The following is a 288,358-nucleotide window of genomic DNA, read 5'->3' as shown; positions in this document are numbered from 1 at the left end:
GATGCCCCCTATCAGAAAACTGTTAATATTAGTCCTGCTATTTAACCCCAGAATGTGGACACAAAAATTGCAACAAAAACTCCAATATGTTTTATTAAGAGAGAGATGTGAATGTATGAGAAATGTAACAAAGTTCTGAAAATCCCCAAATATTTGTTTTCCAGATTCATTCTCAATTGTGAAGTAGAAAAATATGAATAGTTGTTGTTGTTTTTATGTATATAGTTATTAAATGTATTTGTGTCAACAGTGGAGGAATGTAACTAAGCACATTTACGCAAGTACTGTTCAAAAGTGCAAATTTGAAGCACTTGTACTTGAATATTAAAATTTGCTCTACTCCAAACTCAGATGTTAATGGATATGTAATAACTTCTGCTAATTTGCAGATTGAGAATAATAACTAAATATAATCAAGTTATACATTATTCATTATTATGAATTTAAACTAGTAGCATATAAAGTAGTGAGAATGAGCTCCCCCTTTACCAGCTGCAACATTAAAGTGATGACCACGTTATTACATCAATAATGCAAAGTGCTTTACAATCCGTACAGCCTACGAAATGGACACACGTTAGCAACATTAATGAATGGGATATGAATGCATCAATTGTCGTACGCCGGGTATAGTTTTATGTTCATACTTTTGTACTTTTGCGTAAGTAATATTTTGAATGCAATGAGATGTTTTTTTCAAACTATGTATAATAACCAAATCACAGCCCAGTGACGTCAGCAAGTATAATTTACAGGTTCACGTGGATGCAAATGTGGATTGCACAACTTTCGTTTGTAACACTGGTCTTTTTAATTACATTACTTTATTTCAGTGAAGGGTTCAAATCAAAAAAAGCATTCGATCTGTGTAGGAGAGTCTGCACCCATGCAGCAGGCTCTCTGAATGAGAGGAAATGTGCTACCTGCAAATGACTGACAAGGGACACACACACACACACACACCACACACACACACATTATGAGCGAATAAGGAATTTGGGGAGTTGGTTGATGGTGAGTCTTAAAATAATACCTGTATGTGTTCACTGACAGAGCGCTGCAGTGTTAAGAACCTGTTTTTTATCCAGCTTCTTACTCTGACAGGGAAATGCACGACTGAACATGTTGGTTCCTCCCACGTACTACGTGGAGCGCTGCTGTTCAAACCAGCAGCCTTGTCTGCAGAGTCCTATCTGGAAACGCACTCACAGCATGGCTGAACTTGGGACAGTAAACTTCAAATCTGGGTAAAGCAAAAATAAATCAAAAAACGTGTTATTAAGCAGCCAGGCAAATTTGGGAAAATATAAGCACGGGGGCGTGTCCACAGAAGGCTCTGAAAGTACCACGCCCAACGGTTTAGCCCTATGCTAACATGAATGGGGGGGGGAAATAATTAAATCATCTCATCCTCTTCTTGACAGAATTGGTCATAATTGTATAATAGTTGTAAAACAACAAAGTCTTACACTTCAAAAAAAAAATTTCGTTTAAATACATATGATTTGCAACACTTATAAAACACTATAGTTTTTGAAGTGCCAAGCCTGGAACAGAGGAAGGTACGCTTCAGAATGTCATTACACTGTAAAAGATATACAGGGCGGTGTTGTTTTCATGGTACGGGGGCAGTAAACAAAGGAGCTTTCTCTTCACACGTCATCCTGAGTTTCCTTATCTACGGTTTCGCTGTAACATAACTGTGACTTCCTTATTACTTTTTACTTTCTCAGATTCTTTTTCAGATGAGCTTTTGCCAGAACACAGCACATCACTATCTCTCATTGTTTCAAACTAAATTAACAGTAAATGATGAGCTGGACATCCAACGGGGTCAAATAACTTTGACCATGGACATGACATCTTACAATTTACATCATTATTAAGTATTAAATCATCCCCGTCTTTGTTATACTCCGGTAAATAATTACTATCCACATGGTTCACTTTATATTTGCTCTAGAAATTATTTGAACAGCAAGTGAGTGACAGCTGCCTTTGCTGTGGATTACCTCATGTACAACTTCTAGCACCATACCTCAGTCTGTCTGTCCTCTGGCTCTGTCTTATCTCTTGTCTGTATCTGGGAGATGAAGAAACAGAAAAAGTCAGACAAAAGCCATATTGTCCAACTCGGGCAACTGAAAGTGATCCCAAAATGCAGCAGAAGAATGAGGTGTTTTCCAAAAGTATCTCTTTGACAAGTAGGCATTGTTTGAAAATTGGCAGCTGGAAGCTGTTCAGGATTCTGCCGTGCAGAACATTCCTTCTTATGTCACCAACACCCAACACCTGACTTCCAGCTCCAGTCCTTATTAAACCAATACATTGTTGCTGGCATGACACGTGCTCTGCAATAGAGAAACAGAAAAACCTGTCCTTGATGTGTAAATGATCATCAAAGCCTGCATCGGAACCAAAGCTGCCGTTTAAAACACCACGAAAGTCCTGACTTTCAATTACACGATTCTTCCCTTGAGGTAAAATCAGTTTGTACGAAAATAACATGAGTTGCAACAATAATTAGCTTCAGCTAGAATCATTACCTTTACACACACACAAGCCAGCATAAAATAAAATACGTTGCAGGCCTTGTGAGACACTTGGGAGCATGGAATGTCCAAACTGGTTGTCTGCTTTAATCAAAAGAGCAATGACATTAAAGTGTGGTAGCTACCAAACCAGCTCACACACACACAGATAACTGTTGGACCGCCTTGGAGTGGAAATACCTCGTTACTTTTAGTTGGTACGTAGAACGAGTATTCAGGTGAAGACACCAACTACATATTTATCAGCACAAAACTTCTCGAAAACTTGACAAATTTATGTCGCAACTTCCTCAGTTCAGCGACAGGAAAAAGTCAACGCTCTGCCTGTCACTTGCTGACATACCTGTGATCCGACCCCCCTCAACCAATGGATGGCTCTACCACGTTAAACTTCTTTATTACACTCTACATTGTTCATCTATTCATGAACCATCCTTGAATCTTAATATTCCATGTGTCTTTTTAAACAAGTCACATAAATCAAGTATCTTAACATTTGTATTGCAATGTAAGGTGGTTTGTAACCTATTTACATTAATTATACTATTTCAGATTCATGAGATGTTTATGAGAAAATTATTAAGTATGCATATTCTCTTGAATCAAGTGTATGTTTAGTCCTAATTGTGACCACATGTTTTATTTCTGGAAGCTCTAAACATGTTATTGCTGTTGGCTTTGAGAAATAAAGTTTACTTATAACAGGTTGCCTTGATTCAAATGTATCAATGTCATGTGAAGCAGAACAGGAGCAGCTGCCAAAAATGAGGAGCTGCACCTCCAAATCCACCGAATAGTTTGTTTATGGGTCTGATGTGGGCTGGCTCTGAAGAAGTGAAGGAGCTTGTGTCTGATAAGGTTCCTGTTGGACATTCCGACATTATGATGCTCCATTTAACAGCGGCTCTTGTTATATGGTATTTGGCAAGTCCCTGTTTTCGTAAGTAACAAATTATTTCTCTCACTGTCTCCAAAGTCTCCTTTACATATTTTTCAGATTAGGCACAGATGGCAAACACTCAAGCTAAATACAGATTCTGGCTGATCCAAGGCCACTCAAATGCACCTCTCCATATTAGTTCCCAAAACTGGTAACTATGCTCCGTCATCATGCTCCAGAAATCTTATCAGCAGTGTTCACTGAGCACATCTGTACAGTTTCCCCTTGTTTCTCTACTACTTAGACAGAGGTTTGGCTGAAACATGGTTTCTCACAAGAAATAACACGATACTCCGTCCAATGAGGCAAAAGTACAAAATAAGTCCAAAATGACTGTGTTCAGTGTGGGTTTGGAGACCGATGATCAGTTGAAAACAGTTCTAAGGCTTCATGTAACGCGTCCTAGTTTGCACAGGCCATGCAAATACAAAGTCATTTTACAGCCCAGCCAAACTGGACAAACATTTTATCCACAAACCCCACGCGACACCATTTATGACACTTCAGTTCACACAGTTGAGAGAAACATGGTGAAAAACACGGCGTCAAATATTTTTCAATGAATCACAGGAACACACGAGAAAATTCTCTGCGGTCATCTCAGGAAGCCTCTGTGGGAGTTTCGAGGCTTTCTCCAGTTTCTCCAGTTTTCATCACAGATGTAATCAGCTCTTCATCTTAAACTACACAGCAAACCACAATGTCAGCAAATCCTAATCCTCCAGCAGCAGCTGGGTAAGGAATATAGTCTCTGCTGTCAGTCAGAGACGAACCGCCCCATTAATCACTGTACACAGCCAGCTAGTGGACCCCCAATCTGCCTTCTGATATTACACATCTAGTGTGTGAAGGCTTTCAAATAAGAATCATTACTTGGAAGCTAAAGGTATTACACTGTTTATTTATTGATATAACTCCTAATAGTTTGGCTGCTATAGATACATAAAGGCTGCAAGCAGCGATGATTGTGCCATGGATTATTTTGTAGAAGTTTCCCAAAAAGTCAGCCTGACATATCATATTTTGCGAATTTAAAAACGTAACAATTCAAATTCCGAGTTAAATGGCAATTACAGCATCTTCAGGCTGTAGTTCTAGGCTCACAGAAACCATAGTAGTAGAGGCAGACACCACCAGAGGATGAAAAAGAAATGCAGCACAACATTTCGAGGATTAAAGTCCATACAGCACGATTTCCTCACTTCACAATTTACATCCAATCCAATCGGTGCCAATGCAGGACATGGTGAGCCATTCATGTAGTGACGCTGAAAGTAAGGATGTGGTGGATGGACATGTAGCAAGTTAGACTTTTGTGCAGGAGACATCACGTCCTGTCTCAGACCTGTGATTTATGTTTGTCTTTATACTTTACGTACACATTTCCTTTAACCATGCTGCATCATGTGCAGATATTGTAGAGAGTGAGAATTTGAATAAAGGCAGAATTGCTTTCTGCAAATTTTGAACAGAACTACACATGTACTTGTCTTGCTATGTGGACGTCTGTTGATATGGCAGCTTGTAACTTAAGTCCTTTATTGACGTTCCATTGGAATACCATTAAAGACCCTTTCCCGGGTTTTTGACTTTTCAGTTTCATGAGAACCAAAATTACAGGTTTGTTCATTTCCAGCCTGAAAACATTAGGCCTCATTTACTAATATGCGTAGAAAATAACAAGAAACCCAAAGTTGAAGGTGAGAGGGATCCTGGCAGCATTTCATTTGCTCTTGCCACATTACTTGTGCTAACCTCAGCATATAACAGCTGGTAAGAGTGTGGGCAGAACTCACACTTGTAGCGGAGCAGAGAGCCACTTCTGAAACACGCTGTGGTGGATTCAACTCATTGGTTCTGCACGAATCACGGAGGTGACTTACTTTGGATTCAAAATTGCAAAGTTCACGTGATGTGTTAAAATGACATGTTGGTATCACGGAAACAATGCCATTGGAATGTGGAATGTCAAATAGAGCGATTTTTCATGTTGGACAAACAAATTCAAAGCATCCACATGAATATGCAACGCTCCGACCTCCTGAAGTAGTACAAACGGGTGGGTGGGTCAAACAAACAGGAATGTTAACCATGAGACTGCAGTATAAGACCGGTGTTTGTTTCTAAACTTGTTGTTCAGTTATTGTGAAGTTATGTTCGTTCAGATTTGCAAATGTGAAAAGGTCCGTGCCATGACTTGAAGAAATAACCTTATTTCAAGGTCCACTCATAGCCCTCTCCAAGACAACAAATGAATGACCCGTTACTTAAAGTATAGCCATTGTTACAAGTTTTTGATTCAACTTAAAGTTTTTCAATTTTGACATTATACTTCTACTTTGAGTATTTCCATTTCATGCAACTTTATACTTTTCCTCCACTACATCTCATACTTAGTATACTTTTTACATAACACGTGACATGCTTATGTGTAGCCGTGTGTCTCTGTGTGATGCAGTCGTAGTACTATATTTTACCCTGTAGTATAACAAGTATCTCAAATTTGCCTAACATTGATGAACCTCAACATTAAAATGCTCTAATGGAAATTTGTTAGTTATAAAAACTAAATAATAGAATTATTCCATCAGATTAACAAAGACAGGAGCCATTATGTGTACAAAGTACTTTTACTTTTGACACTTTCAGTACATTTTGCTGAAAAGACTTTTACTTCTTATGGAGTAACATGACTGTGGAATTTGTACTTTTACATATTAATAAGCAAACCGCTTAAAGTATTTAATTTCTAACTGAATCAGCATACAGAAAGTTATTATCTGCTTCAGGGAACAGTGTGTAACAGTTAGGGGGATTCATTGTTGGAAATGGAATAAAATATCCATAACTATGTTTTCATTAGTGTATAAATGACCTGAAACTAAGAATCATTATGTTTTTGTTATCTTAAAAAGCCATTTATATCCACAGAGGGAGGTTGTCCTCCTCCATTGAGTCCACAATGTTTCTACAGCAGCCCAGAACAGACAAACCAGACACTGCTCTCATGAGAGCATTTCACGTTTTTACATTACCTCAAGGTATGGATGGGTACTGATGCGCAGTATTAAATGGGCACCAGTTCTAAAGTAGGAGGTAATCAGCTGTACTTGTGAGTACGTTTAAGATTTTAGAAAAATATTTTAGAGGCCATCAGTTATGCATTTGTTTGTTTTGGGTGAGAAAATTAATCAGAATGAGAACGAACTTGTATGGCCATGTGAACCATTCAGTTATTCTACCAAATATTATACAGAAATGTGACTAATTGAATTGACCAACCAAAGTAACTATTTATTATCAAATACACAAAGTTGTGTATTAACAGTGTAAGGCAAGGCAAGGCAAGTTTATTTGTATAGCACATTTCAACAACAAGGTAATTCAAAGTGCTTCACATAAAACCATTAAAAGCATCAAAACATAAGAAAAGGAGATTTAAAAACAATTAAAGAAACAGTTTAAGAAATAAAATTCAGTAGTAAAAAGTAAAGGAGATTTAAAACATACATTGAAACAATAATCGATGTCTCCCTGAGACATTACGCTGCACGCAATCAACCATACACTGCCGCAATTCTGCAATTACTCGCACACAAACCACGTCTGGAAAAGATCTCTGCCGATCTGCGTTTTATAGTGTACGTGTAATGCTACATTACTTAATGGGGTTCTGTGTGGTGGTAGTTTTTAGAATATTTGCCCATACAGGTTAGTGTATCCTCTCACAACCCAGCTCTAGACTGGACAAAAGGGGAGAGTTGTAACTAAAAATCTTTATTTTCCATAACTAAAATGAAAGCAAGAAAAACTAAATAAATACGACAAACCCAAACAAGGTGAAGGCCACAGGAGGGAGAGAGACTGGCTGATTGCTATTAGCATATATACTCTTACAGCTGAACTGAATCTCACTAACGACCCGACTCCACCCACCAGACTCCTGCTCAAAGAGGGCTGTCACAATCCTGACTCTGATCTCTGGACAGGAGAAGAGGTGCTCTGTTTCTCAGCATACAAACTATCCTCACTGTTGGATAGATGGCTATGGCTATGGAGGGAAGTCACCTGTGTTATACGTTATCATTCTTTAAGTTTATGGTTTGTTAGCAGCGACACACTGCTTTTTTTTACAAAGTTTTAGATGGAACAATAAACTCTACAGATATTTTAGTTTGCACAACAAATACAAAGTGACAGGCTCATGCACACTGTGGACTGTGACACATTTAGTCATGGCAGTGGTTGTAAAGGGACACTTTGGTGGGTAAAAATCTTTAATCCACTCCAAACTAGTAGGCCTTTCCCAAACAGATGTGTGTTTTTTCACAGTCCAGTGAGATGACAAAATACAATCTAGGAAGTCCCATCAGAGTAATAGATCCATGAGTTTGAAGGCTAATCAGATGCCCAAACTCAAGCCAGCAGTTTATAATACTATGAAACAGGATCTACCAGGAGTTTCCATTTGCATGAATTCAATTGGACATGCAGTGTGTTTCCAGATGATTTGGCATTGCATTCTGGAAAAAGTTCAACTAGCCATCACTCTCTGTATTAAGGCTCCTGCTGCTACGATGAGTTCCATGATATTGACAGTATTTGTGTTTTCTCTTTGGATTTGATGCTCTTTGAGCTTCTCCTTGCTTAAATCCCCTTACCAAGTTAAGGCATTCCTCAGGTCACTAATTGCTGTCTTCTGACATACAGCTGACGGAGTGGTTTAGAGGATGCTCTATATTCTGCTCGTGTTGATTTAACCATGACTCCTCTATGTCTTTGCATATCAGGTGGTTCTTTGTAGACAACACTGTATTTCTTCTCCAGGTCTGCCACAGGTTTAAGCCTAATCTTGTAACTTGGATAGAAATGATAGAAAGAAAGTGATCTCACGGGAATATGTGAATTGACCACAACCTCTTTACAGCGCATTACGGGCTGGTGCCGTGTAATTTGTCATGACATGTCAGCACCACAGAAACAATTTCATTTATCAGTCGGTTATGCAGTTACTTTGACACAATATTGACATGTAGATGTTCTCAAGCCACTCATCAAACATGTCAAGTTTGGGACGGGTTTGATAATGTACACTCGAATTTAACGTATGTTAAGGAAAAAGGTCACAAACATAACTTGACAGTAACTCAACACGTTGAGGCAACGCGATGTCGAAGACCAGTCTCGTGGTTACAAGCAGTTTGTTTGTTCTGCCCACCTCCCCTCCCACTCATTGCCAATAGTCCTTCTCACTGTTTATACTTTGTCATTTGCATATTCACATGGATGCGTTTGATTTGTGTGTCCCTCACAGAAAAGTATCCAGGTTGACTTTCCATCGGCATGGTTTCTGTGGTGCTGACACGTCATTTTACCACATTACATGTTACCACCACGTAATGCGCTGTTATGAGATCGTGGACCCTTCACGTATTTCTGTTAGATCAGCTCGGAATCAAATACTTCTGAGGACTGTTTGCCACTGTCCATACTTCCATATCCAGCAGAGGTGGATATATACTGACTTTTAGTCAATTGTACAGGTCAAGCTCCAAAAACACTGGATCCTACATTTCCCACAATGCATTCTCTTTTTACAATATCCTTCCTGAATGGTTAACACCCAAGTATTTCAAATCCAACTCCAGTTTGTAGTGCAGACTTGCTGTTATACATTTGCATCATCCACGCCCAAGCAGCTGAGCCCAAACCATGATGACATCACTATGACATCATCTGGGTTATTTTCTCAGATTTGCCACAGACTTTTATCAAGCTCTCCACATGACTATTAAATGGATCCTCATGTGTTGTTAGATGAATTTGGAGCTAATGCAAAGAATACTGTTCTTCCGTTTGTGCAGGAATACAATATGCACACGTCCAAGTAAGTCATTGCAAAACTATGAAACAATAAACATTGCTCATGCAACATGTAGTGGCCATTTGTCGGCTAAATCAAACTTAAACAAATGATAATCAAACGCCACTGATGCACCGTGGTCGGTATCCGTACGCAGCCAGAAGAGAGTAAAATGTCCAAGCAGGATTCCATTTTTGTGTATTTATTAAAAAAATTCAAATAAAACAAGCAAACAAACTCCTGTCGTGCTGTCTCTCCTGTCCTGTGCAGTGCACTGCTGCTGTGTAGCTGGTAAAAACTATACGCCCACCCCGGTGCATGCTGGTCCTATCTTTCTCCTCGTTTAAATAGCAACAGGTGCCCACAGTAATTACCCAAAAAATAATATAACTAAACAAATTACTATTAAAGAGAAAAATAATCTTAATCTATGAAACATCTACAATAATTAAACAATACTACTTATAAATGACAACAAACTACAATATAAATAAATAGCTCCAACACAACACATTACAAGATGCAATTTAGATCGGAACTTCCTCCGGTGGTTGTCTGACATTAGGGGGTTGTGGAGGCGTTGATTGAAGCAGATTCCTGATCATTTGCGAGAATATTCCTGAAGAAAGACCCGATCACAGACGGTGCTGATGTTTGTGTTGCTCTCAGTGGACCGGTGGGGGTTAGGAGGGAATATGTTGGTCGATGAATGATCATTTGTTACAGATGAATTGTCTGTCACCACTGCACACTCGTGGAGCTTTGTTATGAAAAGGCACCCAGCTCTCAGTGAGCCATCCCGTTTAAAATGTCTGTGAACATGACTAATTCTAACACTGTTGGGGAATATTTTAAAACACTGAGTAGTCCTACTACAGCAATAGCATTGTGTAAAGACCAGTGGCTAAAGCTAATATTGAGGCTGCGTCCGACCAACATTTGAACTTGTTTTTGAAACCGACAATAACTCCCACAATGACAGGCCAGGTGTGTGGAGTTGTTAAAGTAGGCAGTACTGTAACGTATCTCTCACACAATAACTTCTGCCACTTTTTGTGTGTATAACTAAGTGGACCGTCTTAGAGGAGACACTGTCGGAGCGTTCTTCACATTCACACAATTCAAAGACACTCAAAAGTCAGAGTTCTTGAAAAGAATTCAGGACGGCCGTGTGCTGACGGCAGGCTTACAGTGTGTGAGCCTTGTACACATTTGTTTGATCACAAATGCTGAACCATCAACACATGAGTGTGTTCGACTGTCTGTGTGGTACATAGCAGGGTGGTGGAGTGTTTTGCTGTCGTCGTCATGTGTATGAATTGAGGTTTACGCTGATGCAATCTGCCGTCCCTCCATGACTGAGGCGAGCAAGAAGGATTACAGCCGACCCCTCTCACCCTGGACACAAAGTGTTGGAGTCCCTTCCCTCTGGCAGGAGGCTGCGGTCCATCAGGACCAAGACCTCACGCCACAAACAGTTTCTTCCCATCTGCAGTTGGGTTCATCAACAAAGCCCGGAAACCCTACTGACTCAGACACTTACCGGTACATCCCCAGGACAATTTCATACTTTTGCACATCTTTTCTCTTCTAACATACACGTGACAACATACTCTTATTTGTTTGTTTACCATATTTTATTTTAAATGATGTCATACTATTGCACTGTGTTTTACAGCTGAATCAATCACCAAGCCAAAGTCTTTGTATGTGTAATGTACTTGGCAATAGACAGTTTCTGATTCTTAATGTATCAGTATCACTAATAATAAGACAACATGAAAGCATACTATTGTAATGCTGGCAGGGGTGCACAATGAGTACTTTTATTTACTTCTAAGGGTTTTCAAGAAAGAGTTTCCTTCAGAGTCTACGGGATTTCTGTTCTGGCTTCAGTGTCATTTTTGCATGTACCGTATAGTGTTAAGTATAGTGTCCTTTAGTCCTACACTTTGATGTATGTTAACAAAGCTTTAACATCAGAACATAATAAAAGGATCTTGACCCGTGGCATCCTAGTAAGTTTGGAATGACAGTTGAGTACAGAATATTGGTGTTGAGGTTATCGTTTTTTTGCAATTTGTCATTCATTTTTTTCATTTTCAAATAGAAACTACAAGTTGTTGTTTTTTAACTCAAAACAGTAACTGAGTGAAGAAAAGGTACAAAGATGCAGTGCCAATGAAATTGAGATGCTAAACTTGTTCTGTGGGGGATCTACTTTAATGTATATTATTTGTATTTGTCGATCCACGGTGCTCTTTTGAACGACAAATTAAGCCCATAAACCACTTTTGAGTGACCACCAAAGCAGGCCACAGATCAAGCCTGGGACTTTCCTGAACAACTTAACGCTGCCATCGGGGGATGCGGACATACCCTGAATTAAACGTTCACGTTTCGACCACATTTCCCCGAGATTTGAAAGACATCCCGTATTGCAGTAAAATATGATCTGCCCCGCTCCTGAACCAAGGCAAGATACTTTCCATCTTCCTTGACTTTGACCGTCAGTCTTCCACAAGGTCAATAATTCAGCTGCTGTTGAGGAAGGAAAACGTTTCTGAATATATATGTTGCTGTATATAAGTGTCTTGCCGAAGGACACATCGACTGAAGGACGACCCGCTCTGAGCCACAGTCGCCCTAAATGTAACACTTGTTTTAACATACTCTTATCCGTTTGTTTGTTTACCATATTTGATTGTACATTGTCATATTTTCTATTTTATTGCACTGTGTTTACTGTTTGTTTGTTATATCTGCTGAAATTGATCTTTTTATAGCTACGACTGAGACAACTGGTGTCTCACCATCTCTTCTCTGGGAGATCTTTAAAGCCTAAATTAGATAAGAGAAGATAAAATGAGATAATCCTTTTAGTCCCGCAGCGAGGAAATTTACAGGATTACAGCAGCATACAGTATAAACAAGAGACATTGTAAAAAAACAAGATCAAAACCAGTATTATCAACAAGTAAGAAAGTAAAAAAATCCACTCACTAAAATATCATATATACATAGTTGTGGTATTGTACAGTGTATTTATGTTGCACAGATTAGGGGACAAATTATTTCATATATTAGTTTTGATAGGTGAGTTGATGACTCAGATATTACAGTTGTACAGGTGTACAAAGATCTTCTCGCTTTACAGGTGGAGCTTGTCAACCGATATTTCCCTTAACCAGAAGGGATGCATTAAAAACATACATGCTTTTTTAATGTTTTATGTTATGTACAAGCCCTCGAACTCAAAATACCAACAGAGTAGTCGATGATCTTTTCCGTCCTTTTGAGAAATTCAGCTTTAGCGAGTAATTCATTGCTCGGGTCAAGTTACTGTACATTTCTCCACTTGCATCTGTCAGGACGAAGAAATACCACTCTGACTACTTACCCCTCTTTAGTGGCACAAGACAGGGATGCCGGATGACCACGCTGCTCTTTGACCTCCAACCCTCACATCACAGAATTGAGCAGAGTATCACTTTATTCGGATGAATGTTTCCAGGCCTAAAATATCGATGCTATCTGTTCTTAATCTTCAGCTACAAGCTGAATTTCAATTAGAGTGAACTCTTCCCTCGAAATGCTGCAGCTCGAAAATACCCATGTCACACAATACCATTTAGAATAGTTCTAGACACGTTCATGTACTTGAGGTTCAGGTCACCGACACATTTAAGAATCTTTTTCAGTATAATTTCACCCCTCGCCTCACTCTAGTACAGCAGGACTTCGAGAGCCTTATCCAACATCAATAACATGAGAAACTACTGTTTACAATGGAAAAAAACTTGTTAAGTTATCACAGAAGAATTTGGAAGAGATACTCAACTACGCTTACTGTCCAATCAAAGATTAGGTATATTTTCTTGGTCTCAAATGTCCAAAATGATTCCATTGAGGAATGAACACTTAATTAATCAAAACAAAAGGCTGAAACTGAAGCTGACACTTCAGGACATATAGCTATGGTCCGTTTCCAACATAAATGTTAGTTGGATGAATGTTGTACTTCAAGAGTATGAAAAACAATCAGTTAATAATAGTCTCAAGTTAGCATGTAGGAACCACATGACCCATGTGAAACAAACAGTGTAGCAGTTTGACTTAAAGATGGGGTGCAAGGCTGAGGCTGACGACAGTCATTATTGTTGTTTCAGTACGTTTTGTACCAATCAAACCCCACAAAGGAAACATGTGGTTTTCAGTAACTTATGAAAACAAAATAACCCAACAACTAGTAAGCAAATCAGACGACACGCACAGAAAAAAAACTTATATGAACCCACTATTAATCTTAATGCAGTGTAACTTCTTTGAAATGTAAACAATCCACTGAGAAACATGGAGCAGTATGTGGGCTGTCAGCTAGTCTGCCTTGTTGAGCGGGTCCTCCCACTTTAAAACTTCTTTGCTCCATTTGATGACCAAATGATGGCAGGTAATGCGCTCCTGTGCCTTCTCGAACATAACCCCCGAGAAGGAAGCACACTCTTTTCCACCCCAAACATTCAAGGAGGTCATCACCTCCAGGTCCCGAGTGCCATCAGGTATCAACAATCAATGAAACTCCAACATGATATCAAACTGCTGTAACTGTGGAAAGTCTGGGTAAACATTGTGTAATATCTGGGTCTATTCCAACGACGAGAAAAGGGAGTGGCGGTTTTAGTTGTAATCAGTGGCTTCGGGGGCTGTGTCCTGCCACCAGTTTGAGCGTTATTGATCACTTTGATGTATTCATAGTGTGAAAGTGTAAATTAGATTGTGAGGGATGGTCTGGGTCAATGTTGACATGTAGTGTTCAGGACCAGAGGAGCATTATGTAAGTGCTTGGCCATTTACCATCTATTTCCCATAACTAGTTGATTCGATGATTGTAACTATATGGCTTCAGCAAAAAATCCCTCCTGATGTCTCTAACTGGCAACCATAAATTGTCTTGCCTTCCTTGTTATCGCAGGGTCCAGATTCTTACATAAAGGTATTAGAGCCTTTGCAGAAAGAGCTAGACCGTGGAATGACCTACCTGAGGAAATTAGGGCTGCAAACTCTGTTTCATCTTTTAAATCTTTTTACAACACTTAAGTTTGCTTTTTTAAATGTGTTCTGTTTCATTGTAAAGCACTTTGTTGAAAGGTGCTATATAAATAAAGTTTATTAATATCACAATTAACTAATACAACAGCAGAATTAAATGATACGCTTTTCAGGTCTCAAGGACACACGCTCCACTGCAAATTATTAAATCGTCTCTTCACTCTACGCTCTCCTCGTTTCGCTCAGGGTGTGCATGCGCCAGATGTCTAACACATGCTTTTCTAAATCTCCGGCACGCACCCTCGGTAATCATTGCCAATCAACAGCCTTTTGTATGGACACGTACACAACAGATGTCTGTTAAACTGTTGGCAGGACACCTCAAACATCAAATAGGATCAGTTATTATTCTCTGTATTCAATATTTAATCCTTATGTGGACCGTACAATGCCCAAGCAAAACAGCCGTAGTCGTTAGGTGGGCAGCTTTCAGTGGAGTGAAACGGTGGCCACTTGGAGTCTGGCATCCACTTGATCACTCACCTCATCCGACCACGCTTCTGTTACAGCGACACTTTCCCCGTCTGAGGCCTTTCAATCCTTCCATACAGGAAAGGAGAGTGTGCACACTCCCTCTGTCCCTTGAATGTACAGACTGCTTTCCATTTATATTTCTCTCTTTGTCTCCATCTGTCTTTTTTCTTTCTCTTCTCTTTTTGGGGAGTTGGCTAAGCAACCATCATATGACATCAAGTTATTTTCCATCCCTAAATAGAAGCCCAGGCACTAAAGCCTTCGGATAAAGGGTCACAAACGGTTGGCCACTCAGACAGACCACTGACAGGGATTTGAACTGTCTCTTTTGCAGTACGTGCAGAATTTGATATTTAAAATAGATTTTCTAGTCTGACAAGAACTGACATTTTCCAAAATGTCTGTACTGTACTTTGAAACCAACAACAAAACATACATATTAGCCTCTCTTATGTCAACAAAATGGACTGTCTCCAACCCAACTAAGCTAACATTACCATTGCATTGCCATGTTGCCTTTTATAACATCACTATGACAATTGTTTTGTCTATAGAGCCCCACCAAGTGCTGATTTCATAGACACTCTGGGTGGAAGGAGTAAGGAACATACAAGAGCGTGAGGGGGGTTGTTTGGCTAAGGGTACCCAAGTTTCTCTTGGAGAGGGATCAAACCTTGAGGAGGCCCTTTATCGCAATCCTTCATCCATGCTGCTTTTGTTTTGCTTCTGCTTTTAGATAAACTCCTACTCTGGATGCCCCAGAGCACAGCACCGGGCTGGAGCTTTTCTTTTTAACTGTCCCATTTGAAGAAACAAAAACTCTCATGGAGTTATAGGAGCTGCTGTGGGAAAGCTTATCATCATGATTTCCTCTGCCATTTGTATGAAACTAACATGTCTGTCCTTGGGACTACTCCTTTTGCTCCTGCATTAATCACATTTTTGAACCAAACACCTACAGACATGCAGTTCCGGTGCCAAGCTGCCATCTCCTTCCCCACCATCCCAACTACCTCTCACTTTAAACACTTCCCCAGCACAGGGTCGCACCAGTTTGTATCCATCACTAGGTGTGTGTGTTCTTTGTAACTACTGATAACTTCCAAATGTATTAGAGTGGGCAACCATCACTTTAAACTTAACTGTTTTTTGAAAACAATACATAGTATGTTTTACTTATAAATGGAGAAATATCTATATTTGGTCTAGTTTAGAATGAGAGGGATATACCTGATTATTTTAAGGTAAATTGTGCTATTGTTGTGAAATGACAGTTTGTGTGAAACTACGCTGGTTAGTAGTGGCGAAGAACTGAGGAAGGACTTGGGTTTACAAACAGTTGGTTCAATCCAATCCTAGCAGTTATTGATTGACATATTTAGTGAACTGATCTCTTCAGAGAACTTTTGTGTGGTGCGTTAATCTCCACACATACTGATGTTGTAACTTGGCAACTGGCTCCTGAAGAAAATAATCATATTCCATAAAGATAGCTCGAGTCATGTTACACACCTAGAAGAAGAAACCATTTTTATTGTCATATACATTTTTACACATACACAAAATTTGACCCATCCCTGTATATAGGGAGCAGTGGGCTACCATTGATCAGCACCAGGGGTTCAGTGTATTGCTCAGGTACACTTCGACACATCCCAGTCAGGGATCGAACCGTTGACCTTCCGGTTCCCAGACTACCCTCTTAGCCCAGTGAGCCACGGTCGCCTACAAAAGCATTAGGCTGAAAACACAAGGTGCAAATGTTTTGAGGGATTTGAGAAAGGCTTAAAGTGAACTTCAGGTACAAATCCTGTCATCCAGCTCAGATCTGGGTGCTCAGTCACTCTGATCCATTTTTCTCCTCAGTTTCCTTTCATGCTCTGAGGCGGAGCTGCCCTGTGTTTACAGTAGGACATGAAAAGAGCTCAGCATATTTTGCTGACTGCTCTTCATTGGAAGCCGTGGACTGAGTGAATAGTTAGGTTTGGCCCGGTGGGAGGTGGTACTGAGGGTGGGGGCTGATATACTGGAGATCAAAGTCCCAAGATGGAGATATATTCACATGCCACACAAAATGGGCTGTTTGATCAGTGCACAAGTCAAACATGTACAATGCAGTGCAGGAACACAGTAGTAAATGAATAAAACTGATGGAAAATTCCACTGTCAAGTTACTCATGCACTGTATAATGTTCAAGAGTTATTTTGTCACGTGTGGTCATTTATCTTTTTGGTGTATGTACATTTCACCAACCTGCCAAGACCAATTTTACTTCAGTTATGGATTTCTTTCCTTTCCCAGAAACACCGTAAACCTCCAGAAAACGCCCATGGTCTCGCTGCATCCAGCTGGGTTTAAAATATATAATGTATATAATATAACGGAGAGAAGGTGAGAATATCCAAGACAAAGAAGGAGCCTCTCGCTGTGTGGTCTAGAAAGGCTCCTGTTGGTTCACACACTGGTATCTCTGCCATTTCTACAATGGATGACCCTCAGTGTGGTGGTTGAATGTATTGAAAAAGCGTGTATCTAGAAAAAAAAAACACGAGGCGGCAAAAGAAAAAGCATAATCGTAGACTTTAAGGGCCTGGGATTACAATTTTTTTCATCACGTGCAAGATGGTTCAGACCAAGTGTGAACACATCTTCGTATGCAGATACCCAGTGTAGGGTAAGCAGAACAGCGTCCGCATCAGCTGTCCTTGTTTTTAAATATACAAGGGCCTGGAATCTAGTCTTCTCTTAAACCACTACGGTGCATCTGAACCTTCAAGTTTTAACCCTTAAGATTTTAGCCAATGTTGATTTTGGCAACACCTGTGGTTTCTGATGGTAACGGCGAGTGTGTTTTAATAACTTTAACACAGGGTTAGAAATGACACATGTATCAACTAGAACTGCCAACTCCCAGATTTGAGAAGTGAACTCGGCCCGAGACCCTGCGCAAAATTACAGACTGTTAGCTCAACAGGCTAAATTCTGTTTATGTACATTGTGTATTTACTTGCAAAAATTGCTTAAAAAGGTACATTGTGTAGCATTTAGGGGGATCTATTGGCTGAAATTGAATATAGTATTATTAAGTGTTTTCTGTGTGTAAATACCTGAAATAAGAGTTTCTGTTACTTTAGAATGTGCCGTTTACATCTAGGGATCAGGTCCTCCCCAAGGCGCTGGTCGCCATGTTTCTACAGCGGTCCAGAACGGGCTCTAATCGGGGCCATTATGCCAACCGCAGTACTTCTCCTACACCAGGGGTCTCAAACTCCCGGCCCGCCACGTCATTTTATGTGTCCCGCGAATCCGCCAGCACAAAAAAAAAAAAAAGTAAAAAATCTTTTTTTTTCTTTTTTCTTTTTTTTTTAAAGTTAGACTTGATAATAAAAATATCCCCATAGTCTAAATTATGAGATAGAAAGTTATAACTATGATAGAAAGTCATAATTCCGAGGTAGAAAGTCAAGACTATGATAGAAAGACATAATGATGAGATACTTAAACACAGAAGCAGCTCTTTGGCTGGTTACTGTACATTTGAAATGGGAATGTATTGCGAATACATTGAAGACTACTTTAAACATGTCTTTAAAACACATGAAATACTTCATGTCGGATTGTGCAAACGCACCCTTGAAAGGATTTTAAGCTTTGAACAAAGTTATTGTAATAACTTGTTTGATATTTGTCTTTGGTATTTTCTTTAATGGTTTGATCTTTGATAGAGTAATGTGGGTTTCTTAACCCTAAATTAAAAGGATTTAAGTTATAATAACAGAAATGTGCTTAAATATATGTTTACATCTATATAACTACATGTACAATATTTTTACACTGGAATAAACAATAATCAAATGCAGAGACAGTTACTTACCAATATGTTAGGAGTAGTTACATTTACAACCGGCCCTTTGAGGCCGACCGTGATGCTGATGTGGCCCGGAGTGAAGATGAGTTTGAGACCCCTGACCTACACGCTTGGCACACGGGAGCAATCTAGATGCCATCAGATTCTACACACTAGACCTTTGATGAATTGCACTTTCCCCAACCCTTGAGATTTACACAACAAAGACAGATCCTGACTAAGATACTGGGTTTTGGATTGGGTAGCAGGACTCTAGTATTTACCGGCTAGTAAACATTGAGACGGTACACTGTTATCCAGCTAGCTTATGCTACGCAATGATTGGCCAGTCTGCGTTTGAGAGGCGGAACGTAGGAAATTAAACGTCATCATTTTCTGTATTCTGTGGTCCAGGCCATAGATTGTGGATTTTATCCAATCACAGCCACCATTTTGAACTTTCCAAATTCAACCAGAAAGTCAGGACTTAATGATGTCATCGATCTGTCAAATTTTTGTTTTCCTTCAGTTACTCTGTGTAATTGTAAAACACACTTAAAAAAACAAAATGTATCAAAAGTAACACCGTTTGTTCCATGATTGGATACCTGTAATTATGGAAGGGGTCTGTAACAACATGACCTTTGACCCCTTTGATCATTAAGGAGCGGGTTTGATATTGAACACACCCTCATCTGAACTGTTTTTGTTACACGTGGGGTTTTTCACAGCATCCAAATATCAACATGATAATGAGGCGTTCAGCTGCAGGAGAAGGGAATGTGCAGTAACTTCCCAACACCAAGAGCTTCAGATGAAAAGAAGAAAATGATCCGTCAGACCTTGGTGCACTCACTAAAGAAGCTATTTGACATGGGCCTCTTGGGCCTGACTGCTGTTGTGTTTGGCTGTGGAGGGTTTGGAGCTGCAGGGCAGCAGAAGCCACCTGTGGATGCTATGCAAGAGCTGCTTGGATGGCAGGATGACGTGGCCACCCCCGGACATAAGCACATATGCTGTATCAGAACAGAGGAACGCGTAGGAAAGGATGGGAAGAAAGAGAGATGAAAGGCAATCGCACATTGAAGAGCTGTTTTAACACGGGACTGTTTTTAGATCTTGCACATAAGACTGGTAGTGATTTGATGAAGATAGTTCTGTCCAATGGAAATTTACTGCATCAATTATTTCAGTTTCCAAGGTCGGGTTACCATAGGTTCTATAAATCCTCCTTTGTTCAACACAAATGTGTTATTGTGTATGAGCTGACTTGTTTGGATTAGTCTGGGAAATGTTTTCATCGTGCAGCGAATTGTTTTTTTACCGAGGACTCTTCTTGAAGTACCTTTTTTATAAAGTTTTACCAAATGACCTCGGCTTCATTAGAGGTCTGGTGTAAGTTATATTAAATGTGCAATTCACGCACTCAGCCATGACCTGCTGGAGAAAATGCATACAGAAAGACTTCCTCTACACAATAATTAAGCAGAGTTCCAGAAGAACTTCATTTTAAATCGTTACCTTGATTGTTATGTTTGTGGCTACCATTTAAATAAAATACTCTCTAAACATTCCAAATGCACCCAAAAGATTTATTAGCCCTGTCCTAAACCATTACAGGGATGCCTAAAAACATGCAAGGCCTTCTTTTTTCCACAACAACCATTATGATTAATTGTGTCACTGCGCCTTGCCAAATCAGTGATTTAATACGGTGTATACATTAAGTGTCAGTAGAAAGGAAAAGCAGTTACACGGTGCACCTGGCAGAGAGGGAAATGAACATGGAAATTGATTAACAGACACATGTAACACACTGGCTGAGGATGTAGCTCATTAGAAATGTCACACTGCGAGTGAAGAGACATGATAGATTGTACGCCTAACAACAAATCCACTTCAAATAGCTGACCGAATGTAAAAGAACATACAACCAGGTTAACAAACTGTCAATAAGTCTGATATTCCCGTGGATGTTTGTCATCTCAGTGTGTGATCATGCGTCCCATCGACTGACTGTACAGTAAGTTTCCTTAATATTCCACATTAGCATTCAGCCATTACTGATTATCCGAGCCAGCCTCAGGCAACGGCAATCAGGAGCCTTGTGGATGTTACGAAAGATAAAACATACTTTTCCTTTACATAAAGGATCAAATATCAACAAATGACAAATAACATACCAACGTTACTTACTGTTTCTGCCTGTAACCCCACAGTTATACCCTATGGCTCTTCCAACAGGCTCTCTCCTTCATCTTCACTACATAAATGAAGTTGAAATGAGGAAACGCCGCCCTATGGAGCGGCATGACAATGGTGAAACTGAGCGGAGTTTGGATGTTGGTAAAAGACTTTGAGCTATGCTTTTAAGCATGGGGGGGAGCCTGGTGCAAAGTACTCAGGCATAGCAGTTTGATTTCCCAAATGTTCATAATTAAACGTGTTCTATTTGAATAGTCAGCATGGAACTCCTCGGCTTGTGTTTTTGTAGTGGCTATTGTGTTTGTGGAGCCAAATATTGGAAACTTTGATACCGAATCCCTTGGTGTATGTTAACTTTGGCAGCGGCCAAAGGATTCTGGGGATGCTTTTCCTGCGTATTACTTCGCCTCCACTGTTCACCACCCACCATCTCCTCAGGTCGTGGAGTTCCCTGTGTAGCCACTGCTCGCTGGGCTGAGGCGGGGGAAGCACAGGGAAGACATTGTGATGTATCTTGGGGTGAAAACTTATCTCAAATGTCTCAGAGGTTTTCAGAGAAAACACTTTTTTTTTCCGGAGAGGCCTATCTCCTCTTGCTGAACTCTGCTTCATCCTCTGTCATACCTCACAGCGCTGCGTCTCCGGCTGCAGGAAGCCTCCAGCCCCGTCCAGAGTGTGTCCTCCCTTACAGCATGTATGGTGCCCTGCCATCTCTGCCTCCTGCCCGGGGACCAGTGAATGTTCAGACTACTGTAGAAAAGAGGACCATGGGCAAGGCTCCTTTGGCCGATCTCTGTGCAGCACAGGATGAGTCCCGGCTCGATGGGAATGTGAGCTCAGAGCTGCACAGGAGGAAAGGCAGAGTCAACAAACAAGCGGGAGAGCAAATAAGCCACACATACAGTTTGTTATTCAGTTCTCTTTTCACGTGTGTATGTGCTTACACAGTACCACTGACACCAAGATCGTCCAGTACTGTAATGGCTTCTTTGAAGAGATCTCTGCTGTTTGTCATCTTTTTTGAATAAATGCATGGCAGAACTGTGGCCCTCCACTGGACCCCGACCTGAAAGATTAGATTCATAGACGAGCTAAAGACTGTCTTCCAGCTATCTCCTCACTCATCACAGACATCAACGCTTCCTTCAGCTCTGGGTCTGTCCCACAAACACTCAAACTGGCTGCTGTCCCCTCCATCTTCAAAAGAACCTCGACTCAACCCTGATATCATTCGTCATTTCCGGTCCATCTCAAATCTCCCCATCTATCAGAAATACTGGAATGTGTTGTCGCCTCCCAACTCAAAGCCCACCTCATCTCCAACGGCCTGTTTCAATCCAGTCTCCGTGCTATAGCACCGCACAGTAGCAGCCTTTGGCAAAGTCACCAACGGCCTCCTCCTCTCCTCAGACTCTGGACAACTCGGTGTTCCTCTCTCCCGCCTTGACTCCCCCCTCAACATCACTGGTACTGCCCTCTCCTGGCTGAGGTCATATCTCACAAACAGCCAACAGTTCGACAACATCTGCACCTCCTCCCCCCCACTCCGCTGTCTGTGTGTGAGTGCGTGGGTCTGGTGGTCAGCGGGCACTGCCCCGGCAACACAGTCTCACGGCAGTTCATGAAATACAGTAGTCAGCAAATTGTCCTTTTTTTGTGTCACTTGTTAGAAACACGGACTATAGACAAGATTATGTTGCATTGTTAGACACTAAAAACATACAGATCAGAAACATAAAAGCAAATATACTGTATAAGAGTGTGACACTGCTAAACAACAATAAAAGACATGCATGCAGGTAGATGAGGGTCGACTGGCAACTTCAAGGCAGACAGATTGAGGACAGTAAGGTGCAGTTACATTCTAGTGCTGACAGAGCTGGGTACTAACTACCGTAACCATTTCTTTAATTTAGCTTTAAATGACCTGTATGTCTGTAGTTCTCTAATGGTCACTGGGATGGAGTTCCATTCTAGTGCAGCTTGTACAGAAAATGCACTTTTCCTGAGCGGGATAATGCAATCCCCTCTTGCTGCACCTCTTGTGAGCGATATGAGGTTGTTCTTGTGATAACAAACTGTTTGAGCGGAGGAGAGCTCAAGCCATGTGTAATCTTGTACATGAGACAGACATTCACATATTTAATCATGTTTTCCAAACGAAACAAGTTCTATATTTTTAGTATAGGGCAAGGATGAAAAAAGAGTTTTTATCAAGGATTTTGAGTGTTTGTTTATACGATGACTGTCGTGGTTTTAGAGTCGTCGTCCTAGTATGTAAGCAGGTTGTTAAACAGTAAGTGAAATTGGAAAAAAGCATGTCTATCTTAGCTGCCTCTGTTGACATGTAAACTTGTTTGAACCTGAAATTTGAAAGATAAAATTTGACCCGTTACAGACCTTTTACACCTGAGCCATGATGGAAGGTTTGGCATCAAACAGTACTCTGAGATACTTGTATTCAGGTACAACCTGTAGCCTCTCCCCAGATACAGAAACATCTGGCTGTAACTAGCAGTGTTTGTTTTGGACAGAAAATGCACACGCACTTCCTGCATTTTACTACTGTATTTTATTTCTTACACTGCTTTTTAGCAGAGTGTTTCAATGAATGTTTTTAAATCTCCTTTTCTTTTGCCTTGTGTTTTATTTGAATTGTCGTTGTTGAAATGTGCTATACTTGCCTTGCCTAAGCTGGGCCAACACAGTTCCTAACACAGGCCCTCGGCGGTGCTCGGCCCGGCTGGTCTGACTGGGTGGTCGGCAGATGCCGTGTCCACTGCACTTAATCCAATCCTTGCGCTTCCTTCTCCAATAGTGACGAATGTATCTCTGTCAAAAAGCCACTGTGTTTGGTTTAACACAGCCGAAACGACAATTGATCAAATAAAAAAGTTCATTGGAGCTGCTGGCCATCGTCGCCTTGCAGAAAAGGACGACTCCTGCGTAAATAAATTGACCAATTGTAACATGTTTATTTACATTTTGTGAACATTGTCCTACAGTCTAAAGGTAGATTCACAAGTTGCACTGAAAAGACACAAACGGAGATAGTGGACATAAGCACGTAATATTATATACTTATTGATAAAAGTGTTAGTGCAGCACTTAAAGTGACAAATGGACAAATGTTTTGAGTCACTTCGGTGACCTAAATATGTCAGATGCGAATTACTGATTATAATTTGAAAACATCTTTCCCACAGGATTTTGTGAGACTGTGGTGGGTGAACCTCAGAGTTTCTAGAGGGGTCAAAGGGCATTCACCCCCAGATAAAAAATGTCTACATTATAAAGTTAAATGTCTCAATCTGATGCACTGAGACTAGAATCATGACACAAGATCTATGAAGAACACTGTGCTCTTGTTCTAGTAGCAGTAATACTCAATCCAGTGTTTAGGCCTAATTTGGAGGTTTTGTACTTTACCTGAATATTTCCATTTCCAGTCACTGCTAGAGTTTGTCACTGAGATTTCGCAACTTAATGTGTATTCAGAGGTAAATGTTGTTTTGTCTGTCTCCAGGGTTTTTCTGGTCAGTTTTCTACCAACAGTTCAACATTTTGGTAGCCTAAGTGGACAGTGAGTTATATTCAGTAAAAACAGTGCAAAGTGCAGAGCAGCATTATGGACTGCTTTTTACATGATTAATGTTTATTTAAACCTTTTGCACAGGACACACAGCTGTGTTTGTTTTTCCTACTATAACAGCACAGCGTACCAATGATTTGCAACTATAGTTCAATACAGGTATTGACTAACCATGAATAGTGTAATAATATAATAACATTATTAATAATGTTTTTTTTCATTTTGGCAAGTCTGACTGGCAATGCCAAAACAAATTAGACCCCCAGACCTCCAATTAACATATGTGAACATCATCATCCTTATGGCAATTGGTAGGCCTGCCAATGTTTTCCTGAGTCATCGGTAGGCAATTTCAATAAACAATCATTTTCGTGGCTTAGCTGAGCCAGCATAAGCAATTATAACCAACCACGGGAAGAAAGCCAAAGAACAAATCAGAGTATTTGGGACGCCTAAAACCAAGGACTGTAACAAAAATGACACTTTTTTTTTGCGTGTTTCAGTAACTCGAGATGAACCAATAGAAAAGAGGATTCTGCCAACATGTGATGTTTACAGATGGGCTTTCACTGGTGAGTAATCTGGCGTGTTACTCCTGGGAGCCTCAGGGCAGACATTAGCTACTGGGCACCTGTCTCCCCCCCCACTCTCTCTCTCTGTAGTTCATATAGTAGTAGTCCAGTCCTTATTTTACTTGAAATAAGAGAAGAACATTGATTGTTAGATTATGTATTATTTATAATCCATCCAGTTCAATTTGAAATCTTACAATAAATATTGTTGAGATATTATTCAATGAAACTTTATTTATTTGATTTGACAGTCAGTTGTTGACTACATACAGACGTTAATACAACTGTTAGGCTACTTCAGTATATATGGGACTCAATCATAGCGCAAGTTAAACATTATTGTGATGTTCTGGACCTTTGCATGAGGACATTCCCTCTAAATGGACCTCAGTGAATTTTAAAGCCTCTCTTGCATGTGTTGCTTCCCTTTGGACTTACTGAAGCTGTGTACATACTGAGCAAAATGTCATGACTCATACACTTCGGCCAAAACAACGAAAATATGAACCAGGTGTTGTTTTTTCCTCCTTAAAACTGTTTACATTTTTTATTTGGCATATCACATTTTGTATGGTTTGATAACACAGTATTTTAATTTCATGTTCTTTTTTCTGAACCATGATTGTGAAAATAGCATCCATGGTAAAAGTAATCAACTTATCTATGGCTGTTAGTAGTCTTTGAGGACTCAACAATAGAAGGCCAGGACTCTTGCAGCCCCATCTATCAGCTTTCCCACATCAGGATCTGATGTAGGCAGCCACTTCCCCCTCTGCTGGGCAGGCTGCCATCTGGACCAGTGAGCTGCTGGTCCAGTCTTGGATGGTGTAGTCAGCCCGGGGGGCATTACAAAATGCACAAGAATGATGTGATGGGAGTGTCACGCTATTGCACTTATTAGAATCAGGTTTCCCATGAGCTAAGTTGGGAGCTGTCCTCTTTCTGCTGCTATACAGTTCTAACATCTGGATTGCAGTGATTGGAGAGCGATGTTTGCGGAAAAACAAATGAAGCAGCAGTCTTTGTTGTGACATCTATCTTTCAGCACCTATATAAAAGTTATGAACACACACTCAGAGGTAAATAGATTTATTCGGAGTGGAGTAAAATTAGTTACTTTAAAAAACATTTAAAAAGTCAAAGTTCAACTGAAATGATTGGTTGATTAATTGATTGACAGAATAATTTTTTGTGAAGTCAATTTTCATGCAAAAACAAGTCATGACTCCAGCTTCACAAATGTGAGGATTTGCTGCTCTTCCTTATTGGAAACAATCAGCAGTGAGTCTGTGTCTGGTTCCCTATACTTGCAGGCGACATCCACACTGCTACCTTTTTGTTTTAAATCTATCTTTTGCTACATTTACAGCCTAGCATCCACACTACTCCGGCGTTTCTGTTTGCAGTGTGAACGGGCAGGAACAGGGAACTCTGAAAACGTGACGCAGACACCCTTGTTTGCATCTTAGCAGTCACGACGTGTCCTTTCCTGATTCGTCACGCTTGATTACCAATTGACTACCAGTGGTTATTCCACATGGATAACGGATTACAAGCGTTGCTGACTTTGTTGTCTATACTAGCAGCTGGTGTCCAGTTAAATTCGACATTTTATAATTCTGCTACTGCCGGCATATTGGAGCGATTAGCGAGCGGCGTGTCCAGCGGCGTTATCAGACCTACGGAGCGGGCATTTAAAGTCACGCTTTGAGGAGGGCGATGAACAAAAAACGGAGGACTTTCCTTATCTTATTGATGCTTATTTTGTTCTGCACAACTATTGTGAAGTCCACACAGAAACTGTAAAGGACCAAAAGCATACATGCTCTCCAGCATGGCAGAGACTTCAGCCACCAGCAGAGTTACGAGTCAGAGAACAGACAGAACGTATTAGTGTGGAAGTAGCCTCAGCGTCCGCTGCCTGGCCACCCGCATGCTCTGTGTCCTGTGTCTGGTTCGCTATATTGTCTGTATCCCCTGCCTGGGTCCCTGCATGATCCGTTTCCTGTTTTGGGTTCCCTATATTTTCTGCGTTCTGTGCCTGGTTCCATGTATTATCTGTGTACTCTGCCTAGGTCACTGCATGCCTTATGTCCTGCGCCTGGTACCTCATATTATCTGTGTCCTCTGTATGCACTGTCTTGTGTCTGGATCCCTTTATTCCCTCGTCCATATTATTGGGGGACACATGATGACAGGGAAGCCAGGAAGACATTACAAACCTGTCCTTCCTTCTGTCTCTTCCTCCTCAGCTGGTGGGGAATAAAGGGCCTCTCCTCCGGTAGCAGCACTGCTGTGTTAAGGATTGCTAACAGCTGATCCTGGTGTAAACAATGGGGCCATGGCTGTGTGATGGATCCCCAGACATGATGGGAGACCAGAGTAAACACCTCAAGTCTAGTGTCAACAGGAAACGTAAAAGTAAAAAAATAAAAAACGAGGGATGGACCGAGAGTTTCAAAATAAAATCCCCAGAAGGTAACTGTTTTTAAACAGGGAACCCAGGACGATTACTACTTTTTGTCTAAGGTCCTCCCCACCGATATAATACTTTGTTTAACTATAGTTTTAAAAGTTCATTCCGCCCAAATACTACATTTCCAGCCGTCGACATTGTTGTTCCATCCAAATACTGCTCTCCAAAGTCTCCATCCCACACGCATCACTGCCACCCCTGATTAGACTCCTTGACAATTATATAGCTTCACCTTTCATGACTCTCCTCTTTTCCCCCCAAACAATTCCACTGATGTTAGTTTGTTGTGGAATTTTCACCATAATTGTTCCGATGATATGGCATGTATTGGTGAAAGTCAGCAGATTGTTTGGTCTTTTATTGTGCTAGATTCCTGAGTTAAAATGGGGATAAATAATCAATAGAGTGATGTAATGCTTTTTCCTTAGCAAGAACTTCACTGCAATGAGGAAAAGGATGGCGGTTTCTCCTCATAGACGTTTATTAAACGACTATAGCCACAGACGTTCAAAAGTGAACGTTTTTGAAGACGTTGATTGAATGTTCACGTTTGGACCATATTTCATCTTCTACATTGTGCTGATAAAAGTATATCATCGTTTTAAAGGCTGGCTAAAAAAACTGATCCCCATTTCTCCGTTGAAAGCCAATATTGCAAATCCAGGTGAAATCTGGTCGAAACGTGAACGTTTATTCAACGTCTCCAAATGGTCGGGGAAGGAACTTTCACTTTTAAACGTCTTTCAACTATCACCGTGTTCTCTGCTTCTTTATACTTCCATTCCAAAACACCTCAGAGGGAAATACTGAACTTCTTACTGCGCTACATTTATCTGACAGATTTAGTTACTTTTTACATTTAAAAAATACACATGATTACTTAACATTAAAATGATCTTACATGTTTTCATTAGTGGTTAAAAAAATTCAAATATAATGTTTTATAATGATATGACACTGTGACAGGGGCCGTACTGCACAATTACCATTTTACTGTCATTTGGCCACTTTCATTTAATTTGGCCTGTAAAGCCTACTTCTGGACTTTTTACTTATGTAACATTTTGAAACCACAACTATATCGTCCACCACTGGGTACAGGTGTGTCCCTGCCTGCTCTTTGGTTATCAAGCGCATGCCCATGATACCAGCACACAGAAAAGTGTACGTGAGCGGAAGGCGTCCTTGAGAAGCAGCGTTCTGTCAGTCGAGCACGAGTCTGTGAAGAGAGCGAGTTCGACCCTCCCTACGAGCCAGCGACTGCTCAACAGAATCTCGCCCGTCAAGTTGACTGAGGAGACTTTGGAGGCGGGGATGGGATAATCATGCATTTGAGCAAGTGAAATTTTAACTTGCACACTGGAAAATGTGTCATATATGCAACCATTTTAGTGGCAGTCTGGAGGCCAGCATTGTTGCTTCTTAATAATGCCCCCAGCTGTTGACTTTGACACACGTGTTTTGGCTATGTTTCTGATTTATTCCTGTTTCATCTTCATGTCAAGATGAAGCAACAGGCTTCAAATGTCACACCCTTTTGTTCAGGTTTCATCATGAAATAGTTATGAAACAAAACTCAGCCAAGAAGTAAAGTCCACATTTAACTACTGAAGTTGTTTGTTTTATTTCATTTGACAGATGCCTTATTTCATTTGACAGATGCCTCTTCAAGATCAATCCAGACAAGGGATCAAAAGCGGAGAAGAATGCTTCCTGAAAGCAGGTGGCGGTGAGTCCAAAGGTTCGTTTCCCTGATACGGTTGAATTTTGTGTGTTCTTGCCCCGCTGTTAGTTAGGCTGTTTTTATTTTATGACGACAGTTAGACCTTACACATTGCACCTTTTTAAAATGTATTCAGCTTTATGGTCAGCTTTTTTAAGTTTTACATGCAAGAGTCTTTGGTCAACATAATTAAATAAATGTTGGACATTAAGTAAGTGTGTCCTGGTTGTAGCAGAGGATGGACCCAAGTGCAGAGAAACATGGGGGAAGAGAGGGATGAAGAAAATGTTCAAAAAACAAACTTTGCAGAGCAGGGGAGTTAAAAAATGTGTAACAAAAAAATCCAATAAAAAAACAGAATCAGGTAAATTAGGAAAAAAGCACGAGAGATACAACAGGGAACACACTGGCAAACATTGTAGAACAGATGAACCAACAGTGAGACAGGGACACACAGGACTGGGAGGTGCAGGTGATTAGACACAGGAGGATTCAATCAGGGGCGGGGCAGACTATCACACAGACGGGAAAACATACAAAGGCAGGAAGTGAAGTTAACATGGGACACAAAAGGCAGAGAAATTCAACATAAAACAGGGAACCAACTAAACAGAACCCATGACCGTGACACTTGAAGTGGTCTTGCATTAACAATATATTTTACTAATTATAAACTTAATTATCTGTGTTACAAAAGTCTTTGAAGATAAATCCAATTTGTTACAAGTAAAAATATATTACATTGAATATCTGTTAAATAAACAACACTTTGTGTAAAGTTGCATGTAAAAGCTGATATTACAATTGATATAATCTGAAATGACTAGTATTTTGGAGTAATTATGAATATATTATAATATATTTGTATATTTTTTTGGCCCACACAAGGCTAAAGATATAATGAATAAACAAGATTTTTGTGTAAACCTACATGCAGAAACTCATATTCCACTTGATAGAATCTTAAACGAACAGTATATTGTTGTAATTATAACCCTGATAACCAATTTTACAACAGTTGACATTTGTTTAAAGGTAAATACATTTTTTTTAGGTGACATAAATTAAACATACACGATTTTTTAGGTAAAATTACAAATTAAAACCTTATCATCTGCAAATGTAAGCCTGATTATTTGTATTATAGCAGTGCTTGACCATATTTATAGGTGATTTAATCGTTTTCACAGGTGTAAGTACTTTCTGGGATTATCTGAAGTCTACGTGAATCGCGTAACGATCCAGAATTTTTAACCTCCGTTGACGGCTCTGACCAAGTATTATAGTTGTAAAGGTTTATTCCAGCCAACTACAAGATTCTGTCCAACGACCTATAGTTTTGAGGGTATATTCCACCCAAATACTATTTTCTGTCTGACAACTTAATTAATTTCAACATTCACCATTGACAGTACAGTACTACCTTCCAGCTTTTCCCGCAATGTATTTCAGCTCTTAGCTTCTTTATTTAATGCAGTTCACCTTTATCTCACAGTTTTATGAATCAGTTTTTCAGGAGTATCGTGCAAATCATTTCAACTGTCATCATTCACTTTCACTTTCTGCAGGAAATGCATTTTCTAGTTTCACCTCATGTTTTATCGACGTATTGCATCTCGATCCTCTTCAAGATACACTCAACGGTTTATTACAACCTACAGAAAAGGTTTTTTGAAATCGCAGGTGGATTTAGATTAAATCGTGATAGAGGCAGTTATGATGAATTCATTTCGTGAAAATATTTCCAGTATTTTAGAAGTTTAAGCTGTTATGTGTTGAAAAGGCAGGTATGAGCAGGGCTGGTTAATGCTGAAAGGGCCCACAGCCCGGATAACGAATCAAAGCATATTTCACATTCTCAGTGCCACTTTGCAGACACACAGCTCCAAACACTTGATATTTCATGAAATCTATGCTGTCATAGAGAGGGGATAGACGGGCGAGATGAGGAGCGACAAACGTATGTTACTAGCCTGCTACAGCTAATGTACAGTCGGTACCAGTGGTGTAGCACACCATAGGGGCATATGCATTGGTTGTAATGGTATTCAGAAGTTCTCCTCCACACCAGCCCTCTCTTGCCTCTCAGTCAATGAGCTTGTAGATGGCTTCAATTTTAAAGTTAAAAATATTATTGATGCCATTGCACCCACTAAAGTGAAGGTTGTCTCGGGTAAGCAAAGATCTCCTTGGAGAAATGCTACGCTGGTCAAAATGGAGAAACGAGAGTGTCAGAAAGCTGAGCACAGGTGGCGAAAAACAAATCTCCAGGTTCACTGTGACATCTATAAAGAGAGACTTCGCAATTATAATTTGGAACTTAGAAATGCAAGGCAGTCATTCTTCTCTGACATCATAACCAAAAACAAGAACAATACACGCGTCTTATTTGCTACCGTCGACAGGCTAACAAACCCTCCAGTGTCGGTAGCTGCTGAACTCCAATCCACCTGGGCATGCAATCAATTTGCCTCCTTTTTTACTGACAAAATTCAGAAAATTAGACAAGCAGTCAGTGCCTCCACATCAACCACAGGATATGTGTTGTCCCGATCTCTGAATAACATCCATTCAAATATCATGACACAATTTCATTCAATCGACCGTAGAAGACATTATACAACATCTGAAGTCATCCTCCTGCTGCTTGGATATTCTACCAACACACTTTTTCAAAAATATTTCAAACTGCATGACCACTGATCTTTTACAAATTTTAAACACATCCCTTCTCTCAGGTGTCTTCCCACAAGCCCTAAAAACTGCAGTTATTAAACCGCTCCTAAAGAAGGTTAGTTTAGACTCCGCAACAATGAAAAATTATAGGCCAATATCAAACCTCCCATTTTTAAGGAAAAAAATTGAAAAAGCGGTTTTCCAACAGCTGACCAACTTCTTGACCGTAAATAACTGCTTTGATGTTTTCCAGTCAGGCTTTCGACAGCACCACAGCACTGAAACTGCTCTTGTTAAGGTTTTCAACGACATCCACTTAAACATAGACAATGGCAGAAGTTCAGTCTTAGTGTTACTAGATCTCAGTGCTGCATTCGACACGGTCGACCATGCCATACTCCTAGAAAGACTAAAAATCTGGGTGGGACTCTCTGGCACAGCACTTAACTGGTTTGAATCCTACTTGAAGGGCCGAGAATACTTTGTGTCTGTAGCTGATTACACATCAGAGCTGACTAAAATGACATGTGGTGTTCCCTAAGGTTCAATACTGGGGCCTCTTCTGTTCAACATCTACATGCTTCCACTAGCTCAGATTATGGAAAACAACAAAGTGTGTTATCATAATTATGCAGACGACACACAAATCTACATAACTATGTCACCAGGGGACTATAATCCCATACAAGGGCTGGGTAACTGCATTGAACAAATCAACAACTGGATGTGCCAGAATTTTCTTCAATTAAACAAAGATAAAACAGAAGTAATTGTTTTTGGTACCAAGGACGAACAATTGAAAATCATCGCTCAACTTCAATCATTGATGTTAAAACCCACAAACCAAACCAGAAATCTAGGTGTAGTTATGGATTCAGACCTCAACCTGAACAGCCATATCAAGACAATTACAAAATCAGCCTACTATCACCTGAAGAATATATCAAGGATTAGAGGACTTATGTCAAACAGGATTTGGAAAAACTTGTCCATGCATTTATCTTCAGCAGACTGGACTACTGTAACGGTGTGTTTACAGGTCTCTGTAAAAAGTCCGTCAGAAAGCTGCAGCTCGAGTCCTCACTAAGACCAGGAGGGTGGATCACATCACTCCAGTTCTGAGGTCTTTGCACTGGCACCTTATGAACCATCCCGACCCCTCAGGTCGTCTAGTTCTGACTCTGGGAACAGAAAGTAGACCGGTCCCAAACAAGGAGAAGCAGCGTTCAGTTTTTCTGCTCCACATATCTGGAACAAAGTCCCAGAAAGCTGCAGGTCTGCTGAGACCCTCAGCTCATTTAAATCAAGATTGAAGACCTTTCTGTTTGCTGCTGCCTTTAATTGAACCACATTCAATTAATATATGAACCAATTTCCTGCATTTCTGCATTTTACAACTGAATTTTATTTCTTACACCGTTTCTTTAATTGTTTTTAAATCTCCTTTTCTTTTGCCTTGTGTTTTGATGCTTTTAATGGTTTTATGTGACGCACTTTGAATTACCTTGTTGTTGAAATGTGCTGTACAAATAAACTTGCCTTGCCTAATCACAAACTAAGTGTTTATCATGTCTTTAATAAATCTTAACATATTTCAGCCTCTTTTCGCAACATACTGTAGTTACTGTGTAGAGAGGCTCTAATGTAGTTCCACAAACAAGAAATAGTCCCTCAAACTATTTATTCACCCAGCTGACTTTCGTTATAATGCTAAAGCAATTTCAAAATGTTCCGGGGTCCCATTATTCCCCTCACTACTACCCTCCGGTGGTAAACTGTAAAAATAAAAAAACGACACTGGTGCAAAGTTTCCAGGCGGATACCGTCAAATTACACCAAATAATGTTCCACGTGTAATAAACATGCATGTTGCAGGTTTAACATAGTAGTAAAACATTTGTTAAATTACGGTATATTATTGTTATAAATCTTCATTAAACCATCGGAAAACAGACAAACTGTTTTAAAAACAAGTACGTTACAGGTCAATCTTTGCAAATTCAGGCAATTTATTTGTTAAATAACTCAGTCTAACTACAGTTATTTCCCCTCAAAATATATTTTTTTCATGAACTAAATCTAAAAACAAGACAAATGTCTGCACATTTGAAGTATTATTCCGCCAATTTAAAGAATTACTAAATTTTGACACGGTGTATAAACATAGAATGTACTCTTAACTAATACTGTGAATGTGCAGTTTTGGTTATTTTATTTTTTGTGGTAAAAAAAAAATGAGCTCTGACTTTTGATCCAGGAAGCACAGGCATATATTATCCCTCTTAGTGCATGGTTTTAAACAAACAAAATAATTTTACAAAATCCATTTCAGCAGAAAGAAAATGTAATTACACATAATGATACAAATCTTTGCAAGTTGGTGCTCGAATGCTAGTGCTTTAAGGCTCACTGCTGCATATTTAAGACCTTTTATATCTTACAGAGGCTTTACTCAGCAGTTCTCGATCAGAACAAATCTAAATGTTTGCTTTCTCAGGTAACAGACAAGCTCTATCCTGGCTGCTAGTGTCCCCAGCTGAAGAAAATCTACCTTCTGAGGGTATGGAGGATGCTTGCACACAGAGATACCTGTATGACATGTTCCACTGCAGGTCACTGTACTGAGGTTAGCTGTATATCATCCTGAACCTTCTCTGTAGCTGACAATGTTCTCTTACTTCAATTTCCATTTCATCTTCAAATAAATAATCAAAATTGCTCCTCAAGGGCAGAGAGCTTTGGTTGCTTCTGAAGGTAGATGCAAACAAGTTTGTTTTCTTCTGAAAATGAAAGGGGAACAACAGGATGTGTATATATATATGTATATATTTTACCAGTGTTGTTACTGCAGCTGTACAGTATTCATCCGATGTGTAGTCATCCCGGTCACCAAGAGTCTCGTCAAGGTCCTGTTCCATCTGCTGGGCATCGGCCATTTCACCTTTATTCTATAGTCAACAGATATAGATTATATACTCATCAGCTCCTCCTCTCGTCTGGTCCACATTTATTCTGCCACTGCTAGGTGTGCCGTCTTGACAGCACCTCTAGGTCTACCTGGTCCAGAGGCTTAAAAAGACGACCCGTTAGACCGACCAGCACCCTCTGAAGATTCCACTAAGGAACCAAGCGACGTCTGGGAGGCCTCAGCCTGCGGGTCCCTCGTAGGAAGTGTTTCACCGAGGGGTGACTTCTGGCAGTGAGGCGACCTAGACTATCATGGCCCGCCGTAAAGCAAACACCCCGACCACTGTCAAATAAACCCTGCAGGAAAGCCCAGATATTCTCCAGGCAGCAGGAACACGGTGCGAGGCCCCTGACTGTCCGCCAGTCCACAAATGACCGCCAATGAGTCGAGTAAGCCCAAGGGGTGAAGGGGACACGTGCGTTCTAAATCTTGGAGACAACAGCAGCTCGGTTTCACCATCTCAACCTCCAAATCGTGATGCTTAATGCAAACACCCCCAGATCTGGTATCGGCCACGGGTCTGCCACCAGAGTCAGAGCTGTGTCAGGTCCAAGAACTATCTTGTGCCCAGACTATCCGGTGCTACATCCAAATCCTGTGAAGCAGTTGCATCATCAGGCGCATGGGGAGGAATGCAGGCTGCAGACCTATTTTGTATGCTGGATAACCAGCGCTGTGAGGGGCTCCTGTCTGGATGCGGCGAGGATCAGCCAGTTGTCATGTAGGTCAGGATTCTCATTACTCTGTCCCTGAGTGGTGCCAGTGACGCCTCTTCTCACTTCGTGAACATGCGCTACTTGTAGCGCTGACCTGCCCACAACAAAGCGCAGATACTTCTTGTGGCATGGTGGGATGGGAACACGTCAAGATCTATAGAGATCTTCCAGTCGCCCGCTGGATGCACTGCAATAGCCGCTTGACTTTCAAAATGCGCAACGGTCGCTGCGTGATGTAGCTATTCAGGACGTGCAGGCCCAGGATGGGTCTCTCTCCCCGGATGTCTTGGCCACGAGGAAATAGTGAAAAAAAACGATCTGCACCTCCGAGGGATATCGGTGATAGTCTTGCTTGACTTTATTTGATGTAATAGACCATGATATTATGATTACTAAACTTAAGATATATGGATTCAGCCGTACGGCAGTCATCTTTCTGAGAGATTGCAGAGTGTCTTTTATAATGGTAGTGTGACAGCCTCTGGCATTAAGCAGGGCCTGCTGTGGGCATTGCCTTGTTTGTTCTCTGCGCTGTCTTGCAGGTCCCTTGTAGGCGGAGCCTCTCGGTACAATTGGGAGCACCTGGCCAGTCTCCCAGGGGTATTTGGGACCTGCCTGCCGCAGTCGGGAGCTCTCTCTGTTCCTGCAGCATCATGTCTTTGTTTTGTTAAGAATAAATGAAACCTTTTCCGTCTAACCACCCGTGTGTTTTCCGTTTTGTCATGGCTCAAGAGCCTTGTCGTGACAGTAGCTTGTCAGACTGCAGATACATTAGTTGTGGGGTTCCACAAGGAAGTTGCTTAGGCCCCTTACTCTTCTCTATTTTCACAAATGATCTGCCTTTGGCAACTGAGAATGCCAAATGGTAATGTATGCAGATGACACGACACTGTTATGGTCAACATCTTTCGTTGGAGCCCCAGGGTTAGTTGGGATATCTAGTTCTCCCACATCATCCCGTGGCCAGTCTCACTGGGTTTGGCTTGCCATTACGTAACCCTTCAGATTATACAGAGTTCAAAAAGCCAACCTACACAAATAGTGCACAGTAATAGGTTATTCAGTTCTTTCTGTTTCTAACATGAGACAATTACTAAAGATATACTTAATTAACAATGAGCCTACATCACAACAATTGTCATTTTAGCAGTATTAAACAAATTATTTATCTTTTCCTTTCTTTTACCACTTTTTTAACCTGTAACATATTCCTTTCTTTACCATAAACATAAGCATGGTTTGCAGCACGTTTACAAGAAGGGACCTCCAGACGAAACAACACTGTAGCATGCAGCGTTCTCTACCACTTGAGACGTACAGAGAGCATGATGTACTCCCTTAGGAACAACATGCTTCCCCTCTAAATGACATATGGAGTTGTAGTATCCCTATATTTTATACTGGTTACATCCTCCATCCAGAGTTGATAATATGTACATCTAATATGTTTTAATAATGGATGGATGTATTGTATTACCCTTTGGTGTATGGATTTCATCCCAACTGTTGTATCTTGTTAAATACATTTAAGTCAACATATTATATATATTATATCTATATATTATTTGTATTTTTCGTATTTTTTGTACTTAGTGGGCTGTTCAACTATTTTTTATGAATTCATTTCTCAAACTGAGCTCTTTTTTTCAAGGAATTTCCTCTCAAAATCAACAACTGCTTGTAACTAAACTCCAACTAAATATATAATAATAGATGTACATAACATATGTTAGCATTGATGGATTTGACCTGTATGTGATCAGTAACTTCTATGTGAAAGTGCACAAAAACTAGCAGCAGGGAGTCCCTACTGCAGTTCTTGACTGTTCTTGACCCTCTGGCACCGACTCACATTTTTGGAGCCTTATATACTGACATGATCTAGAAATTATTTTAGAACTCGTTGCAGTCAATTGTATCATAAACTTCTTTCACAGCAATAAATGCATATTTTATGGACAAAATAATTGTGTCAGACGTGACACACATTTGTAGTGGAGCTGTGCACGATGGACAGAGCTGCAAGAGGATGAGAACCTGATGCAGAGCGTTAAATTGGGGAACATTTATGAGCTTTATAAATATTGCTTGAAAAATCAGAACACTGGGCACTTAACCATTTCCTGCAGTGAGGTTTTTCTTGATCTTTATTGAAACACACTTTAGAATGTGGCCCGCTGCAGACAACACTAATGGTTCCATGGGGATAGCTACATGGCAACAGTTAGAAGGTAACAAAACAAGCATATCATGATATACTTATTTATACTCATTCCATCTGGTTTTTCCTCTCTTCAGCCTGCTCACAACATTCCCATGTCCCGAGTCTGCTTAAATAGGCCATTACATTCAATTCCAGTGTTTAACCTAACTCCCTTTACATTAAATTTGATTTATTCTCATAATTATATTGCAGAGATGATGTCTGGGTCTTTACCAGTCTGGAATCAACTTAATTACAAAGCAATTTTGAGAGTTTATTAACTCTGAACTTTACATTAAGGGGCAAAACTGTTTAGCTGGTATTTATTTTTCCTTGATCAATAGGTCCTACAAATGAAATTCCTTAAAAATGACACAACTTTGTGCTCTGAGGTGGCAGCATAGAAGAAGAGGGGTGGCGGCAGCAGGACAGGAAGCGTTGGCATCATGTACGCGGTCGCTGGTTGTGTTGGTTTGTGCTGGACCGAAGATGATGGTGTCCATGAGCTTCCTGGCATTCTGGATCTTGTAGAGTGTGGATATTATTCCTTCCAGCTCTGATTTTATCGGCCAAGCGGGCGCAGGTGACACAGCAGGTGGAGCCATAGCAAATGTGGGGGACGCAGGGGCTCCAACCCGGAGTCCACAGCGTTGTTCAGGTTACTGATTGTAGATACCCGGTATCTGTGGTCCCCGTAGCGTTAGTTAGCTCCAAAGCTAAAAACAAGCCGGTAGTAGCCCCGGCAGGCTGTCCGATCTGGGGAACGTTAAACTTAAAAGGTCTACACTTGGGCTGTTTTCATGAGGTCACAATAGTTGTGTACCACTTACCACGGAATCTAAGGTCAGCTGGTCAGTCCATCCAACACTTTACTCGACAGAAAGATATTCTGATAACAACCTGCATGATGTTCATTACAATTTGCTGTGGCTACTCCTTTTCACCAGAGGCTGACTTTTAGAGTTGGACAGGTAGCAATGAAATTTAATGAGTACATTCATGATCCCCAGAGAATTACCTTATTTTTGTCACCATATGTTTTCAGAAGTATCCTCTTGTGAACATGAATATATGTAGAAAATGTATGTGTTAGTTTTGTAGATAACTTATCATGAGTCACATTCTTGGTAAAGAAGCTATGGTTCAGTGTAGAGAGGATCTTCCTGTAATCACAAGGTTGATGGCTCCTCATGCTTAAATGTAGAGGTGAAATTTAATGTATATACATTATAATTGTACAATTAAAATGAAGTTGTTTTACTTAAGAGAGTTTGACATGAAGGAGCTAAAAGGTCAGAGGAGCTACAAGATATTAGGAAGCGTTGTGTGAAGACCAAAATATCCAAACAAAATCCCATTGTGTGTGTTGACGGACTGCCAAAGGGACAACTGACATGACCATCCCCACTGACCCCTGGGCAACAGTTATATGCCAAGACCTTAGCAAACAATGTGCCCTACGTAATGTTGGTGCAGGCTGTATCATTGTCAGTACCACCTATTCAATCAATGTTGATAGACCCCAGCAGTGGCAGCTGTTATCATCATCCCTGTGACCCTGCTGTAGGGTGAAGAGGCCATCAACCACGTGGAAGTGATTTTCATCAAGTCTTGCTTTCACCTTCCTGGCCAGCTCTGATCCTGCTCTATAATTGTTGGAAAGGAGGAGTGTGGGCTTTTTCTCCCTCTATGGAGGAAGTCTGGGGGAGGTTCAGTTCACTGTACGTCCATCCTGCCACCCTCTGACTCACCCTGCCAGTCGGAAACCATAAACGTGTCAGTGGTCCAGAGCGAGGTCTACTGAGGGAAGCATCACCGTACCCCTTTCATGCCCTCTGCCAGCCCTTCCTAAATCATTCAGTTAGGACAGTAGCAGTGAATGACATTTCCCCTAGGTCCAGAGGACATAGAGGTAACATCAAGGCCGTACTAGCACTAAGTACTTACTATCATGTACAGTCTTACCTACTGTAGTTTCAGCCACACAGGATTTGATCGTGCAGTAAGACTGTATATGATAGTGTGTGCAGAGAATCTGTGGAATATATTGTGTAATTTCTGATGACTAAGTACAAAGCAAGGAACATGTCTTCCGCAATCTCGGAACCCATCGGCTATTGATCTGATGATGGATAAGCCTCTTGGGAAAAGGCTATATTTCTGGGGTTCTGGTGTCGCCAGCAGATATCAACGTCAAGACTCCCTTTTCTGTGCCCTGTTCATTGTTTACAGTCCGATAAGCAACTTGAGATAAAAGACTGGTTTTGGAGTCGAAAGACGTGTATGATCGGATTGTTCCACAAGTAGCCAGTTTACAAGCTCATTTTAAACCCATCCAAAGCTTTCAGCCAATGCCTTCCACCCCTTTTGATCCTCACAAGGACTGTTTACCTGCGTTCAACCAAAGCCTGCTCGTGTTATTGGTCAATACTACTTGGACTACAGACAGAAAGCAGAACGCTTCTGATGCCAAAATCTTTGACAAATATTTGGATTCTAGATGTGAATGCAGAATCTGTCCATGGAGATTATGTCGTCCGCAGTGGGCCTTTACAGGCTGCGGTTCATTGACTGCAGTCCACTTTTGCTGCTGGATGCTATACTAACGTTACAACCAAAATCTTCTTCACTTCCCTGGATGCAACAAGTGATCAGCGGTTCTCGAGACCTCTGAAAGCAGCATTTCCAGGGGCCAACCAATCGCCCCATTCCAAACGAATAGTTTGCATGTAGGGTCCAGAAATGCTATCTCTTTCTTCGGCAATTTTAATGTACATGATGGGAGACAAAGTCCTTTAGACAGACTTTATAAAATGTGAACCTATCCTTTCTTGTTATAATCCATGGTAACATTGTTTACATTGCTCAAAGCATGATGCTAAATGGGCAGTGACATAATAATGAAAATGAGCTGTTTGTTTTAAATTTGACAGTAATCAAAATGTCCCATCAACATGGCTTTTGGAACATATCACAGAGAGTTCTGGTGTGCAACATTCACACACCAAATGCTCAAGATGAGTAGCCTAATTAATTCATTAAAATAATATGATAAGAATGCCATAAGCCTGTAAATACAAATATTGTAAACTGAGACAGAACAGACAGTGTGTTTTTACCCTGAACCACAAACAAGCCCTTCCATGATCACACGTCAGGTCACGACCACTGTTGCCCATCAGCAACCTTGGAGCCTGCAGGCCACAGAGCAACATGTTTGTCCTACCAGTGTCCGGTAGCAGTGCTATTTGATCCCTAATGTCTCTGTACTGTTGTTAAGTTCTGCAATGTTTCCAGCAGAGTGAGGACAGGAGGCGAGGTAGAGTCCTTTCTGCTAAAATCACAACAAGCCTTATGTCACGTACACCATCCACTGCCATCTTCAGCTGGCCAGCTGAGTGTGTGTGTGTGTGTGTCCCTGGCTTCTCAGGGAGTTGATGACAGACTGATGAGTTCCTGGCCATTATAAAAAATGGTGAGCAACAGGCCAACCATCCGCTCAGCTCTCCTCCTTCCCCTGGACCAGCAGCCTTCTTCCTGCATGCATGCACACACACACACATGTTTATATTTGTACTCTCATTTCAGAATATCAGTGCACTATCAAAAGTGAAACAAGATCAACCATAGCTGGTAACTTCAACAACCTATTCTTAAAGTCTGTAAGTCCACTTAACCAAGCTTCAATTGTGTTGTTATTAAAGAAAGATAAGTTATTGCTGTCAGTCAGTGGAACTACAGCTTCCACCCAAATGATTGGCTATGTGTTTGGAACCTGTCCATCCCACTATCATCTCAGCAGATCGGACGGGGTTCATCCAAAACAAGCATGCCTTTTTCAATGTAAGACGTTTCCTCAATGTGTTATACAGTGTATCCTCCTCAAATGCAGCAGAAGCTGTGACTTTGAATGATGCAGAAAAGGTCTTTGAGTTCAGGTTTAGCAAGAAATTGGTTGCCTGGGTAAAACTGCTCCATGCATCCCCCACAGCCCATATCTTTAACTCTCTCCCAAAATGTTCTCTATTACCAATTCCAGGGTTTACCCAGAACCCCTCCTCTTTTTTTCATAAAACGGTAAGTGTTTAAAACAAGAAAGCCCTTACATTTGGCAAAGGCCACAGACCCTTGGAGGATTGTCTTTGCCTAAATCTAAATTTAAATTGGTCTTATGTGGATGACTGTAAAGGCTTCTTCGGCTAGACCTGCCTCTATAATAGCTCTTGTTTACATCCCTATACATTTTTCAGTTTTTCCCTTCAAAAATGTTACTTAAATCAACACTCAACATCTAGAATCAGTTCAGATGCCATTTTGGTTTGCAAACTGGCTCCTTCCTGACCCCGATACCTTCTTCTCGTGGTCTTGCCTCTGTATTAGTACCGTAAAAGGATCTACATAAACAACACACTTGCATCTTTTCAACAGCTCTCTGAGAAATACCTTCTTCCCAATCAACATTTCATCAGGTACCTAAAATCTGTGGCTTTGTCTGTAATAACTTTCCTACATTTCCCAACCTTCCAGGGGCTGCACCCATTGAATGACATTACAATCCAGATGAGATGTGGAGCAAAATCGTAAACCTTGCCCATGCGTCATCTCTCTGTGCGAGGCACAAGCTGATCCAGTGTAAAGTCCTTCCACAGTCAGGAAGGCTAGAATCTATGGTAATGTCGAGTCTACTTGCGACATGTCATTCGGCCCCTGCCACATACAGTCATCTGTTTTGGTCTACTTCTAGGAGTTATCTTTAATCATGGTGCTTGGAAATGCATTTGGCCTCATTGATGTCTATTAAAGTATTCTCTTGTTCTCTTTCTTATACGTGGGGGAAATAAATATGTACTTATATATTATCATTGTGGATGACCAGATGGATGTGTGTTCTGTTGTACTTGGTTAATAAAACATTACTCAGGGCATACAGTACATTTATACCTTCCTTTTAGAACAAGTATATTGTTTTTACACTGTAAATTGCATAATAAAAACTGCTGCTTACATTGGAGAACCCAGAATAAACGAGTATATATAATGAGTGTAGATGCTTCCACACAGATTGAGGACTCACTGAATGGTTTGGTGAGTAAGGATGTGAATCATATACTATGGCCTTCAGTCACCAGATCTCAGCCCAACAGAACACCTGTGGGAGATTTTGGTGACACGTTTTAGACAACGCTCTCCACCACCATCATTAAAATACCGAATGAGGGAATATCTTTTGGAAGAATGCCGTTTGTCCCTCCAGTAGAGTTCCGCACATCTGCAACAAGGAACACCAAAAAAAAAGCTGTACTTTGCCCTATGAAACCAAGATTTTCAAAAACAACTGCAACCATAGGAATAAACTCCTCTGCAAATAGGTCAATGACTGTGTCTCAACCTTAAAACACTTCCTCATTCACTGCTTCATAAAAGGCACTCAGCATACCTAGCAGTACATTGATAAAAGTATCGTGTCACAAACCTTCATTTTAACATCTGTCAAATATAAACACTGACATAAAATGGTCGAAAGTAAGTGTGTGCATGGTACCAAAAATGGCTGTAATTTCAGACCCATCTATTATAAGCATCAGTTCAATACTTTGGTTTATGACCAAATGCCTCTAAAACTATAAGAGCATTTCCATCAGCCTCGCTGTAATTGGTGCTAATTAGCAACAATTTGCAACCAACACAGTGAACATGGTAAACGTTACACCTGCTAAACATCAATATGCTAGCATCATAAGCATGTTAGCATGCCAATGTGAGCATTTAGCTCAAATACAGCCTCACAGGGCCTGAAGCATGATAAATGAATGTACTGAAATATAAAAAACAAGCTACAATAAGCACCTCTTCATAATATTAGTTCATATGTGGTTTCTGTGTTTGTTCCTCGTGTTCCTTTAAATTATTTCAATTTAATCTAAAGTTAAAAAGTGTCGAAAAATATTTATCAAAACACCTTTTGAAAAAGGAGCAAGTAAGTGGAGTCGTGGAGTAAGCCGCTGGACTGCTACTTTGTCACTATCTAAAATGTCTGCATTGTTTTTTTATCGAAAATGCTGAACAAACATTCTGCTGCTCATTCACCCATTCACGCACACACCAGTGGCAGCGAGCTACCACGGAGGGGGCTGGCCTGAGCTTCAGGAGCAATTTGGGGTTCATTGTCTTGCCCAAGGAAACTTCAACACTTGGGCAGGAGGAGGTGGGCATCAAACCGCCAACCTTGTGATCCTCATCATCATGATCACGGTGAAAACCAACACAGTCTCACTGCAGTTCATGAAATATTCTCGAAATGCAATCTATTGGTTTTGTTTACAGGGACATGAATTGTTAATTATTTTAGTCGCTTGGCACGAAATTTAGGGTCAGGCAACTAAACCACCGCGGTGTCTCTTTCATTCCTGTGTCCGCCATGAAAAAGGATCCAAATGGACTTTCCATTGCCATTGTTTTCATGAAACAATGGACGAAATGCAAAACCGATAAATGACTTCCTGTGACTATTTCATGAACAGTCATGTGAGTGGACTGTGAAAACAGTGGGCAGTGCACTGATTTACATGTAATCTAATGACTAAATTACGCGCTCAAATAGCAACATTTCACTCAGACAAACTGAGACAAACAGCCAACCACTTACAGTAAAATATTTTATTTAGAAATGATTATTTGTTTTGAAAATAAGTTTAAGAAATCCAGTGATATATGTAAATAATCAATAATCAGGTCAAAGTGCAAAAATACATTTTTGATATAATGCATCTGTACAAAAATAACATTGGGGTACGATATTGAAAAGGAGGAAAATGTATTAACATGGCTTTGATCATTCTATGTTGCTGTAAAAAAAATAATAATTGCATAACAGTTGTGTCCCTTTTTAAGAAGTTTTTTGGATTATAAGCTTCTGAGCAAAGTAGTTCACTGAGCAGCCACAAGTGTTTTTTTCATTTCACATTCCACACATCCATTGCCAAGTCAAGCTTTGATAACTAAGCATCCGCTTCTCCACTCAGGCTTACAGTATCTCTGCATTATTCCTTTAAGAGCTGGCTGGTGAAATAGTTCATCGTTGAAGAGTATTCCCACAGAAGCAGAGCGCTCTGCCTCCAACAGCTGAGATGAATAAGTCTTTGGTTGTTCTTTGATTGTTGTGGTCTTTGGTCATGTTTTTCCAGTGTCCCCGTCCCTTCCCTGCTGGCAGAGTGAATCACTTGGTCTTGGCTGGCTTCAGTTCCTTGACCTGCATGTGTAATGTTTTGTGGACAGCCAGAGTCCTGGACTGACAGAAGCCCTTCCCACACTCCTGACATTTGAAGGGCTTTTCTTTGGAATGAATGTACCTGCAGGGTGGACACACAGAGCAGCCAGTTAGTATTTCAGAACATCATCATTACCACTGACACAGGCTACACGTCCCCTTCAATATGTAGTATTAGGGCCACTGTTAGAACAAAGGCCCTCTAGGATGCTTCCCACTGAAAAGCTCGGGGATGCCGATGTGAACCGCACTTTGTTGGAGGTGGTGAAGTTACATTTGTGTGGACGGTAAGCCACACAACGGTGAGATTCATGCACTGATCTGAAGGCTTATTTGTACGTTTTGGTTTCAGCCACTACTCTAAACTTTGCTTCATCCAGAGAGAGTCCTAAACAGGGTCATGTGTCAGTCAGACGGTCTGAATGGGACAACACCATTTCAGCAGTACTGTAATACACATGACATGACTTTATTCCTGAAATCTCAGAGGACACGGGTATATGGGATGTGCAGAAAGTAACATAGCCTTTATTGTTTATCTTGTTATTTGTTCAGGCTGCTGGCGGTCTTTTTGGTTACAATCCCCTCCGGTAACATGCAGGTGTGTGGTTTCACTCTGTTTACCTGTTCACTTAAACGGCTGGATTCAGACGAAGAGGGGCAGCACAGCTCTGATTTTTTTTTTCTGTTCATACTTTATTGATTCCACTACAGTTATTGCTTGTAACTCTTTGTTCAATCAACAGCATAAAAGGTCTGGACTTTCGGTGTGGATTTGTTTTGAACACATCACAGCCTACTCATTAACAGCTTGTAAAATTGATAGTAGTCGCTACATTAAGTCAACAGAGAAACTGCTTTGGAATGTGATGTTTGTCTGTCCCAAAAATTCTACAACATAAACCAAACCAAGATACACCCCACACAAGCTGGAAACCCCCACTTGGAGATCATCAACCACTTAAAACAAGGTTCATTTCCTGGAAGTGCTCACCACCTTGGCACAAAGGACAGACAAACATGTCCTGTGTTTTTTGATTCTGTATGCTTCTCCTGGACAACAGCAGATGGAGAGTCTCTCCCGATGAACCCCCCCTTTGGACCCTTTTGAAGTGAAGCGTGGAAGGAGCGTGGTGGTGTTATTTTCACATGTTTAGCTGTAAGAGCTATTGTGGCATCATCGCTTTACACAGACATCGATGCCAGACGAGTTAGAGGGAAAGAACTACGGTGTGACAATGTATTCAAATTTGGTCATTTTTCAAATCGGAGAAAACACACGACCTGAAGTCAGTATAAACAAGCTGCGATGCCATATATGGTTACATCATGCCAATTTTACGCTGATGTCAGCACCAAGTCAATGAATTGCACTGAATCAGACATTAAGTCACTGATTTGTGGTCTGCTGGTTTTCTATGTGTATGTGACATTACTTATGCACCACACCATTAGTTCAGCAGCAGTAAGCCACCGCAGAACATCTGACTGTGCAGTTGTTCGAACACATTCACGACTCAAATCACTGCACAGCATGTCTGGGAAATAATCTCCTCAAATCATCGAATGTAAATCGATGACATTTAGATTTTGCAAAGCTTGGCAAAATGACAAGACACAATGTACAAGATGTTTGAACCTGCTCTGCCTCATGGAATTCACCCTGATCCAAACTCATTACCCTGCTGCTATATGTCAGCTTACTGCTAACACAATGTCGATTGATGACGCACATAATGAATCGAAGTCTTTGACAATCTAAGTATGCTGATAATCAAAAGGCAAAATGTTGACGTCTGTTTGGTAGAACCATTGTATTGTCCTGAACGCATCGTGTGTGGACACAGAGCACTGAAGCTGCTGCTCACACTACGCCCCCTGTGTCGACACGGCGTTACATGTTTGAAAAGATCAATAAGTCAACCTCATGAATAAAGCTCAGCGCTTGACTGGAGAATTAACACACTAATTTGCTGATTGTCTGGAAATTTGGTGTAAATGTGCCCTAAATTTGGATGGAAATTGACTATAGAAGGGGTGACTTGTACTCAATTATAGATATGGGGATAACGGCCCAGAAGTAGTTGTATGAAAACTAGAGCTTGAGAGAAAAGTTCATACCTTGCCTATTACCACAACTAGACAACTGAAGTGGGCACGCTTATCAACAGAAAGTAACCCTTTATTCACTTCGTGAATATTGTTCTTTATGCTATTTAACTTGATCAAATGTGGTTCTCACCTGTGGTCCCGGAGATGGTCCTGTCTTCTAAAGGCCTTGTGGCAGATATCACAGGTGTATGGCCTCTCGTCCGTGTGCGTCCTCTCGTGGATCAAAAGGTTGTAGGATTTGGTGAAATGGCGGCCACAGAACTTGCAGACAAACTCTTTCTTGGTCTTGGAGGGCAGTCGGCCTCTGCTGGACTTGCGCTCTGGTGAGGAGAGTTTGGTAACATCCAGCAGGCATCCTAGGCTGGCTGAAGTCTGGTGGTGAGATGAAGCCTGTGCTGCGGCGGCGGAGGCACCCGTCACGCTCAGGTCTTCGGCCTTCAAATGATCCTCCTGGGTGGCTGCAGCTGCCAGGTTAGCAAAGTCAAAGCGGGGCTTGTTCTTGGAGCTCTGCAGCAGTCCCGCTGAGTCATGCTTATACTGCAGGAGGTGAGGGAACATGGGGAGGGAGGCCATGGAGGAGAACTGGGCAGGCAGCTTGGAGATGGTGCAGCGGGGCAGGGCCAAAGGTGGGTAGCCGAGGGTCCACTGGTGGAGGTGGATGGCGTGTAGGGCACTGAAGCTGTAGATACTGTGAAAATGATCCGCTGGCAGCTGGAGGCCTGTGGAGCTCTGGAGGAGGGCGTGGTTAGCCAGCTGGAGGGACGGGTGGAGAGGGACTGGTGCTGGCAGAGTCTTGCTGCCCATGGCTGCTACGCGGAATCCAACAGGTCTTCTGGTCGAGACAGAAAACATTGAAAGATGAAATTATGCAAACTTTGAGCCAAGTCTCATTGAATTATTCTAATTAACTTCTCTTTAGTCAATTCAATGAAGAGAGCAATTAAGATGACCAGGGGGTCCAATCACAAGTTACGACTGCAAACCCCCCCCCCCCCTATACATAGTGTAACTGCTACTACATTTACACAAGAAACCAGTGAAGCGTGAGAGGAATTAGGCAAGAATCTAGCAACCCAGTCGGCAGAATAATAAATGTTGTCATTGTATTTTTCTGCAAACTGCAGCGCTGTACATTCCTTTTCCACTGAATCACTGACGGCCTTCATATATTTAGATTCTTAAATGAGTGGCGAGCAGCCACCACAGACTGGTGGCTACAGTAGGTAGCTCATGTTTGTTGAACAGGATCTCTGTTGGAAGGTTGAGAGGTGGCATTTGGTTGGAATGCTTCATGCCGTTATTTAATTCATACAAAGGTCACATACTTTAAAGTTTGTACCCACTTCCCACCAAGAGCCCTATTGCTTCCCCAAACCCCTTTCAACAACACACACACTTCTGTCAGGAGCCAATAAACATCAAGTCCAGCTCGCAGATAAGGCCTCATTATCAGCTTAATGAGGCTGTGCACGTGAAAGGCCCATGCTGTTGGATCCACACCATACAAAACTCTTAAAAGCTAAGCCATCTGCAAGCTCCTCCACTATTACTACATTGAATAAAAATCTAAAGAAAATAATGATCCTGTACGGTCCTTTAAAGTCGGTTCTAACAGCACTAATTGGCTCCAGCACTTTGTGTGAACGGTTTGAAGTTGCAGACGCATTCCAGATAACTAGCGGGCTAAATATCTGGATCTGTCTGGAAGCCACAGCTAAAGAGAGCGGAAAACATGTAGCCTGCCTGTCCGAGCTATGTGTTGCTTTTGCAATACGGGCTTAAGTTGTTGTTGTTGGACGTTGCATGAATAAACATAGCACATGACACAGAGACTGATCTACGTAGGGTAAACAGGCTGTTGCCTGAACGCGTGTGTGCTGACGACATCATCAGGAAGCATGACTACGCCCGTGTGACTTCTCGCATGTTTTCCTCGTCTGGGATCTCAGATGAAGGCCCTGGCAGTGTGGGACTCTCTGTCACTGGTCGGTCGTGTGAAGACCACGAACAGACTGATCCCAGGACAGCAAGTTGTTTCGCTGAACGTGAACTTGGCTTTAGGTATCAAACATGCCCGGGGCTGTTCGTGCTGAGCCACAGAATGACAGCGTTCAGACAGAGAAATAGCCGTGAGCTGATAAGCAGGAATAACAATCGACAATAAAGTGTCTTTGTTTGAGGCAGACACACACCTCCACAGGTTACTCCTCCCACCTCCTCATGCAGCACACCTGTTCAGCCACACCAGCTACTTTTACTCAGATGCTGCATTTCAGTGCAAATTTGAGGCTTGAGTTTAATTTCAGAGAAAAATACGTGATACTTGTACTTTTTACAGTTTTGGATTACTTGTTATTTTTGTGTTAAACTACTCTATAGATTCTAGACGGCACTTTTTACTCCTTTAAATGTATATGACAGCTACCAGAACATACACTACACCACTATGACTTGTCACATATTCAACGATATAATAAACTACACAACAGAGTATGAGGTAATTACGTTCGTCACCACCTTTCACTTCTAATTATAGTGATAATATGATATCTGATAACATACCACTTCAGGTAGTCTTCTGCTGCACACTTTAACTTTAAGTACTTTTTTTAGTCTGGTATTTGAAATACGTTTGCTTCTTCCACCACTGGTCACTACTATGGTTATTTTTCAGATGAAGACTGATAGAAGATAAAAACAACACAACTCTCTTTAAAGACATTCTTCTGAAGTGATTTCTTCCAATTGGTTCTTCTTCTGCTTTAACTCCTCTTGTTGTTCCTGTGTTTTACTAATTCACCTCTTGCTTCTCATTATAATATATAACAACTATTTATATGTATCACTATCTTTTAATTTGTCTTGCTTTTTATGTCTTTGTAAAGCACTTTGTGACCTGTTTTTGAAGAAGTCTATAGAAATAAATAATCATAAATAAATAAATCATTATTATGCTGTATGATAGAGTCAAAAAAGATGTGGTACTGTGGTAGTTGTAGGAAAACCCAGGGTATATGTGATCCAGAAATACTTCTTAATCATACTGTGACAGGGCCATTTCTAAAAATGAGTACTTTCACTTTGAAGTGACTTGACTGAAGTATATTTTCAAGTGTAAATGTATGTACTTTAGTCTATTTACGAACATCTGTAATCAGAACCTGAATAAACACCTTCTTCAAATCACTCGTCACAAGGTCCATAATTGATGGAATCGGCTTTAAGTGTCAGGTTTAGGATTTAATCTCCAGAAAAATGTAATAATAAAACTCCTCATCTCTGGTGGACACAACAGTGGATTCATCACAACAAAGCCATAATTATTTCAGATCTCAGAGTTCTGAAAGCTGATGACATGTTGACATGTTGACATGTTGAGGTTAAGACACAAGTGATATTATGGAATGCTTTTTATTATTAATTTGAACTATTCAGGGAACAACTCTTTTCATATTGATGAAGATGAGTAATTTTAAATGATATTGAGAATAATAATAACAGTAATGTAAATCGTAATAAAAATGTTGGCGATGATCAACATTTCATTTTACAAACAGAGACAACAATCAGAGCAGAAATAATGTAACCTGGTATCTGTCAACATCATCAGGATTTAAGGAGGTTTCTTTTCGTTTCAGAAGAATGCATGGAATTGTAAAAACTCATAAGACAATAACTTTCTGATTTCATCACCAGCGGTGTCGCAGAGGAGCGCGCTGCTTCAACAAACATTCATAACCAAATCAGCCAGGTGAGTGGTTTATTGCTTTGCGGGGCTATAACAGACCGAGAGAGGAGAGTTTACACTGTGCAGCTCTCTACACAGATTTTAATAAATGCAGTAAATTAATTAGAGAAGCCTTGAACTCAGACCTGAGGCCGGGCCGCTCATCCAGTAAACTGCAGTGAAGTAATGAGGAGCAGTGGAGCTCAAGCAGCCCCCTGTGGTCTGTTCCGTTCTGATCATGACGCAGAAGTAATTGACTTATACTTAGGAGGTCATTAGAGGAGATAAGTGCTGTGCTGCTGAGCGGCTCCTCACCTTTAACCCTTTGATGTCTGCATACCAGGGGCTTCCAGATCCTAACAGCCATGTGGCCCTCTGCTCGGGTCCAGACTGTGAGATACAGCACCTCAGAGGGCCCCGTTGTGGAGACTGAGACGCTGCTTCACACCTCCATGTAAACGCGATCAGGCTGGGTGTAGTACACACATCTCCTTCCGCAAATGATCAATGGATGTGAGCTTTTCTTCCCTTACAGAATTGACTACGTCCTAACCATAGGAAGCACGTGTCCTCCGAGTTTTGAATTATTATTATTTTGTGACGTGGTGAAGTTAATGTGCTCATTGAAAACATACAGAGTGGGTGTTTTAAGAGCTGATTCCAGTCATTTGGTGGCCAATACATCACTTCACTTTATGCAGTAAGTTCACTAAAGGATCTCTATTTGTACCATGACGTTGATAAGAACACAGTCACAGGCTCTCTTGAAGTATGACAGCTGGGACTTAGAGGCTGCCTGCCACAGCACAAATATAAATCATAAGTTTTATTTTATTCTAGAAACAGAAGCAGATCTCTGGAAAAGTTTTGAAAAAATTGTTTTCTACAGCAACAGGTTGAAACATTCACTTTTTGAAATAATAAGAAGTTTCGCTGTCATGTTCAAAAAACAAATGTATATGAAGCTAATTTACTGAAGAATGAACTTGCACTTTTCTATTTCCATTTTACAGTAGAATATTGTCCTTTTTACTGCACTGTGTCAAAGAGCTCACGAGCCTCGGATACGTTTTGTATTTGTATGCTCAGTGTTCAAATCACAGCATTTCACTCCAGCTGCATCCCAATGCGGCTCACACACTGAACACATTAAAACGCTGTTTAAACTCTGCAAGGGGCTTTCACACTTAACGACGAATACTTGTGTAAAATTAGCATTGCGTGGCATAATAACACGACATGAATAGTCCAGTCTGAGCCATGCGTGGCCCTCAGGATCACATCTGCGGAGTAAAGGCCCGTCACACCTGGGTCCGCGTATCAGATCCCGATCCCCACTCAGCGGAGCGGAGGATGACGAGCCAGCGCCTCTACAGCGTCTCTTCTTCACGGGTGTTTATTCACTCTGCGCTAATTGTGCAGCTTTTCTCTGTATAGATCTGTGAGACCCATCAGAGCGGCTCAACCGAATCACAGTCTGGATCACAATTCAGACTTCAGTTTGTCAGTAATATGAAGCTCGTGACCTGCTGATGATGATCAAACTATTTGTAATTGTGCTTGTGTAAAAAGAGGAAGTAATAAATGTTTCATCTTAATTCATTAATTCATACACATCAGTATCTCTACTGAGGAAAAACTATTCCGTTTTCATAAAGTTATTTTTTAACCGCACATATCACTTTACTAATAATTAATTGAATTTAAAAAACACTTTTGTTATCATTTGATGTGTCAGGAAAACCAGTGCTGATATTGACGATAATATCAACTGCACTAAAAGAAGTGGATGACAGGCCTACACCTGTTGCACAACCCTCTCTGTAAATCTCCAACTCCTGATATGAATATGAATAAAACCTAAACAATCTGATCTGCGATCACGTTCGTTTCATTTTCCTTTTGAATGTATAAACAAAGTGAAGACTTACCAATAAAAGTTATTTTTTTTAATTCTCTCTCTACGGCTCGCAGGTCCTGCCGGGGGTGGGGGGGGGAGGGTTCAGGTCGTGGAAGCCCGCGGAGCTTTTAGCGGTTAATGAGCCGGACGGAGCGACCGCATGTTCCTCCGGTGAGAGCTCCGAGAGGAGGCTGAGCTGAGCAGGCACGGCGGGGTTAGTGGTGGTGCAGCTGTGGTTGTTGGGACGCCTCTCTCCGCTCCGCTGTTCTGCGCTCTCCGCAGCCGCTGCCTCTTTATTTCAGCGCAGAGTCCGGCTCCCAACTGGCGCGTCACTCAGCCAGCCCACATAGAACACAACACAGCAGGACGCAGAGCATCGTCAGGCTGGAAAAGTGTCAAGTGGTATAGTGTGACATGTCACACACTCAACAGGACTGGGTGGATGGAGCGGTGCGCACGCGCTCCTTTTAATGACCCAAATAGAGTTTGATACAACAATAGAAATATGAGTTTTGCCGTTTGTAAGGTTTTAAAACATTCCATTAAAAGCGCACGAGGGCCAGTGTGCGGGTCTGCTCTCTGACAGCGCTTAACTTGCTGCACGTTTCATATTCAGTAATCGTTGAAGAGATAATATGATCGTCCATCAATCAGTGCTCCGTGTGCACACGGCCTTTCACTTTACACACATGCTCTCTTTACGCCGGACTCTGGATGGATTCATGAGGTGCTGGTCTTGATACTGAACCATCACAAGGACGTGTTCTGTGTGGTAGTGTGTGGTGTCCGTGCATTACGGGGACTGACTCAGTGCTACAGTAACGAACCTTGTAGGCAGCACACATCACTGACTGTCTGCCCACACACTCTTTATCTACTGAAGACTGGAGCAAACGTATTTGTATTTTGTCAGAATACGGATTGATACTGAATATTGACTTCATACCTTAAAGCCACATTAACTTTTCATTTTGAGATAGTGGTCAAACAATCAAAAGTAATCTTCACTAAATCAATTGGTGGTTGAACACATTTCCCATGTGATTAAATATCATACTACATGCATTTTTAATAATAACATTGTAATATTAAGGTTACATTTAGATTTTTTGTGTTTTGTTGCAAAAAAAGGAACTTGAATAGCTTCACTGGTCATCATTAGGAGTCTGAATTTATTTAGCTTTGTGGATGTGAATTATGAGAAATAAAAAATCGGACAGAACATAATTTTGCAAAACAGAAAACATATACTGTATTCTTATCCCTTTAATAATCCCCTGCATTCAAATATAATGGACAGCGTGTGGTCTGTATCAGTGATAGTCCTGATACAAGCTATGCAGGACAATATTAAGGCGTATGGTGTTCTGCAGAGGAGGAAGGCCATGTTTTAGTGAACAAAACCTGCCATCTGCTGGAGAACTTTCTTGAAAAAAACATCATCTTCATCCTTCCTGACGTTTGACTAATCTTCTGAGGTTCTGCAGTGACCGTCAAAGCTTTTTCTTTAACTGTGGTCTTGATTGTAATCCAAAGCAAAAATGTGAGTGCGAAAGTGAACAAACTCATTCTGCATCACATGGCAGAAAATGGCATGAGGTGGATTATGTTGGCTTTGTGTGCCCTGCTCATACTTTGACGGGACTTGCTCCCTTTGCATAGCAGTTTGTATGTGCAAGCATATCGATCTATAGGGATGGAAACCTCCATCTATGAGCAATAAGTACGGATAAAACACATCGACCAGACATCACTTATATTGAGTCAATGTAAAGACACTGTGAGGTGGGATACTTTTCTGTAAACACCACACACACACACACACACACACACGAAGGCTCAGTAAATCACTTACTGATGACATCATTTCAGATGTGGTAAAAAAACACTCAGCAGCCAAAAGAAACTGGCTGCCAGCACATCCAAATAACACCAAGCCCTCACTGTAATGGTACAAGTTTGTTTTTACATTTATATTTCAAAGAATGCAATTTGGGCTCAGGCCTAGTATTGTTTCATGCATATGGAATACATACCACGGTCTTTAAAAACAAAAACAAATATGCATACTTTTTGTGAGTGTCAAAGTTCAGCTCAAGGTCCTCTTACTAGTTTTTGCAGACGCTTTGAACCACATCTCAATGAAGAAGTCCTATGCGTGGGTCACATGATAACAACTGAAGCATCTCCATGACGTGACATGATGAACACAGAGTTTTATTTTCTGTTTACCTGGAGCATAATATTTGTTCATCCATTGTCTTCTGTCTTTGTGCCAGAAAGCAATGACAACTATGACAATTTCAAATCAGGATTAATCAGTTTCGCTTGTTTTGTATACAGCGATCAGTAGATTTAGATTTACGGCTCAGTTATTCCCTCTAGTGGCCAGCGAGAAGTATTGACATTTGATTGAAATAGCTCAACAGCTGCTGATTGCCATAACATTTTCTTCAGATATGTATGGTCCTCAAAGATTCGAGGATTTCAAATCTTAGGAAACCTATGTTGGGAAGAAAGACGTCCTGTCCCCGAAGTACCATCTCAAATAGCATCCTTTACTGGTGATGACTGCAAAACTGGATCACCGGTCAACACGCTTCAATTAGCCTCCCCAGCACATTCAAATTATGTTTCTTTACATATTTACAGAAAATTGCTGTTAGTAAGGAAATGATGAGGGTATGATGACATATTATCGTTTGTATTTTTAAATATCAATTTATATGATTCTTACCAATCAGGGACTCAATCACTGTAGAATAGTAGAAGCAACATGCGATGTTGTGCAATCCAAATCCAAAGTACACACCTCAAAATCAGACATCGCCAAAGATGTGAACCAACACCTCTCTGACAGCCTCGACAAAACATAATAAATAACCTCCGAAGCGTTACAAAGGATTTATTTATAGCAGGCCAGATGAATTTTATATCATTAGACTGAACGCTGATTCTGTATTAAAGAGGCAATTCACCCAAAAATAAAAAACAGTTTCCCCTTACCTTTAGTGCTATTTATAAACAGTAAATGGACTGTACTTGTATATCTCTTTTGTAGTTTTCCGACCACTCAAAGCTCTTTAACACTACATGTCATCATTCACTCATTCATACACTGATGACGGGGACTAAAAGTCAAAAATCTTTTTGCTAAACTGATGGAATCATGCTAACAACATATAGGTCTATTTGGGAACCAACTTTGTGACAGAAATAAATGAAAGCCATCAGGACAGATATGTTTTGCCTGTATTATAAACTGAACCATCACTTGACAACTTTGACTCTGAAAAAAAATGGTAAAATGTGATTATTTTCAGGCAATTTCTGCAGTATATTTTCCATGATTTCCAAGTGGAGTTATACAATGAAGATCGGCGATAACTGATCCGCAGGAAGCGTAAGTCACACTGAATGCTATCAATTTGTGTTTTATGACTGTGTGCTAAGAATTGACTGAATTATGACTTTGAGAAGGAATATGAATTTTTACTGGTGCATGAGGTCTTCCCCACCACACCTCCTCTTCAACTGTTGTGTGTCCCCTGGGGAGGCCTTTGGCTTTCTCTTTTGGCTTTGTCCTGTGGAATGTCCATTTCTATTACAGACCCTATCGTGAAATTTCCCGATGGTTAAAAAGCCGTCCAGAACAATGAGTTAAATTACCAAGGAATACACAGTGAATATTTCAATCCCCACTTCCCCATGAAATGTGAATCCCGTTCAAATGGGGCTGTATTTATATGAAACGGGTTTTTTTTCCATTGTCATAAAACCCTTTGCTGAGTCAGTGACTCAGTGTAGCCATGAGCATTCATTAACTTTTATATAATCTTATTTGTTGTTTGGGGTCCTAGTTAGTTTGAGCTGAGCTCAAACAGCAGGTCATGATTAGAGCTGAACAGTGACGCCAGACCTCGATCTCTCTCTCTGCCTCTCTTAGTACTGATCATTTTGTTTGTTTTCCTCCCTACATGTATGTAAAGCTCTTCATCTTGTGACATTATACTTGATGCATTTTAGCACTTGCCTTTGGGTCAGAGCCAGTGGGCGATAAAGGAATGTGTAATTTTATGATCATATAAAACCACAGAGGGAGGTTGTTCGTAGAAACCAACACACTGTTGACTCACTGTGGAACTATTTGTGGTTAGAGCTGCTTTTGATTTGGACAAATTTAGGGCTATGTGCAGGTGTGCTAGTACACACACACATCTAACATTGGCTCCAGGTTTAGGCCTCTTAACTGCTGCTGGTGGAGAAGAGATTTAAGTGTTTTAAAACTATTTTACAGTGTTCTCTAGGACAGTGTGCAGTTTTGATTCAAGATTCTGTATCAAACACTGGTTCAGAGCAACATACTTGACAGCTATTGGTAAGATCACTGTAAAATTGCTGTGGATGTTTTGGTGACGATTCCTAATAACTTTGGCATGCTTTAGTGACCTTTAAAAGAACAGTCTGTAGGATTTAGTGGTATCTCAAGTTCTCAAGGGTTATTTATTGTCATTATGCAACACAGGGATGCACAACCAAATTCAGTTTTAGCCCATTTGTAAGAAAACAAACACATGAGAAACAAAAGAACATTCCTGGAGTTAATTTTTGACATCAACATGTTTTATGTTTTGGCAAATAAGGGAAAGGATCCAAATGCAAAAACAATCCAGGCAGGAACAGTGAAGGTACGTGAGCTCATTGGCTAACTGAGAATCCACTGGTGAACAGGAACAAGTTGCGGACCAGCAGGAAGGTTCCAGGTTCCACATTCTCTTCGGGGAGTCCAAGCTCACCCACTTCCTGCAGTTCTTCTTCTGTGGTGCCGACCGGGTCTCCATCATGGCGGTCAGAATCAACCAGAACTCGTCCTGCTTTGAAGAGACTCAATGTCTTTAAGTTCCCCGCCCTTGCCCAGAATAAGAATTAGAATCAGAATCAGCTTTATTGGCCATGTATGCGCATACATACAAGGAATTTGACTTCGGTTTTTCCGTTGCTCTCAACGTACACAGAAATAGACAAACAAAAAACAAGGACAACAAAGTAGAACAGAGGTAAGCATTAACTACTATGTACACATAAAAAAAAATATATATATATACACAAAAGTATATTTTACAAAAGGGGGGCAGTGTTGGGGGGCTCATCCTGAAGTCCACTGTCATCTCCACAGTTTTGAGCTTGTTCAGCTCCAGGTTGTTCTGGCCACACCAGAGGACCAGCTGTTCAACCTCCCTGTCACGGCTCCGCTGTGACCTCAGCTTGTCTCCCCTCTGTTGTCTGTCTGTCTGTGCGTGGTTTGAGCGCGGCTGCAATCATCCGGCACCTGGGCTCATCTCCTCACCTGACAACAATTAGACCTTCATCACCTACAGTTCAAATACCCCGGCTTCCTGCAGTCTCATCGGCAGATTGTTCCTTCAGCTCAGTGGTAGCTACAACCTCGGCCACTCTTGAGTTTAAATCTCTTCTGAGAGCAAGTTAGCCTTTTTTGACGTTGCAACTAACTTGTGTTTTCCCTCTGCCTCAGCGATTCCCGTGCCACGTCGCCGTCCAGCCGCCTCGCTGCGCCACCAGCTCCACGCACACCTCACCTACTCTGCTGTCCCGGTGTCTGCGTTTGGGTCCAGAATAAACCGACTGTAACACTCCCGTCTGTACACAGACTTTTCCCAGCCTCACCTGCTGCGTCCTGTCTGTCACGAAGTTTGTGATCCACTGACAGGTAGAGGCTGGCACAATAAGCTTGGGATGAGGTGTTTCCGGGACGATACTGTTGAACGCTGAGCTGAGGTCCACAAACTGAACCCTTGCATATGTCCATAGGGATTTTTCAGCATAAACTGAAAGTACCAGAGCGCGCAGTACCGAGGCTGCCATCCACAGCCAGATCTTGTAACCTTCTTGACGCAAAACGTGGTGGTGTTGAACTCAAGCCCGGTGGTACCAGACTACGCCCCCCACAATTCGGCCATGATGCTGTCCATCATTGACGAGGCTGACTGCCTCGTGGCGCAGATCGTGGATAACCAAACATTCACCCACCATGGCGGAAATCGTCCAAGAGTACCCACCCTTCTTGTACATACCAACACTGGTAGGTGTACTTTTATACCCTTTGCTTAAACTATGCATACATGCATCTACAGGATATGTGTGGCAGCAGTCAAACTAATGTGTACACGTAGATTAAAGCAATTATAAATAACTTATTTTGTGCCATAGTAAAATACTGGTACTTTTTCAACATGTTGTATTGTGTCTGTCTTTCCATGGTCTCTGTCCTCCGAACCAGCCAGCTTGATACAGAATTTGGTAAAATGCATGAAGGGAAGGGAGACCTGTTTAGGCCTCAGGCCAAAGCTGAAAGCTGTTGCCGCCAGAGAGATGGGTGATATTGCATCTGTAGACCAAAGGATGGAAGACCAGACTGATGGTATGCACCGAATGTTATGTTGAATTTCTTCAATTTATCTACACAACTCTTTAATATGCTCATTATCTCTCTTCGCCCCAAACCTGCCCCACCCACGCTTCTGATTTGCAGATGAGAAGTGCTACACGATGCTGGTCGTCCTTACTCATCTCCTTCCACCAGTTGCAGCAAGCCGCTGTAGCGTGAAGTCTGCGATTACGCGACTCCTTGACTTTGCACCGGTATGTTTGATGGGGTTTGAGTTCATTAATAAATGATTGCATTGATCATTCACCTCGCTGAATTTTAGTCAGTAGATGAATACACAAACATTCATTATCAACAATCACAAGGACCTAGTTTGAGACACACTGCTGCTGAACTTTACTTATTTCTAGATTCAGATTTGTGTGCATGAGCAGAATTCCACTCTACGATGACTGATTTCATGACGGAAGCAGAAATGGAAGCACCTGCTACTCTCGAAACAATCTACGGTGGTGACGAAGACCAACACCCGTGGATCGCTAGCGAGTTAGTGAGCTGAGGAAGTGTCGACAGTTGTGAGATTGTTGATTTGAGTCATCTTGGCTAACGTTAGCTAGCCGCCACACAATAGGATTGACAGGAGCCGCGAGAGCGCAGCATTGGGATTAGCGTTAGGGAAATCCTTCCCAGCTGTGCGCAAGATGTCTGACGCTGAACACACCTACCTGCCTCAGCGGCCTGTGAAAGGCCATTTAGCATCGCAGGACTAGTCTTCAGCCCAAGAAGAGCGAGACTGAATTCTCGCAATTTTGAAAACTAACTTTTTAAAGATTAACAGGACATTTTTCAGTTTCAAGTAATGACTGGGTTGTTCCTTTCGGTGCTGCTTTAGCATTGATCATGTTTTGATATTTAAGTCATGTTGTGGATGATCAGATGGAGTTATGATGGGAGCAGTTGCCCAATTGCAGATTCAGCTTGAGCAAAAGCTTTGCCTATTGTGTTCAAATCAGGCCCATAGGAGTTTACAAGGCAGGTGTCCTTTCTCAAAACACTGACCTGATGCATCAAGTGGATATTTTTTGCTGAACACATTATGCATTTGTCCTCTACATCCTCTAGTCGGAATGAGCATACTTATAAACGTACTGTTACAACTCCTTCATAGTGTCATATTGCTTTTCGGAGAATTATGATGATAAGTTCATAGTAGATGCAAAAGTATACTTATGTACAATATATTATGTTGAACATTGTTGCTCCTGGATGGATCACAGCCAACCCAATTATGTTCAACACAGCTCCATGTCCTTGGTCATGGTGCCACAGCACTTAAAAGAATAAACTTCAAAATTCTGACCCTTTGCTTTTTTATTAACAGCATTTACTTGTACTTTTACTTTCAATACTCAGTACATTTAATATCAGAAAATTACTTTTGATACTTCAGTCCAATAAATATCAGATACGTTAAGACTTTTATTCTAATTGGTGAATTTTACTGGAGTCATTTTCCAGTAAGGTATCTTTACTTTTACTCAAGTATGGCTTGGGTACTTCCTACACCACTGGTATCACTGGATGCAGTGGAACTGGAACCAACATCCAATGATAACTCGGCACCACCGCTATCAAAGGTCTCTTGGAGTCCTTTAGCAGGCAAGCAATCCTCAGCTGTTGATGTGTTCACTGGTTCAGCAAGAACCACCTTGATGGTGTCTGTCCTTTTATGTCGCTAGTTTCAAGGAGAGTAAAAAAACTGACGATCAAATTCTTGTTCCAGGAACTGTACACTAAATTCAATTGCAAATGTTTCGTGTAAGATATGCTTCAATTCCTCCATGGTCTGAGGAACTCCTGAGGGCAAGGACGCTTCTGCATTTCTTCTTGCAGAATGACCCAAAGTCTGGCAGTCATGGTAATGATTCTGTAGTTGGAAAAGAAGAAATTGTTGAATTTAGACATGCAAATAATCAAATTACAAAGAGATAAAGTAAAAATAAAAAAGGTATTGTGTTAAACATTCAAATATCGCCATTATCAACGTTTTTTTTATCAATAAATTGTACGTAATGATCATTTTGCTGCGATTTTGTGGACAATTCGTCCAAGCCTCTCTTTCCCCATCACCACACATTGTAGTGCTGTACAGTTTAAGATCTCCCTGGCTTCCATCTTATTGTATCATGCTCTTCCATGAAGGGAAATAACTTTTTTTTAAAGTCTGGTAAATGTTATAATATATTGACTGTGGACTAACACATGATTCATATTTTCCTCGCTGTTCTGCTGCTGGGAAAAGAGAAGCATGGAAATACTTTTCACTGCTCAGTCATGTCCAGCAATTTTTTGAGGAATGTCTGTTACACCCTCTACTACTGTTTTCTGGACAGAGGGTGGATCTTGAGCAACAGGTTATTTATTCATTGTTCAGCATATGTCAGAACACATGGATCCTATTCAGCTGCTGCTCTAAGGTCACAAAGCACAAGTGGTCTCTTCGGATTCTTCTGTGTTTTGGCTGCAGTGCAGCATGTTTGGGAAATGGAGGATAGTGATCATGTACAGGAGCTGGTATCAGCAGCAGCTGAGTGAAGTCACCTACTCAGCTTTTATGTTACTAAAATAACTGCTATCTATATAAATGGAAGCATTAGATAGTGTTACAAACTCACTTAAGTACGGCGTTATGAAGAGCTTTTCCTGTCTGGGCTTCAAATTTTAGAGTACGTGCATATGGCTTAATTTCCTCGAGGCAGTTCTTAACAGTGCAGGCCCGGTTTTAATCAAACTTCCAACAGTGTCAGTAGGAAAGAATTGTTTGGTCATTTTTAACCAGCACTACATGGCAGGGACTTATTACATCTGCCTGCTGAAACAATGTCAGCTAGGATTACCCACTTCACTTTTTTTATTATCACCTGTACTGTTGACGAGGAACGATTGTCTGAATATTTGGTCTGACTCTGGATTATCCCGAGTAACAGAACACTGTTTCTGGAAAGGCACTCTGCTGTCATTGTTTTATTTAGAGGATAAACCAATCACATTTTCTAGGGCGTCCTCACAAAAATGTGGAAAACAGACATTTCAACACAATAAATACATATGGTAATGATAATATCTTACGCAACCCAGTGATATAAAATAATCAGCATAGTACATCAATGTGTCAAATGAAAAAAAGAGATTAAGAAGAAATGTACTAAATTCATAATGCCATAAAAAAAATATGTAAAAGTACTGAGTCTACCTTTCAGTAAGTAAAAAAATAAATGATTGAAAATAAAGAATCAATCCGAGGGAGTTCGGCAAATTATTCCAGTCTGTGTTTAAAATTGAAAAGCATGTCTCCCAAATGATTTAAAGATTGTCGGTGATGTGAGTGTCTAAGCTTGTTTAAAATTAGAATGATTTATACGGGCAGTAGAATAATTAGACTGTAAACTAGACTGAAATGGAGATGAAATATTGAAGTCACTAATTATATACAGGTAAATAAGGACAAATTAAATACCAAGTGGGAAATAAGCTAATTTTGAAAATGTAATCTCTAAACCATCCGGTCCAGGAGCACAGCCAACATTTAGGGCAGAACTAACTAGCATCATTTCAGTAGGTAAAGCATGTCTAAAAGAACATGAGCCACTGCTAGTTGATATACTGATGCAATGATTTAAATAAGTTGAAACAAGAGTAAGAACTACGAACAAAGCAAAGAATTATTATTGAGAACTTTAGAGATGAACAAACAAGAAAAAGCGTAAAATGCAAAGAAAATAATGTGAGTGGCTGGTCACGTGACTCGTTAGTCACGTTAACATCACCTAAGCTCTTATTGTAAACCTAAAGTTGTGTTGCCTAAACCTACCTTCCTGTGAAGAAGTTTATTTTGAAAAGATACTATGCATGGAACAAGCTTATACTGTATATAATATTTGACACATGATAATGTGCTGCCTGTAGAGAACAAAAATCAACGAAGGATAAATTCAGTCACATAAATCCCACACTGATACCCATGGGGTCAACGGGAAAGAGAGGGTTAATGACAGGAATAAGCAGTAATATTTTTAAATTTCAGACGAGATCTGTTTTTGACAGTTCCCAATCAGTACATACCAGTGGATGACTTCATTAACGTTACTGTTTGCTGTCTAAGTTGACGTTGTGTTTCATTACTCTTATTTTGACTTCCTCCCCTCTTCAACAGTGGCATTGTTAGGACCATACATCCTAGACTTCAGCCCCAAATATTTCTGGTCTTGAGAAGTTTCCATTTTAATAAAGCATAGCGGAACTTTACTTGCAGCATCAAGCTGTGCTACACATTTGGTTGGTCATGTTCTGCTTCCATCTTTTATTAAACAGTTTTCAGTGACTAAACAAACACTTTCTTTGCATACGCACGTATCAACTCAAAGGGAGACTATTCGAACGTACATTAATAATCAACACATGATGTATTGCCTTTGTCCTACAGACATACCAACAGTTACCGCAACAGTTCAGGCAGACTAAATAAACTGAATGACAACCTCCTCAACATGGTGAGTTGTGGTTGTCCCACAGCAGTATCTGATTTCCCTGTGTAGAAGTGATTGACTTAGCACTGCACGCTGGTACTGTCACATCTCATTTCACAGATGAGTGCGGTCTCCTCCTCTGGGCTCCAGCTCCTGTGCTCTACACTGTGCGAGCCAGGTGTCTTAGCTAACATCTGATTCCAAAGGGCAATTTCTTACATTAGTGTAATCAATGAGCTAATAATTGACATGGGCATAGAGATTCGTTCCTCCTCTGAATAACTGTAATCACTGACAGCAGCTCAATTTAGCACAATTAGAGAAATTGTGCTAAGTTGAGGCAGATGGGGATAGGCTCAGATGACAGAGGCTGCTACGTCTCTGAAAGGTTGGAAGACTTTTTTTGTGGGCTGTCAGTCCACTCTCAATAATATACAAGTCAATAGATGGATGCATGTTTGTGACACCACACAATTAAATTTAATTCAATAAACGATGATATTGGTCGTCAAAGATGTATTAAAAATGAATTTAAGAGAGACAAAAGGCATTGTAAAGACGGCTGGATTTGTCTTCCTGTTTTGAGCAATTCATGCAACCAACCATGATATGACAGCAGCTATGAATATTCCAGTCCCTATATCATATGGGAAACAACATAGTGCACTTAGAACAGAACATATGATACTATAACAGAACATATGATACTATAGAGTTAGATATGTTTGTTTTATCAAGTGTCATACAGCTTGAGATGCCCAGCCCACATTACCATCAGAGGCAAGAGAAAATAAAAAGAAAGCCAATGCATCGTACTGTATTCATGTGTCAAACACATATCAGATAGAAAGAAATACAATACTCGTACATCAACGGTGAAATTATGTCAAACATCTTGTATGCAAACATGAAGTGAAACGTATATTCATCAGTCAGTAGAAGCTGACTGATTTTTATCAAAAAGAAAACAGGAACATGAAATGCATTACATTCTCAACATCTTCCAAATCACACCGGGACACTTTCTGTGTTCGGTTTTCACATCTCAAAGCAGGATTCCAGATCTTAACTGAACACAAACACACCCTGCTGAATATGTCGGAAGGGTGACATATTGCTCCGTATGGTAAGTGCTCAAAATTCAGTGACAGCAGATTGAAAGTTCCTTCTTATCATTGGAAACTGTATTTGTTTTGTCAAACTACTGTGTGCCGATCTTAAAAAGTGCTTAGACAGTGTGGTTGAAAGCTGCGGAAAACAAACCATAAAGTTGACCTGACTAATCTTGAGTACCTTTTAAAGCGCTATACAAATACAATGTATTATTTGTATGTAGCACCCCAACACTATAGAGAGTAGACCTAAGTTACCTTTTAAACTGGAATGATGGGGTGTTTGGGTTCGGTATCCTAAGGCAGCTACCACAAAGGTTTACCCGATTTGGGTGAAATTTATATTACCCTCCGATTAAACAAAGAAACTGTAAAACTTGGCAATAGATCTAATCACTTCTTAGAACACACTATTTTTAATAACTGACCAAAGACAACTTTTTGAGATGAAAAGTAAATAAAAGTTGACTGACTACGTTTAAGAATGTTCAAATAATATTTACCCTTTCGGGGGACAAGAAAATCAAAACAAGAACACAAATTAGACCCTTTAACATAAGGGGGTAGTACTTTCAAAAAATAATATGAAACGAAAAATGAATAAGTAAACATTTTGACAAACAAATTCCTTGGACGAATATATAAAACTGAATTAGCTTATATCAACACAACTTAAAAGTCTTCATCTTTCTTTGCAAAAATCCCTTTTCCACAACAGCAGAACTCTGTGTATAACAGAATACTTAACTTTAAACACATGTGGGCCCACACACTCTCACTCAAACAAAAATAGGAAAAGTTGCAGGCCTGTGTAGCTCGGGTGCGGTGCTGCCTCCCAAATCGCGGAGCAAGTCACATCCGGGCATTTAGACCTTGCTTGGCTCGATGCGTTAGCCTATATTAGCTTAGTTTAAGCTTAGTTTAATTTAAAATGAGTAGCCATACTGTGACAATTAGGCTTTTTTTTTGAAAACCAATTCCAACTACAAACAATCATACCCTGAAGGATCTTAATGCATTGTCACATATTGTCAAATAATGAAATATAAGGGAGGTTGTGGCAGCTGAGCTTGCAACAGGAAGTGCCTGTGCTAGCTGCCACTGCCACAATTTGAGCCAGCGCCTACTGCAGCAAGTTGTTTCTTTTTTTAACTCTCACTTAGTTTAGCCCATTGTTAACCCATTGTTTACCATCAATATTGTTTAGCGCTGTTTAGAACTTTTTACATCCTACTTTATTTAGGACTAAATTATCTTAAATCGCTCAGTAAACAGTCATTGAACTAGATTAATTTCAGGTTAATTTACTTACTGAGTTATTTCATCCAACTTTATTAGGAACTAAATTGTTTTAATACCTAACTTTTACACCAGGGCTACATGTATTTTTAATTTTGTTGTAAAAATACGATATTGACATTTGGCACAAATTCGCATCAATCTGCAAAACGTGAGTTGAAATTTTTCAACGTTGGCGAAAAAATGCCGTGGCGCGATAGCCTATCAGCGTTGAGATGTTTCTCCCGTCAACATTGACATCCTGCCATTGTTGAATCAGGAAATAAATACTGTAGCCGTCTGTCACCCAGAGCTCTACGATACCTCATATTAGTAGAGACCGGACCAAACTGTGTATAAACCATATGGTACAAACAATGAAAAAGACACTGTCGTATTTACATCTAGATGACGTTGTGTTGACTATTGATGGAGCTGCTACAATGTTAGCATAGCCTAGCACCGATCCATCCACTCCATTGAGAAAACAAGTATTTTAAAAGTCATTTGCTTGTCGTCTTGCGGAGGGAACCAACTAAACATGAATTCAGACTTTTTACAAATCGGCATCATTACGTAGTTATTTCAGCATCCCTTTTTGTCGGTTTATTGCAGTTAAATCATAGCCAAATCTGTTTATTTTGGGTTCATACAGCTGTAGTAAACAGCGACGTGTGGCTTGCTAGACACAGTGACTACAGCTCGATAAAATACACGGAGCTCCTCCGGACTATGTTATGAACCCAGACATGACGGCGTTTAGTTTCCTGAGATATCTGGGACTTACACAACACGTACTAAGCAGAAATACAGATTATTTTTTCCATGGTTGATGGCGGACAGTTGAATGGCTTCCAGGGCGATAAGCCACGCCCCCTCTCCGGCACGAATGGCGCGATTAACGCATTCGCGCCACGTTTGGTGTGGACACGGCATAAGGCTGTGCTGCCTGTTCACTCTTTGCTCATCAACGAAGTGTTCCACAAGCTGCGAGTATTAGCCATGTTCGTTGTTAAGTTCATCATGATTATTAGTGTAGGGGAGTAGCTTTGGAAGGAGGCCTGAAGGGATGGTCTGTCAGTGTCGGCGACATTCTAGCTAGAGTCAGCAACTTATGGCGCTAGTACTGCTAGTTACTTTCACTGGAAAAGGAAATACAGGGTTTTTAGACTGGATCATTTTTTAAATCTTAAAAAAAAGTGTTATTTGTGCCAGCAGCTGAAGGGAAACGTTAAGTTTGTCTGGAGTCTGACTTCATTAACTGAAATTTGACATATTAAACTTTGGTTAAACTGCGATGGAGTTCATGACATCAGAAGCTGAGATAGCTGGTGAAGGGGTAACTCACACAGATCACTATTGCTACGTAGCTCCACCTTTTCAGTCTTAATGTGTCTTTGTACACTTTGCTGCTGGAACACAGCGCTAACACTGCCATGACATAAGACTCAGAACAATCTGGAGAGCAGAATACCAGAGGTCTTTCAGTGGACATCTATTAACCATAATACTTCCTCTATTGTCATTCTCTGGTTTTAGACGTCATCATGTGAAGTGTCTGAGACACTTGAAACTACTTTAGTAATGTACAGCTATGGAAGCATGCTGAACACATTCATCAAAGTGCAGAGCTTTGGAGCCAAAGGAAACACTGTTCAAACACAAGCCCTCCTCCTTTTCTATTACGATGAATTACCACGTCCTCTTTTACAGATGCTGCGCGACAGTGTGTGTGCACGTTTAAATTGAAATGCTCAGATGTTAAAAATAGAATAGGCACTTCAAAGAAAAAACAAGAATGAAAACATTGTATGAAATAAAGAACTGCAAAATAAATGTATTCTCTTTATTTGTTTCACTCTTTTCCCATTCCATCAGTCAATTAGCCTTTCTAGCTGTTTGTAGATTAACATCTCATGTCAATGCCAACAGTTCGGCTTTTCATTCCACCTCAGAAACAGCAGTTGACAAACAAAATCTTGCCTCAAGGTGCTTTACTGGAAATGTTTGCTTCATGTTGTTCTCCCTCTCACTTCTCCCCACCAGCATCACTTACATGGAAAGGAAAACAGTCAGCCCAAGCAGACCAATCACAGTTTTTGCCGTCTCCAGCTGGTATCTCTGTAGCTGCTATTGCCGTAATGATGTGCAGTTATATGCATATTAACCTGGTACATTGTATGCCAGTTGTTCATCATGTGTAGAGATAAATGATCACAACTCATCTTGGAAACTTTTGTGCAATTTGTCAATTTACCAGTGGACTTTGCACTTAACTAAATGCTGAAATATTCAACTTGGTGAAATGTTTGTATTTCATTTTTAAATTGCATGGATGTTTAATCAAATGTCAATCGTTCCCCTCCAATGACTTAGGACTCTGGACCACCAACTGCATGGATTAAATTCAAACCAAAGTTATGCTCGATGGGGAAACTCTTCTCGTTTGTGAGATGGTGCATCGAGAGAAAAACATCAGTTTACTGCTGCTGTATCTGCGTTTCTTGTGTGGTTTACTCCACTTGATCAGAGTGGGAGAACTGTGTGGAGACTGACAGGCTCAGCGGGCCTGGGGGCTGAAACCAGATCCCCCTTTACAGCCATTTGCAAAACAACTTCTCTTTACATGATAATGCAGTGTTGAGCTGAGCCCCACTGAGCCAGCAAGCTGCAGAGACATTTTTAATTGTTGCAGGTGGTCTGGCTCGGGGAACATAGCTGTGATGCTCAGGGATCTGCAAATAAAACTCCAAAGCATGCATGTGCGAACGGGTACGCAAACAAGAGCGCTGGGTCCAAGACAGCTGTGCCTGAGATTGCTGTGCCAAAAGTTAAAAGCCTGAGGTAACAGCATGGCCTCCTTTTGCCTTATGTCACTGATTCAGAGTTTAGATTCGTACTGCATCGGGTCCTCTTCATTATCGTGACAATCAAAAATCAAGTACATTAAGAAGATGATGGAATGACTGTCTCGAAGTAAAATCATTTCAGTCTTCATCAACATTGTAAGTAAATTGATTTATTATACTTGTGCATTGGATGTTTTTGAAACTATGTAGTTTCATGAAACTAAACCGTAAACCTTAGTGATCCCTAGAGGCCACATTACATACATGTTTCAAACACTGACGCTATTTATTATTAAGCCTGTATTACAATATTACATAATGGCCTGATCGCAATTATTTGGTTCCTTTGTTATAAGGCACCATATTTATTGTCACTGAAGCAAGTTGATGACAGACCGTATTAACTTAACAAGTGTTCTACATAAATAAATGACTTGAACCACTGAAATGGTTCATTAGGTAGGTCTACACAAAAACAGTTTCAGAACAAGCTATTTAAAATAAGTGTGCAGCAGAGCGAGGTTTATTTGAAGCAGTCTTGTATCAGAGACGGGCCTTTATTTCTGATTCCCTCTGTTTGATAAGTATTTAGTCATATTTTTTTCTGATTTGCTCTTGTTTGCAATGTTACATTTTTGGTGTAAGTTCTCGAACATTTCATTGGACTGAATCCTTTTATTGTAATACTCTAGCAGCATGACTTGTGCGGTTCTCATACAGTACTTCAAATGTAACAACTGCCATCTTGTAGTGGTACGACAAACAGTTTGACTGGTTCATTAACACACATTCACCCAGTGACTGAAATGGGACAACAACATTTAAGATATGTAATCCAGAGCAAAAAAATTATAATATTGTCGAATTAAATTAAAGCAAGGGAAATGAAGGCTACATTATGCTAAGTTGGGATGCACATTATATGACCAGGAGTCCTTATTTTTGTCCATCGGCCATTATTTGAGAAAATAAGGTATTGCACCGGGTTGACAAGAAGGGAGAGAAGCGGTGAACAAACAAAACAACCATATATAATATGGAGGGTGGAGGATGAAGACCATGAAGTGGTACAAGACTTTTTTTACCACTTTGTTGACATCGCTGCTGTGAACAGCTACCTCTTACACAAGGAGCTGTTCAAGTTGAGGCAGGACCCCACCCAGACAAAGCCCCTCACCCACAAGGCCTTCAGGGAGCAGTTGGCCAAGGAGATGCTGGTGTTTGCCAAAGGCTCAGCAGCCCCCCCACCCCCCGCCCAGGTTTTTCAAAACAGGGCAGAGGAAACATTGCAAGAGGTGCATTGAACATGGAATACCGAGGGTGAAGACATCTGCTTATTGCATGAGGTGTGATGCCCCCCTCTGCCTCAACGCCAAAAACAACTGCTTCTACCTGTGGCACATTAGGCAATAACCCCCCCCCCCCCAGACCTTCAGGGATACTAGAGTGCATTGACGGCTCAGTATCGTGTAAATGGTTTTGTTTTTTTGTGGTTTTTACACGTGGTTTTTTGGTTTTTACAGTTTGTTTCAAATGTTTACTGTAAAAATAAATTCATTTGGATTCAGTTGAGTTGTGTGTTATTTTGAATGGGAAAATATATATATTATTTTCCAAAAAAAGCCAGAAATTGCTGCATTTGGATGTATTTAACACCATTAGTAATTTATAAGTGAAATATGTAGTTTAGTACATGAGGAAATTCAAATGGCACACATGGTGCCCAAATGCACATTTTGGAAATCTCGCCTAAATTTTCTGTACTAAAACGTCTAATGTTGTTCTGCTTGACTTTATCAAAGTAAAACGTTGCAGAGAGACTGTTCAAATATATGTGCTATGATTTGGGAGATGTTTTAGGCTGGGGGCTGCATCATTTCAATGAAATAATAACAATAAAGGGGCTTTTTTTTCCAGGCAAACCTGAAACTTTTCAATTTGCGCTGTGTGCCATGTTCATTTACTCTTAACCAGTAACTTATACACTGATATTTACACATCTGAACAAACCTCACAAGTGTTATTATTATTACAACACACCAATTATTCAAATAGACCTTGTGCTTGCAAAGATGCACTCTTTTGAGTATGGGTATGCAATTTTCGAGCAGAGGCCTAAAAATAGGGCTAGGGCTTAAAAGTTATCCCTTCAGCTCTTCTCACCGATATCACTGATGCTCTGTAGATGGCAACTGTGGCTCAGTGCAGCTCCGCTAGTCCATGTCGATGTGTCCTTGGGCAAGAGACTTAACCCCAAAATGCTTCAGATGGGCAGGTGGCATCCCCGCTGTAGAGCCCTCCTGTCCTGTGCCATACACATCCCATGCCAGGTTGTTTGTGATGCCGACTTCCAGGAACTTTATGCTGTTTCTTTGCTCCACCTCAGCTCCATTGATGTAGACAGAGGTGTGTGTCTTCGCCAGGCGGCAACCTCTGGTTATGCCAAGTGAAGCCGATGCAGAAGTTTCTTAAAACTAGCATTCTCTCTAATGTCCAGCAGGGGGCGACCCCTCTGGTTGTATAGAAGTCTGAGCAAATTACTCTTCTCTCTTGATTTATTATCTCAGTAAACATAGTCTTCAAGTAACTTACCTCCGTCGTCTGAGGATGTGAACACCCAGTGGATTTATTTTTTGGTGTTTTAGGATTTATTTACTGAAACGGTTCAAGTGTAACATACATATTGAAATAGTGTTTCACAAGTATTTTCAAAGTGTGTCAAACATAATTTGCAGCTTTGAAACATTTTACATTATAAATATCGCAATAACTGTCTGACCGGTACAACCTTCTCTTTTATACATGGATGTATAAAGATAAAGTATCTCCTCTCTTCACCACTGGGCTCTGTCGATCATTTCTCATGAATATACCGGTAAAGACAAAGGTAAATCAGTAAAGAGGGACGAGTAAGTTTACGGTTCACTGAGTTTATGCATAACGTAAATACTGAAGCAAAAGCATCAGGGAAAGCTGTCTTCTTGGTTGAAGACGTAGTTTCTCTCTGATCTGTGTTTGGTTCTTGATCAGTGCACTTTTAATGAGGTTCATGGTTTCATGGTAAAAGTGCTCATTCATGGTAAAAGTGCTCCTAAAACTCTTGCGTTCAGACGCAGTGTTGAGGCCAGTGGCTCGTGTAGAACTGGTGATAGAAAGAGGTATCGAATTACTACAGGCAGACAGAGAGAGTGATGAGCCAATCAGAGCAGACTGGGCATTTTCGAGATGGGGGCTTCAGAGGGTAAATACAGGCATATGGAGACAGTATGAGAAGAATGAAGTGTTTGAGCATTACAGCATGCAGACATGTTCTAATCGAAAATAAAATACAATTGTGAACCTGACAATTAATATAATAGATCCTCTTATTTTCATACTTATTCCAAATTCGTACTTACTTACAGACACGGACACACACAGTCCTCAGTCTTCTCCAACTGTGAGGAAGGCAGTATGGGGTCTACAGAATTTACACAGGAGCAGTTAGTAAGTTTCTTTGTTTGTTCGGACAGCTGATGTTGGATAAAATTATTTCATAACATTTTTGGAAACACCTCATGGTATACATGTATTATCATTAATTAATGCTATGCCAGATATGCCCACCCAATCAAGTAGCCTCTTCATCAGGAAAATGCTTAAGTGCCCTCACATCTAAATTATCTTTTTCACAGCAATTACCAGTTCTGCAGCCTGTTAATTGTGGTATTTTGATTTGTTTCCCCCACCCACATTCCACGAAGACCAGCCCTACTCTGCCTCTGATTGGCTTGCACTCATTCAGCCCTTCACATAATATGTTGTTCGTACTGATGAAGAGGATGGTAGGGTTAATGATTTCAACTCAGATGTTGATCTTTTCAGAAGGATGGCAGCCTTCTTCTATGGTGCTCTCATGTATGATTATGGGGGAAATGTTTTTATGTTGCTATGGACATTGCCTATTTATGGAGTGATGAAATAAAATGTCAGATCCATTGGACATTTAAATCTTGATGTGGTGGCATAATTCAACTTTTAACATTAATGTTGATATGGCACCCTGATTGACAAAAACACTTCAAAATTCTACATCATATCAAAAAGGATGCCAACCTCTGCCCTAGTGCTATTTTCGGTTGCCACTTTGTTGCCTAGTATGAGTCAGACACATTTTACTCGAGGAATCCACTTCGTTGTTATCAGCACAGGAGGTTTTTGGGGTTGCGTGTGATTGGATGGGCCACTCTAGCAAAGCAACATTTTGGGCTGCACAGCATCGGGACAGTGATGGAGATTGATAAAAATCCTGTTACAGTAATTCAGAGGACTGGTTGGAAATACTGTATAATACGTAACAAAGATAATAGATATGTAAAATAAAGATTTAAAAAAAGGATAAGTGTATTATCTAGCGCTTTTCACAAACAAATTGTCACAAATTGCTTAAAAAGGAGCAATTTTACATCCAAGAAAGAAAACATACAACACAAGGGCCATTCATTTTAGGGAGCAGTGTTTAAAACACAAAACATATTGAAAAGGCACAACAGATGGTAAAGTACACAATAAATACATACTTTAGTGCAGACCTGGTACATAGAGCATACCCAAAGGCCTGTCTCAACAGCAATATATTAAGCCGAGAGGAGCTACATGTAGATGAACAAATAGCCATTACCTTATCAATTAAAAAGCATGGTAATGATAGATTAAAATCACCAATAACACTTTATCTAGATTGGTAATAAAGGTCAGAAAGTCTGAACTCTGATAGGAACTGACCTGCTGGACCCGGAGGTCTGTAAATTAAAAAACACAGTAAAACGGCTTTAGCTGACCCACTTTAGTCAGCTGTAGTTCAAAAGTAGTATCATGTTCTGTGCTCCCCAGTTGGCAGGAAAACAGATTCTTCCAGACCACGGTGAGACCTCCAGCGCCGCCTGTCCCAATAAACGAATAGTCCACAGGGCATAGTTCATTTAAATCAGGGGTGTCAAACATACGGCCCGCGGGCCGGATCCGGCCCGCCACGTCATTTTATGTGGCCCGCGAATCCGCCAGCAAAAAAAAATAAATTTAAATAATTTTTTTTTTTTACAAAAATTAAAAGTTAGATGTGAAAATAAAAATATCCCCATGGTCGAAATTATGAGATAGAAAGTCGAAGTGATGAGATAGCATGTTGTCTGTGTGCTGACATTAAAACTATCACAACAGGTGGACAGGAGAGGCAACAACCCATAAAGAGGATTTCCAACAAGTAATCGTGCCTTTCTCAACATGCGTACTTCTCTGTACTTGTGAACTCGTGGACTCGTGGAACGTCATCAGTCTCAGCCCAAGTACTGTTCCAATTCAAAGTTCACATCGACCCAAGCACGGTCTTAATGCCCGGATGTGGCTCCGCCCATTTTAGCGGGGATGCATCGGAGGTGACTTGTCTGTACTTGGGACAGCCAAATATCCCAGAATGCATTTTGCACCAGCAACAGGAAACAATGGCGGAGGAGAAATCACACAACTGGAAGTTGAAACTGTTGTTTTGAGGCGAGAAGTTAGTTGTTTAAGCACCAAATCTGTGGTCGGTTTGTCAAGATTCAGCCGATTTTAAAATCTGCTCTGACGATTTCAGAGATGTGAGGTGTTGCTCGCGGGATCTGATCCACATACATATATTTATCTATATATGTATATATATATATATATATATAAAATTGTATGTATGTATATATATGTAAATAATAATGTCATTTTTGATTTTAAATGAAAATGAAAACAGCAGGGTTGTCATATTTAGTTTGATTGTAAAAATACTTTACAGAAAAAAACGAATTAAACTCATGAGACCAGCTGAGGTGGTGACGTCATCAAGTAAGCTGCTGTTCCAATTGTCTGTAGGGCTGCAACAACGAATCGATAAAATCGATTATTAAAAGAGTTGGCAATGAATTTCATTGTCGATTCGTTGTGTCGGGCGATTATTACGCCATTCAATAAGTCGCGGAGATGTTTGAGTATAAAAAAAATAAAGTTGAGTTGAGCCATTCGCGCCGCCGGTCTCGCCGGGGCTATTTGTGTTCATTCGCACTGGACACGCCGGAGAGGGGGCGGGGCTTATCGCCCTGAAAGCCATTCAACTATCCGCCATTAACCATGGAAAAAATAACCTGTATTTCTGCTTAGTACGTGTTGTGGAAGTCACAGATATCCCGGGAAACTAAACTAAATATGTTAGGAGTAGTTACATTTACAACCGGCCCTTTGAGGGCGACCGTGATGCTGATGTGGCCCCAGAGTGAAAATGAGTTTGACACCCCTGACTGAAACAAATAATTTAATACATGAGCCTTGTTCGCTACAGAGTGCATTATTCAGACAAATTTTAATGAGGGGAAGCCACTGTGTCATCATCCACAGAGGAAGCTTTGGGGTTTTTTGGAGACACTGGATTCCAAGAGATTGTTCTAAATCACTATTTTGTATTCACAATCAGAGGGCCAGTGATATTGGAAAAAAGTAATCTCTAAAAAAATGTATATATTAAAACAAGCTGACAGTTGGTATTTTCAGTCTGGATAATGCCTCTAACACAGACCTGGGCATTGTGTGGCCCGCGGGCCACATGTGGCACTTTGGTTGATTCTGACTGGCCCGTGTGAGGTTGATTGGAAATTACAAAATAAACATATTTTCTAATTTTACCTCATGCATGGACTAAAGCTGCAGTGCTTTTATTTTGAAGTGTTTTATTCACGTAATGACGCAAAACGTAAATCAAATACGTGCGCATGATTGAATCAAGTGTACGAGCAGTCACAACACACGAGACGACTTTAGCCCTCAAAAATGTCCACTCATGCTAAAAAAAGAAAGGTATGCGCCTGCAGAGTTTTCAACAAAAAATGGACTGCTAATTATTTATTTACTGAAGTCGCAGGTAAAGCCGTGTGTTTAGTTTGCGGAGAGCAGATCGCCGTGTTTAAAGATTACAATTTGAGTCGGCATTACGAGACGAAGCACGCGGAGAAATACAAAAACTTGACTGACGCTGAAAAGATGGCGGCATCGGAAGCTTTGCTAGCTAAGCTACAAAAGCAGCAAGGCTTTTTTACCAAGCTTCACACAGCCAGGGATGCGGCAACCAAGACCAGCTTTGTGATATCCCACAAAATCGCTAAAAACAGTAAGCCATTCTCGGAGGGGGAGTTTGTCAAAGAGTGCTTGGTGGACTCTGTAGCACTAATATGCCCTGAAAAAAAAGAAGCATTTGAGCAAGTCCCGCTATCCAGGCGAACCGTGACAAGAAGGATCGAGGACATTGCGGCGAATCTGGAGCTTCAGCTGCAACGTGAAGTGGTACGTTTTGACTTTTTCTCCTTGGCTTTGGACGAGAGCTGCGATGTCCGTGACACAGCCCAGTTACTCGTATTCGTCCGTGGGATAAAGGACTTCAAGATTACGGAGGAGCTGGCAGCACTGCGGTCAATGAAAGGGACAACGACAGGGAGCGATCTTTTCACGGAGGTAGTTGCATGCATGGACACGCTGGGTCTGAAATGGGACAGACTGGTAGGTGTCACAACGGACGGCTGTCCAAGTCTGACCGGGAAAAATGTCGGACTTTTGAAACGTATGCAAGATAAAGTGACTGAAATCGACCCAGATCAGAAATTGGTATTTTTGCATTGTATTATACATCAGCATGTGTTGTGCAAGTCAGTGCTAAAAATGAACCATGTTATTGATGTTGTAACTAAAATAGTTAACTTCATCAGGGCACGAGCATTGAATCACAGACAGTTTGTTTCACTTTTGGAGGAGCATGAGACTGAACATAGTGACATTGGCTACCACACAGCTGTCAGATGGCTCAGCCTGGGCAAAATGCTAAAAAGATTATGGGAGCTGAAAGCAGAGATTCGAGAGTTCTGCAAGAAGAAAGGCAAGGACATCCCAGAGCTCTCAGATGAGGACTGGATGGCCGATTTTGCATTTGCTGTTGATGTGGTTGCTGATGATTAGGTCAAAGATAGGGGCTCCCAGTCGGCAGCAGTGGAAGGGGACGCTGGCGTGTTTTTCGCCGCTCTTCATGCCGACACTTATTTCTCGTTTCCTACCACTCTCTGCCGTTAATCTATTCAATCCTGAACACAGTCTGAAGATTGTCCTGCCCTGGTTTTTGTGTTTCTACCATTTCCACTGCTCAGCTGATTACCTTTGGCTGGTGTTCGGCTCCTAGCCTCTGCCGACCTACCACTAGCATACAAGCTATCCGACGCCGCTCTTAGCGCTTAGCAAAACAAGCTATCCGACGTGCTCTGCCATCCGTGGAATCCCCGCTCCGGAACACTCCGACTGGGCTCCTCTCTGCCACACTGCCAGGAACTTCCACGTACCCTCCCTCAGTCCTGCCAACGCGACTTCGCTGCTTTCCATCGCCGCTGCTGAAGGTCGAGGTCCGGTGTCTACCAGGCTAATGGTGCCGGCTGCTAGCTGGCTCTCTGTTCTCTTCATGGTGCTCCTACAATACTCTCCGCTGGAACTCCTAAACTTTTCCAGCCACACCATCCCCGACTGCCTCGCAGTTATCAAGTCTCTCGGACTACTGCGTCGTGCCCGCTACATACACCGGGCATCCCGACGTAAGTTTTTCTACTCCAAAACTCCTATTCCCGCAGTTGTATCCGACAGTCGGTCCGTCGCACTGCGATGTCGTCATCACAACAATCGACGTCATCCGACCAATCCTCACGTTCGCTCTATCTACCTGAGGTCCCTGGTCTGTGCTGACAGTGTGCTGGTTTCTCCCTCCTCGTCCTCCCCAGCATCTACGAACAACACTGCAACGTTTATGCTGCTGAATACTCGCTCCCTCAACAACAAAGCATTACTCATTCACGACATCATCACTGACAGAAGCATTGACATTCTATGCCTAACAGAGACATGGCAAAATCAGCAGGACTTCGTGACACTCAACCAAGCCACACCCCCAGGCTATGTATACATCCAGAAGCCTCGCTTCCTGGGTCGTGGCGGTGGACTGGCTGTTATCCACCGAGCCGGCATCCTGGTCAAAGAGCTCCCAGTACCTACAACCTCCTCATTCGAGTGTGTTGTCTTCAAACTGGCTGGGTCTGCTACGCTCCAGGTCGCCCTCATTTACCGCCCACCTAAAGCCTCCACTACCTTCCTGTCTGAGCTTTCTGAGTTGCTCACCTCTCTCTTCTCCATGTCGCCATCAATTTTCCTGCTTGGTGACTTCAACATTCATGTGGACTCCAGCAACTGCAAGTTTGCTACTGAATTCCTGTCACTTCTGGACTGTTTCAGCATCAAGCAACATGTCAAGGGTCCCACCCACAACAAAGGCCACACACTGGACCTGGTGTGCTCTACCGGCCCACCACCCCCCGACCTACAGCGTCTGGACCTGGCTGTATCTGACCATCACGCCATCCTCTTCACTGTTCCTGTCTCCCTGCCCAGGCAGCATCCTAAACGTACCATCATGTTTAGGAACATCAAGACTGCAAGTGCACCAGCCCTATCCAACCTGATAGCTACCCACATGGCCTCGGCTCCCTCCGACTCCACCGCCTGGTAGCCCACTACAATGCTGCCTTATCCCTCAGTCTCAACTCTCTCGCCCCCATCAAAACCCGGACTGTTTCCTTCACCCGCCCTGCCCCCTGGTTCACTTCCGAACTCCGCAGCATGAAGGCCTCTTGTCGCCAGCTGGAGAGGCTTTCTAAAAAAACTGGCCTCACGGTCCACCTACTGGCCTTTCGTGACCATGTGGAAACCTACAAGGAAGCTCTCTCTCAGGCCAAGACAGTATACTACTCTCGTTTGATCGGTGCCCAGCAAAGCAACCCTCGATCACTGTTCTCCACCATCAACCGCCTACTCCGCCCCATTGACGCCCCCCATCCCTCTGGTGCTCCCGATCTCTGCTCCAAATTCCTCGACTTCTTCCAGGTGACAGTCGACTCCATCCACCAGCAGCTCCTGACACCAGCCCCTCCCCCTCCACCCGCACTTCAGCCACCTGGCAACGCCCCCTCAGCGCCGCACCTCTCCCTTTGTGACCTCTCCTCCTTCTCCCCTGTGGATGCTCCCCAAGTGGCCAAGTTGGTCAGCTCGGCCAAGACGTCCACCTGCTCCCTGGACCCCATGCCTACAGCCCTGGTCAAGGACTGCCTACCCACCCTCTGCCCCTACATGGTGGACATCATCAACGCTTCTTTGGCATCTGGTATTGTCCCTACCAGCTTCAAAACTGCCTCAGTCACCCCCATCCTCAAAAAGCCTGGCCTGGACATTGATGACCTCCACAACCACCGGCCGATCTCCAACCTTCCCTTCCTCAGTAAGACTCTGGAAAGAGTAGTCGCCGGCCAACTCCATCTCCACATGTCCAACCATGAGCTCTATGAGCCCCTCCAATCCGGCTTCAGACTCCAACACAGCATTGAGACCGCCCTCATTAAGATCATCAACAATCTCCTCATTGCTGCTGACTCTGGCCGCCTCAGCATCCTCATCCTCCTGGACCTCTCTGCAGCATTTGACACTGTCTCCCATACCATCCTCCTCAACTGCCTATCTGACCTTCTAGGGGTCACTGGCACCGCCCTCTCCTGGTTTACATCCTACCTCCATAACAGGAAACAGTTTGTTTCCATCAACGGCTCTATTTCCCCCCTAGCCCCAGTCAATCATGGCGTGCCCCAAGGCTCTGTGCTTGGCCCCCTCCTCTTCACCATCTACATGCTCCCCCTCGGCAAGATCATCCACCATCACGGACTGAACTTCCACTGCTATGCTGATGATACTCAAATCTATCTCAGTACTACTCCATCCTCCCAGCTCCCCCCTCAGTCCCTTGTCAACTGCCTGTATGAAATAAAAACCTGGATGTCATCAAATCTCCTCAAACTCAACACCAAGAAGACAGAGCTCATGGTTGTGGCACCCAAGGCGCTGCTCCGGAAGGTTGGTGACTTCATCCTCAAGGTTGACAGCTGCTCCATCTCCCCATCTCCTGAAGTCCGCAACCTGGGTGTCATCCTGGACTCCACCCTTTCCTTCGAGTCCCACATCAAGTCCGTCTGCCTTTTTCCATCTCAGGAACATTGCCAGACTCCGACCGTCACTCTCGGAGTCTGTTGCTGAAACCCTGGTCCATGCGTTTGTCACCTCCCGCTTGGACTACTGCAATGGTGTCCTGTTCGGGGTACCCAACAAAACCCTGGACAGGCTCCAGTATGTACAAAACTCTGCTGCCAGGGTTCTCACGCACACAAAGCCCTGGCAGCACATCACCCCCACCCTCATCGACCTCCACTGGCTCCCGGTCAAGTCCTGCATCTCATACAAGATCCTCCTCCTCACCTACAAGTCCCTCCATGCCCATACTCCCCAGTACCTATCGGACCTCCTCCGCCCACATGCCCCTCCCCGGAACCTGCGGTCTTCAGACTCTGGCCTGCTTACCACCGCCCGCACCAAACTGCGAACCTTCGGGGACAGAGCTTTCAGTGTGGCAGCCCCCACCCTCTGGAACTCTCTCCCTGCGGTGAGCCGCAACATCTCCACTCTGGACGCCTTCAAAAGGGCCCTCAAGTCCCATCTGTTCGCCAAGGCTTTCGGCCCCTAGTTTACTTGTTTTGTTTTTCTGACTGTTTGTCTAAACTGTTTTTGTTACTCTTGTAAAGCGGCCTTGGGTCCCCTGAAAGGCGCTATATAAATTAAAGTTATTATTATTATTATTATTATGCGACTGCACTGATGAACGAACTGAACACCAAACTGCAAGGCAAGGGCCTTTTTGTTCATGAAATGCACAGCCTGGTGAAGGCTTTCATGAGAAAGTTGCAGTTTCTTTCAAGCCAACTGGACAGCAACAATCTCACTCACATGCAAACCCTGAAAGAAGTCACACCATCAGCTGATCATCTCCGCAGGTACTCATCCAAGCTAGGAGCACTGCATGGTGAGTTTTCAAGGCGATTTGAAGATCTCAGAATGATCGAGGATGAAATGCACATGATTTCCTCTCCCTTTACCTGCAATGTGGGTAATGTGGGTAATGCACCCAGTGATGTTCAGCTGGAACTCATTGACCTGCAGTCTGATGCGGTACTGGCAGAGCACTTTAAGTCAGGATCACTGCTAGATTTTTTACTCTTCTCTCAAGGAGGAGAACTTTCCAAACATAAGGAGACATGCTCAGAAGATGTTGGTTCTCTTTGGCTCTACCTACATATGTGAACAAACATTCTCAGTGATGAAGTTTACAAAATCCAGGTATATCTCTCACTGATGATCATCTGGCAGCTGTGCTTCGCATCTCCACCTCAGACATTCAACCTGACTTTGATGCACTTGTGAAAGCCCAACAGAGACTAGATTTCTCTCACTGAACAAGAAAAAATAACTGAAAAAAATCAAATGAGGTGGTTAGACTAGAAATGCTGGCATGTAAAGGCACCAATTAGCAGTGAACTGGGACACTTTCTTTGGAGGCCTTTTTCTCAAAATCACAGTTCAGTGACAATCGTTATAATATGATGTATCTTACTATTTGGAGTACAAAGACAATATTGTGGTGTCTTTAGAAAGCTAAGAACCTCTTTCCAACAGTATATGGAACTCAAAATGTGTTTTGGGGTGAATGTGCCTGAAAATGATCACTAATATGAGTCACAAATGGTAAAAACGTTTACATTTTGTTTGTTTTGGTGTTTTATTGAATAAATTACATTTTTTGTAAGGCAACCTCGTTTTTTCATTGCTTAATCATAACATGCAGTACTCTTACCAGTCTTACCAGCTTGTCAAAACAATGCTATATACTGCTTTTATTTATTTTAAAGAAATATAATTAGTATTATGCAGAATTGAGTTCAGCCTTTTGGCCTGGCCCTCCAAAATATTTTCTGTTTCTCATGTGGCCCCATGGAAAAGATAATTGCCCACCCCTGCTCTAACCCTACTACATGCACACAACTTTCTTTGCATCAGCCTCCACGAAATCAGCTCAATAAATCTGTAAGGGCCAAGATGGCTGAAAGGGGTTCGTCTCTTTATTACGTAGTCAGTGCTGTATATAGTGCAAGCTTCATTTTACTCCAGCCAACTGTTCAGTTTTATTTCTTTTTGTTCTTATTACTTAATAATTTTGTCCAAATGAATCATCAACATACAGTATTATGAGAAGAGGTGGTTGCATGAATGGCAAAAAAAAAAAAAGAACACAGACATCTGTAACAAATGTATTGTCTCTCGAAATGTATTGTTTCGATTTAAAACTGGCGTTGCTTCCACCTCTGTTGGAGCACCAGGAACCTCTGCAGGAGAGAAAAGGCATGTTACACAGCCAGCTACATTATGTAAAAGATTGAAATATATATACACACACACAGCACAAAACCCCATCTTAACGCTGGTGAAATTTCAACCACTGTTAAGGTGGGGTTTTGTGCTGCTTTGATTATTTAGAGGGAGAACAGAGGTTTAAAATGTAAAAATCCACATGACAGACCTCACGCTACAAACAGCTCTGCAGGAGACAAGGCACACCATTTGAAAGCCAAAAAGGAAAGAATGGGTTAATATGTTTTCTGAGGTAAAAAAAATTCTCAAGAATGGCAAGAGATGCATGAATTCATGTTCTCATACAGTGTTATTTTCCCTTTGTCCCAGTTCTTCTTCTTGTCCTATACTACTGTTACAAACCTACTATATGCTGAGACAATGCTGGTGTACCTTTAGTTCAGACTGAATTGGTTTACATTTGTACTGTATGCCATCAGAAAGGACTCAAGGATTCATTCACGATTTTCCTCACACAGTCGTAGAAAAGTACAACTTTGATGCATGTTGTGTTCATTTGATGTTGTGGACTTGAGCATTTTGAGCTCTAATAATGATTTAGGTACACTGGTGACATTTTTAGGGGTCTCTAAATGTAGCACACTTCCCTGTCTGCATGCGAGATGATTTTTGTCTCGACAATACACTGAATGGAAATGATTTGAGAGAGCTTAACCAAATGCATTAGTTACACTATGCGTGCCGCATACTGATGCGCCTAACTCACATGTGCATAAGAGCTCAACATGTCAACAGATTCTTCTCGGTGAAAGGGGAGAGAAATCATTTTTTCCAGTCGATATAGATTCCATGTCTATCCAAACAGCGAAACTAATTCATCATTTTCAGGATGTGCATTCACTTCTCCCATCCATAAATACACACTCTGGCTGCAGGACAGGATTCTGTTGAGGTTTAAAGCAGCAGTCAGATCAAAACCTCCCAACATGTTAATGATAATCAATAATAAACCAACATGTGCTTCTTCTGCCTGTTATTCCTCATGTTTGGTTGTAGTCAGTCTTCACTTTTTCTTTCTAACCCTGAACTGATCCATTTCACTGCTGGCTTGACCTTCTCTCCAAACCATCCATCTCCAAGCATTCCCAAAAGTGCACAGCTAATTCTATTGGACTTGCAAATGGAATGTGGAAATGTAGCATGCTAGCTTAGCAAAGCTAAACAAATAAGGAATTTGACTCATTTAAAAAGAAAAAAAAGCCATTTGTAAGTTCCATGAAATGATTCCACAGGCAGTGTTTATTAGATGTTATTTGTTACACTATTTAGCCACCTGTTATTCTGAAGTTAAAGGGTCTGGCCTGCTCTAGGAGCACAGCGACTATTGCTGGTGAAATTCACACTGTGTGATGAACTACTTCCCGTTCTGCAGCTGCAGCCGGGCCCGCAGCTCCTCAGGCTGTAAATCAGAGCCTTTGTACTCCAGAAGGATCCTATCAGCCACAGGTGCGGGCTCTGCATGGGGATTAGACAGCCCAGTGTTGGAAACACTGAAAAGTGGAGAGCTCAGGTTATCCTCAGCCAAACACAGGAGGAGAAGAGAGGAGGATGATGGTGAAACAACTGAGGCAGCAGTGCAAAAGCCAAGATGGGGAGAAAGTGCCAAAGGTGTCAGACAGAGTGATGTTTTAGTTACAAACAGTTCTCAAAAGGCAGAAAAAAAAACCTGTTCACGGAGACAAACCTCAGTGTGGAACCAAAAAAAACGGATTTTCTGTCTAAAGGGAGTGGTCAAACAAGTTCTTACGTAAACAATAAAGTCGTTGGTTGTCAGTACAAGACTGGTGCAAAGACCGATCTGCTATGGTTTCGCTAAGTTTAGGGAACTAGACTACTAAGGTAAAGATGGTTAAGATTACTGTCATTGTCAAACAGTTTTTACAGATGAGTTTCATGTTCGATTTGAATGAATGCAAGCATAGTTAATGAGCCTTGGTTTCAATACATACCCCAGCTGTCTTTTACCATTGTTCAAGTAACTTCTGTTGCACTTTATTCCAGCCTGGTACCAATATTTAGTCATGGTTGTATTGTATATGTCTTTTGTATCCGAGTAAATCAAAATCTGAAGTCATTCACACTCTCAGCCGATATTTGTCCAGAACTATTATTGCTGTCTCAATACACAAATGCATGGTGAGTACGTTTGTCACAGAAAGCAAGTGCATCACATCGTGACCATGTTATTTCGTTGATTATTGTGCAAATTATGGTGAGAGCCAGGGAGATCATCTTCACATCAACTAAGTATGGAACGTCAGTCACATGATAACATGTGAAATGTGACAGCTGTGGGGAACACCATCAGTGAAACAGCAAGGACCCTGGACAAGAGTCCAGAACCACTCACTGCATCCACTGGAAGAGGTCAAGGGTCATAGTACAGCAGTCAGTGGACCACTGGAGGAAGACCAAGGAGGACATTCACATCTGACACTGGAGACCATCTTGGATGGTCTCCAGTGTGAAATTCTGTGAAGGCTCCTCGCTTCCTTTCTAAAACAATCCTATTGTCAGTTGATCATTTTGGAAGGTTGTTGCATAACCTGATACCACAGAAGCAACACAAACTGCAGAACGTTATGCCTTAAAGATTGGATATGGTAATAAAATAGAAAGCACTCATATTATTTTATTATACTTTTAGCTGATGTTGTAAACTAACCTGCTCTTCAGAAAACAGCCCTACCTACTGAGATTCTGCTTCTAAAGAAGCACTGCCTCCAACACATGTTTGTGGAGGTAAGACTCCAATGTGCACACCAAGTAGTGAGGGTTAGTTTGGGGGTCTGAGGGAGAGGGGGTTAAAGAGACTTTGTGCAGCCAAACCCCCTTTTTGGACACCATGAGGGGAAAATTCACTGATGAAATGTGGCACAGGCCCAGGGAATGCAATTTCAAGCTTCCACATCTGCAAGAAAGATGAAACCAGGTTCCTAATTTTACAATGATGATGTCAGTGACAATACATGACAGCACTGGACCGGGGTGCCAAGTCCCCCTGCTCATGTTTCCTCCTCCTCTGCTTTTTTTCCTTAAATACATTTATTGAAAAAAAATGGCCATTAAATCGGAATAGTTTGCAATATACAAATCTTGAAAATTGCTATGTTTAGATAAAATGGGATTTTTCTGCTTAGCGAGCAACACAGCGCGGGAAGGAATATTTACTTTGTCATTACTGTAATGTGATTTGCAATAGCTTTGTGGGCCGACACTGAAAGTTGTTTTTTAGTTCCAGTGGCTACGGAGTTTACCAGTTGTTGGGCTAATATCGTTAGCTGCTGCTTAATTCCTTTAATGTTTTCAGAACTCACAGGACTCCCTGTTGGTGTGAACTTGCTTTACTATGCTTTGTAAGCTTGCTCGGCTTTTCTTCTTACGCTTCTTTCCCTGCCTCTTCAAAATGTGGAATGAACACAGCAGGAGCTGCCAATGACTAAACTAAACACAATGAGTATTACCAAATGTTAAATGATGTCAACGGCACACAGCTTCATTACTAATGGTTGTGTGGGGTCTTGTTAAATGGGGAAAAGCATCTTGATTGTAGGCTTCACACATCAGATTCTGCAATACCCAGGATTATTTGGTGAATATATTTAACATCCAATGTCAATGTTTTAAAAATTTCAGAGTATGACAACTACAATATTATTTGGAAAGAGTAGGGTGCAAATAAACTATGGTAAAGGATGAAGTACCAAAACACTTAGGAAGGTTAGGAAAAGATAGTGTTTAGGGTTAATAAAAAGTAGTAATGTCCTGATCTTATCACATTCTTTAACTTATCAGTTATATTGAACACGGCACTGTCACGGGGCATGATGGAGGACTCAAACGCAGGCCAGGCAGAGTAGCGTGAAGTCGGTATTTATTAAACACAAATAGGAATTGTTACCAACACACAACAGGGAGCGCAAGACAAGAGACGAGGGAGAAAATACAGCAGGACCGGGGCGGGGCAGGGAAACCGGGACCAGGACGAGCACCAACGGGCAGGACAGGAACAATGATCTGGCAGGGAATGACAGAGACAGAGGTTTATAAAGTGGCTTGAACAGGTGAGGGGAGTTGTGCTGATGAGGAGGGAGTGCTTGATTATAGGCAGGTGAAGGGAGTTAGGCTGATGCTGAGGGAGTGACTGACAGGTAGATTGAGGAGGGTGAAGCTGCATAAAGACACACAGAACACAAGGCAAAGCCTGATCGTGACAGGCGCACCGTAAATGACAGACAAACAGTGTAATGCTGTGATGCCATCCATTCCATGACCCTCTTTACCCTCCTCTTTCCTTTACCCTACACCCTTTCATACCCTACATCCCTCCATGGGATACTTTCTGCCATTTGGGTCAGGACAAAAGGGATAATACTTTGACATTTGGGGGGACATTCGGGACAATAACTCGAAATCTGCCATTTGGCATATGTTTGTATGGGGCCTTCATCCCACAACTTTTCATCCCTTCTCCCCTCGACCACCTTTCGCTCTCGAAATCCATCGCTCTGACTTCAACATTAATACATTTGAAACCCTTATCGCTGTTGGCGTGGTCTTAGTTAGTGAACCAGAAAATAGGGTTTTCTATATATTGGCAATGAGTTCACGCCCCACCATCAGCACTGTTTGAATAAAGCAAGACCTGCAACCTAAGTTTGAAAATATAACTTTTTTCCACGAAAATTGTCTGGTTGAGTTTCTAGAGGAAGATTATTCAAGAAGATCTTAAGTATCAAGCACAACTGTTAATTATTAAAGAGTACACCAATACTATTTTCTATAACTAGGCAACCAATCTTCTTCCTGTTTACACCGGCACCCGCATGCCCAGTGTACATGAATATTCATGTGATATTCGTTTTTAGACGCACTAGTATGGACAAAACTATTTCTAAAACAGTGCTGAAATGCCTAATTATCAATTATTAGCGTGGATGTAGCCTTATTAAAGTGGTGCCGCGTTTAGGCTGACAGCAGCTGTTCTCTCATTCATTTGAATGGAGCCAATATGGCAACTCAGTAGGGGTGCCAATGCAGAGGTCTCTGGCAAAACAAAGGCTCGTCCAGAAAAAAAGTTGACGCATAATCAACATTTGGTGCAACAAAACGTGACGTAATTTGGAATGTTACGATGGAAGATCAAATAAAGGAAACGGCACATTCTAGGTAGATTACTTTGTAATATGTGAAGATAATATTTCAAATGCTACTTACTTTGCAAAATAGCTGCTGTTGTGATAGCTTTCCCGAGTTGTAAAATTCTTTAAGTGTAGTCCCCTGAAATGTTTTACTGTAATACAGAGCTGTTTCCATCCAAATCCCTGCTTAGACAGTTTTAGATAACCTTGACAGTGGCTGGGTTTGTCTCATTATTTCCAGCACTGGTGTCTCATTAAACAGAAAACAGACGTAGCATGTCTCCTCCTGTAGAATAGATAGACCAGCTAGTCGGCAGAGTTTTCACATAATAAGTATCAAAATGTATTTACCTACCCTGAGGAGATTTTATGGAATGTCAATCTGCATTTTTGTGCGCTAATGGTTTCCATATTGCTTGTGGGAGATATAAGAAGGTGGGGACATGGAACACCTGTAACATAAATTGTGTACTGTATCCGTTTATGAAACTATTTGAACAAGCAGACTTTTTTTTATCCCTTTACGGATTATTACATTTATTTAACAATAATTTAATTTGTTTAGTCAGTCAAATTTCTTGACGTCTGTTCAGTGTTTAGTTAGGTCAGTATTCTGTTTAGTATGGTCAGTTTTGTATTTAGTTGGGTCAGTTTTGTGTCACGTTAATCTTGGGTCATTCCTACTATTCGGTGCCACTTCACCCAGGTTTACTTCTATCAACATTTTTATATTTAATCTGAAAGAGGGCTTGTTAAACTTCAAGAAAAATATATTGGTCAAGCTCAAGATATGATTGTCTAATAATTTTGACCAAATTATTACCGTTAAAACCTAACCTGGCATTTACCAAGAGCACGGATCCAGAAGAGGGAAGCTGCCATAACCGACGCGACTGGTAGGAGCGCCGGGGGTCAGGGTGGCCCCTCGACCGAGTGCACTCAGACCGGAGGAAGCAGGGTAGACGTCGGGAGTAACGGCAGTTAGCAGAGCCAGGCGAGTTCCCTCGCAAGAACACCAGCTCGACAATCTTTTAATAGAGAGCTGAGTCAGTAAGTAGCCCCGTATCGGGCCAGAAGTACCTCAGGATCTAACAATATCAATGGATAAATCAAAAAAAGAAAAGTCAGAGGAAAATAGAGTTTGACTCTGCATGGACGTACGTATTCATTTGCTTTCATTGCCCACAATGCTGGCTTACCTCTATACTTCCAGAACAAGCACACAGTGTCATGCTGGAGATGAGCGAAAAAGAGCGATTCCTCAACTGCTGCAGCAAACTGAGCTCTTCATAAGAGTTTGATATTATTATAACAGGTAAGTGCAGTAAAATGTGAAGAATTGTCTTTATTCTTGTATTATATATATATGAAAATATAGAACAACTATATATAAAACTTTATAAGCTGTGATATCAAATAGCTTTTGCGGCTCCAGACAAATTTTATTTGGTGGAAAATAGAGCAAAATGGCTCTTTGGATAGAAAAGGTTGCTGACCCCTGTACATCAATGGACTCCGAAGCTCATTTAGTGAGAGCCTCAGTGCTCTACTGAACGAATAAGAAGGTCTTTCATTCCAGCCAGATTTTTTTAATAAACACCTTTTTAGAGGTTTTTAATCTTTCTGATGTCGATCATGTTTTATATGGCATTGTCTGGTGTTATTTATCCTTTGTAATGTGTACTGTCGTCTGTATGAGTTTTTGGGTGGCAAATGAGTTTCCCCACTGGGGATTAATTCAGTTATCTAATCTAGAGGAAAGAAGCTCCGACAAAATAAACTTCGAACAGACATTTGAACCTTCAGTAACCGAAGAGGGAGAGGGAGACAGACGGAATGTAAGTCACATAATTAGACTGTGCAACAAAAAAAATGTATGTGTATATATAATATACATGCAGAAGCAGCCAGCAGCTATGAAGAGATGCGAAACGATGGAGAGATTAACGGCGATCGAGCAGGCAATCACCAAGGAATGTAAGAAACGTCAGGACAAATTCATGGATCTAGAAAACAGAAGCAGGAGACAAAACCTTCAGCTGGTGGGCATTAAAGAGGGAGCCGAAGAAGGCAACATGATCAAATTTCTAACAGATTTGTTCCCCGCTGTGCTGGGAGCCGCCAGCTTTGATTCCCCGGTAATGATAGACAGAGCGCATCGCACACTAGCCACGATGCCGACCAGAGAGGAGAGGCCCTGTGCCAGAATCGTTTGCCTGCACTACTTAGCGGACAAACAGATACTTGACCTTGGCAAAATGATCATTTAGAACTGGTGACGAAAGTGAGGTGCATTTTGTCACCTGGAACTGTGGAGGCTTGAATGGGTGAAAAGAGGAAATATACTCTCATCTGAAGGAGTTAGGGGCAGATGTCGCTTTCTTGCAGGAAACACATCAAGCTAACAAACAACTACATAAACTGGTTACATTCAAATTTAATTCCAAACCACGTGAAACTGATGTTATAAATCTATAATACCCTAGTAATCTTGGCTAATATCTATGCACCCAACCATGATGATAAGAAATTTAAAAGTACAGTGCTAGCTTCTTTGCCCAACTTTCACACCCAAAGCCTAATTCTATCTGGGGACTTTAACTTTGTGATGGATCCAGTACTGGACAGATCATCAAATAAACACCAATCTGTACCTAAATCAGCCAGTCTGATCCAGAACTTTTTAAATATAGCTGATATAAAAGACCTTTGGAGATACATACACCAAACTCAACGAAAATACTCAGCCACACAACTCCTTCTCCAGGATTGATTACTTCTGTATAGACTCTAAATTACTGTGCGCAGTAAAATATATTGATTACGAGGCCATTGTTTTGTCTGACCATGCTCCACTTAAAATACAATTACTCTAACCAACAGACAATAGTTTACTATCCGACAACACATATCAACTTTATAAGATCCCAGATGCCTTTCTATATGCAAACCAACAATACCCCAGATGTTTCTAAGTCTATATTATGGGAAGCAGTGAAGGCCTATATTCGTGGCCAAATCATCTCCCACTGTGCAAACGACCAGAACACAAAAATGTCAGCTTGATCACCAATATGCAGAATGTCCTTCTCATGAACTGTGTGCAAAGAGGAAAATCTCTGCAAACTGAGTTAAATCTTCTCTCCACATCAGAGACTACTATTAAATACGTTGTTCCAAACATATAAATATTATGAATATGCAGAAGAAAATAGGAAAATATTTACGAGTTTGGGTCAGGTTTTTCTTTTTCTCCTATAGGCTTCATATAGTTTCTGTTGAACAGACTTGTTAAAACGAAAGTTACGAACGTAACTACGGTTCTATGAATCCTGGATGACCGCCAGAGGCAGTGCTTAACACTGGATGTATTCCATCTCGCGCATGCGCAGGTCGAATATTTATATCAACAAAGTCACTCGTGACCTCAGGTGACTCCCGTCGTCTATAAGTTCCGGTGTCATCCTGAGTTCAGTCCTATGGAATCTTCTCGCGAGTTCACGGGATTCCGAGTGACCAAGAACTCTGGCGGTCATCCAGGATTCATAGAACCGTAGTTACGTTCGTAACTTTCGTTCTATTTCATCCTTACTGACCGCCAGAGGCAGTGCTTAACACTGGATGACTTATACCAAAAGAGTCACGAGGAATCACAAGTACCCACCTTGTATAGTTCAGGCAGAGGAAGCTGGCCAAAGATGGCAAAGGTGGCAACGTTCACTCTGTAGTGTCTGGTGAATGTGCTCGGTGAGGCCCATGAGGCCGCAGCACATATATCCTCCACTGGCACACCTCTCAGGGCTGCCCATGACGTGGAGACACTCCTGGTAGAGTGGCCCCTCACTCCGGATGGTAGCGGACGGTCGCTCGCCTTGTATGCCTGGGCAATGGCTTCCACTATCCAGTGGGACAGGCGCTGTTTCGAAAGAGCACAGCCCTTCTTAGGCCCACCATAACTGACAAAGAGCTGCTCCGACCGCCGTATGCAAGCGGTGGCCTCCACATAAGCTCGGAGGGCCCGCACTGGGCATAGCAGCCTTGACCTCTCCTCACCCGATGGGGGGTCAAACTCCGCAAGCTGGATAGGCTGGTTGATATGAGAGCGTGTCAGCACCTTTGGGAGAAACGCTGCATTAGGCCACAAAGTAACCCCCGATCCATCTGAGTTCCACCTCAGACACGATTCACTCACCGACAGGGCATGCAGCTCGCCTACACGTTTAGCCGAAGTGATGGCGAGGAGAAACACCGTTTTGGTTGCCAGCCATCTCGGCTCTGCCCGTGCCAGGGGTTCAAAAGGAGGCAAGCACAGGGTGTCCAATACCAAATGTAGGTCCCATGCCGGGGCCTTCGGGGCGTTTGGGGGACGCAACCGCCGAGCTCCCTTTAGGAAGAGGGACACCAGTCTGTGGCTCCCTACTGTGCCATTGTCGACCCTAGCATGGTGCCATGAAAGAGCGGCCACGTACACCCTCAGGGTAGCGGGAGACCGCCCCTTATCTAACAGGGACTGCAGAAACTCAAGTACAACAGGTACGGGGCACTGCACCGGGTCCTCGTTCCGAACCACACACCAGTCAGAAAACAGCCCCCACCTGTTTTCGTACTGCAGCCGGGTAGACGGTGCCCTGGCATTCAGGATAGTTCTTCTGACTGGCTCTATGCAGCCAGTCAGCAGCTGGTCGGGCCCTCCAGCGGCCAGACCCATAGTTGGAGGCGGCTGGGATTGGGATGCCAAATCTGACCCCCTAGCTGCGACAGGAGATCCCTCCTGTCGGGGAGGTGCCAGGGTGTCCTGCAGCAGAGTCTGTGCAGTAGGGAGAACCAGATCCTGGCTGGCCATAAGGGGGCCACTAACAAGAGTCTGTGGCCCTCTTGAAGGACTCTGAGAAGTGTTGGCAAGATCAGAGGGACCGGTGGAAAGGCATAAAGAAGCCCCTGTGGCCACGTGTGAGCCAGGGCATCCTGACCCAGAGGACTGGTCCTCTCCGTCAGGGAGAACCAATGGGGACAGTGGGTCGACCTCTCCGAGGCAAAGAGATCCACCTCTGCTCTGCCGAAGAGACCCCAAATGCTCTGCACCACCTCTGGATGGAGCCGCCACTCCCCCGGTGGAGGCTTGTGACGGGACAGAAAATCTGCGACCTGGTTCCGTTCCCCTGGTAGGTACATTGCCCGAAGGCTGGTAAGACGAGGGGCAGCCCAGGTGAGAAGGGCACGGGCTACCCGTAGCAATTCTGCAGATCTGGTGCCCCCTTGATGGTTGATGTGAAACACCGCCGAGGTGTTGTCCGACCGGACAAGCACATGCTTGCCCCTCAAGTATGGCAGAAAATGCTTGAGCGCTAGGTGCACAGCCCGTAGCTCTAGAACATTGACATGCTCTATGTGGTCTTGAGCAGACCACTGCCCCTGAGCAGTCCTGTTCTGCCACACTGCACCCCATCCTGAGAGGCAGGCATCTGTTGTGACCACCTCTCTGCGGAATGGGACCGAACCCATGGGGACACCCTTCGTCAGGTATGCCCGCTCCCTCCATGGGGATAGGGCGAGTAGGCACTGCTCCGATACTACTATTGCCCTGTATCTGTGCCACTCGGCATTCAAGTGAAAGCTGTTCAGCCATCTCTGCAGGGGTCGCAGTGACAGCAACCCTAATGGAACGACCGCCGAGGCAGCTGTCAGTCTGCCCAATAGGCGGAGAAAAAGAATGTAGGGCACCCGCCTGCCCCCTTGGAAGGGAGAGAGGCTGTGGAGGATGTCGTCCACCCTTCGGGGTGACGGACAGGCACTCATAGTGACTGTATCCAGAGCCACACCAATGAAGGTGATGCTCTGAGAAGGGCTCAGGGAGCTCTTCTCCATGTTTACCCTGAGGCCCAACCGGGCCGCGTGAGAAAGAAGGCGAGCAGTGTCCTGCGCCGCCTGAAGCTGGGATGGCGCACAGATCAGCCAATCGTCCAAGTACGGCAGTATTCTCATGCCCTGTGATTGCAGGGGGGAAAGGGCAGCAGCGACACACCTTGTGAACACCCGTGGGGAGAGGGAGAGCCCGAATGGGAGCACCCTGAACTGGAAGTGACCGCCTTGAAAGGCGAAGCGGAGAAACCGCCTGTGGTGAGGTACGATGGGAACATGGAAATAGGCATCCGCCAGGTCGACAGACGTGAACCAGTCTCCCCTGGAAACCGCCCGAAGGACGTCTGCTGTGGTCAGCATGTGAAATGGCAAGACCCTCAGGAACTTGTTTAGTCCCCTCAGGTCCAGGATTGGGCGCAGTCCACCGCCTCTCTTTTTCACCAGAAAGTAAGGTGAGTAGAACCCCCCGGGCTGTGACAGGGGGTCCACCCTCTCGATTGCACCCTTGACCAGGAGCGTGGCTAACTCCTGGTTCAGGGCTAGGGATTTTACCGGATCGGAGATACTGGTCATTGTGACCCGGCTGGAGGTTGGTGGCCGGCGTCGGAACTGAAGCTTGTACCCCCGGGTTAGGGTGGACACCACCCAGGGGTCTAAAGCATGAGCTGCCCAGTAGCTGATGTGCTGCTGGGAGAAATAACCGCCAGCCGGCCGGGAGACATCATCTCCTGTACCCCCTGCCTCTCGAGGCTCGGGGGGGGGGGCCTGGTAGTCCCCAAGGCCGGAGGTTGTCTAGGGGGAACGTAGGTAGGGTTTTGTGGGTAGCGGTCCGGCCTCCCAGCGGTACGCTGAGGCCTGTGGCGACTACTGGGGTGAGCCGGGGGCTGAAAATGGCCCCGGGTGGCTAGAGTAGGACCCCTACGTCTGCGGGGTGCGGGCATGTCCCTGCGAAGACCAGAAAACTGCCGCCTGGTCTGGCTAGCTTCAACAGTCCGCTGAAGCGCCTGTATAGCAGCTGACCCAAACAGCTCACCCGGTTCCACTGGGAGAGTACGGAGGGTCCTCCTACATGCCTCAGACAGGGGTGACTGCGCCAGCCAAACCTGGCGGCGAGTCTGGACCAGGGTGGACATCAGCCGTCCAAGTTCCCTCGACATGAGCGCAAACGCCTGCAGTGAGGCATCACTGAGGCTGGTTGCGGAGGCATCGGAAGTAGACTGCTGCAGAGAAGCTGAGAGGCCAAGCATGAGGTGGGAGAGGGAGTTGCCAATACGACCCATGCGTGCTGCTGTGTCATAAGCCCTGGATAACATGTCATCCGTGACCCGACATTGGGGTCGAGGGCACCTGGCATCGGGCCTCAGGGTCTCCTCAGGGGAAACTATGAGGGACGCAATAGTCGGCTCAACAGCTGGCATACGGGTGAGGCCAAACTTTGCCGCGTCCTGCATGGCCGCCAGGGTTCGGCCCTCTGATGTAAGATGGGACAGAGCCCTGGTGTCCCTCCAGCATGCATGTAGCTCCCTCAGATATTCCTCGGAGGGCGGAACAGCAAAGGTGGTAGGGGCGAGAACACGCCTGAAGAAGGCACTCGCAGGCTGGGGTTCCGGCTGCTGCGTATCTAAGTGCAGGCGTGCCAGTGCCATGCGAATGACAGACCCCATGGAGCTATCGACTGCACCTTCCGAAGAGCCCTGAGCTGAGGAACGGGAGGCAGGTCCAGAAGCCTGGGAGGGCTGCTCTTCACTGTACTCAGTAAAGAGCGTGGCTGACGCTGCCAGTGACATCACGTCCTCCTCTGAGCAAAGCTCAGCCGCGGGTGGATCTGGCGCTTCAGCCCCCCCTACACTGGGTTGGAGGGCCAGTAGAAGCGACTTCATCTGAGCTAGCTCGGAGGTCAGCAGATCCACTCTAGAAGACAGCCCGCTGGGTTTAGCCCTCTTGGAGGGAGCCCCTGCAGTTTCTGCGGCCCTGCGCTTGGAACGGGTAGGTCGGGCTGGATTCAGCTGACCCGACAGGGGGAGGTCGACCATACCAGTCAGGCGTTCCGCCTCGGCGAGCCTAGCAGTCCTTACTGCTTGAGGCATGATGCCACAGTTCATGCATGGGTTCTCAGAGAGGCCCTCCCTCAGATGCTCGATGCCAAGGCAAGCGGGGCAGAGGTCATGGCCATCATCAGGCTGCAGAGGAGCCATACAGGTCCTACAGCCGGGAAAGTCAAACATGGCCGACTCTCTAGGCCAGTCTGAGCGGATGCTCTGCTGAATGTTTGAGAGCGGCCGGGGACAGTCAGTGAGAGGGGAGTGAGGACACTCTCTTAACTCAGATAGTTGCGGCCGATATTGGCGTCCCACCAGTTAGCCTGAGCGAGAGCACTCTGCCACTGCGAAAACAGGTCAGGAGAACAGTCCTTCTAGCGAGAGGGGAGCGAGGACACTCTTCACTTGGATAACTGCTGTAGCTATTGGTGTCCCACCAGTTAGCATGAGCGAGAGCACTCTGCCACTGTGAACAGGTCAGGAGAACAGTCCTTCTAGCAAGAGGGGAGCGAGGACACTCCTCACTTGGATAACTGCTGTAGCTATTGGTGTCCCACCAGTTAGCCTGAGCGAGAGCACTCTGCCACTGTGAACAGGTCAGGAGAACAGTCCTTCTAGCAAGAGGGGAGCGAGGACACTCCTCACTTGGATAACTGCTGTAGCTATTGGTGTCCCACCAGTTAGCCTGAGCGAGAGCACTCTGCCACTGTGAACAGGTCAGGAGAACAGTCCTTCTAGCAAGAGGGGAGCGAGGACACTCCTCACTTGGATAACTGCTGTAGATATTGGTGTCCCACCAGTTAGCCCGAGCGAGAGCACTCTGCCACTGTGAACAGGTCAGGAGAACAGTCCTTCTAGCAAGAGGGGAGCGAGGACACTCCTCACTTGGATAACTGCTGTAGATATTGGTGTCCCACCAGTTAGCCTGAGCGAGAGCACCCTGCCACTGTGAAAATAGGTAAATAACACCGTCCTTCTAGTGAGAGGGGAGCGAGGACACTCTCTCCACTAGGATAGTTGCTGCAGATAATAGTAGATACGATAGATAGCTGCTGGAACTCCTGGTGTGCTACCAGTTAGCTAACTGTGATATCCGCTAACTGATATGGCCGTAATGTTCTCACAACAATTAATGGACACAATCAGAGTATTTAGCTTAGACACCCCCGAGTATCAGCTCAGTCGAATAAGCCGGCGAACGCTCCTGATCCGGCCGCTTATGTTTACTGTGACGGGCGGCCCGACAGCGTACCCCGCTCACGTTAGCCCGCCCCTCGATTAGCTAGAGCGGAACGCTCTGCAAACCGAGGAACAACAACGAACAATGGTTAACAATGTCAGTCGATCTCACCGATTGCTCGATGGTCCGTACGGCGCCGACGCCGTTCCCTCCCAAGAGGGACAGCTTGTCGCAGCCTTTGGAGGGCGAAGATCCGCAACCCCGACCGGTGGTCACAAGGCTACCGCGACAAACTTTAACATATCTTGCTCTTAGACAAAATATATATTTTTTCGACTACCATGGTAGTCAACCTGCGTAGCGAGAAGAAAAAAAGGACTGAACTCAGGATGACACCGGAACTTATAGACGACGGGAGTCACCTGAGGTCACGAGTGACTTTGTTGATATAAATATTCGACCTGCGCATGCGTGAGACGGAATACATCCAGTGTTAAGCACTGCCTCTGGCGGTCAGTAAGGATGAAATAGAACCACTAATATATTAGAGTGTTTGCTACCCCATAAGACATTCCTCCCACTCACTGACATCACCACCACAGGCCTTGAAATCAGATGCAGTCATAAAGGCATTAATTAGGGCCGGCTTACTTCTTGCTTTAATGTGAAGTTTGCACCTGCTAGCCTAACATGACCCCCCTCTGCTTTGTGGGAGAGGGCTCCTGGTGTGTTAACACCTCTTGGGAGTCCCAGGTGCATGTTCCAGCACTTGCCCCTCTTTTCATTTGACGACAGCAGAGAACAGCAAGAAAGTGGTGCATGGAAAAGGGGAAGAGAACATGTATACACAAGTCCTCTTTCTAGTCTAAATGCCTTTCAGCTGTCATAGTTGTATTTTTTGTTCCTCTACTGCCAGTTGATCAGTACCATATGGTTGAGTTTTCATTAAAACTTTCAGTACCCTTCTAAAGCTCAGGTTTCTGCATTTGTATCATTCGCAACACTCAAGCTGTTTGAAGAGGCTGCAATGTTCACAATATACTAAAACAAGTTTAAACTATAACCATCAATAAAAAAAATGATAGACAATTTTGCCTTTCTAAGAGCCTGACGTTAATCGGGTGTTCCAGTTCGTCCTCTGGGGAGCATGAATAGTCCTTAAAACATTCCATAGAAAACTGTCCTTAAGATTTTGAGCTTTCATTGGAACCAAGTGTAAATTAATGTGTGCCAGTGGTGTTAAGGGAAAGGCCAGAGAGTCACTGTTCATCTTGTGTGTGTGTGTGTGTGCGCGCGTGCGTGCACCATGAATATGTACAGCAATTTTTTTTGTAATCTACACTATTATACGTGAGATACTTCCTCGAGGACTGTAAAGTGGTGTTCAAGAAAACGTTTCCAAAAACATGGCAGACCATTTACCGAAAAGAGCAAGTGTTGGAACAGCATACGTGTTAAAATGTAAGTGAATGGTGGTCTGATATGTAGCATATGTAATACTATACGGAGGGCAATCAACATTTCTAGCTAACTAGCTACTTGAATTCTCACCTACTTAAAATGATCGTGTAATCTCTATTTAAGCTCTGGTCATGCACTGAAGCTAATGTCAGCTTGCTATCGAGCTAAATATATCATATTTGTGAATGGAGCGTGCTCTCTTTACGTGACGTTAGGCTACATGTGCGTAGACTGCTCAAATGCTTTGGAAATGTGACGTTACACAGCACGAATTGCACTATTTGAGGGTTGATTTTTGTATGTTTTTGCAAATGTAAAAACTGTTCCGTCTTGGAGGTTACTAAGAGGGTCTTAAAGATAATCTAACCTCATACCCTCTCACCTTCTACAGTTCACTCTCTCTCTCACGGTCCCCACTGCTGCTGCGGTTACACAAACATCACTGGAGACTTAGTGTCTCTTTAGAAGACTTCTTGAGTTCATCCAGTTTTATCTATCAGAACCAGCTTCACTGGTAAAAATAGAAAGTGTGCTTTAGCTCTGTACCCAGACATGTCTGGATGTTATGAACATAAAGTCCAACTTGTGTTCAGTTTGCATTAGTTATACCAGCCCCTAATAGCAAGGTTACATTCTGAAATCATTTTTTTGAATGGCCATTTCATTCTCATAAGGGGACTGCATGCTGACAGTGAGGGCTACCATGAAAAACTGCTGTAAATGGAGACTGAGAGGGAAGCCAAACAAATCCTTCTTGTTCAATGTTGTTGGTGATGTCTAATTACACAATGAAAAGCACAATTAAAACCTCATTTGGATCCCTCAATCCTGCTGCGTAAACCGCTAATGGTAAATTAACTGTACTTTTATTGCGCTTTTCTAGTCTTCTGACCACTCAAAGCGCTTTAACACTAAATGTCATCATTCACTCATTCATACACTGACAGGGGCTACCATGCAAGATGCCACCAGGATCTGTCGAATCATTGACACCCAGTCACACACCGTAGGCACAGCTTTCGGTAGCAATTTGGGGTTAAGTGTCTTGCTCAAGGACACATCGACATGGACTAGCAGGGGTGCCCAATACGCCGTAAAGTTTCGTGACTGCATCTTGCCGGTTACGACGCTTTCACAGTGATATTTGTCCACAGACATAAGAACTCCTACCCCAGGACTCAAAACCTCTTCTGTGGAAGTTCCCGCTACAGTATGTCTCCAGGACCACATTTTGCAATGATAATGCACAGACTCACAAGGTGAAAACACCAGCGGCGCTGTCGCGACTGGTAATAAATGTGGGACCCTCCCCAACTAAAGTCTACCCTCCTTTCAGCAACAAGCATCAAACCAACATGTACAGTTGATATTATGGATAAGTATTTATAAGTCAAAGGGCACATGTGAAAAGGGCTTGACTACATTTACTGTGAGGAACACCACATACATCAACACAGAAATATAATATATTGATAGTTTAAATCCCACTGTTGATGACATGATATGTACAGGACTCATCTTTATCCGATTGCCAATGTGATGGGGGGTCCTTTTCGCCAAAATATTCTCTGTCTATACTCTAGTCCAGCGGTTCCCAAACTTTTTAGGCCGCGCACCCCCTTCTACATCCCGACTGGGTTCGCGCACCCCCCCCCCCCTTAATAAAATTTTAAAAAAAAGCAACAGAGCCTTTTAAGCCTTCATAGCCGCATAAGAATCGGACCAATGAGTGAACAGTTTGCTCGCGCGTGGCATTTGTTTACAAGATTTAGTCCGCTGTTAAATGTTGCAGTGTGAACACAAACCGAACAAAGGAGCAACTGCAACATTGTATCATATTAATCCCTGAATCGGAACAAAGCAAACGAACTGAAGGTGTGAAAACGCCCTGAAACACTGCAACAAAGTTTCAATAACTTTCAGTGACACAAGGCGTCACTTTTAAAGAGCAATACGGATGCGAGGACACACGCACAGGCTCAGAGGCAGATTATCACATTTAATTTACAATTAATGACCGACTAATGTAGCCAGGATGTCTTCGGACAAAGCATCGATGCGGCGCGACACAGTGTTGTTGGACACCGGGATCATGTCCAACTCTTTTGCTTCTTTCTCCCCAATCATACATTCCACCATCTCTCTGGCAGCTGGCAAGCTCACGTCTTCTGCGATTGTGTGCGGTAGCCCCTTTCTCGCTATTCTGTAACCAGATATGAAGCCCGTAGTGCGTCATTTATAAACCCAACACACGAATGAGACTGCAGTTGTTTTTGGCTGTTTTGTAACTCCTCCAATTTCGATATAAACAATGTAAGGGGCTTTTGACTTGCACTGGCATGCTTGGTGTTCAGGTGGCGACGTAAATAAGAGCTTCAGACTGTTAGCCAGAACCTCACTGCACACCACGCACTGTGGCTTTGGGGAATCTGCGTTGCCAATCCAAGTGAAGCCCAGACACACATACTTTTCATCATATGTCCTCTTTTTTTTCCCAGTCTGATGCTCACTCTCGTTTCCTCTTTTTCACCTTGACTCCGCGATGGGCCGATGTGCTCCCGATTTGTCTGTGCTGCACCTCTCCGTTCCCCTCGCCTCCGATTCCTCTCTCTCTCTCTCTCTCTGTCCCTCTCCTCTTTTACGACTGATAGCTTCAGATGTCCCACCTGACAGTTTTTTAATTAAAATTACATTTTTTTTTAATATTTAATATTATTACACCATCAGACCGCCATTACACTTTTCCTCTCGCGCACCCCCAGGGGTGCGCGCACCCCACTTTGGGAATCCCTGCTCTAGTCTATGGTGATATGATGTCACCTAGTGAATAGGATGAAGTAATGCAGCCACCACTGACACAGCCTCACTGGTAACTCTCACATGCGGGCTTCAGGCAGCGTCTCCGAGATGAACTTCACATTATTACAAGTTTTCTGAAATTTAAATGTGCAGTATAAATTGCTCCCGTAGCTGTGCCTACGGTGTAGATAGAATCTGAATTGTAAGTCGCTTTGGATAAAAGCATCTGCTAAATGACTTATGTGCCAATTTGCATTTGATAAAGCTAGTTTCAGAATTCTTGTTGCATTTTGTTGACATAGTGTCAAATGTTTTCATTGAGAACTTTTTTTGATATCTCTTGGTATCACTCCATAAATCATAACACCGTTAATGGCCATGAAATATACATTTTTGCAATGTTTTTATGGATAAAATGTTATATTAATCAGGCTATGAGTGATATATAAACAAACAAACTTAAAAGAATATAGAGAGCAATGAATCTGGGAAGTTTGGAGAATGTAAGTGCTACTGAAGTGGAGATTCCTGGCTCAGTCTGAGAAAAAGGCCTTTAAACATTTATTGTAAAGGTATATGCATTTTGTAAGACAGGTCAATAGGGTAAAGAAATGTTAACTAATATATATCAGCAGTTGATTACTTAACCTAGCTTTTGCTGAATTTAGGATAAATCAACAGATGCAAATTGACAAAGTAGTGGAGGCTTTCACCTTCGCCATCTTGGAAGCAGAAAATCCAAATGTGAGAAACGTGACAGAAGCCTGGTTGTAAGTCAATGCAATCAGCATTCACCGTGGCTGAGTATGATAGGCTGAGACACCGGCCAATCAAGCAAAGAAAACCAGAAGTTTTAAGCCTCAATATCTCCTAAATGGTTAAATAATTCTCAAAAGAACTACGTGGACGTTTCTCCAACGATCAATAAATGTCTGTTATAAGAATTTCAACGTCTATTAAAACTTCGCTTTAACGTATAAAATGTCAGTGTTCTGTTATTAAAAAAAATAAATCACAACAATATTAGCCTTGGCAAATGATTTTGCTAGCTAGTCTACAACTGTTATCTTGTGTTTGAATTATGAAAATGTATAATGATATTGTCCATTTGTCTTGATCATTGTAGTTAACTTATGATACCTTTATTCCTAGCATGGCCATCTTTAGAGTATATAACAAAAGAGAAGCAGACTATAAACTATCAAATACGCTAACCTATCTAAAGTCTAGCAAGGCTAGACTTGCCTGGATATTGAACCTTTTTAATATATGCCCTTGCTTCTGTTTTGTTTTGTGCAGGGTATCTGTAAAATATTTGACCAGTTAATTTCGTTACCCACATCCCCATTTGCACAAACCGACAACTCGACCCATTGTTCATTGTCCTTTAGCCCTACAGTGCCACGTTCTACCGCCTTGGATCGTAGATGTCTCTGAACACTTGCCTCAATAAAACACTCATCACTGGAATTCTCAAATTGTTAACATAGTGTTCCTATACACTGAAGTATTGAAATTTACGCAGGAGTCAAAAATTAAGTTTCTACTTCATTCTTTTGTTTTGTTCATTTAAAAAAAAATCTAAACAGATAGTGGACTTCACTATGAACACATTCGCAAAGATTGTGTGTCCGTCTTTTCTCTTCCAAAATGTTTATGCTGCATTCCATATCCTATTTTATACAGGATAAGAGATTGTGTGCATCGTTGGGGTGACTGTGGTTCAGTGGTAGAGCAGGGTCGTCCTTCAAGCAGAGCATCTGCGGTTTGATCCCCGGCTCCGCTAGTCCATGTCGATGTCTCCGTGGGCAAGACACTTAACCCCAAATTGCTCCCACAGGCTGTTTCTGTGGTGCAGGGGTCAACGTTTTTCAGGCCAAGGACCCCCAAACTGATAGAGAGAGATATAGCAGGGACCCCCGACTATATATATTGTATAAAATTGTGTTTTATGTTAAATGGGCCTAGTACCGTGAATACCTCTTTATTGTGCATTCAATACTAAGCTATTCAAATAATATACAGGTTCATGTTCTCATTTTAAACAGGTACAGTGAGTAGGGTGGCCGTGCAACTGCCATTTATAACCACACCTTGTCAGCTGATACCAATATCAACATTGTCTGTTAATTGCATGATAATCATTCATACAAGCTATTCAAATTGATGTTTTCATTTTAAACATAAATGTGGAAACGAAAAATGAGTGATGGCCCATTAGTGCCACTGCCATGCATAAACATACCAGTTATATTTCATACAATACTGAACTATTAAAATAATGGATAGTCATGTTTAGAGAAAAAAAACATTTTTTAATTGTCTAATCAACCAAAAAGTTCGCGACCCCCTGTTGAAGACCATGGTGTATGAATGCGTTATGAATGTTAGATAGTACTGATGAGCATGTGGCACCTTGCATGGTAGCCCCTGTCATCAATGGCTGAATGACGACATGTAATTCTTAAAACTATTCCATTACACTCCATTATTTTTGTTATTTGTATTTTTTCATGTTAAGGACACAAGTAATGTTTTAAAAATATTTTTATTGGAATGCCGGCATTTAAATGCACGCTTATTTAGTTATGGAGTTGGACCTGATGATGAAATGTTCCCCTGTGTGCATTTTAAAGAAGGACCAGTGCTGTTTAAAAATACGCATTTCCCATAGGTAACAGTGGTAAATATATATACGGAGGTATATTAGTGATTTGAACAAATGGCAAAAGCCCCTTTTAGATGATTTTGAAATAAAGTATATTTTATTTCTAAATCCTTGTTATCATTGACTGTCTCGAAAGTCAAAGTTTGATGGTGGACATCAATTATTAATATCTTGGTTCATTAAAGTGTGTAACAAACTGGCTTCAAATGGATTTTACAACTGAACCCGATTCCACCTTAAAATCACTGTTGATTACTAGACTGATTTCTTTCAGAAATCCTTCACATTACCGACAACCAAAGAGCAGCAGACGAGTTAAGCTAATTAGAGGACTCGGAAATGTCTGCAACAGGCGAGCAACCTGTCCAATTCAGTTGATGCCGGTAATGTACGTATTATTTCACTGAACAATGAAAAAGAAGCAATTGGTGAGTAAGACTTTGTGCTCTTTTCGCCGATCAAAAGAAGTAGTGCTGTGACCCCACCTCGGCAGCTGTCCTCAAGCATCTCACCTGTTGATAGCCCTTCATGGTCAAGCAGCCCCATGTCCTCTCAACCATCTCCACGCCCACAAATAAAGAAACTGACCTGAAGCCTTTGCTGTCTACAGTTGTGAGTAGGAAGAGGCCCTCGCCATCTGACAGACGGCAGTTTGTGAGAGCGTTCGTCGATGAAATGAGAACGTACAAAGCTAACCCCAGAAGCGCACAATGCTTCATCATCACCAGAATTGTGATAAGACAATACCCAAAATCCTTTGCTGATACATGGATGATGGCAAGACAATGATTGGTGGAGGCTATTAATCACTTCTGAGCCAGGTTAAGTATGCATAGAGCACTTTAACAGGAACAACACCCTTGCTCGACAGAGCATTAAAGGATGCTGTGCTATGGGTGCACAAGATGGCAGCCAGAGCTACCACCTGAGGAAACAGATAGCCTTGAAGGTTTGAGACAAAAGATGACATCTTTAGACATTCATTTTTGGCGGGTGCATGAAGGGAGGAAATACACAATTTGATGGAGAACACAAATCGATCACTGCAACACCAGCCGCCCCTCTGGAGGACATTAAAAGTCAGTGGCCTACTTGCTTCTGCCGAGGAGCATGTGTGCACACTTTGAACTGCTCACAGACATTTACATCCTGAGAATAATGGAGGCATTTCCTGAAGACCAGGGCAGAATCATCTCGGAATACTTCAAGGCAAATCCCAGCAACGATGAAGTGAAGAAGGTCCTCTCCCACAAACGGTATAACATTCCCCGATATTCTGGATCTACTGATGCCCTCATCTTGCAGGCAGATGAGTCTTTATTTCAGATAAGCCTTTGGAAGTATTTAATGAGTAAACATAATGAGTGGACCATAGTCTATCTTTTACAATAATTTTCATAAAAGTGAAATTAATGGCAACCATAGTTAAAACATTGTTGAATTGTATTAATATGAACTTAGAACTGCAATGATTTTTGTCTCCTATACAGATGTCAGGTACAGCAGCAACTGTGAAGACATCCCTTGCCATTCCTGATAGCCCTCGGTTGATCATTCTAGGGAAGCCCCACAGCTATAGTGAGTTCAGTTGTCGTGATTTTTTTCTTATATACTGTATATAATACACACACACCTTTACATTTTTGTAAATAGATGTAAGAGCCAGAAGCTTATTAGTGAATTGGAATTTCCGGAGTATTAAGTTTAATTTCTGACATATTGAAAAGCATTTATGTTGATGACTGACACTCTCCTTTTTTCCTGATTTAATGACGTCATGACAGCAGCCGGTGCAAAAACCCGAAGAGCTTCTTTAGACACGGGAGCATATAGTTTTTCTACCGTGTGACAGTGTATATTATTTGTGTATTTAGTTAACGCTTTGTTGCGTAAAATAAAGACAAAACGAAAAGAATCAAACGATCTCCTGTCATTCACGTAAGGAAATGAAGTCACTGTGTCTGCAGCTCATTTGCGGCTTAAGTAAAAACTGACAACAAACATCCCCCCCCAAAAAGATAAATGAGGACATAATACTCAAACTTATCGAGTCAAAGACGGTACACATTGTTCCAATCTTACTGTTTTGATGTAGGGATAGCCCTCCATGTAACTTAGTTATTGTTGATACGGTAGTTAATTACATTTTTTGATAAAAGATGTGACATGTTGTAATGTGTGTTTCAACTGATTAAAAATGGGTCTTTGTAATTTACAGTCACAAAAAAAGGAACTCCAGGAAGCTTGTGACACCCTGGGTGTGTCCTCAGAGGGGTCCATAGCAGATATGATAAACAGGCTTCAGGAACTATTTAACTTCAAGGATGTAAACCCAAAGCTGTTTGTGAAACTGCAGAAAGCTGGTGGTGAGATATAGTTTGTTCATTATTTTTTACCTTTCTGTTATATTCTGTAGGTGGTGTCCTTCACTTTTCCTGTTTGCATGGCGTTGTCTACTACCTCAACAGTCACTTCTGGACGGAGTCAGCAAGAGATCACACTGACGGGCTGCTGAGTTTCAAACACTTTCCCACCTGTTACATTTCCGATGTAGCTGGACAGGTTGCTCGCCACACTAACAACCGCACCAAACAGCTATTTTTCCAACCTCATGATGGAAGACTCTGTGCCCCAACTTCCGATAATCTAAAACTGGTGGCGAGAAGGATTTGCGGGTTGATATGCAGTGGGTGAAGAACCTGAGGTCCCCATTCCCACTGCAGGAAACGCCGGATAGCGACGGGATGGCAGCAAGTCATCCAATCACAGGGACGTGTGAATGATACTTCCTGTATGATAGATTCCACCAAAAAAAATCAGAAACGTCCAGAAGAGAAGTTGAGAAGCCTCAACATCTGCCCCACCTTACGGAGAGAAGTAAACTCATCCGTTGCAGACCACTTCCAATCGGGAACATTTTAAACAAACTCTTAGGGTGCTGATCGACCTGCATAACAACAAAATCAACAGGACTTTTAAAACAAACGGAAAACATGTGCAACACAGTTGTATATCGGTCTGCAGTCTGCTGGTAAGTTTGATGAGTTTGATAAAACATAATGATTATAAAATAATATCTAATGTGCCATAACTTACAACTGTACCTAATCTTGTCTGTGTGGCCCAAACTGGTGGACATAAAATCATACTTTTTGATAATTCATCCTTGTTTCTTTGTTATTTTGTCAGAGGGAAAGGCAAATCCTCTGCCTCGTTCGGTGGACAATCTTAACATCAAACCTGACAACACCAAGTCCTCATTCATAGCACAATCATATGCAGTCAGTGAAAAGGACAAGGTAAGTAAAGATGTGTGCTATTTCACATTTGTCTTGAATCAAGTTATACATTACAGTTATGATTTTGTTAATATGTGTATTAAGGTTTGTGTATTAAGGTAAAGTTATTATTATTACATTCAATTATGCAGAAACAGCAATATCCCACTTAGACAATTAACTTTAAGTTATGTCAGTCGAGCTAAAGGTTTTTCATGTGTTTTGGAATGTAGTTATGACAGATTTATTTCCCTTGTAGGTGTTTGACTTCAAAGCCAAACGGATCCAAATCTATGATTCACTGATGCTTTACCCTAAGATCAATGATCCTGACATGGACCTCCTCAGGTAAAGGGAGAGTCACAGAACATTCAGCATTTATCATATCTTGGTAAGCTGATGTGACAATATGGTCACAAAAAACTAGTGTCACTTTTTTCTTTTGTAGAAATGCCTTGAGATGTTGTGGTGGCCTTTAAGGTTGGACTGTCACATGTCCTCCACAGTGGAAGTAGCAGGACTGTGTTAATTGTGGAGTTTGTGTGTTCTGTAAGTTGCCTGTTCTGTGAGCTGCTTGTCTTCCTGTTCAGTGCATGGGTGGTCTGTGGGGTTGATTAAAGTCAATTGTTTCCAACTAGGCCGCTGAAAATGAAGTGGAAAGTCTTGAGGTCACTGGGGAGGCTCTCACTCTCAACCAATGCAAGACTCTTCGTCTGCACCATGCAGCCCACATGATTAAAAATGTGAATGCTGAGGTGAGACTAATAGATCCCTTATTATCTTAAAATATATAATGGTAGTAAGTGAAATGCTGGGATTACACCAAAGGTCTTTCTTACACAGGGCTTCCCACTTACTGCGGAAGAAATGAAGATGAATGTCAGTGAAAGTAGACTACAGGAAGCAGAAGCAAAAAAGACACCAGCGGCCTGGCCTGGAAAAAAAAAGTCATGTTTGTTCTAGCGAGCAAATGGGACAACCAGGTATGTACAACATGAGTGGCAACTCAACTCTATTTTATTTATATAGCACACAACACAGTTGAAAAGTTCAGTTTTATGTAAGTAACTTATGATTAGAGGGAAAATACATTTTGGAATATTTGCAATTGACGAACCTGCTAGTAATTAAAAATGATTGTGGAATATTGGAAGTTGTCCCACCTCTGTTTTTTCCATGACCACATAAAGAACTACCAATGGGTTCAATGCTCAACTTGCAAAAATTGGCTGCATTTTGAGTGTGCTGGTGTGAAAGGTGACTGGACTTCAAAGGATTTCTTTTGCAGATGCAACATTGTCCCAGATGTGTAAGAATCATCTCATTCATTCGTTGATTGATATAAAAGTGACAATTGTTTGTTGCGTTTGATATAAATTAGGGAAGAATTTCCCTTAATGTCCAATCATTTTCAGTTTTATGTTCAATATTAAAGTATCATATTTACCGTACTTTCCAGACGATAAGCCGCTACTTTTTTCCCCCCACGCTTTGCGACTGCGGCTTATAAAACGGTGTGGCTTATGTGTGGATTTTTCGTAGCTTTGCACCTTTGACCTACCTCTCACTAGGACTGTTAACAAAAAAGGTTGAACGGCAAGATGCTTTTAACAGTACTAAAGTTGTCTTCTTCTCTGATCATAACATGTCCGACTCGCGAGCTTCTAACATTACCGCCAATGGCGAAATGCTAACCGCGTTTAGCATTAGCGAATATAATATATCTTCGTACATCTTTTCATCAGCTGGACTCTACAAGAAGGAAGGTCATCGTGCCTCGGGGGACTAAACATGCTTACAGGCAGGCCCAGGGAACCCATCACCATCCTGGCCTTCCTCAGCACGGCTGGTGAGGATGTCCGTCCTTTCATCATCTACAAGGGGGGATATCCAGGGGGCCCCTATAACAAGGAAGGGGTTCCCTATGCCCTGGGACCACAACTAAGCCTGCCTGCTAAGGGACACCACTACCTTCCCTACTAGTCAGCGCATACCCATTTTGCATTTTAATTCACGAGTCAATCAGAATGTAACTGTTGTGACACATAAACATTATTATGAGTATGTATTTTAGTGGTGTACGTGTCACTGGGCATGATGAGGACTCAAACGCAGACAGTCGGGTGTAGTGAAAAAAGTTTTTAATGATTAACCAAAAACAAAACAGGGAATCCAAGGACAAAACCCGGCAGGAAAAGGCAGAACAGGCAGACTGGAAAACCGGGAACAGGACAAGCAGAGCAGGGCAGGTAGGTAGGAAACAAACAATGATCTGGCAGTGGTTGTGTGTGAGGCAGGGGTTTAAATAGTGAAGGAGGCAGAGTGAGCAGGTGAGCGTAATTAACTGATGAGGTGAGTGTGACTGCCAGGTGCACTGAATGAACTGATTAGGTGAGTGAGGAGCTACAGAAAGAAACACAGAACACACAGGGCAAAGTCTGATCGTTACAGTAAGAATAAAATATGATTATTATTTCAGAGCCTTCAACATCGGCTGCAGGTCCTGGCCTCTGTGGGTCCCAAACTCCTTCCTCTCCCTCCCACTGTAAATGCTTTAAATAATATGAAAAAACAAAAACAATAACATGATGGTGACATTAGCCATGATGAAGACTAAACAAAGCATGGTTATGCTTTTTCTGTTATTTATACAGCCTCCCAACCTGCAGAGACCAGACCATCATCCAGCTCCTCGTTTGCTGGACCCGCAACATCCACCGGTAGTGTCCTTAATGTAAACGTTCATTCTATGCCAACCCATGAAAATCTGATAATTTTGTTTAATTCACAGTGAAAAAAAATTCTGTTGATAGGTCACACTCCTGAAGAGATGGAGCCGACAGTTTGGGAGTGTGGCCGTGCCGGGAACCTGACCCTCCCGAGAGCTCAGAGGGATAGGTGTCGTGGGTCCAGTGTGACAGCTGCCACACATGGTATCACACTGTGTGTGTGTGTGTGTGAGCTGGAACGAGGAGCTGGATGATGACGAGGATTATATTAAATATCATTTGTGTGCTGATTTTTTATTTTGTTTTCGTCTCGTTTGTTTTTAAATAAATATTTGCATTATCTTTTCAATCATTTGCACAAGTAATTTGTCGTTCACTTTAACAATCATCACAATCATGAATACTTGTGTTTTTAGTTGTAATATAACTCTTACTCTGCAATGTGTGTTATGATAGTAATTGTTATATACAATATATGTGTACATAATTGTTAAATTCCATGCATCAGCTGGTGATTTGCCAGTGATTGACATGAAAAGTTTAACAAAACATCCAGCAGATGGTTGTATAGTGCTGGGCGGTATACCTTTTCCCATATGATATCAATTTTTCACACCGTCCTACCGGTGCATAGCCAAAACAACTGCTGTCACTCTTCAACAGGCAGCAGTAAATATTGTTCGCCGCTATGAGCGCTTGAGTCGGATCTATCTATCTATCTAGATAGATAGATAGATAGATAGATAGATAGATAGATATAGCATCAAAACACAAGGTGTGATCCACCCTCCTGGTCTTAGTGAGGACTCGAGCTGCAGCAGTCACACTACCGGCCTCCACCGCTCTGTCTGTTGGGGGTCCCTAAGCTCCTGAAAGTAGGGTATTATTTACTACACTGTGAAGCTGACTGTTTGAATGTATTCCCAGTCACAAAGAACACCCACTGCATCCGTGTTATGTTAGGTTTGGTCTGGCTGCAGTACCCACCATCACCCCTTAATGACAATTTTCTACTTCTCAAATTTATTGAATGAAAAGATGGTGCAGTTTGAACCTGAGATAGTACAGTATGCCAACACAAAAAAAACAAGTGGCGATGCTAGAGAGGGAAATATTCCCTTTTACACTCAATTAGCTGCATTTGAATTGAAAACCAAAAAGTGCATCTTATGGACACAAGGTAATACAACGTACATAAAAAATTCAGTCACTTCAGCCTTTTTTAACAGACTCAAAAGTGAAATTGGAAAGAAAATGAAGCGGCACTCACTTCAACCTTAGGTGTAACACTGACATAGATCCGAGTCTAATAGGAGAACTGGGGATGTTTTTTGCTCCTGACAAGAGTCTCAAAGTCTGGAGTTATAGTAGACAAGGCAACTCTGAGGTCATGCTCAATGTCCAGTCTATTTCTGTGTTTTGTCTTCAGCTGAACCAGAGCTGAGAATAGGTAGTGCTGAATGGTAGGAGTATTTTTACTGCTTGAGTGGCAAGGGAAGGATACTTATTAACACAAAAATAACTAATAATTCGATTTTACGACAGAAAAAAGGAGGGACTCTCAAAAAAATGGAAATTTGATAAATAAATAATGTGGTAATAAAATAAATACATTCAAAATAATAAGTTTCAAATTAAATAAACTGCAAATAAAATTTAAATAAAGTGCAAATGAAAACATAGCCTTATAATCTGCGAATTATATGCGTCAGCAGTCTTCATTGTTACATGGCAGAACCAGAAGTTGCTCTTCATATCTGTGACAAATGAACAATCACAACAGTCCACACACTGGGCTCTCGGCTCTGCCTCGTTACCTCCGTTCACAAAGCCGTACTTAATGTAGTGAGGATTCATTTTTCGTTTTAAATACTCCATAACTTTCGCTACAGGCTAGCGGCTGGCTGAGTGTCTTCAATTGATAATGTTACGGGTCCCAGGAATGGTACCACAGCAACAAAATGAATATCCTGTAGGACACAGGTAAAGTTCAGCAGAAATCAAGACACGAGCCGTCCAGATTACATCTTTACTTCAAAAACAACATTCAATGTAACACCACTGTGTGTGTTGCAGCATTCTCTATTACAGTCTCATACTGTCTCTGAAATGTACAAGTGTCAAACTGTCTGGTTATCTTACAATTCTTGACAAAAATGTATTCACCACAACTAGCAGAATACATATTCAGTGTACTTCTCTCAGTATTCCACGATACTCAACATAAAGTCCACTTAATCACCTGTAACGAGTGATTTAGGGCAACTGTAAAGATACAGTGCAATTTACAGCAATTCTCAACTGTATTTATAACACGCTATATTAGCTGTCTGAAAATAGATTTGACCTTGACACTTATGATGGAGCTGCATATCACACAGATACAAAACAAGTTCACTCAAGAACGTTTTAAACAGGAGCATGTGTAGCTTTAAGCTCCATAACTGTCAGTAACCATTCACTAATGTGCAATTCTGTCTTTATCCCTGTTCTAAAACGCAAGGCACTTGTTCTGAACTAACAGTACTCACATTGTACACACGTGCTTTAAACTCATCTTCAGTGTCGTAAACAAAACTCAATCTACAACATTCAGTTTTCCTACATTCACAACTGAAACATATTAACACTTTCTGTAACTAACAGCAGTGTGAGAGCCCAAATCATTACTGTCTGAAAGTAGATAACGTTAGCGGCATCTCTGCAAGACAACATTCAGGTAAAACAACCCGCGTAGAGCAGCAAGCAGCTAGCTTACCTACTAAGGCTAACTTTGCGGCTCGAGACCGTCGGGAGATTTCTAAACTACATATTTACACTTTCACGCCCACAATAACTTCACAAAGCCTTACAAAATCAGCGTCCACATACAGTATTGTACGTGCCCACGATGAGCGCCACCTAGAGGGCCGCAAAAAACTTTGGTTAAGAATCACTGCTCGACAGGCAGCACTACAGACCTGCTCAGTCCCCAGTTCAACAGCTACAGGTCAGTTACTGTGCCAAATTAAAAGTCCTATCAGCCTGTCCAGTGTGGGGGACTGGCCTAACTGGAACACAACTGGTTCGCAGGTGTTGATTCTTGTTTGCGTTAATCTAACCATATTGATCGTCCTCCTGTGAGGATTTGTGTCTAACTCTGCTGTATTTCCCTCAGTAGTGTCCTCCTACGAGTCCCGCCCACTGCCGTGCCTCTCTCCGCAGGCACAGCTGTGCCTCATCTCCTGTGATCGTCTCCAGCTGACATAAATATGCCTGTCTCATCCCAGTTGTCAGTCCGTCCGTTTACCAACCTGGTTTTCTGACCCGGGAGTTGTCCGTTTTGTCTCTCTGTGAGATTCCTTTACGAACAATCCGTTTTTGTGTTCAACTTACCTGCCGTCCAGTGTCGAGCCTCGGGTTTTCACCTGCACGAAGAAGCCTTCCGGTTCGTTTCTCGGAGATCAACTGTGAAGGCTTGGCTATCCTGTGTCGAGCCTCGGGTATCACACAGTTGATCCAGCCTGCCTGCCAGCCATTTTCCGGCGCGGAGCGCGTAGAGATGCCGCCTTTTGACTTTATCTATTTCCTGTCTTTTCCTCTGCCTGAGAGAAATAAAGAATCTTGGTATTTGAAATGGAACTCTGCTGTCCTGAGTCTGCATTTGGGTCCATGAACACACCACATCATAACACCCCCACTGGTGCAAACTAACTCACTGTATGAAGGCAAATGAATGTCAAAATCCGCAAGCACAAATTACATCCACGAGCGTGTAGAGGTCCTGCACATGCAAAACAAACAGCTTAGCACGTATATTACTTTGGCAAGCGCTTTCACATCACTGCGAGCAGAATATATCTGCTTGCGTCAGTAATATTGGAGCCTGCGGGGACAAATCCATGCTTTGTGCGCAAGTGGCGTCCCCTAGACCAGGGGTTCTTAACCTTTTGACCTCTGGGCCCAACTTTTCAAGTACAAAGTGTCCCGTGGCCCATTCAAATATTAACACCATTAGTTTAACGAATTGATCTCACTAAAATGGCTGTAGCTTCTGAACCACTCTGACTATATGCATCAAAAGTGTCAGAAAACCTGTAGGTCATACAGAAACAGAGCAGTGGCACTCCCTACTCGCTGTACCTTGCACATGTTTAAAATAAAAACATGAATATATGAACCTGTTTATTATTTGAATAGCTTAGTATTGAATGCACAATAAAGAGGTATGTTTATACACGGTACTAGGCCCAGTTTAATATAAAACACAATATATATAGTCGGGGGTCCCTGCTCCATCTCTCTATCAGTTTGGGGGTCCTTGGCCTGAAAAACGTTGAAGACCCCTGAATGAGAGGTTGAATATAGGCCTTTGCCTGAAGAGTGTCCCGCTTCAATAAAATAATTAATATTTTCAACCTTCCATGACCTGGATGTGAACAATAGTGTTGTGTGCAGTCTTTCAGTAGCCTCGGCATTATTTCCAGTATTACCATCATTTATATAACCGTTATGGCGACGGTCCAGGAGGGAAGTGATTCACACTGGGTAAGGCCGCCCTCTGCTGGGCGGCACGAGCTGACATGCATGATTATTCAACAATAATATGTTGCAAAAGATAACAACTCAAGACGAAAAACGACAGAAGAACCCACTGTCCCACAATGCACAATGTGTGCTCTAGCTGTGATTAAGACGACTGGACTCAATGAAAACAATACACATAATATAATACTGGGGTTATAAGAGTTGGTGGTGGCGATGTTCTTGTAGATTATGACGTCACTATTACTATAACTATGCTGGTGATGTTGTTGTTGTTGTTGTTGTTGTTGTTGTTGTCGTTGTTGTTAGTAGTCGTTCTGCAGCTGGTGAGCAGCCTCCGCCGTCGGCTTCCTCCCCTTTCAGTGCGCTACGTTCCGGGACAGCGGACGGGTTCAGTGCGGCTCCCGACGCTGCAGCCAGGACACGCACACACACAGCCCGGGTTCACCACGTCAGAGGGCCACATAACGCGGATGACTGAGGCAGAGCAAAGTGCACATAGGAAGTCGCTTCGGCACAACTTCACCTTCCATGAGCTCCAGCCAACGCACGCCAGAATGCAGCGGTGTTACGGCAAAGTCCCGGGTCGACCGTGGGTCTCGCCGATTGGCATTTGGTGTGTTTTGGCAGTGTGCGTCGCACCTGTAATGTTACACCCGCAGTGTTTGGACTTTAAGCCGCCCTTCCGATCGCTAAGGGAGCTCGAGTTTTGCGTAATGTACAAGGAGTTTGGCTGCTGTGATTATCAGAGGGACCAGGATCTGAAGGCAAAGTACTACCAGATTATGAATCGTTTTGATTATAATGGATATGCCAACTGTGCTGGGTTCGTGCTGGAGCTGCTCTGCCAGGTAGGCATGCATGGACAAAGGTCGTCCAAACAAACGTCTCCATCACGCGCCATTAGTCTGACCAAACAGCTTAAAACACTGACTAGTATTAAGCAGAAGAAGGCATATGCTCACTAACCAGTTCAACGGAATGATATGATCTTACAGTAAATGTAGAATATGTTCAGGCGTCCTCTTTTCATGTCGTTAACTGAAGAGCTGAATGAAGGTAAAGGTCATCATGACTGATCTCTCTGTAAACTCCGACAGCAGTCACACACATGAGATGCAGAGACAGAGAGAAGGGTTTAACGCTCTGAGACCTCTGAGCTGTTGATTATGCAACTGGTCCTGCAATTTATTATCAGGCAGATGTACCCAGTATTACACATTCCCTTTATTTCTGGCATCATCTGATCTCACAACAGGCTGCCACTATGGGCTCTCTCCCATGTCACTCTCTCTGTACATTACTGAGGAAGATTTAGGATGTTTTTATTTGTGGTCGTTCCTTCATCGGGGCAAAGACCAATCAACTGGAAATTGCTCGTCACATCACTAATATCTATTTGTCTTGATGATGCTTTTGCGTAGCATACACTTAGTACACTTAGGAAAAAGGGAACTTCTCCTTCATATGTAAAGGAGTTTCACAGAAGGGTTTGTCAGAAATGTGCCTTAATTACTACATGTATCTGCAGGCAAATTGACACCAACATATTAAAATAACCTTACCTCAGTATTCTGTGTAATGTCAGGATGACAAATGTATTCAAAACAATACCTAAAAACAACAAATTATATTTTGTCTTTTTAGGGTGACAAACAACATCGCTTTTTGCAACTTCCACCATGATGGCATGCATGCTTATCATATGACATGCATACATGCACTTAAAAGTGACATAGGAGGAGTCTCTTGTGTTTGTTGACGGTTACCTTATTGATGACAATACCAACGTTTCCTATTCAGGCTATAATGACTTGTATTATTTTTTACTGTTATATTGTTGAAATTATTATTGTCCCTTCCTTAGCAATATTTTAAAAACTCTGGATAATCAATCAATTTGCCTACTAAGGCCACAATGAAGGATTCAATTTTAGAATAATTATATTTCATTAAAGCTACTACAAGCAATATGTTTAAGCTCACTAACTATCAAATTACTTTGTGTAAGGTGAAAGGGCTCGGTTGTGATGATGAACCCACAAATAATTTTCACCTGACACCACGGTTCCCCTCAATTCTATGGAGCGTTTCAGGATCCTTGATCTCATTCTTTTGGTTTTCTGACTTGTGACTTGAATATGTTAATTCAGTCTCACTGCTTCCGTCAACCCTGTTTCAGCAGCAGCTGCCCGAGAAAAGCTCTGACAAACCCACTGTACACTACCTGCCCATCACCGAACAGCAGACAGTTAGTGACTAGCTGGTGAACATAGTGTATCAGGAGTTGATTTTAAAAAAAGAGCTGAAATCAATTTGATATTCATCAGGTGGACAGAAACATGACTTCAAATGAATACAAATGTAGATCTTGCTCGATGTGTAATCAGACCATCGTGTGCTACACAGTTTCAACTCGGTAGGTCATGAAATGGGCCAAAAGACAGTTAATGCAGGTTTAATAAAATCTCTACTTAATACACATCATACTCAGTCTTCCTCTGTATTGCCTCACCTCTCTTCTTCATCTGCTCAGGAATGCTCTCCATATGCAGCTCACCTCTTTGATGCTGAGGACCCAAGCACCCCAGTCAGGACCATTCCTGGCCTCTGTCCTGACTACTGCTCCCAGTTTTGGATGAAATGCCGCTCCACAATCCCTTTCCTGTCTGACGACCCACACACAGCCGAAGTCAAAGAAGACCAGACACGTCTCTGCCAGCACCTGAAGCTTGACGATGTGGACTACTGCTACCCTAACCTCCTCAGCAGCCAGAAGCTCACCCAGAATCTGGGCCGGGTTCAGTCGGACTCTGACGGCTGTCTGCAGCTGTGCCTGGAAGAAGTTGCGAACGGGCTGCGGAACCCGCTCGCCATGGTGCACGCCAACGATGGCACGCATCGGTTCTTTGTGGCAGAACAGGTAGGCTTGGTGTGGACGTACCTTCCTGATCGGTCCAAGCTGGAGAGACCATTTTTGAACATTACCAAGGCGGTGTTAACGTCATCATGGGAAGGTGACGAGAGAGGCTTTCTGGGACTCACCTTTCACCCAAAGTACAAATTCAATGGGAAGCTCTATGTGTATTACTCAGTAGAGGTGGGTTTTGATGAGAGGATCAGGATCAGTGAGTTCCATGTGTCAGCCAATGACATGAATGTGGTGGATCATGCGTCTGAGCGGTAGGTATGGACTGATCCAGGCCAGCAAACAGCAATGGTCCAATACCAGCTCTTTGTCTTGTCTTATTTTTCATGTCCACTTTTCTTCCAGGGTTATTCTGGAGATTGATGAACCAGCATCCAACCACAATGGAGGGCAACTTCTATTTGCAGATGATGGCTACTTGTATGTTTTCACAGGGGATGGTGGAATGGCAGGAGATCCCTTCGGCAAATATGGGAATGCCCAGAACAAGTAAGATGTCCACAAAAGTTTATAAAACTAGACACCTCAAACAATCTCAAGCAACCAAGGATATCGGGCAAAGTACCTTTTTATAGGGATACGGTCTGATCCATATTTTAGTCAAAATATAGAAAGTCAGTTTAGTTTTTTAAACGTAATTGTATGTTTCTTTGCATTTGAGATAAAATTACATTTTCCATATCACCACGTCTACTTTAGGTCAGCTCTGTTGGGTAAAGTTCTCCGCATCGATGTGAATGACAATGAGAAAGGCCCGTTGTACAGAATTCCTCCAGATAACCCCTTCATACAGGAGCAGGGGGCACGACCTGAGATTTATGCTTACGGTGTCCGCAATATGTGGAGGTGTTCTGTGGATCGGGGTGCCCCTTGGACCAAAGAGGGCAAAGGACGCATCTTCTGCGGGGATGTGGGCCAGAACAAGTTTGAAGAGATTGACATCATTGAGAGAGGTCGAAACTATGGATGGAGAGCCAAGGAGGGCTTCTCTTGCTACGACAAGAAGCTGTGTGCCAACAGCTCGCTAGGTAGGCATGCTCTGGGCAGTCAAATGGTTTCCTGCTTCTTACTCCTTTCACTGCAGACAGCAGTGTCTCCAATTGTGTTGGAATGAAGGGCCAAGACTTTACCATATTATTATTACAACAAAGACCATGCCAGCTCTCTGCACAAACTACAGTCACCCCTCCTTGTTTGAAGGAAAAGCTGACCAACTTTATGTTGCTGCGACAAAGTAAAGGACGTCTGTTGTCACACAGTGGACCGTTAGACAATCAATGACCATAACCAGTGTACAAAATACCGGTTATGGTAATGCCCCCAAACTGAGCGCTCCCCCCACCTCACTCAACACATAATATACCAAATTTCATGGATGCAAGTACACACTTTGCACACACATCACTAAGGCTGATGTCATTAACAATAGGCCACTCACACAACTCAACAACTACGCCCTGCAGCAGAACACACACTGCCCTCTGCCTCGCTCTCTCTAAGTAACCCACAGACCTTGGCTCAGCTTCTTCTAGTTGCCATCCTGACATCCATGAAGAGGAGAGACAATGTCCCGTCAGTTGGATGTATAATCATATGGACTTATTTATTAAGAATATATTTATATTCACCTTTTAAAATCTACTTTCACACATGTTTAAGTAAAGCTTCATTGTAAAGAAATGGCTAAAAGTGATGAAGCAGAAACTCAACAACACCATTAATGACCCTTGGGATTTTTCACAGATGATGTCCTCCCTATTTATGCGTACCCTCACAAGATGGGCAAGTCAGTGACTGGTGGCTATGTGTACCGAGGCTGTGAATACCCCAACATGAATGGCATGTACATATTTGGAGACTTCATGAGCGGGTAAGGTTGAATCTGGTGAATAGTATATTTTCTTAAAAATAACACCAAACTCAGAAGCTTCTGTTGTTACGGGATGTCAGACATAAACCTGAAGATAACTGCTGTAGGTGTTTGTTAATTAAATGCCTGCTACGCCTGCATTTGAGGACATAAGAATATACATGAAGTCTGTGAACTAGTTGTGAGTAAAATAGCACTTCATTGCCTTCTGGTGGAGTTCTTTATAAACAGAAAACATTTGTGTAAAGAATTGCCTTTTCTGAAGTATAAAACACAATATGATCGTTATACAAAGTGGCTAAAATGCTGCTTACATGTCAAAGCATAGGTGATAATCAACCAGTATGTTTTATATGAAAACACTCTGAAAGAGGCTACTCTGTATACTGAATACTTTTACTTTACTTTGAATGCAGTACTTTTATAATGAAGTGTTTTCACACTGTGGTATTGACACTTTTACTTACTGTAAGTAAGCATAGGATCTGAATACTTCTGGTCACTGGTCATGTGGCTCAGGTTCTGTTTGACATCCTCCAGGATCCATTTTCTTCATATATGTTCACATTCTCTGTATCATCACTGCAATTTGATTCCTTTTCCAGGCGTTTGATGAGTCTGCGGGAGGACAGAACCACAGGCAGCTGGATATACAATGAGATATGTATGGGGCTGGGCCTAACCTGTGCCTTTCCTGGACTCATCAACAACTACCACCAGTACATCATCTCCTTTGCAGAGGATGAAGCTGGTAATGCATGAACACATGCACACCCTCAAACTCCGAATGCATCTTGAGTTTTGCGCGAGCTGTAATTTGTCTTCCTGTGTAATGTCATCTTAATGTATTGTTTTGTTTTGTTCCATCAGGCGAGCTGTACTTCATGTCAACTGGATTAGCGAGTGCTACATCACCTTCAGGAGTCATTTATAAAGTAGTGGACCCCTCCAGGTGAGCAATAGGAACTCTGCAGCTAGGTATTGCTGCTTGCTGTTAGAAGGTGCAGGTGATGAAGAAGTGACTGTTCACCGTCCAGGTCTATTTCAGGTTTATTTCAGTGTCAGCAGAACATGTGTATTGGTATAGTTTCTTGCAAGCGTACACCACTCAGTCAGTTCAACACTGTGGATGTGTCCGATCAATAATGCTCATACAGACCAGAGACAAGATGGTTCAGTCCATTACTGTCACTGCTAGGGGTGACATGGAAAGGTCCAAGTGGCGGCAGATACAGGGTTGTATACAGTGAGTAACATAATCATTACTTTGCTTTTTTTTACTCCACCACCATAACACCAAGGAAACTTGTGTCATTTGTCATGTACAGTAAGTGCTCACCGCGTAGAGAGTAGGTACAGTTCTTTGAAACAGATGCGTAAGACACACATCTGTTCCTTATTACAAGTACAGGCATGTCATTCTTCTCTGTGAGCCTGAGGGATGTGCAGTATCATGATCATACTTGATCTGAATGTAAGTTTAGATCAGTGATTTCCTTTGCTGAATGTGGAGATGTCTCTATTTTGGTATCCTAAATCTCCCTTCTCTGCTTTGGACAGCTCAGGGCTCTCTCTGCATTTCTCTCAGCAGTACATGGTTGTATTCCTAAATTGTATCCCAGCCATTCAGCTCATTTAACTGTTCCTCGCTATTGTTGTGACCAGAGCTGCTACATATTAAAAGACTGGAACATGTTTTTTATGTGTCCGCCTGCTTGCATTCTGTCTTCTCTTATGTGCAACAATATTTAATTCGGTTTTGTGACTCGTTTTCAGACGTGCTCCACCGAGACAATGTCACTATGACCCTCTTCCTGTCAGAGTGAAAAGTAACCTCATCAAGTTTGTTCCCCAGGAAAGTAAGTCCACTACCTCACTACTGACTAGTTACAGAACAAATTCAATCTGTGACATTCATGGGTAATTCATAGTTTATATTCACATTGGTCTTCTTTTGTCATTATTCTCCATTAGGATTAATTGGCCTTGAGCCACCAAACAAAATCCAGCCTGAGCCACAACCCACAGAGTCCTTCGACTGGCTAGAAGAGCTCATTGATCGTCTAAGAGGACCAAAACTGACCACCCCGTTACCAACCACAACTACCACCAAATTACCAAGACATTCGAGGCGGAAAGGCAGAGGCAGGAAGGGCAATTCCAGAACGGGGAGTACACCCGAGCTCCAGAACGGAGTTGTGAGGCTGGTTGGGGATGAACAGGGCCGCAGCGACCGTGGACGGGTGGAGATCTACGTTAACGGGCACTGGGGCACCGTGTGTGACGACCTATGGACCACCAAGAATGCTGCGGTGGTTTGCCGGCAGCTGGGCTTCAGGTACGCTCTGAAAGCAGCCAAGAACTCAGAGTTCGGAGAGGGGACGAATCTGCAGATTCTTCTGGATGATGTTCAGTGTGAAGGAACAGAGTCCAGCCTGCTGGACTGCAAACATGCCAACGTGGGGACACATAACTGTGCCCATTATGAAGATGCTGGGGTGATCTGTGGCAACTCAGACTACGTTATTGAAGTCTAAATGGTTGACTACTAATCAGCAACTGAACCGTTTGTCTTAAAAATCCACCCCAAATGTAAACGTTAAAAACTGGTATTTCCAATCTACTCTTGGTGGAGAATTTTCTCATTCCCATTAAGAGCACACCAAACAGCCCACATAACTTTGTGCCATAATATTGCCAGGTTCAGACAACTGGGAGCACCAACAAGGGCAATCTTTCCATCAAAGCGTGAACCTACAGCTGGGATGCTTCTAACTCTGTAACCATATCTAAGGGTGGGCTTTTCCTTCTGTGTTTAACATGAAGGTTGGCATTTGAAAGTCTTTTCTTTCTCAGTGATTTGTTACAGTAATCCATTTGACATCTAGTGTCTGAATGTTATATTTCCTCATGAATGTTCAATGCCCACTGACTGGATGTATGGATGTATTATGATGTCATGATTTAAGTAAATCATTTTAATAAAAAGCTTTCTAGTCTGTACTGGCTTCCACCCACACTTGGACCAAACAGTCTGACATAAGTCGACATCTGAAAGCAGTTTCATTAAAACTCTGTCCAGTGTATTGAAACGAGGACAAAATAAACATGTTCATCTTTCACAATTACCCTTCAAGGGAAGCAAAAAAACATCCCGGATTAAAATATTGAATTTAAACTTAAAATATACAAATCTATCTATGGATAGTATATAATCAGTAACTATGAATGTTTTTAATACTAATCTATTAATTACATCGCACAGGTCTTGCATAAAAGACGATATATATTGAGTAAATTCAAGTTCACAGTGTTGAAGAAAATCATATCATTTAGGATTGACCTGAACACATTTGGTTTCATAAGTAAACAGTTTAACATTTCCCGTACACGAATCTTGTGTTCTGCCAAAAGGTTATCTTGAACCAAGCGAAGTCGGGAGAGCATGACATAGTGAAGAGACCTGATGTGCTTTTTTTGCGGTTCAACCGACTGGTTTGATTAGTGGAAAGTGACATAAGGGGGGTGAATTTTGACTATAAGAGTAATACATTGGATTTGTTGAACTTGTTCTGTTAGGTTTATTTTATTTGATATGGACATCACAGTAGCATTATAATTGTAACATACATTTATGCACAAAGCCCAGATGCACTGTGTTAAGTGTTTGTAGCGAAATGCTAATTTACAACACCTGTCCACAGGAGCCTTTTTAATAATAATAAGCACAAGTACGTTGACTTGTGCTTATTAAAACACTTCCCGTTGTGTTGCAACTTCAGTTCGCCGTGTCTTCTCGTCATTTTGCCGCAACACAAACATTTTCATACTGCATATTATAAACTGCAACGCTGCCGGACATAGGATTTGATCCAGCACTCTAGTAGATATATCTTAACTGAATTCACTACAGAATTATTTCTCTTTTTTTCTCCACTTCTTCCTCCTGTCTCCAAACAACTACCCACAGTCAGCTCCATACGGGCACATTGTGGCCTGTTGCATCGTTGCTGTAAATGGATGACTGAACAGAATGGATGTTGAAAAGTTTTATTTTTTTAATTCTTAATATTGCACGATAATAGAAGTCTACCTATACAATCAAAACAAATAAGCCTTAAAACGTTCATAACTGCAGGTTGTGGTGTAAATACCAAGACCAACTAAATGGCAGCCCTTTTATTCTGAGCAGGCTGTGTTTGTTCAAAGACTGTGTCCTCTGTGTTGTGATGGTCATTGACATGCTGAGCGGCAGACCTCAGGAGCTGGAGCCAGGCTTGACCAACCAGCAGCCTGCCAATGTGTGGCCCTTGCCTCTCCTCACCCTGGTTCTCTGATGATATCAGCCTCCTCAGTTTGTGTCACAGTGGGACTCAGACTACTTCATTTGGCATTACAAGACAGAGCGGATGACGTCACACACTCCTATAAAAATACCCAGGACAACACAAGAAAGTTGAAGACTTTCAATTGTAGTCCTCGATGTGAATAGAGTCCGGGTGACTTTCTTGCCTTATCCTATCCAATAAAGGCCAAAAGATAAGGTTGAAAAATGAAGGCAATGAAAACCCAATACAAGGAGGATATCGTCTTTGGGTCAAATTCTTGATACAGGTCGAAAACCAAAGCAAAGACAGACCAGGGGACCAGCCAGCGGAGAACAAGGGAGTGCATCACACTCGTATGAAAGCACATCCGGATATTTGGCACAGTTTGCTACAGTAGGTGTGACACTCCACCAGATGGCAGTGTTGTTTCATCCTAAGAGAGACTGTAGCACAGTTTGTAATATGGGTAATTGGACTAATTGAAGGCAGAACAAATAGCTGTGTGTTTGCCAGCAAGAGGACAAAAGAAGTAACGGATGCTTTTAAACATCTCTATTTATAGTCTGTTACATTATTCACAAAAATGAAAAGGACATGAAATCTTAATGAAATTGGATTCTTTGTATGCTTGAAAATAAATATCTCTAGAAATGGTCACAGTGCTGAAACACATGTCTGGCTGAAGTTGATTTTGAGCAGAACTTTCTCTCTACAGGAGCTAAGAAAAACAGTCTTGTTTTCAGCAGAACTACTGAGCATTCTTTAGTTCAGCCTGTACTGTTAGAAAGGGTTTACCATCTTTTCACCAACTGAAGACCCTTTTAGTCTTTAATTGAAGTAAAATCCAGAAGATCCACAGAAGTGGATTTAAGAGATTTTCACTTCACAACGTGCAACAAAGCACGCAGCGGTTTCTGAGGCCCTGAAACGCCTCCTGTTAGCAGAACATGATCCGGATTCACTTCTGATATCAGTCAGGAGCCCAGGAACAGATTACGGCCTCGCTCGTCCTTCTATAAGTAGAGCAATTGCTTGAACAAATCTAAATTCCAACATGTCTTTAAAATCATTCTTCAGAGTAAAACAAATAGTGAGTAATACTCAGTTATGTAAGTTCAGTGTAAACCTCCTGCATATCTCCTCCTAAACATTAGGTGCTGTACTTTAACAAACTCCTCCTTGGGAACTTATCAGATCAACTTCAAATTTGGGCAGTACAATGTAAAGACCTTCGTGATTAAAACTTAATTAAAATGAAAAGCTTGATGTGTCATGGAACGGCGTGGACGTGGTGTGGCGGCCATTTTACATGGTTCACCATCATACATCAAGCTGTTGTAACTTTGACAAAACTCTCCCAAACTTGACATGCTTGAAGAGAGTCATGGCTTGAAGACTTCTGCATGTCAATATGAACTCATAGTCACAGCGCTACCTACTGGCAACCATGGCCGTAATTGGACAACAATCGATTTCAAATCAAGCTTGTACGTGGAGTTTTCTTACAGTGAATTGGCTTTGTTTGTTTTGGAGCCAGGCCGTAATGTAACTTAATTTAATGCAACATGACCTTTGTTCAATAAAATCAAACTGAACCCAGTCTAATTCATTGTTATACTACATGGGCTCACCGTATGGCTTAAACTTATTTCTCCAGAAAATAATGTTTTTTTCCCCAAATGGAACTATACATTCTGGCTACTATGATGTTTTAATTTCTCTCTAGGTAAAAATAAATTCATCTATCTATCCATCCATCTATCCATCTATCTACTATTGCATTTTCGGAATTCTAATGTGAGAAAATGACCCCATCTTGTCTTGCACTTTGTCATGTTTTAGCTGCCATATAGCATCCAAGACAGCACTCGAGAAGCCTTTTTTCAAACATGGGGGCACCAGGGGAGGGAGGTCTACTTGTTTGATGAAATCTTCCCAAATAATATACATTTACTCACTTTACCTTCAAATCCTGCCCCTTTCCACTGTGGTTGGATTTTTTTCAACTACACAAGTTACGTGTTCTTTGCATTCAAATCAGCCTCTATCACTCAGACAAAAGATTGAGGAGCAGAACATGAACAACAAAACAATAAAAATGTCTCCGTCGAAAATGGTCACGTTTTTTTTCCTTTTCTCCAAATCAGATTAAGATCAATCATTTAATTAAATATGCATGTCAAAGTAATAACTCCCTCAAATTGATGTTATTTATATGAATCATATGATCAAATATCTTTGGACATTTCCATTTTCAAATAAACATGCCAAGTGAGGGACTGAGAAGTCTTAAATTAGAGGATTTCCTCATAGATGTGGCCACAACAACGTTTCACTGCAGACGAGGTCATCGGTTGCCTTGCTTTCCACTGTGAGCCATTGTGCTGGCAGCCATTCAGAGTCTGTGTGTGTGTGTGTGTCTAGGCTGGTTAGAATGACCTCCGCTAAACCCTCGTCTGAAGGGGAGGAGCAGGGTGAAAACAAGACTTTGCCCCTGACTCATGCCCTCTGTGCCAGCATAATGCTTACCATCCAAGTGTGTTTGTCTTTGTGTCTCCACGTGTGCACATGCTATATCATCATGTTTTATCATGAATGTCAAGTACCAAATATCAATACCAAATAACTTTTCCGTAGTCCTAAATAGAATGTATATATATTTTATTTATTAACCGGCCGCTGCAGTAGTGAAGAGTGTCCTTGTTTTATAAGATGTTTTATGTTTCATCACCAGCAGCAGTTGATGTAGTTTCCTGTGAGCTCCAACAGGGCATATAGAGCCCTTACTTTCCCCAGTCATTACAAACAAAGGGGGCTCTAAGACTGGCTTTCGCTCTCATATTAGCTGCAGAACTGTACTATGACAGAAATACACAAACAACTGTAATGAAATCAGATGCTAAGCCAAAGTGCTCCATGATTTACATGGTAGGCTGTCAGGAAAGTCACACATTTGATGACGTTACATTCCATGATAGGTGATATTACACTATCGAGTACAACGGAGAATTTTCTCCCAGACACCGACTTGCATAATGACCCTGAGGCACGTGATAGTTTTTTCATGACAAAATACTTGATGGCATTCATCCTTCATAAATACTGTGACCCAGTGGTGGGCCGTCAGGGCCAGCTAAGCCTTCTCTGCTGGCCTAAACAGAATCAAAGTTATAGCTGTTATATAATTTAATCATTTTTCACAAATACACTACATATATTGTAAGTTTTTCCCCCATTAGCTTATTTTCTCATTGCACAGCTCCTGTCTTCCTCTGTTGCTCTGCTTCCAGCACTGCTTGTTTCAAGGAGAGCTTTTATCCAATCAGATTCAGCCCCTATTTCTCTATGTAATGCCGTGTTCACACCAAACATCGCGTCATTCGCGCCACCGTAGCTGTTCAACTGTAGTAGGACAGCACAGAAGGCCCAGGTATAAAATGCACGGCCCGCCACTGCTGTGACTATTATAGTCACTTGCTTAGGTATAACTCTGACTATAGTTGAGACGAGGAGGAAACACATTGAGGGATTATCACGGACTCCTTTCCGTAGAGCCAGGATAGCGTTTGCCAAAAGCGACACTCTTCTGGTGAATTGACTGTTGGGATTTTATTCAGGAAAAGCAGGCATGAAACGACTTATTGATAAATGAGCATTTATTGAAAAAACAAAGATTCATCCTGAAACAGAGTCTGGATTAGAGATGAGTGTGATGGCGCTCCACCCACTTCTCCATATGGCAGCAAGTTTATCGCTTCGATAAACGGACAGGATTGAGATGGGACTGGATTCAATGAGACATCATGATGAGCCAGGAGAGGAATGGGCTCTTTGAGAATTGTTTAAATCTATACAGCGATGCTAAGAGAAATGGAGGTGGCCCGGGGAATGGTGGCCCTATCCCGCCGACGCGCTCTCCTTCTCACCGTTGCTTTGTTCTGCTTCGCCTCAGCTTTTCCTCTGAGGGTGGACTCACCACATTTACAAATGACATAGTTTCCCTTTAATATCATTGAAATGCTTTCACCTATCTGGGCGTGTTGGAGGTAACCCACTCAAGTAACACTGCTGATACATTGTTGTTCAACAATAGTGTCAAATCACCAACAAGGTCAAACTGTAACCAAACACACATCAGATAGAGTCAGATAGACTGTGGATGAACTCTTTCAATCCAACCCAGCTCTTTCGTAACATTGTATAAGATTATGCCAACTGCACAGACTTACGCTTTGTTACATATTTGCCCAGCTGAGGGTTGGTAATAGAGCCCAGCGCACTGTGTCACACTTATTGATTGCTTTTCTTCCAAGCGCAATGTCCCATATACACACTGGTCTTTTCCCACATAGTGTTGTTTTCCCCTCTGCCATCAGAATACCAACACAATACAGTGAATTTCTGTTGAAAAAATTGTCCCGCAAGGTTCAAACTCAAGTTCATTTTGAAAATGTTAAATTGGGTTCAACTATTGCTCATTTACCACTGCACCTGAATCATAGTTCATAGGTGGGTGTTATTACAACCGCAAAAATGGCCATAGAGTTGAAGCAACACATCTCCGTGTTCAAGGATAACCTCATCTAACATTGCATAATCGCACTCTGTCAACACATCCTGCATCTGGCCCTTGTGAAAGAAGACCAGTCACTTGTAGCCCACTTGGACACGAGCAGGAGTCAGCGAATGATTATGAACTTAAAATCTTGAGGTGCTAGAAAATATGAAAATATTGTTTCCCAGATCCCATCATTGAGACTGATGCATTTGTACTTAAATCCAGGTCGGAGGTAACAATAGTTAAAAGGTTATTGATGTCACACCACAGTCCTCTGATATGTGCTTAAACAAGCTGCGTGAGGTGTCCAGCTGTCTGTTGCTGTAGCTAGCTAATCAACACGAATTCAACTTTAATGAGTAACAACTTTGAGTTTTAGGCTCTACACATGAAGCATTGGCTTTGTGTTTTCTCAATATTACAACATTATATTCAATAAACCCTTTGCTTCATGTCACAAAGGGCACGTTTTCACAACACCTGACCTTGTGGCGCACAATGTCAAATTTAGTTAAGATGTTGGCACACAGTGCCAGTCGTCATGGTTATGGTGCCTGATCTATCAGCAATCTCAGACAATGTCTGCTTTTAGACTGATACGGGCTGTTTGCTGAGTACACATCTGACATTGGTATGCTGTGGAACATTCCAGTTCATCCATTCACAGAATATATGTCATACTGAGAAGTTTGGCGATACCTGGAAAAGAAAGCTGGCACAGAGTAAAAGGATTGTCATCGTTGATATACGTGGTGAATTTAAAAACATGCTATAGGCAGGATTTCATGTCTTTCCACCGTCAAATCGGAAAGTCATCCGGTATTGTATTTCGTAAATACTTCTGGCAAAGATTCTTGGGTAGAACATGGTGATATGTGTTTTGGCAGATATAATACATTACAGTAGGTTCTCAGAATTGCCTAATCCTAAAGTTAGTTAATGGAACAATGTTAACAATTAAGCCTGGCTTGGTCTCAAGATGACAAAATGGGTTGCAGTGTACACCATTTAAAAAATCCTCAAAACCGGAAAAAGAATATATAGTCCTTCTGGTTATTGACTATTTTGAGAGGGTTACACGAATAACACCTTACATGTTGGGTGGCTGTGGCTCAGATGTAGAGCGGGTCGACCTTCAGTCCATGTCGATGTGTCCACAAAGAAAACTCATTATTCCTTTGCGAGTCGCAGTTCCTGTCTGCACTATAACCATTGATGTATAAACAATAATCGAAATATAACTAACTAAAGAAAACCTCTAATCACACAAGAGCAATGACCGCAAGGGCAAATCAGGTTGTAACATTTGACTTCATGGGAACAAGAAGTGCAGACGCCAGGTCTGCCAAGTCGAGCTTCATCCAAGACTGGCAGCTGTAGAAAAGGACCGGCATCACCTGACCTGTATGCCAATGAAATCTTGTGAAAAATTCTAACAGTTACTGTGGAGAATATGAATTACGCAGGACAGGGCCTGGTTATGTAGATTGCGTCTGCAATGGTGGTATCAAAGTACACTGAAGTATAAACTCAGCTTTACCTAGGATACAGGTAATGCTGGAAGGGTATGCCTATTTGTTTGTTTGTGCTTTAAAAAAAAACTATGTTACCAGGTTCTGTGAATTAAATGCTGATCCCCACTTTGGCAGCCATTGCTGCTAAGGCCCTTGCTGCATGGTTAAGGGGTCAGTATACTTCCAATTGAGTTTGTCAGATCATCAAACAGGGTCTATGACCCCCTCCACCACACATTTTGAACATATTTTGTCGAATCAAATAAAATCTCTTGACAATAATCACAAATTTAAGGATGGTTATATCATATTACACAAACACATTTTTGTATTTTAAAAATAGGCAAAGATTTAACAAGGTGCTGTTTTTGGTCCAGGCTATCATTAGGTGAAGGTATCTCTCTCTGACTTAATGGCGGTGTCATAACTTCTCTGGTTTCTCTCACAGTGCACAACAAATTCAGTAACTCGGCCTTCAGTTTAAACCTTCTACAAGTAAACTGGAATTTGGTTCCAGAAGCAGTGCTATGCGTGGAAGCGGAGCGACATCAGATATCGCTCCGCCTCTTACATTCCATGTCCTTAGAGCCAGTCTGCAATGACATGGGTTCGGCAGGCAAAGGCGGGGACCGAGGCCCGGCTCACATTGCACCCGACCCTAATGCCTAACGCCGCATGTGGTGGGCCCGCAGGGCGCCCCATGAAGAATTTTCAGTGTGTGCCTGACCAAGTCCTAGTGCCAAGTGTTGAGGTGAAAACTTCTCAGAGGAATGCAAGGCCGCACGTCTCACTCTGCTGCTATCTTCTGTCAGCAGAGTCGTACTAAAAAATGAGCGGGTTCGAGTTATAATCAAAAAAGGTGTTTAATAATTAACAGAAGCTAAGACAGTTACAAACTGAATTCCACTATCGGTAGAATATGTCCCTAGGAGCAGAGATCAAATGAATTCCTCCTCACAGTCCAGCCAAGCTAGTTATCTGCCCAGAGGCTCCGAGTGATCTGATTCTTGTTCTGTAAAACAATGTCTCTTGTTCGTTCGGAAGTTTCAAAAGTCCAGTATCAGCTCAGTGATTGGCTGAAATCCAATCGTCTTCAAATTAGTTTTTACCCAACAGGTAGACGACCATGTTGGATTTTGTGTGTTCTATCCCTCACTCAGTCTGTCCGGCTTGCTCTGTCATCTTCGTTGAGGTTCGGCTTGGCCTGGTTTTCTTCGTCTCAATCTCACTCAGTGTTATTCTGAATCTGATGTCAAACTTCATGGATGTATTTGAAGATTGTAATAAATTATACAGTTAACATTTACATTTACATAACTCAAACATCTTTGTTTTATGCTAAACTCCAGAGATTCATTGACAATTGTGACAATCTACAGACCAAACAGTGTTTTTATCCAAGAGTTTGCTGAGTCATCTCATTTTATATCAAAGTATGACAACGTTTTTAGTTTATGTATGCTGGTATCTCAGACTTAAGTCACTGATTTTATGGATACTCTGAAATATTTTAATCTCAATGAGGCAATACATCAAAGTGCAGACAGAGAGGTGGAAAAGAAAGGAAAGTAATGAAGAGAGTGGGAGTCCAGGGAGAAATGTTGATGAAGGGAAAGGTTGACATGGGATAGCAGAGCACAACTGATGAGATGATTGGTGATCAGTGTGCTGATCGCTGATTGTAGGCAGGAGTGCGAGCAGGGTGAAGCTGGAAGCCAGGGAGGTGACGAACGGGGACCAAATTCCAAATACCTGTTCGTTTTCGTGTTGATTGAAGTCATTTTATGACTTTATAAGGCAGTACATGGCCTTGCACCAGATTACCTCTCAGAAATACTTTTAGTTTATGAACCAGTAAGACCCCTTAGATCCTTTGGTTCCTATATTTTTGCTGTTCCACAAAGCAGAAAATAACATTTGGTGCACTGCTTTTAGCTGTTACGCTGCAAGCCCTTGGAACAGCCTTCCAGAGGATCGGAAAGTAGCTGAAAATCTTCAAACAGAAACTGAAAACCCATCTATTCAGTCTGGCTTCTATGTCGTTTCATTATTTTATGGTTTTGATTGTTTATTCTTAAATATGTTTTTATGCTATAATTTTGGTATGTATACATATATTATTTCTTAATTAATTGTACTTTTTTTACTTTTTACCATCATCAATTTATTTAGAATTATAGTATTTATTTATTTAATTTATTTTTCTTAATTTAATTTGGTGTGAATTAGTCTCTTAACCCTCTCTACATGTTTTGTCTTGACAATCCTTTGTAAAGCACTTTGAATTGCATTTGATTAGTTTGAAAGGTGCCAAATAAATAGAACCTGATCGATTTAACTGTGCAGAAATATAGAATTAACAGAATGAATAGTCACGCAAACGAAACAAAAAGAGAAGCTGTGCAGCATTCTAATGTTAGGAATGATTTGAACTATTCGGTACAGCCCTAAAACAATAAGGGGAAAGAAATACCTCTTGATGAAAGTCCTTGCTGGATATCCTCACTTTCAACCTCATCTGTCCCTCTTATGGATGTTTGTCCAATAATTGCAGTGAGTCTCTCATCTGTGGCTGTCAGATCAGGTGGTCATTGTCCTCCTCCTCTGTTTCCCTCTTTTTCTCTGATCTGTTGTTCTTTTTTTCCATGTAAACTTTATTATCCAACCAATTCTTTTTTTACTTGAGCCACAGTCCTTATCTCAGGGGACACAACATTCACCGCCTATTGCAGCCCAAGCCCTTTCATCGTTACTCCCATTGAAACAGTTTGACAAAGAAGTGTGCCTTCCACCCCGGACATTATTGTCTCAATTTCTTAAGCCATGCTTCTCTTTCACAACCAACTCACCGCTTTCTCCATGATAAACCTCTCGGCAAAAAGCATTCACTTTCATAGAGAAATGGAGGCATGCGCTGTCTATTCAGAATGATTCTGAGTCACATGGTACAATATACACATAAGAACAAAATCGGTCAGGAAACGTGTGGTCATTTTGCATGGGCACTTATTTTGTGTGCGAAGTAAGAACATTTCTACACATATTAGACTTTCCGTTGCTACGTAGATGAAACACAGGGAAGGTAAAAAAAAAAGTAATGATGCTTTTATGACCACTGTAACTCCATCCTTACTGGCATCAACCAACAACAACTCTCTCACATCAAAATAGTTGAGAATGCAGACGGAGCTGGTGTCGGCCAGACACAGGTGGCTAGATAAACTGAAAGCTTCGAGGACCTCCTAGGGCCAGGCATGAGTCAGGCTCAGGCCTAGGCAGCGGCAGACATAAGAACCCAAGGCCTATGAAACGGAGTGGAGGCTGGCTGCTGGCAGGCGGGGGTGAAGGTTGGTTTCAAGCAGTCCGAGGAGTTGACTGGAGACGAGCTGGCTGGAGGCGGCAGGCTGGGGAACAGGCTGAGCGGTCAGAAAAAAACCATTCAGCCAGTCTAGGACTATAAAATGTGTTGTGTGTCATTATACATCAACCTTACGAGCATTGTCATTGTTTGTGTCAATTCAATTTTTCAATAAAATTTATTTTTGTACAGCCCAAAATCATAAATTACAAATTAGCCTCAGAGGGCTTTACAATATGTACACATTTGACATCCTCTTGTCCCGGAACCCTCACATCAGAACAGGAAAAACTCCCCAAAAAAACCCTTTAACGGGGAGGAAAGAGGAAGAAACCTGTGGGAGAGCAATAGAGGAGGGATCCCTCTCCCAGGATGGACAGAAGTGCAACAGAATTACAACACAATCAATGTAATTACAACACATTTAATGTATGACACAACCACGACAGGAGGCAACACCTGGTCCAGGTAAACCCGGATACACAGGAACCTGTGAGGCGAGAAAGCACAGAGACTCTGGTGAAGAAGCAGGTCAATAATGTGCATTAACGGTATCGGTAATATGAAATAGTAATGTGAGTAATAATAAAAGTGATATTAGCAGTTTGAGTCAGCAGGGCCATGGTAGGAGGAAGGACCAGGGTCCAGATGAAACCATGCTCCATGGAAACCTGTGAGGAGAGGAAGCACAAGGACTCCGGGGAAGAGACAAAATCAGTACTGTGCATCAATGGTATCGGTAATAGGATTAATCATGTTAAAGGAAATACTCCAAGCGGTAACACAGAAAAAGAAAATAGAATAACAATTCTATCATTTTTAGAAACAGTATAATTCAAGTTAGTGGCAGAAAGCACATCAACAAGTCAGGTTTCTCATGCAGTAGTGACACATCCCTTCTGCACAGCACATTACCACTTCTAAATGTTGATGTATATCATATCACACCCATGCTTGAGGCGTGAATCTGCATCCCTGTGCACCTATTGATAGAGCACACCATACTATACAAACCACATGGTGACCCACCTGTCAAACATTGCTTTACAGCACGACCCACAGTCAAATACCCCACATGGTATTTTTAAAGTGGAATGGAATCAGCTCGGGGCAAAGAACAATACCGAAGTTTCAAATGGAACAAGTGCAAAGTGAAAGAACTGATCTTCAGTCCTTATTAAGATAATAGGAATATGACATGAGTCAGTAATAGGATAAGGTTTATGAATAACCAGGTGTCTGCTGTGAAATATCCTTGTTTTTCAGTATCAAGGAAGCAAACTGTTATCAACATGAGAAGGAATATAAGACTGGGTTTTATTTGGAGATACTGATGCATCATTTTAGACAAAAGGTGGAAAACAATACTCCTAAAACATGCAAAGGCTCATTCCATATACTTTTATATATTGCAAGTGTTTTTCCTAATTTGCTTTGAAAGAAGATGAATTACTGTGTGGATTATGTTCACATGCAACGTTTTTTGTTGTCTGAGAAGTTTGTGTGCAGGACTTTGACAATGTAGATGGGTTTCTGTCCCACATCCGGCTCCTGGTTATAGTTTATAGCTCCTAAAAGGCCACTAAAAGGCAAAGGTCAGGGAAAGATTGTGGTCTACGTGGTATGAGCGTTATTATCTTTTTCCACAGGGTTAGTAAAAATACAAAAACCTCATCGAGGCCTACACACGGAATATGAAAGAAAAGAAGAAAAGATGGCCTGCAGCTTTGCTCAGTTACTGTGTTCAGTCGGGGGGAGGAGAGGGAGGAGGGGACATAGTGACGTAAGAATCTTAATAATAAGTATAATGTGCGTCCTATTCGGAAGAGTGGTCCAGCAGCCGCAGCAGCTTCGGGTGGTGCGCACGCCACAGAACACGTGCATTGCAGGATACACCTGGTACACCTCCCTCATTTCTGCACAAAGTGTGGAGCAGTCCAAGGGGCAGAGCAGCAACTATGAGGGTCCGACTGAGACCTGCGGTGCCGCGCTGCGCGTAATGAAGGCAGTCTGAAGCACTTCTGCTGCGGTCGTAAGTGCAGAAAGGCAAAATGGGAATGGCGAGTGAGGATCTGCTCGTGACGCTTCAGATACTACCTGGTTTCTTTTCAAACTGTCTCTTCCTTGCCCTGTACGACTCCGTGGTCCTCGTGAAGCGCGCCGTGTCGCTCAGCTGCTGCAGGTCCGCCGGTTCCGGAGAGTGGCGCCGTATGTTGACCTCAGCTGGGCTGCGCTCGATCTGGAACGGCTTCCTTCTCGACGCCTATAAACAGGTAAACGTGTTGAATTCATGGGGATCGCTGCTTTTAATCAATCCACTAAACTCCAACTCGAACTGTTGACATCAGTTCCCATCCGTCTAATAAGAGGATCACAGCTTCGTGATCCTCTTATTAATCGGCATTCTTCGGCAATGTGCCGGATGACATCTTGTCTTCACGCATGCATCGCAAAGTGTCTATAATCATAATAATAATGTATATTACCTTTTAGTCAGAGGATGAGAGAGAGAGAGAGACCCTTCCTGCTCTCTGGGATCACCTAAAGGCCGAGCTGTGTTTTAATGCAGCCTACCATCGTTGGTCTCATTTATTTCCATATTTGTCTGTCTCAGTTGATGGACGGCTGAACGAGTGTGAAATATAGCTGCGGCTCATAAACAGGCTCCGTTATGGTAATCTTCCATATAATCTTTCAGATAATCTTCAGACTGAATAAACAACAACAAAAACAGGTTAAAGAGCAGCACATGTAGATCATGTATGAGTGAGCCTTGTATTGTCCGCCTTCCACAAGTGTACGTCCTTATTATAAAGAGCACGGTCTACACCTGCTGTATAGGACATGTGCCACGAGATAACTTGTGTTAATATTTGGAGCAATAAAAGTGAATTGAATTGGAATGCGGAGTTCTGCTGGGAGGTGTGCAGGCATTGTGCTGATCTCTACAGTTTTCTCTGTTGGGTTCATCAGTGATGATAAACGATCTGAAATCTATAGTTTGTGAGCATTTCGCATCATCAGTATTTGATTCGACTCAATAGAAGTAGCATTTCCTTGATTCCGCTCTCAATATTTCTGACCTTTTAAGCATGTCACGCAGTTACACTAAACAGTTATTCTAAAATGACGTCAAATTCACTCTGTCAAGTCAAAGTCCATCAAATTAAGTAAGTGCAGATCGCACCATTGTATTCCTATTGCAGTTTAATTTGAAATGTCCTTACTGGATTATACTATAATATATATAATATATATATTATGTACTTAAGTTAAAGCAATGTCAAACTGTCAGTAAAATATTTAAGGAAATTCACACTTCCAAAGTGAACACTTTTTTTTTTATCTGTGGGGATTATTGAATGCTCAATAATGTGGTGAAGCCCCTACACACCCATTCAGGTGTCCCTGATCGGACGTCCTCATCAGGCTGTCATTTGCACCCGTTTGGGGAGGACAACTAAAAACCTTGATGGCTAGTTTATGGAGTTTAGCAACCTCATCAAAGTCCCAGCATCATGCTGCAGTTTGGCAATAACAGCAGAATAGCAAGAACAACACAAACAGCTGTTATTCCTCACAGGTGTGAGGTGTGAGGACTATTGTGTGACTATTATTATTATAAGTCACATTACTATTACTATTACTGTTTTTGTTGTCATTATTATTCGATTATATCCACTGCGGCTGCCATAACTTGTCATCGTTTTTCTATTACTGCTACTATCACGATTACTACTGTGATTATATGTTACATTTCTATCATATTGGTTGACTGTGTTGTCCAAGTACAGAGGATGTTTAATGCTGTAAAGATTGTAAAGTCCTCTGAGGCAAATTTTGTGATTTTGGGCTGTACACATTTAATTCAATATAATTCATATATAAAATACAAAAATTAGTCTGTTAAAAGATAAAGGCAAAGCCCACCTTAAATCTCCTTGATGTGTGCAGTGTGTGAGTAAGATGTAATCCCTATTTATTATCACCTTAGGTGAAGCTTGGCCTCGAGGCACCCAACTCTAAAGTGGTGAAGGTGCCTGACAGCCCTCGATGGAGCAGCAATCTCAGTAATATGACGAATGTGCCACCTGGTGCCATGATCGCAAATAAAGAGGAGTGTCGCCTCCTGGATTTTGAGTCATCAGACCGCCCTCTGGTGGTCAACTTTGGCTCAGCCACTTGACCCCCCTTCATCAGCCATCTGCCAGCTTTCCGTGAGTTGGTGGAGGGCTTCAGTGATGTAGCTGATTTCCTGTTAGTGTACATAGATGAGGCTCACCCGTCTGATGGCTGGTTGGCACCTCCTATGGGCTCTTGCTCCTTCGATATCCCGAAACACCAGAACCTGGAAGAGAGGTTGGGAGCGGCACGCAAACTCATTGAGCACTTTTCCTTACCACCGCAGTGCCAGCTGGTGGCAGACTGCATGGACAACAATGCTAATGTGGCTTATGGTGTGTCCAATGAACGGGTGTGTATAGTAAAACAGAGAAAGATTACCTACCTGGGTGGTAAGGGGCCTTTTTTTTACAATCTGAAGGATGTGCAGCAGTGGCTGGAACAGAGCTACGGTAAACGCTTATCAAGGACAAGCACAGAGAAGGACATGTCCCATATTTCATTAAGGAAACAATAGATCAGTTTTGTGTAAGCGTAAAAGTCATGATCAAAAGGTGTATCATGGTGACATCATCTTCCAGAAAGATGTAATGAATTAAGTTCCTGAATTGAGGAGCAACTTCTGTACCTTTTTTGAAATCAGGCCAATTTTCCACACACCAGTCCATTCAGACTGGGATGGTCATATGTAAAGACCCAGACTAACTCAGTCCATTTGTCACATAGTCACCAAATGCAATCTATTGGTGTCGTTTTTTTTCCCGTGTCACTCGGGACAAAAACAATGTCAATGGAAAGTCGATTAGGATCGTATTTTGTGTTGGAAACGCATCCACGTGACAAAGCAACGGTCAGAGCTAGTGACATAGCATCCAATATCGCCAAAGACCACTTATGGTGGGCTGGTGTGGAGGTGGATGGGTCCAACAAACAGGACTTTCAACCACAAGACCGTTGTTTAATACCACATGTTCCAAAGTGTTGTTGTGGGTTTGTTGCCTAAACCTAACTGTACATTGCTATGTTAAGCCCAACCATGATGTTTTTCCTAAACTTAAGGAAGCGGGTTTGTTGCCTGAAGCTAGTTTTTGTTTTGGAACGTGATGTTCCGAGCAACACGAAAAAAAAAAAGATCAGTTCACGTCCGTCTACTTTGAACCAGTCGATTGCATTTTGTGGCTATTTCACGCAGTGCTGTGAGACTTTGTTGTAACAAGGCAGCACATTGATTGGAAGCAACAGTGTGTGAGCTTCATCTGTATTTATGCCCACTTCTGCTGCTAAAATCACATCTTACGTGATTTTCATTGAAAAACTTAAAAAGTTCCCATTTTTTAAAAAAGTTTTATAAAATAATACATCTAAAGCGATGCTGTAATTGTTCTGTGGAGGATTTAACATTCCGTTTTCTTTTCACTGAGGTCATGTTTTTATGCAAGATGTCAAGAACTTAATTGCATGTGTAATGTTTATCTACCCTCCTTTCTCTTTGGATAAATGTTCTTTCATTATGTACATTGTTCTCCATTTGACACCTTTTTCTTTTTGCTTCATAGTGTCTTTAACCCCTTGGAAGTGTTTGTGTTTACACCGTTGAATCAAAGTAGATATAATGCGGCTTTTAACACAACAGATAGATAGAAATAATCTCATGTCAAAATCAAAACAGAGCTTTTTGGCGAACCGACAGAAGTCTCTGTTTTGGTCTCGTCAGACTACACTACTGTAATGTGAGCTGCTTTCTCTTTGCCACTCTCCCATAAAGCTGCAGGGTGCTTCATGGTGTAGTCACGATACCGACAGCGTCATCAAAGCCCCACTAGAGCTACTCTGATGTACTTTTGCCCTGGGTCTTGCCCTGACTTGCTGTTTTTGAGAATACCTGAAGACATTACTCAGGGCTGAAAAAGCCCAATTCCATATTCCCCTGGGCAGGGAAGATGGTTTGTATTCACGACAAATCAATATTCCCTAAACAATATCATCAGCATCACAGTTGTATTCCTGTTACACGCAGTAGGATCATTAGTATCTGGCTTTATATCGCTAACATGATAATGGCAAAGTCAGCAATGCCACTGCCAGATAGCAGTTACTGTTGGCATTTAGAATGAATGCATGCATTCATTATGTGGGGAGTTTCTACGGGATGTCAGGGTTTTCAAGGACTTTTACAAATTTTCCAAAAACAGAGGTCCGAGAGTCACTTGGGGGTAATTAGACCTGATCCAGAAGTGGGTTGACATAGAGAGAGAATACCAGGCCTCTGCTTGTCATGTTTGATACAATCGATTCAATATAGATTACATTGACATTCAAGTGTGTTATATGTCATACAACTGAACATTACAGCTCAAGTTCTAATTTTAGGATTTTAATGACATGAAACCATGAAATATAATATATTTCTTAACATGTCAGAACATGTTGAAAGTCAGTAGGTTAGTGTGGTTGAGATGGGTGTCATCATCATCATCATCATCATGCTGGAATGATGGCATTAGAGCCCCGTAGGAAACACAGATGGTTTGTTCTTGTCGCAGTGACAAAGGTGTTCTAATGAAAACCTTTGACGAAAGAGTCCCTGACTCAGTCTCTGGTTGGATAGTGAACTGCACCTGGTCAACATTACACAGAACTATTGCATCTGTTTTAACTGCCAATCTGCTAACTGACTTATGTCTCGGGTAACTGATAGAGACAACTCTGTGTTTGTATGTCATTCACTGCGCTTTTTTCATTGCTGCTTAGGACAATGTTCATTTTTCTAACATGTCAAAGAAGAGAAATAAAGGAGAATGTTTGCTGCTGAAACTGCTTTATATATTGTCTTTATGTCCCAAAAGGAATCGTGTATGTCAGAAAGAAGAGGACAGGCTTATCAAAAGAGAGGGAAAAGGTATTTGTTAAAGGACAAAACACAGTCTGAACACAGTCCATATGAGAGAAGAAAGGAGGTGGTGGGAATGTTGATATTTTCATCTGAATCTCATTCAGTTATTGCCCTGAGCTCAAAGCAGCAAGCAGAATGAGCAGCAGTGAGTGGTACAGTGTCGAACAGCATTCAGCGTCCCAGGCTGAACACAAGCTCCCTCCATCCATTCATCCAACATGCTCTGCTTACCCGGGGCCAGGTGGTGAGGGCAGCAGACTTAGGAGTGTATTCCAGATGTCCCTCTCTCACGCAATGCTTTTCAGCTCTTCCTGCCCTACATTGTTGTTGGAGGTATTAGCGTCATATGGCGCATGAAATGAAGACATGTTTCAGGCCTAGAAAATATTCCTATCTCCTCTGCATGTTTTTCCAATACATTTTTTCAAATTTGAATCAATATACTTCACATACATCTCAGGTTCAGCTCTTCGACCAGAACAGTCGGGCAAAAATGATGCAATATGCTGACATAGGCTTTATTGTTTTTGACATGCATGCAGAGTAATTCCATGTGCACAAAAAGAAACTTCCAGTTTTCCATTTCTGGTTGCGTGCTTCCAGTAATGCGATACTAAACTATACCTCTTCACTTTTCACACGTAAATAGGATAGATATAGATTGCAACAGTACTCGTCAACCCTGTCTTCTGCATTTGGCCACCGGTTCTCATTCATATCACACCCGATCACACCTCGGATCACCAGGTCAGATATGGTAAAATATAGTATCATTTGCATTTCAAATAGTTTTGACCTCAACATTCATACCCAGTAGGCACATCTATGGGAGAAACTTAAGTTAAGGGTTAAGTGTCTTGCCCAAGGACACATTGACATGGATTAGTGGAGCCAGGGATCGAACCACCGATCCTCTGACTGAATGACGACCTGCTCTACCGCTGAGCCACAGTCGCCCATCACTGTTGTAGCAAAAGCTTTCCTCAAGCAACACATCTGTTAATAATCCAGTTTGTTATAGGTGGAATTATTGTGCACTTGACACGTTAACAGGAAGATGTTCCTGCTTAAATCTGCACAGATGTTTATGCTCAGCTTCCAGTTTCTATTACCAACGACTGCCTATTTCTTCTTTTCTTGTTCAACTGTTGCTAGGATCATTGTTTCTTTCTGCCTTTTCAACCATTGTACAGCGCTTCCTTCTCCGTGTACAAAACAAACACTTCGTGTAAAGAAAACTTTCCACCACTTATTAGCATGAATGACAATAAAAATATATGACGTATTTCTGTCAGCCATCTGACTGTAACGAATCAAGCTTTTGTGGCAGTTGACTTTAGCGGTGGTGTTCATTGATCACTGAACTACAGTCCATGCAAAATGGATATGACACCCAGTACTCTCCAGCAAGTATCATCCACACCAAATAAGCTACAAAAAGACAGCATCCACAAACACCAGCTATCTTCACAATTCATAAAATGAGGCCAGTATCCGTATATATATAAATACGGACACTGATAATAAGGTTGTTAAGGAACAATGAAATAAAACAGCTCTACTCAAGCCTTGAATTTGCCCACAATTACATCAAAATGTGGCCTATATTTCAGGTCACACAATGTCCCGAAACACTTCTAAATGTCCGAGTAGATATATGCTGAAGTAATTCACCGTTTTCCTGAGACTGGAACATCAGAAATGTAGTCTCTCTCACAGCTCAGGTTTTAGCCATGGACTTCATGTGACATAGAAGTTTCTGAAAGTCTGCCCTGGCAGACCCTCGGTTCGACCAGGCTAAACTTTTGTTCATTCAGATATACCGATTAATTCAAGGAGAAAGAGCATGGCTGAAGGAGGGCAGAGAGTAGTAAAGAATACATTAAGGAAAGGGAGGGAGGGGTGGGTGCATTCAGTACACATGCCACATGCAAACCAACCCCTCTCCCAGTGCCAGTCCAGTTCTTAAGCTTTTCTCCCAGCACCTGTGACAAAAAAGTCCTCCATACACATTTAAACTCACCCCCCCCCCCCCATTTCCACACCCTTACCTTCTCACCTTCCCCTTTGTTGTGTTATTTGTGGCAACCCATGTAAGATGTAGTATGGTGGTGTGAAAAAGAAGCTTTTGTGGCACAACTCTTGGCAATCCCCCTCAGTAAATGTATTCCTGTGTCCTCTTACACTTGAAAAGCACACAAGGTACAGCCAGACATTCAGTAATGCTCGGAAGTCCAACAGAATGTGACAGTGGACAGGATGGAAACTAATACGCACCAACGACAAGAAGAGAGGAGCTGCTGTGTGTGTGTGAGTGTTTTAGAGAGAGACTAATGGAGAAAGAGACAGGCACACAGCTTGGAAGCACATGAGAACAGAGAGATGCCGTGGTTTTCACAAAGTTTACAGTATTATTGTCTGCGGGACAAACATGGACTTCAGTATAGTACTAAGCTGAATAGATGTATTGAGACTGGATTATTTAGAGTTGAAGGGCATCAACAGAATAGATTGTCTCGTGTCAACAGGGAGGTTATTCCAGAGGAAAGAGGCACAATAACAACAGGCCCTGCAGCCAGCAGGAAGTTTGGCTCTTGGTCTCGTGGACATTTATAACAGGCAAGGTCCTTAGAATGACTCATGGTATATTGGACTAGTGGGACCATCCACTCCTGAAAGAGTTCAAGGTTTCGCCATGAGGACGTTGTTTCGAGGCAGCCGTTAGGAGCACTGAACAATTCCACGTCTCTTTCGTCCCAAATGCTGTTATTGTGCTCAGTAGCATGTAGCACTGTGGCTGCACTCTTCTTGCACACTTTCCCATTTTGACATATAGGAGCCATGTATTCTGAGAGCAGAGAGCACATAAGGCTTAAGGAGATCAGACAGGAATGAAGGGGCGGGCCCATTTATAATGTTGTAAGTCTGTCCGCTTTCAGAAGGTCAGAAAGAAGGCCAGTTATCAACAAAACCAAATCCATGCTCACATCAATAACATACCAGCCAGTTCATTGAAGTAACCCTATATCAGCATTACCCCTCCCGTGTAAGGGACCAGATGCTGACTCAACTTTCTGGCAAAGTCACTCAATCCCTCTGGCTGACTGCAGGCCACACAACGGGTGCTGGCTCTTGCCAGACTCCCCATACCGTTGCACAGGGACATTTTCAGTGTTGATCCTTTGCCTATGCTAATGCGTGACTAAACATCGCCAGAGCAAGACTGGAAGCTGAAATCAAGGAGGCAAAGAGGAGGCGACCGGCGAGACCTCAACACCAACAACACTAAAGATACGTGGCAGCAGGAGATCCATAATGTCACAGCCTATAAAAGCAGGAGCTGCCAGATGAGCTGAAGAACTTTTATGCTCGCTTTGATCTCCTCAACAAAGAGTCAGCTGTGAAGTCAGGACCGCCCACTGTCAGTATCCCCAGTTTCCTCAGGTTGTGAAACTCTTTTACTCATCCTCCACCCTCCACATGTTATTGATATTATCGATTCTTTTTTTTGTGTGTTTTGTTGTGTCGCAAAATGGGACCGTAATCTGCATTTTGTTGTGCAACCCTGCTGTACAATGACAATAAAATAACCATGTAAGCTTGCATGTTTCGAAAAGGATCACATCAGTATTCAGATTTCTTTGCAGCCCTTCAAATCTTTTCAGGCAATTCTCAGATTTCTGGTGCATCTTGTTGCCATGCTAACTCCACGTGATACAGCCTTTTGCGGTACCTGACTGATCTCGTAAGGTTTTGGTGGGCCTTAATGTCAACAGATCCATTGTCAATGGAATGTAAACTGGCTGATTTAATCAATTACCATCAATTAATTTGACATCTAAATGAAAACACAGATTCATTAGTGATGGCATAAAAGAACTCGGAGGTGGTGACCTCAAGCTGCACTGGGTCTGTTTGCTGCACTGGGTCTGAGTTGCTGCAGAACATTGATTGAAACATTGAAGAACATTGAAGAACATTGATTGAAACATTAAAAACAGTCATTGCAACACTAAAAAGCAGTGTAAGAAATAAAATACAGTAGTATATTAAAATACAGAAATTGATTAATATCCTTGAATCGGGTTCAATTAAAGGCAGCAGCAAACAGAAAAAGTCTTCAATCTTGATTTAAAGGAGCTGAGGGTCTCAGCAGACCTGCAGCAATTATTTTACTGAACAATGGGAGGTTTGATATTGGCTTATAATTATTCATTCTTGCGGAGTCTAAATTAGCCTTCTAGCGGTTTAATAACTGCAGTTTCTAGGGCTTGTGGGAAGACACCTGAGAGAAGGGATGTGTTTACAACTTGTAAAAGATCAGTGGTCATGCAGTTTGAAATATTTTTGAAAGAGTGTGTCGATGTGTCAAGGTGAAGAGAAAGCTCTTAAGCTGAAGCTGCAAGTTTACAAGTGAATTTTAATCCCAATCCTTTCAAATGGACAAGGAACTCGTCAAAATGTGATCACAGTTACAGGCAGCCAATGGTGGCAGGGCACATTCTTAGTTATAGGACAAGAAGGTTGAATATCTGGAAGCAGCTCAGTAGAGAGTTTATGTTGAAGTAAGTCCTTTGCAAAGGATCGTGATTTAGTCACATATATATTGAAGTAGCCTAGAAGTTGTATCAAACAATGGACATAGTCAACGACTGACTGTCAAATCAAATAAAGAAAGTTTCACTGAATAATATCCATATTAGTATAGTATTAGTATATAAACAATATTCATTGTCAGATTTATATGTAATAAATACATTTTCTCCTCTAATTTCAAGTAAGACAAGGGCTGGATTAAAAATAAAATAACAAATGCATAACAAGAAGCTTTTGAAAAATGTGACTCTTAAAATGAAGTACTTAATTAATAAAATAATAATTTAACTGAATTGTCCTTGCCCTGCAGCTTTATATTCATTTAATTCAGTTGTGAAATGGTGTGATAACCACATTCTAATGTGTTCAGGGACTTTATCGGTGGTTATTGAAACTCTATTGGTCTTTGTTTACAGCATTGTCTGTGAATTAATGTGTTTGGATTATGATCATATTGGCCTCTTAGGTTTATTTTTCTGTGCCTTAATTTCGTATTTGAGTGGGTACGTTTGATCAAAGGAGTTGTGCTTTTAATAATCGTCACGGTCTGAAGATATGCGATGCTTTTCGCAAAACACATATTTGATTGGCTGAGTATCACGTGATGTGATTTAAAACGCATGTAATTGGTCGGTGTGTTTCCTGGACAGCTGAGCGAGTGCCATAAAGGCTGTAAAAGCTGCGCCGGTTAAAATAGAAGCGCTCCGTTGAACTTTAGTAATTCTCAATCATCGGTTATAGGTCTAGGTTTTGGATACAATGCTGTCTGGTTCCAGACCCGGACCACGGCCCGCCTATTAGTGACCCCTATGTTAGGCGATCAAAGGAAGGGTTACAGTTGTGGTGTATACATCCCAGCTGAACGTACAAAGTGACAGCGTGACTGTGTTAACCATTGTCCTGTCCTTCTGTAAACCCTCTGCTTTAAACCATTTCTATTTAATAACTCGCTAAAAGATATTAAATCAGCTTATTGGTTTACCAGAACATACAATAACAAAAATAAAATCACACTTTTAGGAGTCAATTAGCCTATGCTAACCTTACAAAATACGTCTCTACAAAAGGTAATACAAAAATGAAAAGAATCAGAACTTTAATTGCCAAAGTATGTTGCACATACAAGGAATTTGACGAGGTGGATAGTGCGTAACATTAACAATCAACACAGTGCAAAATACAAGACATGATCTAAAAATAGAAACATGTTGAAATTTACAGTAAAATATGGTAAATAAACAAACAAATAAGAGTACGGTTTGTGTCAGGGTGAGAGGGGTCAGCTACAATCCCTCTTGCTCGCTTCAGTGTCCTGGAGGCGAACAAGTCGTGGAGGGACGGCAGATTGCAGCCAATCACCCTCTCAGCAGAGCAAATGATGCGCTGCAGTCTGAACTTATCCTTGACAGTGGCTGCAGCGTACCAGACCGTAATGGAGGAGCAGAGGATGGACTCAACGATGGCTGTGTAGAAGTGCACTATCATTGTCTTTGGCAGGTTGAACTTCTTCAGCTGCCTCAGGAAGTACATCCTCTGCTGAGCCTTCTTGGCAATGAGACCACTTGAGGTCTTGGCTCATGGTGGAGCCCAGGAAGTGGAAGGACTCCACAGCGTCGACGGGGGTGATGGGGGCAGGTATGGCTAAAAGAGAGGCAGGTACCCTATAAACCTGTAAACCTGACTGAGGGTAAACTGATGACGCCTTTAAACCACAATGCTTATGATATCAGTCTTTAACCTGGCAGGAAATACATAATACGTTTAAGCTGATATAAACAGTCAACAGCTATTACCTCTTTTAACTCTTTTGACTCACATGAATCAACAGCAATCTACGGCATTAACTACTCGGGGCACACAAAGGAAAATTAAACTCAAAGATGACAATAAACAAATAAAACAAGGCCTGAATGTAGCTTGGAAGCGACGAGTGTGTGTGGTAACTTAAACCGGTACCAACATGCTTTTATCTGCTTTTTCCAGAGACCGGAGACTGGCCCTCACTGCACTTAGTGAACTCTTTGCTGAAGAGGACAGGGCCACCACCTCAACACACATGGCACAAGTACCATCATGTTGACTGACACAGATGTTTTGGACTTGTACAGGAGCCAACCTGTTGTGGTGACCTAAAAAACCCTCGTAGTCTGGTGTTGGGAGAGGAAATCGACTCTACCCATCTTGTTTAACTTATGTACCTAGTACTTGTGTTCCAAGCCTCCTCAACTCCATCGTCGCAAACCTTCTCAACAGCTGGGGACACCATCAGTGTGGAGACGTCCTGTCTCGTACCAGAAAAAGCATAGAATCTTCCTCAAAAAGAACTGCTCACATACCAACCTGTTCCTTGATATTGGTTGACCTTAAACAACGTCTGCCTCTTGCGCACACACACTCGCACACACACTCGCACACACACATGCACGCGCACACAAGAACATTCACTCAGTAGGCAGTTTTAGGGTAGGATAGTTCATACATTTTTAACTAAATGCATCTGTAGATGGATTTTTTTATGTTGTCCAAAATTGATGTTTTGATTACATGGACTTTATTTCCTTTGGATGTGTCAACATCAGCAATTAGTTAATAAGACCATTTACATAACAAACTGAATTTGACTGTTGAATTTAGGTTTCGATATTGGAAGCAGTATTGAAAAGTTTCAAACAATACCCAAGCCCAGCTAAGAGCAATCCGTTTGCCGTGTTTCTCTCTATCGCTCTGGCTACTTCTCCAACCCCTTAAAGAAGTATAATTGTGTGGATGTAATGTGTCTCTCTATGGACCAATCTGGGGCAGCAAAAATAAAAACACTGTAAACATAAGCAGATAGTCTGTCTCCCCTTGGGGATCAATCAATGAAAATCTTAAGTGATACGGCCAACTATTGTCTTAACTCTAGTATTTCTACTGCTATGCACATTTGAACTCTGTGGATTTACCCAGAGTCCATACGGACCTGCTACAGAGAGTTTTGAACGGTGAGGTTTGAGCTCCATTCACACAGTTTTGTATCTTTTGATGTCAGTGAGCTTTACGGAGAATCCCCACTGATGAAGCAGTGATGCTTATTAGGGTCGAGTCTAGATAGACACCCTGGAGCATGACAAATAAACAAAATCAAAATTTGCTCTGCTGGGAATACAGTAATTTGCCTCAAACGGCACATTCATACTGGTGGCGATGCAAATTTGCAACAGTTGTAGCACTTCTCTAAAAGTTTTGAATAGATTTGCGCAGGCAGAGGATCGACTGAATAAGCCACCAGCACAGGACCTCAGCTCGCAAGGAATAACACCTCATCTTGGATCAGATCATCGACCTACAAGAGTTTGACTACATTTACTGTAAAGTTGCAGGCAAACTAAAAGTATAGTCATTAGGGGTGTAACGATGCGTGTATTCGTATTGAACCGTTCGGTACGAGGCTCACGGTTCGGTACGCATGACGAACCGAACAATACGTTTGAATAAAAAAAGAAAAAAAGAAGGAAAAAAATCTTTATTTTTTTTAAAAACCTTTATTTAACCATTGAGATTAAAAATCTCTTTTCCAAGATGTAAGTAACAACACTACATAACATTAAGGAGCAGTTTTTGTTTTTTATGCTTATGTGTTGCTAAGAAGACACCCCAGAAGATGGGTCACTCAGGTATAGTTCCATCATTGTTCAAAGTCAAAGAATAACTTCATGATGTTCGCTGTAATGAATAAATATATTTTAAAATCAAGTACATTTCTCTGGCATTTATAGTTTTCTACTGTACCGAAACGTACCGAACCGTGGCTCCACTGTATCGTACCCAACCCAACCGTGGATTTTGTGAACCGTTACGCCCCTAATAGTCATGGGGTCACCCATCTCCTGGACTGAAGGTAACTTGTGGATGGAACATTTTGAAAAGAAATCCCAAATGATGGCCTCATCCCCCGATCTGAGAACAGTATGTGGTGCACATTCACTAAACTGCACTACTCCAGGGTGAACAACTTCATCCAACAAATCAATAACATCAAGCCGCATATCAACTTAACTAGTGAGCAAGAACCACACCCACACAGTGCTGATGCAGCAGATTGCTCAACTTTGATTGCTGCTTATTGAGTCATTAATATTTAATGCTATACAGAAAGACTAAATATTTGAAACCAAGTTTTCTGGGCCTTTAAAACAGCCTCACGTTCTCTTTTCTGTTGAGTCTAAATGAGTAATAAATGGGGGCAAATATTAAAGTGCCAAAAGGAGTTGCATCACTGGATTTATCCAAGGACTACAGTATAATTTCAGAGAAAAAACAATGTTTTATTTGTTATCAAACTGATGAAAAAAGGTTATGAAAAGTAACAATTATAACACAAAAAATGTGAATTCCAGGCAAGTAATAGATTGCACCTTCACATCGTTAAATGACAATGGCAGATAATGGAAACACAAATGAACAGTAACATATCGTCAACGAATGATAAAAAGGTGACAAAACAATGATTTGAGGTGACGAGTCCCACTTCAGCCCCGACCCCCACCCCCCCCCACATACACACACCACCACCATTTCAGCTCTGTTGACCCGTGAAAACCCATCCATCACAGCCTCTTTCTCTTCCTGTATTTGTCATAACTCTGACTTTATTCTCTTTCCAAAAAGAAATATCACTCGTGTAACCTAGAACAAGAAAGCCATGATACAGAAGGAAGGGCACCTTCGCTGGACAACTGCAAGTAGTTCAATATTCATGCAACTTTAGAAACATCTCAGGTTAGAACTCTAGGCTAACAATACATTTTATTCTTTATGAAATATCAATATGATTCTCCACATTCCAGCTTTTTCTCCATTAAAATTAACAGTGAATAGATTCTTTCATAAAATACGTCGATAAATCATGTGTTCAGTCTGTACAATAGAAGTACTAAAAATTACAACTGTCGTGATATATGTACAGTTTTCTACCTACAAAGTACAACAGCTAGCATGTAATAAAATATGTAAACAAATTTTTATGTTTTTGACACAGTTTACTGTGACAGCAGATATAATTCACACTTTCAACATTTGATTTATTTCTGTATACACATTTGTTAACAGTGTTTAGTACTGCATGTATCTGTCTCCTCACTCCTCCATAGAAAATGAGAACAGCAACGAACCAACATACAGTTTTGCAGAAAGATAAAACCACCACTGGCTGTGCATCAATAATAGATTTTTTTTAAGAGATCATGTTTTCCATGTTTAACATTTTCGAGGGTTTCAAAACGAGGATAGGGTCTAAGTTCTGATCGGATCATGAAGAATTGTTTGGCATCAACGAAGAGAACATGGTCCAATTTGAACACTGTATACTGGACTTTTACTGTACTGGACTTTACTGTAGCATTAGGATGGCATGCATTTGACAATCTGTTGCTTTTTACCTCGAGAACCAGCCACTGCTTTCCACGAGGTGAGTCACTCTGTCTGTCAAACAATGACAGCAATTGTGGTGAATCAGATGCCAGAGCGTATACGGATTTTAGGAGATCTGTCCATGGCACAATTTGCTCACTTGGTATCATTCATACACAGAAATAGTCTTTCCTTGCTGTTCTTTTTGTCATTTTTTCCCTTTTGCTTAAAGCAAAATAAGTCAGACACCACACTTGTATTATGTATAAACCATAAAAAATGTGTCATACTCTGATGCATCAAGAGTCCTTTTTTAACTTTTACAATGACAGTGTGCCTGACCCCCCTCTCGTTAAGCACTACATGTTGCTTACATGCTGAAAATGTAAAGATTATGAGCCTTTTGTAATTAACAATCTTACAAAAACAATTTTTGTTGAATGCCAAGGATCACATAGCTCTAAAAGTCACTTAGGAGAATGATGTAGCTGTGAAATATTTCTATACTGATAACGTCTCGGACCAGATAGAAGAGTAAGGTCTCTAAAGTTGCTAGTTAGCTTTGTCGTTATGCTTACAATAGTAAGTGTGCTTTATATTACAGTACATATCATCATTTCAACTACTCAGCACAGTATAAGATTATTCAAGTTCCATGTTATACCATCATTTGTCATAGCTCCTCGCGAGGAAACTGATAAGTAAATGTTCTGTTCGTGCTTTCTTTCTTCACTCTCTCATGCTCACAAAAGTCTCACAGTCACACGTAGTACTCCTTATCCTTATTTTTCTGTTTCTTGTTGCTGCCTTTCAAGCTCTGCTGTTTGTCCTTCATGACAGCGCCATTGCTCTGCACAGCCGAGTTGGTTATGTAGTTCCTGCTCTCGTCCACCTGGTAGGAGCCTTCATCCCTGTTCCTGTACTTATACATGGCATACAGAAGGATGAGGATGCACAGGGCAGCGGCCGCCACTATTCCGATGACCATCCCGGTGGTGCTGCTAGATTCACGGACCACTTCCGAGGGCCCTGGAACTCGCCTGACGCCCGGCTCTGTGGGGAGTGCTGTGGGTATATTACGGAACATTGGGGAGGTTATTAATGAGCCCCTCAGCTTGGTGCTGTCTACCTCAAAGGATGTGGGCAATGGAAGCAACACTAGGTCGGGCTGGGGTTTTAGCTTGCGGTTATTCATTTTGCCGGCTGTTTGGCCGGAGCATTGTTGAGGGGTGCGGTGGAGGCAGAGGTGGCGGTGGTGCGGCTCTGGTCGGCGGTTAGTAGTGTGGCGGTAGTGGTAGTCCTAACGCGTCTGGAGATTGGGATTGAAGGTTTGTTAGGTCTAAAAGTCTTGGGTGCGTGAGTATTGTAGCCACCTTCAAAGCCTGACGTGGATGAGGTCTTATCTGTTACCAAGGAGAAGGTCGTGTAAAAATCTTCATCATCAGTAGGGGGCAGGTTAGACTTCAACGCTTCCCCAGAGCCATACCCCGATATCACCAAGCCATCATCATCACAATCATCGCTGCCTCGGTTCGACAAGCAAGGTACCCCCGCCTCAGTGGCCTTGGACAGGGACTCTTTGGTGGTCTCAACAATGGTGAGGAGTGAGTGGTGTGTTGAGGGAGTGGGAATGAAGGGTGCACAAGGAGCTACAGAGGGGTGCACTAATGGATCCTGAAGTACTGGGATGACTAACTCAGCTCCTGGGGTTGGAGACAGACAGGCAGTCATGTTAGAGGCCAGCATGGGGATTTTATGACATATACTAAAATAAACACATCTGGACAAAACAACAAAACAGGCAACAACAAAACATCAATTTAAGACTGCTACATCAAGAAAAAGGAAAGTAAAGTTGACATAAATTATATATTGCAACAGGTTTAAGAGGATGAGCCATACAAATCAAGTTAAATATGCATTAAATGCAATGTGCTCGCTAGAGTTAAGTATAATTGTTTTTTACTAAATATCCTTTCAAAAATGTTGAAGGGAAAGTACAATCTTTAACGGTAAACTGATAAACTGCATTACTAAATACAAAAAGAATTCTGAAAAAGTATTAAGCCGAGTAGTTACAGTGAAAATACCAGAGTTTTTCTCATCCCTTTATTCCCCCATTTATTAAATAAGAAGTAAAACTTATATTGTTAAAAAAAGACTTTCCTGCAGTAAGCCAGATCAAATAAAATATATTACTGCAGACTTGCTATCATAATGTAAATGGCAAAGTCTCTCCAATCCTCTTAAACCCGTTGCTTTATTCACAGAAAACTATAATTATAGTTCTACAAACATTTCTCAGAGGCAGAGCTGTTCTGGAGGTAAAGTTATCTCAATCTTAAAGTCACCTTTCAGTGAGAAAATACAAATAACCAGTTTGTTTTAGCCGCCTTGAACAGCGAAGATGGAACTCTTTGTAAAAACTGAATTGGAGAGAAATGAATTAGATGCAAATTACTGATATCTTCATTGTCAAGAGAAGTCTGGTTAATCACTTCTGATTGGACGCTTTTTCCAGGCAATTTTTCATGAAAGTTTGCATATCATGACCTAGAGTTCACTACCAAGAAATGTGTCCATTTTAGTTTTGTCAACTTGTTTGCACATACAAACTTTTCTTGTAGCTAATTAGTACAAACTATCAACAGGTCAGGATCAAATGTGTTCAAATGACATGGAAGGTATTCCAGAGAGCGGAACGCGCACAGACTAGATCGCTGCTGGGATTGTAGAAAGCTTTTGTCACAAATCAGGGAGCCTGATCACGGAAGTGTCATTATGCTGACATCATTTTGATTTTGTTGTAAAAGCAGCTCTGCGACCAAGAAAAAGCTGTGGAACTATAACGGCTTTAAGTTGATACTTTATCAATGGCAGAGCAAAGTCACCTGAATGCTCACCCTTTGTGAAATACGAGCCTGAGTGGAAGATGTCATGTACCTTCATCCGGCTTCATTTAGCAGTTAGCCTCTTGTTCACCAGAAGAACAGGAGACCAGGTCCCCGAACAAATCTATTCTCTACATACATGCTCTCACGTTATACTACGATAATCAACACATCTTCTTAAGCACTGGTAATTGTAAAATATTAAATCAGAACAATTCTTTTCAACTGTAGTATATAATATCTGAGCTGAAATCGACACATTAGACAGCGTTATTAAGTGACTTCTAGATCACTTTCTGTTGAGGTTGCTAATCACAAGGCTTTTTATGGATGTGTTTGTTTCCTCACCATAATCCATGAGTCCTTGTTCCTTGATAAAGAACCCTCTCTCTTTTTTTTCAACTGTATAAACAGTCTTAGTAGAAGTTACTTCTTACTGAAGTTGCTGTAAGTAAAACTGCTATACCCAACACAACAATATCTGTTGATACTTCTGAGCAACTGGCAAACTTCAACCTAGAGGTGATAAACAACATTATTACGGCATGTATCGTCATTTTTTTTAATCGTTTGCCAATAATTGCCAGTGTTCCATTTGGCTTGCTGTGGACTGTGTATTGTATACCGCTGCTGAAATCTCATTGTCCTTTCTGTATTTGTTAAAAACAGAGGATGTAACATAGAGCTGGGCTTACTGAGTTACCCAACACCACAAATCAATAACAACAAAAGGCTTTAAATGACCACATTTATTACACTGTAGTAATGCTGCTCTGTATGTTTCCATATGTGCTGTATCAGTCATTGCAGATTCTTTATGAAGTGTTGAATGTCAGTTCTGAAAATATAAATAAAGTTTTTTTCCTCTATCTGCATTACATTACCTTGTAATTTTGTAAAATTGTATTATTAAATAGGTGGAGGCTTCAAATAAGCCAAGTTGGCTTTCTGTCTCTTCCTGCACTGTGATTCATTTATTTCTGTTATGTTTGATTATTTGAAATTTTGTTGTTTGAATTGTGCAAAATAAATAACTCTAACTCTACATTCAGTGCTAAATAGCACATTTTTGAAAAAAGTAGATGTTCTGGTGACATGGGCCCTCCTTACTTAGAAGGAGAAGTGCAGCACAATGAGATTTATTCATCATGGAAATATGATCTGACGCAGGTATTATTGGAGTGAACATTCAAAGTGCCATTGCCATGAAAAGTATCCACCGCCATCAAGCATGTGCATACTGAATCTTTGATGCACATTGCATATACTTAAAGCCAACTGTTGAGTAACTCACCAACTATCACAAACACCAACATATGCATTCACCAGCACAACACTCTGTATTCCATCATGTCAAACTGTTAAAGATGCATTCAGCGCTCAATGTTCACAACTTGATTGGAGATGCAGTTTGTAAGCTTTTTGAAACCTTCTTTTAACAGATGCTGTAGTAGGTAGGTGAAAGTCAATTTAGCATTTTATATTCATATATAATAAAAGTATTACTCAATGATGAATAGTGGGTCAACTTATGTCATATGATGTGATCCGATTGAATCAGTGTAATTCAGTGATGCGTAATTGCTGAAATTGCTACATGTAGCATCTAGCACGTTAACTAGTCGCTTTGCTTTTAGTGTGAGGTGCACAAGAATACAAATGTTGAGATGCTCCACTATTCATATTTTACAGACTGCATCTTGAAAAAACAATTCAAAGAGAGTTTAAACATACATACTGTGTGTTGTCAACTTACATCAACAAATTGCCCACATGATTTAGGCATGAAGAAAAGATTTTACAAAGGAAAAGTTGTGTAAGAATGTTGGATAGCCACTTGGTACCGTTAAAGATCATTTTTATCCATTGTAGATTGTGTTCTATCTTAAACACGACGGTACAGGGAGGCAACAACACATACATCCACAACACATAACATAAAAAATAAACACCATAATTCTGTTTTTTATGTTTTGTTTTTTCCTGGTAAATAGTTTGTTTGTATTTTTTTTTACAAAACAAATGTGTACCGGTATCTACATTTTTTTTCATTGCAATAGACTTCAATAGTATCTAAAATCTATTCATGTTACAGTTTTTGCTTTAATTGTAATTTGATCTTTAATGTAGAATGGATGGATGACATTATACTTTAATATCTCTAAAGACAAGGGAGAAGGTGAAGAGGGGGGTGGGACCTATGAACATACTACATAGGATATGAGGGTGATGAGGGTGACAGTGTAAGTCAGTTGCCATGTCCATGTAAAGGCAGTACGAAGCGGTCGGGCGGCATTAGAGCTTTTGGCTGTAAGGAAGGGATGGGGATATACAAACAATGAGCAATATACATGCCCATCTACAGAAAAGAACAGAAGAACTCTAACACTGACAAGTCTGACAAACCCTAAACTGCAACTTCTTAGCCATGCAATTCATTTGTTTTACAGTCAAAATATTATTCAACAAAGATGAATTTGTTTTGTCAAGATAGATTTTTAGAAAATCTGACAAATGGAAGATATGTGAGAAGAGGATCGGGAACTGCTCCACCTACTAATTTGTGGGCTTTTTGTATACGTTTAAAATAAAAATGCATGAAGTTGAGTTGATCGAGCAACTGTTGTCGATTTTAACTTTCCTCTTTTAAGTTAATGTTTGTCAGGAAAGCATACTGTAGGAAATAAAACACACAAGTTAGTCACTGAAGTAGTTCCAAATAAAAAAGAAAAAAGTCTAATTATATCAAGAAATATTTCACAGTGATTTAAATATTATCTGATTGACAATAAAACAAGCCAAACATACATAATAAGCCAAAAACCATAATCAGAACCAAAATGGCAGCGATCAATTGGATAATACAAAAAATATGACCAGTTACAACCGTCAAATGAAAAATGTTAAGATGGAAGAACAAAGCCAAAATATTGCACACACTACAACCAGATGCACACAATATAAAACAGACACTGCTGAGAGAGGCACTCGACTGGAGGACGAGCTCCTCTCTCGTGTGACAAATCTATCCGTAGTGTTAGTCTTTAAACATGAACCGGCCGTGCATTCCGGGTGTACATCAGAGAGAGACGGTACTGGCTGAGGATGGGTTATTATTATTCTTTGGTTTTGTTTTAGTTGTCCTGCAGGATGGTGATGCATGCTTGAAGTAAGTTGCATTTAGGGAAAGTAGAAAAGAAACAACACAGCAAACTGGGAGCAGGTAAGACTGACCAATGTTCGAAAAACAGGAGACGGACACTGTGTCCCAATCCCTTACTATTTATGAATGGTTAATAAAGTTTGTGCTGACAAGAAACCATGTGTGATACTCATTAAACAACATGTGTGCAGACAGACGTCAGTCAAAGTGCGACTTTGTAAAGCTACAGCCAATTCTTCTCTATTTCTGTTGTGCGTTGCATTGCCGTGTGCATCACCACACGCAACATCAAGTGAATTCTGTATGCAAATGTTTGAGTGTACATCATTTTGCCACTTTTCCAGCGTGAACACACACCCTCCCCCACCCCCCACACTAAAAAAAAACAAAACAACTGGGTACTAGAGTGTAGTATGCAATTGGGACACAGCTCAAGATTAACTGATAGCATTGAGGGACAAAATAAAACCACGGAACACATATTATCAATATTTTGTTATGTACTGTGTATGAAATGGAATTTATTCGGGATTCAAGTCAAAAGAAGAAGCTTAAAGCTGATACCCATGACATTGTGGCTGTTGTCACCCAAGTGGACGCTGCAGTTTGTGTGAAAACTTGTAGTCAAAGCAAAGCTTGTTCCAACTATTGAAATGAGATACTGGTGGACTTAAGCCTTTGAGTTTGTTGCATGAACATACTAACATCAATATTTCTCATTGCCAGTTACACAGTGGGTCCATGCTTTCACACTGGCATTTAAAGCTAGGTTACGTAATGCTAAGGGCTGAAAGTAGATTGAAGTTCTTGCCGCTGCTACTACCCCAACCGTCATCGCTTCATATTGCTCACCTCCCACCCACAGATGCAGCCGATACAGTTTGAATAGATACAATTGAACAGACTAAGTGTTTGCCATGGCTCCTGATTTAAAGTATGACACACTGTCGAGGGAGAGGGAGACTGTCATGTTGAAGACAGACTCAGATGCAACTGACACTGATTTCCTCATGTGCTCTGTTTTCATTTTACACAATAAACAAATTTACTCTCCTAAAATGAAAATAACCTTTTTATTTTGTTCTTCAGATGACATTATTGTCATAATTAATAATGTGTTTAAGAAATAAGTTTCTCACAGTTATTTAATCTGTTTATACGGTAGGAAGTCCTTGCATGTTGATATGTTGGTGGGATGAGGGTTAAAGGCTGGAAGTGCCACAAAATATTTGGGAATGTTGACAAAACTTTCAAAATCACAACAATTTGTTTAGTTTCAAATCAGAAGAAAATTCCAACTAAATTCATGGACAACAGTAGAACAGAAGATCTGTGTGTGTTGAGGAAGTAAAAATGCACACGCACACCGTTATGCCAGCAGAGGTACAGAAGTCGCATCTATTCGACCTGCTATCATGTTGTTGGAATAAAACTGAACATCATGAAACTTCACGTCTTATTTTGTCATTTTACTTGGGAGATTTTTGCAAGAAACGACTTCCTGCCAAAACCCCTCAGCACTCGATATCAGACAGCTGCAGCAGAAGTTGACGTTTGCACCAGTTGGCCAACTAAACAGTTTTGGAAATGCAGCAGCCACAAATAAAAAGCCGCAGATCTGTGCTGGAGATAAACACACGGGAACTCATTTTTGCAATGATTGCAAAACTCCATGAATGCAGCGCAAATCTGGTATCTGTGGCTGTCAGGACTGTTATGAGATATGTACGATTCCACCAGCTGCTAGCTTAACAGCTGTGAGTACTAACAGCAGCCATGTTGGTTGGTTACCTTCATAATGATCATTTTGGGGGAGTTGCATTGAAGGAAGACTTGAGGGGACGGACTCTCAGTGTTGGTTACTTGACGACTTTCTCAGGGTTCATAGCGCGAGTGCTGCTAGCTACCTTCATGGAGGAGAGTTGTCAACACTGGTCTGGGTTTTTAGGTTGGATTCGTCTTAAAATCTTGCTGGTTTCTCCAATGTTACTGACCCAAGCTGTGAGTTCAAATCAGAAGGGGTTTGCAAGATAGTTTATTTCATTTTTTTGTGTGTTGTTGCTAATGCTCACTAAGTACAACTTGACACTGCACATTACTTTTACCCAGGCAGGAAGTGAAAAAGTGGTATTTGATTTACATGTCTTGGACGGTGTTGTGATGGTACATTTACGTTTTCCTCAACACACTCAATTTACCCCAACAGTTATCCAGTGTGGAAGCATCAGCGGTCGGACTCAGATTAAGACTCAGACAAACTAACCGAGTGTGAAAGCAGTGCCACTGTTTGCATGTTTTACGGTGACTCCACCACTTCGAAGGATGTATAAATGCTTGACCAAAATATATTACGGATACCAGCTTTAACCCCATAGTGTCTTTTGACTTATGATTCAATACTTTGTCTAATGCAACCCACATGGTTCTTCCATGTCGGTAAAAATAGAAGCGGAGAGGAATTCCATAAGATGGCATATGTCTGACTGGTCTGTGCTCAAGGGAAAATAAATGGAGACCAGACGGTCTGTTCACCAACTGCTTTTAAAACACTGGTCAGTGAACACAAAGCATACGTGGTGTATAAACATATTTGGGTAAAACTGCTTTAATGGGAACTTTTTACAACGTTTAATGTTTGATTTATTTAACTGGCAGGAATTTAATATAATATTCATCAATGTGTTTTTATTAGTATAATGACCTGAAACTAAGAATCATTGTGTTTTTGTTTCTCTTTACATAGGGAAAGTTAATACTTCATATATATATATATATATATTTTCAACAAGTGAGAAACCTATTTCCCTCTGCTCTGACCTCAGTCTCTCATCCACCACCACTGTGTTTACACGAACACAGAACCTGCTAACTATAGCACATTGTTCCAAAGAAACTAAAGCAGAAGCCGTCTGTCTGTAGTCTAACTGTTGTCAGCCAGGAGGACAGAGGAAAGGAGGACTTAGGACAGAGGATTTAGGACAGAGGAAAGGAGGGCAGGAGAACAGAGGACAGGAGGGCAGAGGAAAGGAGGAAAGGAGAACAGAAGACAGGAGGACAGAGGAAAGGAGGAAAGGAGAACAGAAGACAGGAGGACAGAGGAAAGGAGGAAAGGAGAACAGAAGACAGGAGGACAGAGGAAAGGAGGGCAGGAGGACAGAGGAAAGGAGGACAGGAGGACAGACGAAAGGAGGACAGATGAAAGGAGGACAGGAGGGCAGAGGAAAGGAGGACAGAGGACAGGAGGACAGAGGAAAGGAGGACAGGAGAACAGAAGACAGGAGGACAGAGGAAAGGAGGGCAGAGGAAAGGAGGACAGAGGACAGGAGGACAGAGGAAAGGAGGACAGGAGGACAGAGGAAAGGAGGACAGAGGACAGGAGGACAGAGGAAAGGAGGACAGGAGAACAGAAGACAGGAGGACAGAGGAAAGGAGAACAGAAGACAGGAGGACAGAGGAAAGGAGGGCAGGAGGACAGAGGGCAGGAGAATGGAGGACAGAGGAAAGGAGGACAGGAGGACAGAGGATAGGAGAACAGAGGACAGGAGGACAGAGGAAAGGAGGACAGAGTATAGAGGAGAGAGGACAGGAGGACATAGGAAAGGAGGGCAGGAGGACAGGATGGCAGAGGAAAGGAGGACAGAGGACAGAGGACAGGAAGACAGAGGAAAGGAAGACAGAGGAAAGGAGGACAGGAGAACAGAGGACAGGAGGACAGAGGAAAGGAGGGCAGAGGAAAGGAGGACAGGAGAACAGAGGGCAGGAGATCAGAAGGAAGGAGGGCAGGAGGACAGAGGACAGGAGAACAGAGGACAGAGGAAAGGAGGACAGAGGATAGGAGAACAGATGAAAGGAGGGCAGGAGGACAGAGGGCAGGATAACAGAGGACAGGAGGGCAGGAGGACAGAGGAAAGGAGAACAGATGAAAGGAGGGCAGGAGGACAGGAGGACAGAGGAAAGGAGGACAGAGGACAGGAGAACAGAGGAAAGGAGGGCAGGAGGACAGAGGGCAGGAGGACAGGAGGACAGAGGAAAGGAGGGCAGGAGGACAGGAGGACATAGGAAAGGAGGGCAGAGGACAGGAGGGCAGAGGAGAGAGGACAGGAGGAATGACTGATACTGATAGACGTCTGTGTTCTTCATTCTTTAGAAACTTCACTCAGAAACTATATTTCATTTATTGACATATTAGATTTTTGTTTCCAGTGAGATATTAAAACCTTGATATCGTGACTTTGCTGTTGTCCACATTCCTGTTGCTGCTCTAGAAACTATATTGTTAAATCTTAATTGTAAATTAATTCTATTCCTGTTTGGAATTGACTTGTTTTTTATTCATGAAGAAGAAGCGAGTGTTGATCAGAGTTATCTATCCCTACCTGAAGGCCACCGTAGTTCTCACGCTTCGAAAGGGAGGGGGGAGCAGAGGGGTATGCAGTCGGCTGCAACTACATAAACTGGTGGTGCAACTCCTCACTGGATGCCACTACATGTAACACACTGTTCCTTTAATTGAACTACTCTCTATTTAATGTTATTCTCTCTCTCTCTCTCTGAACAGATGTTGTGGTCATGTGTTCTATATGCCGTATAATGAGGCTATGGAACAGCTGTTTGGAGGAAATGTGTTCAACATGATGGGCCATGCAACTTGGCATGTGTGTGCTTGCTTTGATTATAATGGATCTTATACATATCAGGCCACAACATAATCCCATCGAATTAATATTCATCTTTAGGCTATATCTTATAAAAATACAACACATGTTGACTACATTATAGTGCTCAACCCTTTAAGCTGCCACACAGAGACGATACATGTCCATGGTTCACAGATTCTTTGGCTCTGGTTTCCTTTAGCTCTTTCTGTGGCACCACGTGTGAGACTCCTACAGCCTGTACCATGTTGTATACTGTCCCCTTAGCTGGGTTAGTGAGGACATAATCTAAACCAGCTGTAGTTCTGCCTTGCGAGAAGCACATTTTGATCAAGAAAGGTCTAAGAGCTTGGCCAGACAATAGTCCCACCTTTCATTATCTAACAATATAATTGTATTATTAGATATGGTTGTATTTATGAGTGACACTTGCAGGTTTAAGACATTAACCTGGACATTAATAGGAACAAATGTATTATTTATCATTGGCCATGGGGTGTTTTTTAGCATTCTCATATTGTATGAGTCAGAATCTATGGTCTCCAAGAAGAAATATCAAACCTGTTCACTTGGTCATCAAATATCTAACAGTTTACAGTATTAGGTAATCAAGAACCCTCCCTAGTTGCCATCTTATGAAATTAATTAAAGGAAAGGTGAACACAACAGATTTACAACAGAGAAATAACTTGATAACTTCTCCAGATAAACCAGACACACAACAGCAACACTGACGAAATAAAGACGGGGTAAGATATTCATCGGTTTCCAATTTAAACACAAATGTAGACAAAGCAACCAAGTTGGTCTAAATATGGGGGCATGGAGTCAAGGATCAATCATAAGGCATGCAAAGAAATGATAAAGGGTCACCCTGCAGAGAAATATTAAAGTGGAAAATGCTAGAACTTGTGGCAAAAAAAATAATGTTTTTAAGCCATCCGCACTAAAGTAGGTTCAAATGCAGCGTAGCAATAGGAGGGAGTTGGAAGAATTGAGAGGTGCAACAGTATCCAAACGACAACTGCTGTCGGTTACACAAGGAACTGTTCTTGTGAAAGATGAAAAAGTTGATGGTAAAAAAAGATTTATTTTTTTGCCTTTTTATTTGCTTTGAAAATTGAAATAGGGATGTTTTCATTAAAAGCCACCTGGAACCCCCGAATATATATATATATATATATATATATATATATATATATGCAGAAACAATTATCCCCAAAACATCATGCCACACATGATGAGGCCAAAATACAACTGCATGTTTTTGGATGATTGGCGAATCGACGAGAATGATGTCTCGATAACACAATTTAGAATAGACATAACAAAACAGGAAATAGCATTTACTCCCAAAATAATACAACAAAGGACATTTTTTTAAATGATAGCATGCAGTCAACGTCAAAGTGATGTTAGGGTTAGAATGATGTGAATTTCTGTGTAAACACATGATTGGATGACTGGGGCCCTGTCTTTGTCTTTCTTCACAGAGTCCCATGAATCTACGTACTAGAGCGCTAAACCCATTTACAGCGCAGCCCTTCACATGCTCTCTGAAACTATTTGGGAATGACCTTCCAAAAGGGAGAAAAGCACTGAGATCCTCACCAATATGCTTTTGAATAAAGGAGTTTGACTACAAATCTATTCCACCATATGGTGTTCGTGCTTGACAGAAAAATATTTATTTTCTGATGAAATGTCAGCTTTTTATTTGCAAAATAGCTCACCCTGATCGATTCAGATATTATTGAGAAACAAGTCTGGTTCTTTGGTTAATAATAATAATAATAATGACAATATAAAAAATATATCTATAATGGTTTAACTGATGGTGTATTTTAAGCAAGTCAGTGGGAGTCCTGTAAATCCGTAAGCACCAGAGGAGTTGAGTATGTGAGTGTACTGTAACAGGAAGGTTTTTACTGGACTGGGACAGCTCGTCTTTATTCCCAACGTCAACATAATACTGGAGCTTACGTGCCATTTAAAGCCAACAGCAGCACGTTAAAGGCATTCTGTTTGCTGTCTGGGTTGGATATCATGAGTTGAATTACTGATGAGAGCATTTAAAATAAGCACTATACTCGAGAGGTTGTGTTGAATTGTTTTAAATGGGCTATAGCTATACAGAAACATCATGTCATGAACATGCTCAAACTAAGAACCTTCAGAAAGGCGTGTGACAGTTTGATTCTTCCGTATGGACGCGTCAACATGACTGTTTGCTGTTTCCTACTTCATTGATGTCACTTAAATGCGGAAATTCCCAAATTCTTTCAAGCTAATTCCCTAAGCTATCACGAGGCTTAGACATTTCAGAAGTTCTCATATTTAGATACAAAAAAGACAGAATAACGAGTACACCTGAAAGCAAATGGATGACCCAAAGAAAAAAGGAAAAACTGACAGAATACACAGAAATTCAATGATATCTGTTCTATTACATGTACCAAAGTAAGCCAAAATGGAAAAACACAAATGAAAATAAAACATCACTGTAGTCTACACAACACTTTGCATTTTAGCTGAAAAGAAATAGAAAATGAAGGACTGTTGTATCAAAATGAAATCAGTAGAGCAGTGAATGGCAGGAGCAGTGGACTCAAACATGATGGGATATATTTTTGCAGCATCAGTGCAGAGAACATGATTCACCCTCATACAAATTGTGCACATTTGTGATGCCATGTACGAACCCTTACTATTCCTCTGAGCAGGCAGAATTTGTATGCATATTTAGTGACCATGTTAACCACTTCAGAAGACCCCATGTGCAAGTGTAGCTCATGCTATGAACGCTTTCTGCGTTAGTGAATGAAACTAAACAAACTCTCTGTGACTGACACATCAGTTTCTTTCTTTGCAATTTAAATTTGAACTTTGCATTTCATAACTCCGCTCTCCTTGCATTGGGTAATGTGTAGTGCAGCTATGTGTACTGTTGCTACATTGGCTGTTTCATGAAGTTACACTTTGTTTAACCATGGGGGGGGTGTGATGCTTTGAGGATACTGTGATCCTTCGGGTGCAGATGAGTGAAAGCACATAAAAAGCAAGCAAATGCAAACTAACCTAGCCCACCTGCATGGCTAGTTTCACACTCCTCCAGGTCTTCGTCATCACTCGAACACTCTGCAGATGACACGATCTCATCTCCCGGATGCTTTCGTGGGGCAGAATGTGGTCATCGGAGGTCACAGCCCCAGCAGAGATACCCAAAACACAAAGAGCCACCAGCAAATAACAAAGAAGACACAAAAAGACAAAGGAAAGTACACGGAAGGAGTTAGAAGGTGAGCAAGGAAGGCCTCCCTCTTGTTATGTTTGCAGAGTTATCACAGTATTGGTCACAGGGCAGTAGGTGGTCATTTATTGGTGGAGATGGTAGAATGACTCTGGTTTGGACGAGTCTATGACGGTGCATGTTGTCAGTGGTTTTGATCTGATGTTCAAAAACAGCTGATGTCTGCCAACTTTATTTGGTTATTACATAACAGTTCTGACTGCTTTCTGATTTGTTTTACGTGTAACAGAATATTTGTACACTGTGCTCTAGTATATCATTGAATATTATTAAATTATAATTAAATCCTTGCAGCCCTGTTAACAATCATGCCGGGAGCAGGGGGCTCCGTCACTCTACGAATGGAGAGAGGGGGCGCAGCGACCACTGAGTTGACGGCCCCCAGGCGAGGGGTGCTGTAAAGCTGGCAACGCCGGAGCCGCCAGACACTTTCCCTTTCTGAGCCCAACTACAGCCTGTTGCTGAGTAACACTGTGGAGGAAATACGCACAGAGAGGGGCCAGCCAGTCCACCCGTTGAGAAGTGTACAAATATGTTCAGTTCATGTGGCGGAATCGACTTCGGCTTAAATGTCAGGAACTCAACATACGCAGAGGTGAAAACGCAGGAAATCTTGTGCCAGTCGCAGACGTGTTACTATGAAATCAAACCGTCTTACATTGGAAAATACCCCATAAAACTCTATGTTAACTGGGACATGACATCTCACATTTTTCACAATAACATCAACAGGTTCCCAAGAGTTTTTTTTAATCTCTGATAATAATAATATTTTGGCTTTTTGACTGGGAAGCAGGGATTTGACTGTTTGACCCATTAGCAACTCACATAAACACAGTCCGCCAAAGACTGTGGTTGAAAGCTTGAGAAGAAGCTAGTAATTGGACCTTGAGTTAAAATTGTTTTGTCAATAAACCATGTACCAATAAGCCAATAATGTGAACAACAGCAGTTGTACCAACGCATGCATTTTCTGAAGCCTCCACTTGGTCTGCCAGTGGAAAGCTTTTAATGTGAAACAGCAGCAGTTCATTTTGTATATGAGCAAATAACAACCCCAGCACAGCTGCAATGAGTGAAGAGTAATTGGTCTGATATCTAGAAGTTCCACATGTGAGCCCTGTCTCTGTCGCTCCTGAGCCAATCACATGTCACTCAAGAGACCATAGAATCCAAATCATATTAACAGGTACATAATGAAATAACCAATGTCATTCCCATGTCACTGTATGTCCAACTTTCCATTTTCACTGAATTCAGCACAGTTAGAAGGGAGACGCCATCAACAGGAGTTAGAGAATTCGATGGGTTGCATTGATTATTTGACGCAGTTATTCCTTTCGTGGATAACATGAGTTTGTCCTCATATGTATAGTTATTACAGAAGTCTATCCTTACCTGCACAGTTGAGGAGGATCTGTGTTTCCGTGTGGTAGTGGTGGACATCATGGTCGTAGTCTCAATGAAGGTAGTGGACATCTCTGAAGACATGGCTGTGGTCCTGGCTGAGCCTGCTACACTGGGTACATCACCTACCAACCTCACACTGCCATTAATCTTGATGTTGGGGTTCCCCCCAGCAGCCATGTTCAACACTTTGAGGCCATTGTAATAAAGGCCAGACAGTTGACCCTGAAAGGGCCGGCCTTGATCACTACCGCCAATTTCGACTGTTGCTTGAGTGTTGAAAATTGTTAGCTGCCGTCCTAGAAGAGACATCCAGATGTAAGACACTTTCAACAGAGAGAAACACATTCTAATATCTCAGCAGCACTATTCATTTACAGAAAGACTGAGAGCATTATTTTTGTGGCTGCGGAACGACGAGAGAAAGCAGTACTTCAAAGTATTTTCACATTAAACTGAGAATTATCTGTTTCTAGTGCAATATCACTCTGCTGACAATTTAGCGATTGTATTCCCAAGAGCAAACTCAATACTTGCAGCAAATAATGGAATGATGCTTGAAATGTGTAAACCGTGTCAGCAGGGATGTATTTTGTTGCAATCTGCAACCTCACTGCCACTGAATCCCACACGTTGGTGCTTTTAGACGCTCAGAGTCTCCAGCCATGCCAGTGGCTACAAACGTATTTTTGAAAACATTTCATAATACTGGGAGATTTATTCTAAACTCGTTTTTTATTTGACTCGTTATTGATTATTTAGTTCCATAGGTAGTTATGTATTTATAATTTTTAGCCCACAGCAGGTTCCATATGTAGACGCATGCATGCGTTTGCATTTAGGTATGTGCATGCTGGGGACACTCAGTTTGATGGTGCTGTTAGAAATGGAAAGCAAGTCTGACAACTTCAAAGGAAAGTTTGAATGAATATCGTATGATCGGCATTAATGTGGCATCATCAGGGCTGAATCATAGAAAACACTCAAATCTAGAATTTAATAAGGCTGAAATAGAGTAAATGAGCATTCATTTATTCTTCTCATAGAGTGCAGACACACTTTTTCACATCATATCAGTATAGTGAACACACAGAAGCATAGAAAGACTTTTGTTTGAATTTACCTTTCTCTTGCAGCCACTCTTCTACTGGTCTGGCGTATTTGAAAGGAATTTTCTTATTGGCCATTTGATAGCGTTCAATGTCACTGTTCCCTTTAAAGTTTAAAAGACATTTATAAAGACTTTTATTGATCATCACCATCATGTCACCGTGGAGCAAATATCACTTCCCCTCTAACATTTACAATATGTTTAAATGATTTTATCTGACGATTACATTTTGATATTAAACTGGTTTATGTCACAGCATAACTAATTTCTCCCTGTTTGTCAACAAAAAATATGCAAAATAATAGAACAATAAGCATAATATGATTAAATACACGGAGCAGACAAAATGTCAATATTTCACCATTCCAAACATAACAACACAGCCTTTGTCCTTTATGTATGAAAGATTGGGACCCAAATGATTAGATGTTTTGCATTAAGTCTTATCAAAAGCACATTGACAGAGTGTAGGATACTACAGTTGCATTTTCTCCCCCTATATTTAATTTATCCTCATTGGATGTTCTCTCCCATGTCTCCTTCTTCCTCCCTTTCACTCTGCAAAAACAAATTAGCGACAGACCCAATTTATAGCCATTGTCTTCTCTGACTGTCTTTAACATCACTTCCAAATGATTGTCCCACAATTCCTTATGTTCCTTGATCAAGGCCCCATGGAAATTGTACAATCCTGAGTCCCACGTCAAGCCGACAAGGAAGGCGGGGTCCTAGTTACTTCACCCACAAAATGTATATATTGCAGTTCCTGCTGGAGACCAACAGAGGTCCACAGAGTTCAGAGATGACCTAACAACTCCTCAAACAGTGCAAGCCTCTGAACATTGGCGGCATGGACAGGTTTCTTGTGTTGTATCTCAAGCTCAATTGTATACTGCAACAGCAGATAGACGTCAACGTGTCAACTCATTTAAAAGCTTAGAAGCACTAGGTGCATACTAAGTGAGAACATAAGCAGTTGAACAGAGAACGTAATAATGCTGCTCTTCTGTTTGAAGCAGATGCAACCCATTGACCTTCTCCACTGTTTCAAGACTTGATCCCATTGTCTTATCATCCTATTGACACAAATTGTTGTTTCTAGCAGCAGGTTTTCATTGTTAACTAACAGTGTCAGATGTGTTGTACATGTACAGTAAAGAGGTGGTACGGTAAAGACACAGTGAAGATGTAAAATAAAGATGATTGACTGATTCGTTTTGTACCTGTTGGGAAGTGCTCATTGATGGCCCAGTTATCCACCTGCAGTGTAGCATTGCCACCATTCCTGGTGAAGCGAACAACATGATACTTCCCGTCATTCACTGGGGTGCTGCCCTCCTGAACACCGATATCCACTGTGCCGATGTTGAATGTCACTCCGATTTTGCCTTGTTGCTGAAATGAGAAAACACGGTTCGTCATCTATACCACTCAAGGTGGTGGCTAGCACTGTCTCCTCACAGCAGGAGGGCCCGGGATCCGATTGCCAGGTTCAATGGCCCCATCTGTGTGATAGTCTTGTGACCTGAAGGGGGGGCTCCAGCCCCCCGTCCCCCAGCAACCCTGAATGCGGTTCAACATAATGGATGGATCTTACATTAGCTAGCTCATGAATGAGATTTTGAAGGGCTTTAATTTTGAAATGCTCCATCAGAATGTCCAGGTTCTCTCTGAGTGACACCTTGAGGTGGTCTGCTATTAACCTGTGGTGGATTTATTTTCTAACTAGTAAATTATTTATTTATTTTTAGTAATGAATACTGTAACTTTCCCTTTCCAGTTGTGTAGAGAACTACGGTGGCCTTCAGGTCGGGATGGTTATCTTTAGGATTTCATTACTACTAGGAGCTACTCTTATCGATACACAAAATAATTTATTTTAAAAACGTATATCATTCAAGTAAATTCAGAACAGGATCAGAATGCATTTATATTTTAAACATCATAAAATATTGCTTATATTGTTTATAAAGTCACTATACAAAGCCATTAATATCTCACTGGAAACAAAAATCAAAAACGCCAACAAATGAAATTGATTGTTATCATGAGCTCATAAAGAATGAAGAACACAGACATCGGTCAGCAGTGATTGCTCCTGTCCTCTGCTGGTACAGGGAGGAGAGCTGCTGTGTCTCAGCCAGCAGAGACGTTTACAAGAACAAACTGAGATACACAGTCAGACTACAGACAGACGGCTTTTGCTTTAGTTTGTTTGTAACAATGTGCTGTCAGTTAGCTGGCGTTCTGTGCTCGTGTGAACATAGTGGTGGTGGATGAGAGACTGAGGAGCAGAGGGAAAAAGGTTTCTCTTTCGTTGTTCACTGCAGTGTCTCCAGCACAGCCGCTTACTTTGCTCTGTGTGTGTACTCGTGTGTTTGATTGTGTGTAAAGTTAGTTGCAAAGCTCAGCCCTGACAGAGAGATCAGAGGAGATGCATGCTGCAGGGTTATACTAAATTACACCAATACATTTAAAAGACCGTTAAGTATTTAGCCCGTTTCATATCGAGGTTCAGTGCCCAACATTAAAACGTGAAGTGCTCTCTCTAGAGCCAGTGTTCAGTTTGTCCGTTCTGGGCTGCTGTAGAAACATGGTGGACTCTGTGAAGAGGAACCGCTCCCTGTGATCAACAGATAGGGAGCGTGTGTAAAGTCTCAATGATTCTTAGCTTTAGGTGATTATACACCAATGAAAACAGTTATAAATATCATATTCCATTTCTGCCAATAAACCGTACATGTTACAAATTGTTCCTTTAGGCCTTTCACTGCACTAACTCTGAGAGTTTTTGGTCTTTTTTCATGTACTTCTCTTTTGCCACTTTGTTCTTCTTTAACTACTTCTCTCTGCTGCATTTCGGAATATCTGGTCGTGAAACTCCATCCTTCCAGTCCATTCTTTCTTCCTTTTCAGCCGAACATATTATCACTGCGTCAACTGATGCCCACAGCACAAAGTAAAGGTACAGTAGTTCAAAAAATAAACAAAGGAAAGCTGACACGAGCAAACATAAAACGAGACAAGTAGTGTGTGTGTGTGTGTGTGTGTGAGAACTTACAATGTGCAGCATTAGATAGTCCCCCAGACCAGGTGCACTTTCAATCCTGACCAGGATGCCATCTTTCAGGGAGGTGCTGAAGCCGACGGTCAGCCTGTCCGTCCTGGTGCTCGGTCTCTCATTAGCTGGCCACTTGAATGTAATGAGACCTCCTCCTTTGCCAAAGATGTACGTCGTCCCAGCTGAACAGAGCAGAAGGAGTAAAATCAATAAGCAGCTCAACTCTGAACTACTGTCATGAACTGATGTCATGTGGTGGTAAGGTGCTGCAACAGGTATAAAGTAAGTTAATACAAGACTAGCAGATATCATAACACTAAAGCGATACGGAATATCATTATAATAATAATAATTGTGCTATGTTGGTCGAGTCTATTCTACACATCTATTGGTCCTCTGTTGCTCTTCCTGAGGTTTCTTCCATTATTTCCCCATTGAAAGTTTGACAATTGTCTTCATTTCAGCTTAAAAAGACTCAACAGCGGGTAAAATCATTTTCCACCACACATTTTCAAAACACAATGTGGAATGTCGAATTTGTCTAACGTTCAGCTGGTTTTAATTTTTGAGTAGTTCAAGTAGTTGGCTGAACATCTGGGTTTTGATAAAGTGGGGCCTGTCAGTGAAACAGGTCTGTGATATGACATCTACAGTCCCTGGGCAAGTAGAATAAATCAGTTTTCATCGCCTTCATGTTTGTCTTGAGAGAGAGAGAGAGAGAGAGAGAGAGAGAGAGAGAGAGAGAGAGAGAGAGAGAGAGAGAGAGAGAGAGAGAGAGAGAGAGAGAGAGAGAGAGAGAGAGGAAAGCTTGTTGGTGGCTGTTGATACTAAACAACAGTTCCATTAAAGCAAAATGAAGCTCCACAAACACGGTGACCTTCATTTACCGGTATGCAAGGCGTAACAAAAAGGTGCAAAGCTTACACCAACAACAACCAAGCCAGATGGGCAAATTAAGGCCAACAAACACATTATCACCTTATCAACAGTTTATCAATACTGCTCATTCCACTCTTGCATTACACAGGTATACAAACCACATCCCATCAGCCTCTCCTTCTCCAACCTCACCTATCTGCGCCTCCCAGGGAAGGAATACAATAATTAGGTTTCTCTCCTTCCCCTTTTCAAACTGCTGCCATCCTGCCACTCAGAGACGCATTCCACCAGAAAGAGCAGGATGGAGAGCTAAGACAGAATTGAAGTTGGGGCTGCTGTACATCGAGAAAGACGCACGCTTCATGGCATGCACTTGGCGCTGATGGTAGGGTAGGGGAGGATGGGGGATGTTTATCTGCACACAGCAGAGCAAATATAAAGATGAGTGAAGGTACAGACAATAGACTCCTGTCACGTCGCCGATGGCCCCGATTGCCTGCTCGCTTGTGACCAGATGGCCTGCACCCATCAATGCCTTGTGAATACCTGTATGATCCCCCACTAGACCTGGCACCTGTCTCTGTCACACACTTACTAGCTTATTCCAAATGTTCATACCTGGATTGAACTCCGGAAAAGGTCATATTTGATATCAATCACTTATGTGCCGGGTATCAGGGGCCATCCGTGCATATTCTAATGCATTGGTATGAGCTAAAATAAACCTGATGCCGCTGCTTACTTTATTTAACCAGGAGATTCGTAATCTCTTCTGCAAGGGAAGAGCTGTTTTGTTCACTTCAGGCTGCCACTGTTACAATTTCAAAGGCCTGGCCTGTTCCAGGGCCAGGCCTTTGGACCAGCTCTTTACCCCTGCAGGTCTGTTGGAGGGGTCATGGGAGTTTGCCCATCCAGTCTACATGTGTTCTGTGGCCTTGGAGAAGGCCTATGACCGTGTCTCTCGGAGAGTCCTGTGGGGGGGGGGGGGTTACTGTGGGAATATATAGGGTCCTGGGTCGTTGCTACGAGCCATACGGTCCTTGTGGGACCAAAGTGAGAGCCAAAAGCAAAGTTTCCAGTGCGTGTCACCAATCCTGTTTGTGATTTTCATGGATTGGATTTCAAGGTGCAGTCGGAAGGAGAGTGTCCGGTTTGAGGAACTAATTTGCATCCCTGCTTTTTGCAGATGATGCGGTTCTTTTGGCTTCTTTAGAACCTGACCTTCAGCACATACTGGGCCGGTGTGACGTGGTGAAGATGAGAGTCAGTACCTCCAAGTCTGAGGCAATGGTTCTCTGCCGGAAAAAGGTGGATTGCACCCTCAGGGATGGGGAGTGAGTCACTGCTCCAAGCGAGGGAGTTCCAAGTATCTCGGGGTCTTGTTCACCAGTGAGGGTGAAATGGAGCGTGAGATGGACAGGCGTTTTAGTGCGGCGTCAACAGTGCTGCAGGAATTGTACTGGACCGCTGTGGTGAAGAGGGAGCTGAACCGGAAGGCAAAGCTCTCGATTTACCGGTCCATCTACATTCAGACTATGCTCATGAGCTTTGGGTAGCAACCGAAAGAATGACATTGTGGATATAAGTAGCCGAAATTAGCTTCCTTTGTAGAGTGGCTTGGAGATTTGAGAGTTGAGCCGCTGCTCCTTTGTGTCGAAAGGGGCGAGCTTAGATAGTTCGGGCATCTGATCAGGATGCCTCCTGGCTGAGGTTTTCCAGGCACGTTCAACTAGTAAGTGGTCCCGGGGTAGACGCAGAACACGCTGGAGAGATTACATATCTCTGGCTTGGGAACACCTCATTGCTCATTGTCCACGACTTAAGTGACTTATTTTAACCCTAAACCTAACCAATATGTTTTGTTGCCCAAACCTAACCAAACTGCGACTGTGTCACCACGTTGCCCACGTGTGTAATACTGTGACCGTTACGTTTAGGTATGAGGGGTGTTGATCTTCTGCCATCGGTAGCAGCCCTAATTTAAGAAACGCTCCTGTGGGCCGTTTTAATTCAAGTTTATTCCATTTTGTTCATGAAGCCCAATTTCACAAATTACAAATCTGCCTTAGAGGGCTTTACAATCCATACATTTTCATTGTTATGCAGACAATATCTAATTATATCTTTTCATAAAGCCAGACGAAACCAACCTTAGCTAAAGTCCAACCATGCCTGAAGGATGTAAAAACCCGGATGACCTGCAAGTTCCTGGTGTTAAACTGAGACAAAACTGTTATTCTACTAACACCTCCGAAATCAATGATCTAATGATATCGTTATTCTATATGGCATTGCCCTGGCATCCAGCACCAACATAAAGAATCTCAGAGTTCTCTTTGACCAGGATGTGTCACTGTGGGGTCACTTCGGGGTAGGCACGTCCTGATTAGCTGGCTATGATTATGCAAATCTTTAGTGGGGGCGAATGGGTGCTTGTGATTTGATGAGAGTATTAATCAAAGAGTCCAGTAGAAGGTGGAGCCTGTTCGAAATGTAATTATACCTTGCCATTGTACTCATTGGTACTCTCTCAGGCCTTAAAACTTCCAAGCACTGTAACCACCGATTAAACTCTCAGCCATGTGCACCAGCCATCACTTACCTCTCACAAGGCACATCAAATCAAAATCACATAAAGAACTGTAATCAACATTTTGCATGTTGGATCTTCGGAGGAACTTGTTGATTATTGTGTTAATTGATGACTCTAAATTGTTGGTGAGCGTCGTCTGTCTCCATATGTCAGCTCTGTGATAGGCTGGCGACCTGATCCCCGCGACCCTGAATAAGATAAGCGGCTAGCATAATGGATGGATGTATTCATGAGAGTTAACCTTTGGAGTGAATGTGCAGTCTTTGCTTTTTTAGACACAAACTTCTGTCAATATGGATGTTTGCTGTGACTCTAAAACCTTCATCATCATCATCATCATTCTAAGCACTCACTGATGGAGCAAACAAGGTGTTTAGTTGGTGGGATTTTGTCCACTCTCTGTCGTACATGTGTGACATTAGATATTTAACAGTGAGATCAGTGACTCACGGTCATTGCACTGTGTGCCAGTGTAGGAGGTCATGGAGCAGTCACAGGTGTAGTTCTCCCACTGCTGGATACAAATACCCATGTTGGCACAGGAGTCCTCCTGACAGGTGGTGCTGGGACCTGTAGAAATCCAGCAATCCCCAGAACCACACAGAGAGACAGCGAGAGAGAGAGAGAGAGAGAGAGAGAGAGAACTTGGAGTAATACATAACCATAATCCGTACATGAGTGAACTAAACCCAGAGCCTACTTTAAAGGTATACTGCTTTGGTTTAGAGCTCTGATAGCATGTATTCACCCACACCCAGCCCCTCCTGACTGATTATCTAAAACACTTCATCATACAATTTTGTTTTTTCATCCACATGGATGAATGTGTTAAGGCTGCTGGTGTCTAATCAGCTTTGGTTTCATAAGCTGTTTCATAAGCCTGTTAAACCACTACAGTGCAAGAGAAGTGCATCTAAGCGGCAGCATTCAGACTTCTGCATCGGTCTTAACACAACATGTGCCTATTCAGTGTGGCATACTAAAATGTATGGACCAAATACGCCGTCTCCCTTGTCCTCTATTGGGCACTGCCCTCACCCTGATTGTCCTGAAGCCACATGACCATATATCTAACCCATCTATGTGTGTGGGGGATTGGCTCTTCCAAACATGGAATTATGTAACATCACATTTGAAATGAATAAGCTGGTATACGGCACTATAGGCAAATTATGAATGGGTAAAAATGGAGGGGATAGTTGCAGCACTATCTCGTGTTATGGATTTGTTATCACAAAAACACACACCAAAACAGAACAAAGAAATCTAACTTTACAAGACGCTCAGTGCGCATGGGCTGTTGAGTTGTTATAAGGTATTGACAATTGACTTTTGTTTCAGGATTCTGGGGGATTTCTCAATGCAAAACAAAAAATTGTAAATATATATTATTTTACACCCCGGAAACTGTTATAAATGGGCTTAGTGCAGGATAGCTGGAAGTGGACACAATTATGTCTACTCAGAGACAAATGGCTTGTGCTACCTTGCAGCTGGTGTTAAGTGTATTCTTTGTATTACTGTCCGTGAATCCTGATTTATTGTATCAATGTATAATGTTAATATGTTGGTATGTACTAAATGTATGTTCCATAGATGTCCCCACATTGTTACATGTAAGGAGAAAATCGTGTTGGAACCACTTTCCCCCCAAACAGCCAGACTGTTTTCCAGTCCAGAAAGCGTCACCGACCATCAATCAGCTGGGGTATAAGCTGTTTGTTATTTTGTCTTTGGACCCTTGCAGTCTACTCAGTGGTCAGTCTGTTCAGCTGATATTCTGTGATCCAGTTCCAATAGTGCTAACCCCGGTTGAACCATTGTAGTCTTGTGTTCTATGTGAACAAAACAAACCCTTCATACAAAACACATCTATTTGTAAAGACTACATTCTACAAACTAAAAGCATGAGTATTCTTAGACATCTGACTGTAACGAATCACTTCAGTAGCAGTCTGAATGCCAGTGTAAATGAGGGGTTGTCTTTTATATTTTCTAATTGATTTTGGCTCCATACCTACCCTGTTTAAATGCTATGAGTAAAGTGTTTCATGATGACCCTGACCCCATATGAGCCAATAAGAGTTGCATCTCTGCAGATTTCTTTCCTTCTCCGTGCACTTTGGAAGTAGGTGTAGTCGTGTTGAGCATCTCCAGTCTGCCTCTACTATTGTAGTTATGTGAACTCTCTAAATATATCTGCTTTAATTTAGGTCCATAAATGGTCACAGCATGCCAACGGTCAGTCTGCATCAACTCATTTAACTCAGGTCAATGTGTTCAGTTGAGACTTACCTGGTAAACTGATGCAAGCTTCTCTGTTAAAGAGGATGTTCAGGACCAAGTGAATTGCTGATGAGTTGGAGGAGTAGATTGAACTTTGGAATTTACGGGGACAAGGCAGGAAAATCCTGCAGCTGATCCGCTGATCGGGCTCAGGATTTAATGTATGATGTAACCACAGTGAGAAGCGTATTCATGTTACTGCTGGTACTGCTCTGTTGAATGTTTGCCAGAGTGCAGTATCACCATCTAGTGACAGTAAGATATATCGCTGACTCAACTGTCATTACTGGTCACCCTTTGATCAGGGCTCACTGGCTAAAGAAACACAAATCCATTTATGCGATGAAAGCTTGTAATGAAAAGCAGGCCGTGCATGGCGGTGCAGTCAAATGACCAATCAACTGATCATGATACATAAGCAAAAAAAAAAAGAACAGAAATCACACAAGCACAAAAAAAATGAGACAGAATGCCATGGAGAAGACCAACATTGTGATTGATGACATTTTATTTTGAAAAATAAATGCGTCAACCATTACTTTCTTGCAGTGCATACAGTACAGTAAAAAGCATTGTTTTCTAAAAGCCCATTCAGACTGTCACAGCGAGGAGGACATACAGTACACAATGTTATCGTCTGTTTTGATTTAAATGAAACATAAACCAACACAATGTATTTGTCTAACATGGAGCTCTGTAAATTAAAAAACTTCGAGTACACTCAATGTCCAACGGAATGATATGGCAAGAGTAAACATCTGTACAGAAAATGATTTCCATGCAACAGGTTGTGGACGGCCAGAACCTTAAGAGCATGACAAAAACAACTACAAAAGAATGACGACTTGCACAGGAAGATGGAAACATTTTGTCCACAGTGACATCTACTTGCTCTTGCAAAATGTTTCAACAGCCCCTTTTGATGCAGCTACAATATGCATGAACTATTGGAAATCAACAGAAAACAAATTAAACCATTCGGCAAGTTTTGCTTTGTGAACAAAAGGACATGGACTGAGTCTGGGTATGGCCTGATGAAGATTTCCAAAGCTGCTGTGATTTCACGGCCTGCTCTAAACCTGCACATCCATGGACTTTTTATGAGGCAACCATTGTTTTTTGTATTTACATTGGTAGTTTGTTCTACTTCCCTGCAATTGACCATTTGCTAAGCCCCTCCCCCAAACAGTGAGGCCCAAAAGTTAAGGCTTTAGTTCAGACGTTTCCGTCTTGTGTCTGACAGAAAAGTTACGCTTCTAACTATAAAGCAATGAGTCTCTGTCTGTGTGTGTGTGGGCGTATCCTCTGCATGTCTCCAGAACCGTTCATGAACGGTTCTTTGTTTGAGGAATCACATCAGAACCATTGTTGCATGCAGCGTTGGAATGCAAAGCTTGACAAGCATAGCAACAATCACTAAGGGGGACGAGGCTTAGTGGAGGGTCAATTAGATATGCAATAGAATTTTAGAATTCATTCAAATGTTCTTCTTCATTTTTTAGAGATTTTGCACTGAATGTGTCTCTCTACAATCAAATGCATACGGCTTTGTATCTACACCCCTGAACCAGCCACTCGTAAGGACCTCTGTACTACCGCCTCTCTACGATGATGTTGCATAAGACTCTAAACATTCACAAAATTCCAAACAAAAATGAAACTTTACAAAAGCAAAAGAGATAAAAATGGAGTGTTCTGGCAGTACTGTATGTCACTGCACTGGCAAAAACTGCTCTGACGGTGATCGCAATGACACCGTCAGGGGGCGACCAATGTGGCCGATAACAGGTGGCAGTGTCGTGGGATTGTTTAACGTTTGGCCCGACTAGCAGTGGGTGAGTGAGGCTACAAGTACAGTTATTAGAATGGAGGGGATTCCATATGAATGCAGGGCTGTTGAGCTACTGTTTGCATTGAGCAGGAAGAAAGGGCTGCCGGAGCTGGAGTTGAACTTTGTGTTGTCGAAGTCTAATTCAGGCTCAGATTTGAGGGACGGTGTACCTTCGCATCCACGCTCTATCTGCCCGCTGCGAAACAAGGCGTCACTGAGGAGATCCGGCAGGCGACCGTTAAGGTCCACCGATGCCAAACAGCCCTGGTAGCCTTCTCTGGAAGCCACCAGTTTAGGCAGGCTGCCATACATGCCTGGACCCAGTCCTGCGATGAAGAGATCACCTGGGGTGTAGACAAGAAAGGGACACTGTAGGAGGATTTTATCTCATACAGCTGTTTTGTTTACAGATATGTGCCATCTTCATTTGTCAGGGTAGAGTATACCTTTACCAAGTATATAGTAAATGTACAAAGTTATAATACACAACAATTTTTGGGGTGTCATGGGGTCGGAGGCGACACTGTAAAATGCAGCAGAATGTAATCATGTGACAGTTTGGCAATCCAACGGCCCAAAGCCAGTGTTAAATTGCGACCAGTTTCTAATTAGTCAGAACCAAAACACGCCTGCCCATGGCTGTTCGCTTTAGAAAGCAACACAGCCAGCATCAGAGCTTTATTTTCTTTCTCCCTCATTGATCCAATTTTCTGCTGGCTATTTCCTCTCTGAAAAGATGGATATCTGGCTCCAGCTGATGCATAGAATGTGCTCTCAATACCACTTACCATACCTTACGTCCAACATTCTGAACTATTCCTTTAATGATATGACAGAAAAACATTTTCCACGGTAAATATTATTGTAAGAAAAATGACCTTTACCCTGTTGAAGCACAAAATAAATGATGTGGGTCGCATGTCGAAGAATGGACCCATTTGAATGCACAGTGACAGTTTGTTAGTAGTTCAACGACATGCTGGACACACAAGCAGATGCACACATGTAACATGTGTCAGTCATGTCAGTGGCATACCTTTCAGGTCCAGATTCTTGGCCCCATTGATACTCTGACTAGTGGCCGAAGCATCTACTTTCAGTGTGTGGGTGTTGCTGTTGTCTCGGGTGATGGCCACATTGTGCCACTGGTTGTCATTCAATGCCCTGTCACTTTTGCCCTTGATGAGGTTGGGCCCATTTCCAAGATCAAAAACATAGTGGATGTATCTGCAGGAGGAAAGTTAAGAGAGTTACAAATCGCTTCAGAAATCTTCAGCCTTCTGCTTTTCAAGCGTTTCTTTGAAATGCTCACAAACTGGCAGCCCTGAACCAAAAGGTGGGCAATTTTTGACGAGTGTAATTGTTACAGGTAGAGCAGGTCGTCCACTAATTAGAGGGATGAGGGTTCTATCCCCAGCTCCTCCATTCTGCATGTTGAAATGTCTTTGGGCAAAACACTGAACCCACAGATTGCTCCCAAAGGCTGAGCCGCCATTGTGAGTGCCTGTGAATGAGCATGGACCTCAACAATGAGGTCCCTGAGGTAAAAGCCCCATTCATAGTTTCAATTGACCAACATGGCGGCTCGTTTGGATACTTTCTCTTATATCTCTTATATCACAAAAGAACTTCACCAAAATATGTTTCTGAAAATGTTTGAGGTGAGAAGACATGTAGTTAGTTATTACACTGTGTGTGTGTGTACAAGACCTAGTAATAGAGAAACTCAAAATAACTTCAATCTGCAGTAGCTGCTATGAGCCACTTGAGTAGCAGAAACAATCCCCTGTCATGTTAGCATATGGTTACTCATTCACACATCCAGCTGTTACAGAGCAACATGGTCATTCATTTGGTGTTTGTGTCCATCTGATGAATATATGTACATTCACGCTGGTGTGAGCTCTGCTTTTGGTTGCTAACTGTGTGTCAACTGTTGAGTAAGTGTAAAGTAGGCTTTTAGAGTTTTTTCATTGAAAACAGACGGCAGGCATGATGCAATGAGAGAAGCTCAAACATTGAGAGGAATCTCACTATAAAGCTCTGTAAAGCTGCCAGTAGCTGCAGATTCAGCTGAGAGTTCTCTGTAGGTTCATCGCTATGAGCGACTTCTTTACATTTCATACATTGTTATTACGAAAGTGTTTTTGATAGCAGCTTTAAGTTGGTAATCAAATGAGGCTACTCCTAAACTGTCAAGGTTCCAATATGTAAAAGGTTAACAAGCATCCTTTCAAAATAAGACTCACCCTTTTACCAGTTCTACGGCGATAAAATCGTTGCCGTCTCCAGAGTTGAAGATTATGAAGCCGTCTGGGGAGGTTGTCTTGAACTGGAAGAAGAGGTGCATGGATGTGTAGGCCTGTAGGGTGGCCAGGCTCAGATAGCTGCTCTTGGATTTGAAGGTGACAGGGTCGGCGATGATAGAACGAATCCCAAAGCGTGCATTGAGCTCGCAATAATCAATGTCACCATTCTTGCACAGGTCGATGTAGAGCATGCCGTTAAACCTGAGGAAAGGACAGGAACAGACACTTGACATGATTGACTTCAAAATATTGTTGTTGTCCTTCAAAGCCTGGTAAACAAATGTTGGTCAAGGATAATTAATAAAAAAAAAGGGAAAAATGATTCTGTAGAGCTACATCATTTTGGGTGGCAACTCTCTGTTATTAGTAAAACGTTACATATATACTCGTACACATTTAAAAAGGTAAAGTAAAAGTAGGTTGTCGGAGTACCTAAGGCTCTGCAGATGACCAATGAAGCTGGATGGGATGCTGGAAACAAATCGCCGCTCTGTCATGGTGCCCGTTTCGATGTTGTGGAACTCCAGGCGAGTGTGGTCGCCCACCATTTGGCCTGAAGATGGGGAGGGTGGAGGGGATGGGTTGAAAAGAAAGACAAAAACGAAAAGAAAAGAGAACACTGTCTGACACTAACACAAAAGGGCTGATTTAAGGAGAAAATTACATTAACAGTATTAGATGGATGCAAAGTGCCATCGAAGATGACAGATCTACATGCTTTCTTTGTAGCGGGATTACATACTGATTTTCTCAGCCTCTATGGCAACACACCTCAGCATGGTGTAATACCACTGACAAGGCAACACTAAGAGCATTCCTTCAAGCATGAACCGAGTTGATGCAGGTAAGTACCTTCTGCTACATCATCGTCAACAGTTAGCTTGTAGGTTTTGCCGCGTCGCACCACTCGCACTGTATGCCATTCATTATCATTGAGCTTTTGCCCGGCATACAGGTTCTCCGGTCCCTTGCCTGAGAAGAATGGTCAATCACAAAGTTAAAGACATCCTGAGGCTCAAACCAAACCGTTGTTTTCCCAACTGTCAGCCTTGAATCATTGGCAGAATTCTACAAGCAGCTTAGCTTAGCTTGGAAAATGGCTTTAAATATAGGTCAAAGTAGCTCTTATGCTTTAGGAAAACAAAGGTTTGGTTCAGTCAGTGAAATACACAGAGAAAAAACACACAAAGTACTTGACATTTGTAATTCTTATTGAATACACCTCACCACTATACTGCAGAAAAGAAAAGAGGCTTGACTCTCAAATAGAAAGGGAAAACAGTCGGACAAATTGCTTTTACTCATCATAGGCTTCCAGAAATTCTTTCCTCTCACTTATTCCCTTCCTTCGTCTGACTATGAAATCCAAACCAAAACCACCAAAGTAACCTCAGCCACATCAGTCACCAGTCCATTATGAAATGTCATTCTTGCCCATGTGTTACCTATCTCATCTTTTTGATCCATGACTTGATGAAATACATCTATACCAGCAGAAGATACATGTGGACGCTAGTGTATACGATGCCAATACTCAAAGGGATGCTTACAGAACTCTTAGGTGAGATACCAACAAGTCCTCCAAACTAAACAACAAAATATGTCGTTTTTTAGTTCCCTATAACACCTGCAAGCACTAATGAGATCCACGTGCCTGAAACTCAAACAGCCGCAGACGCATATTACTTTTGAGAGCGCATCACTGTATGCATCACTGCATACAGAATATCGCATGAAAAACATGCTTTGAGCGTGAGGAGTGTTCTCTTGTGCTGGCAACACATTCACCTGCTCGCTCGCGAGTGTTTTTTTCTTTTTGACAGTAAGTGGGCGGACCCAATCACCATTGTGTCACGAAATTTAAATTGGGTTACAATCCTCGTCTTTGGATTGGCCGGATATCACTCCCGACCATAGACTGTACATAAGAAGTGGACGTCGTCATCGTGACGTCACCCATTGGTTTGTGTTATGAAGCCTCCAGTTTGACGATTTTGCAGACGCCATCTTGAATTAAGGCCATCGCCATGTTGTTTTTTCGCCCCAGTGGTTGCTTATGGGTGGAATGTTGGGTCTCTGTAAATGAGCACGGTCTATGCTTGCTTGTTATGAAAAGTGTCTCAAGACAATTTCTGTTATGTTCTGATGCAATATAAAGAAATTGAATTAACCTAATCTTATTTTACCCCCGAGTTTAAACCTACAAGAGATGTCATGCCTTGTTGTAACGTCAAACAGAGATGATTTTTGTGATCATGTATTTACGGAGATACACCTTAGTTGTTGCTCCTCGTACTGCTGGCACAGCTGCAACAGCGACAGACATTAACACTAGATTTTCAAATGACTTTTACCTGAATTCTCAAACTGACCATCCTAATGTTCTTCTGGAAAAAAAAGATGAAGGCCTGCACTAACGTGTTAACCCAAAGAGCAAAGACTCACTCAGATCATACTAGAACTTGACTCACTCTCAGTCACATAACTCAACTCATCGATTGTAAACCGAAGACCTAATAATAAGGTAAAATCCCAATGGCCTCATTATGAGTAAAAGCAATCTGTATCATAATTATGAAGAACTTTACGTTGTAAAAGCAGCAGACACACTTGTAGTCGCAAAGGGAATCACCATTCCTAAACTTTGATTGGGTAAAATGGAACCTGACAGGATAATACATTGGCTTGAACCACATTTTTCGAACAATACAAAACTGTCCTGCATGTTCTGCGTAATTTGGGAATTCAGTTTTGATATTCGATTAATAATCTTTAGCAACTGTTTAAGTATAGTAATATGTCGTTTCTCTCTGTTGGGACAATGAGGACTATTGTTGGTAAGGTTTATGTTACAACAAAGTTTTACAGCTAGAATAAAAATATATTTGATCGATTATACACACATGTGCACTGGACTCCATGTACAGTGTGCTAATTGAATTAAAGAAAAACATTCCCCTAAGCCATGTTAATACTGTATGTGGCCTTTTCTTCTGAATGTGTCAGCTGTCGAAATAACTGCACTTACATTGACTATGTTTACATGCACCAAATACTTTTGCGCTAATTGTGAAAAAGACAATATATATTTCACTTATGTTCTCATACATATTCCGATTAACGTAAAACGACCCCATGACGCATCCTCATCACCATGGTAGGGAATCCCGCGTCAACGCCATTCTCGGCTGTGCTTGATGGGTCGATGCCCAAACCTGTCGTTTATCACGTCATATGAAAAAAGGAAAAGGCAGGACCCGCTTGTGCCATTTTGTTTCTTCAAAATCATTTTTTTCAAAGTTTTCCTCCGGTGGAGGACTAGTCAGACCTTGTGAACACAGCCTCCTTCTACCATTCCTTCAACCAGCTTCTTGAAAAAGGTCGGCGTTACGATATTTGCGCATGTCCCAAAACCTGTGATATCCAAGTCCTTCATCATGCTTAAAAGTAGGTGTGTTTCTCCTTCAGACCAGACATGTGGGATTCTCCTTTGGACATGCATCTCTACTCCAGCGTTGCAGACTGTTGCCTAGTTGGTTTGTGTTCAACGCACAGAGCTGATGATAAACAGGAAAGAGGCCGTGTGTCGCACAGAGCCGTAAAAACCTCTATTGAGACGCATATTCTGTATACATGCTCCGAAAACCTGAATAATATCACACACGTCTTAATCGGAAAACGCTCCATTCGGAATATACAAACTGAATATGGTGTTTACATGAACCATATGCAATTCTCAATATTGTCCTATTCAGAATAACAGAGGAACATGAGTGTGCATGTAAACGTAGTCATTGTGGTCGACGTTTTAGTCGAATGTGGCTTCTCATTTGACGTGGGTTCTTGAAGCACTAAGCAAGTACTGTTGCACTATAATGAAATGTACTCGTTATTATAATCAACATCACTGGATGGAAGTAACTATGTTGTTTTTTGGTGTTAGAAAAAGGGGTTCCGCAGCATTGAAGATGGGGTCAGTGTTGAGGTTATTTGGCCTGTGGAGGTGCACCAAATAGGCAGACAGTGTTGAACAGCTTCATCCACAGTATTACAATTATTAATAGACCATCCAAATGAAGTGTGTCAGTTACTGGGACCAATGTGTTTCAGGACAGTCAGGATATTTGGTAAGAGGACCGAAGTAGTACTTAGCTACAACTAAGTTCTGTTTGCAAAAACCTGCCTCTCAGATTGTAATCACATAATATCATCACTTACAATAAAAAGTGATGACTAGGAATTCCCTACACTTACCTAAAAGTTGTGAAGTGAAGTACAACACACGTGTATATTGTTACTACTGTATACAGGGCAACATGGTGTGAGAATACAACTGTAAAGCTATAGAGTAAAGTAGTTGATTTAAAGAGAAGTTTAGATCGGTCTAATAATTCAAATGAATCACAACTCATTCCATTTGACTGAGGCTATTTCTTTTGGTTCCTGTTGAATTATGGGTAGTCTAACCAACTGAGTGAGCTGATCCTCCACACGATAGGCTTAAAGGACAGTGGAGGGCAGTGCAGGACTCACATTGTAAAAACACATTTCCTTCAAAAAAAAAACATCAACATACCATCAATTAAAAGCAAAATGAAACTTGAGTGTTAACTTACTGGTGTTACAGTTTATCCTGATACAGTCTAGATGGGGAAGAATAAATGACAGATGAAATTGCATCCTTCAAGGTTACTGCTGCAGACATCCAAAAACAAAAAGTCCACCCTTCCGGGGACGTACACATGCAGGAAGGCAGCCATTTTATTCATTTAGTATTTAGTCAACTTTATGCTAAATTACCATGAAATAAATGATATACTTTAAATATTTCCAAAAACATCATTTAATAGTAAATAAGATAATGCATGGATTTGTCAAAGAAATGTGCTGGTTGTAAAAGCTGCTTTTCTAGAGCTTGGGCTCTTTTGTTACCCATAGTACCAGAGTTGAAATTTATTAATTGTTTCGGCAAAGTATTTACAGTAAAATGGCCACTTGTAGTACCAGCCACATGAGTTTTCCAACCCAACACTGACTGTCCCTCCTTGGGTTTGAATATTAAGAATAGAAAAGTCAAAGCCTCGGGCTCCAAAGCCTCCGCACCAGCAAGGTGGCAGCAGCCATCTGACTTAGAGCCACGGACCTTTGAGAAGTCACGAAACACAGACTGAGAATTTGTTCATTTGATATGCCATTAAAACAGCAAAAAGGTTGATTTTGTAAGTCAATCGTGTGATAGACAGTGAAGATCGAAAGTATCTGAACAGAGGCCACAATAACTGCTGCGTACAGTTGTGAAGACAGTGAGGGTTGGTCACTATGTGGCTGGTGGTTTCATGTGTCGTCAACCGCAACAGAAAAGTGGGAGCAAACAGCCACGATCCAATCAGCACCAGCACCATGCAGAGGCACAGGAACCCCAACCATCAGATCCGGAGTGCTACACGATGCCTACATGTGTTACATCAGAGGCTAGACCTTTACAATCGTTTTTACAAACGTTCTGTAGGAAATCACACAGATTAACATGGGCTAAGCAATCATCTCTGACCAATTGGAGCTGCACAACATAAACATGTTGACTAAAATCTGGGGTGTGACTTACATGACATACATTCATATAGTTAGTGAATGAGTTATGTAAATGTGGCTTGGCAAACCAGCTGATGTCTGTTAATATTGCCATTACTCTTACGAGACATGTCATATGTTATATGCAACATATAAATTGACTAGTGTGACTTATAATTCTCATACTTCTTTACAAAGTATGATTGGAAGTATTTGGGGTCGCAGCCAGCTGTAGGTTTAGCTGGGCTCTGTTCTCGGGCTGTTCGCCTGACGGGCCGCAGGCTTAAGGCCTTTGAAGGGGTGAATACCATCTTTTGACAAAGCATGATGGAAAATGGAGTTGACAGGGAAACACAAAAAGAAAAACACAGAAAAAGCATCGACTTCCAGAAAAGACATCATTAGCAAAGAAAACAACCACCCAGGAGAAGAGGAAGGTGAGAGAGAAATGACTCGATGTCAGACAGAAAATGAGAGAAAATTTGTGAGAAAGACAAAAATCGTTTTTTTCTAATATCCTGTTGAATGATGGACTGAAGATCAGTGGGCATACTTGGTGAAAGTCACCTCTTAGAAAGTCCGAGTACACTCTGTTCCTTTAAAAGATGTACTAGAACCCAGTCTTTAAAGCACATCATCTCTACATTACTCTAATTGTGCTGTGACTGTCTTAAAGGTTCTGCAAACAAGAATACGGGTGTGACTTTGGGTTTTCTAATTCAAAAAGGGGCCAAACATGTTTACCACTGAAATGAAATAAGTTCTGATGTGGAGCCTCAGATGTTATCCTGTAAAGAGTGGTTTTCAGTAAGCAGTCCATAGTTATGTGTGTGTAAAAAACTGCATGAACACCCGTGCAAAACAAATCTCTTATCGATGTTCTAAAGCTGGGGAACCATAGTGATGAGTAACTGATGGAAAAAGAAAAATGATGCATAAAGACATAGACGTGAAAGGAGAGGTCACCGCTCAACAGTGAACTGTCTCGGGGTGAAGGTGGAGGTGTGTGGAGGCAGATGGGTGGGGGGTGGGGGTGGGCATACGATACCTAGGTTGACCGTGAGTTTGACGCGACCGCCGTCCAACTCCAGCCTGAGCGTGTCGGCTGATTCTCGAGAAGTGGTGGCCATGAGGAGGCCATAGGCCCGCTGGGAGCGAAAACGCAGGGAGACGTCCTCGGCCTCAGTGTGCATGATGTTGGGCATCACCACCTTCATGTACATGCTGCCATCATAGGACAGGATGGAAGCCTCTGTGTGAGAGAGTCAGGAGCATAGACAGATGTTAGCAATAGCAGCAGCTGGGACCTGACACTGTGGAAATGCTCGCGGCTCTAGGGCTGCCAATGTTAGTCAGACGATCCAGACCATGGCTGGATTAAACTGCTGGGGGGCTCCCTGCTCGGTTTTCCTGGCTCAACGACTACAGGCCCGTCGCATTAACACCAATAATCATGAAGTGCCTGGAAAGACTCGCTCTCCCAGTTTGTTATGTTTCCTATGTGTTTATGAGACGTACGTGTTCATTGTAGTTCAAATTACTGTGTTATTCATCACCAGCTACATTGTTCGGCCAGTGGATCACCAGTAGGTGTCAGTGTTGCTACATGAGCAGTGTCTGTGAAGGTACAGTCACAGGGAAGTCTCGCGAGATTATGACAATCTCTGTGTGTAAGACGGAACCAGAAAATGCTGTGTAGCAACTGAATACCTAAAAGGCATATTTGTGTAGTTTGGAAAACACTTTCATTAAATGTGTAGCATCAGATTTAGCCTGTGTGACATCATTCTGTGCACCGTGACAGCAATATAATGCATGGCTGACAAGAAGGCTCTGCAAATGTGCAAATATATATTTTTAAACGGTAAAATAATTGATGAATTGAATTTGCATTTGGAATGCATTCATAACAATAAAGAACATCATTATATTTGCCAGTCGACAATTATCTTACTGTTTACATCTTTGGGCATACAGTGACCCGAAGATGAAATAGACAAGATCAGTCCATCAAACTCAGTCACAATAGCAAAACAAACAAAAAACAAACTTAAAATCTAAAACATTACAAAACTTCACAAAACAGAAAAGGACGTTATATCCATGGCTAATCAGCGCATCATGGGAGTTTACTTATATATCGTATCGCTGATCTTCATTTAACGATAAATTGACTTAAGTTCTCTAACTAAGCTTAGCACGAAGGCTGGAAACAGGGGGAAACAACCAGCGTGGCTGAATCCAAAGATGACAACATCCAGCTACCAGCACCTCTAAAGCGCACAGACTAACACTGTGTACCTCATTTCTTTAATCCATACAAAACAAATAGACTTTAACAACTTGTAATGCTATATTTAAATGCGTATTAAACTATTTTAGCTGAAATAGCTTTTTAAAAAGAATCAATCAATCAAAGAGTGCAGCATGATAGCACTAGTAAACCACAACAATTGACGAAGTCCCGCCCCTCGAAAGCTGACTGGCCAATTACAGCGTATAGCATCGGCCTATTCCAATTGGGATCCCTCAGCTGCGTAATTATGATCCCACTGCTTTTCTTGGTAAGCTGCATCCTTACACTTTAGCTTCTATCTTTATCGTGTATCAAATATCCGTCGAACACATGTTGTTGACCCTTCTGGAAATCGCTTTTTTATTTTTCCGAAAATGTGACAACATTTCGTGTGGGCTCCATGGTAGCTTTGACAGCTTGACGGAGTAGCAGCGGGGGTGAGGACAAGAAAAGAAGCAAAGTACACCCATAGCAATGCATGTACTCTCCTGCAGCACACATTTTTAAATGTGTTCCCAGGACTCTTTCGGGATTCTTTCTTACAGTTAGGGCTTACTAAGGATTGAAGATATTTTTTCTAGCATATGCTCCGCCTCATGGCGTGCACCAAAATGCCTCAGCAACCGAGGATGCAATCTTCTCAATCCCTAGTGGGTGTGTGGCCATTGCAAATCTTAATCTTCCAGCCGCTGATAAGTTTATAATTATATCAGAGCATTGACAGTGGGGAGGAGGGGCAGGGAGAGACCGGAGAGACGGATATACAGAGGTAGCGGAGAGCACGGGCAAAACAAAAAGCTAAAACACAGAAAATAAAAGAACTAAATGATAGTGGAGTTGCAGGAGGAAGAGACAGAGGCACTATGTGGGTCTGGTCAATGACAGAAGTAATGAGAAAAAGAAACAACTCATTTCTCAACCGCAGGGAAGCTTTGATGGATGGCGATGTGAGGAAGGTCTAGACCAGGGGTCACTAATAGACGCCGTTGTATCTGGAAATGGACCTTCAACCGATAGATAATTGAGAATTGTTACATTTTGACGGAGCGTTTCTATTTTAACCGGCGCAGCTTTTCCAGCCTTTACGGTACTCGTTCAGCGGTGCAAATTATATCACGTTACGCTACTCAGCCAATCAGATATGTGTATTCTGATAATTATCACCCCCGACTCGAGTGAGATAAACACACACACGGCAGAGACGGGAGAGAGAGACCTAACAGTCGGAGAGAACGTGAGTCAGAGAAGTTCTTTCACATGACGTTCTCCAAGAAGAGAGAAGTCGACAACGAGACCAGAGAGACCAGAGTGTTTAACCAAGAATGGACAGACTCTTACATGTTCATAACCGTTCAGAGACCGTGGCGATTGTTGAAAGCATTACAGCGGTGATGTGAAGCGTCGCTACGAGACAACGAACAACTCTTTTGAGCAAATAAACTGAAAACAAACCTAAGAGCCCAATATGATCAGAATCCTAACATAACATGTGTAACTGTCCAACAATGATGTTAACAGAGAGGAGTAGAGCTGAAACAAGTGGTTTCAATAACCACAGTTATAATCTCTGCACACAAATGTCTCTCTCTGCTTACAGCAGAGGAGACAGAGCGGAGCAGGAGGAAAACTGGAGTACATGCACATAAAAACACAGCGATTTAACAACCTGTTCACAACCCAGCTAAAGGGGGGACTTGTGTCCATTAGGGGTGGGAATCACAAGAGATCCCGATACTGCGATATTATCCCGATACTGCGGTATTATCCCGATACTACGATATTATCCCGATACTGCGATATTATCCCGGTACTGCGATATTATCCCGGTACTGCGATATTATCCCGGTACTGCGATATTATCCCGATATTATCCCGATACTGCGATATTATCCCGATACTGCGATATTATCCCGGTACTGCGATATTATCCCGGTACTGCGATATTATCCCGGTACTGCGATATTATCCCGGTACTGCGATATTATCCCGATACTGCGATATTATCCCGATACTGCGATATTATCCCGATACTGCGATATTATCCCGATACTGCGGTGTTCTGAGTATTGCAGTAACATAGGCCTATATTGCGATTTATTACTTTTTTCAACTTCAAATGATATCCCCAAAGGAAAACTGTGTCAACATGTTTTATCTATCTGTATTACGTTGTGAGGCCAGATGTCTCTATTTTTGTTTTGACCAACTTCCTACCAATCACGCTGACCCACGCTGACCTCACCACGCTGACCTCACCAGAAAATAACTCAGCACCATCTAGTGGACTGAAAAAGCAATTGATTTGATTTTTCTCGTAATTTTTTTTTTATTTAAAAAATACATTTTTATACAATAAAAGATCGATACTTTGCATCCGTGTATCGATACAATATCGCCACGCAAACTATTGCGACACTATGCTGTATCGATTTCCCCCCCACCCCTCGTGTCCATGGATGCAATGCTTGTGCCTCAGTATCAGACATCGAGGGGAGACACAAAGCGGCTGTATTTGACAACCTGAACAAGCTGCACACTTTTATTGGATCGGGGTTAAAAAGAACATACTGGTAAGCGGGTTTTTAGTTCACAGTTTTATGTCAAAAACATGTTCTTACTTTTACAAAATAATTAATGCTGGCTGTTATTTCACATAAAACGGTTATTTTAGAATATTGTTCATTACTAAGTCATGGCAGAATGGTCTCACATAATTACAAACTCCAACATAACAAAAAGGATGTGGCACGAAGGCAGCTGTGCGATAGATACCCAGATGTGCGATGCAGCCATGCATTTGCTATGCAACCGCAAAGTAACGCATGTAACGCATGCAAGCAACATTAACTGACATAGTTAAGAGAGCAAAAGGGAGGTGAACTGGTCAAACAAACACAGGATCTTCATTCAGGAGGCCGCTGTTCACTTCCCATGTGTAACTAAAAGTAACACTTGACATTTTGTCACGTCAGTCATTAGTCACGTGACTCACGTGCAGTAGCCTCATATGTAGTGAAGTTAACGTCGACCTAACTCTAAATAGTGAAGACATTACAGCACTGACACGATAGAGGGGAACATAGAGCGTCAGTTTGAAACTTACGCAACTGACCAACTGTGTGATTTGGTGTGAGAATGTGTTGGGATATGTCAACACAGAAATTATGTTAATAACAGAAATGATATGTTAATCATTTCTGTGTTTTTGTAATATGTAATGTATATTTCTCCATTTAAATTCAGGGTATTGTGATACACCGGTTTTAAAGATAATTGTGATTTAAACAATGAAATATTTAAATGTTGAGAACACACCATTTAATATGGGCTGGCAGCATATTGTGGAGAAACATAACGTAACAACATAATGACGTATGCTTAATATGGATCTTATTTGCACAACATAATATCTTCTCTTACATTACTTAATGCACCCCAACACGTTTTTAATGAGGATACGGTGACAACATTGGTGTTGTTTGTTCACATGCTGTACATGTCAACTGCATAAATAAGGGACTGTGATTGGTCACACAGATGCCTAGGACTGATGTCTAATTGCCAAGGTGTCAGATTACAGCATGGCGTAACAGACACAATTTAACTTCTCATTAAAGCTCTGGACTGGGCTGTCAGATTAACTCTGACATGTCATATTTCTTGGCTGTATCTGCGTGTGTATGTATGTGTATGTATGTGTATGTATGTGTATGTATGTGTATGTATGTGTATGCATGTGTATGCATGTGTATGCATGTGTATGCATGTGTATGCATGTGTATGCATGTGTATGCATGTGTATGTATGTGTATGTATGTGTATGTATGTGTATGTATGTGTGTAATGACCTGCATGTGAGATGGTCTCAATAGAGTGTGTCCAAAGGATTTATTCACTTTTGACTGACTGACCTTGCCACGTTCAAACCAGCGAGAAGAAGAAGTTAATGCATTTTGTTTGGTTTCTAGGAGGACGCTGCCTCTCTGACCCGTTCATATGTCTTGTATTAATTGCATTCAGCTCAGTGAAGTAGCAGAAAGATGTTGTCATTGAACAGTAATACTCTGTCATCATTGGAGACATCTAATCACTAATGCTGCTGGAAGGAGGAAAGCCGTAGTGAGAATCAGGCCTGTATTTGAAACAGGCTTATATTAGAGACACGCCTTCATTCTAACACACTGTCCTGCTGATCTGCTCCAGTTTAAATATGTTGTAAAGACAAACTCAAGATCCAGGTAACATCAACTTTATTGATACCTCAAAGAAACTGTTGCTTGTTGCCCAACATATCTTGTTGCAGTACTAAATCATTGGAATCATGACACCTATGGCCTTAATAAATATAAATGTATGCTCTATAGTTCCATGAGTTATAGTTATCATAAGAGGACTTCACTGACAAAAAGGTGTGTCTACATCATTTATACGCTGACCCTTCTCTCTTCAATACATCTATTGTAATTAGACCAACTGGTGGCTCGGCTCGTGCCAAGCGTTAGAGGAGATATGTAAATATATCCTCAAGCTATTACAGACCAGTGATGACTCAGTGCTGTGGAGCTTTACCTTGCTGGACAAATTGGTTGAAGTCAGAGCCAAAGATAAATGCCATGTAACCTCATGCAGAACAGTTAACATTAACTGGATGCATTGTTGTCAATATATAATGGCTGCACGCACACACACACACACACACACACACACACACACACAGTACCAAGATGTTTTTGTCCACACCTTCAGGGGAACTGCTTTCCATTCATTGCATCAGCTGAAAAGCACAGTTGTACTGTCTTCATTTCTGTACTATTCAAATGACCTAAAGGAAAATGTAACCTAAAAGAGCAATGTTTACACATACATCTAAATATATGAGCCAAATAGACCTCATATCAGAGACCCACTGATGCCCGGCAACTTTTCTTTTCAAAAGTAAAAAATAAGATTCAGGTTACATTATGTTACAACGGCCCACTGAGTGAAGAAAGAGAAAAATAACTGCTAAAGATACAGAGATATGATCAGAAAGCTGTTCTTTGATATGCTAAAAAGTAGTATGAGCAAAATGTGGGGGCTGGGGACATGTTTCCAACTCCTATCAGTTGTTAAACTTTCTGCACATCACAATGATCAGAAGTGGAATGTTGTCTGGCAGGCAGCTGCTTGATGTGAAGATGGTTTATGTGGCAGGAGAGCAAGGACTGTCCACTCACCACCAGGTCTGGGATCTGTTCTTTGCCAAAAGATGCTGGTGAGTGTCAAAAAACATCAAATGTACCTAATCTACAATAATACCACTAAAACCACAATGGCTCTTACAATATGAATAAGAATAGTAATAATACATTTTGTGTAGCCCTTTTCAAGAACTGAAACTCATTTTACACTGAGGAGCGCTGATGAGAGAAACAACAATGTGACTCAGATATACAAGGGTATTGGAGTTGATACGATTGGAGACAGGAAGTCAGTATGTGATGATGAGACTAAAAGCATGGATCACATGAGAATAAAGTGAAGTACAAGAATCCAAAAGTTTACTGAGAGCTTTGAGTCACAAAAGACAAAACAGGCAGTCAGCGGAATAGTCACGCTGCATACAAAAAAAAGCCATGAATAAAAACCTCAAGAGCTCACTAAGAATAAGGCAAAACAAAGAAACAGGCTACAATTCAAATCCAGAAACAGGCTGAGGTAAATCACTAGGAATAACGCTGGAGCGCTAGTCTTGTACAAAGAACTGAGACATTCTGGTAAATGGGTAGTGAACAGCTGGGGTATAAGCACTGGGAGGTCTGATGAGCTGATGGAACACATGTGAGGAACAAAACAGGCGGGAAACTAAACAATGGCAGGAAGTAAAGCAACCTAGGAAGCATGGGTAAGTGAATACAAAATAGAACAGGAAGTGAAATTAACTAGAGTCCAAACGAGTCGCCACACGGTGGAGGTCTTTAATGAGTGGGGTGCTGTGGTGCCAGGATTTGGTGTGACCAGTTGGAGTCTGTGGATGGAGCTAGCACTGATGCCGTAGATGGGGTGACTTGCAATGATCAATATGGCAGGAAATGAAGGAGTGGATACGTGTGTCATCAGAAGTGCATGCGAGAGAAAGCCGGATCTTAGCAATGTTTCCAAGTTGATGAAAGGGGGATGAGACAATTTGATGGATATGGGGGTCGAGGGAGATTGTGGGGTCAGTGATCATGCTAAGGTTGCATGCCTGGGAGGTGGGGGAGCCAGTGGGGCCTTCAAGGGTGAGGGTGGGGTCTTTGATTTTGTTGTAGGAGCAATTTGTGAGTGTGACAAAGTGAACAGGGAGAGGAGTTTTTCTGTTTTTGTTTTGTTTTTTGGGGTGGGGGGCATGGAGGGGTAGGACTGGCAGGAGTGAGGGGCTGCTGGGTCAGGCACAGGGGACAGTGATGCATTAATAGTGGTGATTTTGTAAAATGAGTTGCATTGTTATAGAGGTGTAGAGGTATAAAGGTAGCAATAGGGCTTGAGAAGCTTGTTAACTGTAGATAAGAGGGCTTGGGGGTTATGGCTGAATTCATTGATGAGGATGGAAACGTAGGCAGACTTGGCAGTGAGGACATCTTTGTAAGCAGAGAGAGGGAGTTTCTAGGCTTCTTGGTGGACAGTGAATGTTTTCTTTGCCACTCATTCCAGTTGGGGGCCAGTCTGTTTCATTGTGCGGAGTTTAGGTTCATGTTTTTTTGGAGCATCCCGATGATCTAAAGAGTCCACTGACGCTGAGGGGAGACAATCATGTCCGGCTGTTGAGGTTATTTACGAGATCATAAGGTGAGGTGAGGGCTGATTCCAGGGGGAGAGCACTAGAAAGCGTATCTCAGTGTTGGAGGAGATTGATGGATTTAGTGTATTGGAAGGTTATTTCTCTGACGAGTTGTGAACAAGAGGCTGGGGATGCAATCGTGAACTGGATGAGATTATGATCAGACAAGAAAATTGGGACAGGTGGATGTTGAGTACCGGCAATGCACCAGTAAGTCTGTCACTAATGCAACAATGGCCTCCCTGAAATGGCCACTGTCCTTCCTTAGCAACTGTAACTAGTCACAGGAGGCCTGTCAAGCTTTAAGCGGCATGTATGGAACTTGCAAGTCTTACAGCAGATATTATGATAGTTTAATGGAGAGTGTTGTGGCCTCAATAAAGCCAAAAACAACAACAGGATAACGGATATAGATATAGGGTAAAAAAAAGACACTCTCACACAACTCGTGCAGTATAATCCAAGTCTCATTTATCCCATCGTATGCTCAGTACCTTCCAAACACAGGCATCTTCACTAAAACTTCACTATTCAAACGGTACTCGGACATACGAGTAGCGTGCCTGTGTGAGACTGTTTATACTTCAATTCATCAATAATGTTCTGTTTGCAAGAAAAATGTTTTCTTCATGGATTCCAGGTACCACAGGGTGAGCAAGTGGTATACAATTAATCATTTTGGGGGTGAAGTATTTCTTTAAATTGGACACAGTTGGTATCTATCTCTTACTACCACAGCCAGTCTGTACAAAGCATGCAATCTAGACTTCCTTTATTATTGCTGCAGTGACTGCTTCCCCCTTGCTGCTCCAGTCCTCTGGCATGTCTGGCGTTTTTAAACACTATTGCCTCTGCCTTTGAGATATTTGAGATAGTATCAGAATGGTCTCAGGTTTATGAAAGAGAAAAATGCCTTTACCTCTCTCACAGGTGCGTGACCAGTAGCCAGTGCCAGTGCAGTCACAGATGAATCTATTCCAGCCTTCTTTGCAGACTCCTTGGTTCTTGCATGGGTAGCTCTCACACTGCTTGCCAGGTTGCTTGTTGCACGAGGGTTTGATGCCAGCGCCATTTTGTGCCTCAGCAATCTGACGGATGTCTTTGCTTCGACCGTCAATGAAAAGGTCACGGATACAGCCCACATAGCCATAGTTGAGCATCGCTGTCCAGAGCTCAGTGGGCAGGATGAGGTTGGTGCGGTCACTGGGAAGCCCCCCCAAATACATGTCGCCCTCCAAGTCCAGAATCTCACTCTCACCACTGGCTGTGAATGGGGTCCTTCTGCTGTTTACGGAGATAGTCCCTGTGGTGGGGATGAAGGGAGTAGAGATCGGGTACAGAGCTGAATGGATAGCAACGGTGGCACAAGATAGAATGGTGTTAACCAGGGAAGGAATCAATTCCATTTTCAATTCCATTTATTTTGTATTGCCCATAATCACAAGTTTGCCTCAAAGATAAATCATTCTGTATACACAATGCTGGAAGCAATTAACTATTACAAATGATTGTCTTATTGTATAATTTAAAGGGGACATATTATGCAAATTTTAATGCTCATACGCGTATTTTTAGTTTCTACTAGTTGCTAAAAAAATATTTTTCTCAAACTGTCTGAATATACCTGTATTCCCTCTTTGTCTGAAGCGCTCAGTTTTAGTTCCTGTCCTTTTAAGCCACCCTCCCTAAAAAGCCCAGTCTGCTCTGATTGGTTTTGGGAGAAAAGTATGGTGCACCTTTGCAAATATAGTTCTCAAGCTGTAGGTGGAGATTGCCAGATGGGGGGCAACATATTCTAATAGGCCTGTATGCGAATTAGGAAGGGGAGCAAAATATGACTGCCTTGTTGAATCACGTGTTTTCTGATCAAAGCAGCCCTGAAACTGTCATGGTTCAAGAATTCTAGAAATGGACGCAAATACAGAAAAGGATGAGGAGGCAACAGGAAATATGGAATGATGTAATGATGAGTAAATTTACAGTGTAGGAAAGACTTCAGGCAGGAAAGCAAATACAAACCAGGAACACGGACAAACTGAGAAACTGTCTGGACAAGGTTAGACGACCAACTAACACAGAAAAGGAATGCACACACACACTAAATACACAAGGAGAGCATGGTTATCACACAGGTTAAACAAATCAGGGTGGAAAAGTTCTGAGTCCAAATAGACCTCTGGTGGACAGCCCAGAGGGCGACATCCTAGTCTGGTGGATGGCCTGGAGACAGACTACAAAGAAAGGACACCTCTGGAGGCTGACGCCAAAGGCAGAACCTCTCAGGAGGCCAGTGTGCAGACTTGAGATCCCAATAAATTGCTGGAGCCAGAAGATTCTACTGCAACACGGTCCAGGGGACAGACTGCTGGACCAGGTTGCTGGAGTTTGGATCGGGACTTGATTTCAGGGAATGCAGTCGTCAACTGATGACCCAACTGTAGGTCTGAACAGGAACAAGAGGTTGCTGCAGCCTACCAGGAACGGGTATCGACCGGACTGGAAATGAGGAGCAGGTGTCGGCCACAGCACTGGTGTTGGTTGGACCACCGACAGAACACAAGGAGCAGATCGGACCACCGACAGAACACAAGGAGCAGGTTGGACTACCTCATGACACGAGGAACAGGCTTGATGTCCTCTGAGACTTCTGACAAGACGCAAGGAAATGGCTTGATATTGGCTGAGACCCCCTGCGCAAGAACTGGCTTAAAGTTGGCAGGGACCCCCGACACAGGAACAACCAGGACGTCAGTGGGGATAGCTGACTCAGGAACACATGCAGCAAGACAGCAGAGACAGCCAACTCGAGGTTCAGCTGGTTGCCAGGCTGGGCATCAATCATGGTACTGAGAAACAGAGGCCCGGGGTCACTGGGCATCTTGGAGGATCGATGTCTCCTAGACCCACACTTCCCTCTAGGGACTGACAGGAGGGTACCCAATTGAAGTCTAGCATGCCGAGATGCAGCTGAGATTGAGACTGGGGTGCAGACCGGAGGCTAGCTGGGAAAAGCTATCAAGACCTCCCAAGGCCAGGCTGGTTCCCAGAAAAGGGTCTGGGGCTAAAGCAGGCTCAGGATACGGGGACAGCAGACTCAGGAAGCCAAGGTCCATAGCCTGGTATAGAGGCTGGTTGCTAGCAGGCTGGAGGTTAGCAAACTGGGGTGTCGACTGGGGGCTAGCTAGCTGGGAGACAGGCAGCGAATCAGGGGTGTTTATTAAGTCCAAAAGCCACCCAGGTAAAGACCTCCTCAGCCATGGCTTACAGGAAACACATGGGAAGCACATAGAATGACTGCACAAGGACAACAGGGTGATTACACAAAGGTGGAAAAAAGTAAGTAAGTCAAACCAGACATGACACAAGGTGAAAGTTAACGTACAAATAAAATGAAAACCAGGAAACCCAAGACCATGGCACAAATGACTGACTATGTTGTCTTCTTTCCACAGTTTGTGGCTCGGTCGACACTCAAGATACCCAAATGTATACACAAGCACTGGAGTTTTCATTATATGACCCCTTTAAATGTGTTTTGATGTCATATTCAGTACATTCATTGTTTTGCTATTTGAGGGTAGTCAACAAATCTTTGGGAACAACTTCATAAGTACTGGATAATTAATTAAAAGTACAGTGTTTGGTTTTTTTGTATGTCGTAAAGACAAGTACTGAAGAACTTTAACAACGATTTGTACATTTTAAAATGTACTTCAAAGAGGGACTTTTATAGAAAAAGGTTATTAACCTCACTGATTCACAAACACAACTGACCTGAGCGTCCGTCTCTCTGGATGTCCACGTGATACCATGCACCATCATTGACCTTTGTCTGGGTGGCCTTTACCTTGATAGTCCCTGAGCCCATGTCCAACAGAAGGTACAGGCTGCCATCCAGCAGCTCTACTGCAAAGAAATCCACCTGGAGAAGGTCAAATGAACACATCAACAGAAGTTTAGCAATCAATCAAAGTCATTTTACTGAAAAAGGGAATGTAAGTTGTGGTTCCTATCTGTGAATATTTCACTTGCAATGAAAAGGCAAGATATGTAACGAATACACAATGCAGTTTACTTACACAGATTAGCAAAGATAAATCATGAAGCAGTTGTAAATGCCACTACAAAAGTAATCTGTAAATGTTTCATTCAGACAAACATTCATGATTAATTTATTATATCTGGCAGGCATAAGCCTGAGACACATGACATCTATCACACTGTCCATCCCGATAGAGGGATCCCTCCTCTGTTGCTCTCCCTACATTTCTTCCTTTATTCTCTTGTTTTTGGGGGACTTTTTCCTGTTCTGATGTGAGGGTCCCATTGTCTTCACACATCAATCAATACATAATGTGTAATCTCATACCCTTGTGGGATGCCTGTGAAGGTTCTCAGTCATTCAGGTCATAGGATGACAGGAAGTAAAAAGTCAAATGCATTGGATTTGCTGTTTTGTCGTAAAGACATTTTGCCAGTCAACCAAAATGATTCATCTGTCCACCTTCCAAACAACAAGTGTGGTTGCCTTTGACCTTAAGAGTTCAAATCAGCAAGTGATCTTGGGGATTACGGACTGACCTTGGTGTTCTTCTGGCTGCGGGCAGCGTCTTTGCGTTCCTGAGGTTTGCCATGGGTGAAGAGGATGAGGCCGTTGGGCTCGGTTGTGCGGAAATCGAAAGAGATGGATCCCATCCGCTTGGTGTTCCACTTTGGAAGGCTGATGTAGGCCTCGGGAGTCTCGAAAGAAATGGGGTCCAGAGTGGCCACATTCTCACACTTGTAGGACACCTCACCCTGGATTTTCATCTTAGGGTCCACAATGCGAGCCAGGCGGGACAGCTCAAGACGGATGTCGTTGTTCTTATACACCACCTGTGATAGGGCAAGGATAGCATTACAGTTATTCTTCTATCGTGGTCTTGTCAAAGATAGATATATGGTCAGATACAAGGCTGGAGTGTTGGCTCCCTCTGACATGTTTACAGCAAGGTTGCAGTAAGTGACTCGACGCTCCCAAACACACAAAACACATTACTAATTCTGATTCAATTTTATTCAATAGAAATACAATATTTTATTTCCGAATCTAGAACTGTAGGTTTTTATGCAACTAACCACTATAGATGACGAATATCAAAGTCAGTGTTGGTCAGTCTGTCCGCTTGACTGACAAAACCATTTTGCTGCAATAAAAACGACTTACGTGAGATGAACCGAATGAAAACGTATTCGATAAAAACAGATGTTGACAAACTACCACATTTTTTTGTTGAAAAAGGGCAATCCTTTGCACTATATCGCAAAATGTTTAAAATTGTAAATAAGATCGCATTGTTACTTAAGTATCATGATGATATCGTATTGTGGGGCCTCCGGTGAATCTCACCCCATTAGGACATTTACATTCTAATTCTAACACCCTGTTGTGTGCTACAGCTATAGGTGCAACATCAGTAATGGGCCTGGACAGCACTGCCCATGAAAACTTTAGCCAACATTTTAGATGTTCATGTATTGGCATATAAAACAGTGACTAAAACTCTACAGACTCGTCTTTTTCCATCTGTTAGTTTGTTCCTGGCATTTATCTGCTGTTTCTCCACTGCGGAATCTTAAAAAGGGTAAGAAGAGAATGTGAATATTTATGTTTATTTAGGTCATCCTTCAATCAGAGGATCTGCGGTTTGATCCCCCGACTAATTTGAATGTTTTATACTTATGTCTATTTGGTTTAAATCGAATCGTTTGTTATTTGTTTTTAAAACTATAACTGATGTCTGAATATTGCAAGAATAGCCGTGATTTCACAGAAACATCAGAATTGATGTTCGGTTTGTTGTCTACAGCTGGCTCTCTTTGTTATTTTGGGGAGGTGGGTGAGGGGTGTGAACGTCCCTCTGATTCAGGTCAACAAGGTCTTTGTTTGCCTCAGCAGGGGGACGTCTAGCTGCTGATGCATCAGATCAGAGATTATGTCCTTTCAGCAGTGGATGAAGTGTTCAGATCTTTTACTGTCATAAAAGTATTAAAACCACAATTTTAAAATATGACAAGCAACAGTCCCGCATTCAGCACTTTACTTTAGAAAAAGTATGAAATAAATGTAATTAAAATAAAAGTATTGATAGTGCAGTAAAATGTTCCCCGTCAGTGTTTTACTCTGGACCCCTTAACTCTCCTAAGGATGAGCCAGATCGCTCAGGGCGCATACTGGTGTGTCACACCATAAGAATAATCTGACTTGTTGTGTTACAAAAACTGGGTCGGATCCAGAGGGAAGTGGGAGCTCCTTGGAAACCTAAGGGAGTTTCTTGTCAAAACAGAAATCCCCAAAATGGCACTCGGTATTGGCCGATACCCAAAGCCCAGGTATCAGTAACGGGACTGAAAAAGTTGGATAAGTGCATCCCTAATTACTGCCCTGTCTTGTCTACATGAAATATATAATGTGAAAAGTGTTTTATGTGCTTTAACCCATAGATGCAGGGTTTTTTCCAAACATCTCTGCATACCTCAAATCAAACCTCAACTTCATCGACCCGGGTACGCACTACTGTGAGCCCATCAGACGACAGCCTGGAGGACGTCACAGTTGCGGCACCCTGTCGCGAGCTGCGCTTTCATCACCTCGGCAGTGCGGACTCTGTGTTTAAAAGAGCAAACCCCTCGAGCTCCCAGAGAAAGAGTTCCCTGTCAGGGTTTGATCTTCATGTCGGGGGATTTCAGTCTGCAGCGGCATCCTTGACCGGAACATTCACGCGGTTGGAGATTGCCCCCCAAATCGCCGTCGAGCTGCATGTTACTGACCTCTCATTCACACTGGTTGACTGCAACACCATCAGTGATTTCAATATGTGAAGAATGATCAGGATGAAAGTGTGTGTTTCTCACAAAAAAAGATGAAATATGATTTTCTTTTCCCAACAAGAAATGTTGCTCTCTCGTGCCAGAACGCTCGTTACATTGTGATGATCATTAATAGTCTTTTCTTTAACATATACAATGTCTATGTATCTTACACAAAGGCTACTGTAACTTCTTGTAGACTGGCACCTCCCAAATCAATGAATTCAAATTTAAAATGAAAAAAAGTCCCACATTAGGGGTGGGGGAAAAATATATATTCTTAGATGTATCATGATTCTCTCTGAAAAGACTGCCTCAATGCAGAAATATCTCTTAATATATTTCTCAACATCATGATCGCCTGTAATAATTCTGTTATGCCTGCCTATGAACACCATAACCTTGCACTTTATAACTGTATGTGATGTTCTACCATGTTTCAGAGAAAGCATTCTTAGAATGACTAATCGATGAATCAGCTTATCCCTCAGACATTAAGGAAACATGGAATAATTGTTTAGTTTGCATTAAGAGCAAATTAAAACACAAGCAGTGCAGAAAACAGAAAGTTTTCTTACTTTTTCTGTTTTATTTAATAAAAAAAACTGGGTGGATTAAAAGAAAGGGGTGGTCTCTAACGTAAGCCTGCTTCAAGCAATGCCTAGTTTTCCTGTGCAGTTGTATCTAGAGTAAAATGTCTAAATCTGGCAATTCTACTTTGAAACATGGGATGGCGCTGCTGCTCTATCCAATGAAGCGTTTTGTAAAATACGTCATACAAAATGTAAGAATATGTTGGTGCACAGTATCAGCCTCCATCTTCCTTCTGCTACAGTCTGCTGAATTAACCCCAAAGACAAAGCACCTGTCTGTGCTGTATTCACACCCACACACACAGTTCACATCCCTCGCCATAACAGACAGCCCCGTATGAGCGAGTGTCCTGCAAATGATAAGAAAGAAATGAAAACACTAAGTGGCCAATCTTTTATCACAGCCGCCCTAAATGCTATCAATAATAACGGGAGGATGGAATCACAGAGGGGGATGTGTGTGTAAATTGAAATCTGCTCAAGTGGAAAATTGAAGGCTCTTTTTTAAAATTCTCTGGGCAGAGAAACACCCTCTGTCTTTATTTCGGGCACATGCATACACAAAACAAACACACCTTCTCCTCCTTTCCACTCTCTTTTAGATGACCGTGTCTGCTCCTGCTGCTCGCCCAGGGTTCTGTAAGAATGCAGCGATGGTTGAATGGGTAGATTAAGGGGCGTGGCTGAGATTATCGATAATCCTCCAGCAGATTTGACAGTAAATCAACTCATCCCTTAAGGTGCTCGGGGACAGGAGGGAAAGTGTCTTTTCCTCTTCTCTCCTCTCATTGTCTTTCTTTGTTGCCTTTATTTCTCTATTTGTTACACCCATCCCCTCCTCGCTGTCTCAATCACTTCTCTCATTCCTCTCATTCCTCCTCCATGAGTGGGTGTTTTTTTGCGCTGGGCCTGCTTCATTCTCGGGTGTCATTATATGTTGGGAATAAAAGAAAATATCTAACAATAAAATGACGTGTTTATGCAATGTAAAAGTTATTTATTTATTTCAAGTTGCTGAAAAAAGCAAACTCAGCTGAAGGCTGTGTTTCTACTTCAATTATCATTATGTAAAGCCCCAGGGCTGAAGAATAAGAGGGATGAAAGCAGCGGGAGGTCGACTGTTAAGCCCACATCTTTGGACAGCAGGACAGAGAGCAGGGCAGCGTTCGAAAAGTCCAAAAATGACTTCACGTCTATTCCACTTGTCCTTGACCTCTATGGAAAACATCATGGGGTCAAGGAAAGACGTGAAGGAGAATTCGTGAGGAGTTAGGAAAAGAACACCGTGGTGTTGAGAGAATCCGACTCCACTTTCACAAAGCTACGTAATTATAATGCCACGGAGGATGTCACTGACAATGACACGACAACGAAGGACTACAAAAAGTGCAACTGAAACGTGGCCCCATTGAATCCATTACTCAATAGCATGCAGGCTTTATAACGAGCTTCTGAAATATTACTTGATTAGATATAATTAGACCATTATGGTGGCGGTATATGATGCCATTCCCTTGCTCACTTTAGAGTCTTTAAAGATGTTGCAGCAATTTGGATGAGGAGCAGTTCTACTCTGGAGAGCAGCTTTCCAAGAGGCCCCTCTGAATACAGCCATTCCAGTTTTTTCTATCACCAAAATATGTAGCTTCAATTTACCAAGCTAGCATGATATGGATGGTACCAATGCAGCTCAAGCTCGTCTAGTTTCATAAGATGTATCTTCACCCGAGCTTTAAAACTGAGCCTGCTCCGCCTCTGAAAGACAGTGATGTGTCACCACATCCTAAGCCTAACCCGGCCTAAAATATATGACCCCCAAAACACTGAGACAAGAAAGAACTGAACAGGATTTGATGGTGTTTTTGTTTTCTTGACATCGATTTTTCTAAAATATAAATATTGTTACCAAAAACAGGATGGTCCCTTTTGTGGGATATGACTATGAGAATATGCTGCATGGACACAAAAGCAATTTGATGTGGTTACTGTACACATTTGGCCGCTGTGACATGCTTGTTGATAAAAGAAAGCATAAATCATATGAAATTTGGTTTTAGAAGGAAAGGAGAAGAGGGAGATGAGCAGCGAGGTGGGAGATGGCAGCGAGGTGGGAAACGGCAGGTGTAGCTGACAATTTGACAGGTCACTCTGAGGGCCCTGCCACCGCTCAACAATAGCAAAAGAGTCTTGCAAAGGGAGCTTTATCAGCACGCTGCAGATGCAGACCGCAAGTTAACATGAGAATGAAGCATTAGCAGAGACCGATAGCAGGCTGAGGGATACCCAACACACACAAGGTATACATACACACGCACACACACACACACTGCATATATAGAAGTATGCTGGTGTGTGAGTGACTTTGCGCAGAAAGCGATTGAAAATGTTTGACAATGGACAGTTGATAGAAATCCATCACTGCCTTATCTCTACAACCAGGCATCCACGACACACACCATTACACACACTCTCTCTCCCTCTCTCTCCCTCTTATCAGTGTGTGAGAATGAGCAATGTACCACAATACGACTCAGGCTTGAAATTACCTTTTTAGATTGCCAGTCAAACAGACAGAATCAAACTGATTTAAGAAAAAAAACAAAAGCATTTGCATTCATAGAGCCTAACAATCAGAGGGGCTGTACTCTGCTCCGTCTACCTTCTGGGTATTTCTTGTGAGGAAGAGGGGATTTTCACATGGCACAGTTATGCAAATCAGCTATTCAACCACACAGATGTAAAGTATTTAATTATACCGTTTATATGCATTTGACATGTTTTCTGCCAAAGTATCTGATCTTGCAACACAAGATGTCTCATAGAGACATATCACATTATTAAACTTCTTTATGACAATATTCAGGCACTGGTAGTTGTTGGTTATGTCTATTTTAATACAGAACAAGTCACAAAACGTGTGTGTGTGTGTGTGTGTGTGTGTGTGTGTGTGTGTGTGTGTGTGTGTGTGTGTAGGCGCTGACGGACAGAAACATTTGTCATGCCGAGATATGCGCCTTGCCCATCAATCTCTGCCTACTGAGAGTGTATAGAGAGAGAGAGTGTGTGTGTGTGTGTGTGTGTGTGTAGGTGTGTGTGTGTGTGTGTGTGTGTGACTATCAGCCGGGTTGCAGAGAGGGATCGACCAAATTCTACACAAGGATGACATTGACTGTGAGTAACACCACAGACTGGAGGTTCTTCATTCACTCTGGCAACACACAAGCACATATTACACACATGTCATGCAAGAGACATTGAACAGCGTTGAAGGCTGGCAATAGTTTTTCACGGCGTATATCCATCTTGGTGTAAGCCTCATGTAGACACGCCTACAATGAGCACATTCAATTGTGTTGTATCAGTCACATGGTCTTGCCATGAGACACTTTCAGACACCACCTGGTCTCGTCCACAGGGTGGCATAATTTCCTTTGCAGAAAACACAGTATGTGCTGGGATCAGTGGAGTGAAATGTGTAAAAGGGTTCCTCTGAGGCTGGTGGTGCTTTTATACACTGATCCATGAGATAAAGTCTACAGGCATGTGTCAGTGAGCAGTGTGTTGTGTGCTCAGAGGCTCTTTATTTTAAGGACAACTTTCATATAACCAGGCGCAGATATGCTTTATTTTGAGTAAGCTTACCATGTGTGTTGATACAATGGAAGTAAATTCGACTGCTCCTTATGCTGTCAGGAGGAGCAGTCTCGTGAGCGGCTGTGCTAAGCAGTGGTAGATAGTAATGCGTTACTTTTTTATGTGTGTATTTTTTTGTCCGAAATTGACGACCTCACTTTGCGTCAATCACGTTTACACTTTCGTCTGTCTGGTTTTAATTTCTGCGAGGAAATGAAAGGGAACGGTTCGCCTACTGGCAGATCACAGCACTGCAGATGAAACAGCTCCATTGCCTGCAGCTCGAGATCATACATAGAAGATCACGGCAGGAGAGGAAACACCTGCGTCTCCTTCAGAGGAGGCACGCGCCCATCCCGGCCCAACGTCCACACCCTGTTCACCTTTCAACAGTCGCGTTAAACGAGACATCTCCACGATCAAGAATTCCACATTAAATCTGAGAAAGCATGTGAGGATCTACTTGAACATAATACATTAATCATTTCAATGGAATGAAATGACTCACGACTTGGGTGTTTTTCTTACGAGCTATACTTCTTTTATGAGTACTTTTACTTCTAATTGAGTCAATATCATTACAAAGCAACAATACTTTTATTTGAATTACATTTTTCTACTCAACCCACCACTGTTGATATGAGGGGATACTGTCTCTATTCTGCAACACTAAGATGCCAAAGAAAGACATCCAAGGATTGGATATGACTTTTAGATCGATAGCAGAATGGGTTATTGGGTTTTGGTAAAAAGAAAAAACGAGTACAATAACAAGGAGTACTATAGAATAAAGAATATGCAGCATCAACTTTAAGCAGTGTTCCATCATCAGACATTACAGGAAAAAAACACAACTTCATCTTATAGCTTCTGTGGTAACCGGGTATGAAGGAAATCATTTAAATCATTACATAAGAAGGCCCTGCTTTCAATTATCCAAATGGGTATACGACAAACTTCCAGCACAAAGCATTGGATACATTAAAAAGCTCCACGATAGAAACAACACAGCTTACTGTGGGACAAGGACAAACTGTAATACAAATCGCTAACAACAGTATTCCAACAGCAGACAGCTGTTTACAGTGGAAAAAAGCTCTAATTGATCAGAAACCTCTGTTACGGTTCTACCTGCTCAGCAGTAAACAGCAGCCAGACACAGTGAGAGACTAGCTGGTGAACACAGTGCAGCATTTAGCAGCTAAACAGACACATGTTTTTCTTTTTTTATCAGGAGCTGGTGGATTTTGGAATTTAAGAGTTTTATCAAGTGGACACGAACGCGACTTCACAACGAACTCATCAATTGAATAAAGTAAAAATAGAGTAAAGGGGCAGAATACTTCCCTCTTGATGTATCGTAGGAGTAGGGGAGCTCTTTATTAAACATTGGAGGAGAATGCAGACAGAGTCCGACTAATAATTGCTACAAATGCTGCAGAATCCCGAACAGCACTCGGTTCTATCTTGCTCATGCTCTGTTACAGTAATACAGGCACAGCCAGGCTCCATATGAGTGCTTGATGGAGGTGTAATGACAATGCAGCAATTATGTGTTATTGTAGGCCATTATGTATTTTGTAGGTCTTGAGATGTAGGCTTTCGCTGTAATTGCTGGCTTATGAAAGGCATAATAATCACGGGCCAGCCAGCCACAGGGGCTGCCCAGGGCGACCAGTACCCGGTGCCATGGTAACAAAACATTTACCCATAATGCCGCTCTGTGGACGGCGAGGACAAGAGCATTGGCAGCGGGCAAATTAGCCCTAATGGCAGGGAGTGGAGGACGAGAGGGTGCTGGACGACAGACGGAGGGAGAGCTGGTGGGTGCTGCAGATGTGTGGGTGGGTGGGTGGGCCTGTGCTTACCAAGGAGAAGGAATGATGACAATCTTTCACACACTGTTTGTGACCAAATACTGCCTCTGTGTGTGTGTGTGTGTGTGTGTGTGTGTGTGTGTGTGTGTGTGTACCTATGCTGGCAGTCCGTTTTCAGATTTTGAAGATTTGCTTTGTCATCTTTATAATCAACTAATCAGTGTGTGACAGAATGATGTGTGTGTGAACAGATAATGCACTCTCACCACATTGGTTCGTACTCACTTTGCCTCCAGAGGTGGGTAGCGACGCGTTACATTGCACATTTTACTGGACACTGGTATCAGGTCACATACTCGTAAAACTACTCTGATACTTAATATACACTTAATACTTGTTGCTATATTGATCATATATGTTTATAGTTTGACTATGGTTTTTTCCTATTCTTATATTATGATCTTATCTTTTTCTATGGTGTCAGATCTATATTTATATTTCTCAACTTACACAAAAATAGTCATACATTAAAACAGAATCCACACTTCACACACATTTACAAATGCATTTTTTCAACAGGGAATTTGTAGCCAATTAGATGTCTGTGGGGACCTTCTCTCCCTCTCATCATTTTCTCTTCCGTTTCCTCTGTCATACTGTGTTTGTGAGTCATTTGTTATTATTGTTAAGATATGACATCATCAGCTTGAGGGAACAACATATTTGTGTGTGTGTGTGTGTGTGTGTGTGTGTGTGTGTGTGTGTGTGCGTGTATGAGTGCGTGTGTGTATGGGTTAACTCAATGGGTCAGCTCTTACACCCTGAAAATTGGTAGAAGCAAAGCAACTGAAAACCAATTATCTTAAAAGTAACTTTGATAATCTGTTGCAGAGGCTCCACTGAGATGACATGAATCACATCTGCATTCGCTGAAGCAAAGTAAAAACGGCAAAGAATACTTGCTGGCCCTTTAAATGCCCAGTTTTCTGTCTGTTCCACAAACATTTACAGTAATCTTGATTCATGCGAGCGTGATACATTCTGGGGATTATTGTGGCGGTCATACAAATATGTATATATATATATATATATGTTGTTTATGAATACACACATAACGTAAAGTATTGTATGTATTTCTGAGCTTTTGTGTTACATTTTGTTTTTGCTTGTGAAATGTTGCATGGGGATATTGAACAACTGATGCACTCCAAGGAGTGTGATTTGAAGCTGGAGCAATGAAAAGAGTCAGTTGAATGTCAGTTAAAGTGTTAGCATTGAATGCTATTAGCCTGTCTACTGGTATGGAAGTGCTGAGCAGTTCTGTCAGGAATTTCCAACCGCATGTGACTGTACAGCGGATAATTACCCAGCAGCCACTCTGACATGTCCGAGCAGGGCAGACACAGGAGTCGTTCATTATGGCCCATGCTCTTTAGTGTTGCAGTCATTGCAGTGAGCCATTAGCCACAATAGCAAGGCCGAAATGCAGCAGGGCGATAATTAACGTTATTAATTACACCTGCGTTCACCCTGCACGACAAAATGGCTGCTGTGTAAAGGGTCTTTACAAACACCTTGTGCCTCTTACTGACTGGGATTTGACACTGTGAGTGACAGAACTATTCTCCTGGGTTTGACCTCCACCCTTTGTAGATTTCTGCTGAACCAGGGAATTTGTGTGTCCACCATGAAAAGGGATCCTAAATGTCTGTCCATTGGCATTGTTCCTGTGGCACTGACATGTCATTTTAACACATCAGGTGCCTGCACCACCCAATACGCTGTTAAGAGGTTGTGGTCATTTCACATATTTCCGTGAGATCAGGCACACTGTTTTGTTTTCATGGCATGTCGATTTATTGAATGGTTCATGACACTACTCTCATCAATCAGACACGGCAGCAAAAAAGCTCTAACAAAGCCGCTAAATACAATACCTGCCCAGCACCAAACACTAGTCAGGCAAAGTCAGAGACTAGCTGGTAAAGGAAGTGGAACCTCTAGCAGCTAAACAGCCAAGGTCTCAGAGACGGTATGGACAGATCGACATGCGCTGTTTAGCAAGTAACGATCGCCAGCACCTCGTTTCACTCCAACAAGCCAGGTACTTTACCTCCTTGAGACAACCCATGAAGTTGTTGCTGACTGGAGATCCAGGTAGGTCAGCAGTGCTGGGGCTTCCACCCACATAGAAGAAGTCATCAGAGCCCAACATGGTGTAGTCCTCCTGGGTGTAACCCGTGGTGGTCAGAATCCCATCCACTGATATTGTCACCTGACAGAGAGAAATGAACAGTGAGTGTGAAATATAATGTTTTTCTTGGATTGTCAGGATCGAAGATTGTCTGGTGTTTTAGAACTCACTCGGGTCTGTGTAAATTATAGATCTCAGACCTGGTGATGTGTTTACATGTGTTATGGACCAGACAGGACAGATATAAAGATAATCTGACAGCCCGTCATTTTCTTCATTTTTGATGTAAGTTAGTAGATGCTATTTGTAGAAGTTGAAACTTTTAACAGGTATAAAAGGTTAGTTAAATGTCAAAATAAAAATTCAAACAGGGTGAATTTAGCTCCAGACACTCACAAACATGCATTGGTATTCTTCATCATGTAGTTCTACAAATGCACAAACAATGTGGTGTTTACTGGTTTTATTGATCTCCTTTTGTGTCTATATATGTGGTTAAAATGAATAAAGACAACAGCAGTAGCATTCAGGGGCAGACAAAGAACACTCACAGACCAGCGGAGAGGAGGGAGGAGTCAGTATCAAGCCACACAAAATGGAATGCAAACATGCAGACAGGACACACCGAATGGCAGAGGACACACCAACACTGCAGGACATCAGTCATGTGGAAAAAACTCCAAGCTCTGACGGTCCGAGCACAAAGTACAATTAATTTGCCATTGTTCACGTTGTATAATGAACAATGTCAGTTTAGGAGTATTACCTAATGGCATTGCTCTACCTGTGTTCATGTAAATGTATTCTGCTACGTGTGAGTTCGTTGTTCGATAGCCGATGCTGCCTAAACGCGGTTAAAGCTTTGTCTGTGTTATTGTCGCATTGAATGAACACGTGCACCAAAACACCCGCTTGTTCCACTATCCACCTTTAATCATGATTATTGAGTAAAGGAAGTCGAGGGCTGTAAACAGAGACAGCTCGCCTTCAAAGTAAAAGTTGCGCATTTTCAAAACGTGTTTGCTCCAGTGATCAATTTAAGGAGAACTAAATTAAATAAATAAACAAATATTCTAAATAAAGAACATAATATATATAACTGTTATAAAGTCATATTTCTCCCACTTTACCACAATTGAACCTGAGTAAACCGCCAATGGGTGCAAACACTGAATTATTTGTATGTAATGATTCATTATATTATCAAAGTGCTGTACTGAAACCACATCTACTCTTTCAATCTTCATAGTCATCCACTGTTGTAAGTTTATATTGTAATTACCTACCATCTAAACATCTATTGCCAACAGTAAACGTCCTCTCCTCGTGCTTTGTGGACTTCCCAAGTGTGTCAAATCTGTGTATGATTATTGTTCAGTCAAAATGCTTGTGGTGTTCGTGGATAGGGCTCCAAATACCACGTAGTAATCCACAGTAGTGCACGATACATTTTAGCTGTGCACATACAGTATTTCTCTGCTCTACATGCACCAGTGGATGGAACTCAGGGCTGCCAACTGTCACACACTGACTCCCCCCCCCCCCCTGTCTCTTTCCTGACTATCACTATCCAATAAAGGCAAAAAGCCCCCAAAACATTGGTCAAGTCAGCCACCGCTTGGATTTTGATGAGTATCTTATTTGTGTTTTATGGTACCCATTCTTGTTTTTGGTTTCACACGGGACATGAACAGACCTCGTGTTCTTTTGACCCAACCATCCCTACAATCTCCGCCTCCCTCCAACCCCTCACTCGACTTTCTGACCTGTTATACTCATTATTATACCACGTAACTTTCAATAACGAGTACTAAAACACTGCTCCGACCAAATGCAAAAAACAAACAAAAAACATTTAACGTATCCGTCATTAACAGAAACATACAATGTCAACATTTTTACCTGGCTGCACAGCGGTCGATTTGGGAGTTCTTTTGAATCCGGCCACAGTGATAGTGTCGAGAAATAAGGACAAGTACACTAAACAAAGATTTTGATTTCAGTAATTTTAAAAGTTTCACACACCAGTACACAGACAACTTGTATTTCGAGCCCAGGTGGATTTGGTGGCTACCAAGTTTTCCAATGCAATGTTAGTTATCTCTAGTTTTCACTGGTTCAGGAGTGTGATTGAAAATTTGAGTCTGGTGCAAGGTGGATTTAGTCCATGTCAGGTCATGCACATATGCTGTAGTGCACAGGAAACTATTTTCAGACTTTCAGTGTGGATTTTGTCTCTCTCTAATTGTGGTTGTAATATGCTTCTTAACAGTTATCTAAACACCCTAACAGAAAAATCTGCAATGAAAGAGTTTTAGTAAAACCCTCGAGGAGCAAATGTTATGTGCGACAAAAGAAGAGGATGATGATAAAAAGGAAAGCAGAAAAGCAACCAGGAGAATGACAAGTAAAACAAACATGAAAGCTGGGAAATACCATTGCTTTTTCGTGGGGGAATGGAATCTCTATGTACTAAAGTCCAAGAAGATGAAGAGGAAAAGTACACAGCAAACAAAAAAAAGGATAATAATGATGATATCTACCATACAATGGAGTGTGTTTACCATAGCGCGTCCATTGCCTGTTTGCCCTTTGTGCTTTTCAAAAAGGTGGGGTGGGTAAGAAACGAATTTACAGAGTTGACCAGAATGTTTGTTAATACATTAAAACAAATGAAAACCAAATGATGAAAAGTGAATGAGTTAGTACACACGTTAGTAAAAACAATGGTTCATTGCATTCTGTAAGTCACTTCTTACTTACAGACAAGGGTTGAGGTTAACAGGTGGAAACCGAGGCAACGTTAAAAGGATTTGAAAAGCATCCAGAGGTAAAGATGTTTGTGGTCTGTCTCCTTACCAAGGTTCTACCATGTGTGCTGTCTTTCTCAAAAGTATTTTAAAGGATATGTGTTGTAGAAAAGTCTAGACTTATCAAGGCATGTTCCATGAAATTTGTACCGACCTACCCATCTGTCTTCTTACTTCCTACCTACCTACCTGTGTTCTTACCTACGTACCTACCTACCTACCTACCTGTGTTCTTACCTACGTACCTACCTACCTACTCACTTGTCTTCTTACCTACCTACCCACCTACCTACCTGTCTATTTACGTACCTTCCTAACTACCTGTCCACCTGTGTTCTTACCTACCTACCGACCTGTTTACTTACCTACATGTCTACTTACCAACCTACCTACCTGTGTTCTTACCTATGTACCTACCTACCTACCTGTGTTCTTACCTATGTACCTACCTACCTACCTGTGTTCTTACCTATGTACCTACCTACCTACCTGTGTTCTTACCTACGTACCTACATACCTACCTGTGTTCTTACCTACGTACCTACCTACCTACCTGCGTTCTTACCTACGTACCTACCTACCTACCTGTGTTCTTACCTACGTACCTACCTACCTACTCACTTATCTTCTTACCTACCTACCCACCTACCTACCTGTCTATTTACGTACCTTCCTAACTACCTGTCCACCTGTGTTCTTACCTACCTACCGACCTGTTTACTTACCTACATGTCTACTTACCTACCTACCTACCTGTGTTCTTACCTACGTACCTACATACCTACCTGTGTTCTTACCTACGTACCTACCTACCTACCTGTGTTCTTACCTACGTACCTACATACCTACCTGTGTTCTTACCTACGTACCTACCTACCTACCTGCGTTCTTACCTACGTACCTACCTACCTACCTGTGTTCTTACCTACGTACCTACCTACCTACTCACTTATCTTCTTACCTACCTACCCACCTACCTACCTGTCTATTTACGTACCTTCCTAACTACCTGTCCACCTGTGTTCTTACCTACCTACCGACCTGTTTACTTACCTACATGTCTACTTACCTACCTACCTACCTGCGTTCTTACCTACGTACCTACCTACCTACCTGTGTTCTTACCTACCTACCTACCTGTCTACCTACTCACTTGTCTTCTTACCTACCTACCCACCTGTCTATTTACGTACCTTCCTAACTACCTATCCACCTGTGTTCTTACCTACCTACCTACCTACCTGTCTAGTTGCCTACCTACCTGTCTACCTACCTACCTGTCTGCCTACCTACCTACCTGTCTACCTACCTACCTACCTGTCTACCTACCTACCTGTCTACCTACCTACCTGTCTACCTACCTACCTGTCTACCTACCTACCTGTCTACCTGCCTACCTGTCTAGTTGCCTACCTGTCTAGTTGCCTACCTACCTGTCTACCTGTCTACCTACCTACCTACCTACCTGTCTACCTACCTACCTGTCTACCTACTTACCTGTCTAACCATCTACCTGTGAACCTACTTACCAACCGACCAAATCTTAATAAGATGAGATGTAAGAAAGCTTTGGCTAACCATCCCTATGCCTTACCTGCCGGAGGTTGCGGGTCACTTTCACATCATGCCACGAGTTGTCGTTGAACTTCCCGTTGACTGGCTCCACGATGGCCTCAAAGGCTCCGGAGCCCAGATTGATAACGAGGGAGACGGCGCCGTCCTTCAGTGCCAGGTTGACGTAATCAGCTGACTTGCCGGTGTGGAGGATAAGGCCGTTGCGCTGCCACGTCTTAAAGGAGAGCGTAATCTCATCGCTGCTGCTCTGGATGGGGTTCTGGGAGAGATCGTAGCAGAAGTACTCTGAGCCACGGAAAGTGGCTACATTCTCTTCCCTGGCTGTGGTGAGAAGAAAAAAGAGGAAAGGACAGATTCAAATGAAGCCCATATTTAGCAGTAAAAACAAAGCAGTTTAGATTTGAATACTTTCCTCAGGATCATATCTTACATTAGATGCAGGAACCAGAGCTCTTCTTAAATCAGACTGATGAAAGTCCAGTGCCCCGTACTAGAAGGTGAGTTATTCATACCGAGGGTATCTTCTGCTTATCTGGCTTCACTAACCCTAACAACCACGATTCCACTAGGCAGTCATTCAAACCTGGATATTTACTCAGTAAATCAACCCAGGGTTTCTCAAACTGCCTCTGAGGTTCACATAAAGTTAGCCGTATCTGACCAATCACAAACATGGACAAGTACAAAGAAGTTAAACACATTATTCAGAATGCACGATAGCTCTGACTATAATTACATCTGTGTATTCAGTTAGGTTAATGTGTTGAGTACAAGTATTTTTAAATGTATTAGTTTAAACTGTGTTACTTTCAGTCTGAATTATGACTTTCCCTTTTTCATATTTGTGTAATATTATCTTATGATCCATGAACCGAGAACTGATCAGTAGGCGTTGCTTTTATATGACTTGATCTGTGTCTCCAACACAACCATAACAGCAGGTTTTAAGTGTTCAGCATAAGTTACCACAGCAATCTACCTTGGTAAGAAGTGAACCAGCGTCGCAGGACTAAACACTGAAGTTATGTCACTAACCCCAAATCCTGCTTCGTAGTACAGGCCTCAGGTCAAGACTCAAATCCTGTCCAGGCAAGTAGTTCTTGAGGGCAAGTCCAAGTCAAGTCACAAGTCTTTATAAGACAATTGCCAGTCATTGTGAAGTCAAATTTCATGTCTGTGTATGCTTTGATTCAAACCACATACCTCGAAAACTGTTAATATTAGTAGTATTATTAGTAAGTAGAAGGTTAAGCGGTGAACTCAAGCAGAAGGCTGAACTATTAAGAGATGGAGTGAATATGTTGAAAAGTGCCTTTTGTCATGATTTGCCACAATATCATTTAAATTCAATTTAAAATAACTATGAATCATATCACGTATGATTGAGGGCCGTTCTAAATGACGAATACACAGAGCCACCCTGGCCGAAGAGGAATGCAGGCAATGGGAGAAGTAAAGGGAGCTCGCAGATAGCTATCATCTAACAACAGCAAAGGCCTAATCCTCCCAGTAAAATTGCCATTTCCTGTCAAATAGCTTGCTCGGGACACAGTGGTTAGTTATGCTTGTGATGAGACAGAGAGAAGCGAAGACGGAAGAAATGATTGTAATCTTGATCAAAGTGAAATGCAGAAGAGAAGCAGGGAAGTGGAGAAAGAACGAGAGAAACGGGCCCAGCAGAGCTGAGGGATAACACAGAGAAATGGTCCAGTCAGGACTCGTTATCTGTGAGATCATCTTCAATTAACTCACTGTTGTTTAAGACTGTGGGCTCAGTCACAACACAATCCATCAGCCACTACAAGGATCTGCATGAGTGCAGCTTCACCCCCCCCAACACACACACACACTAACACTGAAAAGGGTGGGGTGGGGAAATGAAACAAAATGGCCACTGCTTTCATCTCTTTCACACAGACACCTCAGGCATCGTTTCCTCAAAGTAGAGTCATCCAACACATAGATCACCGATGATGATGATAGTGATGAGAGTCGACCTCACAGTCTTACCTGCCCTGCCTTTTCTAGTTATTGCTGACATTGAAAATGAGCAAACATACCTCTTTAAAAGTATGACGTAAGAGAGACTATCTGGCCGAGGTCTAAATGTAACACTGAGCTTCTCTGCCCTTGGTTAATGAGCAGCATAGAAATGTAGATTCCAATCATAAGCCACGTATCTCAGAAAGCACAGCTCACCCAAATTCCCGTGGGAGCGCATCCACATTCCCTCTAACCGCACATCTGATATCGTATCTCACTGCTAGTACGACAATCTTACATTGCAGTTGGTCTTACTCCCGAAACACCTTCAATGATAGGACAACAATCAAGTATTAAATAACAGGGCTGCATGCCGTCTAACAAAGCGCTCTTCCAGACATTTGCCCACCAGCTTTTTTAATGCATGATCAACTGGAGGATACACTTAGTGAGTAAGCTTCAGACTACGATGCTCTAAGTTCCCCTCCAATGTCAGTTTTAGACGTGTCAGAGATGGCGTGTCAACATACACTCATAACATGCAAAGTGACTTTTCAGAAATAAACTTCTGTCTTCACAGGAAGTTAGGTTAGGACAACAAAACCAGTTAGTAAGTCTTAGGAAAAAAGCGTGGTCGACTTTAACTTGACTGATTAACGACTCACACGATTCGCGACTCATGTGAGTCGCGTGCCTAACGACACTAACGACTCACAGACCGAACGACTGACGCAACAAATCAGTTTCACATGGGACAAGAACAGCGGTCTCCTGTTTGTTTGACCCATCCATCTCCCCTCCCACCGGCCCTGTGTGGACCATCTCCCACTTATGCTCAGTGACTGTGTGTGTAATAATGACACGGGTGGGTTTATATTGCCGGTAGTTGGCAAGCCTAGTGAGTCGCTTACACTATATTCACACCAACAGCAACGCAAGTTTGACCGTGGGATCATTTGTTCACTCGTGCTTGACACACCGAAGAGGAGGAGGGCCTTACCTCCACGTAGACAATCTTTCATCAATCATGGCCTAAATAACCACTGTTGCTGCTTTGCACCTGGGAAACCAAATGGCGTATTTTCAGGGAAGTGGAGAAAGAACGAGAGAAACGGGCCCAGCAGAGCTGAGGGATAACACAGAGAAATGGTCCAGTCAGGACTCGTTATCTGTGAGGTCATCTTCAATGAACTCACTGTTGTTTAAGACTGTGGGCTCAGTCACAACACAATCCATCAGCCACTACGAGGATCTGCATGAGTGCAGCTTCACCCCCCCCCCCCCCCAACACACACACACTAACACTGAAAAGGGTGGGGTGGGGAAATGAAACAAAATGGCCACTGCTTTCATCTCTTTCACACAGACACCTCAGGCATCGTTTCCTCAAAGTAGAGTCATCCAACACATAGATCACTGATGATGATGATAATGATGACGAGGGAGTAGAGTATATGCTACAGTGTGTTGTTCTGGAGAATTTCAAATTGAGTTATGAACATGCATTGATGATTATCTCTGCAAGACCTGCTGAGAGGTGACCTCACAGTCTTACCTGCCCTGCCTTTTCTAGTTATTACTGACATTGAAAATGAGCAAACATGCCCCTGTTGCTGCTTTGAACCTTGGTAACCGAACGCCTTATTCACGGTATCTAGCAAACCACGTGTCAGCTGTATGAACCCAAAATAAACAGATTGTTTTTGTAATTTAAAAGCAACAACAGGATGAAAAGGATGCTGAAATAAAATGTCTTAATTTGGATCGATTCGTGCTAGGCTTCGCTAATATTGTACCTGCTCCATCAACTCACTCACCCAGCTGCAGCCTTTGAGTTTTAATAGATACATAATTACATTATGACACACTATCGGGGGGAGTCTGTCATTTAATTCTGAAGGAGACAGACACAACTGACACTGATTTCCTCATGTGCTCGGTTTTCATTTCACACAATAAATGAATTGAGTTTTTTTTCTTCATATGACATGTGTTGATTGCACACTTAAAGTTATTGAATCTGTTTATACAGTAGGAAATCCTGATATGTTAATATGTTGGCAGGATGAGGGTTAAAGGCTGGAAGGAAAGCAGGGCCTCTGCGGTAAAACACTACCGAGTGATTTTTCACTTGCCTAGTGATTCGTGCAGTCCACTTGCAAGTGATAAGCTATCTACACACTGACTCCTCCTACTCCTGACTTACTCCTCTTAACAACAGTCATGCCACCAGTGCTCCTGCTGATGCTGGAGACAAGTGCATTGTATTACAGACCTGTTTTGGAAGAGATGTGAGTGAGTATCTTTTGCTTATGCCAGAGAGAAGTATTACGCTGATCCCAAAGGTAACCTCACCAAATGTGACAGGACTTGCCCCTAGAAACTCCCGACTACTTGGGCCAGTTGTTTAAACCTTTTCTGGGTCAAAAGATGTTGGTCAAGACTAAAAGAAGAACTTTGGAGAGACCAATGGATAAACCATGTCTCAATGTGAGGTAAGGTCACCTCAAAGAACATCAGAACACCTACTTGTGAAAAGAATTGAGTTCATTAACTGGCTTGTTTTTGTTTAATATAATTGTTCTCCTACAGCTAACAATTAGGGGTTAGTCGCCCTCCGCTGGCCAGGCGACGTGACAGAAGGGATCTATGCCGAGTCTTAAACACATCTACTGCAAAGGTGGAGGCCCTGGTTTAGGCAATCTGACACGCCATCAAACCTTCTTCAGATGTTGGCTGTTCAGTGGCAGAACGTAGTCTAAATGTAGCGGATGTTGTTGGCTGTGACTGTAAATTCGGTGTCCCGGATGTACAGTGGTGTTGTGATCTTTGTAGACAGAACAGAGAAAGTGAATCAGCTGCTTGAGAGCGAAGTAGTGATTCAAGGCCCTTTCACGTCTACGCTGTCACTTGTAAACCCTGCTTAACAGGCGATTACTCCTAACGTGTCCCTGTTCCTAAGAAATGCGCTGTAGGAGAAGGAGCTGGCTCGACACAGTTACACAGTTAGTCTCTCTGATGAACATGATCCCCATCAGCTGTAACTCTCCGAATCACAAGCAAGTCAAGCTTTCATTGATCTTAAAAACAGTGCAGAGTATCAGTGTTCAGGGTTAATGTTGACTTTGTTTATACTGTGCATGTAACCTAAAAATGAAATGAAATGAAAGAGCAGGTGAGAGCTGGTCAACTGCTTCAGCCTCCACAGGAGAAGGGAACATATTTAAGGTTCCCAAAAGAAAAAAGTCCTCTCTGTCCGACCTGCTTGGTGCTCTGGTTTGCTCTTGGTTTCAGAATGTTGCCAAAATTGATGCTCCGTCTCATTCTGTCTTTGGCCCTGAAAGTAAGAATGGACAGCGAAGACTCATGCATCCCTACTCGTGCAGTTGCATTTTTATGAGAAGCTTTTCAAAAAGGAGAAACCAGAGATGGAGTCGTCGTTCTACAAGGGCCTGCTCGGGGTCACAGTGGAGGCCAGTGCAAAGCTGGAGGACCATCTCTGCTGTGAAGCTGCAGGCGGAGGCTGAAGGAGCCAGTCGTGAATGGTTCCTGCTTTTTTTCAGGCTGAACATCATAAATAGCAAAGCAATGTGTAAACTGTTAGTTAAAGTAAGTAAAGTTTTTTTGCTGTTAAAACAACCGACAACTGTTTCTACAACAGCCAGAAATGTGAAGGAATTCATTTTCTTTGTATGACTTTTTTAAAATACATCATCTTTGTTTTTAGTAATTTATTTTGAGCAAATAAAGATGTTTTAAAATTGCAAACAAAGCCAGACTAGAAAGTTGAGAAGTCTCCAAACTTTATCAGTTCAATGCTACATCAATGGAATACCCTGTTAAAGTGAAATTACAGTTAATTGTCTCTGTACCAATACTTCATCTACATCTCTCCTGTAATCATTGAAGAGTATATACTTGCACCCTTGTCCAGTTGCCATTGCCCAAATCTACTCAAAGTGACCAAAAAGCCACTCAGAGGGTCCACATGAAGCTGTATTCCTGCAGATGCATTTGTACGATACAGATCTAGTTGCTTCAGGAAAAGAGAAAGAAACTACACTGTCAGAGCAGTATAGATCGATAGAAGTGATAGAATAGCGCGTGGCATGACAGCATACATCTTGATGCTTTTTTGTGTTTTGTTTTTCTTATTGTCAAGATGAAAAGACAAAAACCAACAATGTGTCGGTCTTCCTACTCTGCCAGCCTGTTGGTTCCTACTGAAGAATTCAATATTTTAAAATAGTTCACAAATATCTAGGTTCAATAATTTCCCAAAACAGTTGCTGCGTGTCGTTTTTAAAAGTGCATAACAAGAGATTGGGAGCACTTTGCCTCTCAACGGCTCTCAACATGGCGACGCCTGAGTTGGCGGCTCGTAGCTAACGGCGCTAACAGTACAAACTACGGCAAACATGCTGGCGGGGCTCACAGTGTTGACCTGAGTGGGAACCAGAGGGTGGGCAACACGCTTCCACGAGGACGCTGTCGGTCAGAACGGTGTTATCAGCTGTGACTGAGAGCAGTGCAGGGCGGCGGCCGTGAGCGAGCGAGGGGGGCACGCTCACGTGCACGCAAGAAGCTCACGTGCACGCAAGAAGCTCTGATAACACACACACAGAGGGAGGGAGACTTCGTTCTCTGCTCAGGTAGACATTACTCCGTAAAATGTTGCAGTCGTGAAAATAAACTTGCATGAAGCCAAATCCAGCCTTTGAGAAAACAAAAAACTGGAACCAGCTGACAATATGGAGAGAAATCCATGTGAAACAGAGAGCAGAGCTGGATCACAAGCCACATTCAGCAGCTTTGCATTTGGATGATGTTGATGTAGATCAATACAGTCATGTAGCCAGCTTTCTGTATTGTATACACACACACACACACACACACACTAGTCGTGGACACACACCAAATAAGTTATTACGCGCCCCAGTGAGTGCATTATGATCTCACACCGACTGCATAATGGCCGCTGGGGCTCAGATGGCAAAAAAAAGAAAGAAAAGATGCTGTGAAGCAAGCAACATCCACGTACACACTGCTTCCTCACGTCCATGCACTCACAAACACACACACACACACACAGATTATAACATGAATGGGAGAATATGAAGTGAAATTTGTAAACGTGTTCCAAATTGATAGTTCATTATAATTTATGAGACTACATTATTATTTTCCCTTTTGTTAAGAAAAGTGGTGAACCAAGGTGATTTAATGCAAATTAAATCATGTGCAATGTAATTATTCATTCTTTTTGGAAATATACTTTTTTTAATGCCTTTTTGAGAAACTGCACCTTCATAATTGTTGTACCCTGTTTTTATCGATATGTATTGTCATTTTATTCATGTTAATAAATATATTTAATATTTGCTAATGACACCTGCTTTCCCCCACATTTCTAATTTTAGTAGAATATATAGAATTAATAGAATACAGCCACTGTACTTCTGAGACCCACCAGTGGGCACTGGCCCAGTGGTTGAGAATATGTGGACTAAATGAAATGAACTATGTTAATGAAAATTATTTTATTTAACTTAAGAACAATTTTAAGATTTTATGGTAGTTTTCATTGTTGCGCTTTGTTGCCATATGGAAACAAATAAACCAACTACGGTACCCTCTTTAATATATGGTTGTTGTTTTTCAAATATTATATTATTAAAGAAATAATTTAAATAATAAGTCATGCAATAACTTCACTATAGCACAGTCATGTGAATATAATTTGTCAACATCGATGAAGATAACAGGGACTGCTACAGGAAAACCGTAATGCATATTTTGTTACATTTCGGCTAATAAGGCAGGTTGCACCCATTCCTTTTAATAACGGTTTGATCCTCTGTGCATCTCTCTTGTGAGAAGCTGTGAATGCACAGCCTTTGGATGGAAGATAAATGGAGAGAGGGACAGTAATCTGAGTGGAGGCTGGGTGATGGAGGATGGCTGAAGGAGACAGAGGCACAAGGGAAGGGGCTGAAGATAGGGAGTCAGTGAAAATGGTGGTGGTGTTGGGAGGAGGAGGGGGGGTGTACAGGAGATAACCATCAGTAATTTCAGCATGCTGGCGGATTTCCATTTGTTTGGTGGCTTGACCAATGATGCGTTGAGATGTCTGCACCTAACGGCGGTGTGTAGCTGAAACAGAAAGGCGGGAGGGGGATGGAGCCACTGAGGCATTAGCTCTGAGGAAGAAAGGGAAGACTTGCTGCCATTTTGATGGTTTCAAGAGAGTGGAGGCTGACACACACACACACACACACACATTCAGGGATAAAGATCGATAAACTGAGTCAGTTATTAGTGTCCATTGATATTGGATGTCAGCAGTGAGAGGGGCCCCGTCCTGCTCCACGGTCTCTTCAGCAAAATGACCAATACTGACACCAGCGTTTCATTGAGTCGGGATAATCCCACATGGAACATGTATAAAATGACCACTAAAGACAAACATGGATTAACACACTGCTGGAATGATCTGTACAGTAGAATAGAACATGGACCCTTCATACAGCTCAATGAACAAGCACTACAACGTAATGTTCTCAAATAAACGTCCCTTCTTCCTACTAAAGTCAGGTTCGTGAGAAATAGTGTCATCAAAACCACATGGTGACAGAAAAGACCAGTGCTGCTTCAGTGCTTTCATTACTCTAAACCAGCAGCCTCAATTAGAAAGTCCCAGCATTGATTCATAAGTAACATTGTTGCATTAATGATTAATGAATCATTGCCATGAGCAGTGCACATCTGTGTACATACCGCATGTATGTATGTATGTATGTATGTATGTATGTATGTATGTATGTATGTATGTATGTATGTGTGTGTGTATGTATGTGTGTGTGTATGTATGTACCGGGATGTTTGTTCAGGTATTCATGGCTTATTTTGGAGCCATCTGTATATGCACATGTATAGTCATTAATAGCGGTTTAAACATTCCAGCACACTATATCTAACAGTATATATATATATAAACAGTAGAACATGTTGTGGTTCATGTCTGTACTTGACAATGTTCACATTCTGTTCCGCATTCCCATGTCAAATACTGCTCCATATTTCATATTCACTTCTTCTTACTTACATTATTTTTCTTCCAGCACTAGCATCTCTTTTTCTCATTGTCCTCATTTTAAGTGTCTTTAAATGTCTTTTTGCTTTTCCTTTCTGTTACACTGGCACTGTCTATGGAGACTTGAACTACTCATTGCAGTGTTAACTCTACTGTTGTGCGGTCGAGTGTAAACCTCGACATAGGCCTCAGTCGATCCCTCCTCACAGGCAGTGTGTGTGTGTGTGCGTGCGTGCGTGCATGCATGCATACGTACATGAGGCGTGTGTGTCCGTTCACATGTGCACATCTTCCCACATATGCAGACGTGAAGGATGACCCCATCTACTTTTACAGGACTCTCTGAGGCATGACAGCAAGGTTGGCTTCATCCCTGGGGGCTTTAATTTACTGCCACATCCCCCCAGCCCCATCCCAAACACACACACACACACACGCACACACACACTCCTTATGGCTATTATCCGGGCTGTTGGAGCCTATTTTGATACCTAATGAAGGGCCACGGTTGCCATTTCTCAGCTGACGGTCACCATGGTTACAGGAGGAGGAGGGAATTAGTGTATTTAAAGGAGAGAAAAGTCAAATGTGATGGGGAGAGTGTGAGATGAGGGCTGAATCTGATTTGATGTATTTGTTTTAAGTGCTTGTCCAACTGAAGAGAAATAACATGGCAACATGTTAATAGAGACCGAGCGTGATAGAAGAGGACGACTGGAAAGATTCACGGTGTTTGAAGAAAAGAAAAGTTTAACCAGAACATGTGTTTGCTTCAAAGAATGGTTCAGACTGAATACAACATGGGGGTTATTTTCATTGTTTAGACCATCATGTGTATCTGGTAACAGTTGAGATTTAGAACCACAAACGGTTGGAGGACATGTTCAATATAAAGGATTTAAGAGACAGAGTTTGCCTTTGCTTTATTTTGAAAATCCTGAACACTATTTGGCCTCTGAAGATTGTTTCCTTCTCCTTTTTTCTCCCTTTGCTCTCTTCCACTGTTCCATTTTTTCTTTGTCTTTCTTCCTGCCACATTCCCCTCCGCCTGTCTTGTGATCCCTCCAGCTCCTCTTCCATTGCCAGTCACTATTTATTGTTCATTTGTTATCGGCCTCGTCTGATGAACGGTTTGTCCTTTAACTCAAAGACATAATTGCGTTTTCAGAGGGACAGATGGCACGAAGGGCCAGATTAATCCCAACACGAAACTCATTTCTGAAGGACAGTTGTAAGGTGGTGGGCAATGATTCCACACACACTGTCTCCGAGCAGAAGTGCACATCTCCAACAATGAGATGTGGCAGGGCTAATACTGCATGAACACTGTGGCCTAATGAGAGGACACTCAGGTCGGTATGATGAAACGCCTGTCAGCCTCCACAGAAAACTGTAGCCTCCTCTGAACAGCAGACGCTCACAGTGTGTGTGTGAGTGTGTGTGTCTGGGTTTTGGGGTTCTTGATTATTGTGGCAGGATTTCAAATAAAGCAATGTGTTCTTTATCTTTAACTTCCTATTGATTCATTCTACAGTGCAACTTCCCCACTTTGATGGACTTACTGTTTATCAGACAACAAATGAGACAAGAATTACACCCTCACCCCCTGCTGCTGGGAGACGACTGCACTTTCGGTAAATGGACTTGTGTAGCGTAGCTTTCTAGTCTTCCGATCCCTCAAAGCGCTTTAACACTGCATGTCATCATTCACCCATTCACACTCATTCATACACTGATGGCAGGGGCTACCATGCAAGGTGCCACCTGCACATCACGACTTTCACTATCTAGTGGCCGGGGATCGAACCGCGGACCCTTTGAGGTACCCAGCTTGCTGATCCGCTGATCTGTAACCAGTATAATGTCATGTAAACCCTTTGGAATTAGCAAACTAACGTTAGCTAATTAACTAGCCAGCCACTGAATGGAAAAAAACACAACTCAATGCTTCAGCTACACACTCTTGCCAGAGCAGTTTGGAGGTTTGTTTCCACTGCATGTTCGGCCCGGCTCGGCTCGTCTCGACTCGAGTTGTTCTTTTTTGGTTTTCCATTAGCAAAGGTTGTGTATGGTACCTTGATACTTTTTCTACCGCCTCCATCCAGGTTCCAAGCATAGACTGGACATAAGAAAGTGGACATAGTCATCGTGATGTCACCCATTGGTTTGTGGACTGCCGTTATGAAGCCTCGAGTACGGCATTTTGGCCATTGCCAACTTGACTTTTTACAAACGGTGAACGGAAGTTACCATATTTGAAATTCAGAAGAGTGACGTAGAGACGCCGTAAACGACTCTGGTAGCGGCAACGACCTGTCAATCACAGTAAGCCCGCCCTAAAGCATACTCTACTTTAGACTTCAAAACAATTTGACTAATTTTTTGCAACCAGAGTTTAAGTTTAAGTTTATTGTCATACATTTACACATATACGAAATTTGTCCTCTGCATTTAACCCATCCCTAGCTTATTGGGAGCAGTGGGCAGCTGAGAGGCGCCCGGGGAGCAGTTAGGGGTTCAGTGTCTTGCTCAGGGACACTTCGGCAAAGGACACGTAGCAGCCAAGGATCGAACCGCCGACCTTGCGGTTGCCGGACGACCCTCTCTACCCAGTGAGCCACGGCAGCCCCTGTTGGTCAGTAGAGAGAATGCAAGTTTACAGTGAAATGAAAACACTGCAGACCACAGATTGTCACCAGAATCGTCACTTGTGCACTAAGGTGTCCTGCACAAACCCGTCATTCTTAAATCACCAAGCTACCATCAAAAGGGAGCGTGATTTATTTATTTATTTTTACTTGACCGAGATTTTAACAGACGTTCCCGTGTTTGGCTGCCGATGAACGGATTCAGTGAGAGCTCTGTCGTATTGAAGGTGGTGACATGGCAGTCGCTTTGCTAATATACGATCTGCAGTGGAAAATGAAATCTAGAAATGTGTCTGGTACCAACAGTGAGTTGTGCCGAACCATGCAGTGGAAATGGAGCATTCGACAAAACACTTTTCACAAACGATGACCCGTTGCCAAAAACAAAATTTCATTCCACTGCAAGCACTTGCCTTCTTACAACCTTGTTTATCCACACACATGTAAGCCTTTGCGTCAGCATGAAGCTGACAGACAGGGGAGTATGACGGGTTGAAGAAAATAGTAAGTGATTTTGGATCACAGCGGGGAAGCCCATCCCTAACACACACACACACACACACACACACACACACACACACACACACACACACACACACACACACACACACACACACACACACACACACACACACACACACACACACACACACACACACACACACACACACACACACACACACACACACGGCCTCTGCAGGCCTTCCTGAGGCTAAGTGGCGTTAACCTCTTTCTCTCATGGGACCCAGACAAAAGCCCCAGAGGAGTGCAAATAATCACCTCTCTATCTGCCCCTCCCCCACAGCACACCAGCCCCAGCCCTCATGTCTGGGCTCTAAAAGACAGCATCATCCCACAAAATGTCAGCAAAACCAAATATTAGCCCATACATTTTTGTGAAGCAAGCAAAAATCTGAAAATGAGTTACTGGGGGAATACATTTGATGAAAACAGCTTTTCGCCACCAAATGCGGTTAAATATGGTTAGTTATTGTTATGTTAGGTATGATCAAATGATTCAAACTTAAGTCTTTGGTTTGTTAGGATTTAAAAGTCACATGTGAAACCCAAAGGCAGGCACGCGAGAGGCTCTATAGCGGGTGCACAGATCATCCTCTTCTCCAACCATCAGAATCTGATTGATTTGCCAGAAGTATGTGAAATCATAAAAGGAAGTTGGTTCTGTTTTTGTCTCTCTTTTGCATCTCCCTTGATGTACTTACACAGAAATAGAAATAAGACCTAGGAAAAAGCAGGACAGATAAAGGTAAAGAATAGACAGGACTGTCATGTAAATATCATATTCTTATATTTAAAAAGCAACAATGACCAACGGTAAAATAAAAAATATAACGTCTTTATACAGGCCGTGGGTCTGAATGATTACGAACAGATGGCTACAGTATATGCAGCCTCTAGCATTTATATTGACAGTGACAGATTATATTCACTTATTATGAACTGTAAAACGATCGTATATACCAGCAGCAGTGGATATGTAGGTGTTAAAGGGTTATTGACAGTCTCTGACTGATGTTAGTGTTCTTCAGACTGACGGCCTGCAGGAAGAATACAGTGTTCTGTAGCCGCCACAGACTCACAGTGTGAGGGTGTGATACCCACACTGTATGGTAGTAAAGTATGGAAGTATGGTATTCTGGCTGATATATGAAGCATGCTGTGTGTGTGTGTGGCAGGCAACTGAACAGCTGAGGTTGGGGGAGGTATTGAAGTGGGAGTCATTGGTGTGTAACGGCACACACGCCCAACCTTGATTGGCTCGGTTTTCACCCCCACCCCTCCGCCAGCATCATTTTTCCCACAATTCTCTTTATTCCTCTTGAAACAATGCTTTCATTTCCACTCCTCTGTTTTCCTGTTCTGATGTGAGGGTCCTGGGACAGAGGATGTCGTATGTGTACAGATTGTAAAGCACTCTGAGGCTAATCTGTGATTTTGGGATACAAAAAATTAATTGAATAGAATTTCATTGAAAAAGGAGTCAAACACACATTTAAATTGTAGATGTAAGACAGATGATGATAGACATATCTATGTATATGTCTGCATCTATCTCCATAATAAAGTATGTATCATTGCAGTTAAAGTTAAAGCCAGCTGGAGAAGGTTATATTTACTTGAAATTTGTTGTGAATAAAATACGGACTCCTACAGATTTATAGTAAAGCAATCCTGCAATAAAGATAAAAGGGAAAGAGGTGGGGAGACAGAGAGAAGCAAATACTGTGTCGGGGCAGGAGGGGTGAGGGTGAGGGGGGTGAGGGTGCAGAGTCTGGTGGGAGAGAGATAACAGCCGAGTTGTCATGTGAGAGGCGTGTCACATAGAGCGACTGGCCGAAAGAGATAGGGCCAGGGCCCACCGCAATAATCTGCTCTACAAACACACACACTCAAATCCACCAAAACACACGTTATCAATGATCAAATTTACTCAGGCGAGGTGCTCATCAAAACCTGTATGCTCAGTAAACCTCCACCATAAATCCCACAAAGTACCCGTGTGTGTCGGCATATATGTTTGAATGGAAGTTCGTGCAGGTAACTGGTAAATGTGCTGCCCCTACAGAGCACTTCTCTACCTTCACGGGGACATTTGGCGTCTCACAGATCTCAATTCATCCTGATGGCTCTGGCCCGTCCATCGGGAGCCATTTAAGGTGCAGGGTCTTGCTCAAGGACATGTGGACAGGAGGAACCAGGGGACAAACCACTGAGCTCTGCAATTAATGGACATCCCACTCTGCCCCTTGAGCCACAGTCCAGGTACTTGCAGTATGAGGCGACCACAGGCGATCTACACTGCTTTATTATAATGGCTGCTTCTTATCAAGCCCTTTCCAGAGCTACATGGGAACGATGTAGATCCGTTTCATCCCCGTAGGCATTTGACAGACCAAAGAATGCACATATGCAGGTAAAGAAGATGATGTGCTCTTTTGCCACCCCAACAGCAGGGCCTGGGAATAGTGATGTCAGGCCATTACTTCTCAAACAGGGAAGGACATGCTGCCATCTTCACATCTTGCTTGTTTCAAAGAGTAAGAGTAGATGCGAAGGCCAGACAGACAGGCCGGCAGACAGACATTCATGGTTTTATAGTTAGATGATGTATTTCAATAAATGTATTTATCTTTTGTGGGAAAAAAACGTGTCTTCGTTCACAACATATTTTAGATTTAAAGAGTGGAAATGACATGTTAACAAAGTGTCGGCAGAGTTCATTATTGACCTTGGAAATAGTGGTTTGAATAAATAATCAAGGCACAAGAAAAAAAATTCTCTGCTATTGCTGCGTTTCCAGAGCTTTTAACAGCATCTCAAAGTCTTCTTTAGGAGTTTCTTTTAAATCAGACAACATCAGCTGTCTGTGAAGACCAGGTCAAGGAGGACATTCCCATCTGACACCAGAGACCATCTTTGAACAAAGACAGATGTTACCACCTCCACTCACATACAGCCAAAGTTACATCTTTGGGAAACATGATGAGATGAGCCAAATCTCCCCCAAAAAAAGTACAGTCAGCCCTGCAGCATCACGACATGCAGATAACGTCTGCACAGCGTCGACTCCGGCCACTGCTCGCTGACTGCTGCCTTGACCCTAGATGAAGCCACTGATACAGTCTAAAGAGTTCCCAGTCGACCTGACACTGCTCGTCTGTCATATACGACGGAAAATGTGAGTCCAGAATAAACAAACTACAAATATTGGAATTTGGAGGAGTAACTGACTGGGCAGAATGTCCAGAGCCATAACATCACAGCCCGCACCGCTGCAGCGTTCTCCCTCAATACTGGATCCATTTCAGAAATGGTTGTCCCTTACAGTCAGTAAGACATAAACATGGGAAATAGGGTCTTTGTTTCCCTTTAATATTGTAATACTCCATTCATGGGAACACTAATCTTTGTTCATTGGTAAACCACTCTGACAGATTTTACTACACTCAACTGTTTTTTTTTTCACCACAATCAAAGAATGAGCCAAGTGTCGTGTTGTGGGCTAGTCTTTACCGACACATTCAGCCCGAGGTAGGGCTGGGCGATAAATCGATTTAATCGATTAATTCGAATGTGTGCTTTAAGGCGATGTGTTTTATTGAAAATCGAGAAAATCGCCCCCACCCCTCCCCCCCGTTGGGTTCCCGTAGTAGAGTGCGCGCGCATTGTTTACAAACTAAAACAATGGCGGCCAGCAGCTTCACTGCTGGCCGCCGCCGCCGCCACCTCACAACAACAACCCAGCATTTTGGAGACATTCACCAACTGTACTCCGCATGAGAAGAAGAGTGCCCGGTGGAAAGCCATCACGGATGCAGTCGCGATGTATATCGCAAAAGATATGGTGCCCATATACACCGTGGAAAAGCCGGGGTTTATTCACCGTCTCAAAGCTTTGGACCCCAGGTACGTGCTACCAAGCCGTAAACATTTTTCTGACGTTGCCTTGCCTCGGCTGTACAATAGTACACGCCAAAGGATCTCTGCGGAGCTGGAGGGGATGTCATTCTACTCCGCAACAACTGACCTGTGGTCCAGCAGGTTGACCCAGACACCGATCCACTTGACTGGTGGAAGCGTCACCAACTTAACTTTCCAAGGCTAAGTACTTTAGCAAAGAAATACCTCTCTGTGCCAGCTACAAGTGCCCCCTCTGAGAGGCTTTTCAGTGTGTGGGGGGGGCATTGTTACATGCCACCGTGCATGCCTGAAGCCAGAGGTAGTAGACAGGCTTGTCTTCCTGGCAAAAAATATTTAGAAAAAACATGCACTACTGTTTAATACTGTTGGTTATGTTGTGAATGCACTTGATTTTGTTTACATGCACTTATTTACTGTGCAAAATATGTTATGTTGATGTTAGATCAGATGTTGCACTTTTGAAAATGTGAATGTTAAAGGGTCATATACATTTTATTTCATGCTGTGTTTGTATCAGTGTATTCAGTTAGAAAAGCTTACTGTAAAAAGTTACATTTGCACAGTTGTTTACAATGGAAGGCTACTATTTAATGCCATTTAATGTTATGTTTAATTTAATTTTATATTTAAATGATTCAGGCAAACAAAAGAGTGACCAAATACTTTTTGTATACTACAGGCACCTTTCTACAATGTTCAGGTTTTGTTTGCACTTTATTTTTATCAACCTACTTGGGAAAATCATCACAAAATAAAAGAAAAAATTGTTTTCAACAGCTTCTGTCATCTGCAAAAAATTTTGGGGGAAAAAAATCGATTTAAATCGTGAATCGGATTTTTTGTAAAAAAATCGGAGATTTTTTTTTTAGGCCATATCGCCCAGCCCTAGCCCGAGGGCACGTTTAGTGCATACACAATATGACCTGTGTCAGAGCATTCGTCATGAGTAATGAGTTACTTCCAAACTGGTCCAGTGTCAGTGTAAAAATCCAGGCTGTGGAATATAAAGCTGGTTTACCTCTGAACTGCGAGGGTCAACAAGGTGATTTTTTAAAAAGAGAATCCGACTAATGTTAATTTGAACATGGTGCAGTTGCTGGCTCTGCCCTGGGCACTGCATGCGGTTATGTCTCACCTCTAGCCTCACTTTGCATCACGTCAGTGTGAAAACAGCCTGAAGCAGCAACTATCAAGGTCTAAAGAAAATGCTCCAAAAAGCATGGGTGACCCATCCCATATCCAACAAGTACCAACGCGTCAAATAACGCAGCTTAGTCAGCGCTCCTCTGCGTCTGACAACTACGATTAGTGTGTATAGCTAAACCAACAAAAAAGAATGAGCCGTAATTTGTAGACATCCCACAAAATCGTTTTGTTGCTCTTCCTTTCTCGTGCGTAATCAAGAGTAAATATTAACCTTTGTCACATCAGTCATTAGTGTCGTTAGTTGCTTTACTCCAGTGCTGTAGTCACATTAACGTCAACCACGCTCTTTTCCTAAATCTAAGTAAGTGGTTTTGTTGCCTAAACCAAACTTCCTGTGAAGAATGGAAGTTTATTTTGAAAAGACACTATGCATGTAACGAGTGTATATTGACTCAATGTCACTGAAACGTGCAAAACTGAGGAATAGTACGATGTGGTGGTGGGCGTGGGTGGCTCAGCTGTGGAGGGGGCGGAGTGTGGGAGTGGTTCGGGGAACGGTGCCGGTAAGGGACTTAGTTAGGCGCAGCTGGAAGGGATCCTGATTGTCTCACTCACGGCTGTATTTAATCCCACAGTAGAGACTGAGGCGAGGAACGGACAGGACGGCAAGCTCCTGCGGCGTGTGCTCGGAGGCGAGGCAGGAGAGCACCCGGCCAGGCCCGTTAGGGTTTAAAACAATAAAGAACCATTGAAACCGTCATTCCACCGTGTGCTGGCATCATTGTGCTCCCCAGACCCACCGGGTAGCAGAGAACCTGCTACAGTGGAGCCCAACGTGGGGCCGAGCACAGAGACATGGACGGAACAGCACCGGAGGCGCCGGCGCAGCCGATTATGATGCTGGGCCAGATGCTGGGAGGGATCGCGGCCATGCAGCGGGACCAGGCTGAGGCGAACCGGCAGTTCCTGGGGGCGCTCCAGGCCCAGGCGGAGCGGCTGGCCCACGCCCTGGAGCAGCTCGCGGTCCGGGCAGCGGGGGGGGCGCAGGGAGTAGTGGAGAAGGTGGTCCTGGAGCAGTTCGTCGGGGCGCTGCCGGCTCGCACGTCAGCTTGGGTCCGATATCACCGGGCCCCGACCCTGGGGACCGCCATCACCCTGGCAGTTCATCCCAGCGGCCCGGGAGACAGTGGCCGCCCGCTGGCACCGGCCCGGCCGACGCCGGCACCTCGGAGGCGGCTGCCTCCGCAACTGCTGGTGCGGCCCCCCCTGGCTCCGCGGGCGGCCCCCTTCCTCCCCTCTCCCGAGGCACCGACCTCCGCGTCTGCCGGCACTCTTCCCAACCCACATGGGGGCCCTCAAGCGCCAGGGCTGGAGTGTTGGAGGTGCGGGCAGCCCGGTCACTTCCGGAGGGAATGTCCACTGATGGAGGTGGGCCAGGTGGTTCGGGTTGCCGGCCCTCCAACGCCCTCCCCTGGTCCAGGATCGACGTACCGCATTCCGGTAAGGATTCAGGGGGGTATACATCAGGCAATGGTGGATACTGGCTGTACGCAGTCGATGATTCACCAGAGCCTGGTTCGGCCCGGGGCATTGGTGGAGGCATTGTGGGTAAAAATTAAGTGTGTGCATGGGGATATTCACAAATATCCCGTGGTGCCAGTAGAAATTAGACACATGGGGAGAAAACATAGTCTGAAGGTTGCGGTTAGCTCCCGCCTTACGCACCCCCTGATCTTGGGAACAGATTGGCCAGGGTTTGGGAAATTAATGGGGCGGGGTGCGGGGGTGCGTTGACGACAGACAGGGTCATGCGGTATGTGTGCTGTGCTCAGCGGTGACGCGAGGTTGTCCGACGCTGCAGATGGGGAGGGGGTCCCGAACTACACTCCATGGAAGATTTTCCACTTGAGCAGTCTCGGGATGATACTCTACGCTCAGCCTTTGACCAAGTGATACGAATTGATGGTCAGTTGGTGCGCCCTGACGCAGCACAGTCATACCCGCACTTTTCATTGATTAGGGACAGACTGTATAGAGTGAGTCGTGACACTCAGTCAGGTCAGGAAAATACCCAGTTGTTGGTGCCGAGAAGCCGCCGGGAAATTATTTTCCAGGCGGCTCACTATAACCCGATGGCTGGCCACATGGGATATGAGAAAACACTGGACCGGATAATGGCCCAATTTTATTGGCCGGGCATTCGGGGTGATGTGCGCCGTTGGTGTGCATCCTGCCCAGAGTGTCAGTTGGTAAACCAGCCGGCCATTCCGAGGGCGCCTTTGCGTCCTCTGCCGTTAATGGAGGTCCCATTTGAGCGTATCGCCATGGACCTCATCGGGCCATTTCACCGGAGTGCACGCGGATATTGCTTTGTGTTAGTCCTAGTGGATTACGCAACACGCTTTCCCGAGGCAGTGCCGTTGCGCAACATTTCTGCAAAGAGTGTCGTGCAGGCTCTGTTTCAGGTCATCTCCCGAGTCGGAATCCCGAAAGAGATTCTGACTGACCAGGGCACCTCGTTCATGTCACGCACACTGAGAGAACTTTACGGATTACTGGGCATTAAATCTATTCGGACCAGTGTGTACCACCCACAGACCGACGGTCTGGTGGAGCGTCTGAATAAGACTTTAAAGTCCATGATCCGTAAATTTATTCACGACGATGTCCGTAATTGGGATAAATGGCTTGATCCTCTGTTGTTTGCAGTGCGGGAGGTTCCCCAGGCCTCCACGGGATTTTCTCCCTTTGAACTACTGTTTGGCAGGACACCACGGGGGGTGCTCGACCTGATTAAAGAAAACTGGGAGGAGGGTCCGAGCACCGGGAAAAGTGAGATCCAATACGTCCTGGACCTGCGAGCAAAACACCACACACTGGGTCGACTGTCACGTGATAATTTGGTCCAGGCCCAGGACCGTCAACAGCGGCTGTACAACAGAGGGGCCAAGCTGAGACAATTCGCACCGGGGGAAAAGGTACTTGTATTGCTTCCTTCTTCCAGCTCTAAACTCCTCGCCAAGTGGCAAGGACCCTTTGTGGTCACACGGCGGGTGGGGGATGTCGACTATGAGGTGGTGCGTTCTGACAGCTACTCAGATCTACCACCTCAACCTCCTAAAAGCATGGAGAGAGGCGGAGTCTGTGTCTCTGGTGTCCACGGTTCCTGAGAGGGAGGAGCTGGGGCCGGAGGTTCCAAAATCCTCCGATCCAACCTCGCTCCTTTGTGAAGCCCACCTCTCCGGGACCCAGAGAACAGACATTGCACAGTTTCAGGAACAGTTTGCAGATGTGTTCTCCCTCCTGCCAGGGCGCACAAACCTCATAATGCACCACATTGAGACTCCTCCGGGTGTGACGGTGCGGTTACGACCCTACAGGTTACCTGAACATAAAAGAATAGTGGTTCAGAGGGAATTAGCGGCTATGCTGGAGATGGGGGTAATAGAAGAGTCCAACAGTGCCTGGTGTAGTCCCATTATTCTGGTTGTCAAGAAGGATGGGTCTATACGGTTCTGTGTGGACTATCGCAGGGTGAATGATGTGTCACGATTTGATGCTTACCCAATGCCCCGGGTCGACGACCTCCTGGACCGACTAGGCACTGCACGGGTTTTTACGACACTGGATTTAACCATGGGCTACTGGCAGATTCCTTTGTCGCCAGAGTCCAGGGAAAAAACGGCCTTCTCCACCCTGTTTGGGTTACCAATTCACCACACTTCCCTTTGGGTTGTTCGGTGCCCCAGCCACTTTTCAACACCTCATGGACCGGGTGCTGCGTCCGCATGCTGCGTAAGCTGCCGCCTACTTGGATGATGTGATCATCCACAGCACCACCTGGGCGGAGCATGTGCAGCGCGTGGGTGCGGTGCTGGAGTCCCTGAGGCAGGCGGGGCTCACCACCAACCCGGGGAAGTGTGCGGTTGGACGGAGGGAGGTATGGTATCTGGGGTACCACTTGGGTGGCGGGCAGGTGCGCCCTCAGGTGGACAAGACTGCGGCTATCGCAACCAGCCCGCTGCCCAAGACTAAAAAAGAGGTTAGGGGGTTTTTGGGGCTGGCGGGTTATTACAGGCGGTTCATCCCCAACTTCGCAGATCTGACCAGCCCCTTGACCGACCTGACCCGGAAAGGTGCCTCAGATCCGGTCCAGTGGTCGGAGCAGTGCCAGTTGGAGTTTGAGCAGGTAAAACATGCCCTCTGTGGGGAACCACTCCTTCTTACACTTAACTTCTCTTTGCCCTTTACTCTGCAGACTGACTCATCGAACAGAGGGCTGGGGGCCGTTTTGTTCCAGTGGGTAGAGGGGGTTGACCGCCCGGTGCTCTACATCAGCCGGAAGCTATCCGAGAGGGAGACCAGGTACAGCACGGTGGAGAAGGAGTGCCTGGCCATCCGGTGGGCGGTCGACTCCCTGCGCTACTACCTCCTGGGATGCTCTTTCACCCTCTGTTCGGACCACGCCCCGCTCCAGTGGCTCCACCGCATGAAGGATACTAACGCCTGGATCACTCTGTGGTATCTGGCTTTGCAGCCGTTTAACTTCAAGGTGGTCCATAGGCCGGGGGCGCAGATGGTCGTGGCCGACTTCCTCTCTCGCCCTCAAGGGGGGGGGGGGAGTAGATCAGGCCGGATGGCTCCCCGGCCTAAGTCGGGCGGTGGGGGTATGTGGTGGTGGGCGTGGGTGGCTCAGCTGTGGAGGGGGCGGAGTGTTGGAGTGGTTCGGGGAACGGTGCCGGTAAGGGACTTAATTAGGCGCAGCTGGAAGGGATCCTGATTGTCTCACTCACGGCTGTATTTAATCCCACAGTAGAGACTGAGGCAAGGAACGGACAGGACGGAAAGCTCCTGCGGTGTGTGCTCGGAGGCGAGGCAGGAGAGCACCCGCAAGGCCCGTTAGGGTTTAAAACAATAAATAACCATTGAAACTGTCATTCCACCGTGTGCTGGCATCATTGTGCTCCCCAGACCCACCGGGTAGCAGAGAACCTGCTACATACGAATATCATAGTTTGAAGCTTGGTGCCAGTGACCAAGCTGCATTATTTGACACATTGGTGTGAGAATGTGTTGCCAGATAACAACACAATGGCAATTGTAAAAGTTACACCTTTAGTTCCTTCTTAAAAAGACGCCCAACAGTCATGAGTCAAAGGAAAGGAAAGTCATTAAATGTTTTCACCGGTATATCTTTGTTTTTCTCACTAGTTTCTACTAATTAGCCTTTTGGAAAATATTTTGCTGTCACCACTCTTGGCAGGATATCTTGAAAGATTACAAATGGATTTCGATGAAACTGCATGGCTGGGTTGGTCACACGGTAAAAAGACACGAGCTTTAAGCACCGTCCACGGCCGACCAACCAGCCAGACCTGCCGGACCAAACGCCACCAAACTGCCCCAGAGAGGAGAGGGAAGAGAGCCGAGATGGCAGCTAAGCTAACCCAGCTAGGACCTGAGACTACTCCACTAGCCAGCCTACTGCTGGCTGTCTGATGTTCAATCACAGGAAAATAAGATGGATGAAAGCAGCGGGAGGTCAGTGACTGTTGAGCCCACATCTTCACAGAGACCTGGATCCATCAGGCTACAACTGAATTTCGTTGTGCATGCCTCTGTCGCATAATGACAATAAATAATCCTTGAATCCTTGAACTAATCTATGAAGAACACATTATCTAACTGCAGATGAACAGACCGTGCACTTTGTTCATCCATGTGACTCATTCACATTGAAGCCATGTCCATGCTCACAAATAGCATCACACCGCTAGAAGAACAATTTCTATTAGAAGTCAGCAAACACAGTGCTGCCCAGACATGGAGAGTCTATCCATCACTCGCCTACCTCCTCAAATGTTGTTATTGTACCGGGGAGAGGAGTGCAATAATCTCAGCCTCTTAGGAAAGCCTATGTAGGAAGAAGATACTGCCAATGAGGAGAGCGAGGAAACATGAGGGCATTAGATGAGCCATTTGTTTTCATCCCTCTGAAGGAATGAAGAAATATGCAGCATGTTTTCAGCAGCAGCTGTTTGTATAACTTAGATGAAAATTGCACAGATGGTAAATCTAAAAACCTACTAGTATCACCTAGAGCAGGGGTCTCTAACTGGACCGGATCCGGACCCAGGACCTAAAATCGATATTTCGGAATCACACATATATTAGGCAGCGAGTTTGTACTTTAACCGGTAGGGTTGCACGGTGTATCGAGACTAAAAAGGTACCGCGGTACCTGTACGTTAAAAACGATACGATTTTGCATATTTTTAGTGTCGATACTTTGTTAAAATAGCGCGCGATCAGAGCGCAATCGCTGCTCCGCTCCCTGTCATGCTGCCTGCAGGCATGCAAGGGGGCGGGGCTGCCCAGCGCGCTCACAGCAACAGGCAGCGCGCGCACTCACAGCGAGTGATCACAGGGGAGACATGCAGGAGCTTTTACCGACCATCCTCGGGTTCTTGGAAAAGAAGATGCCAGAAGTATCATCTGGAGGTACGTTGGCTATATTGCGGAAAGCCCACTGACCTACAGAGACCCGTCTGCGAAACGTGTTTCAAAGCCACACAGACAAAGGGAGGCAACACCTCTAACACGGCAAAGCACCTTTCAGACAGACACCCCAACCTTTTTAAAGAGTTCAAAGAACGACGGGTAAGCAAATGTGATTATAAACATGAACTCCCCCAAGCTCACCCATAGACAGCTAACACGAGTAGCCTTAGCCTAGTTTGACAAGCCTACATGATGAGGTCACAATGCACACAAACGTGTACTAAATGAAACAATTGATGCAAAATGGCTCCATGCTGGTGGAGCCTGAGGGTGGATCTTGAGCTAATTATTTTCATTTTTAGTTAAGGAAAAATAATTATTCCATGAATTAAGATAAAATATGAAGTGAAAAAATCAAACTCACTATGCAAGTAAATGAAGAAATAGAAACAAGAGCAGGAAAATTGCGCTAATCAGAGAGGTTATCTCACACGACGTTCTCCAAAAAGAGAAACGTGTTCAGAATATAATTCATAAGCAAGAATGAACGGTTATGTTAATTCTTCCCACAGGCAGTGTGTCATATGTTCAGAAACCGTAACTATTGATAACTATTGAAGCGCACAACGAGGCAAAGCACAACTCCTTTGAACAAATGTACCCACTCACATCTAAATGAAGACACAGAAAATAAACCTAAGAGCCCAAAATGATCAGAATCCTAACGCATGAATTCACTGTCCCAACAATGATGTTAACAGAGAGAATAGAGCTGAAACAAGTGTTAATAACCACAGATAAAGATCATGCTCACTGATTTATGTTTTTAGAAGACAAAAATATTATATTGTGACTTTTTGATTGACATCACTTCCCACATGAATGAACTGAATTTAAAGCTGCAGGACAATTCAGTGAAATACATTTTTCTAAAATAAATTACTTTCTTTTAAGATGCACATTCTTCAAAAGCTTTCTGTTATGTCAGTTATTCGTTAATCCAGCCATTACTTTACTTGAAATGAGAAGAACTTTTATTCATGTATTATTTATAATCCATCCAGTTAAATTTGAAAACTGAGAATAATAATTTGTTAAAATATAATTGATGTGTACTTTCTTTATTTGATTTGACAGTTGTTGACTACACAGAGACGTTACTACTACTAGGCTTCTTGAATATATATATGGCACTAAATAGCGCGGGTTAAATATTATTGTAATGTTTCGGACCTTTGCCCGAGGAGATTTTCTCAATCTGGACCTTTTGGAATTTTAGTTGAAGACCCCTGACCTAGAGGCTGCTACATTGATTAAGATGGATAGTAGATGGACTTGGATTTATATAGCGGCTTTTTAGTCAACACTCAAAGCACTTTACACTTCATGTCAACATTCACACATTCATACACTGATGGCAGAGGCTGCCATACAAGCTGCCACCTGTTCATCAGGATCTGATCTAAATGTTACTTCACACACACACTGATGGCACTTCACTTTTTTTTTTTAAACTTTAACTTAAGTTTCCTTAAGAAATAGAGCCGTTTATGAGCTTTCTTCACCAGGATGGAGATGTGTGAGGACCACGTCAGGTTGTTTGTGATGCTGATTTCAGGAACTTAAAGCTGCTGACTGGCTCCACCTCATCTCCATTGATGAAGACAGGGAAGTGTATTTTCGCCTCCTTTTTTCTAAAATCAACAATCAGCTCCTTGGTTTTACTGACGTGGAGCAGTAGGTTGATCTCTGAGCTCCACTCTGAAGATTGATGATTTCCTCTCTCTATGAAGTCTCATTGTCGTTTGTAATCCGGCCGATGACGGTAGTGTCATCTGCTAACTTCACAACAGAGTTCTCTTTATGTTTGAGGTAGCGGTCGTGGGTGTACAGCGTGAACAGAAGGGGGCTGAGCACGCAGCCCTGGGGGACTCCAGTGTTCAACACTAGAGTGGAGGAGGTGCTGGAGTCTCTTTGTGAGGAAGTGCTCATAAACCGTTACAGAGTGAGGTATAAGCCCTACGCTTCCCAGGAGTCTTTGTGTTTTCTCTCCTCACAGGTTTTCATAGATTCTGGTTCTACCTGTACCCTGGTCCTGCCTCCTGCTGACACCCACTGCTACTGCCATTATTATCATCATTGGTCGCATTACTGCTTTTATTATCAATATTAATCTACTATAGCCACTGCTGCTGTTAATATTAGTCGTCATAATTTTTCCATCATTATTCTGCTTACTACTCTCATTACATAAATCATTGATGTCATATGCAGACTTCACAGCTGAGTCTTTGTTGAGATCAAAGTGAGCATAAAAGGTGTTCAGCTCATCTGGCAACATGGCCTCACACATGATGGGGGTACTCCTGCTTTTATAGCCTGTGACATTATGGATCTCCTGCCACGTATCTTTAGTTGGTGTTGAGGTCTCTCCAGTCTCTTGACGCCTCTCCTTGATTTCAGCTTTCAGTCTTGCTCTGGCGATGTTTGCATTCTTGTCACCTAAGGGTTTTCGGGGCTTTTGATGGTGCCATTACCTCTCCACTCATCAAGGCTTTGTGGTGGGGCATTCATTTTATTGTCTTTGTGATCACTACATCTTTAACACATTTGCTGATGTCACTGTTGTATATTCCTCCAGATTGATGTCATTCTCCTGGGTGGCGGCATCCCTGAAAATCTGCCACTCTACATTCAAAACAGTCCTTTAGAACAGCTGTAGCTTCATCCGTCCACCCTTTAACTGTTAATTAGCTGGGCGTATGTAGGCAGAATGTAAAGGGAAATATGATCTGATCTGCGAAAGGACATTCGGTAGGAGCAAGCTGGGTAGCGGAATAACCTCAGGTCCAAGCTGTCCTTTTCCCGGCTCTCTTCCCCCTTTTTCTGGGTCGATTACACCGCCTCCGATGGTATTTTGATGGCCAGTCTGGGTGAGCGGTCAGAAGATTTTGTGGGCGATTATCGTCCCAAGAGCAGCTGCCCTTAATCCAATCTTCGTACTTTCTTTCCCGATGTGGATGAGTGTATTTTTGTCTTAAACGTAGCGAAGTATGTGGGAGCTACCGGCCGCTGCTGTTTTGCCAACAGAATTTTGTTATGAGTGTGTCTACAGCGTTAAACCATTTGACTGTAGCTTGGACTGTATCATTGTCAATAGGTAATTCATTTTTGGTAGTATCATCAAATTTACAGTATAGATTCGGCCTATCATGCATCGTGGTAGCATCATCCAGCGGTTTAAGTCATTGTCTATAGTTTTTAATAATGCAGTGAAGTTGAGATGGAATCATTCAGTCTTAGGGACATTTTTATACATAGATATTATAAATAGTAAATGGCCTGTACTTGATTGGAGCTTTTCTAGTCTTCCAACCTCTCAATGCGCTTTCACATTACATGTCATCATTAACCCATTCACACACTGAACGGCTACCATGCAAGGTGCCACCTGCTCATCAGGACTCTAACTAACATTCACACACCGTAAGGCAAGGCAAGGCTAGTTTATTTGTAGAGCACGTTTCAACAACAAGGTAATTCAATGTGCTTCACATAAACCGTAGGAACAGCTACAGGAGCCATTTGGGGTTAAGTGTCTGGCCCAAGAACACAGACATGGACTAGTGGAGCCGGGGATCGAACCGCCGATCCTCTGATTGAATGACGACCCTGCTCTACCAAAGTCGCATCGTGAGGTAGAAGGGTGGGTTATGAGGTGTGGTATTCTATGCTGATACACTATGCTTAGCATAGTGTATCAGCATACACTATGCTTAGCATAGTGTATGCTACACTATGCTGATACAGTGGTAGAATAGTAGATTTGTTCGTTTATTGAATATTAATAGAGGTTGGAGTATACATTGATAATCTTGATAACTTCATTGAGTGATTTATTAATAGTAATAATGCATTTTATTTGTAATGCACTTTTCATTTTAAAAAAATCTCAGAGTGCCAATATTAGGGTTTTTTGAAGAAATATTAATATGTCATCATTGTAAAGACTGATTTTGTGCGTTATGTTGTTGCTGATGCAGCTGTTTTGGCTAATGGTTCGATGAATAGGATGAATAGTTATGGTGAGAGACATCCTTGACTGGTCTTGTACAGGACACGTTAATCAATGTGTTGTGACTGTTGCCATGGGTGTGCTGTAGAGAATTTTCATCCATTGATTGAATGATTTTCCGAAGACAACTGTTCAACAGTTTTGATGATTAATGTCCAGTGTACTCTTTCAAATGCCTTTTCTGCATCTAATGACAGGATAACTGGATTGATTGTTATTTCAATGGGATATGTTCATCAGATTGAAGACGCAGCGTGTGTTATTTGATTAATGTCTGCCTTTAATACATCTTGTCTGATCTGGATATTTGACAGATGAAATGATTGATTCATTTCAAATTGTTAATACTTTACGATTTATTTTCTTCAACATTTTTACATAATTAATAGTAGTATGTTTGGAAAATATTATTAATTGTTTCAGTGATGTTGATCTGATTGATTATTGCGTTGGATTGCTAGGTATCAGCCAGGTTTATCATTAAGTTTAAAGTGGTTGTAGCTTAGCTTTTCTTCACAAGAACCATGTTCCTTTGGTACCAATGTTGTCAAATGGAAATTTGGATTTTCACATTTCTGCTTTCACAGTTCGGTCAGTGGGTTTGGCTGCGAATGAATTGTGTAATGGTTTGATTTTCTCCTTGATTTTCTAATTCAACATGAGAAAAAACATCAACTTTGACTGTGTTTGAGCACCAAGCATCATGATTCCATCTTCATGCTCATCATCCTCCCTACCTCATGACATTTCAGTATCTTGCCCAAGGACTCTTTGGCACGCTAACTGGAGGAGCCAGGGATCTAACCTGCCTAACTTCCAATTCATGGACGACCTGCTCTACATCCTGATCCACAGTCACCCACGCTCATTACACCTACGATACAAAAGCATTGAATGGAACAATGATTCTAAAAGACACTGCATAGAGCCAAAAGCAGTACGTATCAGGTTCAGTATCTTGTGTGACAAGTTGACATGTTGTCCTGACCTTTCACCTCTATGATTAAAGCTGCTCAAGTCAATGTTCGTATACAAACAGTGAAACATGTGACTGCTAGTGATCAACCCACAGCCAATTCTAAGCAGCTGTACAGTTCAACTCAGCTCGAAAGTGCACATTGGCATCTTTCAGCTCACGGTTTTGGTTTGACAGCCCATCAACCTCGTTTCCATAAGTTCAGTGAAAAAGCCCTGCAGCAAACAGCAGACAGACAAAGTTATTGACTGGCTGGTCAACATAGTGGACATTTAGCAGCTGAAGAACCAGATATTTTTCTCAGTTGGAGACAGAAACACAGTTATAAGGCAAGTTCATTTTGGACATATATGTGTTTGGGGGTGAGAAACTTAACTGCTGGCTTCTGCGAGTAGAGATCTCCACTGTCAAAGGTTTTCCGTTGTATTATGTCACACTACTTTCACCTTTGGTACTTAGCGAGGACAATAGTTACTCTTAGATGTAAACGATAGGTTGTTTCAAGTTCTGGAAAAAATTATATGGGCAGTTGTGTATCTGGGTAGGAAAGTCTCATTGATATACAGTATTATACAATATTGAAAATTGTGTGAGAAGTTTCCGCCAAGACATAGGACACAGAGATACTGATCACACTGACCTCTGAGAAAATAATCCCTCACAGCTTTTGAGACATCAAAGCCAGTGTCTCACTGTAATAAGCATTCCGCATGAGACATAATGGACTTTTCTCTCATCCAAGCCTATGCATTTTTAAAAGCTTAGCGGGCCCAGTGCACAGCCCTGAGGTATGTCACAAAATAGCAATCCCATTTCCAATAACACTACACAACGCAAATGTTTTCCACTCATCTCTGGCATTATGGCCAAAGGGAATATTTGGTGGGTTGAATTATGCCGACGGGGAATTACATGGGACAGAGGTAATCTAGGAGCGAGATCAATCAGTGATAGGCATTCACCTCCTACGTATGTTCAGCTAGCCTGATTATCCGCTTAGCCTTCCTCTATCTGATAGCAGCAACGACTTGCCAAGCAATGAAGCTAAAAGATCGGAGGTCACCTTCAACACTGCTTCTTCAGTTTTTCTTTTCATTTGCCAATTTCCAAACGGGATAATTCCTCTCTGGGGTTGAATGCTTTCGATAGTAGCCAGTCAGACTTTAGAATATCAAAGAGCAGGGAAACTCGAAAGCATTTCTCTCTTCAAAAAGGCCAGCGTTCTTTATGATTGCTGCAGGTAATGTTGAGTAGAAGCGATCGGATCATTATTGGAAGTCAGCCATGCGGAACAATACCAAAGCTGAAAAAGATGGAGAAGGCACACTGACTGTCAGGTATTGAGCCAAGACAGAAGATGTATGTAAACCATATGTTGGTGTATTGGCAGCAAATGAGGCAGCTTTCAATCTCTGATGACTACGTCCCTAGTGTAAATAAACTATAGATGAAAGACAGCAAATGTTCCCTTTCACTCTCACTGACAAATGAAGACACTCCAAGAATTGAGCCAATCTTTCATCTCGGATACAATCATCTTCTCCCGGATAGCATATTGATAGATCTCTTTTACAGTTATTGCAGCCATGGTGAAAGGCAAAGATTCTGTTATGAACTGGTGAATACACTGGAGCACATTTTGTGCAGAATACTGAGGTCCAATACTGCACTCATCAAACCGGGGAGTGTTACATAATTCCACACTGCTTAGAAGACGAGCCTCCCGGCAGATATGGCTGTGAGACGATAATGAATCCATTTCTTAGAGCACAGCAAAACACTTCAAGCGGAGCTATTAAGGCAAGTACAAGGTTAATACATGTCATGGGGTCGGTGGCTATACAGCAGAGAATGCACAGAAAGGTAGAAAGGTGGACACATTCTCACACTAATGTGTCAAATAACGCAGCTTGGTCAGCGGTACTAAGTTACAAACTAAGACACTCCTTCGTTCCCATCTAGTGTCAGTTTTGCAAGTGTGTCAGTATCCTCTCATCACTTGCATAGTGTCTTCGCAAAATGAACCTCCATTCTTCAGAGGAAGTTAGGTTGAGGCAACGAAACCTCTTAGGTTAAGGAAAAGTGTGTGGTTGACTTTTACTTGACTGGCAAACAAGTCATGTGAATAGCGGCTCAAGTGAGTCACGTGACTAATGACACTAACGACTCACGTGACTAACAACTGACATGACAAAAGGTCAACGTTCAGTTTATTTTCATGGAACACAAATAGCGGTTTGTTGGACTAATCCACCCCCCCCCCCCCCCCCCCTCCTGCCGGTCCTGTGTGGACTATCTCACTCTTTGTACTACATCAGTGACTCCCATAATTCTGAGGGTGGATGTCACATAGAAAAATGCTAAATGAGCATCAGGGTCAGACGCCAAGGACCGAGCTGCATTATTTGACGCATTGGGAGTAACAACGGGTTGTCAAGGTGGATGTGCAAACACAATCTATCAATCAACCAACTTTTTCAAATAGCGCAACGCTTTTAAACACAAGATGATAGGTTGTTGCTACCATCCAGTGTCTCTACCCTTTAACACAGAGCTGCATACATGCCTCTAACAGACGCTCCATACAAGTGTATTTTAGCCCACCACTACATCTCAAACTTAAAAACGCATAAATTCAGTATACAAATGGACGTGGCTTTGGCTGCTGCCCAGTGGGCTCTTTATTTCTCTATGGCTGCTCCCTAAGCACTCATAAAATACCATTTCCTTCAAAGACCATTCCTCATTGAGTAAAGGCCATTAAAAGCCCATTAAAATGTCATTTCTCTCTGAAATATAAATTGGCTATACATAGACACGAACAAGAGTTGTCACACACAAGCAAAAGCAAAAGTGTGTGTGAACACAATGCTTACAAATCAATAACTATGCATACTAAATATAATATACAGAAATGAAAATACACTTCCACATATTCCCCCCTGGACACTTTAAACAAGGCAGGGTCCTTTGTTTCTGTCTTTTTATTTTTCTGTCTCTAAAAGTGTGAGTGAATTCACAACATTGTAATCATCAACTCAAAAGATCACACACACCGTGTGAGCACAGCCAGAGAGAGGATTGTAGCATTTGTCACATTACGCAGCGGTTTGGGAGGGAAAGTCTGGATACGACAGGGTGAAGGCATGAAGGAGTGTACCGGTAAGTCTTTCCCTCAATACTTAGACATTTTCTTTTCTAGACTGGCAGGTGTCTTTCACCTGTGGGGAACTCCTTATAATAATGCACTCCACCACTGTATGTGATTTGGGATTAAGAGAATTATTTGTATTTCGTTTTATTTACATATGCAGGCTTCTCTTTCCAGACCTGCAGCCCTTCAAGCACCGAAGACTCATCAACATGGAAGCTGAACCAGAGCAGGAAATCAGTGTCACATCTACCATCAGCCTGTAGGACGTCGTTTGTGACTTTTTGCTGCTAACAACACTTACACACTTGCTCCTGTTAAAGGGTCTTCTGACACGGAGCAGTTAAACAGACTGAAGTATATGTCACGAAAGAATTAGACACTGAACCCCAGATTGCTCCTGATGGTTGCATGGTAGTGTGTGTGTGTGAATGCAAGGCACATTTTAAAGCACCATCAATGCAGTCCATCTACCATGTGACTACAGTCAGCTGGTTGAAGGCCATACACACGATGCAACACAAGCAATCTTTGGGCGGCGAGCCCTTTCTTGACAGAATAGCGGCGCTCTGTCGGCCAGTAACCCGGGCTCCTAATGCTGCCAGAGGAACAAGTGCTGCAACTTCGCTGCTGGACTGAAGTTAAATTTTGGGCGTCATGTGCCATCGACAGGGGAAAATGAGACATGGAAATATGTCAAACGCTGGATTGTAATGCGCAAATAAGCCTTGAACCATTGCTGTAATGTTAGCTAGCTAGCTCCCTAGAAATACTAGCATTTTTTTTGTTCTGCTTTTTATAAAGAAAATGTTAATAATACAGCCAGATGACATGAAACTAAGAAAATACAATTTTATGATCATGAAAGAAAGAAAACAGACTCACTTTGAAGGGCTGTACAGCCCTCCATCACAACAAGCAAAACGGGGGTAGCGCTGGTAGGGGCTGTTTTAGAATGTGTCACTGTGTCAGAATCAGCCAGTGTATTTAGCACCATATACTGCCATATTTCTGTTCTTATTCAAAGGTGTTGTTTCAACTTCATGATCATTTTGGAGAATGTAGTTTGTGGTCCTGATGAACTGTATTGCATTAAACTGAGAGGTGTTTATATCTTTTGTCCACCACATTGATATCAATGAGGTTATCGGCTAAATACCAGAAACACCTCTCTATATAGTGTCAATCAAACACGGTCACCATGTCAACCGGGATAATGAGATATGGAGAGCAAGATATGGCAAAAGGAGCCAGGTGTAAAACAAAGGACGTAAAGGTAGAGGGACAGATAAAGGGAGAGAGGTGTTGAGAGAAAGAGAGAGAGCTGAGGCTCAAAGTGGGAAAGATGAATGATGGAGTCTAAATGAGATGTCATTCCCATTAATGGGAAAAAGTACCTGCCAGAAAGCAGGTCACTTAAATTGCAAAAGATAGACATAAGCAGTGTCGCCTGGAGCACATACAAAACTGTTAACGTTGACTTTTCAAAATCAAAATGAATGGAGGAGAACAGAAGGGGAGGAAAGGGAAATCAAAATGCATTGCATGTCTGCGACCTGTGCAGCCTGGCTGCTGTCAGATACAAATGGCAAATACAATGTTTAAAGGTGACACACACACACACACAGTCAAAAAGGCATCCATGCAAACAAAAAACCTTCGCAAGTATGTTCTGTCTCTTACATTTAATACGTCATCCATTTGTACATGTGCCAAACGGAGAGTGGCAGCTGTACATTGTTTGTTGGAGCGAGGCTTTGTTGTTCATTTGAATGACTTTTGTTGCCTGCAATAGTCACGTCTGCCATGAGTAAAGAAATGCAGCCTCCAAACCAGCATTACAAGACCTTCCCTTTGAAGTACACACACTGCCTCTGGCAGAAATCAATAGGAGGAGGATAAAATGCACTCTTCCATTTAATTAAGATAACCAGCACATTCTCACTCATAATCTCTCTTTCCTTCTCCATTTCTCTCTCCCTCCGTCTTTCTTTCTGTGCCGCTACCCGTGCCATTCCCCCGAGGGAGGGGGGGGGGGGTAATGTTGTCGGTAGGAATCTGGATTTAATCGTTTCCCAGATCGACGCCATGTTTTTCTTCTCCTGAGGCATGTTCTCACTCCCCCACCCCCACAACCTCCTCTTTAAAATGCCGTCTAGGGAGTGTTCTGCTGCCGAAATGTGTTCGCTCTGGGGCAAATGGACCACTGGGGTTGACATCTTCAGCTGAACGTGATACAATTCATTGCATGGGACTGCGTGACAACGGCTTTCAGCTGCATTTTGTAGCAAACACATAAGTGCTGCTTTGGCTTCTGAAGGGGAAAGGGTTCGGACATCATAGACCAAAGAAATAAGACTCCAATAGACGGTGCTTATCTCACTGTTCCTGCTATTCATGAAGCATTTTCAAGATAAGACACTACTCGTTTCATTTAACACGGACAACTGATTGCAGGCGTTGCTGACCTTGTTGTCTTTACTAGCAGCTGTTGTGCAGGTAAATTCTGCATTTTTGCAGAGAAAGCTGCTGCTGCTGGTGTTATCAGACCTACGGAGAGGACGTCTGAAGTCACGGTTAGCGGCTTTGAGGAGAGCGACGGACACAAAAATGGAGGATTTTCCTTTTCTGAAGTGCTCTCCAGTACGACAGAGACTTCAGCCACCAGCAGAGCTACGAGTGAGAACAGACAACAATGAAACTGAGGAAACGAGTGAGAGACGTGTGTTGACCACATTTATGGACCTCTAGTCTGGTAAACTATTCATTTTGAATTAAATTTGATGCGACTTCCTGTTTACACCGGCACCCACCCGCATGCCCAGTGGCCGTGAATAGCCCGTGTGGACGGAGATCGTTTTTGTTTTCAAACTCCGGCTTTAAACGTTTAAAACGTATTAGTGTGGATGTAGCCAGAGTTTGGTGCCAAGAGAGGTAGGAGCTAAGTACAACCAAAGGCTGAATAAGACAAATTTAGGCAACCAAAATGTTAGACTTAACAAAGTTAAAATACACTGTGAAAGGGTGAAAGATCCCTTGTACCACTACTTAAAACTGATGGAATACTAAAATCTTTCTGTACAATTCATGATCATGACAACAAACACCACACCTCAATTAAGGGTCAGCTTCAGTCCAAGATCACACTTGATTCCCAGTGAGAGCAGAGATTTACTCGATATAGAACATCAATGGGACATTGTGCCTCTGGTCTTCCACTGCTCTCCTGGGTCCACTGACAAAGGAGCAGGCTATCCCCTGCTATTAATAAACAGCATTTAACTTATTATTAACCATCCTGCCAGTGCACACAGAAGGTATTTCTAGACAGCATAGTGGTTTTGCTTCTTCCCAGTGAGATTGATGTTTGTTGCTGTTGATATTTGTTGACAGCTCAACGAGCACAGACAGACAAGACACCACTGCAGTTGGGTTGTAAACTATTGAAGTCAACTCTATAACCCATGAGATGCCTGAGTTTGTGATCTCAGATATAGAGCTCAAACTAATGTAGCACATTTTCAAATACATTTTGTTGTTGTCGTCCGGGTTCAACGTAACGAACTGAACACATCAGATCCTGCTCTAAAATGGAGAACGCTGAATCCTTGGGAACCACTGAAGGTGTATTCACATTTATACCTATTGCCACAAGAAACACATTCAATGTGCAAAATAGCATTTTAACTTTGTGGGAGGCAGAAATCCGCCAGTTCTTCATGACAAGTGTGAGATGTAGAGTGTGCTGTTTTTTTCTATGCGTGTCTCTGTGTGCACGATGGAGTAGACCTGGCAGTAGCAGCACTGCAGGCCTACGGGATAACACACGGGGAGCAGAGCACACACAGCATGTCCACTACATTCCCAGGTAAAGTGTAAACACAGAATTGCTAAATTTGATGTACACGCACACACACGCGCACGCACACGCACACACACACACACACACACACACACACACACACACACACACACACACACACACACACACACACACACACACACACACACACACACACACACACACTGTTTATTCCTAAAACCAGTGAGGGGGTTTCAACCTTGCTGTCAACGAGACAAAAAAACACCTGCATGTTTTGAAATTTGGGGGAAATTGTAAATCAACTAACAATAAGGCCATTTGCTCCTGATTTCATTCACCTCCCATTAAAGAGAAAGTAAACTCAAACTTGTTTCTAACACTTATACATGGTTGGTATTTTAACAGCCAGCTCCAGTATTTGTGGACTAAAAATACTGTAAATTCATAAAAGGGATTTTTTTTCCAAACAGAAATGTGGACAACAGACTTTAAGACTGAGAAATAAACATCACAGAACTAAACTAAACACGTGAATTCACTAATAAAATAGGTGCAGTTGCTTCCATACAAGACATGCTGGCTCATTGAATATATCTCATCAAATGAAAATGATGTGAATACTATGCTATTGCCCTCACAGTCACAATATCTCAACCCAACTGAACACCACCACTGTCATCAATCTACCCAATAATACAATATATGAATACATCTACATCATTTTATGAAAGCACAAACATTCTGACTATAAATACTAGGTGCTGGACGGAATCACATGTTAAAAACAGAATAAAGAGTGGACACACTAGATAATGCTCCCATGAACATATATTTATAACCACAAAGTGACATTTCGAGCTTCGAGCTCGTCTCCAGACAATGCATGAATGAATTAGCATTGCTGTTCATCCTTCCAGTAAGTAATCGTAAGTTTCCCTTGAATCAATTACACGTCAGCAGAATGAACCGCATTTTTACTCGGGCGTGTCTCGGTTTCAGACGTAGCACTCTTTAACAGCAAAATGTCACAAAGTGCTTTACAAAAGAAAACGACAAAGGTGCAATCAGTGGAGTGCAGCTCTCAGATAGTTGGGTTTGCAACAATCACTTTGAAAGTACACAAAAATACAACATTTAATATACAGTTCATCAATAAATATGCAGGCGGTCTCCATGTTTTGGCAATGTTTACTGTTTACATGTTGACTGTTTACTGGGAGTTTGACTTTAAAGCAAAGGTTTCTGCCTAAATGGTGCCTTGCTCCTATTCCAGCTGATCTGTGTGTCTTTCTGGTGGATTATAATCGCTGCAGACATGTAAGTAACTCAAATCTGCTGGTTTGGGCTACAACAACATAGACATCGGAGACAAGAACATCAATTTACGTCAGTGTGACGGCAAACTGTGAATTTTGACTGCTTCATTTCCGGCGGGTGGGCCTCCGTGCATGCTATTATGATGTGCAGCCACTACGACGGGCTCCAGTGCAAGCTTTCTAGTTATGAAACACACAAATTCTGTGCCTGAACTAGCTACTGTATATCGTACTGTCTCGTCTACATTGTCAAAAACAGTCTTGACAACATCAGCATACATATTATCCTGCAATCATCATTGTATATGATACAATACTTCATTAGTTTTATATGTATTAGCATATAACAGCAACGTTTTCACAGGCTTGCTACTGCGATACCAGTAATCACACTCGCTGTATCTTCAGCATTAGTGAATATTGCCGAACGTTTGCGTAGCGAGAGAGAGACAGCGAGGGAGAGAGAGAGAGAGGGGGCAAGGGGTGAGAGAGAGAAAAAGAGAGCGAGAAAGAAAGAAAGAAAGAGAGCGAGAGATGGAGAGAGAGAAAAAGAGAGAGAGCGAGGTGTTGATGGTTAGATGGTTAGGGCTCATCCTCTCCAGATTACCAATGTCTCCTCAAGGTTAGCAAGAATATACACCTCTGTAGTGCAATCAAACCTGAACAGCTGATTAGCATACTACTTGCACAATGTCACCACAATTCAATACTCATTGAGTTAGCTCATCATCGCTCCCCAGGAAGCATTGATCCTTCCCGGAGGAAGTGCTGAGGGCAGTTAGCCTCAGCACCAACTGACATACGGGACTCTTTTCTGGGCTCAGTTCTTGGGTTTGGATCAGTTTACTCTCAATGGATATCGACCTAAAACTACTCGACATGCATTTGTTGGCGTGCTTCTGTGTACATGTTAAATGTATGCAGAATTCTGCAGATTATTTTGGAAAATGAAACTATTGAAATCAGCAACAGCTATGTACACGTGTACAGTTCATCAAGTCAGGTTTGATTGTCTGAGGTGGATATGTGAAGGACAGCTGACAGGTGATCATCAGTGAGAGACGACCTGTATCTGTATCTGTTAAACTTATAAAAGCTATTTATTTACCTGCATGTCTGCCTCACACGTCAGCTGCGAATCTGTTTAAAGAAATCTTCCTCTGTAATTCTCAACTGACAGAATCTTTGATCGCTAAAGCTGCATTTGTCCTTAACGTGACACACTGAGCTGGGACCACTGTTTCCGGGTGACAACCAAAGTTTTCACCAAGTTTTGGAGTTCACCGAGTTCATAGCGAGATGAGTGACGACCTGACTGCTTAATTGTAGGAGATTCCACCACTTTGATCAGTGAAGGCATCTTTATTAGGGTTCCAAGAAGGAACCTCTTAAAGAGACTAATACAACAATAATTCTTCTCGATCATCAATTATGACCCTCTAGAACTGAGAGGTGGTATCTGTATCTGCAGACACTGACCCCTGCCTGGACTATTTCTTTTCTGATTATTGTGTTGCATTCGGGACATTTCTAGGTGTTTCTCTGCTTCTCACTCTGCCTCTGCCTCCAGCTGTCACTCCTCAGCCTCTTCTCAATGAGCTCTGGAAGCTCTGCTAGCATCTGCTTGTCCTCACAGGAAAACACCTTTTGATTCTTTTATATTCCAATGATTTCATATACAACTTAGCCATGGGGGGTATACGGAGAACCCTTTTGAATATTCAAAGGGTTTTAAACTAGAACCCAGTCAGGGGTTTTTACCATTGATCATTCTCCACCCTAACCATGGCTTTAGTTCAGCCGGTCAACCTGGGGCTATGGGAACCACATCCAGCAGCCTTGGGCCTCATGCAGCTCCTAAAGGGCTAAAAACACCGATGTGTCGCAGTGTAGGCCACGACAATCATGGCTCACAATCACAGTTTGAGAGACATCACACCAAAAGCCTTCTTAATGGAACCCTTAGTGTTACAAGGAACCCTTGAAAAACCCTTTCTTCAAAAAAAGGGTTCTTCAGAAGCAAATGGTTCTGGGTAGAACCTCAGCTCTTCAGGCAAAAAAAACCTTCTGCAAGCGTTATTTGGAAGAGGGACACACATAGAGATAGTGTGAAATCACACCCAGAATGACTTCCGTTGTTGAAAATAACACTTGGCAACATACATATTAAACGTTTACCATCACCATAATGTAATATTTGTTGAAAGATTGTCATTTTAATTAATAGATTAAATCACCTCAAAAAAATCTTTCGATGGCAACCTGGAGTATCCGCCTTCAGAAGCACTCAGTCAAATGATTAAATTGTGGAGCTTAGAAAAATAGAAAAAGAGAGGTAGACAGGGAAAGACGTGGGGAACACATTGAGAGAGAGTGGTGCAGGGCTGTGCTCTCTCTGTTTTGTCTGGGTGTGTTGTTTTCGTTGCCACTGCTGTTTGTTGGCATATGATCTCTGCCAGCACAGGGCACAGCACAGTACGGGACCGCATGAACAGCTCGGGTGTGAGCAGCTCGCCAAAAGCGGCTTTGGTTTGAATCACAGCACAAGGTGTTAGCGGATTGTATTTTCTCCATCCTCTGTCATATTTAGATACAGTAGCATACTGACTGCAGTGAATCACGTATGCACAGCACAGATAGTATATATCCCCTTGTATCTCTGAACATTGATTCATCCATGCAAAGATCCACTTACACCTATACGAATATGATATCCATCCATAAAGGACACACAACTAGACTATAGTCAACCACTGTACACATACACTCATGAGTCAGCAGTGCACACACACACATTAGTTAGTGGGGGCAGAGACTACACTACTAACGTGTTGCATGTTGCAGATGATGTGGCATGGTTAGTCCTACTTGTGGCTCTGGTTGGAAGTCTGAATTTTAAAAAAACAACAGTGATTATATTATAAACTGTGGCTGTGGAGCTTCATAGACATCTAAAGGCATTTAAGAGTCTATGGTGGATGTAACCCAACATGAATGCACAAATCATGCGCTCTGAACAGGTACAAAAAACACACTAACTAATATTCGCCCCCTGGATTGCACAACATTTTTGTCAGTCGCTTTGTTACTTTTGAAACCAACTCTACGGTCATCTGAGCCTCCTCCCAATATAATCATGCAACCGCCTGTTTTTGAAGGAAGTAATGCAATATGACCCAAGAAATTCGGACTTGTTTTTGTTACTTTTAACAGTTATACGTTTCTTTAGACTCAGTTCACACTTTTTTTTTCTGAAATAAATACATTTTGTTATTATTTATCCAGTTACATGGTTAAAATGTTCTGTCATACACTTGTTTAAGAAAAAAATGAAGCAGACTGAACAATGGTATAAGTCCCACCCCTTTAACTCATTTGAAAGCCTGGTTCTTAGTCTTTCACACCCAACCTGGAAAACAATACAGCCAGTTCTATTTGTTTTAGTGTACCGGGCCCCAGGTCCGTATTGGGAATTCCTATTGGAATTTTCAGAGTTCTTATCAAGTCTAGTCCTTAAAACAGAAAAAGTATTTATTGTAGGTGACTTTAATATTCATGTGGATGTTGATAATGATAGCCTTAGTACTGCTTTTAGATTTGATTGGCTTCTGTCAGAGTGAACAGAAACCCACTCACTGTTTTAACCCTCGACCTGGTTCTGGCATACGGCATTAAAATACAGCATTTAATAGTCTTTACACAGAAATTAGGCAAAGGTTTCTACACTAGATGTCTATGTGATAGATATTTAACTCATGTCTCAATATAACAGAGGACTCCTGTGATAACTTTAGTCCGTCCCAGGTGGATCATCTTGTCGACAGCGCTACACGCTCACTGAGAATGACACTGGACTCTGTTGCCCCTCTCAAATAGATGACAATAAAACAAAGTAAGTTCATGAATGTCTTTCATGATAAGATTACAACTATTAGAGAGACAATTAATGTCCTCTGCCAGGAACGGCCACTGCGCTGCAGCTTAAGTTAAGCCAGGTTCAATGACGTTGGCTTCCGTGTTGGTGCCATTGCTCTGTCAAGAACCAGCGATGGATCCAATGGATCTAAAATGGTAGGTTGATACAACTGCATCAGACAGTGAGCATAAACAAAGAATGAAGGTATAAAAAAATGACAAGATTGGAAAGTGGTAGGGATTTTTGAAAGAGGAGATCAGATAAAGGCAAAAAAGGTAATTGGGGAGTGGATGAAGAGGGAAAATGAAGAAGACAACAGAGACCGCCGGGAAGGCAAAGCGTTGACAAAGATAACAGAGGTCGAGGGGAGATAGACCAAGAGAATATTCAAGTAGAGAGAGAGAGCGAGTCTAACAAAAGGAATGGAAATGAGAAGCACTCTTTATGAGCCCAGGACAGTAAAACAGGACTCCTCGACGGCAGCGACACAGTTTCCCGTCTCTTTCTGTCTTCCTCCCTGCCACCAGTGAGCAGACACACAAATAGAGCCAGAATGGAGCCTCTTGTCTGCCTAACAGGAGGCGACAGGGAGCCTGATGCCTAATAATGTCTCCCATCTCGCTCAGGGATTAGACACAGCAACAAGGGAGAGCGACAGGTGTATGGGGAGAGGAATCTCCAGGAGCTTAGACAAGCTTGGTTCTGTGAATTGGGGAAGCCATTACAGGTGACAGCAGCCTGCGGACAACTACAGCTTTTCAAGGCAAACAAACACCAAAAGACATGGAACTAGGGGTGAGCCCGAATAGTCGACTATTTGACGGATACGTCTTCATTCAACAGCCAATCTAACAGTGGCAGTGCAGAAAAATGGCGTTATGGGACAACGATCATTCCACTCTGGCTAAATAGGGGGTGCTGAATGTATTATTTTAGATTGAATTGCTTGGTTTCTCCCAATAAATCATGATCCATCCATATATATATATATATCTATATATATATATATATATATATATATATATATATATATATATATATATATATAGATATATATATATATATATATCTATATATATATATATCTATATATATAGATATATATATATATATATATATAGATATATATATATATAGATATATATATATATAGATATATATATATATATATAGACTATTTGGGTATAAATAACACCCCATATGAGTTTGAAAATAAGTCAATCAGCCTTCTGGGGAGGCACATATAAACCAATGCAATGCATCCTATTGCATAATCTCATCACATGCTCTCTCAGTAAAACCATGAGTTGCAAATCTCTAGAAGTTACATTTGCTCCCTTTTTCCTCTGCTGATCCGACCCCTGACTTACAACGTGGATCCAATCCGAACAGTGAGTTTTGTTTTATCCACTGCAACCATACTGTCAAAACATGTGGTAAGTACGTGGTAAAATGTGGGAAAGTAAAAACAACATTTGCCTCTAAGTGTAGTAGAATAGATGTGTAAAATTGTAATTCTCAACAAAAATAGAAGTGCATGAAAACTGTACTCAGGACTGCAACTAGCATTCCAATGAAACAAAATATTCACACACTTTCTTTTTTTTTTTTTTTACACTGGAAGTATTACATCCTATAATCCTTGTGTCTTTACAACTGTTGCACATCCATGACAAGATCCAGGTCTGTTTCTGTTTGTTCATGTGCACCTCTCTCCTCCTCTTCACTTAAATCACTCACTCACTGCATGCATTGAGCTCTGTCGCTGGCTTTACACCACTGCCTCTCTATTCAATTGATAAATCAATAAATAATACGATTACCACCGAGCTTATAATGGCCTCACAAAGACACCCAACAAACACCAAACAAAAACACACAAAAGCAAAGGTGACCAATTAGAAATGCTACCAGTAATAATATTTGAAGGAATATTTTGAACAGTTTGCCTGGCAAATACCTCAATACGTAGAATATCACACACACGTACTCGTTTGTCATGAGGCTACAGTCAGTTGAAGTGGTTGTGAGTTTGTAACGTGCTAAATTGTCCCAGAAAGCTGCAGGTCTGCTGAGACCCTCATCTCATTTAAATCAAGATTGAAGACTTTTCTGTTTGCTGCTGCCTTTAATTGAACCACATTCAATTCATATATTAATCAATTTCCTGCATTTCTGCATTTTACTACTGCATTTTATTTCTTAGTATTTTTTTATTTTTTATGTTTTAATGCAACGAATGTTCTTAATTGTTTTTAAATCTCCTTTTCTTTTGCCTTATGTTTTGATGCTTTTAATGGTTTTATGTGAAGCACTTTGAATTACCTTGTTGTCGAAATGTGCTATACAAATAAACTTGCCTTGCCTAAATTGAACATTGTGAACATCTATTATCAATAGAGGAGTAATGTCTACCTGAGCAGAGAATGAATGTGTTGACATTTTACTGTTTTTACACACTGTAAGACTACATGCAAGTCAAAAAGGCACAATGGCCAAAATTGCATCAAATACAGCCTTATGTGGTAACAAAGCATCTGACCTTCTAAATGTTTACCGGTGCAAAAGTGTGATGGTGAGTTTGGACATTACATTGTTTCTAGATGACCGGGTCTTCATACTCTTCCTCTGGAGACTGTTCACTCATGGTAGCTGCTTATGTGTGTTTATGCACGTGTCTCTGATAGCTCATCTCTCTGAACCAAAGGAAAACAATGCAAGCAATGATGAAGGTAATCATTCATCACGGACATGAAGCCTGGAACTATAAACATTCTTGTTTTTAGGATCGTTTATTTTGTGCCGTTTCTCATTTGAACAGAGTTTTTCTCTACTTTATTGTGGCGTGTGCACCTGTACCTGTACCTGCCAGTTCGTATGTTGTCACAACATCAAATCTGTCTGACCGGCTGGCAGTGCTGCACATCTACGCACAGCACAGCAATTGTTGCTTGTCGGGTGAACATCGTCTTCAGCTCTGAGTGGCGTGTTGTTCGGTGAGCGAGCTCTCTGAAGTCAGACCCTGGAGCTCCAGAACACCCTGCTCCCCTCCAAACCATCTCAGGCAGTTCATTAGTTTGACTGGCAGCATAAATGAATCTAAATAAATGCACCAAGTTATGTCACACCACAACAAGCAGGTTGGGTGTGAACATGGCTTTGAGCGCTTCCATCAGCCAGCAGAGAGAATGTGGTTTGAACGAGTAGACGCCCTGGTTTACTGAGGAAGATGGTGGAGAGGCTTGTTCCTGTGAAAAGCGATCCACAGTGACTGTAGCTCATAAAGCTGTCTCACGCCGTCCCTGTATACACTCTACAGCATTCTAACAAATGACTAAACACACACACGCACAGTAAGAAAACACAAAGCGACACGCTCTCTTTTCTTTCTCCTTCTATTCAGGTTGGCTTAATTACTCGCTTGATCCAAGCACCCTCCGTGAGAAGCCATTCCAGAGGAGGCACTGAACACAGACAAGTAAACACACTAGAGCGTCAAACGCATCACGCCACACTCCTCTCAAACACTCACAGAGCACGCGTCGCTTTTCATATTGGCGGAAATGGAAAGATTTCGAAAAAGCTGTACCTTTGCTTTTAGCTAGAGGAGGAGGAGACAGAAGAGAGGATCCACAGCCGAGACAGCCCAGGCAGGGAGGAAGAAGAGGAGGAGAGGTGAGACAGGCACCAACCGTATCGATGTATATATGAATACATGTCATGGGGATCAATCAATGTACAACAGCAGCTGTACATCACAACAACACTTGAAACATGCAACCACAACAGGATTCCAGGATCTGTGAACACCAGCTCTGCCCTGCAAAGACAGAGAACTACACACGCGCTGGAGTTTCCAGGCTGCTCGGGTAGAAAGCCTTCATTTTAGGACCCTATTGGTGCTGAACATATCGGCATAGCATAATACCTAAAAATGCAGATGCTGCATTCTGCCTTTGAATCATCGTCAGAGATTAGAAGAGTAAAATGAAAGGACTGTCCAGCTTTCTTGCCTTTTTATAGTTTGTTTATGATAAATAAAGTCAATTGTGATTATTTATATTTCATAAGAATTACTCTTCATATTGAGATTGTTATATCATTCATCATATTTTGAGATATCCGATCGATAATCATGTTTCTTTTGTGCTGTAAGGACAATATTTCTTTCTGAACTGTAGTGGCGTAGAAATGGAACCACAGAAGAAGTACGACTACCTCAACATTGTACTTTAGAACGGTACTTGGTACATACAATAGGTACTTTCCATAATTCCCACGGCGGCTGGACTGCAAACCGATGTAGTCTGCATAGGTTGGATCAGATATTACATGGACCACAAGTCAGGAGCTAAGATGGCAGCTGATACTACTAAGTATGGTTAGGCTCGTTACCTCCTTACTGTCAGCAGAAACTACTTATCCTCCATCAGAGCTGCATTTAGTTACTACCAGTTTATATATGTTATTTAAATTTAGTTACAAAAAAGAAAATGCTTGTGAAGACAGTGAGTACTAGCCGGTCGTAGTTATCTCAGTAACTAGCTCCACCTTTAAACAGCTCTCTTGCTCAGCTGGAGGCCAGTGACCCTGAGCCACTTCCTAGCGGTTGTGTCGTGCGTTTTGGCTTCGTAGGGCAGTAAAGCAGAATGATAAAAATCACACTGTATTTTAAAAAACGTGCACTTTCATCTTCTACAGCGCAAAAACATGCAGTTCCACACACACACACACACACACACACACACACAGCACAGACATGAGAGAGAAGAGGGGAGGAGAGGCATACCTTGTTCTGCCATCATATGTGCAAGGCCTGGAGAACAGGAAAGAGAAGGAAGAAGCACAAAGACGTCTTGAGCACAGATCACACGCAGGTTCAATACTCTATAGTATTGTGATGATACATGTTTTCCCAGGAAGAGAAAGCATGGCATCAGATCACACAAAGGTTCCAGTGGCTTTCCTCATCAGAAATACCAGCATGTTAGCAGAAGTGAGAGCCTGCAGACAAAACATTGCACCTCTTCTCTGTCTTGGGCAGACAGGATAAGTGGTGAAAGATAATGGATGGATGGAATCATCCCCATCAGTTGCTACAGATATTAAAGCTGACCACATAAATCATAACTAAATCTAACGCCACCTAAGGCCACCTGTTATGTGCCCTTTCAATTTGCAAATGATTGCAAAACTAGAATTAGCGGCGTCATTCCAGAGATGTTGTGTTCACAGCAATGGAGCGGACGGACACGCAGAACACCTAACGCCTCCGTGAGCGCTGTGAGCGGCGTGGAGGCGTGCCAACGTTACGCTTGCCTCAGACTCACCAAGCCGATACAATGGTTGTATTGGCCTAGCCTGTCTGGATACTAGCAGCTGTACTAATGATGGCTATGGCTGTCATATACTTCATTCATTTCTTCTTCTTTTTTCATTCAAACTCACCTGGCATATTGTTGTTGACCTCTGGAATACAAGGGGAGAGAGAAAACAAGCAAAGAAAGCCAGTATTAGAAACACTCGTATTACTTGCATGCTGTATATCATGCAAAATACAATACAATTCACAGTCCATACAAAGGGCCGGCAGAGGGCACAGCCTTGTGCATGTCATTTACAATGCAGAAAGATTCAGCAATAAGGTGTTAAAGCATTCAGTCTCATTAGATCAAATATCCAGCGTGAGGCAGAAGAAAGTAGTGGATGGCAGACACAATTTTTAAAGTTATAACTGGTGTAAAAAATAAAATGAATAATATTAAATAATGGCATATGAAACTACACATTTCAAATGCTAACAGGGTCTTGAACCAGTGGGCAGAGTTTACAATGATGAGACACATTAACGCACACATTACCAACACAAACAAGGAGAGTAACTTAGAAAGCGAGTGGTTGAAACACCATCACAGCACAGTATAGAAACACTGCACAACGATGCAATAAACCCACTATGTCGAGCTACATGCTGCAGTAAACGGATGAGATCAAATAGAAAATGAAATCAGGGAGTTGGCACAGCCGAATCATCTTCAGAGAGACATGAATGTTGCTGACAGATTCTGTTTGTCTGAAGATAACTCGCCAAAGACTGCACTCTAAAAAGCCAAACTTCACATTTGTTGTACTAACACCTTTTTAAAGTTGAGTCAACAAATCCCTTTGGAAAAAGTTGAGCTAAAAAGTCGAGAAAACTTAGCATAGTGGTTTGGGCATCTGCTGAGGTAACTAAGGCCACTGTGCATGGGTAGATTTTAGTAAATATATACATGTACACATATGTATGTATGTATATATATATACACTACAATTATATATTTTAAATAATAAAATAAAATAAATAAAACATTATTTTCTTTAGCCCCTCTTAAGATACCATTATGTTTAGATACCTTATTTTTTTTAGATTTTATTTGATTGACATTTTGGCGAACATGTTATTTTTTTAATGCAAAAGTTAACATTAAGAAGTTTACAACGTGACGGACCCCACCCTATTTTTCGCGTGTTCATAATGTCATGTGTAATTTAACAATAATGACCCGCAGCTTGCGGTTTTGCATGGTCAAGTGAATTTGCACATATTCAAGTTAACGTCTGTACTAGCTAAAGCTAACGTTACTACGTTGTATGCACGTGCACAATGTTATAGCGCCGTATGCTAACGTTACATTGGTTGGTTTCTGTTAGCTAGCTAACATGTTGCTGCAAAGTGCTTCGCCGTTCGTTAGTGTTGGTGGCGTTGAAACACGAGGGCTTTAGCATGCTAGTTTAAGTTACCCGCGCGCGTGTACCATTGACGTGCACTAGATACTGGCCAGGTAATGAAGTAGGCATAAAGCAACACGCCGTTCTTTTGTGCACCCCATTTATTTGTGTTACTCGTAAGACTCCTTGACCTATGCTTTTCCTTCCCTGATGATACAAAACAAATAATGCATAAATACTCATTTAAAATACTCAGCAAAAGGGGGGATGAAGGTTCTGTTGCTTTTCGTGGTCACCCCCTTCCTTCCATCACTCATAGTATTGTTTGTCATTATGATAAAACCATTTTAATGACTTGCAAATAGCTCCTTTACACACTTAAGGTAAACATAGTTAGAAGTTAGTGGAATCATCTTTTAAATTCTCAGTTCTCAGTGTATATTTAATAAATCATGGCAAACTGCTTTTCTGTTTTAGTAAAAAATGTACCATTACTCCTTGGCAATAAATATTGCCCATCTTTGAGCAACTTTGAAAATAAGGGGATGTGAAGCTGTTAGGTTTGCATGGAGTTTTGACAACTATGCACATTGTTAACATGTTCTTATCTTTCCTTCATAGGATTTGGATGCAAGTTTTTCCACCCCAGTCAAGATGTCCTCTTAAAGCATTACAGACATTACCAGGCGTGACTCTAACCACTCCCGTGCCTGTATACAGCCTGCACCTGAACTTTCAAGACAACTGGTGCGTTAAAATCCCACCTTTCAAGAGTACATAAACAGTCTGGTAAACATAAAGTGCAGGTCACATTTTGTTGTGAATTGTGTGACTGTAAGGTCCTCTGTGCGCCAGAAAAATGCATAGGCCATCTCAGGGCTCATTTGAAGCAGCATGTGACTGTTGTCTATTCAAAAACTGTGAATTTACAAGTAATGTCCTTCAGTAGTCATGTAAGCCGGAAGTACAAATCTTACAGTGTTAATGATTTTAGATAATCTGTAATATCTCCAACAACTCCAACTGATCTACCAGAAGCAGATGAAGAATTGCCTGCAGAGTGCAATGATCCACAGGCTACTGTTGGTTGTTCTGAAATAGAAAGCCGCATGTATCTAATGCCTTTGGACAATTGTACAATTGAACATAAACTTGTATCATTGTTTCTTTACATGCAAACTGTTTTGTGCAGAGTTCTACAGAATTACTCGAGTGGACCTGAAGAAGATCTTCCTGTCATCATTGGATGCACACTCATCGCAGCTTATTAAGCTGTACAGATCACGCCGCGGAACACTTGGAAAGGACATGAGGATCCTTCTAGACACCTTTGATGAACAGGTAATCAATAAGTAGGAAGTGCATGTGGTATAGCAGGGGTCCTCAATTAGATTTGAACTGGGACCAAAAACTGGGGGACAGACGAGGGGCATTTTCACAATAATTTAGTCCGACACAAGACATCAATGATGAAACTATGCAAACTATAACATTGGAGCAGAGCATTTACCATCAGATCACCCTTTAATATTCCAGTTTGTCTTACAAAATAAATATGAAGACACGTTAATGTTCACAGGTGTATTGTATTGTTTGACTTAATTGACATTTCAAATTGGTGATTTCAGAGATGAAAAGCAAGAGAGCGTTACTGTGTTTTCACCCTTAAGCTATGTCCAAAAACATGATGCCCATATATACAGTGGTAAAATATAGGTTAATTTAGTTAGTGAATACAGCCAACCTGAAATGCATGCGACAATGCTGGAAGCATTTTGCCAAATGCCTTTGTCTTCTATAGTTTGCATTGAATTTTTTTAATTATAATTATTATGAATATATACATTTTTAATCTTCATTATGTATCTTTCAGACAACTGATTTGCTTGCCCACAGAAACTCTACAGCTCTATGGGGTCTACCGTTCTTTGATGGAGAAGCCGGACGGCTTTCTGAAGAAATATCTGGTAAGACTAATGTGTCAATGTCATTTAGGTTGCACATTGAGCAAGAAAACACGAATGCAAACTTTCATCAAACCCTCATTTCTACTTCACTGTTACTTTGTTATTCCACCTAAATAGTTTAATAAGTGTAACTTTACAGTTTTTAACATTTAATTTCATGTGATATCGCCAATACTGGCAATATTACTGTAGCATCAAGGTTACATGTGAGTGTGGTGCCTGCATCACATGCATTTTGTAACAGCAATTCTCCTTCAAATTTACTGGTAACATTTATAATTCCAAGCCCAAATTAGTCATGGGTTTTGAGACCTCGTATACAGTGCATTCAGAAAGTATTTAGACCTGTTGAAGATTTGTCTGACTTAAAAATGATGCATGTACATATTTTGGAGTATTTTTAATTGTAAAGTCATTCTCTGTCAGTGCATTTTCAAAGTCAAAATACCTTTTTGGTTAGCTAATCTTTTTAAGAAAATGAAACTAAAAAAGCCCCTACACACCATTAGCACCCTTTGCTGCTACATGTCTTTAGGGTAAGAATCTGGCAGATTTGGAGTGATTTTGTCCATTGTTTAATGGCAGATTTGCTCCAGTTCCTTCAGGTTTTTGTCACTTATTGAATCGAAGGAAACCTGTACAGTGAGCAAATGTTTCCCTGTATTCTGCTCTATTTATTTATTGACTTAATGACAAGACACGACATTCAGAGTATGAATATTTAAATATTAAAACACTATAATACAAATGTGGAATATGGTATGAAAGTGTTATATTTTAGTTTTTAAAATCTGCAGAAAATTTACCAACCAAAAATGTATTTTGACTTTTCAAATGTATTGTTACAGAATGGGAAGGAAAAAAAGAGAACCTTAAAGAGGGGGTGAATATTTATGAAAGTCTCTCTATGCTTGTTTTTCTTTAAAATACAGAGCCGGAGGAATTTTGCATCAAGGGAGTTGAACTTGGAATATTCAGTTGTTAAAGATGGTGTTGGGGCGGTCCGCTCAAGTCCAACAACAATAAGCATCGCCCTGGTTATTGAGGAACAGATTGTCCTGGAGGATGTATGAGACTTCCCAACCGCATTTGCCCTTTTGTTTGGGCTCATGCAGGCTCTTAACCTGGACTATCCGAAGGACTTACACATATTTGCATTTCTTTTTGTTTTGACTGAGTATTAGGACGGAACTTTAGTCGGTGTCTTTGGGTTTAAAATGGCAAGTAGAGATTATAAGGATGTTGACCCCCTGCTGTCTACTATTCAAGTGTTGAAATTGAAAGACAATATTGTTTTGCAAGCAAATAACTTATTGTTATTAAACATTTTGTGTTTTACGATGTTTTTCTTTTCTTTAACGGTGTACATTTCTAATTAATTAAAAATGAAGGCTGTAAAAAAAGAAAAGTTGAGTATACTTAAAAAGGTTAAGCAACCAGCTGCAAAGGCTTTTTTGAGTATACTCAACTAAGTTGTGTCAACTTAGGATAAGAAGTTAACTCAAAGTGCTATTTTAAGTTTCTCAAACTTGATATTTCAAGTGTTCTTTACTTAAGTACATGAGTAGACGTGAGGATCAAACTCAATATTTTAAGTTATGTTAACTTAAGTACATAAGTAGGTCTGAATAGTAATAAGTTTGAGAAACTTAAAATCGCACTTTGAGTTAACTTATTATCCTAAGTTGACATAACTTAGTTGAGTATACTCAAAAAAGCCTTTGCAGCTGGTTGCTTAACCTTTTTAAGTATACTCAACTTTTTTTTCTTTTTTTTTAGTGTGGACAGAGCAGGGAGTTGATATTTCCCCTTCTAAAGGCCCAACACCACAACCGGACAAAGTTCATCATCAGAACCATTGCTCCTCTTTGATTATTGAAATGGAGCCCTGTAGTTCGGCCACACACAGAAATGAAGCAGCTGGAAAATGAAGTTAAAGGTAATTGAACAGAGATGAATGTTCCTCGCGGGGACTAATTGGGCCAATCAGAAGAAGAAGTCAATCAGATATGTATTAGATACTAATTCAGTTTAAACGTAGGACTTTCAGCTGTGCTCCAACTAGCAAAGGAGCGCTGTGTGTGTGTGTGTGTGTGTTCGGATGATCGTGCGTCCTTTCTTACCAGAGCAGAGGATCACTCTTGACAGAGGGTCATTACATGTGGCTTGTATTGCTATCTTTGTGACTTTTCTTTATTTTAGCGGTCATAATGATGTCAGTTTGATTTGATTCATTCGGAGCTGTGGAATATTTAATCGTCCATGTTTGCTCACTTACATCTGAGCCTTTCTTACCCTCAGCTACAGGTTATATCAACTTCTTTTTAAAATACTAAATCTTAAATTATCACTGATTGGTATTGGCCATGAGAAGCAGGTCATTATCGGTTATCACATCGGCTGAAAAAAGTCCATATTATGCATCCCTAAATATTATCAATCAGCAGGTTAAATAAAAAATGGCCTGAAAACCATCCTGTTTTTAAGGCCCTGCAAACACATTAGATTTGTAAATAGTTTGTAGAGCAGGAGATCACTATATTACATATACGTTGTAACATTTTTTACAGTATGTTTTCATTACACACGTATGTAAATGTGTGAGTCCAGCTTTAAAGAACTTTTGTGAATGTGCCGTCTTTTACAGATTCCTGATTGACCCTCAAGTCTGCCATCATTATGCAGCACATGTTGGATGATGGTCTGACTGGTCAAACAACCCTGCTTTGGCTTTTGACGGATGCGAAAAAAAATGCAAAAAAACAGAACCTGTTCCGAAAACTTTAATAATGAACTAAAGTCTTGGAGTCAGTGTGTAAATGTTGAGGTGTAGAATTGTCCAATATGGATGTACTTCTTAAGACACTGGACTGCTGAGTCACAATGGTGAATGTTTGTCTCGGTTTAGCAAATAAAAGTGCTTGTTTAAGATTAGGGAAAGATTGTAGTCATGGTCTAAATGAATCCCGCTGACTGTTGGTAGGAGATGGAATACTTAAAGCAGTCAGTGTCAGGTCAACCATGGGCCTCGGACTACAATACCACAAGACTGGTGTGTGCTCCTGATAGACTGAAAATGTAAATATAGGTCGTATGTAGGCACTCATTTCCACGGCATGGCTCGGCTACATTCCACTCAACTCACTTTTGCTACCCGTGCTCCTCTCCATCTTGTTTCCAACTGCAGATAATACCCCGTCTCCCCTTTGGTTTATCGCCATAGCAATGCCGCATGAAACTGCCGTGACATCATTTTCAACGCCACACTTACTGAAACCTCGACCGAGGTTGTACCAGAAAAAGTACCAAGTAACAACACTTTTGCTGTGTCAAAACCAAAAAAAGAGCGAGGCAAGTTGAGCAGAGGCCAGGGTAGCATGCAGTGGAACCGTTAGAAACGACAAACTGGGGAGAGAGTAGATTAACAATTTCATCTTTCAGTTCCCTCCCCCATTGCAGTTTGATTTTCTGCCTAATCCATCATCAGAAGCTCAATCTCTCCGTCCCGACCCTCCTGCTCTGTCATTATTTTGTTCTCTATCTTGACCTACTTCCTTTGACAATTTACTTCCCCTGTATTGTGCCTCTGTTTGTCACCACCAGGCTTTGGTGTGTGTGTGTGTGTGTGTGTGTGTGTGTGTGTGTGTGTGTGCGTGCGTGCGTGCAGAGAGAGAGAGATGCCTGCAAACACATACATATTTAATGTGGAACTAGTCAACACTCACAGGTACAACTCCCAGTGGCAAGCTATAGCCAGCATTGAACTCAATACAATTACTGTACAAGGGAGCTCCGACACATGTCCTCTCTGTTGTGAATGTATGAATCTATATCCTCCAGCTCTCCTCACACATTTCTCCCCAAAAATAAAATCACAACCGATCACCATTCTTTGGGAGATGACTCAGCGGTGCTTTGAAAAAAACGTATTTATTCATCAGTAGAAACTCTCTTTAATTCAATAGCCAAAAGGTGACGCGAGGATAGCGGGGGTTTAGAGCTCAAAGTGGATTACTTAAAGGATGATTCACGATGTGTTGGATAAAGTAGGAAAGCGCAGTGATTAATGAGGTCTTTCAAATGCTGCTTTCTCTCATCGGTGCTGGCTTAACTGATGTTTCCTTCATGTTATTAACATGGAAGGTATGTATATATACACACACAACACTCCCACAGGATAAATGATTACGCCCTAACATTGTAGAGGGCTTGATTATTACTGTTTTCATCATCAATATTGTAACAGCCATCATCTCCTCACCAGCAGCCGTGTTTCATGTTGATATGAACATACGGGTGGCTGGTGAAACAGACAGGGAGGGCTGCTGAAGCCATCTGCCCGTGTTGGGGTGGCAACGGCATACAGCTGGTGGACCGTCGGCCGGGTGACACACGGGGCTGAGATCCGGTAGAGAGGGAACCTCAGACTGAAAGCCGTTGCGTTTCCTAGTTTCTGCTCGACAGACAGAGAGCCGTCTCATGCGTGTTTAATTTACACCTCTGTATATTTTGTCAGGAATACTTTCTCAGAGAACGCAAATATTACTTGGCTGTAAAATGACGCTTTTTTCAGATTGAGGTTTATTTTTCTGAGGAATCAACCAATACAATAGAGTTGTTTCTGTATTTTTGAAACGACAAAATGGAGACTCTGTAGTTCGAACCCTGACAAAGACGCTCAGATCCACTCCTTCTGTTCTACCCTTCCACAATAAAAGATCAAGGCACATTTTGCATGTGTGTAAAGGCCTTTAGAAAGCACCAAAACCATGATCTTTTTTATTTTTGTTATCTAAACTTTACCGAGTAGTGTTTTCGCTTAAGTTATCATACTTTGGAAGTGCATTTTGAAAAGACATTATGCATGTTACGAGTGGAAACTGACACACCATCCAAAATTGACACTAAAGGGGAAACTAGAGCTTCTTAGTTTGAAGTTTAGGACCACTGAACGAGTGGTGGTATTTTATGAGTTGGGAGTGATACACAGGATACACCTTCAGTTCCCCAACATTCTCTCTCTCCTCATCTCCTCAAAGACACATTTAAGGTATTGTAACATCCTCAATGACGCCGGTCCTCGATCAATATCTGGGTCACTGGCTGGAGGACAGAGGACGGGAGGAAGCTGAATTAGCAGAGTGCAAAGCACCTTATGTGTCGTTGTAGATTACAATGGACCAACCAGGTCTTTTGTCGTTTCATTTGAAGGACTTTTGGTTGGCTCTTTATGTCAGGAACAACAGAAATGTAATGAGTGAATAAAAACAGTATTAGTGATGAAAGAGAGCAGCGGAGTGGTGGTGAGTTTAGCGTGACTGTTGATTCCATATGAGAATATGGCCTTTATTGTTCTTTGATTTGAGAATACATTATATCGTGCATACAGTCAAACTAATGGAGAGTAACTGATGACACAGGGCTGGTCATCCCGTCTTTACAGACAGACTGACGTGATTATTTACAGCTGTGTTACTTCCTCCACATCATTCAGCCTTGAGATGCATTTCATGTTTGTGTAAACACTTAAAATGAAGTGCATTATGTGTCAGACATTTGATGATCAGTAATCACGGGCTGATATCTTCTCTCCCTGATGTATTCAAAAAGCCACCAGTGCACCTCAGCCAGCCTCATTAAGCCTGGTAACAATCAGCGTTCCCTGCTTCCACTCACCTGTCCGCCTGGCAGGAGGCAGCCAGGCGGACAGGCGAGAGAGGCGAGAGAGGAGGCAGAGCCAGACATAAATCAGCACCGGGAACAGGTCCCAATGTGGAGGCCGTAAATCAAGGTTGGGAAAGGCGGCCTATCAGCCTACAAGGGTCACCAGTGCCCTCGCATCGGTGGCTCAGTGAGTCACGCATCACAGCGCTGAGCGGCTGGAGGGCGGTGAGGTGGTGTGTGTGTGTGTGTGTGTGTGTGTTTTGGGGAGAGAACTGTGAGAGGATAAGGGAGTCGGGAGAGGGAGGCTGTGTAGCGATGCCTACAAATGTAAGAGCTGGCAGACCAGTTCTAGTTATGACTGAGAACGCCACATTCAAACACTTCTTCACTTCCAAAATAGCGCCATAAAATGTTAGACCTGTAAACTTGTAAAGGACGAAGCTTTTCCGTCATCTTTACTTCCTCGAGTAAAAATATCCACTGAAACAACAGTCCATCTAATAAGGAAACGACAACGATCATCTCAGCTACTGATCTCATCACAGTTAACACATTTAAATATAAAAAATATATAATTAACTCCTAAATTCAGTATGGATTATGCTAAATCTATTGCATGAAGGCAATTGGATGGTTCACAATCCCATCCATTACTTGAATGGCGCAACAAATGGGAGCAATTTGGGGTCAAATTTGGGGTCAAAGGACACTTCGACGTGCATTTGATAAAACCGATTACATTTCTTGTGGAAGGAGATATAGCACCTCTTAGTTTCAGTGTTTTTCCTTATCGGTGGGTGTATGTGAGGATGAAGGAAAGCAGTGTTTTAAGCAGTGATGAGATCAGATGTTAGTTTTGGGGGAGACGTTTGTACACTACTTTGGGAAGAAGTTTAAATTCATTTGAAGTAGTGGATCAGAGCTCACAATCAGCCAATGTTTCTGTATGATTCTTTCAAACTCTTTAGCTGATTATTTTACACAGCACCATGATTTCAGTGGAGGTTTTTTTGATAAGGCACTCTTCCTGTGTAACAGTGCTGAACCTGTTCATTCCACACTCTCTCCTGGAATCTGTATTCCAATTCATCTGCTTGTTTCAGTCAGTTTGTTTAGTGCGGATGCTCCTGATACGACCAAACTGGCTGATGGGGAGGCCTTCTTCAGATAGATGGAAAGATGAAATGTGTGAAATTATCATAATCAGCATATGTTATGGCCAAAATATCACAGGGACTTTTGACAACTAAAATATAATCACTTCATCATCGAGTCCAAGAGGACATTTGTGCCAAATTTGAAGAAATTCCCTCTCGAGATATCATGTTGAGGAGAATGGGACAGACGAAAAGCCTCCGGAGGCCTAAACATACAACGCATCATTCAGTGGAACACCAAACTAATCGAGACTCACAGACCAAGGTCACATCATGGGTCTGAAGTATTAATGGTGATGAGAGAGATGCTAAACCATTCAGCAGATTAGTGGATCTGAGCGACCTGGATGATGGAGCAAACATAATCAGATCCCAGACCTGTACTAACAAGAACAGAGCGCTCATATATCTGACTGGTACTCAGCAGAGAGGGCCGCATAGAGGAAGTGTGTCGCCTCCAGCTACAGCGAGTCCTCCCCCTGTCTGGTGTCGTGACAAAGCAGATTTTCCTTCATACTTAACACGCAAGTCTTCTGCTTCTAGACAATGAAAAGAAAAAAACATTTCTACCTTCGGAGCACACACCTTTCATCCCCCCACACACACACACACACACACACACACACGCACACACACACACACACACACACATACATACATACATACATACATACACACACACACACACACACACACACACACACTCACACACACACACCCCTTGCCTTTATTTCAAACTCCGGGAGAGATAGATAAAAAAAAACCCTAATCTTTAAATTCCAGATTCCCTGGCCTTTTGTCTGTATGCAGGGGGATTTGGCGTCAGCCCAAATGAGATGTAAATTCCATATTTGTGAGAGGTTAGGAAGAGCGCTCGAATTCAGATGGGGGGGGGGGGGGGATTGCTACACAAATATATTACAACAAATTACCTCTGATCTGAATTAATTTAATGGAAAAGACTTTCTCACCAAAGTGGTATTGAGTATCTCATAAGGAGCCAGATTATTGCGTACTCCTCAGCTGCTGGGTGCAGCCGGACAATGCGTATTGATTGTGAATAATTAAGTACACGAGAAGAGTTTTTTTCGCAGCCCAGAAAAAGAGCAGCGCTTCCGGGATCCATTTCATGTGCTGACTGCATGTTCACCAATTACCACAACAAAACAGGCATTATCACAGAATGTTATGTGCTCAGGGTTTATCAAATCACAGGAAATCCAGTTTCTACAAAAAGCAAGTGAAAGTGCCTTTTATTTGGCCTGCAGGGAGGAAATACTGGGGGGGGGGGGGGGGGGGGAACGAGTAAAGGGCTCTTTTTTAATAGAAATACATTTTGGTCTTGGTACAGCCAGCTGTGGAGCAATTCAACCACAGCTCTGGTAAAATTCTCAGCACAAAAGAAAGTGATATAAAACACCTGCCATCTTGTGATTGGGTGAAGAAAGGGGGCTCAGGAGGCCCCATTCGCTCTATAGGCATCCTTATCACTGCCTGCAGGAACGACACCATTAACCTGTGCCCCACTGCCTAACCGTGCTTGGATTAGCTTTCTGATTTCAAAGCTGAGTCTCTCACACACACACACACACACACACACACACACACACACACACACACACACACACACACACACACACACACACACACACACACACACACACACACACACACACACACACACACACACACACACACACACACGATAATAGTAATCATCGGTTGAGTTAAGCAAGCCCAGACAGACAGGCTGCCTCAGAGCCCATGATGTCTGGTGCAATAGCAGAGACAATCCTGAGACTTGAGAGATACAAAAAAACAAGTAATGTGAAAAACATTGAAACCTTCATGGTCATGATGTTGGTCATTAACCGTCCTGTAAAGTAACACGGCAAATGAATTGAAACTGTGCGGGGGAAAACAGCTGGATCCGTGCACGTGAAAAACAACAAACAAAACCAAATGTGCTCCTTCAGAGCTGGACAGGTGCAGCTCTCCAAATGTGAAAGAACACTCAACGAAGCTCTTCTGTTTGACAGATTATGTCGATGATTTTCACCGAATACTTCACGAGCTGTAACTGCTTCTGGTCCCAGGCCTCTGAATTATTGGCCACATTTCTAATTTGTTCAGCGACTCAAACCAAGCCCTGAGGAACAGCACTGGTTTGTGAGGCATATCTGGCATTAATGCCTTCAGTTGGATTTGCAAGAAATGAAAATGTAAAATTGTTAAGAGTACGAAAAAAGAAATGAGCTTCATTTTAAGTTGAAAGCGAGAGAATCAGTTTCACAGTTGGAGTCCTGCCAAAGTCTATCAAGGTGAATGAGAGCGTCATGTGTCATGCGTTTACCTTCACTGCAGAAGCGGCCCTTGTATTCGGTTTTGGAGCAGTCGCAGACCGGCTGTCCGTCCACCACGGAGCACGTACCTCCATTCTCACATGGGTTCACCGTGCACCACCCTTCTGACTCCAGGGGCACATTAAGGCTTCCCAGGAACAGGGGCTGTGAGATGCCATATTTGAGGTCTGTAATTGAGCCCCTGAATGGCTGCATGTTTCGCACCGTCGGTAGTGTGAGCGCACCGTTGCGGATATCCTGAGGCACTCCACCCAGGAACAGATCGCTGACGATTTTCATGAACTGACGCTGCGGCCGCACCTCATCTGCTTTGGCCTGGCCGTCCAGTACCAGCACTGAGCGCAGGTTGTACCTGCTCAGACCGGCAGAGTGCCAGCTGCCGTCATCCACCCGTCTGTCAGACACGACCGTGGTCTCGGCGCAGTCGATGCTGAAACTAAGCTGCAGCCGGCCCTCCACCACCGACAGCTGCAGAAAGTCACAGTAGCCGCCATCGTCAAAGTACAGCAGAAGCGCCTCCGAGGCTTCCGTCTTGAGCTGGAAGCTGAGGTCACCGCGGGTGCTGGCATCCCAGCGGAGGTAGCGGGCCCACTGACCTGGTGTGCCTAAAAATTCCAGTCCCAGACATGTGCTGAGGAACACTTGCAGAGTGATGGAGAAACCTACAGGACCCATAGCTGCAAAGGATGTTTTACTCCAACAAGGTGTCTGAGGGAAAGTCAATCTGAAGGAAATCTTAGGATGGTCAGACTGAATTTAAGGGATCCAAAGTGTCATCAACAATACGTGTAGAGATATATTCAGATAAATATTTCTTATAAAAATATGTTTTTCAAAGGGAAAAGGGCAGTAGTGGGAGAACAGTCGTTGTGGTTAACAGTCTTCAGGTCAGTATGTTCACATCAGTAAATTGTCCAGTCGTTGCAGGGCAGTGGTCGTGTGGAGGAAGAGTTGTTTTCCTCCGTAGGGTTAAAGAGAGGACCGGCAGGGGGAGGGTGATCTTTCAATAAGTTTCTTTTACACTTCAGAACAGATGCTATCAAGACTCGTGGTGCTAGGTCTGATGGAACGGACTTCTCTGGCTATCAGGGTGAGATGAATCTCCTCCTTCATGTTGTCCGTTGGGAGATGGAGCTGACAAGGGATCCACTGGCCTCTCTTACTTCCATCACTGTGAAAAGAAAAGAGAGCGGCAGAGGGTTACCATGGGTCAATCGTCCTTGATGTTACTACAGCACACATCCTGAGGTGCTTTCTTGCATCGAAATCTCATGGCATGCATGTGTACAATCTCATCAATGGTGGTACTGGTTCCCATTCATGTCGTTGTGTCACAACATAGAAAATGCCCTCAGTGTCCTTAATGTATCATCATGTTGAGTGACAGTTGTACTTGCGTCATTATACTCTGTAGGCTACTTGGACAGTTTCATTCATAATGATATATAATATTTAATGAGTTGATATATTTCTTTGTTGAAAAAAGCTTATTCTGCAAATCATGGGTGCGTTCGTAAATCCAATCCGATGCTCTACGTCAGGGATTCCCAAAGTGGGGTGCGCGAGCTGCCTCTAGGGGGTGCGCGAGAGGAAAAATGTAATGGCGGTGCAGTCCCGTCTCCTAAAAATTACGTTCCCCCAAAACTAAAATGCATTCTCAATTACGTTGTACCACGAACGTATTTTCTCCCTGATTACGTTTGTGTTTGACGTACAAATACGCTTCTCATCAACATATCTTTGCTGTACTCTAGTCTTTATAATTTTTCTGTGATCTGCCTCGCCTCTACCCCGCCACCCACGAGTTATTGACCCGCGGCCTGTTCCGAGGGCTGACAGACCTGACGATCGGGTGCCTCGCGGCGGGGGCGGCTGGAGACCTCGCGTCCCGGCGCCAACGAGTGAGCGCCGGCCACTCGGAACCATAAAACCAAGTCCCGGATTTCACCCGGGGGACATTCTGGAGGTATTGTGACCGGGTGATGTGCCTCGTTGCTGGGGAGGTATGAGCCGAGAGTGGCGGGGTGTTATGGAGTTTTATATTACAACTCGGTGTTGTTCCCGTGCGTGGATGAGCGCATTTCTGCCGGAGACAGGCGGCGTGTTGTGGTAGGAGAGGGAAAAATGTTAAAGAGATGGTGGAATGTATGATTGGAGAGAGAGAAGCGAAAAAGTTGGACGTGATCCCGCGTCCAACAACACTGTCGCGCGCATCGATGCTTTGACCGAAGACATCCTGGCTACATTAGTCGGTCGCGTGAAGAAGAGTGAGTTTTACTCTCTGCAAGTAGACGAGCCTACAGATGTGGCCAATCTGGCCAATCGTCCGTTACCTTCGTAACGTTACGTCCGTTACCTTTTCGAAGGCACGGTGCAGGAAGAGTTTTTGTGTTTTTTATCTTGTAAACAAACGCCACGCGCGAGCAAACTGTTCTCTCATTCGTCCGATTTTTATGCGGCTCTGTTGCTTTTTTTTTTTAAGGTGCGTGTGTGGGGGGGGGGGGTTGGGGGTGCGTGAACCCGGTCGGGATGTAGAAGGGGGTGCGTGGCCTAAAAAGTTTGGGAACCGCTGCTCTACGTTAAAATGACAGAGCGTTTCCATTTCTACATGAATTAAGGAATGGGTAGGTTCAAACCTATGGAAGAAAGACTTCCCTATGAATACTTCTCATGTAAAACAGAGCCTCCTGTGCAAGAGCTGGTCACCAGGATGACAGTGATTATGATGAGATGACATGGAACCATGTGCCTATGAAAAGAAGTTGGCGAACGTAGGCTACAGATAACCCTCGGACCTCGTGAAAATGTAACCCAGCTAAACCTTTCATCAACTAGTATGGCAAATAACTTTCAGACGTGTCAGTGTCCTTAAGAGACTCCTGGAGTATTGTTACATTGTTGTATCTTCAAAGTGTGACTGATTCAACATTGTATGTAAATGTAATTTCCCAACAGGAATGTCCCTTTCCTCTGAAATGTCGAATAGTTCTGTTTTTATTTGATGGATGGTACAATCAACACAAATGACATGAAGGAAGTTGTTGAAAAGAGGACAATGTGCGTCTTCCATAACAGTGTCGAGCCTGTATTTTAGTAGACTGCTCACAGCTGACATGTACATGTACTGTTAGCAGCCTGTGATATTGCTGCATCTCTCCCTCCTCCACAAAGGTTGTTTGGAGTTATCGGTCATCTGCTGGGTAAATTAGTCTCATTATTCTCATGGCAGTGCATGACTATCCGTCAGCCAGGCAGACCGCCTTTATCTGATCAGCAGCCGGGAGAGGACGCTTTCTGCTGAATCCTGTTCAATACTAAGAGAAACAGAAATACTGATGCAATGTGAAACCTGGTGATAATTCAGAGTATTTCACTGCAAGTGACCCCTTGTATCTTAAAGTCACATGACATATTGTGAATATAAAATATTGATTGGAGCCGCTTTAATCAAAGTGTTTGGTAGTGTAACCCAAACAGCATTTGAGACATACAACTATAACCACACCTGCTCACAGCACAGCTCAGTGGGAATATCCCGGCTTTATGGAAAAAGGGCTCCATGTCAAGGGAATGTTCCTTACTAATTGACTAACTTTATCAAACTATAAAGCAAGGAATCTCTGTCTGTTCGTCCCGTCTGTATCTCCTTTTCATATATTGTGAACCAAATCATCCCATCTACATGGTGGGCGGGTTGCTGGGAACCCAAGAAAGTGCCGTGTCCAATATGGGGCAATTTGGACACTTTTTGAGTTGTATTAAAAAAAAACTAATGGTGGCTGGACATGAGCAATTTCAAAACAACAAGGTTTAAGACTCTCTCTGTCATACAAAACCTCACCTCAACTTGTGATAAGCAGCATATGTTGATATGTTCTGATGGTGGACAGCAGTCACTCTGGTAGACAATGAAGTATTCCTTTCTATATTAGTAGATATTGTATTCATAATTGTTGGGATCTGACCCTGCGCTCCTGGATGGCTGAGAGCCTCACATGTGCTTTCAACCAAAGAAGCGCCCATGTCTCCTTACTTTCCACAAAGCGCCTGATCATTCAGGTCACAACCCAAATTGGGAGCTTTGCCTTCCTGCTCAGCTCCCTCTTCACAGAAACTGTTCGGTACAACGACAGCAGCACTGCTGACCCCACACTGAACTGCCAGTCCATCTCACACTCCATTTTACCCTCACTTGTGAATAAGACTCCTCATTTGGGGCAGTGACTCATTCCCAACCTGGAGGGTGCAATCCACCATTTTCCAGCAGAGAACCACGGCCTCAGATTTAGAAGTACTGACTCTCATCCCGACCGCTTCACACTCGGCTGCAAACAGCCCCAGTGCTAAAGGTTACAATCTGAAGGAGCCAACAGAACCACATAATCTGCAGAGAGCAAAGACGCAATTCTGAGGTCCCCAAACCGGACACTCTCCTCTCCCCGGCTGCGCCTTGAAATCCTGTCGATGAAAATCACAAACTGGATTGGTGACAAGGGACAACCCTGGCAGAGGCCAACACGCACTGGAAACGTGTTCAACTTTATCCGCACTGCTTTCCAGCACCCTGGAATACATTTTTCCAGGGTAGGCTGAGCAGTATGATACCAGGATACTTGGACCACACTCTCCGGTGCCCCTTTTTACAAATGAGAACCATCACCCCTGTTTGCCACTCCACAGGCACTGTCCCCAACCTCCACGCAACACTGAAGATGCCTGCAGCCAAGACGGCACAATAATGTCCAGAGCCTCCAGCATCTGAGGGCCAATCCATAGAGCCTTGCCGGTGGGGAGCTTGTTGACTACCTCAGGAACTTCTTCCAGGCATATGGATGGATCTTGCCCCGAGTTTTCAAACTCTGCTACTCCACGGAGGACATGTCGGTCAGGTTCATGAGGTCCTCAAAGTGCTCTTTCCACCCCTATACAATACCCCCAATCCAGGTCCGCAGTTCTCCTTCTCTGCTGAACACAGCCTGAGTCAAGTCCTGCTTTCCCTTTCTGAGTAGGCCAGAACTTCGTTGAGACCAACAAAAAGTCCTTTTCCATAGTCTCCCATAACTCCTCCCACACTCAGGTGACCCTAGCCTCTCCCGCGATGCACGATGTTGGGAGTTGAAGACCTCGCAGACAGGGGCCTCAGCCAGGGGGTCTCAGTTCACCCTCACTACACACTTAGGTACATTTAAGTCCCTTGGCAGAACTATAGAGTCCCCAGTTGGCAACCTTTCCAGAACACCACCCAGAGACTCCACGAAGGTTGGTTACTCCGAACTGCTCTTAGATTCATAAGCATAATCAACTGGTTTGGCCCATCCCCTGGGACCACTTTGCTTCGGGACACCCTACCAGGAGCCGACTACACAGCTCCAATTTGACAAAATCGTCATCAATCGTGATCATGAGATGCCTGCACTCACAAGGCTGATTACAAATCAGGGCTGGGGTGATTCTTCAAGGACTTCAAGGACTACTGTTCTGCACCCACATTTCTGTGTTGTAGAATGTCATTGCCTTTTCATGCTCGTATTTGTCCCTCCTCTCTTGCCGTAGTTAGTACCTCGTTTTTAAGACTCTAATGAAAGGACACACTGCACTAACGTTTCACCTCTTCTGTTTGGTAGCCTTGCGAGACCTTAGTCTGTGAGTATTTTGTTATGAAGCATGAGAAGATATATTCTATTCGCTCTTTTTGTTGTCCGATAGCATTTGCGTTGTATTAAATGCTAATCGCGGTTAGCATTTCTCCATTAACAGCAATGTTAATATTAGCTTAGAAGCTAGCTAGTCGAACATTCTTTCATGTTGGCTATATGCTGGATTGTTGTGTATTCATGTATGTGTATATGGACAGTTTGTAAGGCCATATTTCATATTGTGTTTCCACAGTTTTATAAAATGAAGAACTTCTAACTAAAGCCCTGAAACTCTTCAACGGATGCCTGGGTCTTTATTGAAAGGATCTACTGTTAGCTATCTGTTAAGCTTTCCTGCACAAAGCAAGAGCAGAATAACTACAAAAACATGTCTATTTGCAAAACGTGCATCTGCAAGTTGCAAGAATGGCTGCGCCTGGAGACAGCATGCATGTCTCCGGCATGCATTCCCCAGAGTCTTCCTTTGTTTCATAATAAAGTTTAATTGTGCAGTAATTACATCATTTAATCGGTTTCTTGTTATTAATAGTCTTGTTGCTTCACTTTGTTGTAAAGCACTTTGAACGTCACCCCTTGTATGAAAGGTGCTAAATTAATAATAATACATTTTATTTAAATAGTGCTTTTCAATATTCTCAACTTTACAAACATTAAACTCATCATAAAAAGCTAAACACTAAAAACATAGAACACACATTTGTCACATATTAAAAGCAGTTAATAAAGTTTATTTTCATTATAAAACAAGATGCAGCTAAAACTCTTACCCACAATCCTCTAATGTTTGGAAGCATTTTAGACAGAGACCAAACTGTAAATCCTTTCACTTATTGCCACTTAACACTGAAAATAAAAAACGAGATCAAGAGATGAGCAGTTTGGTCCGATTACAAGGCACAACAGCTCTGAACATAGATGTTTCGCTACAGGAGTAGCCTCGAGGTTAAATGAAAGTTTAAACGTACTAAAAGCAGCAAAGAACCGTCTGTAATTACTTAACTTTGTTGTCGGAGGAAGTATTTGATTGCTTGGTATTGTGATCTATAGACCGTCCATGTCCAATGCTTACTTTATCTCAGATTGTTCAGAGCTGTTGTCTGAATATGACAGAGTTTTGATCCTGGATGATTTTAATATTCATGTTTGTTGTCACTCAGATCCTCCCTCTACTGACTTCATTCATCTGATTGACTCATTTAGTCTTTCACAGTCAGTCAAAGGGGCCTACACACTGGACTTGTTATTTCATCTGATATGCGTTTGGATTCCTTAGAGATAACATAATTTTGTATCTGATCACCAACACTCTTTGCATCCAGTCTTCAGGCTTGCACCACAGCTATACTGATATCAGTAACTCCGATGAGTCAGAAATAAAAACTGTGCCTCCAGTCTGGATTGTATTGCTCCTTTTAAACTTAAGAACTGATAAACAACTGTCTGATAAACAACTGTCACCTCTTGACCATCTCAGAAATCTATTGCATGCCTTTCAAGTAGCAGTTAAGAATGGAAGAATGGCTTTCTTTGCTAATTTCGTTGTAGACCATAACCCTAAGGTCAGAATCTGCCATTCAGTTCAATAAATTGTGTTGTTAGTCCTTCACATTCTGGACTTCAGCGCAGCCTTACCAAGAACTTACTTTCATAATAAGATCACAGATGTCAGAGCTTATTTTGCTCAACCGGCTAAAGCTATCTCTGTTATAACCCGTTTTCTCTCATTTTGAGAAATATCTTTGAGAAATGTGAACAAATCAGTAAAAGCCATGAAAACAACTTTTACTCTAAACAGATGTGTTGGGATTACATCTAAAGAAGTCTTCAGCACTGTGGGTACTCCCGTTATTTCTATCATAAATAGCTCATTCGTAGGGGTGTAACGGATCACACACCTCACGGTTCAGTTCACGAGTCACGGTTCAGGAGTCACGGTTCGGATCAAGAAAGAAAAGGGGAGGAGACAAATATAACTTTGCTTTCCATTTATTAATTAAAGAACTTCAAGAACACTTAAAGCAAAGAACTTTGGGCGATAGTCTTACATGAAAACAAAAATATTGAAGATGTCCAATTTGAAACAAAATGAAATAAATAAATAAGAATAATACATTCAAGAATTCTGTTCAGTTTAAGTGCAACATGATATGGATCAGGATGTTGATATCCTCGTCCTTTCATCAATATTGAAAGAAAGAAACAGCCAGTGAGCTTCCACTGATTACACTGAACTGAACTGCTCAGCAACAACTTGGGTCTATGTTTACTTCCTGTCAGGTCATTCAAATACACAACAATGTTACATTACTGTGACATTATTTTCAAAAAGATGAGAATATCTCCATTGTCTGGGGAGAGGGTCGACCTTTCTGTGGTGATATTACTATTGGGCGTGTCTAGCTTCACTCTGATACTTCTGTCAGCACCTGAACCAGGTGTGTGTCTGTGTGACGCTCACAGAGGGGGCGTGTCTACAGCACCAGACTAAGAATCACTCCGCCGTGGTGAAAGCAGTCTCTACAGTCTTGTCCTTCTCATAGAGGTCTGGAACAGCGTCACACTGAAGTGGCGCGAGTGGATTTCGTAGCGTGGCTCAAGCATTTTAACCAGATTTAGAAATACTTTGTTTTCTACACCGGAGTGTCCCCGTCGCTGACAGATGGGATGGTGTCTCTTCATATGTGTGGACATCCGAACCGTGAGGGCTGATCCGAACCGTGAGGGCTGATCCGAACGGATCGATCCGAACGGATCGATCCGTGACACCACTACTCATTAGTCACTGGACACTTTCCGTCTAGTTTTTAACATGCTGTCATACAATCCCTCTCTAAAAGAATCAAAGCCTTGATGTTGTTGATCCAGCCACCTACAGGCCTATTTCTAAATTGCCATTTTCATCAAAGCTTTTCAAGAAAGAAAAAAAGTTTATTTGTTAACCTTTTTAAAAGACAAATGCATTTTAGATAAATTCAAAATCAGACTTTTGTTTTACACAGTGCAGAGACAGCTCGTCTAAAACTGACCAATGACCCTCTTTTAAAAGCAGATGTGGCACTCTGTTCTATTTTCGGTCTTCTTGATATCAACGATATCAATTGGGTCACAATAGCCTCATCCCACTGCATACTTGCCTAAATTAAATAAAAGAGTCAAAACTACCCGCAGCTACACAATAGCAAAACAGATGCTTTACTGATTGCACGACTGAAGCAGAGTTCTCTGCATAGATTTAGGAGTGCAGATACCCATTCCTGCCTCAGCCAAGAGCAACTTCCACGGCTACGACTGGTTCAGAGCTCTGCTGCCAGGCTTTTAATGAGCATTTACAAAAAGGGAACACATCACACATGTCCTAGCATCTTTGCACTGGTTCCCCTACATTGTAGAATCACTTTTAAAATTGTACTACTCACTTTTAAAGCACAACTTGGACTGGCCCCAGAGTACATAATGGTTCTCTTAAACACCCGAGATCTGCTGGTCGGCTACTTCTTGCTGTTCCCAGGTCCAATTTTGTGACTCGAGGTATCAAACATTTTTCAGGTCTTCCAAGCTCTGGACTGCACTTCCTGTAGAGATACAATCATCTACATCAACTTTTAAAACATTTCTAGAAAAAAAAAGCATTTTTTTAGAATGGTATTCTTTAAAACATCTAAATGAAATGTGTCTGTATACGTGCGTTTATGTTCATTTGTGAGGTGAAACATATGTATAGGTACATGTTTATACACATACATTTATAGTCATATATAATATATAGTCATACACATATTTATTTACTGTTATGTTCTGTGATGTCCTATTTTAAGTAACCTTATTGTTTTTTATTATTGTCCTGTAAAGCATTTTGTAACAGTTGTTTGAAAAGTGCTATAAACATACATGTATCACAATTACGTCTGCCTATAAGACACACACACTGTGTTTTAAGCCACACTGTTTCTGAAAATAAGGCGAGAGGAATGTTTTCAGAACATAACTGTATATTCATAGTGAATATATTCATTATGCACCCTTATCAATATGACGGCTGCTAGTTCAGCTCTTTAAATTTAAACTTGATTCTGCGGATTTAAACTTTACACTAAAGAACAGCATTTAGGTCCGAAGTAGAAATCAAAGTGAAATTAATTTTATTGATGCAATATTATCTGTGATGAATACCAATAGACAAATCTATTTTCTAATAAACAGAAGTAAAATGGACTTCAGCACCCAAAATAGGAATGTTATCGTTGGAACAAAACAAATACCCAAGAGTAGGAACAGCAGCTACGCTTCATGTTTCTCATGTCGAGCATATTTACCCGATATGGAAGAACACAAAATTCACTTTCTATTTGTTGCAGCATTTTGAACAAGGCCTTAAAATGTCCTTGATTGTGAAATCTAACTATTGCGAAAATGATCACACTCTGCTCAAATCAGGCGATCGTGTAATAATTGCCACCGTCCTGGAAACAAGCATGCGTAGTTCTCCGAATATTTACTTATTTTAAAGCCTGATTTTCGCATTTTTGTAAGCATCATCAAACATTGGATTCCATCTCAAGAAGTTTTGGATGTTTTTTTAGCAACGCCGACATAAGGAGTCATCAACCAGTAAGACAGAAAGCATGGTCCATGCAGGTGCTTTGGACTCGAATGCATCTTCCCTTTGCCTGCATTCCACCTCTTTCCTCAGACGTCTGCAACATGGTGAAGCACTAAAGATAGCAATCACAGCATTTTACAATATTTAAAACATTTTCTTTCACAGACTGTTGCCCGGATGGTTGTATACCATAATATATTAAAGCTTCTTTTTTAAGTTATGATACATTTTTGGCAATCCAGGCGACTATGTCGAAATATTGATATAACTAGTTCATAATATTACTAACAATTATAATAATGTCATACAAACATTACGTAGTCAAGTATTTACTGGTCAATATAAACTGATATGGGAATGGACAAGCGTGTTGCTGTGTATTTCTAATCCATTAATTATACATTCTTAATGAAATAAACAAAAAGATTTGCCTATATGCCTTTTTATCTTACAGTGTTCCCATATTAGACATGCATCTCTAAAAACAAACTATTTAAACCATGATATTTATTTCTCTTTATTCTGAGCCGTTCTCAAATCTCAGCAAAACCTTCTCACAAGATCCTCTGGCTTGGATCTTCACGTACTGAGCTCCTTATAAACAGTCATGTTCATATTTGATTCTTTGTGTCATTTCATTAAATAGACTGTTTTTACACTCAAATATTTTTGGAAAAAAAACAAAAACAAAAAAAATCAGGCTGTTTTGTTTATGTGTGTATAGGCTGCCACTCAATGAAGTGCAATATGTTACTATTCAAGAGGTTGCTATTCTCAACTATTTTTTAAATATATTTTCCATTTTACAACCGTGCTTAATTGTAAAGCCAGACGTGCTAAAGAATTGCACAAAATATCAACTTTCTGCAGTTTTAGTGCAAAATAACATGCGCATTGGCCTTTAAAAACTCATATCAGCCCAGCTGTGTGAAAGCTTAAACTGAACAGACTAACAATATATATTTGGACAAATTACAAAAGGTTTTCTTTTCGTGTTCATTCTTTATTTATTGGTGTGTTTCTCTGCAACAGAGGCAGTACTTTTACAACCGTCCTGCAGAAGTATATTTCGTGTTTTCTGCTGATTGGTGTCTAATATGAATCACTACCTTGGCATGCAAACAAGCTCTTGTCCTACTCTGCATTCACACTTAAGAGTATAAATACTGCACTCATGTTTACAAATGCAGACTTATTCTGGCATTACCCGCGTGTGCGTGTGTGTGTCTTTTGTTGCTGTGTAGGGAGCGTCAGGGGTTAAAAGGCTAAACGGCATGGATCATTGTTCTCGGTGAAAGGCTCCTTTGACGAACCCCACAGGGACGAGTCCACATACACACACTGACAAAAGGCAGCAGCACTCTGGATCCTATTAACAACCGCACGGACTGGGACGGAGGGCGTGTGTGTGTAAATGCAAATAAAAGCAGCCCACCGGTAGGCCCGTTGCGTTTAAATGGATGCACTTGCCAGTCATTTTACAGCAGGTGCCCTGATCACACACACACACACTCGTCTCACAAAGACACACACGCTGTCCAGACGCAAGTGACAAAATGTCCTCCACAGCTTGCAGATGATATCTCAAAAAAGGAACAGGCGGCAATTTTTCTGATTTGCTCGAATAGTTCAGTGTGAAGCCGATGCACTCAGACACCACCGCTGCATGTGACATCCTCCCCATAGATTCAAAGAGGTGCCATTTTCTTTTGCCCGTCTTTGTTGCTGCAGGGATACATTTGACCAGGACATGCAACATGACAGTGGAGGGGAGGAGAGACAGCAGAAGGCGAGATTAGTGGAAACGCAGAGAGAGAGAGAGAGAGGGAGTGATGTTCCACCTCATCTACTCTCACTCATGCATCGCATGAAACACCCTGACTCCACTCTTCATCACTATTCAGCCACAAACCGTAGTGGGTAAATAGAACAGGAGGTGCCACCACCACCATCTTAGGCTGGTATCTCTCCGAAAGGCGGAGCTAAGGGCACGTGAATAACATTCTCATGCACGGTAGATGCACTTTATCAAAATACAGTGATGTAGTAAAGGCTCTGGGGACCATACTCGCGTATACATCATCCTACTCTGAAAGAACTCATGTGGTAAGTCTGGACAAAAACACCTCAGCACCCACATGCAGACAAGATGGCATTCATCAGCAGAGGGACAGTAACACAGAGACTCCTTTTTCAAATGAAAAGGAAAGAAATCCTCAAGTCAAATGAAGGGAATCTTCCTTTGGTATGTTTGCAAAATGATTGTAACTATTTGTAAATACGTCCACATTTTTGCACTGAGCCCTTCTTTCTATGTTCAGTCTCTGCTGCTCATTTTAAAACAGACAGAAATAAAAACAGAACATAAAAGGCAGTGAAAGTGAGAGATGAAGGGTGTGTGATTTTGGGTGGGGGGGCGATATTGTGGCGTTGGTTTGGCAGGGGGGTGCAGCGTGGGCACAGTGTTGTTATTCAGCTACTCTGCAGGCAGGACACGCCTTCTCTGGGCTCTGGTTCTGCTGCAGCACCCTTCATGGCATTACATCACCGAGTTAGAGCGCCACACACACAAGTCCACCAGAGAACACACCCACAAACACCTCACCAGAAGCAGGTCAGAGAACATCACGTTGTGGCATTGACTTCTGAATTATAACCGATTAATTCCTGCTGATGGGCCACTTAGAATATTGTGAAAACGTATGAAAAGCCAAACGCTATAAATGATTTCATGCCTGTGCTTTTGTAGGCTTGGCTAAATCTGAAATATTTACAAAAGGGAGAATTATTTTTCCTTTCAATTTAATTTAGATTTGAACACCTTATTTAAAAGGATGTCTATGAAGACGGCACAACAGATATTTTCGATACGGAAAAGAAAAAACATTCACGGTCCAGCAATGTCACACACTGTTAAAGAATAAAAAAGCGAAAAAGAGCAGGGAGTGAGACACACCGTCTGAACGCAGAAAAACGACCGAATTAAAGAAAAGAGCATTCTCCAAAATCCTGCGTAATATTTGACTCTCCCCGCCCAGAGGGATTAGCGTTACCTTGAGAGCCCTTGGCTGTTTGCGCCTGATTTGTCAGCGCAGTTAATCGGCTGCCAACCAGAACAAAAAAGCAGGACAGCCAAATTACCCAAAACAGCCTCCATCCTACCCGAACAACCCCCACCCAACACCCCAAATAGGGAGGGGGGGGAGAAGGAACATTAAATCGAGAAAGGGGTTCATGTTTTGCCAAGAATACGCACCGTCGGAGACATGACATTCGAAGAGGATCATTAGAAGCATTTTGTGTGTAAAATAGCAAATCTAATTGTCAGAGCTGATCACACATTTACAATCATATTTAATCTAGCCTGATTTATTTTACCTCCCAATGCAGTCAAAAGTATTTTCTATAGGACGGTAGAATAAGAAACATAATAGTTTGTACCAATTGAAGGCACTAATTGTTTTCTTTCTCGGAACATAAGACACGAAAGTGTTTGTTTGTAAATGATTTTGGAGCAGGTGATGAAGCACCTTTGGGCCCTTTGCGGGGAAAAGAGACGCATTCTCAGGGTGGGTCACGCCCGTTACGAAGCCCGTTTTGAAAAAAAGCCTGATTAGGAATTACCTCTGCATAAATGCACAAGATTCATCAAATCCTACATTACCTCCTAAAATCCTACACGTCGAAATATGTGATGCAGCGAGGGGAAAAAATAGAATTTTCTTGTGAATTGGCATAAATGTAGCCTCTGTTCAATCAGTCGGGTTCTTTTTACACCGTGTGTAGGTATTCCATTAAAAGGCGCGAGACAGACAGGAGGCCCGCACACCGTGCGGCTCATTTAGAGGCAGCTGGTGGATTGTATGGCGCACTGCATAAGGCCTCGCGTGTTCTGCAATGGAAAGGACCCGATCTGCTGTGATATGAGACATCGTGCATTCGTCGCAGTAAAGCGTAAATGAAAAACGAAAAATGCAGTACTCAATTAAATATGAAGTCCCGAATGGGTTGGAGGCTGATCTAAATCGCGGGCCCAGATCGGCTTTAAAAATGCGGACGGATGAGATGAATACAGCTCAACGTGCAGCATAAAACGCAGTTTATTGGCGGCAGAGCAGTCCCGTTCCAGCCACCCTCCCTGCGGACCCCGCGACGCCATTCGATCCACCGGGGAACTGAAATAATCAAAATCATAATAATCATGCTTTCCTTAAAAAAAAAAGAAGAAAAAAAAAAAAGAAAAAATGTCCCCAGACTCAATCCTTCGAAGGACACCTTTAAAAAAAATACGAACTACTACTTCGGTTTGATTTTTTCCGATGTTTCGAGGCCATTTTAATATGAAGCGTTCGTGTTTAAAATATTAATTGTAGACCTCAACGTTTTGGTTGATGGAGTTTCGGAAATGTGACACCCGTTCCACCAGTCTGTAAAAACAGCAGGCGGCAGCTGGATTTTTGGAGTCCAGACACACGAGAGGAAGAGGGATAATGGAGGAATGTGACGGTTATTAGCCGACACGGTGAGGAAGTGAGCAGCCTGCTGCTGCGTGCTGTCCGTCTCCGTTCACACAGAAGGTCACCTATCAAACGGCATGTCACACCTCTCCAATTCCATCCCAACATGCATCTCTGTTTAAAGAGTGCGTTCGCCGTGTTTGCTGTGCGCTGCGTGTCATGGTGCATTTGTTTGACATTTGAACATGAAGCTGTAGACGAACAATGCGTGGACATTGGACACCTGGCGTTGGTGCCATTTATTATTAATCATCCTAAAAACAGGGTGAAGGAAATTTGCTTCGAGGTTTAAGTATTTTTTTTGGTCAGGGTTGATGCTCTTCCTATTCGATACAAAAGCGTGGTTAAAACACCGCATGGTGGTATGTGCAAGATCAAATAGAAGCGCAAATAAAATGGATCACTCGTATAGAAAACATCGCCTCAGGGAGGGGAGAGGACGTGTGTAATTCTAAACCCGCCTGCCACGGTGCCTCTGTTCCAGCGAGGGGATTGAGAGGCCGACATCGCAGATATTCCCATTTAGAATCCTTCACAAGCAGATTTTCCTTCAAGGAGACTCGCACCTGCTTCAGCTCCGCCATATTCACCGTTCCGTTGCGCACAGACTGGAAAAGTCCTGTTAAAGTGTCAAGTTGCGCGATACCTGTGCGTCTGGAGAGGAACCCTGCCTTTATTCTGCCTCGTATTTTTCTGTGGCACCTGCTCTCGTTTCACTACATTTAATGCCCACGGGGTTTGCACGCGGACCAGCAACATGAACAGGTTAGGGTAAAAGACGACGCTACTGACCTTAGTTAAGCATTTCGCCAGGAGTATCCAACTGTTAAAATCCAGCTGTAAAACTCCTCACCCCGTAGTTATTAAAATCCAGGATCCCGTTTAAAGCAGCAATGTTTCCGCTGCTGGCAGGGCGGTGAGCGCGAGGCGGTACCGGGCTGGGTTTATTGCTCCTCACAGGTGCGTCGACCACGGTGCATCACGCGCTCAAAGGCGGCTGTAAGCTCCGTGCGACTCACAGCAACTGCCGGCAAGAGGCGCACGCACGCACACACACGCGCCACTGGGGTCCGCCCTCTACTTAGCATACGACATTTAAAGGCGTACAGGCTCGGAGCAGAGCCTACGCGCGCGCGCTCGCGCGCACACACACGTGACTATTTCAGTGCATTAGGCTCTTATGAAACGGAAGGTCCCATGATGTGCGCAGAGACGGTCAGTTCATCACGGAGGCGTGTGAGAGTTTATTTCAGCCCTAAATAAGAAACATGGAACCATGAAACCAAAAGGTCAACTGTGGGAGG

General features: G+C 42.3%; 4 protein-coding genes across 5 annotated transcripts; 2 read left to right on the top strand and 2 right to left on the bottom strand.

Moving 5' to 3' along the window:
• Nucleotides 1-44,624: 44,624 nt before the first annotated feature.
• osr1 (odd-skipped related transcription factor 1) lies at nt 44,625-53,161 on the bottom strand. Of its 2 annotated transcripts, none has more exons than XM_079286712.1 (3): nt 52,955-53,161; nt 47,427-48,128; nt 44,625-45,266 (listed from the first exon to the last, which is right to left on the bottom strand). In XM_079286712.1, the coding sequence occupies exons 2-3, from the start codon at nt 48,098-48,100 to the stop codon at nt 45,134-45,136; spliced, it is 807 nt and encodes a 268-aa protein (XP_079142838.1). In that variant the 5' UTR covers nt 48,101-48,128; nt 52,955-53,161; the 3' UTR covers nt 44,625-45,133. The 2 variants fall into 2 exon arrangements, with proteins under 2 accessions (XP_079142838.1, XP_079142839.1); XM_079286713.1 differs by having other exon boundaries at nt 47,427-48,125.
• A 61,467-nt stretch (nt 53,162-114,628) lies between these two features.
• hhipl1 (HHIP-like 1) lies at nt 114,629-121,955 on the top strand (the record flags this gene model as incomplete). The annotated part of the gene is made up of 9 exons (XM_079286266.1): nt 114,629-115,006; nt 116,692-117,338; nt 117,430-117,573; nt 117,784-118,112; nt 118,828-118,954; nt 119,560-119,705; nt 119,825-119,906; nt 120,731-120,813; nt 120,929-121,955. The coding sequence occupies 9 exons, from the start codon at nt 114,629-114,631 to the stop codon at nt 121,489-121,491; spliced, it is 2,499 nt and encodes an 832-aa protein (XP_079142392.1). The 3' UTR covers nt 121,492-121,955.
• A 12,426-nt stretch (nt 121,956-134,381) lies between these two features.
• On the top strand, nt 134,382-139,634 carry dio2 (iodothyronine deiodinase 2). Its single transcript, XM_079286489.1, has 2 exons — nt 134,382-134,985; nt 136,707-139,634. The coding sequence occupies exons 1-2, from the start codon at nt 134,764-134,766 to the stop codon at nt 137,349-137,351; spliced, it is 867 nt and encodes a 288-aa protein (XP_079142615.1). The 5' UTR covers nt 134,382-134,763; the 3' UTR covers nt 137,352-139,634.
• Nucleotides 139,635-150,474: 10,840 nt separating this feature from the next.
• On the bottom strand, nt 150,475-272,955 carry nrxn3a (neurexin 3a; the record flags this gene model as incomplete). Its single annotated transcript, XM_079286182.1, has 23 exons — nt 150,475-150,779; nt 163,502-163,592; nt 165,132-165,439; nt 166,264-166,353; nt 167,475-167,646; nt 169,313-169,494; nt 173,235-173,354; nt 177,072-177,245; nt 177,938-178,128; nt 179,151-179,411; nt 179,643-179,763; nt 180,063-180,182; nt 183,827-183,853; nt 185,830-186,033; nt 194,796-195,179; nt 197,651-197,798; nt 198,458-198,751; nt 208,882-209,043; nt 213,367-213,668; nt 258,008-258,019; nt 259,208-259,234; nt 259,867-259,887; nt 272,271-272,955. The coding sequence occupies 23 exons, from the start codon at nt 272,953-272,955 to the stop codon at nt 150,475-150,477; spliced, it is 4,401 nt and encodes a 1,466-aa protein (XP_079142308.1).
• Between the last annotated feature and the right edge of the window lie 15,403 nt (nt 272,956-288,358).

The sequence above is a fragment of the Melanostigma gelatinosum genome (genome assembly GCF_949748355.1).
Source record: "Melanostigma gelatinosum genome assembly, chromosome: 16".
Lineage (NCBI taxonomy): Eukaryota > Metazoa > Chordata > Actinopteri > Perciformes > Zoarcidae > Melanostigma > Melanostigma gelatinosum.
The sequence above is the reverse complement of the archived record's forward strand: the minus strand, read 5'-3'. Positions and strand labels throughout refer to the sequence as shown.

Bases quoted from the DNA above. Each gene is read 5' to 3' on its own strand.
- osr1 (XM_079286712.1), bottom strand. From the start codon at position 48,100: ATGGGCAGCAAGACTCTGCCAGCACCAGTCCCTCTCCACCCGTCCCTC. The intron at 45,267-47,426 runs GTGAGAACCACA...TCCACCCTGCAG, and splicing joins GACCATCTCCGGGACCACAG to GTACATTCATTCCAAAGAAA.